The sequence below is a fragment of the Patagioenas fasciata genome, chromosome 1, assembly GCF_037038585.1.
Source record: "Patagioenas fasciata isolate bPatFas1 chromosome 1, bPatFas1.hap1, whole genome shotgun sequence".
Lineage (NCBI taxonomy): Eukaryota > Metazoa > Chordata > Aves > Columbiformes > Columbidae > Patagioenas > Patagioenas fasciata.
The window spans coordinates 193,828,373-194,092,593 of record NC_092520.1 but is presented as its reverse complement, the minus strand read 5'-3'; the positions used below and the strand labels follow the sequence as shown (position 1 = coordinate 194,092,593).

At 42.5% G+C, this 264,221-nt stretch overlaps 9 protein-coding genes and 1 long non-coding RNA gene across 25 annotated transcripts; 3 read left to right on the top strand and 7 right to left on the bottom strand.

Moving 5' to 3' along the window:
• Positions 1-16,159: 16,159 nt before the first annotated feature.
• LOC136097316 (tetraspanin-7-like) lies at positions 16,160-20,408 on the bottom strand. Its single transcript, XM_071803397.1, has one exon. It carries the CDS (start codon positions 20,096-20,098, stop codon positions 19,382-19,384), a length of 717 nt encoding a protein of 238 aa, XP_071659498.1. The 5' UTR covers positions 20,099-20,408; the 3' UTR covers positions 16,160-19,381.
• Positions 20,409-35,875: 15,467 nt separating this feature from the next.
• TRABD (TraB domain containing) lies at positions 35,876-71,838 on the top strand. 7 transcript variants are annotated; one of them, XM_071803392.1, is made up of 12 exons: positions 35,876-35,955; positions 36,795-36,869; positions 47,940-48,002; positions 50,139-50,217; positions 52,844-53,010; positions 53,923-54,063; positions 57,909-58,016; positions 58,920-59,030; positions 60,464-60,603; positions 62,845-63,017; positions 65,684-65,795; positions 68,601-71,838. In XM_071803392.1, the coding sequence occupies exons 3-12, from the start codon at positions 47,979-47,981 to the stop codon at positions 68,776-68,778; spliced, it is 1,233 nt and encodes a 410-aa protein (XP_071659493.1). In that variant the 5' UTR covers positions 35,876-35,955; positions 36,795-36,869; positions 47,940-47,978; the 3' UTR covers positions 68,779-71,838. The 7 variants fall into 7 exon arrangements, with proteins under 7 accessions (XP_071659493.1, XP_071659496.1, XP_071659491.1 ...); XM_071803390.1 differs by lacking the exon at positions 35,876-35,955 and having other exon boundaries at positions 36,742-36,869; XM_071803394.1 differs by lacking the exons at positions 35,876-35,955; positions 36,795-36,869 and adding an exon at positions 37,343-37,364.
• A 49-nt stretch (positions 71,839-71,887) lies between these two features.
• Positions 71,888-79,672, bottom strand: LOC136105879 (uncharacterized). The gene is made up of 2 exons (XM_065845787.2): positions 75,960-79,672; positions 71,888-73,914 (listed from the first exon to the last, which is right to left on the bottom strand). The coding sequence occupies exon 1, from the start codon at positions 79,415-79,417 to the stop codon at positions 77,945-77,947; it is 1,473 nt and encodes a 490-aa protein (XP_065701859.2). The 5' UTR covers positions 79,418-79,672; the 3' UTR covers positions 71,888-73,914; positions 75,960-77,944.
• A 104-nt stretch (positions 79,673-79,776) lies between these two features.
• On the top strand, positions 79,777-94,818 carry SELENOO (selenoprotein O). The gene is made up of 9 exons (XM_065862652.2): positions 79,777-80,369; positions 81,832-82,035; positions 82,941-83,121; positions 85,729-85,859; positions 86,262-86,542; positions 86,872-87,022; positions 88,668-88,853; positions 89,940-90,096; positions 91,247-94,818. The coding sequence occupies exons 1-9, from the start codon at positions 79,792-79,794 to the stop codon at positions 91,439-91,441; spliced, it is 2,064 nt and encodes a 687-aa protein (XP_065718724.2). The 5' UTR covers positions 79,777-79,791; the 3' UTR covers positions 91,442-94,818.
• Positions 94,819-100,890: 6,072 nt separating this feature from the next.
• TUBGCP6 (tubulin gamma complex component 6) lies at positions 100,891-123,931 on the bottom strand. 3 transcript variants are annotated; one of them, XM_071803388.1, is made up of 27 exons: positions 123,850-123,931; positions 122,395-123,202; positions 120,793-120,956; positions 119,984-120,194; positions 119,303-119,476; positions 118,154-118,275; positions 117,744-117,819; positions 117,103-117,212; positions 115,211-115,302; positions 114,974-115,113; positions 113,109-113,258; positions 112,394-112,475; positions 112,229-112,317; positions 111,937-112,052; positions 111,131-111,269; positions 110,925-111,041; positions 109,364-110,678; positions 108,903-108,958; positions 108,463-108,652; positions 108,025-108,193; positions 106,690-106,831; positions 105,350-105,544; positions 104,958-105,090; positions 104,510-104,723; positions 103,199-103,398; positions 102,151-102,313; positions 100,891-101,359 (listed from the first exon to the last, which is right to left on the bottom strand). In XM_071803388.1, the coding sequence occupies exons 2-26, from the start codon at positions 123,139-123,141 to the stop codon at positions 102,162-102,164; spliced, it is 5,295 nt and encodes a 1,764-aa protein (XP_071659489.1). In that variant the 5' UTR covers positions 123,142-123,202; positions 123,850-123,931; the 3' UTR covers positions 100,891-101,359; positions 102,151-102,161. The 3 variants fall into 3 exon arrangements, with proteins under 3 accessions (XP_071659489.1, XP_065699185.2, XP_071659490.1); XM_065843113.2 differs by lacking the exon at positions 102,151-102,313; XM_071803389.1 differs by lacking the exon at positions 123,850-123,931 and having other exon boundaries at positions 122,472-122,562.
• A 1,114-nt stretch (positions 123,932-125,045) lies between these two features.
• HDAC10 (histone deacetylase 10) lies at positions 125,046-144,021 on the bottom strand. 6 transcript variants are annotated; one of them, XM_071803386.1, is made up of 21 exons: positions 143,296-144,021; positions 143,111-143,177; positions 142,091-142,225; positions 140,362-140,458; positions 139,660-139,757; positions 139,474-139,578; positions 139,197-139,265; positions 138,533-138,659; positions 138,011-138,076; positions 137,021-137,080; positions 136,561-136,650; positions 135,169-135,275; positions 133,443-133,510; positions 132,719-132,992; positions 131,977-132,067; positions 130,440-130,525; positions 129,902-129,955; positions 129,191-129,275; positions 128,603-128,788; positions 126,613-126,772; positions 125,046-126,129 (listed from the first exon to the last, which is right to left on the bottom strand). In XM_071803386.1, exons 1-21 carry the CDS (start codon positions 143,303-143,305, stop codon positions 126,104-126,106), a joined length of 2,061 nt encoding a protein of 686 aa, XP_071659487.1. In that variant the 5' UTR covers positions 143,306-144,021; the 3' UTR covers positions 125,046-126,103. The 6 variants fall into 6 exon arrangements, with proteins under 6 accessions (XP_071659487.1, XP_065713110.1, XP_065713127.1 ...); XM_065857038.2 differs by having other exon boundaries at positions 143,764-144,021; XM_065857055.2 differs by having other exon boundaries at positions 143,115-143,177; positions 143,764-144,020.
• Positions 144,022-146,130: 2,109 nt separating this feature from the next.
• LOC136116435 (secreted frizzled-related protein 2-like) lies at positions 146,131-150,812 on the bottom strand. The gene is made up of 4 exons (XM_065862809.2): positions 150,526-150,812; positions 149,819-149,988; positions 148,992-149,084; positions 146,131-146,697 (listed from the first exon to the last, which is right to left on the bottom strand). Exons 1-4 carry the CDS (start codon positions 150,810-150,812, stop codon positions 146,387-146,389), a joined length of 861 nt encoding a protein of 286 aa, XP_065718881.1. The 3' UTR covers positions 146,131-146,386.
• A 4,432-nt stretch (positions 150,813-155,244) lies between these two features.
• Positions 155,245-166,646, top strand: LOC139826928 (uncharacterized). The gene is made up of 2 exons (XR_011737048.1): positions 155,245-155,447; positions 163,119-166,646. It is a non-coding gene; the product is annotated as an uncharacterized lncRNA (long non-coding RNA).
• Positions 161,807-203,640, bottom strand: LOC136110965 (mitogen-activated protein kinase 12). 2 transcript variants are annotated; one of them, XM_065854727.2, is made up of 12 exons: positions 203,433-203,640; positions 202,502-202,631; positions 190,106-190,164; positions 189,403-189,514; positions 178,052-178,081; positions 176,760-176,807; positions 170,976-171,090; positions 170,260-170,331; positions 168,042-168,121; positions 167,195-167,273; positions 165,342-165,515; positions 161,807-164,581 (listed from the first exon to the last, which is right to left on the bottom strand). In XM_065854727.2, the coding sequence occupies exons 1-12, from the start codon at positions 203,546-203,548 to the stop codon at positions 164,511-164,513; spliced, it is 1,086 nt and encodes a 361-aa protein (XP_065710799.1). In that variant the 5' UTR covers positions 203,549-203,640; the 3' UTR covers positions 161,807-164,510. The 2 variants fall into 2 exon arrangements, with proteins under 2 accessions (XP_065710799.1, XP_071659486.1); XM_071803385.1 differs by lacking the exon at positions 203,433-203,640 and adding an exon at positions 201,777-201,964 and having other exon boundaries at positions 202,502-202,632.
• Positions 203,641-211,600: 7,960 nt separating this feature from the next.
• On the bottom strand, positions 211,601-245,616 carry LOC136104751 (mitogen-activated protein kinase 11). Of its 2 annotated transcripts, XM_065843974.2 has the most exons (13): positions 245,246-245,616; positions 230,772-230,901; positions 229,573-229,631; positions 228,328-228,439; positions 225,858-225,887; positions 225,676-225,723; positions 223,269-223,383; positions 223,078-223,149; positions 221,429-221,508; positions 217,796-217,874; positions 216,242-216,415; positions 214,222-214,282; positions 211,601-213,018 (listed from the first exon to the last, which is right to left on the bottom strand). In XM_065843974.2, exons 1-12 carry the CDS (start codon positions 245,356-245,358, stop codon positions 214,242-214,244), a joined length of 1,053 nt encoding a protein of 350 aa, XP_065700046.1. In that variant the 5' UTR covers positions 245,359-245,616; the 3' UTR covers positions 211,601-213,018; positions 214,222-214,241. The 2 variants fall into 2 exon arrangements, with proteins under 2 accessions (XP_065700046.1, XP_065700034.1); XM_065843962.2 differs by lacking the exon at positions 214,222-214,282 and having other exon boundaries at positions 245,246-245,607.
• Positions 245,617-264,221: the final 18,605 nt, after the last annotated feature.

The window sequence follows — 264,221 nt, the reverse complement described above, 5'->3', positions numbered from 1 at the left end:
AACTCAGTTATGACATAACAAAACTAGCTTGCATTTCCCTGTCATAAAAGCAGCCTGTGCAAAACTGTGTTTACCTATTCTATTAGACTGTACAGGTAAAGTAAAGAAATGCTATGTGCTATACCTAAATTTAATGTCAAAATCAAATGCCAGGCTGCAACACTCCTCTATGAAATAAGTTTTTATTGACCTTCCTGCATCACCCCTCCCTTCCTTCCCCCTTTCAACACAGTGCTGAACAGCAGGGAGAACTGATGCTGCTTTTGGGAAAGGGGTGTGGGGAGTGGAATCCTCAATGGGTTTTGTTGGGATATTAGGATTGTCGCCTGTTTGGTTTTATCATTAACATGTCTGTTGCCAGCTGAGTCACCACACACGAAGAGCTCACCTGGGCAAACATAACCACTCCTTCTGTGAGGGGTTTAACATTTTTTAATTCAAAGGTAACAACGCAGGCTGACGCAGACCTATGTTCTACATCCCTGTCCTTGGAGCATCTCGTCCAGCCAATAGTGCATGCAAGCCTGCTGCGATCAGGCTCCTGCCAGGCTGCCATGGGGCTCTCAAACAAGGGTTGGACACCTGTCTCACCTGCAGGAGCCACTCCAGCAATGTTCTGGCTACTATCCCAGGCTGCATTTCAAAATAAAAAAATAAAATTAAAAAAAAAGACAGTTTTCCACCTCTGAGACTTTTAGGGTGGACTATATCACTATAGGCAAGTACACCGATTTATTCAGTGGTGGCAACAATTCCACTCCCTTCCCACAGCTGATATGAAGTGAGGACTTCAGCTCAGTTCTCTCATTTCCTAGAAAAAAAACATACAATTAAATGTACTTGGCAATTTTAGATCAGTGGGTAAAAACATTGAAGTAGAGGGATTTTCTCCCCTCTTCTTAGAGTCCAGTATTTGAAGTAGGGTGGACTTCTTTCCCTCAGCATCAGCTCTGCTTTACTGTTAAAACTTGTCTGATCATTAAGAAACTTGCAATAAGAAAGATTTTCTAGCCAGCAGGTCTGGTACCTCACCAAGCCAGCGGGCAAGCTGAGGATCTGCAGTGTGAACTGTGCTGAGCTAAAAGGTGCAGTTCAATATTCACCTGCTGTCTGATGGGAGCCTGACAGGTCTGCTCAGCCCAAGGCTGGCTGGCCAGTGTTCTGTGTCTGCCAGTGCAGGTCACATGCAGAACATCACAAGCATTGCTATTAATTATTAGCTGACACCAGCTCCTCGTGCTCCCCCTCTCCCCAGGAGCCTTTAATAGTGTGGACAGGAGTTACCTGCAGTACACACGTGGAAACTTCTCCATTAACTCCAAAATTGCCATTGATCACAATCATGGGCTGAGGTGGAAATTAAAGGTTCAGGAAGGAGACACTTTCTGTTCCCTCTGATAAATTAATCCAAAAGCTGACATCTCATATTTGATTTAACCAGTCCTGAATAGACATACTAAATGTCCAGTTTTGTTGGTTAATATTCCCACAGAATTCATTACTAATATCACTAGAAGAGATAAAATACTATAATTCATTAACTTGATTATGAATTATTTTAATGATTAGTACAAGTATTTGTAACAATCTCAGCCATCATCCTGGTAACTAGTATCAATAACAGGCTACCTAAATGAATTATAAGAAAAATTAACCAGACAATAACTTAGTTACATATTGCATTAGTTAGACTTTCACCTGGTGACAGCAATTAAAATGCAAGCCTTGCCTGAAAGTAGACTTAAGAATCAACAAATACATTTTAACAACTTAAAGCTAAAATCCTCTTTTATGCTATTTCTTATTAAGAGATAATTGTAACAGCGGACTACCAAGTTACTTGCAGGCATTGTCATTTGTTTGATTTTTTTTTTATACATACCCATTTTTTGTAACATTAAATCCAAAACTATTGCAACTGCAGATGATAGAAATAGAGAAAATATGTTTCCATGAAGCTTATGTAACAGGATCCGAATTAATGTCAATGATGGACAGGGTGTAGAATTTCTTCTTTTACTAAGTCTTCTGCAAAGAGGCACCCTCCTAGGAGTAAGCAGCAATGCTTATTCTTCTACTATCACAACTCATATGTAGATAACATTTATCCCTGATTTGTGAGCCTTCACTTACAGCTTGAATAAACAACATATTAATATTGCACAGAGAGAACTTGGAATATACCTATCATGTATGCTTTGTGTTTATGCTAATTTATTTTATGAATTTAGAGTGCTCCCAGTGGTCCTGCAATGAAATCAGTGCAGTTCTTGTAATTGGATTTACCTCGCTGGAGGAAAGGTCAGCTTTCAAAGTGTCAGGCAGACTCCTCTCCAATGTGTACACATAAAGGTTCAATTTCTATCTCCTTTGTTGACTGACACTTTTACTGCATTCTCCCTGGAAAAAAGAAAGAAGCCAGAGTAACCCTCAGCTGAAAGCATTTTCAAGCTGCATTTAGAGATCACTTTACTCACTCCTGAAGTGCAATCACCACGAGCGAACTGAAATGGTTTTTCTAGTAGGAAGTGGTGACAGACAATTGCGAAGCGAAATTTCAGGGGGAATGGAGAGAAGTCAGGCTGTAATTACACCTGGTGAAAATTACTGGGGACTGAAAGCTAATGAGCATCTCTTCTTTAAGTCCCAGGGGAATGCTTATGTGACTGAAGGCAGCAGAAAATTCCCGCTGAGGACAGGAGAGAGCAGAGCAGATCTGCTGAAGGGCCAGGGATGATGTGGGGGATTTGGGCAGCCACCGAGGCTGGGTCTGTGTGAGCTACCTCCCAAATGCCGAGCTGAGTAACTGCTTGCAGAGGCGTGATACTGCAGCAGTGGGCTATGTCTGTGTGTCCCCACAGGTCCCTGCTTGTCCACATCAGCCCCAGCCAGCGCTTACTCAGGAGTTTCAGCATCTCCATGCAAGCTGCCACGTTCTTGTGCTTTAAAGCATCTGAGTAAGTACGTTTATAGATACCCAGGGAGCCCAATAGTTCCCAGGGAAATTAAGTAGCTTTTTCTAGGTAGGCTTTGTTAGGCTAAAGTTAAACTCCTGTTTGGAAAATATTGACTTTGCATAAACCAAGTTTATACCCATGTGCTGGGATAGCAGTTTCACAGCTGGCAGACGTGGCTCCAGGCAACGTAACTGGGGGCGGCAGCAGCTCAGCCCCCACGCAGGATTCATCTGCAGCGTGTGGCAAACACGGGACTGCCAGCTACAGCCTTTCCCTCAGGTCTCTGTGGTTTTGGATGCAAGAAGGGTTAGACATTTTTTATTTGTATATTTTCTGATGGGCAAGGTCATTCTCTGAAATGATGGATACTGGATCATGTTACGCCTGAACACAAGCATAAGTGATGCATGAAATTAAAGGACATTTTCTGTCATTCACTCAGGACAGCTCAAGTTTCCTGAAGGCACGTCAGCCTGGAAAGTCCTAACAACAAAGAAGATATAAAAGATATTCACCTCTAGGTGGAAGAAATACTCAAAGTAAAAACACACACATTGGAAGAGCCTAACTTGAGTCCAATGAACCAGCAAAGTGTGTTTTCTTCACATCAGAGAACAAAACACAAAACAGGGAAAGAAAAACAATTCTATAGAAGTGTCACATCTTAAAATCTTTATGGAACCAATACCATGTAACATCAGTGATCAGGCCAGCTTACAGGAAATGTCAGACGACAGCACCGCAGGGTCTGTGAAGTTCTGGCTGCTGCCTGGGCTTGGGCAGGAATTGCGGCCACCCGAGTCGCTGTGAGGAGGGACCAGCCTGTGAGGAATCGCCTCTTTCCACAGCTGTGGTCACAGGGAAGCTCTTCTGATACTTCCCCTCACTATAGGATCCAAGACTGTTCACTGTGAAGTCTCAGAGACATACAAGTCTGCTGCGCTCCAGATCTGACACTGTCTAGATTTGGTGATGCCCTGAGCAAGGGTCTACATAAACCAGCTCAGATCTTCCTTTCTTCTTCAGGGCTTTGGAGGGTCTTCCTACAACTCCCAAAGGACACAATATGGTATCCAGCCACCTGATCTGCCCCTTGAAAACTAAATTGCTGCCTTGGTATTCACTACCTTTTGGATTTCACTATGCCCATTGCATTGTTAAAAACTTGCTGGAGTGCCTACAGCCATATAGGCATTTCTGCCTTTTTGATAACACTAATAAATACATTTTCAGAAAATCAGTATAACAGCATCAAGCTGTAACAGTTTAATCTTGCTTATTAGATAAATACCAAGAGTCACTGGGTGACTAAAATTTGCTCATCTTGATGATCTCTAGAAAGGGAGACAAGAATTTGTTTTCAAACACAAAATCTGCAGAAGTGGCCAACATTTGCATCAAGCAAAAAAAAAATCATGTCAGTTTTCTAATATCTAATACAGTTGTGTGAAACACTTCAGGTTTTTGTGTGTGAAAAGGGCCCTCTATGAAAATGTGCTCGTGTACCATTTTAATCTGAATGAAAGGAGCGTTGCCAAGCATTGCAATGATTTCTCCAACCTACCACACCTGCTTGGTATTCAGAGCCTTCAGTTATATTCATGGTATCACCACAGGGTACAAGGTGGAGATTTGCAGGAGAAGGAAAAAACAAATTAGCCTGAAACTATATAGCACATAGGTCTTGTTGCCAGGAATGGCATTAATAGTAGTGACAAACCTGCCCTGTCAAAGTACAAACATTATCTTACAGTCAACTTTATAAAACACACTAAATCATCTGCTCAGAAATGAGATGCCTGGAAGTAAGATGAACAACTTCTGATCTGTTCTTTACATAAGAGGCATTATGTGTCCTACTTATTAAAAAAATATGAATCTGGAAGCTAGTAATTGCATGTGATAAATGAAGAAGTTTGTTTAAAATACAAGCAATAAACCAGGAAATCATTATATAAGGGCATTAAGGTTTCTGGGATTAATAAGATAAATGTAAATTACACAATATTTATGTTTTTTCTAGTGTTCTATAGCTGTGTTTTCAGAGAGATGTTCCACTAACCTATTGAATTACTATATTCATTCCAAATTTTAAATAGTGAGCTAAAGTATTTATCTTCTCCTGCTTCCTATTTCTCACCAAAAACATGCTAACTGGATTTCAGGATGTAGCTTTACTCGTGCTTAATGAATGCAACAGGGCACTGTCAGACAGCAAAGAAATGGGGAATATAGTACTTTTTACTTTGAGCTGGCTTCATTTTTGAGCATCCCAGATTTTCAAGCACTGTATAACATGAGATGTCACCAGAACACCTCTTATTTTCAGTAACCTCTTCAGCACTTCCAGTGAGATTTGTGGCCCAGAACAGCCAAACCATTCCATCTTCCATTCTCAGCATCTTCTTTGTATAATAGTCCATAACAGTTGAAGTCTGGATGAGACATGGGCATGTGCCTGGTTTTTTTCTATTTCTGACACAGAAAATGTCTCTAATTGCTCTTCCTCTGTTCTTTATGCCTCTGGCATAGACCCATGACTGAGGTAGAAAACACCCATGTCACCAATCCCTTTTCCTAATAGATACTTGAGACATTATCAGCCAACAATGTACCAGTAACATAGTACTTGCTGTCGTTCCAAGTATTTGTAAATTCACAAAGCCCTTTAGATACTAATCCCTTTTTATTTGTGTTAGAGATACTGCTCTGCCTCTTGCATCACTAGATAAACAGCAAGATTAGGAGAGTGCAGGCTGTTGTTCTCACATTGCACATTCTTCTGCCTGATGAAAACTGGTTTGGAAATGACTGATCAATTCTGGACATCAGTGATATGTTTTTTAATTTACTGCCACTGCAAAGTCAGTAATCTTCACTGAGCATTTGACAGTCACCTAAAGTGCCCAGCACCAAACGTGAGAAAAAGTGAGTGTATCACTGTCTCCTATTTAGCACGCGTACACAAACGTATGTGTGAAAGGTATGACTCTCTTCAGAGCAATGTTTGCCCTCACAGGGCCAAGCTTCACGTCAGTGTTAAACAATAATGTTACTCCCTGAAGCCTATTGCTGCACAAAGGACTTAAACAGAAGGAAACTTTCCCGCTGCATCTGTAAAATTCCTATTTGCAAAGAAGTGTTGTCCCAGCAGGCGGTGGGTGTGCTTCTGCAGAGTTCCTAAGGGTACCTCCTGAGGTGATACCTTTGGTCTCCTGCCTTCTAAAATGTGCCCATTCAAATAAAGATACCCAACTATACCAAGACATACTGTTTAGTAAGTACAGTACCATGATGTGAGCATCCAACCATTCTACTGAAGCTTATTGTAAACAAAATGTAGCTGAAATGGGCCAAAAAGCAGTGTAGCATATTTTCAAGATCAAGTTTCTCTTATCAGGTTAAAATTTATGACACATTTGTAAATGGCATTTATCCTGGCCTCCTCAGAGCATGTAACGCATTTCCACAATACAGAAAATAAAAATGTAGGACTGTGTTTAGCCATATGTTATTCCAAAAGCTGCTGCATGCCAGGCAAGGCCTCAAGAACACTTGACTGGTCTAGTCACATCTGTTACTACTCAGTGACTATTGTTTAACATTTGGTTATACTTTTCAAGAGGTTTCGTCCAATCCTTCCACAAACCAGTGGTTTGACTGGTGTACACAATGAGTACAAACTCATCCAAGCTGGTAACCACAGTGAGTAAACCCCAGAAGTGGCATGCAGAGATGCTTCAGTTCGTTCTGTGGGAGCCACCACTGCGGCCAGCAGCAGGGTCAGCTACGCCAGCGTGTGCTCTGCCCCGGCCGGACAGACCCTCCAGCAAGCTTCACAACCGGGCTGGCAGATTTACACAGGGATTCATCCGCTGGCAAGTCTGTCCTGGGTTCCTCTGCATTTCCGCTCCTGGCTATGCCATGGTTCTTCAGTCCCTTCTAGGTGGAAAACCTCCTCAAGAATGTGTGAGGGAAGGACCACTGCACAATGGGAACGCACACCACTTCATCACAAGTGCCTTCACTCAGCATAGTTTCAAATCAGTCAGCCCAGCCTGAGATGATAAATGATGTACACAATTTCTAGACATAAATATTAACTGATTTGTCCTGAAATGGCTGGATAAGGTAGTGGAAAAAAAAAATAACTGCTTCTTGTCTCTGACACAGTGGGACTGAAACTAAGCATTGTTCTTCATTGCAAGTAAAGACAAATTGCCAGGATCTACCTGGAGGTGCAGTGCAGTGATTGCCCAGTGGCAATATGCTACATACACTGTGTTTGCTCATGTAACAGTCGTTCTTTCACCCTCAGTCTTGCCCCAGACCTGAAGTGTGACTACCATGTGTCTCACTTCCTACAAGGGACCACTGTGTGTTTAAACACAGGAGTGCAGGATCTGCAAATGTACACAGCTCTGATATCCAGAGAACTGCATATTGGGCATCCTAAAATCATGCCATGAGACACATGAAGACAGCAATTTGATGCCCAACCAAGCCTATTCTTCTCGAGGCTGAACAAACCCAGCTCCCTCAGCCTCTCCTCATATATCATACTCTTCATCTCCCAAACAGGTTTGGTGGCCCTTGGCCAGGTGAGTTCCAGCTAGTCTGCTCTTTCTTGTCTAGAACTGGACACAGCACTCCAGATGCTATCTCATGAGTGCCAGAGAGTTAATCTTTCCTCTGGTCCTGCTAGCTACAGTTTTGCCAATACAGCCCAGAATGTGGTTGACCACCTTTGACGCAAGAGCATCCTGCTGACCCTTGGTTTGACTCACCCGCCACAGCTGCCAGGTCCTTTTCTGCAAAGCTGAAAATGGAACAGACTTCTAGAGCAGAGGACTTCAAAAGTAATCCCAAGGAGAATGATTTAATATTTTCTTCTCATCTCCAGTGTCTACACTTTGGTGAACTGATATCCTCAGTTAACTTTCCCATTTCACATTAGCTCCTTATTTCTGAACGTATGTTCACCCATGTCAGCAAACAGCCCCTACCTACATCAGCTTTGATGACTCACGGTACCAGGGCAGCACAGATAACGTTGCATTGGTCCATTCATTCCACATGGAATTTCTTGTTTATATAGACTGTAAAAATACAGCACCAAAAGCTGTAAAATCACCAGGATTATACTTCTCCCACAAGCCCTGCATAAATCAGCATGGATTTGGGCAGACTGGGTGGGATGGACAGTAAGGTCTGCTTTCTCCTTGCTGCCCCGCAGATGGGGATACGTTCTTCACAGAAGGCGTCTGTCCAAGGCAATTGCTCCACAGCAACACAAATGCAAACACTTCATTTTCCCTGTTTGTCACCTATGTACAGCTCAGTAGAACTGCACTGCACTGATTGAATTAGGAAAAATGACTGAAGAGGAGCACTTGCATTTGACCAGCACTGGCAGTGATAGAATAAGGGAGAGTGTTTCTCCCTACTTTTTCTTCTTCTACTACCACCTTGTGTCACAGCTGGCTGCTTTTAGAGAGGCCAGCTGTTTTGTCAGGGCAGCTTTATTGAACGAGAGGGTGTCAAAAAGCATGCAGGAAAACTCCCTCCACTTTTAACTGTAGAAAATTTGCCCTGAGAATAAGAACAGAACAGTTTAATCCAGTCAATTAGATTGACATCTGCTCTCGTAAGTGGCTTGCTTGGAGTCAACATCCCAGGAAATGCCATGTGTCACAACCGGCAATGGGAGATGTACTATAGCTAAGGATGAGACTTGCAAGGCATCTCATAAACTGCAGGAAATAGTGTTGTTAAGAGATTGAATATATATATATTTCAAATTCTGTTTTAAATGTTAAGACTCTTCTTCCCTTTCGGATCAGAACACAGCAAGAATTTGTTTCAGCTGCTTATGTTGCACAGGGGTTTGTTCTAAGCTGTGCTGAATGAAACCAGCCTCTGATAAACACCTTGACTGTGACCAGTCCCAGTCTAGGCCCTGTTCAGAAGTGGGCACCTTGATGGAGCCAGGCAGCAAATGCCACAGAAAGACACTGCTTTCCATAACAAGGCTTCTGTCCGAGCAAGGAGGGCACAGAGCTCACACGGAGATTTCCACAGCACATTTTGCAAGCACACGTGTCAGCAGTGGTGCCATCTTCTCCCTTCTCACACCCAAGTTTACAGATTCATGTGAGCTTTGGGCTTCATAGTTTCATTAAGCCATGTATGACCATTCTGCCATCAGCTGTGCACAATCCACTGATAACAGGGTGCACCTCCAACTTTCTATGGGCTGGTATCTGACGAGTTAGTGCCAGCTGCCCAGACCATGCATCCTTCACCACATTGGGCTGGTCTGCATGGCCCTTCCAGGCTCTGGGAAGAGGAGTGCCCTCAAAGAAAACAGCAGCAGTAGCTGATTCCTTGTATTTTAATCTGAATTAGCACCACCCTTGGACATTGTTCAGTTTCCAGTAGTTGTCCTGGCTCTACTGTGGAAAAAGGGCAGATCTAGTTGAAAACTTGGAAGGTGATATCTCTGTTTCTGCCAGCCCAATCATAACATCTAATGGCTGGGCCAGCAGCAAATGATATATGGATATGTGCACACACTACTGTACAGGTTGTGCAATCGTGCTTTCTATGCTCATGTATGTAGATCTCCATCAATAGCGCTATAAAACAAAAGAACCTAAGGGCCCTGTTTTTGCAGAATAGAATTTTATTTTAAGTTGCCAATGGCTTCCAGCTTTGTGCCAACCAGCTCTGGAACCACAGAATCACAGCATCACAGAATGGTTGGGCTTGGAAGGGACCTCTGGAGATCATCTAGTCCAACCCACCTGCTGGAGCAGGTTCACCAGAGCAGATCACACAGGAACGTGTCCAGGTGGGTTTTGAATGTCTCCAGAGGAGACTCCACAACCTCTCTGGGCAGCCTGTTCCAGTGCTCTGGCACCCTCAAAGCAAAGTTTCTCCTCATGAAGTTTCTCCTCAAGGAAAAGAGTTCCAGGACTCAGTACTGTAATAATTTGGATCAAGTTAAATGTGAAATGACTGATCTGACATTTTGAGTGCCAAATGCTTTTTAAGTCTCATTTGAAGCAGAACAGTATGTCCTGAAAACATGTAAGTACCAGACAGTAATCATCAATGTGATAAAAGCCAGGGTGAAGAACAAAGGAAATGCAGTTCCCAAAACTGTAACAACTAAGGAGCTGACCAGCCATCTGCCGATTGTACTGCAATGTCATAGTTAAAAGCTGGAGAGGAAGCAGCATCAGGGGAATTACATTGATAAAGCTTAGATAGTACCACTGAGCAAACTCAGAAAAATAAATGGCTTATGGCAAGCAATGCTTTTCATATGATAGAAGGCTCTGTGGACAAGACAATTAATCTGTGTTTCACATTATAAATTAGAAGTAAATAAGATATTGCACAGTGTAAAGTCAGGAAAAAAAATAATAGTCTTTTTTTTTAAAAAAAAAAAGGTGAAATATGTAGGAAGCACTGGAGAAATCTTATTGGATCCACTTGCAAGGACAGAATGGTGTTTCAGTACTGCTGCTAAGCCTCCTGCAAAAAGGAAAATAACATGATAAAAACTGTCTTGAGCCAAAGACTGAGTAATAAATAAATGTGAATGTCATGTGCACACAAGGAACATTGTACAGAACGCAAATAAAGGGTGACATCCCTGACACAATGAAAGCATGACATATACAACATATGCTAAAAGGTTGGCTTCAAAACAGCACTCACATCTTCATTTCTACTTGTTATAGAGAACTGTATTAACCAGGTATATGTCTCAATGCCCTCTATCAGGAGACTTAAAATTAAGCTCTATTCTGCTCTCAAGCCATGAAGTTCATTTCCTGGGAGTCTTTCTGGAAAATAGACCTGAATTCTACCTCTGCTTCCTCGAAGAAGTATCCGATGACATGTTTATTTCCTGATGAGTTTGCTCAATGCTACGTTCGAAACCTCATTAATTATATTATTCACATCATCACCAGAGTTGGTCCAATACAGCTTATTTTCCTTGTAAAATAATTAGTTTAGGTTCTACCTAAGTTCCCCAGTGTATTATTATTCTAATAAAACAACATCAACAACAAGCAATACCATTAAGCCAACAAAGAAGATAAATGGGAAGTGGGTGGTGGTGGTGTTACCTTTGGAAAGAAACACATCCAATAGAAAAATAGTTACATGAAATTATTGTTTAATTATGACTTTCAGCCAAATTTTTCATATAAATAAAAACATAAGGTGACTACTAGTGCTAGGAAGCTGCTGTTACTAAAGCCAGGCAGATCAAGAGGCCTCTTTTCAAAAACCTATCCAACCAGGGCCTGGAAGGACTGCCTGACTCCTGGGGTGGAAAACTAGAAGAGAAAGAGGAGTTGGTTCAAGGGAGCCAGCATGCAGTAGAAAACCAACAAATTAGATGAGCATTAGAGATAATAACACTCTGTGAATAAGAAGTGGAGTTACAGGGGCAGGTCTTGGAAAGGCAAAATGGACAAGAAAGTCTGAACATGCTATGCTGGTAGGAAATTTTGCAATATTTATGAGTTTCCAAGTCTGCTTATTACTCAACCATCTTGGTGTTTTCTTTACCAGTTTCGGTAAACAGATCTATTCCAAATAATGAGATAGGTATATTTAGCTGTTGCATTTGTGCTTTTCTTTCATTATTATTTTGGCTGAACTCTGCATGGAAACTCAAGGTGCTACTGCAGATGGCAGGCCTCCACTTCCATCTCTTCTGAGGGTTCCTAGGCAAGAATGACAGTACCTGGGATTACTGGGAGACAAGTAGACTATGTCAAGGAACACGACATAATCCTCCAGCACAACTACTGAGAAGAGTTTCTTGTTAAAAAGATCCTTTCAGGCAACTTAAGTGCTGTTGAACTCTGAAGTCTGCTCAAGGCAATCCCGTCTCAGCAGTGAGCTGCTCTGCAAGAAAAGATTCTTGCTGCAAACGTCAGCATAGCAGAGGCTGGCATGAGCAGAAGGGGCACCATCACTCCAGCCCTCCAAGGAAAGCTTTATCATGTGGATAAACTTTCAAGTAAAAAGACGTATTTATTACCCTTTCAATAAACAACAGCAAATTTCAAATGCACTGTAAAAGACATCTGCTTTGAGAGGTTTCCTTTATATCATCCAGGGATGGTGAAGGCTCAGAAAGCAGAGCACAGGTCATTTTCCCAACACTCCCACTCTAGTAACTTTGGCTCTAATTACCAGGAGGCAGCAGCCACCCTACATAGTGCTGTCTGCAAGGTCAGGAAACCAAATGGCACAGAAACAGCCCTGGAAGATGCACTTAGGGCAGTAATAAAGCAGTATGACTACTCTAATGCTGGCATTTTAACCAAGATATTATCAGTCCCAACTCACCAGTCAGTCCTAGAACTGAACAGGGAGACTCCCACCACCCCATCTTTGTGACCTGGAATAAGTGGAGCTATCTATCAGAAATGATTGACACTAAGCTTGAAAGATCCCTTTTCTTAGGTTTTACTATGAGGGCATAGCACTGTTTCAAAGTGCTGATACCTTCAGATGCATGTATCTCATGCAGACAGAGTATAGCTGTAGAACTGTTATTCTGGGCAAATTAATAACGTGAATCACCAAGGAATATTTGACCTATTTGTTGCAATGTTAGGATGTAATATGGTACTCCTCGAAGAATCGCCACTTCCAAGGAGTTGCCTGTCTTGGTCAAGATGAGCATTGCACCTCCCTTTATTTTGCTGTGGTCTTGCCTAAGACTCAACGTATTGTTCAAAACCAATGAACACAAATGTTATATTCATTATGTATCCATCTGAATACCCTAACATGATAAAACAAGAGTAATATTTACAAAATAGTAATAGTCTAAAATTCAAGCTTCAAACAAACTTCTTAACTCAAAGCTTTGCTTTTGTGAAGCCAGCCTAAGAGTTACTCTAGACATCAGCAGAAAGAGAACAGACACAAGGCTTCACAGAAATCGCTTCAAGCAGATTACAGAAATCTTTGCAGAATTAGAGCATTTGAAATAATGTTTAATTTGATAGTTTTAAACCTGTAACCCAGATAAGATTCTTTACTAAATTCTATTACATGGATTAAAATCATTAACAAAAGATTTCCTCTCTATATTAGACAGTACTGAGTGTCCATTGCAAATGGAAGCTGATGTCAAGGACAGAACGATTGCTTAGATAGTTCCTTTTATTTTTCTGTCACTGTCTCATCCACAAGCAAATCCACACACCTGATTAATAAATACAGAGCTTCTGGAAAATGTGTGTGTGTGCATTTTGTGTTCTCTTTGATAACACGGAAACACTATATGGTTTGATATTTGAATTTTTCTGACCCAGAAAGTAGATCACAACAGTAGAGGGCACAAGAAAACAAGGTTAAATCGTGATACTTTAATAGCTTTCTCAGCAAATTACAATGGCATATTGAACAGATTGAAATTTATGGTTTTCAATCATATAAATTTGGGTAGAAGCATGTATGTTTACCACTTTGAATCATAATGGGTGGAATTGAATCATAATGGAGGAAAATTGCAGATAGATTTATTTAACCAATGAACACATCAGTGTCAAAAATCTTACCTGACAAAGATGGTCAGTCTCTGAAACAGAAGGGAACAGAGAAGAACCACAGGAGATCCTACCACTAGGTTGTTTTGCACTCTAGTTTGCTTTGCATGTCTTTCCATAACATCATCCTGAAAAGCTCAAAATTCAAGGATATTTACTGACTCCCATTAACTTTTCAAGTTGCACAAAGTAAACAGTGGCATTGAAAAGTAAACAGTAAACGGATCAGAAGGCTCATGACAAAAGGGATTCACTCACAGTTAAATCCTTTTCACAGTTCATGCTTAAATTCTCCTCAGAAAATAGTATCTTTATGGCACTGTTTTCTCCTCCTTTGCAGTCTCACTGTCACCACATCTGACTTCACCATGGGCATTTTTTTTTCTCCTCCTTCAGGTCTCTAGTGAGATCTAAATTTTTTTAGCTGCACTTCTCTCTATTCCTCCATGCCCTGGCACTGGATCAAAGAGGAACAATATAGGAGCAAAGTAAACCAATATGAACTGTCTGCTCTCCTAGTGAAAAATAGAAATCTTTTCCCACACATAAGTACTTTATTTAATTGTTTGAGATGGGATTTGGGATGTTACGGGGAAGTGACTATGGCTTTGATAAGCTCCCTGAGGCAGAGACGTGTGACTCGGTGCAGGGAAGGGCTGGACATGTGATACCTTTACAGATGTACCCCCGACCCTTTAGAAACTATTGAGATCTTTTCAAGTTACGAGTATCTTTTGGCTTGCTCTGTTCAATGCTGGTGCTAGCACAGCTCAAACAAATATAATATCAAAAGCAATGCTACCTTCCTGATGAGATCTGCTGTCCTCTGGGCTGCAGAGATTTCAGATGGAAAGAAAGTCTCAGACTCTGTTAGTTGTGTGATTTATGTTTTGGGTTGCTGATCAATATTTTGTGGCCTTCAGAATAAGACTGTAGTAAGACTTCCTAACTTGACTGTCCAAACTTTCCATGAAGATGCCTTTTTTGTTGGAATATGAAGTACTTGATTGGGAAAACACTGAATTTCTAGATTTGTTCCAGTTCTGTCTGATTTATCAAAAGGTCCTGTAGGTTGCTGGATTTATGAAAAAGGGCATCTTTACTGTAATTTATCAGTGGAAATAACTGATGAGTGCTCTTCTTGTCAACGGCTTTATACAATATCAGCTGCTATCAGTGGAAGTCACCAAGGTAGTAAGTGATTGTATTTTCTCCAGAAGAAAGAAGATAATTTTATAATAAGATAAATACATAAATAAACATGAAAACTTCTTTTTAACAAAATGAATCTTCTTTCTTCTCTGATTTACTCAGTGTTACTGCTATTGTTTAAGTTTTCTGACCCCAGGAAAGCCATCTCTTGCCTGAAAATTCACAGTCTGTTATAAAGGCCATTTTTAGCTAATATTATTGATAATAATTCAGCTACACACAAGTGTGGTAAATAATTGGTCTTGGACAAAATATCAAAACACTTCTGAAGTTTCAAGGAGTTATATTCTTGGCATTCTCGATCAATGTTACAAAATAGTCCTTGTTTCATAACAAGGGTCTAATCTTACTATCCTGTTAATCCTAAATCTCAGTTTGCCCAAACAACAGAGCTATTGTTTCTACAACTGCAACACAGCTTGCTCCTATACTTAATTTGGTATGATTTTAATTGATTAAATAACCAGGGATGTTAAAATTGAGATTAGCTTTTTGTAAAAGATGGGATCCATTTTTATTAATATATACCTTTTTGACAAGTGTCTTTGCACTGAAGAGGGTGATGGAAAACAAATCTGTAGTCCAGCAAGGAGTAGATGGTGCTGTCTGGGGTAACATTTACCACTTACAGCCATTCTGACTGTCCATAAAAAAAATAACATTGGTTCTAGTTAATTTTAAAAATTCAATTAAAAATTGTTCACAGAGCACAAAGAATTCAAGACAACTGAAACAGATACCGGAAATCTGCTAATTTGGGTATTAATTAGAGAGGGATGACATTTCTTCCATACATCTACAAAAATGAATGTTAATTATTATTCTAAGAACTGGCAATAAACATCCAGATAAAACTCACATGAAATCTTCGGTGTTGTAAGTATGCTTACATGGTTATTGCCAAGGTTTATCCTATTGCAGTGAGTGTAGGTCAAGAGTGCAGAGGGATGCTTTGCATTTTTAATTATTCATTTAGTTGAGGTCCTGAGATTCAGACCTGGTTGCCATACAAAAATGCACTGCCATGCTTAAAACTTGGTCCTGTCATTCTTATTTTGATATTCTTAGCAACTTAAAAATACATGCAAATCCACTGAAGTTATAATAATATTTACACAGGGGTTTTGGTTTAATGTGTTTTAACAGCAACCTTCATTTCAACTGCCTGCTATGTGTCATATAAAGTAATCAAGGTCAGGATCAAAAATAATTTTATGAATCAATGGAGGAAAAAAAGAGCAAAGCCATATTTTTGTAAATTTTCAGAGCTTATTGATTCAAATAAAAACCATTATAATAAACCCAGTGCAACTCCATGTCCCTTTCCCACACATTCCACAGCACCTGTTTTATTGCTTCCTTAATGGTTCTTCTGAATTAAAAAACAAAAACACAATATGCTTCTATCTTCACATTTTAGTGTACACTTCATTTTACTTGCGCTCAGTTGAGCCACATGGAGACACACACAAATACTAAATTGGATTCGGAATAGTCATTTGTTTTGCTCATAGCACTTACTAAACTTTATTTCTCAAGTACCATTTCCTATACAAACTATACCTTTTGCCCATCATTGAGACTGTACAACATGATCTTGATTTCCAGAAAATAACAAGAGTTCCACGAGTGCATAACTCAAAAAAAAGTGTTGCTAATACAGGGACATTTATAAACAAACAAACAAACAAAATATATTATGTAAAATAATAAACATCAGCACTAAAAATGAAGCATTGTTTTCTCTATAAAGAGAGATTCCGAACACATTTCCAGAGTTCATCTATGCAGATGAAAAGTCAAATGACTGATAAGCCTGTTTACATTGCACTCTTCACCTACAATGTCATTATCACAGTTACATAGCCACGTAGTATCTGAAAAAGGGTCCGTTAAGATAAAGCCCCAGCTAACATCCAAGCACAACACAAATGTCAATCCAAAATCCTAAACTCCATCCATGCAGACTTGAAGCACTCTCCAAAAAGGAAAACCCAGTTTCTCTTCTTATGGTTTTGTTCTTGTGAGCTATGGTTGAGAGAACTAAACCCAGGAGAATTATTTCCATGAACAAACATAATTTTTATAAATACAGTGGCAAAACCAGTTTGTGTGTCCAGACTGCAGTGGGTGCTGGATACTACCTGCTGATCCTTGTAGAATTTTTGCTTTGAAATACCCTTCTGCAGCTGAAACTTCATTTAAACTTTAGACTCTTTTGCATATCTGGAGAGTACAATATCACTTTTACACGGAAACACCTATTTACATTGTTTCGGTTTGAGCTTTGTACATTCTCAACTACCATCAAGCTTGTGCAATTAATATAAGCTGGAAGAATTCCCTTTTTGTTTCCTGGGCAAGCCAGCTTCGCAGAAATACTGCACCTTTATGAAGGCAGCCCAGCGAGCCTGGGGCTGTTACTAGCCGGCCGAATTGCAGCACCATCTCCACGTCAGAAATACTTAAAATCCTGCAGGTGGAACAAATTTACCACAAAATTGTGCAATCCCCCCCCCCAAACAAAAGAAGACTGGTGGGAGGGAAAAATTTAAAAAAAAAAAAAAAGGCGGGGGTGGCTTCACTATCACAAAAGATGGGAAGTGGTAGCATTTCGAGGTATTTTTAAACATTATAAAGCGTTAAAAGCAGTAAAGACACCTGAAATCACAATCTTTCCAAGTGAATACATGTTTTGCTCTGGTTTCACCCCCAGGAGCATTGTCAAACAAAATCCTAGAAGCTTATTTTCAGCAGGAGGAAAGCACAGAAATACTGAGGCAGGGTTGCTATACGTAGAAAACCTGGGAGGATTTAAACAGCGGGAGGAGAGGTAGCTCTGCATCTGATCCGGTTTTCCCAAGGGAGAGGCTGCGATGGCTGCGATGGGTTTGCTCTCACTCCACGGGGTGAGCGGGCAGGGCCAGCTCCATCTCCCAAAGCCAGCGGGAGGAGAAGCTCTTGCCTCCCATGTCACTGGGACAGAGGCTCTGTCTGGCTTGTCTTTGCAGATATGGATCACTCCTCAGTGGGAGGAAAAGAGAAAGCCAGAAATGTAGTCAAAAGTAGCAGAGGCAAGCAAGGAAGAAAATGAGCCAAGCTTTCCTCACACCATGCATTCATTGCAGGCACCAAAGCTTCATTGCTAAACACCTTTCCTCTCCTCCTATGAAGTTATCAGTCACCTTCTTCACTCCAGATTTCCCGTCCTGCTGGTGTTTGTTGGCATTTGACCATTCTCCACAGCTTCACTAGTCACGTTCCTAAAAGATGCTGCATCCTGGAGTTCCTTTGTGGTTCTTGGCTCTTTTCTGAAAACCTCCCTCCCCCAGTTTGCTGGGTAAGGGGGGCATTCAGCATGTCTTTGTGCCATGAGGCAGAGAAAGGTGTAAAAGTCCAGTTCACAGGTTTTAAGGAAGTGGGAAGAAGCAGGGATGAAGCTCTGGAAGTTCAGGACCTCCTGAAGTGCAGGGCTTGCTTTTCCTAAAGCTCCAAATGCAAGCCCAGAACTGCTGGGAAAAACAAAATCCAGTTGATTTACACTGCTCTCTGTTCTGCACACACCCAGGGCTACACAGCAAGTATTGGGGCTCTCTGTTAACTTTCAGTTCGTATAGAACTGGCTTCAAAAACGTAGGTGGGGGCACACTTCAGAGACAGATCCTCTGAAAAATACAAAAATGTCTGAAGGCTGATTTTTAAGAACTCCTTCTATAAAACAGAAGGTCTGTTCCGCTCACCCTGAAGTTAACAGTGAAAGTCCAAAAGAAACTTCTGAAGGGCAATGTGCCCTTCCCTCCTCTTGCCACCCCTAGTCAGGTCTGATCCTACAGCTTTGCCATCCTCATGTATGACAGGGACTCAGTTTAAGGTTTTCTCAGCCCTGCAGTGGCATAACTGGCTAAAGCAGACAGGCACATCCTGAAGGAAGGAGCAGCACTTGGAGCTGCAGCTCCACCTTTAGATGGAGATCAGCATCGGGAACACCACAGCGGGAAAAGCATGCGTGGCAGCCGGACAGCTTTGCAGCAGTGGGGTGCACACTGCTGGGCAGTCCCTCAAGCAGCCCTCGATGGCAGCTGCTGGCACAGCTGTCTTGGACCAAACCTGGCCCTTGTGCACTCTCTCAGTTTTCCAGTAACATAATTTTCCAGTTTCAGAAGAACACTCACCCAGTGTAATGCTGACAGACACTTATCTTGCTCTCCCAGACCCTCTCTGCTTTCCTGGGCCCCATTTCAGTGCCTCGGGATGTTTACATCACCCAGAAAACCTGTCAGCCTCAACACATCTGTCCTCCCACTGCCCCAGAGGATGATGTCTGTCCATGCTGCCACCACTCTTTGCAGAAGCAGTCCAGAGGCTCCAGGGAGGCTGTGGGGACCCACTGCCCTGCAGAGTACACAGCCAGGCCAGGACGCACCTTCCCAGCTCTGAGGGGCCATGGAGATGCCTGTGCCACTGATGCATCTGACACAGGCTCCAGCGGAGGAACAGAGTCTGGAGGGGGAAGCTCAAGTGGAAGTGGGGAATATGAAGGGAGGCTTTTCCCAATGGGGTACACCCAGGTTTAGGAAAAGAAATGAGTTGGAACTGGTAAGGGACAGGGCCAGGGGGATCTCAGCAAGGCGTGGCAGTGCCCAGCCGGTGGGCAGGGACGCGAGCAGCCAGCAGGCAGGCCAGCACAATGCCGATGAGCTGCAGCAGTGCCAGCCCCAGAGCAGCCGTGGCAATATAAAACATGTTGCTGCTGACGAAGGCTGACACCTTGCTGAAGCAACCATCATGGTGCAGCCAGTGCGCGTTGGGTGGGCTGTGCTGGCAAACCCGGCGGGCCCGGCAGCAGCTGAGGGGCACCGAGCCGTTGTGCTCCAGTCCCCAGGGCGAGGTGAGCCAGTCGCGATAGCTCTTCACACCGCAGCAGGACAAGGCACGCTGCAAAGCGTCCAGGGCATCCGCCATCCCCTCGTCCTCCCCGTAGGCAAGCAGAGCCTGGTGTAGCCCTTCCTGGAAACCCTGCGCAACGTTCTGGCGGTAGAGCAGTGCCGAGAGCCCCGCCGTCACCCCAGCCACCAGCACAGCGGTCAGGAAGACACTGTAGGTGCGCAGGAGGCCCTGGTGCTCTGTGGCAGCACTGAAGCAGCCCAGGAAGCCCCAGATGATGACTGTGATGCCGGTAGCCACGAGGATGGCAGGAGCGCTGGGGCAGTTGTTGGCTGACAGTGCCAGGTAGCTCCCCAGAGACACCTTGGCCCAGATGCCAATGATAAGCATGGTCAGCCCTGCTGCCCAGAAGATGAAGCTGAAGGCCATGAGGGACAGCTTGAGCATGGTCATGGTGCCTTCAGACTCTGGTGCCGGGGCCCCGTGTCTCCACCGGGCAGGCTGTGGCAGTCGCGGTGAGGTGGGTCCCGCGGCCGTCGGTGCCGCCGCTCCCCGGGAGTGCTGGTCTGCGGCCCGGCGGGGAGGGGAGGGCGCCTTGGCAGTGCTCGGGGTGCTGGCTGGTTCCGTCGCTCCTGCCGGGCAGCCCTGGGTGCGAGGCCCGACGGCCGCTTCCCCCGCAGTCTCTGCGAGTCCCGTCGCTGTTCCGCCGCGTCCCCTTTTTGAGCGGCCGACGGGGGACGCGGAGGCGGCGGTGCTTGTCCCCGCTGCGGGGCCCGGCGGGGCGGGACGGGCCAGAGGTCCCTCCCTTCTCCCCCGTGCCGTCCTCTTTTAAACGAGCGGCCGCTTCAGGTTAGTGCACGTCCAGCAAACCGCGAAACCGGGGGGGAGAAGCACGTACGTACGCTCCTTAGCGAGCACACACACCGGCTCCTTAGCGCTCCCCTCCGAGGCTCGGGGTGCAGTAAATGCTCGAGTGTACGTGAACCGGCAGGTCCCGCCGTCCGCAGCGCTGTGGGCGCTCAGCTGAAAAGGTGCTGAAAGCTCGAAATTAGCATTTGCTGGAATACGCTGCAGGCCGGGCTTACCATGGGCAAGGGACTAAACTTCTCCGTGTAAGCGACGGGAGTAGCACCTAAAAATCCCACAAATAATCCACAGAAAGCATTAAAAAAATCTATTAAATGAGAGGGTTCCGGGTTTTTTGTTTGGTTGTTGTTGTTGAGTTTTTTTTGTTCGTTTGTTTGTTTTGTGGGTTTGTGTTTGTTTTTAATATTCCTTATACTGCATCAAGCTGTGCTATTAGGGCACTTTGTAGAAACAAGCATAAATCCGTACCTGAATATTAACTAACTACGTGGTCAGTCAGTCAGTCAATCTCGATTTTCCCAGCTGGAAACTATTTTCCGGGTGCTCTGACTCTGTTAAATATTTGCCTGATTTAGCCCATGATAACAGTGGGACATAGGGAAGGCATTAAATGGCTGTGCAAGCATGTGCACAAATAGATACTGTTATATAAATGGCCCAGGAAGGTCTGATATGAGCACGTACACTACCACGAGCAGTACACTCTCACTGCAAAAGATAAGCTGCTCCTACAGACCAGGTAAGTAAAAGATGAAAAGGAAACTGTGAGGCAGGATCTCAGACAGCAGAATTACCATCCCCCAGTGCTAATTCATTGCTTAGAGCAGGAGTGTCAAACTCATTTTCACCGGGGACCACAGCAGCGTCGCCGTTGCCTTCAAAGGGCCGAATGTAATCTTACGACTGGATAAATGTAGAAGTTGTTACATTTACACAGTCCTAAAATTACACTCGGCCCTTTGAAGGCAACCGCGAGGCTGATGTGCCCCCCCCCCCGGTGAAAATGAGTTTGACATCCATGCCTTGGAGAGTCTTCGCCATTTCTTGACAACACCACAAGAGGCACTTAGTACTCTTCAGTTCAAGATTGTACAGCATCGTCATTACTATGGGTCTTTGCAGTGCATACAGAAACTACTCAAAGGCATTGCAAGACAGAGTTGACTTTCATATGTCTTCAGGTGCTCAAGAAATAAATTTTGTTATATATTAGCATACTATCAGACTTCTATAAAATGTCAATGTTGCATTTTTAAAATGTTTAAATAAAATATTAATTATTACAGTTTATTTAGTTGGTGCAAGATCTTTAACATGTGCAGTTTAATGGATCACTGTGCACTTCAAACTGTCAATCTTCCCCCCGCCCTGTAATTCCACATATTGGAACAATGATACTCTCATTCCAATTTCTACTGATGTAACTTGGAGTGGAATTTGGGGCTTTAGTTTGTATATGCAACAGTCACACCAAAAAATCAGGTCAGAGTCCCCTGTTGTTCACATCTTTATCAAACTCCTTTGGGACTGAATTCTAAGGTTTAACTATGTTCCAATCCTAATTTTTGTGTGGAAGTTTGAGAATAACATTTTCTTGGTTTCCTTCTGTTACAGAAACATAGAAAGGAGGTGCTTCACATATCACATTTTAGCATAGTTGCAAAAGCATGAATATAGCATAATCATCATTGAAACATCATCTGTTCTTTATTAGAGGCCTTAATAATTTCATTAGCTGGAGATTATCATCATTCCCATATTTTACAGTTTACACATTTTACATTCTCTTCGCTTTTTACAAGTTTAAGCTCTTCATTAGTTACTTAACAGATGAAGTCTGAGCTAGTTCCTTTGATTTTCAGATCTTCTCAGAAGATTTCCCAGCTCTTCATGTCAAGATGACTTAGGAATTATGATTTCCGTGCTCTAGTACAGTATATTGCATCATATTACCCATTTTAGCACTAAATTGTATGACTAATATCTACAGTGGAGAATTAAAAGAGTTCATGGCAAAGACAAACTAGAGGTCTGCAGGCATGGAGCTTCCTAAGCAATGGCCAAAAGGTGATGGTTTTCACAGCTGACACCTAAGTGGACACAGTGTTGGGAGGCTCTGAAGGGGCTGTTCCTGAAGCTGTGTTTCCTCTGAAGTCGCAAGTCTCTGCTGGCCAGGCAGCTGTCAGTCATGCGGGGGAAAGTCCCTGCGGTTCCTGTAATGGGCTGATCATTGCTGTGTCACCAGCTTCCAACCACCTGTTTCTTCTGTTAGGATTTTACACCTTTTCATAGCAGTGTTTTTTCCATTTTGAATCCTTGAACTGCTAACCACCCACATCCCAAAACTACCCGCTGCTGTTTTGCCTTTCTTATCTCACATGACTCTCTGTACTTTCTCAGGACAGAGCAATTTTTGCGGAGGTTTCTCAGAGCTGGTGCTATCAGAACTAGGTGTTGGATGGCAGACAGCTGGAACCTGCAGAAGGGCTAGGTCGGCTTCGTTGGGCAGTGCTAATGGGAGGCTACTGCCCCTTGTCACGGGACAAACCTGTGAATACTCCATCCGGATACTGTCTCAGATCTGAAGCCACATTTGGCTTCAGCACCAATAAAGAACATTAATAAGAGGTGTTTTCTGCTGCCCTTGCCCTTCCTTACAGAAAAAGCAGGCAAAATAGCTTTAGAACAGGTTTGTACAGGTGTCTTGGGATGCACTATGCCGGGTAGGAGCGGTCAAAATATAGGATATATGGGAAGATCTGTGGCCACCCAGGTTCCTCTAGCATGTGTCAAAGATGAAGGATCGAGCAAAGTGTAGAGAAATCTAAAATTATCTTCATAAAGATGTTTTATGATCTATCAGTACTGTTGTGAAGTATTTGGCGCATAATAACTATTCGTTTCACTGGCAGTTAGGTGCTGAACTTCCTCCAAAAATCATGTTAAGCATTCAGTGTTAGGAGAAGTCAGACGATTTCAACATTTGTGCTTTTTTTAACTTGGGTTAAATGAGTATACAGCACCAAATTCTGCCCATTCTCATAAGCTGTGTCACTGGAACTGTTTGGGTAAGTAAAGGAGGTACGATTGGGTCCCTTGAGTGTACATGAAGCCATAAAGGATGAAACAGCTTCAGTGTCTGAATCTTCCTAGAATAGCTTAGATTTTATAGATTTTTCAGGCATTATAGATTTTTCAGACATTAGCAGAATCATAAAATACATCTACATCTTAGTAAGAAAACTGTCACAGAATCTCCTGAAATCCTACTAGGAACAAATGTTCATGATCCTGTATGTGACATGTGAACCAACAGTTTGATGAAAGAGAAGTGATATTCCTTTACCTGTTGTTTTGGAAAGCAAAATGTCATGGAAAGACCATAAGAAATGAGGGTTCAGAAGTGCCTAACCCAGTAGTGAGAGCAGCAATACCCATTATCAAAGAGTGGTTACAAACATGGGCAGCAAATACAGTGAAATTGACCTTGGAAAATGCAAACTAATATATCTCAGACAAAACTGGGACGTAGTGCCAGGAAGAAATCTGCCAAACAATGCATCTGAAGGATATGTGGGTGATAGAAAATAGCTAATTAGGCAGCACTCTGCAGTACTATTTGGCAAAGAAAAGCAGTCTGTTTGAAGCATGAATTTCCCTCTTTCCTTACTGTTTCGGTAGGGACATGTCTTCAGTTACATCTCTTCCCTGGTAGAGTCAGGATGATTTTAACACAGTTTTCCCCTCTCTCTTTTCTGTCATTTTTTCACCTGAATTTACACAAGCAATTCTGAAGAGACTATTTGCAATCAGTCTATAACAGAGAGAAAAACAATGCAGGGATTCTTCATGGCTTCTCAGGGAAACCAAATCCTTTTGTGGTCCCCAGGCTGCGGCTATTTAAGGTAGCTCTGCCTATAAGAACAAGTGGCAGCACTGGCACAGAGAGCAAGATTTGGTACTTAGGAGCTTTACTGTAAAAATATGGGTAGCAAGAGTCGCTTCAAAAAAGCAGTATTCATTTAGGGTTCACAAGTCTGCTTTCCTTAGACACCTGAATGAGATTTTCATGTCATTACTCACAGAGCTACTATAGCTGCCAAAGTACCTGCATTTATTTACTCTGGGGAAAACTAGAACTCCTGTGATGCCACCATAGCATCCCACTGGTGTTACATCAGTGTACTTTTGGTGTTGTAACTATTTACTATTCATATTTTCTTTTCTGGTGATATACTTAAGAACTTATACTTTCCTGATATACTTAAGAGTTCCTCCCATGGACAAGATGCCTACTGGGTGGGATTCTTGTTAATACAAAAGAGAAACATTTCTTATGTTGAAGTCTGATTTTGTGATGCTTTGTCATGCTAAATGATCTCTTACACCATAAATTCAATTCCATTGAATTCAATAGAACTGTTAATAGGAAAAGCAGTTATTCAGTGTGAGGACATTTATCAAAATCCAATTGAAATTGGTTTTATGTAAAACTGAATGATATTTTTATTCGAAATTGAATCAAATGGAACAGAAGTCATAGTTTTACAGTCTCCAAGTGCTGTGGAGCATGAATCTGATGCAACTCCAGACTGGATGGGAAAAGAAGATGGACATGGAGGAACACAGAATTTCCCCTTGATCTTCGCGTTGACTCTGGGAAGGGAATGTGTTAATGTTTCATAACACAATTCCCTCCCAGCTGTAAGTTACTCCAGGGAAAATGAAAAGATTATGAAATACCACCTACCCTGGGCCCATCACAAACCCTTGATCCAAGAGGAAACGTTGGATAAGCTGCTGCTGCTCCACCAGCGAGGCCGAGGGATTCCTGCAGGACCCAGCCCGCTGCTCCTTGGAATGTACTTCACCAACACTAACAGCACGAGCACTATTTTTTTCACACTGAGTTTATTTTAGGAACTCAGGTATACAATCTCTCACATAGATCAGCTACTTTACTATTAATAGCAACAATCAGGGCTCCTTTGGATTAATGATTTACTTCTAATGTGTTTTTCAACCTTAAAATAAGCACAGAGTTTAATTTTAGCTGTATCTTCCCCATAGCTACTGAGGATAATATGATTCATGCCTTAAGCAAATTTCTCAATGAAAATTCAAGGCACTTTCCAGTTACCCTGCAGAAAAAATACTGTGTGCTGAACATCAGATATATTTCAACATTAGTATATCCAAATAAAAGGCAGGCTAGATGGGTGGTAAAGATTGCCGAAATACTATGTCAGAGGAATTTTAAAAAAGCAGGTGTTTAGGCTTTTCATTTTAGGGAGAAATTGAAAGACAAGACAAGGTTAAACATCACCAAATTTTATGGTTTATCTTATAAAAATCTGAGTATATTATTACTAATTGTCAATTTCCACTTGTATTAGGAGCTGAGGGCATTAAGTATTTCACATATTGGAACCTATGTAATGGTTATGCTGACAGCAGTGAAGTGTACTTGGCAGATCATAATTCATATAATATTTGCCTACACTTGTCAATATGAATTTCCATATATGAGGGGCATTTCCAAGATCTGCAGTTGCAAAAATCTATTCTGTTTTTCACTTGATTGGTATAATTTTGTATAATCTTTACTGGTTTTGAAAATTAAAGACCTTGTTTCTCTAAAATCTTTCCCCCTCCCATTTTATCTGAAGCAAATGTCATTATACTAATTATGTATTAGTTGATCCAAATCAAAATAAATTAGGGTATGCTAGAGAGTCGTGCAACATCGCACAACCACCCCTGTGTCTCCTTTTATCACAACACTGGAGGCTTCCAGTTCATGGATGCTGATGCAGGATAGTGGTGGGAGAAGACTGCTCTTCTGTAGATGCATACAACAGCCCACAATACACTATGTAATATTATTTTGATACATTAACCAATGAATAGTAGACTATTTAGTAATATTGTAAGCATGGCTTTATAGAATGAACATCTATCATTGCTGATTATGTTAAAATTATTATGTACATTGCCTGATACGTAAAGGTGATCAGTATGTTGGCTGTAACATGTAAATATCAACATATATCTACCAGCAGTTGTCCCTTGCTTCCAAACGGTGCTTGGCACAAGGTTAGCAGGGAGAAGGAATATTTGGTTACAAGCCAGCTTTGTGCTTTCTGGGTCCCTGGGTCAGGAATTGGGAAATGTCATGGATAATTGCCACAGCTGAAACATCTGGGAGAAAACTGAGGTTCAATTAAAAGGTACATATTCCACATGCACCGTCTGATTCACACCTGCACATGAATCTTCTTTATCTCTGCTGTGTTTCCAGGTTTTGACAGATATTAGCATCACAGGTAGAGGACAAGGTGACCATGCACACTCTGTGGACTGGTCAAAGAACACCATGGGGCACAGACTGTTATCCTGGGGTCACAGAAGCCTGTGTCCTTGCTGAGGTGAATGGTTAGGGCGTTTCTACAATACAACAACATTATTAGAGCACCTGAGGATTTTCCAAGCCTTGGGGTCCGGATCCACGGACTTCATGTACTTTAAGGTTACTGGTCTTCAGCTATCTGAGCTGAAATTTTGCAGGGCAGATATTTATCTGAGTCTGAAATACAATTTTTTTTTTTTAACTTCCAGTAACAATGGTTCCACAAAAACTGTTCAAAAACAGTTTAGTATAAAAGACACTATTTTTGTCCTTTAAAAAATGGCATTTCAATCATCCTATATCACGTCTGGGCTTTGGACTACAGACTTGAAAGCTGGCAAAGGACTAGGAATTACTTTTTCCTCTAATTTTCACATGAAAGTGGTTAAATTCGGTAAACTATAAATCTCTGCAACCTTCTTTCACACCTCTTCAGTCAAGATTCTGTCTCAAACTGCTGGAGATAACTTCTGAGTATGGTCCAGGACAAGTTTTCAGTTTTTTCCCTGAAACCTGTGCTCTCAGTTACTCTCATTCCCTTTGATCAAGTACTGGAACTCTAATTTTCCTGTGCTCTTCATGTTCCTGCTGATGGTACCAAGCAGGCAAGAAGAAGAAATGGGTGCAGATGCAATGACAGAAGTTTGTCCATAGGACAAATGTTGTCTTGGTAAAAGGGGTGACATGGCAGTAAGTCAAGAGAAAGACCTGGAAAATGGAATTACAAACCATTTGAACATACTAATCAAAATAAATTGGGTGGGGGCAGGAAATCAGAGGATATTTGGAAATCAGAGAGGAAGAGGAATGAGATGTAGAGACATCCACAGTCTCTATGTTCAGAATAGCCTGTCTTCTTCAGGAGACGGTGAGTAGAAACTCAGTTGTGAGTAAGTTTATTTTGAATTTATAGTGCCAATTTTAAATACTCTAGCAATAAAAAAAAAAAAAAAAACAAACAAACAACCCACCTTTGATGTCTCAGTTGGATTACCCCAAATCAGTGCACAGTTCCTCATTCTAAATTTTTGTGTCGCCTACTTCAACAGGGTATAATGCAGATAGATTAATCCAGATCTGTAAAATGAACCAAAACTAATAAAAGTCATACAAAAATTCTAATGTTTAACACTGGAGAAAAGGGGAGTTCTTGGTTTGCATAAGAAATTAATTCAAAATTTGCAATGAATCTTAACCCAGTTCTTCCTTTACCGTTGATGAGGAACAAGGACTGTTGCAGTCAACTCAGGGATGACTAATTCTTCTGTAAAGAATACAGTAATCTATCCTCACAGAATCTTACAAAATCAAAAGACACTTTTTATCTTTGAGCTAAAGAAGGATTTCTGCTACAGAACAATATTTGAATTCTTCCTAAGCAAGCAGATACAGCAGAACACACCCCTAGGTATATAACACTTGATTCTTTACTGTGTGGAAAGGTCACCTATTAAAAGCAAGCCTGAATTTGAGTACAGCAGGGTTGGGCTGATGCAAAGCCAGAGTAAACACAGCAATCAAGACTTGTGAACTTTGATGGGAACTTTATCTTAGGTTTCATAATCTTTAGAAATATCTAGATGCTATAGTCACTTGCAACATCTCTAATTTGCCTCCTTCACCTGTTCTCTGACAGCTTTGTAGACAACTATTAATACCTCATTAAGGGAAAAAGACAGTCAGGGAACCCACACGTCGCATCTTCTTGCTCAATTATTTAAAGTACTTAGGAAAACATCCAGATTTAGCTAGCAGATCGCAGCGCTCTAACACAAATCTGGTCATTGTCGCCATCCCCAAGGTAATTCGCTTGTGAAGAACTTGACTTTTGATGTGGAATCTCCACATGCATGAAAATAAACTCACAGTTTAAATTGGGTTAAGTTACATTTACAATTCTTCGTAACTATTGTGGCACAAAGTTCTGATTTGTAATGAATTATGTCAGCAGGATGTTTATCATGCTCTTGCACCAGTATTTACCATCTATGGGCCTGCAAAATCCTCTACCTTGTGTGTCTCGTCTACTTCTTTCACAGCTAACTAGTATTATTTCACAGTCTTCTGCTGATTGCAAGGTTTACTACAAAAGAAAAGGAGGCCAAGGTCAATATGTTTGTTAGAACACTTGGAAGACATGGTTGTTAACTCTGCTGTACCATCTGTGAACACAGCTTTAAAACGGGTTCTTTTGTATGATGCCCAAGACATAGGGATCATACACTTTTATACTGTTGTAGCTTTGTTTTGTTATCCTGAGAAGAGCAGCAAAATGAGGCAGTAACCTGGCTGGGGACAGTTCAGTTTTTCAGATGGAAGAATTTTGTTGTAGGGCACAGGTAGCCCTCAAGCAAGTGGTTTAGGAAGTTATTGTTGTTAGTTCAAAGATTCTCATCAGAGATGGAGGGACCGATTACAAGAGTGCATCTAGGTCCCTGTCATGCCAGGTAGGATGGATTTGCATAAATCCTCATGAGTTCATTAGGGGCACTAAATTCTGATTGAGGGTGGAAACTCTTTAAACCGCTCTACCAGGACCACAAGCCCTGGTGCAGGTGGAAGGAAGCTGTCCATCGTGGTCACATGGTAGTTTCCACATCTTTTTTTTCCTAACAGAGTCCTTTTCAAACTTGCTGCCCTTGTCTCCCTAACAAATTCTCCACTTTCTCAGAAAACATTTGGCTTAAGGTGAAATTGCTGTGTCCAGATCATAAGCATGTTTAAGACTACTCTGTTCCACACTTTCAGCTTAAGGTCAACAAAGCAAACAAGGACCATTTCCTTTTCTCATTGATGTCTCCTTCCTTCTTGTCACTCTCACACTTAGGTGTATGCCCCAGGATTTTCCGCAGAAAATTTGAAGAACAGACACCTCCTCGTGTCAAGGTCTATTAGAGGACACAGGCGTGCAAACTGACATTCTGACCCAAACCCATGGGAGATAATAGAATATTCTGATATGCAATAGGTGTAACTCTGGATTTTAGGTTCTGATTCTGCTTTGTACAACTATTCCCTGCTATTGAAACACAAACACAAGGTAACATTAAGGCAAGCTACTGGTTTTATTAGCAACTTTTTTTTCAGGAGAAAGGCATTGTGAAGGGACCTTTCAGGTCAAGCACTTCTTCCATCTAGTCTATGAAGGCAAAAGCAGCTGGAATTTGTGAATCACAGTATTTCTAGATATTAGTAATAAAGGGATTGTAATATGTGTCAGGCTTGATTTTTTTACATCAAATGACACTATTAAAGGAAATATGATGTTAACAATATTGATGCTCTCCAGCCTTTGCCCACTTGCAGCAAGGTCCTGGAGACAGGTCCTATAGACACTGAAGTGTGACAAGAATTTGCCGGACTCTGGTTGTGCAAGCCCTGTCCTTAAGTGAATGCATATACACATAAGGAGTCCTAGAGCTCATGCAAATCAGGGAGTTGATGAACAGGCAAGTTGATTACAGCACTTTGATTAATTCCCCATATGGACACTGAAAGTGGGCAAGCCACTGCACCACCTACTCCAGATTAATTTGCTCTTTGCTTTGGACAATCCCCTGGAGATTCTGTGGAGAGCAGGCAGCACCCCTGTCTTTCAATATCCAGCTCAATTTGTTGTAGGACAAGCTGATAGACTTTATATATGCCTCAAGGCTTGTGAGAAGGAAGGAATTTAACAGAAAAGTGTCATTGCTAAACCAGGGTTTTCAATAAACTTTAAACCAAGGTTCTAGACCCATCCTTTTGTTCCTTGTGTCCACATCTCACATTGACATCTGCAGTGGTTTTCAGTGTTTCGTAATCCAGCCTTTATCTTCAGCTCATTTGTTTATTTGTTTACAGGGATTACACCCAAAGTCTCCCATAAAGCCACACAGCTTTCAAATCCGAGGCAGACTAATGTGCATTAAGAATTGCAAATTGGCTATAGCCTAGAGTTTTCTGCCCTGTAGTGCTAATCCAGATTGTTATTAGTTGAAGACAGCACTGTGTGATTTAATTGCTCCTGTGTAGGAACAAGACGGTATATAATAGCTCCATTTTCTCTCCTTTGTCTTCCAAAGTCTACCAGCATTAGGTTCTGTTGCAGGACTTCTAGTTTCCTCCAGTGAAGAGAAAGATTAATTTGTGCAATCCTAGGCTCCCTCACAGGGGCACATCCCTGGTTTGCCTTCTTTTCCAGCCTTTCCTGTAGAGGAGCACAAGCTCTGATTTGCCTCCTGGGTGATCCTTCTCCCTGGATGAAGAAAGCCCAGAGTGTGCCTCTCACATCCATCTCACCGTCGCAGCAATGCCATGTTGCTCACTCTGCATGCCTCCCATGCAACCAATTCCAAAACCGGCCTTAGACTCACAGAGCTAACAGCTTCTGCTACCCCAGCTGTGTTACTCACAGTGATGGAGTGCCTGAACATCACACAGCATTGTTCTGTGCAGGTCAGCTGCAACCTCCATGGGAGGGGGAAGAGGAAAAGCACCATCCCCTTCCACACGCACGCTGCAGGCTGCATGCCTGCAGGCACCCCCACCATGGCCAGCACAGCAGCTGGGGCTGGACCTGGGGTGGCCACCAACACATCGCTCATGGCAATCAGCTTCACACAGAGTTTCCCTTCAGCTGTTTGTGATGGACTGACTGGAAGCATCATGCAAATTTTAAGGGTAAATTGCAAAATTCAGAGGCAGCCAAGTCAGTCTAGTGTGTGGTTTGGTCCTTCCTATTTACCAAATGAGCGTTGCTGGAGCCAGGTCTAGCTACATACAGCAGCTCGCAGCCATCAAAGCAGTGCTGAAGGAACAACTCTGAAATCTTCTCGGCACTGCTGTGGGTTGTAGCCTTCAGGAGAAGAAACACTGATGCCACGCAGGGCATTGGGTCTGGCTGGCAACCTTTTGAGATGGCAATCTGCAATCTCTGCCCTGCCCTGGCCATCTCTGCATGAATAAGTCCATGTCGCTTAGCTTCTGGTCTCAGCAGAACTGTGCCACATTTCCTGCAGTTGAGATGATGCTATTTTGGAGCAACGTAAATATACTCCATAATCTTAACCTTAGGGAATGAAGTATATCGGAGCTGGCCCGCAGATGCTTTTCCTGACTGACAACAAAAATGCAGTGAGATTGCAATGCCATAAATCTGTCTCTTTTCCAGGGAAGTCGGTCAAATAAACTCCGCGGAGCTAAGCACTCATTCACCATGTCTTTCTTCTTCTCATTCGCAGCCTGAAATAGCTGGTGTCCCCGAAAACCACGTTAGGAAAAGAGCGATGAAGCGCTGGGGGTGGCTGGGGGAGGGGAGTGCTCCCCGGTGCTGAGCGCAGGACCCCGGCGGCGCTGGCGGCGAGAGGCCGCCAGGGGGCGCCAGAGCTCCGCGGCAGCGCCCCCTTCCGCCGCTGTGGCGGCTCCTCCGCGGGCGGTTCCGGTGCCGCTCCCGCCGCCCCGCACACCGGCGAGCTCCGGCCTGCGGGGCGCCTGCCCGGCTTGCAGCGGTGCCGCTGCTTCCCGCGCCGGCTGCCCCAGCCCGGCGGCACCCGGAGCCGCTCTCCTGGGCGAGGACGCGCGGCCTGTGGGACGCTCCCTCCAGAACCTCGTCTGTGTCAGTGTGACTGGCAGGGCGGCTGCCCGGGAAACCCTTCAGTCACCAGAGGGGACAGCAGCGGCGAGTGAGCGACAGAATCACTTTCATTATCAAAGGAGCATTTTTAAGTTCATGCTCTTAATAATTAACAGAGAAATCTCTAAAACGAGCCTGGCGGTGGGAACACGGATGTGGCACGTAGGTCAGGATCAGTCAGTAATCATGACCGAAGGCTGCCAGGTTTGTTTCCCGGCCTGTGTTTTCCCCTCCCGGCCCAGCTCGCCCCTGAAACGCTCCGGTCTGTGTCCCCGCGGTCTGTGAGCTCCGGGCAGCGCGGGCAGCAGCGGTCACACCGACACCGGACTTGTGCTGAGGGATCCCGTGGAACCGGGGAGGCCTCAACCAGGCGTGTGCAAGGGATCTCATGGAACCGGGGAGGCCTCCACCCTGTACAAGCACGTTTTCCAGGCAATTCGCAGTACTGGCTCCAACCTGGGGCCTGGCACCTGCCTCCATGGCGCAGAAGCTGGGACTCATGGAGGAAATCTTACAGCTCACTAGTCTAGAAAAGGCAAAAGAAGATGTGACAATGTTTTGCCAGCTGAAGGCTGCTACAAAGACATGAAGAGAAACTTGTCCTCCAGACCCACAGTGAGGAAGGCAAGAGCTACTGGGCTTGAATGCAAGTGAACACCAGTTTAGGTTGGACGCTCAAACAACTTTCCTAAAACTCAAGGTTTTTAATGGTAGGGTTGTTTTGGGTGGCATTGGTGAATCCTTTGTTACTGCAAGTTCTTAAGAACTTATTGTGACAGGGACAGGCAAATGCCCATCCAAGAAGCAGCTTGGTGATTTCCCCAGCAATTTGTTCAGGTGCTGATTCAAATGTTGCACTAAGTCTCTATTTTCTATGAACCGGAGATCACTGAAGACAGTTGTGTGACTCCATCTAATGTCACCATCACTACTATCAGTTCCTAAAAAGTGTTATGTAGAAAACAACTTGTCAAGAAAAAGAGAAACAAAAGAGAAGGGATAAAAAGAGGAGGGCAGAAGAGATGGAAGGAAGGAAAGAAGGGTGGGCAGAAGTACACTTAGCTCCCTTCTTTACTCCTACCCCATCCTGGAAACACCTATACCTAAGAGCAGTGCTGTGTGCATAAAGAACATTTCTAACTCTCTACACAATAAAATGACCTCAGATATTCTGTGCTGTGGCTGGTCACTATTCATTGAGGCTCAGTTTCGTTAAAAGAAATGTAATGCATTTTAAACCTAGTTGAAACACTGAAGAAATCCATGAATCAGCTGCCAAGCCCTCTCTTCACTATCAGTGTCTGCCATTGACCTCAAAACAATCCCACATCAATAGTGACATTTAAAGAAGACATACAAAGTATTTTAAAAAATCTGTTAAGAACTGGATTTATGTTGCACTAGGCCACTTAGCAGACACCAGTGACCCATCTTGCAATTGCTAATTAGCAGGGCATTCATTTACTGCAACCCTCTGCAGATATGGATCAGAGCACAATTTGCAGTCGTGCACCCTCCCGAGTAACACCACAGCTGTCAGTGGGACCCACCGGCACAGTCCTGGCAAGAGGGCGCCTGCAACAATACCAGCACATCTGCTGCTGCCAGAGCTGTCAGCCTTGCCCCTCTAGCACCACTGGCCACAGCAATGCCATGGCTTGATAAACTTCCTTCTGTTTCAGAGCTCTCTCTCCACTTTCGGAAATGTTGTGTGCCACAGACCAGGCTGAAACAGCACAGGCAGAATCTCCAGCTGCGCTGTCTCATGTCAGGAGAGACCTGCATCTTACCTTGGTCCTTGTAAAGGCTTGTTCAACCACCTCAGCTCTTGCTGAGCTAGCAAACACTACCTGAAGAAGCCGTATGCAAAAGCACCAACACTGTTGACATAATCAGGGTGAAGCATCATGAACTAAAGGGAAAACAGGTGAGCAAGCTGCACAGTATTCCCACAAGCACAGGGCTTGCCTAACAGATCAGATCAAGTGAGCTCTTTCCTGCAAACTAAAGCAGTGCTCCCCAGCTCTGACCAAAATTCATTGAGCCTTTGCAGCTGGGAGCTTGGGAACAGGCTTGTAATCTATTAAGGGGCTTTTGAGTTTGCAGAAGGCTCCAACAGTCATGTAGCAGGAGGAGCTATAGCTCAAAAAATGCTGATCTGTGACTTGAGATGTACCGCTTGAATCAAACACATTACACTGCAAATAACTGGGGCTGGAGTGTAGGCCTGGCACACACTGACAGTTGAGCGAATCAGAATAACAGAGGATAAAATGAATTATTTGCTGCATAAGGGACACTAATGTGATGTAAGATCCAGGCTGCTGAGCAGCAGCACCTCTGTCACATGCTGCTTAGCAAATGCTACACAGTGTTATACCTGCTATGCTACAGCCTGGGGTGGATCCAGTGCCATGGAAAGCCTGTAGCTCAGCAAGGCCAATGCCACCCAGAAGATGGGATCAGAAACAGGCTCAGAAGCAGGCAGCTGTGGTCAGCGGGCAGCAGCTGCATCAGAAAACAGTGATACCTGAACAGGGGTGACCTCGGATGCGAAAAAAGCCAGTACCCAAAAGCAGTAAGCAACTTGCTCTTGTCTAGTAAAGTGTTCCATCTTTCTCAGTGTCTTTCACCCACCAGTTGTGACCAAAATAAAGGTATTTGAAATCAGTGTACAGCACTAGATTAAAATGCCCGCAGTTAACTTTGCATCCTAATCTGTCAGACACTGGATGGCTTTCTTTTCCAGAAGTGTAGGTCTGTGTAGCTTATACCTTTACATGATTATGCGTATTTTGAACATTCATGCAAGAAACACCTGCTCTGTGCTTTTACAGCAAGTTGAAACTATTGTTACACCAAATGGGAAGTGAAATTCCCAACTGTCTCAACATGTCTGTACTTGATTTCTACATACCATGTACTTCGAAAGCTCAGCCCAATCCTAAACTAACCCTAGCTAGAATATGTCCATGAAGTAAAATATTTAATAAAATATCAGAAAATGTACCCTCAAATCTGTTCTGGTGAAACTGTATTTAAATAATAAATACGTGCTCAGACTAAGTGGGTGTTTTAGCCATACTGTCACTGAACTAAGACCTATCAGAAACAGAACAGAGGAGCAGGAAAAGGGATAGACACAATTTCAGAATATAGTCACTAACTATAATCAACTGGACACCTTTCTTGAGAATAAGTTTTCTCAAGTAATAAAATATTTCTATGTCAGCCTAATAATTTGAAGTATCATCAAATGCTGCTTGTGTTTAAACGGGTGGTGCAACATGTATTTTTCAGGTTTCGTGGGTTAAACATTAACCATTCTCCAGCAGAAGAGGAAAGGCCCACTAGAAGAGAGGAAGCAAATGGAGGAACAGCAGCAGTAAAAAGCAGGACTGCATGGAGGGGAAATCACGGGTAGGTTCAGAGATCGACGTAGTTTGGAGTCTGATTTCTCTGTGTCTTCCATCTCCATTAGACCTACGACCATGGCGGGTTTTCACACGGAGACCCCGCACAGTCCCACGCGTCAGGGTGCTGTTATTTCCCCGTAAGCCTGCACGCATTTCCAAACCGCTTGCAACGGCAGCCAGGCGATGGCCACCATGCCAGAGCAAAAGCCTTCTCCTCAGCAGTCACCGCAGGCGCGGCCACCGGGAAAGCGCTGCTAGGTTAAAGTCCAGTCCAGTAAAGTCCAGACCAACCCAGACCTCTCGCGCCTCCCTGACCGAGCTCGGCAGGGTTGGCTCGGGTGGGAGGGAGGTGGCAGCGGCCCGAGCGCTGCTCCAGCTGCCCGGGGAGAAGCAGCCGCAGAGAGGATGCGACTCGCTCCCCTGCCAGATGGCCCCTGCTCCCGCCGGCATCCCCGCACGCTCCCCGCCCCGCCGAGCCGCTCCCTGCCCCGGGGCACCCGCAGAGACACCACTGTGCCCCGGGAGACTCCGTCCCTGGCGCAGACTGAAAAGGCCTCTACGAGCCGGCACGGAAACCGGGCCGCACAGCTCCCAGCCCGGGGCGCGGAGCGGCCGCCAGCGGAAGGCAACCGCGCCGGGGCGGGAAGCAAGCGGACGGCCGCGGCTGCCGGGCCCCGCGGCCCATGCGCCTTCCCGACCCCCTGGGATCTGTAGTCCGCTGCCGGCCGCTGCCCTTCGCTGCCGCGGAGCCCGGAGCGGCGGGGAACTACAAGGCCCAGGCTGCCCAGCGGCGCCGGCCCCGCCCCCAGTATGAATGACTAATGCAGCATGTTGTCCGGCTAGCGTGTCCTGGCGCCTCGGCTCTGCTGCCTCCTCCCGCGGCTCTCCGGACAGCGGTGGGACCCGCCGCCGAGCACGGTAAGTGAGCCAGGCCATGGGGGGGTGGCCGCTTCGTGCTGGGCGGGGGGGGCGGCGGCGGTGTCGCCGTGTTGGGGCCGAGTCCCGGCGCGGGTGTGTGTGACGGGGAGCGCAGCGGGGGGCGCCGCGTTTCTCCCGGTGCCCCGCGGGTGGGAGGCTGGCTGTGAGCGGCGCTCGTTCCTGCTCCCTCACAGATCCCCGGCCCTGCCCTTCCAGGTGACAGGCGCGGAGGTCCCGTTTGGCGAGGGGGCGGCCGGGGCGCGGGGCTGGGCGGCTCGGTCCCGCCCTGGAAGCGCTCCCCGGGCCCTGCGCCCGCGGCGGGCGGGCCGAGAGCGCTACGGACGGGGCCTCAGCCCCGGGGAGGGGCGGTCGGGGCCGGTTCGGCGCTGCCCCGCCGGTGACCCCGCGGGGGCCGAGGGACCCTCTCCGGGCGGGGACGGGCTCCTCCTCGGCTTCGCAACGGGGGGGCTGAAGCGTAAATCGCCGCTCCGGAGGGTAAGGGGAGGTAGGGAGGCCGCTGCCCGTCCCCTCCCCATCGGAATCCTGCGAGGAGGTTTGTCCTGCGGGCCAGCGAACTAGAAGAGAGCACGAAACTTGGGGAAACGCGTCCCTTTGGGGCCGTTTTTGAGGTCCCGGGGCCGTGCGTGGCAGCACCGGTGGCTGCACCTTTCTGTTCACTTGGTCATGGCTGTTCTTGGCTTGAGGGTTCATGGAGATGGCAGCGTGGTGTGGGCAGAGCGTTTTGGGCTATCATACATTTTCTAGGTGTTTCGTGATAGGAACTCGGATTTGCCTGGGGGTTTAGTTGTGAAGGTGAGCTGGAGAGAAGCTAAGACTCTCAGTTTCCTTTTTTTTTTTTTTTTTTTTGGGGGGGGGCGTTTGTTTGTTTGTTTCTAAACTACTGTGACTTTTTCAGGTTGTCAGCATTGTGCGTATTGTGCATCACATACAGCAAATTTTGAAATCGGTACTTTGAATTCACTTTTGAAAACAGTACCAATTAACCTGGGCCTCATGTCCCAGGCATAGCCCATGCTTTTTTGTGATGGAAATACACATACTGATGATCCTGTACACTGATATCTGTGCAACAAATGCATTTACTCTTGGTAGCTTTCAGGAAGAAAGAGAAAACATCTGTTTGGTTTAACTTTGCAGAAGGTTGCAACTGTTGAGTGGTTGCTGCTGAGTTGGAAAACTGAGAGGATGGTTTTTAAAACTTAAGTACTACTTTGCGTGCGTGATGATACCAGTAGTAATCCCCAGAAATATCACTGGTGCCTGGAGTGGCCTCACTTCTCCATTTTGTAGGGATGCGTGTCAGTGCACCTACTGCTCAGCTCATTAATGCACGTACTTCTTGGAAAGCTAACAGTAAAGCAAAAAAAAAAAAAAAAAAAATTAACCCAAATCACATTTCAGGGGTTTTCCTGCTGTATTTTAGTGGGAGATAGACTTTACGCAGTAGGGAAAAAACACATTATTCTAAGCTAAATGAATTTATTAATTGAAAATACTGGGTTATAGCTGTGGTATTGGTTTGTGCCCTGCTCTTTGTGGCTTTTGGTAGACTTTCAAGTTTCAGTAACTTGAGTTGCCGACTAAATTTGTGAGCCATTGCAGTGTCTGGCATTCTTTGTGTCTGAACTGTAGACTCAGGTATTGTTTAATTCAGTGCTAGTAGACTTGTATATATTTTTCAGTGCATTCTTTTTTCCATGTGGTAAATATGAGGAAATGTTGAAGCTGCTGCCACCACAGCTGTGAGTAAAGCACAGTGGTATTGGCATCTTATTTGTGTGAGAGTCATCCAATTGCTTTTTAAATAGTACTTTTCAGAAATTATCTTTTTCTGTATTTGCTACTCAGGAAAAGTGGAGAAAGATTTGGGGCAGTCTTTGATACTGCAAAAATGAGAGCAGGCCAGAGATAAGTGTTCTCCAGTTTAACGGGAGGGGCGTGTAACTACAGCTGTCTGAAGGATATCATGGCACGTGTTTTGCCAGCCAGTGCTCCTAGAAAGGAGGGATTCTGCAGCTCTCCTTTTCCTGCCAGGGAAAGTCCACACTGGTTAGTAGCACCAGTTGTCTGTCATAGACAATTCAGCGTTATACTAGATCTTGCAAATAAATTCTTTCGATAATGGTTCTTACTAGATAGATATTTGGAAATAGGTTTCCAGTGTGAATTGTTTCTGAGGTCCGACCTTCAGTTATTGAAGGTTTTTGTAAATGGCCACTCAAATTCGAGATGCCGTGAAGATGTAAGTACATGATTCTGCATTTGAATTTAAAGACGGTATAAGTAGGTGTTATTCCCCCCCACCCTCTGTACGCAAGATGACTTAAGGGCATAAAACTTTAATATTAACCACAATTTATAGATTTGTATGAAAACAGGCATGTACCTGGTGACAGGCTCTCTTCCTTTCCGCTTTTTTTTTTCCTAAAAAAAAGTTAGAGGGGCTGTTTTCTTCTGCTGCTTTCCTCCTCCTTAGTTGACGTGCTATGCGATTTGATTGAAAACATTGAAGGATGCAGGGACTTAGCAACTGCATGTAGAAGAATTTAAGTGTCCTGATGGCACCACATGTCAAGCTGCAGGAGAGACTGGAGCTCCAGAGGTTGCTGTTTTCCAGGGGCTAAGCCCTGCAGGCTGTCTGCAGAATAGCCTTGTCTGTCTGGGTAGTGCAACATTGCACACACGTACTCAGAGGTCTGAGTCTCCGCGGGAAGGGTGTGCATGCTTGTGAGAGGGAACAAGAGCCTGCACCACAGCTGAACAGAAACAGGAATGCTGCTGAAGTTGAAAAAAGGTTTCCAGTCACCTGTGCAGTGCATCTGGAGATCCTGATCTTACCTTGGTAGGACACGCATCTCTTGTTGCACAGCTGGGAGCCGTCCTTCAGAGGGATGGTCAGACAGGGTAACCAGTAGCAAAGGTGTGTGTGTGAGGAACCAGGATCAGCAATTGCTGAGGGGGGTTTCCTCATTTCTTTGGAGGGCAGTAGATAGGAATGGCAATAATTTTTTGAGGGAAGATCTTTTTTTAACTACTGAGCTTGTCAGGTGCAAGGTGCTTCACACATTAAATGAGTGGTGTAACAGCTGGAAGAATGACTTTCCTGGTTGGTGTGTGTATGCAGTACTGACTGGTTAGTGCTAATGAGGGGTAGGTTCCTCTATCTGCAGGCCAGGAGGCTGGAATTAACTTGCATTCCTGGGCATTTGTCTGTCTTGAAACCTGACTCTTTTTGTTCAGTTCCCTGCGACAGTACAGCTGTGTGTCTTTGGTTGTTACCAGCACGTGGGCCTGCGTCACATAACAGTGGTGTTGGCTTTTGTGATCACCTAATAATTATGAAAAAGAGTAGATGACCTTGTTCCTGGTTACTGTTTGGAGACAAGGATGGAAGGGGCAGGCAGAAGAGCACTGACAAATAACATATTTGGCAGTTGGGGAAAATTATTTTGTCATACAAAATGCCAGTTTACTATTGTAAGGTTTACATTTAGAAGTGTTCATAACAAAATGAATGAATGTGTCTGCCCCTACTCTCAGGACCCAGCTTCTGCATAGCCCAGCAGACAGCCATTGACATGTGGAATAAATGTGTCTACGCAGTTTAAGAAGACTTCTCCAGCAGTTTTGTGGACCACAGTCTGGTATCTTCCAAGCCACTAGTTAGTTGTTCATGGCAGAACTTCTCCACCTATCTCCTTTGCTGGCTGCTTGTAGGTAATAAACAGAGAATGGAAAATATGCTTCTTGTAGAACTCCAGAGAAACTGTGCATGCAGCTGATGTGCTCTTTTCCTGTTGCTTTGCTTGGGAGTGTTTTGTAGAGGGTTTCCCAGAATCAGAAGTATCACTTGGTTCATAGTTTTGAATGACCTGGAGGAAAGGAGATGTGCTCAGTGGATATCTTACCCCAATCTGCTGATCACAGGAGAATCTAATAAAATTCTTTTGGTTCCAGATCTTTCCTGAAATCAGATTATTCATATTGGAATAAAATAGAAGAGTGACTTTGGTAGGTGTGTAGGTTCTAAGACATTTTGAGTTTCTGAGTGACTGACTAGACTTGGGCTATATCACTTTGGTCTGTCTGTTCCATATTTCTAAATTTATTTTATTGATTATATTTCTAAATTTAGTAACTTCTTTACAGCCTCTTAGAACAGGCCAAAATCCTTTGTTTTCAGTTCTACTCTGCATTAGCATCCTCATTCATTGGCCTAGTAGCCCCAGTCAATGTAACAGCAATAATTTCTAAAAGGACAAAACATGTATGGGAATGCTTTCTTGTCTTTTGCTGGTAAAGATTTTCAGTGCATCAGTGTCCCAGGCCAGATACTCTTGAGTTCCAACACCTCCTTTCAAACAAAATTAATTTAGTTGTCTGTGACTTTTAGGTTCCAAAGTATGCAAATGCGTGTTGGCTCCAGCGTGCATGTTTAGGCTGCGTACATGAGCAGAGTTCATGCTGCAGGAACATCTCATTGATGATCAGGGTAAAAATTTGTGTTTTGAAATTTATGATCTTCTGAGTCATGAGAAACCAGAGCCACAATCTACAACCATCTGTGATCACAGAACCAGTTGCTCATTTAAGTTTCAAAGGCGTGGGTTGTGTCAAAGAGATACATGCAATATGTAGAGTAGGTCACCTTGGTGATGGCTTTGAAATGTGTTCCAATTTCTGAATTTGTGGCTATTGCATTAATTGGCAGTCAGGTTTCAGCTGATGCATCCTTCTGAGTACGAGTCTGTCAACAGAGGCACCATTTGCAGCTGATGATCGTTTGTAAGCATTTGTAATGTTTCTGTGCATAAGCACGGAAAAAGCCCCATCAGTCTTAAATACTCGGCTTCCTTTGCGGTGGATGGTGCCATAAGTGGTTTTGCCACCTTAGTAGGTTAAATGTTAGGAATATTAGGTATGGAGGGTACTTGGTTAGGTATTCTAGACAGCAAATGGTAAGTGCAGAGCTTGTCAGTGGGAGAAAAGCTGTGTCTGTGTCCTCTGAAGTACTAATATGCCACTGCATAAAATAAGTGGCCTTGTTAATGGATAGCAGCATTTAAGTGAGATGTGCTTATGCAGTGTATAATGTGAATCTGAAGCATGCAGGCTGTAACAGCTGAACCAAATATCCATTGCTAGTGAAACTGCAGGTTTAGAGGGGATGAAAGGAACACAGCACACTTAATGCATGTGGATATAAGTAAATTTTTATTGCTGTGTCTCATGCCGAGCAGACAGGGGCTGTGTTCTGCCCAGGGATACTGTTGCTGGAGGGCTGGATCAGGAGACTGTCCATGAAATAGTCATTTGCTTGTGCCCCGTGGTTAAATGCCCAGCGCAGGTCAGTTCTGGCTTGGTTATAGTGTGACCTGTGTGGTGTGCACTATATTCTCACTTGGAGAACACCCCCTTTGTTGTTCAATAGGTTGCTCCTGAATCAAATTCTGACCTTAGCCTACCTCTTCTATTTCCCACAGTGACCAGAGGAACAAGGATGTTGTTGGCATGTCACTGTGAGGAAGTGCTGTCTCAAGGTGTTTGGGGGATCTTCTTCTGAAAAGCCAATGATTGAACACAAAGGAAAATTCACATTGCAAAACTGAAATGCTTTGAAAGCTCCAGCAGCCTCCTAACTACTTGTTTAGATACCAGAGGTCAGATTTGTAGATGTATTTAATGATTCTTATGCGTCAGTTCCCTATTTGTAAAACAGGGAAGTACATATAATGAGAGGCTGCAGGATTAGTACTTGGAGTACTGAGATGTGGATACCTTCTGCAAGGCTAGTGAATACTGTAACTACCTAAAGCAGTAATACATTGATTTAACATTAGCGAGTGGGATCAACATAAAAAATGTTGACTTGCACTTTCAATAAAGGGTGAAACAAGTTGTGGCAGTTTTGTGGCTCCTAGTTTTGTTATTAGTTATCCTGATGTGCGTGCAGCTCATAGAAAATACAGAGCAATTATAAGACTACAAATAAATTTATTTCCCTCTTGCAATGTCAACATGTTGAGGAAAGCAAATGCTGCTTCTGAATTTCTGTAGAGCTCAGAAGGAAGAAAACATTCAATAATAAAAATCTTCTTTTTAAAGAGTAGTTGAGTAGGTTGTTTTTATAGGCAGGAGCATGAGAGATTTTTAAAAAGCTTTCTTATTGTTTTCAGTTGAATCACTGTCTTGAAGGAAGCAAATTTAGATGAGACAATAAAGGAAGAAATTCAGTCCTGCTATAGGAGGATACCTTAATGAACTGCCTGTCAATCATCTGTGTTGTGCTTGAATTTTCTCACTGGACCATATTTTGGTGTCTGTAACTAGCCTTGCTAGAACCCCTGACTTGTGAGCATACCTGTTCTCTTCTTGAGACTGAGAGAGCTAAGAGAGTTTCAGATGCCTAAATACACAGCTAGAATTGAAACACTTTGGTCAGCTGAGACCACCCAGTATGAAAAATGAGCCGGTGGTTCATGAGCAGATTTCAGGTGAAGAGGAAGCTCTGCTGAAGCTGTTTTATGTTAGGAAAGCCAGAGGACTGATGTGAAATAGTATGGCAGAGAGGTCTTTCTCAACCTGCTTTTGTCAGTCACTGTGCAGGATAAGCATTGCTAGAAGATGTTGCACTTACCTGTGTGCTCCTTTCTAAACTTGTGTTGGGAGGAAGAAAATGACCCCCAAAGTGTAGGGGAAGAACATAGGCTCTTTTCCACAGCACTGTTGTCAGTGTGAATGGCTGTCCTCTGTGTGTTGTCAGGAAAATGAGACCTTAAAAGAAAGTAGTTGCCTATAAGTAAGATGAGTAATGGCTAGATTCCAGGCTTGCAGTTCTTTAGGTAGCCTCAAATTCCAGTTTGGTTGCCTAGGTATTTTAAGAGTTAGTAAAGGGCTTCATTTGTTCGTACGTGTATCCATGAAGAACAATATTTAATCACCCAGTGAATGGCAAGCCCTCTAGGACTAGCAAAGGTGAAACAAACACAAGAATTCCACTTGCTGGTGGAAAAAGGTGATTGGATTGGGGATAGAACCCAGTCTTGTGGGATCATAAGGAGCCAGGTCAGGCTCCTTCTTGTTTCTTCTGGCTCCAGGAATTTGTGTGGTGGCACTTTGAGCAGGAGGAATGAATCCCAGACCAAGACAGTCTCACGGCAGATAAGAGAACAGAAATACTTTCTGCTCTGAGATTTTTGAGTGCCTAGAAGCTGCATCTCCCAGTTCATCTGAAAGAAATACACCATCATATCTGAGATTTTCAGTATGATTTATCTCATAAGGGTCTCTTATAGGCCTTTGAAGTAGCTGGAGGAGAGGGATTTGATTGGTTTCATATGTTAGTGCCAAATCCTATGATAATTAGACTTGAGGTTATGAGACATCGTGGTATATGTTTTATGGGACACAACAAATAATTGTCTGAACAGTTGCTTTTGCCTGTGGCTTAACGACTTGGGGTTGAATTTCCTCCTGCTCCCTGGGAGGTTCTGTCAACCTCCTCTTTTTCACATGCACCACTCCCTTGAATCTTCAGTAATCTTTTTTTTTTGTGGAGGAGCACTGCTGTGCACTGTGCCTCTGAATGACTGTGGGACTCTTATCTCCATGCCAAGTTTGTTTAAAATTCACCTGTGGGTTAGAAAGCACAGACAAATATACTCTGCTGTGTTTCCTAGTCTAATTTATTTACAAAGTTGAACTTCAATTAAAAAAACCTTCAAGGTTGAAAAATCAAGGTCTAAGAAATTTGGGAATGCCTGGATTTAAGTTGCACAGATGCTTGCCAGGATTTGATCTGAATCAGCACCATTTTTCTCACTGTTGGATGTGGTGGAAGTGTGTACAGAGATTCATGTCCTTCAGTTCCTTATCTGTGTAATAGCAAGGTACGTCCAGTCCTCTCTGAGGTTTCAGGATTAATAGTTCAAGTACCATGGGATGTGTATACCTTCTCTGAATACGTAGGTGTACAGGAATGGTAACTTTTCCACGTGGATGAGCTGGGTCAGCCTGGAGTCCATGGTATTTGACTGGTTCCTGGAATACACATACTTTTTCCTATGTTGTTGATGAGGATGCTGGCTAGCTGAGTAGCCAGCCTTGTGTGATGTTGACATGTTTTGTGCCTGTTGCCCCTCACCAAGGAAGAATTTGCACACATGCAGATGTGTTTCATGGCAGTTGTCCAGCTGAGGTTTAGTTTGCTGTTGAAAAGCAGTTGTAAGAGTTTTCGTAATGCTGACAGAATAAACCGAATTCCTGAGCACGTTCTAAGTAAAAATAAAATAATCTAGAAACAGATGTTCTGTGTGGAATATTTTACCTCCAGTGGACCTTGAGCAGATCTAAGCACCTGAGAACAAGATCTTCTAGAAAAAGTGGTGGCAGACTTGCCTGTCGATGTGGCTGCCCAGCCTCCCATCTGACCATCGTGGTATTGTGTGGTGGGTTCCCTCAGAGACTGGAACCCCACTATGGTGGAACTGGGAACCACACTGAGCAGCTTTGCTTTCCCCAAAGGTTGTACAGGTCAGATTAAAAAGTAGTGCTAGTTAGCACAAGTAAACTTCAGAGATCTCTATCTCTCTCCAGTACCAGATACATCATTTACTCAGTGGTGAGAATGGGATGAGGTTTTCTAAAATGTCACTTGCTGGAAAAAAAATCCATCTGTGCTTCTCTATAGAAGTCTATTCTTTACCTGAAAGTTGCAGTTCACTGTTTTAAGAGCACTCCCATAGATGAGAGCTATGTTTTCAAACCCTGACAGACCTTCAAACAAGCTTGCAATTTTAGTGTGTGTTCACTGGCAGAAAACCATTGTGGTGTTTTACACGTAAACCAGTTGAGAACCAAGCCCGGATCTGAGCACCAGAGTACTGGAACACCTCTGACTGATGTTGTAGTTGGACAGGTACTTTCCCAGAGGACAGTGTTTGTTTCAGCATCTGCTTCACACTGTCCCTTAAGTTTTGCTGTCACGATTGTTCCTGCAGCTGTTTGGTCATTTGGGCTTAAAATGCCTTGGTAGGGCAGGGGTAAGGTTGGTTGTTTTTTGATCTGGATCTGCTCTCCAGTCTGATTTACTGCACAAGTTGACAAACAAACCAATCTAACAGACAGGACAGTACAAAAACAGGCACTGGGTTGACCTAAGCCCAGCTCTGGCCAGGCTTTCTGGTGTTGGGTGTCCATGAGCTGGTGTGTCCCATTCAGGCTGTGGGTCTCGGGGCAGGGCTTTCCTTCTGCTGTACTTATTTAGAGCCATCCACAGTGTGTGTAAATTGTGGAAACACTGAGGCAGAAAAGATCAGTTCAGCTTCACCTACCATTTCAGCTTACTCTAACATCCAAGTTTCCTTCACTTGACTCTTTCGAAAGAGGGAAGGCATGGTCATGGTTTTAAAGTATGTTATGTACTGTAGCAAAAACAGTGGATTGCTTGGGCAATTGTATCTTGCATTGCCTGTGCAGACTTCTCACACGTTTTTAAAAAATAGTCTGTTCGTGAACCTCTTGGTAGTGTGTGTTTTTTGTTCTAACAAGGTATTTTCCTGGCAGCTGGGGAGCTGTGGGTCTGTAGCTGTTGCCTGCCCAGAGCTTGGAGCTCTGTTGAGTTTCATGGGGTTTTTGCCCCAGGGAGCGTACAGGAGCCCGGCTCTTGGCCACCCCATGTTTCTCTTGCCCAGCCCGCAGCTGTGATCTGCTGTTCGCTGGCTGACCGCTGGTAGTGGAGGGAGGTGTGCCAGCAGTCAGAATTACACTTACATCCTTCATGCTGCCCAGGCAAATGCTTTTTTTAAATAGAAACATATTTTAAGCAAAGCTAGAAAGCAAAACAACTTGTTTGAAAGCACAGGCTAGAAACCAGGATGCAGAGTGCTGATCAGACTCAAGGAGACTCTGGCATTTGGAGAGGGGGGAGACAGCTTTAGTGCTCTCCAGTCTGGTCAAATAAAACACTTGTTCACGTGTACTGTCAAACAGGTCAGAGGGAGGTAGCCCAAAATGCTGTAGTGAAGAAGCAGCACTTTCCTCGAGTACTTCAATTTCAGTGGGATAGCAGTGAGAATAAGCAGAATGAGCACTAGACGTGCGTGCAGCAGCTTGCGCAGTCCCCTTAGAGTACTTACCGTCAAAGTCAAATCACGACACTATGCCAGCTTCAGGGAGAATTTTAGAACTTGGATAATATGGGAGGGAGAAGGAATTTGAAACTAAGACATGGAAACTATTCACTAAGGGCTTGAAAACTCGATTCCGAGGGGGTTTTAACACAGGCATGATTTTACTGATGTTCTTTACCCTGGCATATTTGTAAATATATGCATGATAACATGATGCAGATCAGACAATAATGTGTATGGTCTCTACTTCAATATTAAGACTGAGACTACTCTCCTCCTCCTTGTAACATTGAAGTCCCACAAGTACAGATGATTCCTAAAGTTTGCCTAAAAACTTGTCCTGACATGGTTGGTTTTTACAAGACAGAACCTCCTGATCTAGTTGAGCAAGATTTTTGCTATTGCTGAAACCTTTTTGACAGCCATCCTGCCATCCTTTGTCTTCAATTACAATTACTTAGGAGTGATCTGGAGGAAAATGGCGGCTTTTTTTTTTTTTTTTTTTTTTTTTCCCCCCCAGAATCTAGGACAGCAAAAAAAAGGCAAAATCTGGGTTCCCATGAAATCTGCCCGTGTTTATTAAGGTTTTCTCAGTGTGTGTTAGGACAGGACTATGCTTTGGATCTAGAGCCAACTCAAAAACTGGATTGAGACAGACCAGTTTTACCCTACTGATGTTTGGTGTGTTTTTGTTTTGGTTGGTGGGTTTTGTGTTTTGTTTTGTTTTTAACAGCAGCAGAGTTGAAAGGATGGCATTTGTGCATCATAAGTTTGTTGCTTTTATTATTTCGACTATTATCAAACGCAGTAGAGACACCTCAGCTTTTTTCTTTTTTTATTTCCCTTAATGTTCTTAAACAAATATTCTGGGTTATGCCATTAATTTTTAATTCTCTTCCATTCCATTTACTTCTTGCAGTTCTTGTGTGGTTGGTGAAAATAAGCCTACGCTGCAGGGATGCAAGAGGAGCAACAGCCTGAGGTAGGGCTTGGAGCTGGGGTTTGTTCCTCAGTAGAACTGCAGGGAAGGTCAAGACTCTGCATCAGCTGGGTTCTGCCACCTGTCCTCAGGGAAGGTCTGCGAAGTCAGGGGGTCAGCACTGCCTGTGTGAGACCCCTTATAAAACAGAGGGGTGGGGAGCTGAGTGCTACTTTCTTGCCACATGTAGCTGCTTCTTTTCAGGGTCTTTTTCCATCCAATTGCAAAAGCTAAAAAGAGTCCTTTGTAGTAATTTCTCACCTATGAGCTTACACCTTTAGAAGGGAAAAAATGTTTTGTGAGTAAATTACACAAATTGATTGTGTGAGAATGATCTCAGCGTGCATAGGTTAAGTACCTTGCCAGATTAAACTGAGGTGTGTTTTTCTACACACTCTATTCTTTTTCTTCTCTTTTCATATCCATGTATCTCAAAACCTTTTTCTGGTGTAATAGGTGAAGATCAGGAAAGATATTTTTTCTTGTGAGATATAAGAATGTTGGTTACTGTGTCCTGTCAGTTATTTTTTTTTAAAGGAGCAGTAGACTCTTAATGTGGTGCTTAGTGCTGTTCCCACTGCAATGTTGTAATGTTGTTATGATGACAAAACTAGCATAAGTGACAGGATTAATTCCATATGCTACAGATGGATGTGTTTTTCCAAAATATTTTTGCGACTAGAGTTACGTATGCAAGCAGTAGAGTCAAGCCATATGTTGTGATCAAAAGCTGAGCTGGTGTTAAATTAGATTTGTGAATATAATTGCAATTTGCAGTGTAATTGCAGTTTGCAGTTGTCCATGAACAGACTTCTGCTTTGTAGTGAAATTATGATATGTTGCTGTGAATGTTCTAAATTTTGCACTGTAAAGCTGTTGTACTTTTTGGTCTTACTCCATGAAAGGTATGATAAATTTTACCTTACCTTCAATGTGGCCAAGGTAAGACAGGCAGGATTTATTATCTGAAATTACTGTTTGGCATAATGGAATACAAGAAGAAATTAATTACTCTTGTTGAAAGCTCTTAACAATTGGATGTGCTTTGTACAGTCCTGTTTTAAATCTTACCAGGTGAAGTACAAAGTAAATAAACCAGTCATTCTAGCTAAAAAGCTGACGTCCTGCAGGAGAGCTTGGCTGCCTGCTTGCTGACTCATTAATACTGCCATTCATTTGGAAGGTACCTACCTGATGATGGATTCACATCCTGTCTTGTAACTTTTTGACTTAATGTTGTTCAAGATTCCCAAATTCTCCCAGTAATCATACTGATTCAACTTTGACTTAATGTAGTTTCCTAGAGATAGAGACTTAAGAAACATCAACTGTAAACTATTTTTTGCACTAACTCTGCCTCTCTGGCTTGGATGACTGGGATTGTATGAATTCTGTGCATGGGTTTTAAAACTCACCTGTTAGTTAAAAATAAGAAAGATTTTGTTACCCAAGGACCTGCCTCACATACTTCTGGTGATAATATTTAAATGTCAGTCTTTGGGAATCTTTTCAATTACTTCCTGATCCTTCAGAGAACAAAACTGTGCGGATGTTTTGTATCCTTTTGACTTTGATTTCTGATACATGTGAAATCAAAATACACAAACTTTATAAGATTGGGATTGCATATTGTGTAATTACCTTACACGTATTCAAACAGAATAAAATACTTGACTCTTCTTGAATGGATATGTGTATAGTTGGGAGTGCTGATTAACTTTGTCAGATTCCTGACAGACTGGCTGGTAGTTGAGTCAAACACGCCATCTTATAAATGAATAATCAGTGCACGTTTTAGTTTCCAACAGAGAAAATGCTATAGTAGTGTTAGATAAATCTGGGGGGTTTTATTCTGGAGTAAGATTTTGGTTTTTTTTTTTTTAAACTCCATGTCAGCTATAAATATCTTTCAAAATAGGCATTAAATTGTTAGTGTTTTATATGTTCTTTCTCATACTTATCCAGCTAGGAGAATATCAGTTGTAAAACCACAGATGCTTTGAACCGTTGACACTGCTTAAATTATTTACTTGCTTGAATGTTGTATGTAGGTTCAAACTGAGCAAACTCACAAGGGGCAAGATGTATTAAAACATTTCATTATAATTCCCAGCCTCCTTTTGAATTTGTTTCATACAGGCTGCTGCAGATCCAGTGTCCTCCTCCGATGCACCAGAAGATGGCCCAAAGGAAACGTCAAGTGTGTCGCACAATATCTGTATGTTTCTGGTTTGACTGGGGAGGGTATATCGTATTGGCAGTACATTAAGCTAAATGTCCAAGCCTTTTCCCTACCTAATAAGGATGTGGCTGTTAGGGCAACAGGGAGATGCAAGTGAGGTCATATCTGACTTAATCTATTCGTGATTTGTAAAAAGGCCCAGTTGCATAAACCAAATTTGGAAAGAGCAATAACATCAATTGTCAGTTTGCCACTCCCATGCTTTCAAAAGAAAGTAAATGGTTTTTGATTTAATAGATATACTCAGCTATTGTTTTAAGCTGGGCCATTGCTTTCTAAGCCAGAGATGGTTAAGTACATATTTGCTTTGGCATTCTGGCATCTAGTGGTATGAAGCTGGCTCAGTTGTCCCCAGTGGAATGCCTTTGCCCATGCTAGCGTGATAATGTTTTGATATGAAGTCCAAGCCTGCAGCACGTGGGAATAGCAGTATTTCAGCCAAAACTGCCTTGTGACATTCAGGAAGAGGATCAGTCCTTACCTTTTAGTGATAAGGATCAGATAATGACAGCATTTCTTTCTCAGGAGGAGATTAGGATTTGCTTTGTGTTTATTGATATACCATTGTGGTGTTAAATGTGTATGATGCTCATTTTGAACAACAGGAACATTCAGATTGTGCCTTCTGGCAAATAACAGGCGATGAACCACCTTAGGGCACGTTAGCAGGTAGCAGAAACGTTACTATCATGCTGAAGTTGCTGAATAATCCATAGGGACTGCAGCCTTCAGAAATAGCAATCAAAGGATCAGACAGAGCCTTGACTAAAGATACGGGAAAATCATTCAGACCTAAAGAAGCAGATTAATTTTATGTTGCTTTTTTCTTCATATGTAGAAGCTGATTTAATAAAATCATAGCTGCTCCTGAGAATGTTTTCGTTGATTATATCCTTAAATGATAACACGTGGTGCTGTGCTGTTACAGCAGTTTTTCTTGACATGAAACATTACTCAGTCCAGTTCTGAATATATGTATGAGATGAAGGCTTGAAAAATTAATAGAAATTAAGTGCTTTAAGGGTTACTCAACATGTAGAAACCACTTTCAGCTGGGGGAATCTGAGCCATAGATGGCTTTAGGCTAGGAAAGTAATTGGGGAAGGAATTGTGCATACTTTCCTGTTTCTTACGTTCTTCCTCGGATATCCACTTCTGACCATTGTGAAAGGCAGGATATTTGCTTAGGTAGCTTTTGTTTTATCTACTGTGGCTGCTTTTATGATTCTGTGACTGAGAGTGCTACAAATGCACCAGCCTTACCTCTTCTTCCTTTTACAGTCATGTTTTCCCCACCCCATTCTTAGCATCACCATCTGTTTTGACAGCAATGTGGTCTTAGATCAGACCGTACTGATTGCAACACAGCATGTTCTCGGGTATTCACCATGAAGCAGTAGGCTGCTAAAATGCTAAGAAGGATGTTGGAGGGTGGCTTTTGGTTTGGGTTTTGTGTTTTGATTCTTTTTGGTTGTGTTTGTGTGTGTTTGTTTGTTTTTTACATAAAATCTTGTGAGATAAGTATTTGTGGAACAGATCTAGGGACAGAGCCACACAGTTAAACCAGATTCATAAAACTAATTAATGTATGGTAGGAGGCTGTAATTTATCTGCGTCTTTGACATCCTGCCTGGAAACTGTTCACTAACCTTTTTTCTTGTTTTTTCCTGGGGTTATGATCCTATTCCGAGCTTCTGGATCACTTGAGACCTCTACTAACTTGTACAGCAGCTTCCCAGAGAAAGAGAGTTGGTTGGAAACAAAACTCTGCTTTCCTACTTTATGCTTTTTTGTTTTTTCCTAAGATATATTAAAGCTTAAAGATGGCTAATTCAAAATTACTATATTTCCCATTGACATAAAACTGAAGATTCTGTATCTCAGTTAATGAGACTTTCTGGCATTTAACAAGCAGCCATGATGGAACTGATACATCATCTTTCTTCCATGGCAAGCTTGAGATAGGTGGACTAAACTAATGTTGTACCATTTTGGTCTTAAATAGTTTGTTGTTGAAATTAGGGAAGAATGATTTGTTTCCTGACCTGAATACCTCTTAAGGTTTAATTTTCAATTGTATACTGATCTCTGGTGTGTTAATCCCAGAAGAGGCTAAGATTGCTACTGTAGTTACCCTGTGTCTGCCAATATGTGCAGCTGAGTTTACTAACATACTCGCACCAGTGTACATGTGTTGCTATAATTTATACAGACAAAATCCCAAAAAAGAACACTTTTGTTCCAGAATTTTTAAAATGTGATTTGTTTTTTTTTCCCAATTTGGTGTATACATTTTCTAAGTATTCTTTGCTTTTCTGTCCACTGCACCTGCCACACAGCTTCTCTCTTTCCCTTACTGAACTGCGTGGACAACCTGTCCCAGTGTCCACAGGGTAGGAAACCTGGACTGAGACCCATGCTTGGAGGCATCCTCTCCAGTGGTGGCACTCTCAATGATGTAGCCTCAGAACTGAATGTAAGATTACAGTGGTAAATCAATGGCCTTTTAGCTCTGCTCTGCTGTTTACTGGTGACATTTTTATTTTCTATTTTACTTACATGCACTTTGTAGTCATCTGTGTTTTTCTGTTTTTCTTTATAGCTGATGCAGATGCATTTAAAATTATCCTGGAGATGAAGATGAAGAAGAGGCAGAAAAAGCCTACTTTACCAAGCACTGTGACTGAGCTTGACACCGAGGATGGTTCTAAAGTATACGTGGTTGGAACAGCCCACTTCAGCGACAGCAGCAAAAAGGATGTAGTGAAGGTAAACACCGAGTGGGAGCCCTTCAGCAGCATGTTTGTAATGTTGTCAACTAAGCATTAAGTACATAGAATGAGTCCAGCCCTCTGACTTGATTCTGTGCTGTCACCTCCAGACTGTTTTCCCTCATTAGCTGTTGGAGGGCTGACAGCGCTGTGGGATGAACTAAGAGGTGGACTTTTTTTTTTTTTTTTTAATGCAATACATCACTCTTCCAACTCAGTTATTTTTACTTGTCCTTAAACAACAAATGCAGATACAGTGCCAGTGTTAAGAAGTAAAAGCCTCACTAGTAAAGCTTACATTGCCTGTCACTGTACAGCATCACCTCACACTGACAGTGTATTGCGGTTGTTGCATATGCACTGTGTGGGGATGTGCTGAAAAGACATGAAGCCTGGTACAGAAATTGCAGTTTACAGCTTCTCTATGTCTGGGATGTATAATACTGAGCTGTAAAACTGTGTTGCCGCAAACTTGGATTCTGTTCTCAAGATGCAAAGAGGTCTGAAGCTCTAGTGAAAGTAGGAACTATTTCATACTGTACTTCATGCAAAGGCTGCAGTTTAGACTGGTGTTGTTCTCCAGGAGCTCAAGGAGAAGAATCTTGTGCCAGAATCATCAACTCTGGTTCTTACAAAACTTATTCTAACTCAGATTGCACATGATTGCAGAGTATGGTCAAAGGAACTTTGTGAATGTGAAATATGTAACATCAAGTTTTTCTTTCCCCCAGCTCCCCAGCACAATGTGTTCTCCATCTTGTTCCAAAGCATCACTTTGCTGTCATCTTCCCTGATGTTTTTCCCAATACATAGCTATTTTAATGTCCCCTTTTTAACTAAAGTATTGATAATTTGATGCATTTCTGTTTAATCCTTCCTAAACTGGTGTAAATAAATTAATCTTTTTCAGACAATACAAGAAGTGCAGCCTGATGTAGTTGTGGTGGAACTATGCCAGTACAGAGTCTCTATGTTAAAGATGGATGAAAAGACATTACTAAAAGAAGCCAAAGAAATAAATCTGGAAAAACTTCAACAAGCTATAAAGCAGGTATGATTCCTGCAGTGAGAATTGAAGGTTTGCGTCAAGAGCAATTTGCCAAGTTAGAACCAAAACCAGTGTTCCCACCGGCTGGGAACCTAGTACTGCTCACTAAGGTGCGAGTACATTCAGCAGGAATCCTCCTGGGTTTGGCAGTTGCTTCCTTTGCAGGACACAAGTCTAACTATGCAATTGTAATGCTCTGCTAATATATTTAAATATTATTATTATTCCTGCAATCTGTGTCACAACTACTTAGGGAACACTTAATTTTGTTACTGTCTGTTGTGATCTGTTTAGTTGCATTCCTTCATCCTCATGTGTTGCTCTTTCTTTTTAATTATCATCCATTTGTCTGGAGTAGTTTCTAATTGGCCGTAGACCTTGAGGGAGGTTTTTGAAACAAAAAAACTGGGCTGAAAAGTGTGAGACTCTATTCAGATTATAACTACCTGGCAGTTTGACAAGAGTCTGGGATGTGTGTCCAAAACAAGTGTTATGCCGTATTTTTTCCGTTTCACCCAGTTAGTTTGTATTTAAGTATTTTTAAGGCAGGCACAGTGAAACAGTACAAAGTTGACTTAAAAATGACAGGATACTTGGTTAGAATGACAACACGTGGACTGTAGTAAAAAGTTTCCAGTGCCCAGTTGAATGAACAGATTTGTACATTGTTATTTTGGTTGTGTGGCAGTTATATATTGGGATTGTTTTATTTAATGTAATGGGATTGCACCCCTCATGAGAATATAACCAGCGTCCCGTGCAGAAGCGCTGGCAGTGGCGGCTCAACTCGTGTGTGTGTGCGGGGCGTCTCAGGGCAGGCTTTCTGACTCATATGGTTAGGCAATAACGCGTCTTTCCTGTTTTCTTTATTTCTGTCCTATCAAAGGAAAGAACATTGCAAAACACTTGCATATTACATGAATTACTGCATCCATCTGTTTATTTTAGGTAAGGTGGATTTTTCTGATGCATGTAGCCAAAAGAATGCATGTTCACAACAACCAAAGCAGCGTAGCTGGGGGTCTTCTGACCTCGTAAACAGGCACAGAAGCCTTCTTTTGGTATCAAAGCTAAATGCAACAGTTTTTGCTGTGCTTCTGTCAATAGGAAAAGGACAATGGAAATAAAATAGCAGGCTTTTTTTCCTCTGTGATGCAAACTTGTGTTCCAGTCGGCACTTACTACCAGGTCATGAAGTGATCGTGTGTGCACAGTAGGAAACATATTGTATTTGCTTCAAAAACAGAGAATAATACAGAGATACTTCCTATTATTACTGTTAAATCTTAGTTGACTTTGTCACCAGGGATGATGATGACAGTAATAATAACAATAACAAAATTTTGATATTGTGCATTTTAAATAGTATATTTCTATATACTATATTTCTATGGTCTCAACAACAACAAAAAAACACACCTTAGCCTTCCCACTTTGATTCAGTAGCAGCACAGGTTATATAGGGAAAACCAGGAAAAGCATTCCAGCTGTCTCATTCTAAATTATAGTGTCTTTGTTTTTCTGAAAATCAAACCAGTTGGGAAGTTTAGTCATGCTTCAGTTGTCCTGTCTCGTTGAAATGTGCATTTGGGCCCAAAAGTTGCACTAGAAGTCAAAACTGCTTGCAACTTTCATTCTTGAGTACCAAATTAGGAAGAGAAAACTGTCTTTTTATAATTGTATAAATCTTAAGCTGTAAAGTTGTATTTCATTGCTCTTAGCTGAAGTTGGAAGCTGGAGCAGAGTGTTAATGTGAAACACTTGCAGTAGGTCGCTGGCATTCGCAGCATATCAAGCAACTGCTGCAGGTTACCAGCAGCCTTCCTCGGCTCCCTGCTGGGGTTTGGAAACTATTAGTTGTGTGCAGAGAACTGCCTCTGCCATTAAGCAAAGCAGCACAGTGCAGACTGGTATCTGGCTCACATGCCGATTCCCTGAAGGTGCACAGTAACAGTTGGCTTAAACCAAGCTGGAAAGACAGTTTTTGTCTTACCTTCTCCCTGGGTTCATCTTGGCACTGTCACTTCTGTGTCCATGCTATTGCCCTGTGGCAGTCTGAACAGGGCTTGATTTTTAGCTGTCGTGTCCCTGTGTGGCTGTGATTGCTGGTCCTGACACACAGGAGCAGTTCAGAAATCTTGTGAGACAAAGTGGGCTGGTGGTGCAGAATCTTACCTCAACCTTTTTTTTTTTTTTAACCTACTGCTTTAGCCTGAAGCTACTTGTGCCAGAATATATTGTAATTATTTTTTTTATGCTTCTAGCCAGTGAAAGAGTACTTGTTTTGCACAGTGTAGTACAGCCCTTGACGTTAGGGAACCTGCAGGATTGTCCTGTTAAATAAAATGGATATAATGTGAATTGGTAGATGAAGGGTGCATCCACATGGACAGGAGCGGGCTGATGTCACTTGCTGCCTTCACTTGCACTTTCAAGTCCAACCTCCAGTGCTGTTGTAGTAGCTCCAGGTGGCCAGGCTGTGTCTGCACAGAGGGCTAAAGTACAAATGGTTTGTTTCTGCCCATGGTTCTGCAGTTACTGCTGGGTCTGTGACTTGTTATACTGTTAAAGGGTAACCATGAGGCCCCCTCCTTAGGCTCTCTTCCCATATGCAGTGTAAGCATGGCTCTGCTGAGTCTGGTGGAAGATTTATCTGTTCCAGGAGCCCTCTGACAGCTGCTGCTAACACACTCCTGGGAAAAGGCATTAGAACCTGCAGTCATGCTTTGCCTGGGTATTCCTCCCTTTTCCTGTGCTTCTCGCTGTCTCCATGCTAGTTGTGATGGAGTGTATATTCCTCAGCCACCCTTTCCCAAACCTCCTGAATATTTATATGTTTAATCTCTTCTCATATGTTTAGAATTTCTTGGCATTTTTTCCTAGTTCAAGTATCTTGTTGTCAAGACAGTAGTCAGCTAAAGATTGTGCAGCAGCACAATTGTGTTTCTATTTTGTTCCTTCCCTGGTAATCCCTCTCATGCTTCTTGCTTCCTGACTGTTATTGAACAACAGGCTGATAAAATTGATATTTTACTTTCTCTGTAATAGAGAGTTCTAATAGCTCTGCATCTCTCTGCCTGCGCAGTTAAATTTCTTCATGTGCATTGCTTTGTGTTTATGGCTGTTATATCTAACCTGTGAAATTATTGCCAGCCACTCAGGATTCTGTGTTCTTTTGTAGTCAACTTTCCTTTCTCACGTTGAATAATCTGATATCGATAATAACCTCTTCTAGGGTTTTCTCCCTTCATTTTTTTCCTGCATTTTGCTCTGTATCTCCAGTTTCTGGCTGGCCAGTTGTTGCTGGTTGCTGCTACACATGGCTGCTTGTCACCTTTTATCTCCTTGATGCTGAGCAAATATGGCAGGGACTGAGTTTCAGGCGGGTTAAGAGCACAGACAGCTCAGACGCGTTTCAGAGATGCGTCCCTCTGTTAGGTAGCAGGATGAGTCTGTGTAAAAATGCAACTTGAAATACCTCAGACCTGAAGGAGAGATCAGCAAACAAGTGACCTCAGGCTGCATTATCCTAGTTTTCTTTGTGGGCATCTTTTCTGAACTGCAGAAAACCCTTGTCCCCCAGGCTTTCGAACTGGATTTCAAGGATGCTGAAAACCCTTTTTCTCGCTGACCCTTTTCTTCCTTGTCTCTCTTCAGGAGCCCAGTGCCCTGTCTTTCGGCTTAGCGTATTCATTTGATGACTACTGTATGCCAGTCAGTCATTTCTACAATATGCTGTGCTTGCTAGTTTGTAGCATGATGAAGCAGATAATCAATTGCCTTTGAAAACAGCCCCTCTCTCTTGCCACTTATGGTCCTCAGTGACTCTTGAATCCACTTACCTGCAGAAACTGCCTACAGCCTTTGGAGAGGTCATACAACATCAGAACTGGCACAGGGTGGGTCATTTGAGCATGGCCGTGGGAGCAAAGAATGGAGACAAGGACCTTCCTCTGGTAACTTCAAGCAGTCATATTAACTTGAGATGTCCCGTGTAACCTCATCCTCACTTGTGTGAAACTGGTGATACAGCAGGAAATTAACTTTTGGCAAGGGAATGGGAAATGCCCCTTCTGGTGGTGATATTGACTGATACCAAGCTGGAGGAGATGCATAACCAAGGTACAGGTTATGCCTGGAGACAGGTGACACTCAGCCACTGATAAAAACTAGCAGACTATGTGAGGAGGGGCCTTTAGTCTGCTTGTGGGAGTAAGTCATACTCAGGGCTGTGAGGTCTTCTAAGGTCTTGTGTGCTGAAGTCATACAGAGCAATTTCTTGCACAACGCTGGATTCCCTGTGCTTCCGTGGCTGTTAACCTAATCAGTGCTCAGCCTCATGTTTCCCAGGATTGTGAAAGTGTTTATGATTAGATCACTAGCTATTTCCCTTTCACTATCTCTATAATGTGGCATTCACTGTATGTTCAATGGAGTGTACTCCTGTGGTCCCTTTTTTTGTAACTAGATAGATCAGGAGAAAGTAAATGCACAGTGTGAGGTGGTTTACTATTTGGTTATTCAAACACTTTATTCCGGCAATATTTATTTATTCCAGTAAATACAGACTGATGAAAGTCTGACTGATCTCCTTTTCTTAACTCTGCCATACATTTTTGTTGAAAGGGAGAATACTTGAGCTGCACACTGACGTGAAAAGCTGCTTTACCACTGATAAAAACTGAAATAAGAGCTATATTGATCAGTGAATTGACTTCCAAAAGGTAGCTTTTAGTGCTGGTTCTTCACTCAGATAATTAATGGTTTTTCAATGACTGTGAACAGTGCATTCTTCAGAGAAATCCACACAGCTTGTTGATTTTTCTTTCCTTTTAATGTTTTTCTCCCCTTTCCACCAGAGTGGAGTCATGTCTGGATTGATGCAAATGCTGCTTCTGAAGGTTTCTGCTCACATCACAGAACAGCTGGGAATGGCCCCCGGAGGAGAATTCAGGGAGGCTTTCAAAGAGGTGTGAACTTGAAATGTTTTTTTCTCAGGTCGAATTACTGGCCTTTTGCTCCCAGAGTTGAAATAAATAAAACCAGTTGTTGGTTGCTAGAAAAGAGCACTGTGGACATACTTGTGCTGAAGCCTGTTAAGTAGTAAGAATCATCTTTGGCTCCAAAGTGTACTCCAAAATACAGACGTTTGTAGCCTTAAGTGGCATGAAAGCAACTCCAAAAAGGCTTCGAATAATAAGAGTTTTTCCTGATGATATTTCTCATGGAGTTTGTTTTCATATCATTAATCATTTATTTTGTTCCTTTTAAATAACTGGGTTTGAATTCTGGATATGGATCCCAGCCCTGCTGTTGATGGTGTCAAGGTTTCAGAATGTGAAAAACAACTCTAAAGCGTAAATGAGATCTAGCACATACATCTAGAAGGATTGTTTGGGAAAGTGAAATATCTGACTGGTCTGTTAGTCCTGTCTGGTCTTCTAACATTCTGTTTTGTACTACTGCCAACTGTGATACTGGGAAGTAAACAGTAGCTGGACTTCTACTGTGTATCACAGCTACTCATTTGGGGCTGAGAATACTGAGACACTATTTTCACGGCATGTATCCACCTTGTAGAATGTATCTTGCTATTTTTATGTAAGTAAGGTACTAGTAAGGAAATCTGAGATAACATAGCTGTTAAAGAATCTGGAATAATTTGATGTATTTACCCTTAATTTAAATCCAACAACAACAAAACATGTTTCAAGGCTTATTTTCCTGAGCCTTCCAGACCAGAGTGAAATGTTTTGTTTCCTGTGCTAAGTGGGAAATACATATATATATATATATATATATACACACATACATATAAGCTCTGTCCTGCTATAAAGTGGCTGTTTGACATTTTTAAACAGGTATGCATAGGAAAGAATTTTCTAGAATTTCCATACTGTACTAAAATTTGTCAGTCTAAGCTACAGCAAAGTCTCACCTCACCTTGTCATGTGCTATCTGGCATCGGTTATTGTTTCATAAACTCCTTCTTTAATATATTTTACCATGACAAATTGATAGGTTAGTAATCTGGACAAGTCCTAGGCAAAAACAAAGTGACCACAGTTGTTTCACCTTAGACTGTATTCAGACTCAGATATTGAGCTCCATCTGTTCACTGTAAATAATAGCAAAAGGTTTCTGCTTAGGTAAAAGTAACCTAAAGAGGGTGACATTGCTACTTAATGTTTTTACTATAATACCTACTGCATCTTGTAGCTGATGTATTTCTTTACACAGTAGTATTTTAGAAATTTTATTTACTGTAAAGCCAAAATACTTTTTTCATATTGAAGTATGACACTCTAAGACACCTTGTATAACACAATAATGCAAACATTCTCTTAATAAGGATGTACTGTGCTGCAGTATGAAATGCTGACTACTGATTTGTGTCTTTCAGGCCAGTAAAGTACCTTTCTGTAAATTCCATCTTGGAGACCGACCCATCCCTGTTACATTTAAGAGGGCAATTGCTGCACTTTCTTTCTGGCAAAAAGTCAAGCTTGCCTGGGGCCTTTGCTTCTTATCTGACCCAATCAGGTATGAATGAGTATCCCATATGTCTATTGGGGAGAATTGTTCAGTTCTTCAGTTTGATTTTAGTATGAGTGAAACTTCAAGTTAGTGAGAAGGATTAAAATACAAACTATCTAGCTATAATCCATATTTTTGAAAAGACAGGTGGCTTTCTGATCTTGTTCCAGCTCTTTCTTTGTCATTTCATATATTACTTCCGGGTGAAGTGAAAGATTTGGTGCTGCAGAATTCCTAGAATTCCTAAGCAAAGACTTTTTAAAAACTATTTTTTTATTTTCTGCATAAAAATAAAATGTTTCCCACTACTGTGTGTGGATATTGTAAGTAGAAGAGAGTAGGGCCTCAGTAAGCTAATTTATACCTCCTTAAGATTTCCAAAGGACTTGGGCCTGCTGCCCTGTCACATCTGGATCTGGGCAGCTTGAGAACTGAATTTGCTGTCGGAGCAGATTTTTGAAACAAGGGAAAATGTCTGAAGTCTGTGAGCAACATGTGGACTCTTAATGATTATTCCCTTTATAAAGGGTCATTGTTAGGAGCTTTTGGCTTACAGCAATATTTCTCAGCCAGCTATTCTCTTGCTCAGTTTGGTTTCCCCTGGCCTTCAGAGATATCCCTGTGCCAAATCTGCTTTCTCTTCCCAGGAGCAGATGTGCGATAACTTGCTTGAACTGGGTGAGAACACGTGCACTGCTGTCCTCCTAAGTTCCGTCTGCTCCTACCCGGCTCGCAGTACTGGGAGCTTCCCAGAAATGTGTTCCCTGTGCACGTGATCCCTGAATCTCAGTTCCTCTCAAACCCTGTGACCAGAGCTCTGCGCAGCTCATGAAGTGATCCGTGGTGTTTTTTTCCAGGCTTTTAAAACTGGGCCAAGCCTCAGCCTGTAGTATGGTCAATCAAACCTTCCAGTTTCCAGTTTTAGTATTTACTCAGTTGTCCTTTCCTGTAAATACTTGCTGTTACGGTCGTCTGTAAAATGAGTTTGACCCTCTTTAAATCCATTAACTACAGTTCATGCACAAACCAAGTTTTCTTACTTACTAGTCTAATATCAGCATGAAGCTGTTTGCAGGCTTTTGAGGATATCTTTCTTTGCAACTTCTCTCATTCTTTTATCCATCCTAAAAACATTTTGGTTTTCAGTTGAAATATTAAGATAATTATGGCATATGCACACTAGCTTCCCACTGAAGCTTGGATATAACATCTCAGTTGTACAACTGATCTGCTGCATTGGGTTTTGTGGGTTTTGGGTTTTTTTGTGTGGTGTGTGTTTGTTTTAATAATGTGAGATGGGGTTGAAAAGGAAAGGTGTTTATAATTGGGAAGTTGTTGGGAGGAGGGAGGCATTGTGCACCCATCCATCAACATGAGATTCTACAGAAAATGGAGTAATAGTTCAGCATCACATTTGCATCAGTCTGATAGTTTTTCTGTGATCTGTCGAAAGCTAACAATGCATTTCTCCCTCTGGTTGTCCCTGTTGACATTTGTAATGTCCTTTTGATCTTGGAAATTAAAGAAAGCATGCTTGGCATCATTCTTCAGTAGGTAGTGATGCAAAACCAAATGATTCTGTTGACACAAACTATGACTGTACCACAGCTGTGAGTGCAAACAAAAGATTAACAGCACTTATGAAAAATATGGAAGCTGTGACAGGTTTATTTCCGGCCCTTTTCCTATTCTTCTGTTGAGGGAATTGATAAATAACTTTGACTTCCCTGCTGAAGACCTGTGGTTGACACTAGGAACCTGCAGAACTCTTTCCATCCCCTCAGGCTGCACCTTACGTTGTGCTTTTTTTGTTCCTTAAATAGAGCCTCTGTGTGTTCAATGATCAGATCTGCTTTCTCAGGAGCGCTCTGTGTTGTGTCTTCTAAGCTTGTAAATATAGACTGAAAGTGGGGCACCATGATAACTGTTTCCTTTGAAGCCCCAGTGCTTCTGCTCAGCTGAGTTGTCAGCTTTCAAACCGGGAAGGGTAAAAATCCAGTTGCCCTGCTTAAAGACAAGCAACCTTTCTTCTTTCCCTTTCCCTCCCTGCAGAGGCATTGTTGGGTATCCAGTTCTACAGGTTTAGGGAGTTTGTTTTGCTTTTGAAGAGAACTGGGGAAGAAGAACTGTAGAGTGTGGGTTAATGTGAATAATGTGTATAATACTGAATTGTTTTTATTCCTTGGTTTGTCTATATTGGGCTTTAAAAGCATAACAGATACTGAGAAAACTAAACCTTTCTTTCAGTAAAGATGATGTGGAGAAATGCAAACAGAAGGATTTACTGGAACAGATGATGGCAGAAATGATTGGAGAATTTCCTGATCTTCATCGAACAATCGTCTCGGAACGGGATATTTACTTGACCTACATGCTGAAGCAAGCAGCAAAGCAGATAGAACTACCTCGAGCTTCAGAAAGTAATTGTTTTAAAGTAGATAATTATAACCAGCAAGGTGTTCTTTGTGTAGTAGTCCACATTTTGGTTCTTCTCAGGAAATCTGGATGTTCTGTTCTGTTTGTGTGCCACGTCACGTAAGATTGCAGTGCTTAAAAAATTAAAAAGGGATATTACTCTTCTGTTGCAACCACCTATAGAAGTAAAGATTTTTCATAGAGCAGCAGGCTCCAAATTATGATTCCTTTCTCATTGTACTGTTTAAAACTGGAAAATACTAATTACCATGACAGCTTTTTCAAAAGGAGGGCATCTGGTGTTACAGCACAGCACGGGGCAGTCCAGGCTTACGTTGCTTGTCACGCTTCCACCTTGTTACCTCACCAAGCTCGTTGTCATCGCTAGCTGCTCAGGAACACATTTCTTGCTTGAAACGTGTTACTCTGCACATTTCAGCAAGGTGTAAGCATACAGAATAATTGCATTTCTAGCCTTTGGAAGCATTTTGCTGCTGTATGTGATCTGTGTGCCCTTACTATACGTAAGTATTCTGAGGTTATCTTATATTCTGTCTGAAGATACTGTTTGTAATCACTTTAGTGCAGACCTCTGGCACTGCCTTGTGATTGAAAAATTAGCAAGGGGATCACACTCATGTTCTTCTATCTCCCTTGCCCAGTACTACCTCAATCCTGCCTTCATGAACTTTGTTCAAACACACAGTATTTCCTGTTGGCTCAGTTGACGTGGCTGAACGAGACACAGATGCATTCAGTGATGTTGTCCAAAGAGTGTGCTGAAATTTAGTTTTATTGTTGGTCCTGGCTGGGTCATGAGACAAGAGGAATTGTTTAGCAATGCCTCTGCTCTTTTGTGGTTTTTTTCCCTTTAAATTTACCTTCTTAAAAGCTCAGTCTCTGGATCACTGGTTTAGTGAATGCCTATGAAACTGGAAGGGCTATGAAACTTGTGGAGGACTTAAAATAGAAGATGAGACCATAAAAGACAAGAATGAGCAGGACTAAAACTTACTGATAGTCATGGGTCTCAGTCTTTTAGTTAACAAGAGACAATACCAGAGACAAAACCAGAGTTTTGTTTAGAAGCTGTGCATTTATATTATATACATACAATCTGTTCTCTGCATTCAGGCTCAGAAAAGGCAAAAAGAAAAAAAAAAAGGGCAGATTATACACTTAAGTTTATAGCAAAACACAAAATCCTGCCATTCAAATGAACAGAAATTGGGCATCATCACCATTCTCCAAATCATATGCTGTTGCAGGGACACAAAAGGGGAAATTCCTGCATACTGTTTGCAGGACTCAAATATACTTTTGGTCTGATATAATCCTAAACTAGGTCTGATTTGTTTCTCACCTTCATCTGACTATTTACCTGGCTGAACTCTTCCGAAGAACTTGTAAATGAAACTTTACCACTCAGTTTTTCATTCTGTCTTTACTCCACACAAAATATTCAGAGAGAGGGATAAAAGTTTCTTCCAGGACTAAGTTTCAGGCAGGGATTTAAACTTTATGGGTGTCATATTTAAATCCTGCCCAGAGCAGAGAGGGACACGGGATGCAGGTTGGAGCAGATGTGATGTGCTGTGGGCAGCCTGTTCTGCTGAGGTGCTGTGCTCTGCCTCTGGAGTTGCAGCTCTGATTTAGAGCAACCCTAGAGAACAGAGAGAAAAGGCAAGGCCAAAGAAACACTTTTGAAAATGTGTATAATAGCTCTAGTGTTTTCCATACAGTTTTGTTTCATTTGGATTGGGGGGGGGGGGGGCTGCTTTTCCAATTTTTTTTTTTTTACTTATTTCTGGAAAAATTGGGAATGGATATTTAAAGCAAAACAGTGGAATTTATTCACATTTATGTATGTATTTATGTATGTATTGTATTTATGAAAGCAGCCTGATTACTTTTACTTAGAAAGTTTTGTGTTGATTATTTTTGCTGTGTTGTGGTGCCACTTTTTTCATTGAGGGAAGAGATAATCCCCAGACTTTCAGGAACAACATTTTAACTTCCATGGGGTGCAGTGGAATTTGGACGGTAGCTGGGAGGTGGGGGTGAGAGCTGACACGTGTTGCAGTGGGCAGTGGTGCCTGGCCAGCTGCTGCACATGAATGGTGGGTTTGCTGGTCCTTGCTGAGGCCAGGTCTGTAGCAGGAGACTGAACAGGGGCAAGTGTGGTCTCGAGTGCTGTTCCTGATTGTTCATTCTGCTTGTTAGCCCAGCTTTCATCACAATTTGAATGTGTGCCAGCTGCTATTGTCCGAAGTGGTGGAGACAGCCAAGACCAGGGCTGTTCCTGATAAGTAGTACAGAAACATGGCCCACACAGGGAAGGAAATAAATAAATGTAGCTTGCATCTGCTGAGCCCCTCACCCAGAGGCTGAAATATGAGCCCTGGCCAGGTCTGTTTACTAAAATGTTTCCTGAAAATCCAGAAACCATGCTGGTTTGTTGTTTGATTTATATATTTTTTTTCCATACTGTCAACATAAGAAGTTGTGAGATGAGTCTTAACTGTTAGTATGTAACAGAGTTTTAATATCTAGTAGTAAAAGTGTCTTCTCTGTCTCTTGGAAAATTATGTAATCTCACACATTATTTACTTATAGCTTGAAATTAGTTCTTTTACTGATGTGTTCCTTTCTCTACATCTCTCTTTCTCAGCTGAACCTAGAAAATGTATCCCAGCTGTTGTAGTTGGTGTTGTGGGAATGGGTCATGTACCTGGAATTGAAAAGAACTGGAACTCAGACTTAAACATCCAGGAAATAATGAGGTAACAGTCATCTTGTCCTCTGTGTTCATGTAACAACTTCTCTTGCTAAAAGACAGCAATAATTGGTTGGTTTGGATTTGTTTTTCTGGTTTTTTTTGGTTTTTTTTTTGTTGTTGTTGTTGTTGTTTGTCACAACTTGAAGAAACTTTGCTCATGTCATCCCTGCACTGTCAGCTCACTGACTTGCTCTGCAGTGTTTGCAGATGGTGCTTGCAGCAAAGGAAAAGAAAACATCAAAGGAAAAAAGTAAATGGTTGGATATCAAGGGAGGTAGAGATGAGAAGATGCCCTTGTCTAGAAAGAAAGTTCTTTCATCCACATTTAAGGCTTTTAAAATGAGAAGTCAAACAAGGGCTATGGAAGATGATGAAAACAAAACCAGGCTTCTAGTCTTGCTTAGGTAAATCTAAACTGTTGGATTTGAAGCTTATGTCAGGACACTGCTGGCTCTGGCAAGCTTACTATCACAGTTGCTCATAGCCTATTTTTAACCATGTACGTATATATACATAAGGAATAACATGTTTTAATGTATATAAATAAATGTGGGCTAATTTAAGCCATGTATTTGGTGAACTCTTACTCCAAAGTGTCTATTAAATTATTACACATGTATGTGCTTTATAAAAGAAGGAATTGAAGAACCAATATGTTCAGACTGTGTGTCCCATACAACCACAAAGTTGAGGACTTTAGAAACTTAGGAGGGATTATAGTACTGGACTGCAGTGTTTTAGGATAACAGAGCCTTTCTAATGTGGGCACTTAGGTTATCACATCCATTTACTGTGTTTGTGTAAGCGCCTCAACCATCTCTTCAAAGGCTCTGAAAAACAGAAAAGACTGTGCCTTACCTAAACAGTATAGTTAGGCATCTAAAATATGATTTAGAGAGACTTTTGGTGTCTGGATCCAAGAACGCAATGTACGTGAGCCCTGCCTAGCCAATTATAAGTTTTTCAAGGCTAAGCCTTGCCTGAAGTCGCAAACTAGATGCCCATATTCCTCTCCACCCTTGCAAATAACCTGTAAAATGAGGTTGCCCAAATCCTTATTGTATAGTTAATGTTGGTTGTATCATTGACATTACAGACCTGAGGAGCCAAAAGCCCGACTATGTGTCTTCAAGTTTACACAGAGGATATTTTCCATCAAAGTTTAGGCTCTTTGACTTGATTGTCTTTATTGTGCCAATACCATAACTAAATTGAATGGTTACCAGTATTTTTCATTGGACACTAATATTCCATTAACTTGACTTTCTAAAATAATATGAAGCAAATTATGTTGTTTGACAACATGACTGTCTTTGAGGCTCATTTCTCATTAAACTTTTTCACTCCTCGTGCTGTTGCACTGCAGTTGCAGAGCAGCTTTATGGGGGGGGTGTGTGGTAGTGATTGTCACCTCTCTAAAGTGAAAAGTTTTTAAGACTTTTACAGGTATTTAGTTAGGCTTTACAATTGTGTTGAGGAACTGAACTTAAGAAAGAATAGATAAAGAAGCACGTAAAAGGATGCCTTTACCCCCTCCTTTGTTCTATGTGTATGCTTTTTTAAAACTCTTCCTGTATATTCCCTTAATATGCAAAATCTTGTCAGTAATAACTTTGCCCTAATTTGAGCACATTGGATCTAAACTCAGTTTAGTTGTATCCAAATCTCAGCGCATCTCACGTGGTTTGAGTGTGCCCACCATGTTTCTGCACTACTGCAACTGATTTCTTTGGAATACATTAGAAACATTTTCTAGATACAAATAAATGAGAACTTGTGGCTTCTTTGAAAGGACCTGCAGAGACCTGTTGGTCCCCTGAGACAAGACTGAGCTGCAGTGTGGGCATGTGGTGGTGCTGAACCTGTCGGTGAAGGTGCAGGGCTAAGTGTGCGTGTGGCTGCGCTTCCAAAGCCAGCTTTTGTTTGTAGCCAATATTCTTTGCTTGGTACACTAAGTTAATAAGACTGCTTGATGGCAGGGGCAGAACTTGTGTGCCTGTTGTCCTCTGACCTCCTAGTTCCAGGTGGCCACTGCAGAGACTTCCAGGTGGCTCTGTGAAGATCTCAAAGCCAGCAGTACCTGCCAGAACAGAGAGAGCTTCACGTGAAGTCTCTCTGGTCTGTCCGCTCTGTCCTCAGTGGAGCTCCAGAGGCCCGGAGCACTGCAGGGGCTTGGCTTCACACGCCTGTGCTGGGAGCTGTGGCCGGGCTGGTGAGCCTGCCTGGCATCCAGGGGGGTGCCTGCAGAAACAGCCCCGAATCCGTGCAGGGGCCAGCCTGGCTCCAGACTTACCCCTTCTGGCCACACAGACCTGGCCAGGTCCTGACACACATTACCCAGAATACTCAAGCTCTGTTTTCCTCCATTGCCCTGAATGACAGCGAGTTGACCGTACAGGTGTTGGACTTGGTCTGTGTCCTGTGTTTCTTCTGACTTTTGTCTCTGTGCAGAGATGTGTGTAGGAATATTGTAACCAGTTTGACAAACAGTGTTAACTTGTAATGTTATTCAAGAAGCCTTGATGCTGTCTCTGCTATTTCAGCAGGGCAAGTCAGGGTCCATAGCCATTAAGAGTGGCATTGTACATAAGTGGAAAAAGCTTTATTATTATTTATTATTGTTGTTGTTACTGTTTAATTTGGATATAGCCCTTGAACATGAAAGAATAAGTTGTTCGTTCATGACACGTCTACCTGAGAGTCTCTTGCACTCTGAGGGCTAAGGGGAGAAAAAAAACCTTGTTTTGATTGGAAAATGCCTCTCTTCAGCTATGCAGGTGTTAATGTTGCTTTGTATCTTTTGCTTCAGTGTGCCTCCTCCATCAGCTTCAAGTAAGATTTTCAAATTTGTCATAAAAGCGACAGTTTTTGGACTGGTGGGATATGGCTGCTACCGAATAGGTCAAAGGACAGTTCAGCTTATTCTCTCGATGCCAGCAGCACAGAGTTATCTTCAGAAGCTGACAGAAATAAGGTCTCAGCATTAACATCGAGTGGAGGCACGATGTGAAGAAGGTGGCTGAAAAAGGGTGAGAGAGGCAACAAATGTGAACTGGACTGAACAAAGAGTGAGGTGAGGATTCTAGTTGGAGGTGGTTGATGCTGAGCAAAATTGAATTGCTGTACGATAAAACATTTGATACTGAAGTTACACCAGCTATGATCTGATGAATAATAGATTTGATTCCTGGTAAGTGTTGCATGAAACCACATGATTCCAGATTGAGGTAAAAGAAATATGTACGCAAATACATATATATTATATATATGCATACTATATATATATAATATATATTACTGATGATTTAGTACAGACAGCTTGAAGAGTGTATCTTCATGACTTCTTTTCCAGAGGAACAGAACAACACAAAGTAACCTAATTGGCTGCATATGCTCTGAAGTTCAGGGACATTTGTCTTGAGTGATTCTTTGCTTTTTTTCCGTAGGTATAATACCTAGTGGTTGTTTCTGGTGCCAGACACTTTTACAAATAATTTAGAAGGACATCTTCTCAATGTGTGTTTTATACTTAAAACATTTAGGCTTTTTTTAAACCTAAGAGCTTTCAAAAAAATTTCAGAATTGTACAGGCTGTCATACGTACACTGCTCAAATTTTGTACAAGCCTTACTGAAGAACAGGAATGTTGCCTTTAGATCGCATCCCTAGTTACCACCACCAGTTGAGTTGTCTTTCTCCTGCGTAGAGAAAGTATAGCCACACCATCAGAATGCAATGTGGTTTGTTTCAGATGTTTACAGGACACTCTGTTCCTTTAGATTAGCTTATTTAAAATGTACTATTTAGCCAAATCCTGCTGGATTCAGTATTGTAAATGTAAGAGACTACAACTACTGTACAACTTACTTTTGTTTCTCGGACCTTTCATTACTGGGACAAGAAGTTTGGAATTGATAGTACCTGCCCCTCATTTTTGATACAGGAAAATATTTTATTTATCAATGTAATTTCTCAGTGGATGAATAGTTCAATCTATTTAATAGAAAAGCAGTGTTCAATTTAGTTCCTCAAACTAGCTGTAGCATTTTATTTGAGTTATCTGCTATTTATACATATGATTATGGGTACTTGAAACTGCTGGGACTTTTCTTTCTTAATTATCCAAGACAGCCATCCATCATTGATCTGTTCATTTTTTTTTTAAATCCTAGGTTCATATTTCATAGGAAGTTTTTGTACCCTTTATACAGGATTGTCAATGATTGTAAAGTGCCCTCTGCCATCAGCTAGTCCCAGTTCAACAATACAAATAATGGAAATTGTCATATCAAAGTTTTAACCTGATGTATTTGAATGGGAGAGTCCCATTTGGTCCTCAAGCTCATACACAATTGCTCATTGCTTAAAATGAAGTTTTTATCTGTATTAATTACTTTTGAGAATGAAAGATAGGAACCAGTGTGTGAGGCAGGAGGAGGAAATGCTGTGTTTTGTGTTTCTCTGTTTTCAGTTGGTTCGACAAAATCAACAAACTGCTTTTAGTGGGGTATATTTCCGAAGCCTTGTGTTGGAAATGGTCCCATACGGTCTATTGTTTGCTGAAAGTGTGTACATGTATCTTATGTGCAGTGTTGTCTTTTTCAAGCTTTTTAAATGAAATTAAGGGTCTACTGCTCCTCTCGGTGATGGCATTGACTTTGCTGGGAGCTGGTGTGTCCGCGCAACCTGGTGCAAAGGCCTCGCACTTTGGAAGTTTTGTGAATCCTGGTGCAGCAAATCATTTAAGTGCACGTTTATCTAAACCTTTTAAATCTAACCTGATCCTGCAGAGCTCTTAAGATGATGCTAGGTGCTTTTCTGGATCTGGGCCTTACAGTTGTGCAGGGAATAAACTTCAGCAAATGAGTGGCAGCAATTCACACTTCTTGGACACAAAGTGTAACTGGTAATACAGAATACAGTGGAGGCGGGTCCTTTTATTTTCCATTTATCAGTGCTTAGGAAACCACCAGCCATCTCTAGCGAGAGGAAAAGCAGCATTTGTAAACAATTTATAGAAGACTAGAGTGACTGCCTGAATTTTGATTCCTGATTTTTTTGTAAAGGTTTAACATGTTGTTTACAACTAAGCAGTCCTATTTGAATAATTCTATTACATTTTATGTATATTTTTAAAGGATGAGAGCAAAAGCTTAAGCTCATTCTTCTGGCTTTACTGACATACCAAAAGATTGTTTTGTTGGTTGGGCTTTTTTTGAGAATTTTTAGCTGGTAGAGTTCAATATATTGAAGTTTTGCTTTAAGTTGTCTACAGATTTTTAAGGTACCTGCAGATATTTTAAAAGCTCCGTAGATGTTTGATATCTGTGCTCAGGTAATTTTACACAAAGGAAGACAAATCTAAGGTAAATTTTAGATATGAGCCTTAAACTTGGGTGGGACTAATGCTAAATGATTGTCATGGAGCATTCTTGCAGACTTACTGTTTTGTGTTTTTTAGCCAAAAGTGATTACCGTGTAAGTTGTCTGTCTATTAGTCAGTTATTCTTTCCAGTTAATACCTTAAGTCTATTTTTTCAGTCTTTTTTGACAAAGCATATCAGCAGATTCTTCAAGGAGCCTGTTTGTAGATGGAGAATTTGCAGTTTATCTTCCCCCTATTGCAAACTGGCAGATCACACACACGTGCACTGTTTACTCAGTGGCACTGGAGAGCCTGGTGAATTTGCAGAACTAACGATCCTGTCAATCCTTACATGAATGCTGACTGTTGTGTATTCAATATGTTGTACTGTTTATGTGGCATAATCAGTGTTTTAGGTCAATTCTCTTCTGTTCTAGTCAATCCTTTCAGTGTTAACAGCATCCTGTAAAATTTTAATACATGTTGAATTGTCCCAGCCCCACTTCAACCTTATGAAGCCATATTGTATATTTTTGGTGACATGTACATCTGTTTTATGCATTTGTACATGTGATGTAAATTTGAAGTACTTTTAACAATGTGTGCCTTTACTCTAAAGTGATTTAAAGTAAACAGCAGTATGTTCTATGATATAAAAAAATAAAATATTTTAACCACCGTTTCTGTTGAAGGCATTTATTTTCCTTATTAATCAGTATTTTTACTGAGAGCAAACACTGGTTACCTAGATCTAGTACATTATAATTTCACCACCTAGCACATTTTTCTGAACAAGAATGGCAGTTGGAGTAAATACCTCCTACTGAGGGGCATCTGAGTGTAATGCTGGAGTAGGGAGACTAGTTTCTCTACCTGCCATGTGTAATCGGTTAAGAGAGGACAGGGTGAGTTTCCCTGCCCCGCACAAGCGGGGAGACTGGCTTCTCAGCACGAGTACCTGAATTTGGAGTCCAGAGTTAGGCATGGCAAGTGGACTTTTTTGTTGTTGTTGCATTTCTTTTAACTTCTCTCCAGTGCTCAGTCATGTAAGGAGCTGATGGCCTTAGTCCCAGTCCAGCAAAGTGCTCAAACACTGGCCTAACATCAGGCACAGTCACTTCTGCTTACAGTGCTGTCCTCTGCATGGGAATTAAAGACCCTTCAAGTGGAAAAGGTGTTGAATTAGTGGCAAAAAGAGTTTTTAACCTTTCAAATTGAGCCAGGAAAAACAATATGACCATTACTTAAAAGAAGAAGCAATAAACAGACCCTGCATTCATAGTGGAAATAAGTATATGTCATGCTGTATTCCATATAGATAATGTAATGGCTGAATAGTGTACTGATTGTATACTTTGTCAATTAGGGTCCATACTTTTTGATTGTACATGGGTGAAGCAAAGTTTTGCTTGTGCAGTCCTGTTGCCCTTGATTAGGCAAAGTTTCCACTGGTTGCATCTTGAGCTGTGTCTGCAAAGAAGTGCTGGGTAAGACACTGAAGTGGAAGAAGAAAAATTTGAAATGCTGCGTTCCTGTGCACGGGACTGGCAGAGCCTCGGTTTGCACACACCGCGGGCAGCTGCCGGCTCCCGTAGGGCTGTGTTCACCGGTTCCGTGCGTACTGCTGGCCTAGGTCATGTTTGTAATGTCTCTTCTCTACCAAATACTGAACCCAATTAAAAAAATTATTTTTGAGGTGGATAATACTTCCTGGATTTCCACTGGAAGCTGTTTTTTTCTGTGTGTTTATTGTAAAACATCTAAAGGACACTGAGAAATAAATTGGTATTTGAAGTGTCAGGCAGTAGCAGGAGCTACACGTGGAAAAGAAACAACATGCTGTCACTTGTGTAACTAAGATACTCATGTTTGTATTTTCCTGTTTCTTTCTGAAACTGAAATAAACCTTACTTTTAGACTTGTGTTTTGAGATTGATTTTATTGCAAGATTTGGGGGGTTTCAAGAATTTGCAGGATAAGGGTCGCTCTTCTGGCTTCAGTGTGGTGCTGAGCCCCTTCACTTGGCTGTGGAAATGTGCACAGGAGACAGCAACTCTAGGACACAAGTGACTCCAGAGATATAAAGCTGACCCTTCCGGTGAAAAAATGGAACTGCTGTGCGTATTCCCACAATAGCATGGAAGGGGATGTGGAACAGCAGAGTCCTGTCCAGTAAGTCCCAGTTGGGGGGTGTCTAATTATCCCCCCCTTGCTGCTTGCCTTCCAGCTGCTGCAGGCTCACCAAGAGGGAACAAATGGAGATTTCTACACTCTGGGGAGGCAACAGCGGCAAAGATGGGGCTAGCTTTGTCCTCACCCCCAGATGGAAAAGGGGTGGCAACTCCTTGGGTAGCGCTGTGCTGGGGCAGCTGCAGTGCCAGGTGAGGAAACACTTGCTGTTGCTTATTGGATGTTCTGACTGTTGGTTCCTGTAGTACTGTACAGGGAAGCTCCAGTGGTGTGTGTTTGAGGGTGGGAAAAGATGCACACTACTGCCTTCACACTTGCCTCATCCAAGGTGCTTGGTGCTGATGCACCAAGACTGATGCATGAGAGAAAGTGGAAAGAATCAGACTTAATAACACTTAAAAAAAAAAAAAAACTGAGGAAAAAAAAAAAGTTATACACTTCTTTCAGCTTCAGAAGGCTGTGTTTCTTCCCAGCTCAGTGACATTCTTTCTGTGGTAAAATGTCCATGCTTTTGGCTACAGAGATGATGATTCTCAGTGTTGTAGTTTTATTTTGCCTTCTGATTTAGCTGGAAAATACAAGTAATAGCAATAGTTTAGTGCCATCTACTGCCTGCAGATAGTTTACCTGGCATGTCTGGTTTTAAGTGGAGGTGTCTACCAGATCCTGAGGCTATTCTTCAGAGAAGGTAACTGCGTACCTCAGAAAGGTTTGGTTTCACTCACCAATGTGGTACTTGGTATTAACTAAAATGACACAAAACAGGACTATCCCAAATAATTACTGACTTGTACTATACACCCAGTTCTCTTTCTTCTTGTGATTGTATTGATGCTTGAGAGGCAGATTCTTTATGAACTCACAATAACGTATTAACCTTCACTTACAAAAATTCAATATTTGTCAAAAAGCATGAGCATGTTGCTTCTAGGGTACTCTATGGAAAATACAGGATTATATTACTAGAGAAGAATGTCTATATCACAGCTTAATTTCACTCCTTTGTAAGAACTGTGGCTTTAAAACAACTGAAATTAGTATGGATTTCTTCACTTGTAACATTTCAAGGATAGACAATTTGCCCATCATGTAAGACCCAACCTCAGTAGATCTTTACTCTCATTCTTCTAAAAGTTTAACATAGTTTTGTTTGTTGCATCAAGGGGCTGCTGCTCTTCTAAGGCAGCTGGAGACTCTGTGGGCTTCTCACCCCAAACCACATCTACCATGCCAGTCCTGGCAGGCCCTTGGTGCTGCTCTTCAACATGGGGCAGAGTGGGAAGACTTGGGGAACCTGCAGTAGCCTTGATAGTTCACTGTGGTTATCAGCAATTTCTGCATGGGCCTCTCTGTGTACAGGCAGACCAGGAACAGCGTCCTGAGCATGTGGCGGACAGACCTTGTCCTGCACGTGCTCTCTGGGATGCCCAGGCCTGTTAGAAGGTTTGTGGCAGGCAGCGCTCCCACAGCATGGAGCACAGATCTGCAACTGTGCTGAGGTGTGACCCAGACCAGTTACCCACAACATAACCGAGAAACAGTGTTTATTGACTGGTCAACATGCTATGAGGAAACTAGCAAAACAAGAAAATAATCAATGAACTAAGTACCACACCAGTGATCAAGTTACATTTACACAAACTGTAAGGCACAGCTATGAAGTTATGAGCTCTCCATCTCAGATCTAATGAGCCTCACACATGGCCAACCCTCAGTGACAGTTTTGTAAGTCCCAAGGTGCAGATTCATCCCCAGACACCACAACATACAGCCAGAGACATGGTGGAGCAAGACCTGGGGTTACCCCAGGCAATGCCTTCCAGCCTCCCAGGGCCTGAGTCCGCAGGTCAGTGTTACCACCAGATGCAGGCATCCACACTCCTACCATCAGCAGGACCTGTCTGGTCCTCTTTGGTGGGCTTCATACCTCACCCTTCATTCTTCAGCATCAGGGCCCATCTTTTTGCCATCTTCTCTCCATCCCAGTTCCCTGCAAATAAACAGCCTGTCCCTGATTACTTCCCCTATATTGGTCCTGGTTTTGTTACAGCCATACCCAGCTGTGGTACTTCTGATGCCATTATCCAGGCAGTCACAGCCTCACGCAGTGCTACTGGCAGGCTGGCTTCCCATGACCCCCCATGGTTGTCCTGCCAGGTTCAGTTTACCTCCTGTGATTAGACACAGCTGTTCCACATCAGCCTTGATCCCTGCACCTTATCTGGCAGTTTGCATTCTGCAGAGCAGCAGCAGAGGCACTTGTTTGTCACCATCTGCCAGCACTGCTGGGACCTCAGCTCTGTGGGGCTGTGTGCTCCAGCAGGACCTCCCTGGGTGCTTGTAAACTCAGTCCCTTCCAGCTGAAAACCACCACAACTGTGAGGCTAACAACACATCTAAGATGTACATCTGGGCACATGAGCACATTCTGTCCTTTTTAAACAAGCGAAGCTTATATAGAAGGGTAAAGAACAACACAAGTTCTGTCATAACTAATAACAAGTTCAGGATTAAGTGCTGCATTGCAGTAGCTTTTGGAAACCAACCCATGGATATGTCATACCAATGATGTACAGTCCACAGTTTGTGTCCCCAGTTCCGACAGTTCCTTACTTGCCAAGGCTGTCCTCAGGCTTGCAACTTGTCTGCTCCCTGGTTTCTCATCTCCCTTCTGTGTGCTGTCACACTGCCCAAACACGTCATCGCAGCGAGGCCTCTCAGCTCCCAGACAGACGTCATTAGTCCCTCAGTCTGGAACAAATTCTGTTTGCGAGAACAGGCAAATGAATGTTCACCACCAGCAGACGTAATGCCACATCTTGAGTCTTCTCCTGGAGTCACAGAGGTCACATTATCCTCCCACTCTCCCATTCCAGGTGAGGTGACATATACAAAGCCTGCACTGTTACCAAACACCACCTATGTTCCCACATTGACTTGCTCCACCAATGTGTGACAACATCCTCCTGGGGTCCACAACTGACTGCACAGAACCAGTACGTATATTTCATTTAGTTGTCTGTTTGCAACAGCAGTTGGTGAAACTCCCCTTGGGATCTTTTTGTTGTACCATCCATGAGAACAGAGAGCTAAACCAACTGTTTTGAGACCTAACAAATGAGCTCGAGAGGCTACTGAATTCATTCCTTATATTTTTGGTTTTTAACTTGGCAGTTGCTTTTACCACATGGCACCACATTTGGCTGTCCCAGGTAGTTATCATCACTGTTGCATCAAACAACAGCCTGAAGTTTGTTACCCATTTACCTTTTATACAATTAAAAATTGATGCAATTTTCACAGAATGAATCACAGAATTGTTGAGGTTGGGAGTGACCTCTAGAGTGAAATCACCTGGTCCAACCCCTGCTCAAGCAGGGTCACCTAGAGACGGTTGTCCAGGACTGTCTCCAGCCAGCTTTTGAGTATCTCCAAGGATGGAGACCTTCCAGTCATTAGAGAGGCACAACCCACATACATACTGGTCACACTCCGGATGTATTCTAGAATAGTTGATGCCTCATAATTTCCCATCTTACAGGATTAACATGGATACAGTTCTACAGGGTTTGTGGATGGTGTGATTTTAGTTTTGGATATTCTCAGTGGCCAAAAACTAAATCTGCACCATTCCAACAATTAAGAGCACATCAGGCAATACAGCTGTGTCCCCCTATTATTGTACTGGTTGCAAAGATACCATTTGTACCCTATGCAACTTCTGCGGCTGACCCATATTGGCATCCAAGCTGAATATCCGTTTTATTAGTTTCATCTTTTTGTCTAGGTCATGTTCTCTTACAGGTGAAGTCAGTTAATACAAGCACCTACAAACCTCATTCAACCTCTTGAAGGGTCCCACATAATCAATTTGCCACTGCTCAAGTAGTGCCCACTCCCAGGGGTCAAAGGCATAACCCAACATGAATTTAAGATTCACAGAACGGTTTGGGTTGGAAGGGACCTTTAAAGATCATCTAGTCCACCCCCTAAGGTTGCAAGGGGCTTCCACCATCCACATACTCTACACCCCTGGACTTCTACAGAAACTGTGAAAATAGGGATTTTAAATCCCAATCTATTCAGCTTTTGTTGCGCCCCCTGAGCCTCCTTCTGACCCTTCTGTGTTTTGGTACTGGGAAGAGGAGGCCTGTGGCTAAAACTACCTCATACTCTTAGTTTACTACCTAGTTTCTGTTTTACTTTTAGACCAGCACTTCACTCACTTGGGGACTCCTGTGCTCACTTCCCTTTGAGGCAGCAGCACAAGCTTTCCCTTGGACAGATCTACCTTGAATGGACACATGAAATTCATTCCCAAAATGTTTGCACCACCATTTAACCAGAATTATCCACCCATCCAGTTTATCTTCCCCTACCCACAACTGCGTTCCTACTGCTTTTCCCCTTCCCACTCTCAATACACAGGAGTGACCCTTATAATCTAACAATGTTGTCTCTGATCCCATAGTAATTAAGAAAGGAACTTCCCACCCACTGCTCTTGACCAGACATCGTACCTCCACACAGCCCCTTCTCCCTGCACACCAGGTCAGGGCCATGGAGGTTAACCCCATTGACACCAGGGGTTGGGACTCCTAATCTTTAAGGTCCCCTAAGGATGGGTACAGCTTTCTCTTTGGGATAGGAGATGATATATTCATCTGTTTCAGTTTTTCCCAAATCTCCTCATGGTTCAACCCTTTTTCCTGAAGGATTTTCTTCATTTTGGCAAGCAAAACTCTTGTGGGCTGACTATCTAGCTCTCCTTCATTCACCCCCTGGTTTATTAAGTATCTCCAAATTGTCCCTCTAGGAATGTACTTCCTTCCCTTTGCCCCCGCTCTGTCCTTCTTCGCCACCCCTTTCCCCTTGGCCCCCATCAGGGTCTTCATGTTCTCTAAAGTAGCCATGCATTCACTGAGGGGACGGCCAATTAAAGTAGACCCCAGGCTGATGAAAAACCCCTTGTGCAGCTCAGGGGCACGGCAGGCCAGCACCCCCACATCCCCCTGCTCCACATTCACCCCAAAGATGTCAAAGTCGGGGGTCACCGGTTTCTCCCTTTGCTTTAACACCCGGAGTAAGACATTCCCACACAGGTAGGCTGCCGCCTCCTGGACATCTCTCCAGGGTGCCCCCTCCATGTTGTCTCTGAGAGGCTCATACTCTCCCAAGTTTCTGATCACCAGCCTTAAGATCTCTCCCCCCACGGTCTCCCCGGCAGGCAGGGCTCTGATGATCGCCCCCACCTTGGGCCAGGGCAGCCCGATGGCCATCACCACCTGCTTCGCCGCCTCGATCGTGAAGGGAGCGCACTGCTCCAAGGTCCAAATGCGGTTCACCCACACGGGCCACCCCTCCTTGTCTTTCCTCCAAACCTTCTCTTTCCCAGACACATCCCCCGCTCCCTGGCCTGTCTCTCCCTCCGCCGGCTTCGCTTTCCTGGTGCCCGCAGCACCCGCCCCTGGCACCGACGGCTCCTCCTGCGCCCCAAAACTCCAGCCGTCCCCATCCCACGCCTCCGGGTCCCAGTCCGCCTTACTGAGAGCCGCCACCTTCCTCTGGTCCAAACCCTTCCCCAGGGACAGCAGGGTGCCCAGGCACTGCACTTTCCTTCTCAGCCGGGCGTTCTCGGCCGCCTCAGCCCTCAGCTCTTCCCTCAGCTCTTCCCTCAGCTTGTGCAGCTGCTCTGTCTGCTGCCTGAGCAGCGAGCTGTCGCACCGCAGCGCCAGCACCTCCTTGCGAGCCACCTGCAGGCTGTTCTGCAGGCTCTGGATGCACCGCTCCTTCTCCTCCACCGCCGCCTGCAAGACCTGCGCCAGGTCGAACAGCAGCCACTGCAGGGCCGAGCACTTCTTCTCCCCCTTGGGATGGAACACGGACACGTAATTCAGCCACTGCTTCTCCGCAGCTTTCAGCGTGGGGTCCTGCTCCACCACCTTGTAGTCCCACGGATCTCCCCCGTGCTCCAGCATGGCCTGCACCAGCGCACCCCGCTCCTCCTGCCGCACCGGGCTCTCCGGCTCCTCTTTCTCCTTTGACTTCCCTCCTCTCGTCAGCCAGGACATCTTCACGCCGGCCAGCTCGGGGTGAGCCGGCAGAGCCTCGGCCAAACCCACGCCTGCCGCCCCCTGGGGCTCTCCCCGCTTCTGACCCGGCGCCCGAGGCGCAGCCCAGGCAAATGGGCCGTCCGCTGACTACGGAACGCGACACCAGGGCACCAACAAAGCGGCAGGGCACCCCCTCCAACGCCCCCCGCGGCCTGCTAGCGGCACCCGGCTGACCCTCGCTGCCTCGCGGCACCAGGTTTTATCTCCCGCGCGCACTGCCGGCCCCAGCGCCCCGCCCCGCACGGGACCCTGCCCCGCCCCTCGCGGGGTGTGAGAGGGGCGTCCCGATGGGTGGGGCCGTGTGGGCGTCGCCCCGCCCCGCGGGCAGGCCCATGGCCGCCGTGCTGCGCAGCAGCTACCGCCTTCCCTTGGTGCTGCCGGCGCGGCCGAGCTGCTGGGGCCGACTGGGCTCGCTGGGCTCCGCTATGCAGCAGCCCGCCGCTCTCCCGGCGCGGCCGGGAAGCCCCGAGGGCGGCGCGCAGGCGGGCGGCGGGGGCTGGCTGAGCGCTCTGCGCTTCGACAACCTGGCGCTGCGCTCGCTGCCGGTGGACACCTCCGAGGCCAGCGGGCCGCGGGCCGTGCCCGGCGCCTGCTTCTGCCGGGTGCGGCCCAGCCCGCTGCAGAACCCGCGGCTGGTGGCCATGTCGCTGCCGGCGCTGGCGCTGCTGGGGCTGGAGGCGCCCGTGGGCGATCGGGAGGCGGCGGAGGCCGAAGCGGCGCTGTACTTCAGCGGGAACCGGCTGCTGGCGGGCTCGGAGCCCGCGGCGCACTGCTACTGCGGACACCAGTTCGGCAGCTTCGCGGGGCAGCTGGGCGACGGCGCCGCCATGTACCTGGGCGAGGTGGTGGGCCCGCGGGGCGAGCGCTGGGAGATCCAGCTCAAGGGCGCCGGGCTCACCCCCTTCTCCCGGTAAGTCCCGGCGCGGGGAGGGACGGTGCCGGGGTCACCCGGTGCAGCTCGGTCTCGGAGGAGCTGCAGCCGGTGTCCCGGTGCGGGGGCGGTTGGTCCGGGGATGGCCTTCCCTGCCTGCTGTTGCATTAGCGAGGCACTTTCCACCGCGTCTTGTGCTGAGGATCCTCCCCTAAAACATCTCTTGAACAGGGGGTGTCAAAGTCCTGTTCACCGGGGGACACCTCAGCTTCGCGGTTGCAACCGCGAAGCTGAGGTGTCCCCCGGTGAACAGGACTTTGACATCTTTGGCTTAAACCTCCATGGTTTTTTTTTCCTATCCTCGCTGCAGCAAGCGCAGTGCATAAATGCCGAACCTGAAGGTGGCCACGTTTTCCTCTGGAAAGCAAGACCGTAATTGCAATCTCCTTCAGTTGGTAGATCGCTTCAGTCCCTGGTTATCTTCCTGTGAGGTTTTTTCCCCCTTTGGGAGGACGCAGACCATGGTGAAAGCGGGGCAGCACTGAGCAGTAGGGTCAGGGTTAGGTTTAGGGTTAGTATGATCTGACTGCTGGCTGTCACATTGCCGTGTGGACTGTGGGTGTTTGGTTGGTTTGTGCTGTTGGTCCTGCTGCCAGCAGTGCTTTTCGTCCATCCTGTGGGAGGGAGTGGTAGAAAAGCCTCAGAAATGGAATGCTGACCAAATCACTGCAAGGGATCTTTGTTAATCGGTTTAGCCTGCACTGATTTACGTCTTCGGGTCATTTTCCCACTTGGATTTCCTATATTTTCTGTTCCAGCTGTCCAGGCTCAGTAACACCTTAGTTTCATGCATATGGTGCTCTGAAGGCCTTCTTCAGGTCTGTGAAGGTTAAGAAGACCACAGTGAAAATCCCAGATGCTGTGGTGGTGTTCTAGGTCTGCCCTGGGCAGCTGTCCTCCTTGTCTGAAGTGCTGTCAGTGGGAGCTGAGAGCCACCCACACCTGTTCTTTTTACTTGGTATCTATTAAATAAGCTAGTTGCTAGTAGCTATTTGCTGTCTCTTCAGGTTTGGTTTTTTTTAATGCAGCTGCCTTGTATGCCCATATTTAACACCACTTTTCTAGATTACTTACCCAGAAAGATCCAAAATAGTATTATTTTTCAAGAGGCGTAATAGTAGCCATTTTATCAAGAGGAAACTAATGACTTGTCATGTGATAAAGTACCTATAGTTGTACACAAGTTTTGAAAGACTCTACTGCATCAATAAGTACAACAGAGTTAATGATTGCAAGTGAAGGTTTGTTTTCTTCTGTTGTGTGTGGTCATGATTGCAAGTGTGTTGTGTCTGTCTAGAGCTTGAAGAGAAGTTTGAGAGTCTGGCTTTTGTTCTCAAATCTGCCAGCGCTTTGCTGTGTGGCTGTTGTTTCTCCACTATTGGAGGGAGATGGCAGTTCCTGCCCTTATAGCCTCAAAATTCTGTGTGTCTTCTCACTGCAGACAAGCTGATGGTCGGAAGGTCCTGCGGTCGAGCATACGGGAGTTCCTGTGCAGCGAGGCCATGTTTCACCTGGGAATACCAACAACGAGGGCTGGAACGTGTGTGACGTCTGACTCAAAAGTCATCCGTGACATATTTTATGATGGGAATCCAAAAAACGAAAGGTGTACGGTTGTTCTGAGAATAGCTTCTACGTTCATAAGGTAGAATCCTACTTTGTTGGGATTTTTTTTTTCTTTTAAAACCAAACGCAGCAGTCTTTTAAAATACTATTTTAAGTGTATTTTCATAACAGCACCGTTTGTGTATTTCTCGTTCTGGAGGCTTGAAACTCTTTTGCTGGGCTGAAGAAGGTACTTTTCTTGTCCAGCAGATGGGATGAGCTGGTGTCTTTACACCCAGACAGATAAACACCAAGGATGCTAGCCTAGGAGAAAGAAGAGCTAAGTTCTGCAGACCTCAGGAGAGCTTTTTCATGTTTATGCCTGCACAGAATACATACTTTTATTGATGTTGGTAGCAGTGTGGTGGATTATAGCTCTACTCTTAATTGGAAAGCTTCTCCAATGTAGTACTGTCAAAGTTTGGGTGTACTTTCCCTGCCTGAGAATTGTATGAGGTTCCCTCTCCGCCACAAAACATTAGGAGTTTCAGGCAGCTGCATTGCTTCTTGTAAGGTAATAGAATATTAGAGGAAGGTGAGGCATAAAAAATGTCTGTGTGCATGTATATATATATATATACCTGGACAAAAACTCTTACATGCTTGATGTACAGTCTAGTATTTTTAAAAAGTCCTGTTCTGTATATTTCCTCAGGATAAGAATTTCTCTGTAGTAGTTGTAAGAAACTTTAACGAGCTGGTCTTCAGTACTGGCTGGCATCTTGATCTGTCAGTTTAGTTACACGCAGATTTATGTGCTTCCTTGCGTTGAGTCACTGAGTCTTGCCAGGTTCAGTGTAGGAATCTTGTGGGTCTTTTCTCTCTGTCAGCTGAAGGGTTGGTATTAAACTCGAGATGATGTGGTGTTACTGCAGAAACAGTAAATGTTTTTACTACTAGCAAATGAAGTTAATAGTATAACATTTTTTTATCATTTTAAAACAGATTTGGTTCTTTTGAAATTTTTAAACCTCCTGATGAATACACAGGACGCAAGGGTCCCAGCGTTAACCGAAATGATATTCGAATACAGATGCTTGATTATGTGATCAGCACTTTCTATCCAGAAATCCAGGAGGCTTATTCAGACAACAGTGTTCAGAGGAATGCTGCTTTCTTCAAAGAGGTAAGAAAGATCAGATTCTCTTCATTAATCCATAGTGGTCCTCTTTAGCAACTTCATCTGCAAGTGCAGATGACTGAAGTCAGTTAATACCTTATATCATCCAACTGCCTGAAATATTTTTTTCTTTGGAGAAAACACTCTTAATAGAACTGCTCATTAATGAAAGTAATGTTGATATTGATCAAACCAATGGAAGCAGTTTAACATTTTTAATAGTAAATCATTATTTCTCTGCTCTGGGGGATGTTCCCAATACTTGTCTCCATTTGCCAAGGGTGTCTTATGCTGTGAGGGCGAATTCTGGTCCCAGCTCTCAGATGATGAGCTCACAGTAACCTTGAGAGGCGTCCCTACCCAAGGGGAGATCCTGGCGTGCAGCCTGCTGCTGTGCAGGAGAGCTCAACAGGGCCTGGGCTGCCATATTTATGTACCAGCTGCAGATGTTAGTTTATTCAAAATTTGACTAGAGTTGGATGTTGACCAGCACTGTGGTTCTGTGTGCACCCTTGCTGTTATGTTGTTGTCTGTCTCCCCTGCATCCACTTTGAGCTGGACATGTCCGTCATGACCAGACACATCTATCACAACCGGCACTGGTGGTTATCGCTTGAGCAGGGTTACGGGAGAAGGTTGAGGAGGAGGGGAGGGAACATGCTGCCACACTAGTCCTGCCTCTTTCTGCTTTTGGCTGCTTTTCCTGGCCCAGTTACTACTGGTTTCTTCCCCCATGCTGGCACGCTTTCCTCATTGCCCCAGCCTGCCTTGGTTGGTTTCTTGTGCTCCTCCAGCCTGTACCTGTCCACACTCCAAGCCTGCGTTAGCGTTGTCTCTTCATGTTTTCTCCTTAGCGGAGATGGTTGGAAGGTCCTGCGGTCTCTATCTGTCTCCATCTGAACAGCACCCCAGCCTCTTACCTAATTTGACAAAAATGTCCATCTTTTTGACAGTGAGGAAGTGCTGTCAGCTCAGCTCTTGTGTGTTTGTCTTTCTTTTTGTACTGTGGAAGAAATGGAGGAAAAATGTATAAGTGATTGTGTTTGGCAGCACTGTCTAGAAAGGAGACACTATTGTCTGTACCTTCTCAGATAATTTGTAGGTGTCGTTTAAATTTAAATGACCACGTCCTTCAGATAAGTTTGCTATTCATATATACACATACTTGTTTTGTAGTATGGCTAGCAGAGGAAAAATGTGATCAAAAGAAATAAAGGTCAAAGTGAGTGCAAAGTTGTCTCTTTACAATCAATGTTCCCATCTTTGAATGGCACCCAAGCTTTAATTGCTTTCAGGTGTTCTCATTAGCGGGATTTGTTTTTAACCAGAGCACTGACAGCGGGTTATACATTCATACAAAGACATCCAGCAGTCATGAGTTGCCTTAAGGCTGATGTACCTTCATCCCAGCTCCGCTGGCCTGGATTTGTTTATTTTTCAGCTTTCCCATCTTCCTGGCACAGAGCTGTTGTGCAGGGTGTGTCTCCCTTGCTGGTTATGGTGTGTCAGTGATCAGTTTTGCAGGTGTGTAGCTAGTTGGAGTGCCTTCGCTGTTAACTAGCTCTTTTTTTAAACCTTAATAAGATGCACTTACATTGCAGCTGGACAGAACATTTGCTTTAAATTTCTGTACGCTGATGGCTATTTGGGAAGATGAGTGATTTTAGCTAATCAAACTATTTGATTTAAAAGTTGTAGCTAATGACTACATAAAATTTTTATTTACAACAATTCAGTGAAGTATTTATAGATACCCATGTTTATTTAAACGCCAGGTTAGCTTCCTGGATTTTAGATTTAATGAGCCATATATAGTTGTAGTTGACAGGTGGGCTAATTAATTAAATATCTAGAACTATTTTAAAGTATTACACTATTTATTTGAAAATAGGGCACATGCAGTGATTACAGTCAAGGTTTCCACAACAATAACTCTCAGGCAGCTGAAAAACTCTGATGAAACTTGCATTTGGTGAAGAATTGCATTTAAATAACATTTTCATTCTTGGAATAGTTTTACTTAACCTTGTAGCTTTTTTCCCCCACTCTAAACAAATTGAGGGAAGTGCTTATCAGTGCTGAAACTTCTTAGCAGGGGATAATTTTTTTGTGTAAACCACTAACTTTCCTGTAAATCACTCTAACGTATCAGGTAAACCAAAAGACTAATTTTACATTAGGCTTTGTTGCATATAGTTAGTTTATTTCTTAGACTTTGCTTAGGCTTTCTCCTGCCTGTAGTTAAAGGGTCTTTAAAATCAGTAGTAAGCAAAAGAATATATTTGCATTATGTCTGGAATAGCAGGCAAGTCTGTTGTCAGTTTACCTTACTTCAGTGTTCTGTCTCCAGTACATTTTGAAGCTGCCCGGTTGACTTGCAAGTCAAGTGTGGAAGGAAAGAAGAAGCAGCAAACAGAAATGGGAGGCTGAGAAACAGAGCAGTTAGTAAGAGGAGAGAGGCAAGCTGGCCTTAAGATCCGTGTGTGTACAGCACTGCCAGAATCTGCTTCCATCAGAGCCCTAGAAAGATCAGTTCAGACTAGGAAGTGCTTGGGAATACATGGATGTGTTGGAAATACATTGTGTTGAAAAGTGAAAAAAAATCTCTTTTAGATAACAAAACGGACGGCGAGATTGGTTGCGGAATGGCAATGTGTTGGGTTTTGCCATGGCGTGCTGAATACAGATAATATGAGCATAGTTGGACTAACCATCGACTACGGCCCTTTTGGTTTTATGGACAGGTCAGTGTGGCATAATTTTTTAAAACGTGCATGTGCTTGCTGTGTGGAACACTCCTGATGTTCACAATTGCTTTAATATTTTAATATTAAAGCAGATTTATGAACCCTTTTTATGACAGCACAGATTAACTTAGTTCTCGTTGTCCTGTGATTCTTCTTTTCAACTTCATTTTAACTATATTCACAACATCTCTAACTGTTAGACTGTTCTTGTAGCCTGTGGCATTTCTCAGTGTTTGAGAGGGCAGGAAAATAATAAGGTAACTTTGGGAAAAGAATCAAGGAGTGTACCCTTTCAAATTTTTTAGTTCTCCTAGAGGACACTAAAAAAATAAAAATAATACTTCTCTCGGTATTGGTATCCAGCTAACTAGAAGAATGCTAACTATTTCTTCATTGTAGATATGACCCTGAGCACATTTGCAATGGTTCTGATAACACAGGGCGCTACGCTTACAACAAGCAGCCAGAGATTTGCAAGTGGAACCTGGGGAAGCTCGCTGAAGCTCTGGTTCCAGAGCTGCCCTTGGAAATCAGTGAACTCATCCTGGAAGAGGAATATGATGCGGAATTTGAGAAACATTATTTGCAGAAGATGAGGAAGAAACTAGGCCTAATCCAGCTGGAATTCGAAGAAGATAGTAAGCTGGTGGCTGAGCTACTTGAAACCATGCATCTCACAGGTCGGTGAGGAGCACAGTGAGTTATTATTTAATAGCCCACCAGTATCTTACAGTCAAACCATAATGGAGTTTTTATCTTGACCTTACAAGAAAGCAGCCTCGTGCAAGTACAAAAGTCTGAAAAATAATTCCCTTTGTGTGAACTGTGGGGCAGTTGTTGCCTGGATAGAGGGCTCCCTGTCTCACACCTGCACCCTCGCTGCGGGGGCAGGTTGTTTGCTATTCAGAGGTGACCTGTGCTGCTGTGGGGAGACGGTTCAGAAGAAAACATGGGACCTGTTTTCTTACTGATTTGTTATTCGCATTACTCATAGTGTTTACTTTTTCAGGTGGAGACTTCACAAATATTTTCTACTTGCTAAGTTCATTCTCAGTACACTCTGATCCTTCAAAATTGGAAGATTTCTTAGAAAAGGTTACAAGTCAGTGTGCTTCTCTGGAAGAACTGAAAGTTGCTTTCAAACCACAGATGGATCCAAGGTGATACTATACTTAAATGCTTTTGGCCCATGCTTTTAGTTTCATGATAACCATAGTGGACTCTGCATGCTGTGTAATATTTGACTAAATTTGGAAATTCCAGTGCTAAGTAGATGCATTGTGATCTACAGCAGTGGTAATTCTTGTATGTTTTGTGCCTGGTGAATGCTCAGCAGCAACTTGCAGCAGTTGGCTCTTGGGCTAAAGTTGTCTGAGCTTTTGTTTGGTTCTTTTTTTTTTTCCCCCACTGTCACTGCTGACGAAGGCAATGAGAGCGCTGGATAGCGAAGTGATACTGAAATATTTTGTAGAAGAAATGGATTTACCATGTTCTGCCAGTGTGCTGTTGGCAAATAATCACCATGTTCTGAAATAAGTGTAACCTAAGTGCTTGCTTCGAGCTCTCAAAACTGTGTGGTGCAACCCATGTCCCGTTTGATGGGTTATGTTCTGCAGCTCAGCTGCTTTGTCCATGGAAAAACGCTCAAGTTTGTTCAACAGCTGCTTATAATCGTGAGTGCAGCAGATTTTCATTTTTTGGAGCAGTGGAAAACAGAGAGTGACTGTGACCCATGAATTTGTCATTTTTATTTTTCCTAGCATCTTCCCAGATGGAGGAAGAAATTAAAGTGGGGATATTTTGGGTAGGGTGTCAAAGTTTCATGAAGGCAATGAACCTACCAAGTTCTTCAGCCTTTTCTGTGTGTTGATATCACAATTAACTTATAGAAAGCAGGGAGCTGAGAAGATGAGCGGGTGTGAACTTGTTCATACAAGCTTGGTGTTATGCCGAGATGGTTGGATGTAGTAATTTATAATTTTGGAGATCTTACTGATTATTTAAGTTTTAGTGACAATGCACTAAAATGAAAGGGAACTGAATTAAGCTGGTAGATACTGCTCATTTAATTAAGTTGCAGGTTTCAGCTACTTTGAAATTGTAAATAGACTATCAGGCAATGTGAAGCTGACTCGTGTAACATTACTTTCAGGCTTAGAGGAACATGAAAAGTAGCTATAAATCATCATTATATGGATGTAAAGCTTTGGAGGGCCGTAGTACTGTGTTAAAGTGAGTACATAACTGATTTTTGTCACAGCACTTAGATATCATAGGGCTGGGTGTGTTAGATGTGTAAATCAGATTTGCATAGTATTTTTGAGTTCATATCTACAAAGCACCTAGCTTGTCTCTGCTTATTAAAAGTAGGAAAATGTAATCTGATATAATTAAATTAGTTATTTGTTTTGCTGCCAGGGAAAAATGTTTCCTCCTTTGTTTATAAATGCATTCAGAGAAGGAAATAAAAACACTTAGTGTGTTTTGTTATGCTACAACTCAACACTCTTAGCTTTTTTAGTTTACATTTTGCTCTAGTGCAGTTATTAATAAAGAAAAATAAAAGTTGGCTAGCATGGTATTGAAAATAAGGTGAAGCTATTGCACAGCACCAGCTAACATAATCAAATGTAAAAAGATACAATCTTAGTCAAACTTGCACCATAACAACCGGGATATTGTTAGGAATTTACTACCACAAAGCAGTTCTCATGGTGTGAATGTTTTTTTACCTACTTTACAGTTCAAAAAGATGGATTTTGACAGGCAGCTCATCCTTAATGTGTTTGTTTCTCTTGTTCCCAGACAACTGTCAATGATGCTAATGTTGGCTCAGTCCAATCCTCAGCTGTTTGCATTAATTGGAACAAAAGATAATATAAATAAAGAATTAGAACGCATTGAGCAGTTCTCTAAACTGCAGCAGTTAACAGCAGATGATTTACTAAGCAGAAATAAAAGACACTGGAAAGAATGGCTGGAGAAATACAGGTAAGGTTTCTCAGTGTCCAGACCACTATATTTGTTCTGCATTTCATTTGAAAAGAGTGTGCCAGTCTCACGAAAGACACCCTGTCCCAAAGCATATGGGTTGGGAGGGATGCAAGGGACATGCAACTCAAAATATTAACTACTCCAGGACCACTGTCTGGGTTGCTGTGAGAGTTCAAGGGCATCTATGTATTTTGTTTACTAGATTTTGGGGAGGGATGGGGGTATAGAAATCACCTCCCATCAAATCTGTTATTAAAACTGCTTTAAGAATGTTGATGTTGATTCTAACAGATACTAATTTAACTTGTGAGCTAAGTGCTCCCTAACTAGAGTTGACTGCTCTCTAAGTATTTTATCCTTTTACTTTTTGTTTCTGAAGCAAAACAGTCTATGCATTAACATACAAAGCAAGCAGAAGTATTCTCAAAGAGTAACTGTAAAATAAGTCACAGCCAGAAAAAAATGTCCAGAGTATGCCAGCAGGCATAACTTAAGATCCTAAAAACCCAGTGTTAGCAGGAGATTTTCTTTAAAGAAAACCCCTTAGTAGAGCATTAGATGTTTGTGCTGCATGGTCAGGACTCCTTTCTCTCACCTGGCTGCCTGTGGTCTTGTTCTCCAGCAGGACTGAGATTTTTAGCAAGTGTTCCTGCAAATGGGTAGATGAGGCTGCCTCAGCTGTGTTGTGTCCCTTTGATCAGAACACCGGAAGCTTTAGCCAGTAAACAAGCACAGAAATACTTACACCAAGTTCTGAATGTGAAAGTTTTTGCAGAGCAGTTTGGAACAGCCCATGCACTGCTCTGTATGTGAGGGGCTGTGTCTTAATCTGACTTTTCAGAGAATATGCAAGGTGTGCCACTTCTTCAAGCCTCCTCAGGACCTGCTGATGGTCTGTAGTGCTGCTTTTGAAGGAAGTGGTGCTTTGTAATCTGTTGTTAATGCTGGATTTTATAAATTGAGAGGACTATAGATGATGCAATATAAAGAATTGCAAACTATGGATCTCAGGGCAAGGAAATGGGTCAACTTTTACTTATAGATCTTGAACCAAACCAGTTGCTTTCACTTGCTTAATTTCAGAGTCCGTTTGCAAAAAGAAATGGAAAGCGTTAGTGATGCTGATGCCTGGAATGCTCATCATGTGAAGGTCATGAATTCAAACAATCCAAAATATATCTTGAGAAATTATATTGCCCAGAATGCCATAGAAGCAGCTGAAAATGGGGATTTCTCAGAGGTATGCTACTACTGCTTAACTTCTCTCTAGGTTTGTGTGGATGTGTAGTGGTGCTGTTGATGATTGACATTATACCAGGTGAGATTCGTTCTGGCATCTCAGGCAGCTAGGCGACTGGGAATTTGCTGTTCTGAAGGTCTGGATTGTTTTTGAGGGAGCTGTGGTTTCAGTGACTGCAGAACAAAGAAAGGAATTGAAAATCTGAATCTGAACTTCACCAGCTTTTGTAGGCTGATCCCAGGACAAGGCGCTCACCCCTGCTTCTGCTCTCCTCTGAATGGCGTTTGCTGTGGGAGGCAGTAGGGGATGAATGTATAGAATCGTAGAGTGCTTTGGGTTGGAAGGGACCTTTAAATGTCAACTAGTCCAACCCCCCTGGAATAAGCAGGGACATCTTGAACCAGATCACGTTGCTCAGAGCCCCATCCAGCCAGGCCTTGAACGTTTCCAGGGATGAGGCATCCACAGCTTCTCTGGTCAACCTGTTCTAGTGTCTCACCACCCTCACCATAAAAAAGTTTATTCCTTATGTCAAGTATAAATCTCCCCTCTTTTAGGTTAAAACCGTTACTCCTTGTTCTATTGCAACAGACACTGCTGAAAAGTCTGCCCCGATCTTTCTTATAAGCTCCCTTTAAGTACTGGAAAGCTTCTATAAGGTCTCCCTGGAGCCTTCTCTTCTCCAGGCTGAACAACCCCAGCTCTCTCAGCCTGTCCCAATAGGAGAGGTGCTCCAGCTCTCTGATCATTTTTGGTGACCCTCTCCAACAGGTCCACATCTGTCTTCATTCTTGTTCCGTGCTGTGCTGTTATCTTTTAAAAGTCATGGCTTTCACATGGCAAGTTCAGCATGTGGATTGTAACATCCAAAATATGGGAAAATTAATTTATTCGGAGAAATTGCATAAGACCTTGTATTTGAACCTTGCATTTCAATTTGAGGTTGAGTTCCATACAGATACAAACTCAGCCAGTTATGATTTTACAGTTTTCACTTTATTTGATATGCATACGTTCACCTGTTTAGCTTGTCTGAAGTTAGTGTATTAAATACAATATACTCAACCATTATATGGTTGTGAGGTTCTTCCCTACATTGTTTTGCCTTTACTTTCTAAGTTCTCATAACCATGCTGTGTTTTCTTTCTAGGTAAGAAATGTACTGAAACTCTTGGAGAATCCATTCCAAGAAGCAGAAAGCTTTGGAGAGGTAAAGGAAGATGTAGAAGAGGAGGGAGCAACAGCTACAGCAGCTGCTTGTGCTCAGGAGACCAGCAGCAGACTGCCCTACTGCAGTAAACCTCCGCTGTGGGCTTCGGAGCTCTGCGTTACATGATCTTCATAGCTGCCTTGTTTCATTTTTTGCTGTAAACTGAAGACTCTGATCCTCCTTCAGCAGTGAAGAATTCAGCAAGGCAAACAGCAAAGTGCTATTAAGTTATTGAAACAAGCCTTCATTTGGATGCATCTGCAACAGACTTCAGCTGTGCTTAATTTGAAGCAATTGTGGATCACTGGAGCAAACTAGTGACAGTCACCAGTCCTTATACATCTGTAATTTAGATGTTTTGAAACTGAAAGTCTTTCCTTTATTCATACTGCACCGCAAGTAGAAAGCAATATTTTACATTGAGGCGGCTGAATTTTGAACATCCAAATGGAGTTGTTATGTGAAGACAAAAATAGCAAGTCAGGAATCTGATCTGTTTTTGTCTGATGTCTTAACTAATAGTACTTCTAACATTTATTTGCTGCTTTCTCTATGCAGGGACTTTTCATCCTCTTTAATAGAGGAATAGATTCTATGTTGCTTGTTTTTAAGCTATGCATCATTTAAGTAAGTAGTTCATTTCTTGTGAACCTTCAGATTGATCATCTATTTTTAGAGAATTGTTTGGGTTTTTTTGTTTTTTTTTTTTTTTTATTTTTTTTTTAAATACAATAAGAGCAGAATTAAGAGAGAATATATATATATTTGCACTTGAAATTCATGGTGGTAAAGCTCATTCAGGTTCAGTCTGTTTGCATACAATGCGGACATATTTACTAAAATCATGGATGCCGCTTGTAAGTCAGTTGACTTGGGCAAGGTCAGTTAACCAAATTAGAGTGAACCTTAAACTACCCCAGTACTCACATCCAGGTTCACTGTCTGTTTGTATGCTCTTCACAGAGTCTCCTTGTATGAGAAGCGGGCAGGTGGGGTGCCTGTTCCTGCTCACTCGTCAGGGGGATTTTTCTATTCCCACTCTGGTCTTATATCATTTAGTTTGTTTCCATGGTCTTTGAAAATCTTCATGCTGCAAGTTGCCCATCAGGAACACGCTCTTTGAGCTCGTGTAAAGGATTACAAAGGGCATCAGGGGAGAATGGGAGCTGACTTGCTTGCAAGTTGCTTATTGGTAGTGTTTGTTGAGGTTTTGGGGGAAAGTTGGTTGCCATTATTGCGACATCAGCAAAAAAAAATTGTTCTGTAGTTAGCTATTAATTTGCTTTCTGAACTTTTTTCTAAAGGACTCTATTACTGGTTCAGATACCTGAAATCTTGTGAAAAGTTTGATTTAATGCAAAGGTTTCTCTTTTTCCAAAGAAACCGCCGTCTTACACTGTGAGCTTAAGTGTACTCCAGTAAAACCTTTGTCCACCCCTGTGCAAGCTTGGTATCAGCTCAGGTGGAATTGTGCTCTTTAAGTCTTCCTCAACATACAAGCTATGGAAAAACAGGGAGAACAGTTGGACTACTGCTAATCCATCTGTAGTAATAATCAATTTGTCCTCCTTACTGCTACAGTAAATAGGTGATGCATTGAATGTAAACATTCATTCCATCTTGCCTTTGACCTGAAAAAACTGATGCTGAATAATGCTTTGTGACAACCTAGTTTCTTCGACACACACAGCGCTTTCTGTGACATTTTGGAGTCCTTACAGAAAAGGACAAACTTGAAGGGTGTTTTTACCTCGTCCATGGAGAACAGTGTGGCTGGAAGAGAAGTACCCTGAAGCAGCGGGCAGCAAGCAGTGCCAGCCACTGCAGCTGGTTGTCTTCTAGAAATAATCTGGTTTTGTTGGAGTTTCAAACTGTCATCAGGGATTATCCTTCCTCTGAGCTTGAGGGTACTGGAACCAAACCATTTAATGGAAACTTTAACAGAAAGTCAGTGCTGAGTGAAAACGACTATGCCAGGGGAGGGGCAGTGTGCAGTGTCTGATCCGGAAGGGAGTGATGGGGCCAGGGGGAAGTTGCTCCAAGCTGATCAGCGCAACTCTGTGCTGGTTTTGCTTCTAGATTTCTATCTTTCCTTTTGGGAGGCAGAGAGGAACAGTGTTTTAGAGGAGCTCTGCCCAAGCTTTTGGCTTAACAGAATGAGCTAAAAAGCAGTGATTTTACACCATACCTAAAGGAATCAAGTCTCTTTAATGGCATTTTGATAGTGATTTGGGGGGGTTAAGTAGATCTTTATTCATAATGGCATGAAGAAGGAAAATGATGTAACTGGGTGTTTGGACATAGGAGAACTGGAATTAACTACCAAATTATTTTGCATGTAAAGATAGAAATTATTTTGCATCTATAATGCCAAAATCATGGTGAGGTACTTTGATATAATTTGCTAGCAATTTTATCCTTAAAAAGGGAAATTGAATGTAACAGTGAAGAATGGAAATGTAGCGTCATATCCTGCGAAATACATTCCTTGTTTACATATAGAACAAGTGCAAAAGGTCTAGAAAACTTGAAATGGTGAATGGAGTCCCCTTGGTGTGGATGCTCTGGTGTGCCACTCAGTAAAGCTGTATTTGTAACAGATGCAGCTGTTCACCCACTGGTGGAAATACCAAGAGGGTATTGCCATAGTCTGACTGCGCTGATGTTCAACTGCTCGGTTTCTCAGTGTGTTGCAGTAATATTGATGCTTTGTATTTGAAGAAGTGTGAGGATCAGAAGCCAAGCAGAATGCTTGTGCTCTTCTAGCACTGGCATTTCAAAAGGCAGGGAGTAGTTTCACCTCTGATGATAGTCAGTTTCTCCTGTTCTTGTTCCTGAAACAGTGTGGAGGTAGGTGGTTGTTCAGGACAATTAGACCAAATTTTGCCCAGGTAAGAACTTAGTTGAACTCTTAGCTCAGTTCTTCAGAGAGAAGGGAATACAGCTTATACATTTTGGGAGTCTAAATACTTGAATCATAAACCGCTTCTTAATTTTTTTACAGCTTGTATTTGCAATAGGTAAATGTGAAAATAATATTTCTTATTGATCAAATATTCTGCTTGTTTAAAAACCATGGACTTGGGCTCAAAATGAATTGATGGCTCTTCATATCAACAGCTTTCTGTGGGAACACTTGATTTGACTTAGCCTGTGGCTACACAGCCTGAACTAACCTGGTGTAAAAGCAAGTGGTATCCAGATGACAAAACTGAAATGAGGAGCTCTGACAGACATGTCTCTGGATGGTCTCACGTGGTAGTGGGACTTCTCACTTCGTAAGATTTCACCATAGCTCTGCTTCATGAGCTTGCAAATCTGTGATTGCTGGATGTGTTACTGTCAGCTCTCACCTTGGAATGTTTTGCGGGGGTTTTTTTCATTGTGTGTGTTTGTTTGTTTGTGTGTTTGTTCTTGTTCGGTTTTTTGGTTTGGTTTGATTTGTTTCCCCCCAAACAAGTGCTACAGCTTTCTTTGATTCTTATATTAAAAAATAAAAAACGCCATTTTAATATTCTTGTTCATGCGTATTTCCTGAAGGAGTTTTGCTGTCAGCCGTACTGTTCGCAGACTTCATTTCTTTAGAAGTATTTGTTCTGTGCTAACATCAGATGCCCAGGTCGTATCACAGAAGGAAACCTCGCTTCATATTCTTGCAGTGTTTTCTGAGGAGTGGATTATCACAGGTACGCTCTCCTGCCTCGCCAGCAATTTTGTTAGTCCACTTGGAGCAAGGTAAGTACCTTCATCAGCAAATACAGGATGCGATTTTAAACTCTGCTCACAGAAATAGGCCTTTGGGTAGAAGGCGAAGATGCATTTTGTATAAGTGTACATAAACTGAATTGAGTAGTTTATGCGTTTTGGTTTTTTTCCCAGAGATCTCAGTGATGTAATAGAGAATGGGACTCCTCAGAGTGGAGAATATCTAGGACAGAGCATGTTGGGTGCGGTGGATGCCCTGGCACGTGGCCCTGTTGCACACAGGAAATGGTGTATCAAGATCTAGCGATCTGTGATTTGGTTCTGCAGCATTTTGGATCCTCTTACTCCTGCAGTCCCAGTGCAGGGACTCCCCTGGGAGCTGTGGGGACCCAGAGGCTCAGGAAGCACATGGTTGGGGACGGTCACTCCCCACTTACTGCACAGCTGGTTATTGGCAGAGCCGGGTTTACATAGTCCTACACTTGGCTTCAAACCAAAACCGGTTCCCCATTAACCTTTCATCAGCTGTTCAACAGATGACTTGGGTCATTTATGGTCTCCTTGAGCAAAGCTTGTGTCTTTTCCTTGGTGGTGGTGGTGGTGGGTGGGGAGGGGGCTGGGAGAGGAGAGATGTGGGTTTAAAAGGGAGAAATACTTGCGCTGGCAGCCAGATGAGCAACGGTGTCTGCTTGTTCTGAGCTGCTGTGCTGGTGTAGCCAGAAACTGGTTCTGGGTGGAGCAGCACAGACTGTGGTGTGCCCAGGAGAGGTGGACAGAACTGGGTCTCTTCAGCCTCGGAAGGCCATGGGGAAGTGGCTTGGTGTCTACAGCAGCTGCTGGGAGAGTAGGGAGAAGGTAAAGGCGGAGCACAAGGGAGCACAGTAACAGGATGAGAGGCAATGAACAGAGTTGCAACATCAGAAATTCAGTAGATAGAGGGATTATTTCTTTTTTTTTTTTTTTTTTCCTACCATGAGGGCAGCCAAACTTGGAAACAAGTTGTCCAGAGGTGGTGGTATCTCCATCCTTGGTGATCCTTATAGTGTCACTAGAGCAGGTTGCTCGGGACCTTGTTCAGTTGGACCTGTGTCGAGCTGGGATTGGACTAGATGACTTCCACACATCCTGGCCAGCCTGTATTATTCTGTGAATGTTCTGAGGCTGACTGTCTTAGTGCACTTCAGTGCACAGGGGTGCTTGCCCTTTGGAGGGTCTCACCTGGGGACAATGGCAGCAGCTGATTGCCCTCTGGGGCCTTTAATGCTACAGCAGGGTCAGAGGGGGTTATTCACTGCAATTCTGCAGAGCTCTTAATTCATCTGGCTGCTCAGATGCTCATGCAGTGGGATTTGTTTGCTTGTAGACTAGGTCAGTTCAGAAAGTGGTGATATTACAGCAGTCTTTGCAATTGAATTGGAGGAGGAGATGGAAAAGACATTTTTAGGTGACACTAAAAGTAACGAGTCATTTGTTTTGCTGATATTTGGGAATGTTGAGAAATATGTTGAGGTAGTGCTGGAGCGCCACCCAGCTCTGATGTAACTTGCTTTCCCGCCTGAAAACACATGCGGTTTCTCAGGGTGCTTCAGCTGAGGTAGATCTCCGTACTCCAAAGTATCTGTTGAACAGGATTATTTCTCCACATTTGTTACTTGGCTGTGATGGAGGTGGGTTTAGGCCAAACCTGCTGCTTGTCACTTTGCATGGAGGGTATCCAAGCAAAGGGCTGAGGCAACCCCCAAGCCTCAGTTATCCTGGATTTACTTTGTCAGATCCATGCTTCACACGTCTGAGCAGGTATCTCCACACAACACCCTTCATCAGACCACACAGGCTCGGGCTGCTCAGTTCTGCTGGGCCATGTCCCAGCACCATCACCACCTGTTCTCAGCAGCCCCCAGCCCCTGAGGCGGCTTCTACCCCTGACTGGAGTCGATATGAGACAGGGGCAACAACCTGCACCTGCCCCTCCAGAGCCAGGCAGGGCTTTCAAACTCATTTCCACCTGCGGCCATATCAGCCTCACGGTTGCCTTCAAGGGGCCGAATGTAATTTTAGGACTGTGTATATGTAGGAGTAGTTACATTCGGCCCTTTGAAGGCAACCGCGAGGCTGGTGTGGCCCCTGGTGAAAATCAGTTTGACGTCCCTGCTTGAAGGTAATGGATGTAAACTCAATAGGTTTCACAGCACTATCGTATCTTACGTAAGTTACAACAGCTCAGGCTATATTCTAAAGAACACAACTAATACCTTTGTTACGACTTATTTCCATTTATTTGGCTTTAAGCTTCACACATTTACGGTGTTGGTTATTCTTGCTTGTGTGCAGTGGCAGTTATCAGTTGCTCTCAACTGTATAAAAATGTAGCATTTGTTCTCCCACACCCCCAAATCAGCCTTAGTGCTGGTGGGTGCAGCCATCCTGTGATGTGAGACTGCTATCAAGGCATATAAATCAAAGGACATGAGGGGTACTGATATAATTCCAGGCAGACCTGAGCACAGACTGCCTTTTTTCCATGCCTGATAAATAACCAGTCATTCAATTTTTACAGCAACTGCCTCACTAGCAGGGGAGCAGAATTCCAAGGGGAAAGTCACGCTTCTCTGCTGTTGTAACCAAGGCATGTAAAAAAGCCGAAGCTCGGTACTGTTCCTTTCCTCCCGGCTGCTGTTGTGGCTGGGCAAGGACAGTGCCGCAGCGCCGCGCAGCTCAGGCACACAGCACGTGAACACAGAGCTGAAATTTGGTGATACTCTGTAGTGAGACTCTGTGCAAGTATTAATAGAAGCAGAAATATTTTTAATAAGCTAGGCTGAGCTACAAAGCTTATTTCATGTGAATTCTATTCTTCAGTTGATTTTTTAAAAAAAGAAATTGACAGTGAGGGCAATGAAGCTGGTGAGGGGCCTGAAGCACAAGTCTCAGCAGAGCGGGTGAGGGAACTGGGGCTGTTCAGCCTGGAGAACAGGAGGCTGAGGGGAGACCTGATCGCTGTCTATAACTACCTGAAAGGAGGTTGTAGCATGGAGGGTGTTGGTCTCTTCTCCCAGGTAGCAAGTGACAGGATGAGAGGAAATGGTCTCAAGTTTAGGGGAGGTTTAGATTGGATATTAGGAAATAATTCTTCACTGGAAGAGTTGTCAGGCATTGGAACAGGCTGCCCAGGGCAGTGGTGGAGTCACCATCCCTGGAGATGTTTAAAAGGCATTTAGATGAGGTTCTTAGGGATATGGTTTAGTGCCACAGGTTATGACTGGACTAGATGATTCTGAGGGTCTCTTCCAACCAAAACACTTCTATGATTCTATGATTCTAAACCAGTAGAAAAATAAATAATTACATTGAAATTTAAATAGCATTTGCTTCCATTTTATTATCTTTTTTTTAAAAGGTTGCACAAAGAATGATGAATGTATTACCATTTCTCAGGAGGAGAACCTGAAGCCCAGAGAGAGAAGTGATTTTGCTGATGATGGCAAAGCCGCGCTGGCTCCCAGGCCTGGCTGGTGCCTGGGCAGGTTTTCTACCCCCTCGGCTCCCTGGTGTGGGTGTGTGAGCTGCCCATGGAACGAGGAGAACGTGGGGTGGGCGCTGGGGGCAGCGGTGGGGTCAGTCCTGGGCAAAGCCGCTGCCTGTGGTGCGTCCATCCCGCCCTCAGCTGTTCTGCGGGCTGGCAGATGGAAACCTCCTGTCTGAAATAATCTTTTTGCGAGTTAACAGATTCAGCACCAAGACTGGTGTTACAACACTCTGGTTTTGTAAACTGGCTTCTCCCCTCTGTTCTCTCCCGCTACAGCCAAAAACCAAAAGGTGATCTGTAAAGCTGTAAGGGGAGATGGTAGATCCCCTTATCAATGACTGTGAAAATAGGGCAAAAGGAGGCCGAGGAGAGAATGTCCTTCAGCTGCCTCTGGCAGGCCCCATACAGCCCAAGCTGAGCTGGCTGTGCGTCCTTCACCCTTGTGAATTTAATTAGGAGTTGCCAGCACCAAGGCATGGAGAAAAATTCCGATTTATAGATGTTTCTAGATGACTTCTAAAAGTTTTACTGTGCAGGAAAGCAGAGAGCTACTGCAACCATTTCCATATCAAAGTGCTCATATAACACCACGAAGTTGGAAATTCACATTTGGTTTTCTACTTTTAGGTCATTGTTGGTGTTTCCTAACTGCCCTTTCTAAACAAGCAGTATTTTCAAAATCAAAATTGAAGACTTTGTGCAGGGTCCGGACAGGATGGAGTTAACTTTCTTCACAACAGCCTGTACAGGGTTATGTTTTAGATTTGCAGCTGAGCCAGGGCTGATAACCCAGCGGTGTTTTGGTTGTTGACCCATGTCAAGGCTACCTCATTTCTCACTGTACTGGCCCAAGGAGGGGCAGGCTGGGGTGGGAGGGGAGACAGCTTACCCAGCCTGGCCACAGGGCTGTTCCATGTCAAATGGCCTCATGTTCAGCAAGAAAAACTGGAAGAAGGGGTTTTCTTTCTTTTCCTTCCTTCCCTTCCTTCCCTCCCGGTTTTCTTTCTTTTCCTTCCCTTCCTTCCTTCCTTCCTTCCTTCCTTCCTTCCTTCCTTCCTTCCTTCCTTCCTTCCTTCCTTCCTTCCTTCCTTCCTTCCTTCCTTCCTTCCTTCCTTCCTTCCTTCCTTCCTTCCTTCCTTCCTTCCTCCCTCCCTCCCTCCCTCCCTCCCTCCCTCCCTCCCTCCCTCCCTCCCTGTTGCACTATATTTTTTTCTAAATACTTTTATCTATAAGGAAACAGTTTATCACTCTGAGACTGCACCTAAAGTCATAACTTTGCTGCTAGATTTTTCACTAGGTGCATCAAAAAAGGCTGAATTTGGTAAAACACATTACAGAGCTCAGCATGAGGATAAGGAGTGTGATGTAAACAAATTCAAACAGCAACAATGAAGATTATTCAAAAGGATCCCAGAACGGTTGAGATTGGAACAGATCTCTGGAGATTGTCTTCTAATCCAACTTCTCTCCACAATTCACTGTATTTATAAATGTTTGGAAATTGGAAGCATAAGGATGGCAGGAGCATAGGAGATTAAGAAAAAATAAAGCATTTCAGATTATTCAGTTCAGAGAAACTGTTTTATGGCAGTTCAGTGCATCTTTCTCCAACAGGAGGGATGAAGCATGCTCCAGGTCTAGCAATGCCAGGCCAGGTTTATACCACCACAGAAGGGAATCCTGCATTAGTAGTCAGTGGGATGACGAGTAGTCATGACTTGCATTTGAGAACGCTGCTCCTCTTGTGTAATGGTACCAGGACTTCAGGTGCTGCAGCCATGAGCTGTGACCTGTCTCTGGGAGTCACGGGAAAGAAAGCTCAACCAGCAGCTCTGTGGCTGCTCTCTGCTGGGGACTTGGGACAAGGCATCAGGCTGCAGCAGTGGGTGAGCTGGGACCTGCACACCTGGCCTGGTATGAGCCTGAAGAACAAGGCAGGTAGGCAAACAGCTCTCCACCTGCCCAGGCAACAAAACAGCTCCATCTGCAAGCCACGTGCTCACTCCATCTCCTATTCTGTCGAACAGAAGGAAGCTAGTTAATTAAATATAGCACAGATGAAGACATGGCATACAAGATGTGCATTACAACTGTGTGTTGTTGCATTTTTATACTGACTTTATGTAGTCACCACAAAATTAGGTGCATAGCTTAAATCAGGGACAAGGAAACTAAGTTACCAGGTGCCTGAATAGTCAAATACTCTTATCACAGGTCTCCTCACTGCAAGGTGTTTTTATCATGCCCTCTTCCACTGTGACTAGTGGCCTTGAAGGCCATTTGGAAATAAACCACACCAAACAGGTGCTTACATCTGTCCGAACATTTGTACCTCATACTCATCTCTCAACAGTTTTAGAAAGTAGCTGTTAATTTATTTCACGGACATGTATTTACATTGGTGAAAATTCACAACACTGAAAATACAACATTTACACATTCACAGGATATACAGTTTTGCACTCAGCCCAGGCACTCGGCTTTTCTGTCTTTGCAATAATGACAACATAAGCTCTCAGTAGACCAAAAAACTGGTAGGTGTGGTGGATTTTAAGAAGCATCATTATCTGCATGTGGTGGTTATATTCTTCAAGGGATTAGATGGCAGGTTATTTCACCGAAGAAAAATGCTTCTTGCATGGCATTTGCATAAGCTTCTATAATTCATAAGCATATAGGTTCATCTCGTTCTGTTTTTCCATGCAATCAGTGATCCTTATTCCACAGAGTTCAGTTATCCTTGTAGTAGTTATTAAAGTTGATCCGCAGTAGAAAGTCCTCCAAATGCGGTTGGTATCCTCTATTTACAAGCTTTGTTACCACTAGAAGAAAAACCAAAAAAATAAAATCAGCTTCAACTAAGATTAACAAATATTCTAAAGTCAGGGTTGACAGTATCTGTGCTTTTTCTTTTATAAAAAAAAAGCCTAATGCAAATATCTGAAAACAATGGAAACAAATGTCTATTTTTTGCATAAGAAAGGTTCGGTATCTCTTTCTGAAATTACAAAATATTTCAAATAACAGGCAAGAGAAGTTCTAAGTGAAACTACATTATTCTAATCAGAAAATGCTTTCTCAAGCTGCTTTCACAATAAGATGGTTTGTTATTATAAGAATGTCAACTGACCAGGAAGCATGTTTAGGTCCTCTGGTGACCTCTGTGAAAGAAGAGGCTCTGCTGAAGTTTTCTTGAGCAAAGTCCATTGTGAGAGAGGAAACCAAAGAGAAGTTCCTGGGACAAACCCCTCAAGCTCTATGACTGAACAAACCGCCTGCTCTCAACATCCTTAATAACAAGGAAAAAAGGCAACAGAAACTCCCTAAACTCATTAACATCCCATGCACAAGTACAACGGGAATTAGCAAGCAGCAGCAACATGCAAGGAAGAAGGGAAAGTGTATAGTTAAAGTCAGGGCCTGAGCCAAAGCCATTGAAGTCCAGAGTACTTTGTATTGGCTTTCAATGGATTCTAGATCAACCCGCTGTGAAAGAACATTTGACAATACATGGTGACTGAAGGAACAAGTGTAGATGAACAAGCACACAGTTGTTTTGTAGTGCTTAATAAAGAGGGTGTAAAGAACTAGGTCACTCAGCAAAGTTCCTTACGGAATGGTCTATTAATCTCTGTCCATGAAGCAACCATAGATCTCGTAGTATGGGCTTAGGTGGCTCCCAGAGGTGTTCTGACTTCCTGGAGAATTTGGAAGCAGCCATTCTAACTCATCCTGAAATATCTGGGTTTGGTCCTTTGACACCATTTTTGGACACCCTTAAAGAATAAAAAGGGCAGCTCATTTCCTGAAGAACAAAATCTGACTAGAAAATATTCTACAAAAAATAGATCTAAGGAAAACAGTTGCACTTCCTTCAGGAACTGAGGGATTTCTAGAAAAAATCCAAACCCCATGAACCACCTTTGTACTCAGGGAGAGGGTAAGTAAGTTCTACTAAAAGCACAAGCAAGATCTGAAAGAGAAACGGAGAGGAAAAACAGATCAACCATTTCTTAACATTATATGCTAAGCTGCCAGAGAGAAGAAATTCTATGTTAAATGAAAGAACATTTGGGAAATGATCTGTGCAGTTGAAAAACACCTGCCTGGAGCACTGGATATAAACTCCAATACGAGGGGGTTCTCTGAGCTTTAGCCCAACAAGGAAATCAGAATGTCCAAATCTCATAACAATGGTAATACTCAACTAATGCAGATATATCTAAAAGTACTTTTAAGTGGTATCTAACTATCTCTTATTGCTGACAATAAGAACGTCCAGAACTCAGTTCCAGAGAAAAGAATGTAAGCACATAAAGCTAAATACCAAATACTTATTTTGCAAATTGGCAGAAACTTATGTTCAGTTTTGGGATATGTTAAATTTCTTGTGTGGATATTTGAACTGATGGATATGTAGATCTTTGCAAACCACAATAATGAGGTTTGCATCTGAGAACAATGTTTTCTAACACAGAATCACACGCAGCACGGCTTGGGTTGGAAGAGACCTTTAAAGATCATCTATTAGTCCAACCCCCAACACATCCTAAGTACACACATCTTCCTATTTTTACATTGTACTTCCAAAACCTCTTTGTAGTTTTTCAGTTGTCAGTTGACTTTTTCTTCTATCATCTAGAATTTACACCATTTCTTACCTTTGAATAAGAAGTGGGAGTAATACTTGAAGGTATTGTACGACTGTTGCATCAGAGCGAAGTTGGGATGAACGGCCATTTGCTTCCCCGCGTCAAAGCTCCAGGACTGGGAGATCAGCTGGCTGCGGAACTTCAAAATGAGGCTGAAGATGCTATGGATAATGTTCATCACGGGGGCTGCCTTCTCTGTCAACAGACCCCTAACAGAACAAAAACAACTTCAGAAATGTAGCTGACATATGGCTGTAGGAAGAAAAATACAAAGGGGTACCAATTCTTTAGGTTTTTCTTTCTAATTGCTTTAAAAAAAAAAAGAATTCCTCAAGACTGCAGCCAACTGTAATAGCAATTTTTAAAAAGGTGCCTAAACCTAATACAGTTTGCTCTTCCAACGAACCAAGATTTGCACTGGTGAATCTGATTTCTATAATGATACCTGCATTTACAAAAAAGATGACATTTAAAAACATTATCATGCTCTGAGTTTTCTTAAAATTTAATCCCCTCTCATCCCATCATCTGATATAAAAACAGCACCTTTAGCCAAGATTTTTCTTGTTAAAACGGAAAAAGAGAAACAGGGAAGGGCAGATTTATTTTCTTGTTCATAATTTCTGTTCTTTATCACCTCTTCTCCCTCCACTTTATCATTCCACTGGACCCTCTTGAAGAACAAACCAAATAAATCCTAAGTGGCTCTCCTTTATTCCAGCACCCTTCTGCCACATACACAGTAACCAAAGGGCTAAAAGCTTGTGATTCCTAAAAGACAGATGTCTCTTGCACTGCTCATTAATCTGGCCAGAGCTATCAGGTCACATTTGTTCCTCTGAAGTCCAGTCCTGTTCACTGCACGTACATTAAAGGCATATACAAGGTGCAGAGGAAGCATTTTAAGATGCTTGAGCCCAGCTCACTTGTGCATGTCAGTCACATGTAATGAAACAGCATCTACCTGCAACAGTTTTGACAAGAATGGGACGAGAGGGAAAACAGAGCTGTGGCCAATGTGCCCTTATTCTTTAAGTCAGAGCTGTCCTGGGCAGATGTGGAGTGTGAGGCAGCGTGAACAGGAGCTGGAAGTTACTCTAAGGAGTCCAGGGAAACAAAGGGGACAGGCAGTTGAGGAAAAGCATCAACGTATGGACCTCGCAACGTGCCATGAAGTTTGTTTCCCCAATTTAAGAACACTTTCACATGTAAAGACCACTCAGTATGTCAGGTAGAAGTAACTTTTGCAGAATGCATGAGGCTAGACTTGCAGCTCCATTAACTTAAATATTTGAAGCAAAAATAAGCATAGTAGCTTGCCTGAAGATGGCTTTGTTGAGGTATTCAGCGTGTGTTCTGTGAATTTCCTCCAGGTTGCCTACAGAAGACAGTTTGTTTCCAAATTCACACCATGTAACATGAAGAATCTGATTAGCAATGTAACCTTGAATAACTTTCACAAAATGCTGCATTTCGTGTTTATACAGCTGGAGCTGTCGAAATTGAACAGAATTTGATGCACGACTCACTAAAGCTGAAAATAAAAACAGAAATATATTATCAGCAACACCCACAGAGACTGTCTAAAATTACAATTTTTAAAGGAATGAAGGCTTCTATTAGTAAAGCCTGTTTAAAATGCCAATGAAGTTCATTTAATAAATTATGGCTTTTGAAGCTTGATATGATTGTTGATAATCAGTTGTCTAGCACAGGGTGCTAAAAGAATTTTAAACAGGATGCTCTCTAGTTCATTCATTATACTCACCAGTGCGTTTTAAGTGAAACCAAACATCCTTGAGAGTCCACACCATGTGCTTCAGCTGAAGCAAAAAGGAGAAGATCTTGTTGTATTTATTCATGCAGCTCTCAGTAATGACGATGTTCAGAGGCCAGTCAACCTAAAAGAATTAACAGTGCTGATCATACTACATTTTTGTGTTATAATTTATAAGAATATTTCAGATACAAGTATTTCAGGGACATATAAATTAATATATATACTTTAATAATATAACGCATTGGCCAGTATAAGTAAATCCTGTAATTTCCATGACACATTTTTATTACTCCATTATTAAAGGTATTCCATTATCAAGAACACATTCACTCGACCATGGTACAACTGCACTACTACTGCATTTCTCCGCGCTTTCTTACCTTGTATCTCAGCTCTAAGCAACTCAGAGCATCAGGTGCATTAGGCTTGAACACTTCCGGAAGGTACTTGAGGGCAAAAGAAAGATTGGAAGCAAGCTGGGTGTCACCATGAAGACTGTACTGTAATGCTTTATTTAGGATAGAGTTAAGAACCAGAGGATTCAGCAGTTCACCAGGTGTTTGTCCTGATCCAAGCTAGGGAAAAAAAAAATTCCTAATTAAACAGTGTTGATAAAAAGTCTTGGCTCCTGAACACTGGTGAATTGAAGCAGAATGGTAAAGTGGTGACTATCTTGCCTGGCCCCACCATTGACTGGAAGTTTCTTTTTCTGCCACAGGGATGCATAAACAGCAGAAGAAGCAATTTCTGAACTATATGCTGTTCACAGCATGAATGTAATCTCCTACCTGTACTGATTTATTTTGATATGTTGGGTTGCAGTTTGCTGTGGTTCAGCAGCTGCTACACACCCCCACTGCAGGGAATGTAGCCTTTGGGCTGCAGCAGAAAGCCAGCGACAGGACTGGGATTGGTATGGTATGACTGGTATGGCTCCGGTCTGCCTATCGCATCAACTCAGTACCCTCACAGGTTTACAAAGAAAGCTTTTCACAGAGTCTAAATCCACAAGTGGTTTCCCCAGTTACGTCTAAAGGTTTCTTGGGAATCAGAGAAATGCCTTAACTACCCTACAGCCACATATCTCCACTGGCAACCAGCTCCACTGATCCACACAGTCCTTCCTACCTTGCTGCTTCCTCCACAAGCACAAGGGTAAGTCAGTCATGAAAATTCTGTCTCAGCAGAAGGCCCAGTACTCTCTTTAGACACCTGCCCACTGCTCGATGGGACAGCTGAGGTCAGAGTAGGTGTTTTGCAACGCAGGCCTTTCCACTGGGTTCTAGCAAATGGCAACAGGCTGTTCCAGCCTTGCTGCCATCAGATGAGAGGGGACAGAGCAACAGCGCAGCAGTTTCCACAGAAGAGAGGGAAATATCCTTCCATGACTGCTTATCTGCCAAAATTTGAAATTATTATCCTTAATGTGCTAAATACTTGTACTCTGTTTCTGGGATTAGCAGTAGGAAATATTACTCTCTTCTTTTGGATTTCCTTGGGCAGGGACATCCCTTCCAAGCAAAGACCTTCTTTTGCCTCAGGCCTTACATCATTAACAGAGCTCCTTGCTAAAGACTTCATGACATGGCACAAAAGAGGAAACCAGCACAAGCCAGGATTCTAATTCATACCATTCCCTCATTGCCACCCAAATTAACCCAGAGGTGTCAAGATAAGTCAAACAGCCCAAACCCAAGGGTTACGACAACAAAGCAAATACCTTCTCAAACAACAGGTCACTGAGCGACTGAGCAAACTCCCCGTCTTCCATTAACAAAAAGTGTCTCAGTGCTTCAAAATGCTTCTCTACATTCAGTTCCACAAAGTAGTAGTCAACTATTGCTTTGTTCACAAGAGAAACACTAAGAATAAAAACACAGAAAATGTATTATTTTTACAAGCAACTCCTTCCTTACTGTCAACATTCAGCTGGGGCCACATCAAACCAATGCTCCAGTACTTAACTCTGATATCCAAGACAGGATGATAATCACGCAGTTGAGGAAAAAAAAATAAATCTTTATCCAGAATATACCAGAATTAAAGCCTATCACTTCAGATACCTGGGTTTTGAACAGTACTTGGGAAGTATTTTAATACTTGCTACATATAACGATCTTCAGAACATGCCGCTGGCCATGGAGCAACATTTTATCAATATATTTTATCAATAGCCTTCTGTCTTATCTCTGTCACCTACACAAACAGGTTAAGAAAGACTATTAACTCCCTGAGAAGAATATCCTAATTGGTAAAGCTCTGACAGTAGATACTGAGGGCAGGTCTATACTACAGCTTGCAGTATAGTGTAGGTATTGAAGCCAACTTTAAATAAATTAATTTGTATATCAGGAATAGGCTAATTCTGCCAGCACACAACTCAGGCTCACTTTGCTTTGCTGAGTATGTGAATCTGCATACAGATCACTCTGGTGGACAATCTGGATGTTTAAAACTAAGTTAGATAATTAGATCTTTCTACCTTGTACCAAACTCTGAGTATAGTATACTCAGAGTTAGTAAATAAAATACAAACTTACAAGGAAGAAGATTCCAAAACAGGAAGCATTTCAACCCATCTACAAATAACTGTTCTCGTGACAAAAGCTAATCTTGTACATAGTAACAAACTTTTCTTTAAAATGCCATTAGATACAGTAATAAAATGGTCCAACACATATGTGGTTTGCTATGTATTCCAATAGTAACAAGAACAGCTTCTATTAAACTTCAAAACTTTAAAAGACCATGGAAACCAATGGTGCCAAGAGCACTGATGCATAATCCATGAGTCTGAGAGCAAACACTTCCCTCCAAGCCCTTTCAAACAGAACCTTCAAATTTTTAAGTTACACATATAAAATAAGTTTGTGTTACTATTTTCAAGTAAATCTGAACCTTTTAGTTAATAATGGACCATCCAGTGAAACACTTTGGGAGTAAAGAGAAAATTTAAGGGAACACATCTATATGCAACTCGTCTCAAAAAAGGACTAATAAAGAACACAACATTAACTTCCAAATTATGGACTTGACATTTCTAACAAATACTCACTGAGATACCAGTGGAGCAGTAATAGAACGTTTCATCAGGACAGGCAGGGATAAGAGCTCACTCAGCTGTACAGCCGTTTCATCTGTTGCTGACTGTACCACGGGGTCCACAGGAAAAGTGTAGGATCTTGGTATCACGTGATGCAAGAGATGAGAAACTGGGAGTTCTGCTAAATTTAACAACATATCAACACTGTAAGTTATTATATTTAAGCAATTTGATAATCTGTTTCTATTCATCTCTACAAACCCCTCTAGGTTAGAAAATCATGTGCCAAAATCTATTTCTCATCTTTGTGCCTAGAAGCAAAGTGTTTGGCTACTGCGGTTCACAATATTGGTCATGTATCAGTAATTCAGGTATTTTTCTGGCACTCAGCTTTCTTGCTAAAGTTTACCACATCTTCTACTGATCTACTGTTCCAACAGTTCTACTCACACATCAAATCATAACTATCTTGATATTTTTCGATACAATACTGATCTGATAAGGCTTTCAAATAAGCTTGTTCTTTCTTCCATGTATCTTCCTCTCCCTCTTCCTCCTCCTTAGTCTTCGAGGCATCAGCTTCAGAAAATAAAGTTTCTTGAGGCATAGTATCTTGTGGAATTGTTTTTCTGGGTTCTGCCTAAAACAAAAAAATTGACAAATTTTACAACAGATGCCAACCTCACACTTAATGTTTTCTTACAGATAGCTGACAAGTTGTTCCAACTGAAAATAAAAGAGCTTACTCACCCGTACTCTTCTGACATGTAAATACAATATGGCACTACAGTGATTACCAGATTAGGACAGAAACTTATTACCTTAACTACCAGTGTATTTAATCCTTTGAAGGAAAAGGAAGTCTTCTCGACAACTACTTTGTTTCTTACCTGTAAGCTCTGTGAGGAATCTGGAGAAGGGTCCCTGTTGACCACATTTGCAATTACTGTAATTACAGGAAAATTAAAGACGGCATTTACTTAGACTTGCTTATAATGCCTAGTTCATACTCCAGATCTGCTCCCAAAGTTCTTCAAAATTCCTCTATAGATTGTCATTGAAACAACCACTCCAGTACCAGTCCCTCCCCACAGTCCCACCCGGCAGCTCTCTGTGTGTTCTCAAGATCGCATGGGGTCCTGTTTCAAGAAGTTTCAGAGTAGAATTTTTTAATGCTCTATTTGTTGTCTAGTAGAGACAAGACTAAGATCAAGTTCTTTCCTCTGAATTCTAACAGCATCCAAAAAGTTATGCAAGCAATAAAGTAATAAATACCCATTCTGAACATTAACATATACAGTTACTTTCATGAGCTCTTAAACAAATGCTGATTGAATAAACTTTATTTTACCTTCTTGTTTCTCTTCCATTGTATCTTCTTTTTCGTCATCTTTACTATTAGCCTCAGGAAAGACTGGAACACTGTCAGATGACTGCGACTGTGGTGAAGTCTTTTCCTTAACTTGTGATGTTTTTGCTTCCTTTTTGCTCCCTTCAGCAGGAGACAATTCTTCACTGTACAGAAGTGTCTGAACCGTGGAGTCAGACGAAGGACCTGAAATGGTTTTGCGATGAGGTATTGGATCATCTTCTGTAGATGGGGCCCAGTTCCCTATTTGGATGCTTGACTGGGATGCATGACCAAACAGGCTCCAACGAGATTTCACGGGCTCTGTATCTGAAACCAGTTCTCCAATCCTGATGTGTGACTGTGAAGCATGGCCATGGATGTTCCAACGAGGTCTAGCTGAGACCACCTCTGACACGTTCTCACCAACCTTGATATTGGCATCAGATGCATGACCATGGATGTTCCACCGAGGCCTCGCAGGAACTACATTTGACACATACTCTCCAATCTTAATGTTAGCCTCTGAAGCATGCCCATGAATGTTCCACCTAGGCCTTGAGGACTCTACCTCTGAAGCATACTCCCCAATTTTAATATGAGCTTCAGAAACATGCCCGTGAATGTTCCATCGGGGTCGGCTAGATTCCACTTCAGAAGTATAGCTGCTGATGTTCATATGGGAGTCTGAAGAATGGCCAAAAGGACTTGCCTGTGGCTGGTGAGTGTCCACATGAGGTACATATTCTCCCACTCTAATGTTGGCATCAGATGCATGTCCATGAATATTCCACCGAGGCCTTCTGTACTCCACATCAAACACATTTTCTCCAACTCTAACATTTCCCTGCAAAGCTGCAGATGGTCTGAGAACTGTATTAAAATCATATTCATTTTGCTGATGCAATGGTGCATTGTCATCTCCTTCCAGTGCTCCACTCATGACATGCTGACTTTCACTTACATGAGAAGTCTCAGAAAGATCCGAGTTAATATTTTGGAATGCTTCATCTAGCAAAGATCCTTGTATGCTAATGGCAGCAGGTTGTTCATCTTGTGGCTTTGGTAGGAAATCTTCTATATTCACAGTGGATTCAGGCAAGGAATCAGCACTGTATAGCGGACTGGATGCTTTCTCTGAACTTTGGAGACTGCTTTCAGATCCTGCTGCTTTAGGCTGAACATGCTGATCAGCATTATTATTTGTCAGCTCTGGCATGGGCAATACTTTGTCAGTAGAAGTAGAATGTTCCAGTCCAGGCTCAGATTCTTTTCTGCCAGCTGTCTCATTAGAATGCAGAGGGTTCACAGATGACACCTAAAAAAATAATTATTACACTGTGTGGCCAATCACATAATCAAGCTACTAATTTGGGCAGCACTTTACCACACGTAAGATGTGAAATTTTCTGATTTTTCAGATGCACTACAAATAACATGGTAACTACTCACCCTGCTGTTACAGTGAACCTTCTGTTTACTGACTGAAAAGAACCATGAAATGAACTCCCTTTAGGGAAACTCTGAACAACCACCTGGAGTTTATGTAAGAAAATAAACTCACCTGGGAATGCGGATCTTTCACAACAGGGTTTTTATCTAAAGCCAACTGGCACTGTTTATAGGGAATAATATCTAATTTTCTCCTGTAGTTTCCATCTGGAAGCTTTTCAAGCATTTCCTATAAGTAAAAATGACAAAACGCGAAGTCTTTCAGTACCAGGTACCAAATTTTATAAATTACATTTCTTAAATCTTTTCAGAAGTTACCTCAATGCGTTTTTGGTCTTCTAATAGAAACTTGAGACGGGCTGTTTCCAACTTGTGCCGCTGGATTTTCCATAATGCTCTTTGTTCCCTACGGGCTGCATCATCAGAAAGTTTGCTATAATGGTCAATTAATTCTTGCCTAAATGAAATTAAAAATAAAGCTACGTTACAGATTTTTGCATACTGATTTTCATCTTGTGTTCTAAAGATTAAGACCTTTTAGCACTTCAGAACTCAGAAGCATCTTAAGTAGAAGCCAGAGGCTTCAATCACAGAGAAGACACAGGCAAAGACAAAAGGACTGTATTCTTAGTCAGTATCTATTTTTGTAACTATTCTTAGTACGTCACTCATTTCTCTTCAGTATTTTTAGGTATAACAGATGTGAAATACAACTAGACGCACAACAAGAGCAATTCAAATAATTATCAACCGAATTCCTCCATCTGCTTTGTACTTCTCCTTTGACGTACATTTGACCATTTTTGCTGTGGACTCAGCTTCTAATTGTAAGACGTAGTTAAATTTTTTCCTCAAACTCTGATCATAACAAAATCCAGACTGGATGGGGTTGGTGCAAATCACTGGGTCCCAGATTTTTGGGCCACTAACCATTCCTAAATCACAAAATTGCTCATGGATTACCAAAAATCCTCACATCCATCTTTTAACTGCAAACATTACCCTTGTAGACCAATGTCTGGAAACTGCTAGTACTATAAATTTTAATATACAATAATTTTTCTTGAGGTCTTGTGATAGTTTTGGAGTATCTAAGCTTTGGAAGACTACCCAGATACATTTACCTTGCCTTTTTTTCCAGTTCTTCTTCTAAAGCTTTCAGTCTTTTTTCTCTCTCTCTGAGCTCTCGGGCATAGCTGAAATCATCATCAATCTCCTCTTGCTTTATTGCAAGGCGACGCTGCATAAATATTTAAAACTTTTAAAAGCCGCTCTCAATACCAGTCGTAACACACATCTGCAATAAGTTCTTATTTGCATCCCAGGAGCTACTCATTCAGCTTCAGTACAATAAATCAAGATATCTTTACTTGCCTAAGAAATACAGCTGGCTTTTAGAAACAAGCACAGAAATACCTCTTGGTCTTTTGCAAATTGCTCCTTCAGCTTCTGAAACTGTTCCCGTTTCTTCGCATCCAAAGCCATCCGTTCTGATATTTGTCGATCTGTATTACAGTAAAGATATTGTTAGTTTACATTAAAAACCCACTAGAAAACACAGGAACCACCACCGCAACTCACCATTAATGGCCTTCAGCACTTTGCTAGCAGTTTCTCGAGCATGAGCAATTAATTCTTGTCTGGCTATTTCCATGCGCAGATCCTTAAAAAAAATAACCAAACAAAATACAGATGGGACTTCTTTCTATTATTTTAGACTTGAAAATACACCGTTGCAAAGACAGGTGTATGCTTCATAATGGTTATTAATCTATGGTTACAGTACAGAAACATGAATAAAACAATTAAATTGGAAGTCTATAACATTTAAAGTTAATATGTCAGACCTTACAGCAAACAAAATCCATCTGACATATACACACGATATTGAGAGCATCTGAGAGACGGAAATGTCTTTATAGTTAAAAGAGTTCTGAAAAAATAATTAGCTATGCAAATTACAAAAAGAGTCTTATCTGGTTACTAATTAGCATGTCACATTTGATAAATTAGAATCTAACAACTGGGAGGGCAAATCTGCTGCTGCAAAGAACTACAATGGAGGACCAAAACTCATTCAATATATGAAAATGCCAACAAATGCCAATAGACCACCTACACTTTCAAAAGTTATATTACATAAGTTTATTTGTTGCGATAACAATTCAAACAGCAATCGATCAATGAAAAAATTCTGAGCATGAATACAAATTCTTTCGAAGTTACAACAAAAAAGAAAAATTAGTATTAAAAAAAAAATGCCAACAATAAGGTCTTTATTCTTTTATTCATTTACCTTTTCCTCCTTGCTTATGGAACTGTACCGGGCAATTCTCTCCATTCGACCTACATACACTGCACAATCTCTCTCTATTTCTTTCAGCTCCTCAAGTGAAAAAATGACTGAAATCCGGGGAACAGGTATATCTGACCAACATATATAATGCTGAAAAATGAGAAATTTCCTTGTAAACGCATTTTTAAGATTTTAAAATATGAGATTATGAACTGACGTTGTTTTTTTTTTAACTTAGCAATGCTTCAAGATACCGAAACAAGCCTCCACACAGGATTTAAGTTTTTCATAATATAATTGGTTTTAGCATTTTTATCATTCCAAGTAGGAGACAGAGGTATAATGTTCCAGAATGTGGATCACAGGTCAAATTCTCAGTGTCCCCTCTTTCCCACTGCATTGGACACATATCCAAAATCTGACATATAACATTTATACTAGTAAAATGTTAAATGTTCAAGTGTTAAATGCCTAAAATTTTGCTTTTCTGAATATCCAAATTAACCGAGCCTGGGTAACTCACCACTGAATGCATCCCTCCCACCAAAAGTTAGGTTTTATTCACTTACATGCCCTGGAGATGCCCACTTAATAGGACCTGTCTGGAGCAGAACTAACACACAACCACGGGAGAGAGCTCTACACAAGATGTAACTCTCAAAAATCCGGTCCATGCACATCACAGAGCAGCTGTTCTCTAAGCTAAATAACTTGGGTCTTTCTGCTCCACTTCAACCCCTCAAAACTCTGAAGCTGTTCCACTCAGTGCAGAAACCAGATGAGTTTAAAAGTAAAAAGAAAACAAAAGGCAGGCACAAGCACGCTCACCCTGGCTTCCCCAGTCTGCTGGTAAGAGCCAGAAGACGGGATGCCCAGAGCTGCATTCCTGGGCCTGTGTCAGCCCCAGCAAAAGGGACAAGCTGTTCAGGGCACTATCATGGAGAGGGATGAAATGTGACTGGCACTCTCAGACAGATGGACGATCAAACCTGGGTGCCCCACATCCTAGGGGAATGTTCTGTCTATTAAGATACCGTGTTAGTGACTGATAAAGCTGTAATTTATAATGGCAATGATGACTAACACTTTTTTTTTTTTTACAAAAAGCCCAGAACTACAAGTGTGAGAATGCTTATCAGAGCAGATTCTGGAGAACCAGCAGAGGGTTATCTCATTTGAGATACTATGCTTACGCCTGATATCAGATATTCGATATTGAACTGCTCAGCTCTGTGAAGACTGGGCAGCTCTGACCCTAAAAAGAAAGAGCATACCAGTTACTTGGGAAAGAGTGTGACAGACATCAGACACCTCTGTGGTTGTTTCGTTGTTAGACACATATTGAGAAGAGGGAAGACACAAAGTAGTTTAACATGTTTTTCTTATCAAGGACAAAACTCATTCTGCAAAATATGAATAAACAGAACTATTTAAGCACTTTCTGGAAGTGCAGTGATGGAGATGAAATACAAGAGCTTTGCAGAACTGAGTCAAGACCTGGTGAGGAATTTTTAAACTCAAAAATATTATAGTAGTGTGAGTTACATGAAAAATGGAAGGCACTTGCTTGGAAGCCTAAAACATTTCTGCTTTCAATACAAAGGAAAATAAATACAGAACATGCATTGGATACGATAAGTTTGATGCTGTTAAAAAATAATATTTCTGCAGTGAGGTGTTAGCAAGCAGAGCGAATAATCAGCTACCAGGTATGTGAGAGCAAGTAACTGCTTTTCGTGAATCAACATCCTACTTACGCAATACTGGTTTTCAATAAAGCAGTGAACTGGGTGAAAACCTAGAAACCTGCTCTAAAGAGACATGATTTTCTCAATGTAACAGGAAGGAACCAAAACCAAACTTACCCTAGGACAGCACAATTTCAGCAAGTTTATGGTTTTCCCGCATATGTATACATCATTGGCAATATGTTTAAGAAACACAGGGACACAATCTTCTACTTCTTTTGAAATCAAAACATAGCCATGAGTCCAGTAATGTTTATCTACGTATCAAACAAAAAGATGTAAGTATGTGGTTTTAATTATTTAATTAACAGCACAAATTATGTAAATTAGAAATGTTCCATATACATACTGTACCTCTGAAGCAAAGATAATCCTCATTCACCTGGATCATAAATTCTCCATAAACGTCTCTGAATACACCACTGTATACCCAATCATAGATAAATCTAAAAAATATTGTATGATATTGAAAATCAACCCTCTTGTCTTCTCAACTGTTATAACCAAACAGTAAGTATATTCTTTAAAACAGCAAAACACACAAGCTATAGGCAGGATAAAAACCAGCAACTAAGTATTTAAAGATACACATTTCAGCAACAAATAGTTAATATGAAAGAACATTGCCTCAATTAAAACAATCTTTTTATTTCTGTCTATTAATTTACTAAGTACATATTAAACATTTCTGGAAATCTTTGCAGCACATCAAAAGCATAGGGAGAGATAAGGAGGAAGGATATATTTTAAGACGAGGTAACTTTAGCAGGGAGAAACTGAAAGGGTATAAACCAAAGATGCAATACCGAGCACTTTTCCCTTGGACCTAGGGACATTTTTAATATACAAGCAATAATGAGAACGACTGTTTCGGAATATTTATTCATGCTTTTCCTATTTCCTTCATGCGAAACCAAACTTTTGAAGAAGCAAAAAACTACAGTCATCTGAAGCTATAGATAAAAAGGCTCAAAGCACCTTGAAGTTAACATTTGCTTTTCTTACTAGTGGCAATTCTAACACTCTTTCTAGATGTTGGGTCAATATAACAAACTGGAAGCATTTAGCATAGGAACCACTGTTCGATTTTGAGGTTGTAAGTAAAAATTTAAAGACCTTTAAATTGAAGTGTTACATCTGATGTTTCTGTGATTTAAGCAACAATTTCTATTATTTAATTTCGTTCAGGTTCATAAATGAGCGGGATAACACTTTCTGCAGATAAGGGAGGCCTCGTTCCACAGCAGCCCTGATCGTATATGATTGATGTTTTGATAGAGATTTGCTAGAAATTTAGGAGTCAATGCTGTAAGTATCTCATACTAGTAAGCACACTTTCATATTTTTTAGGTTCCTTGTGATGCCACGACATCCTGCTCTTGGTACTTCAGAAATGTGACTGCCTCCTATAAATGGCAGGGCAGGAGCTGTGAAGATATTTCAATGAGTCTTCAGGTAAATCTGAAATTAAATTTCTCTGAAGAACATTCTGTGTAGAAGGAACAAAAAACATGAAGGGTGGCCAGCAGAGGAATCTAAAATTTTGAGCACTTTGACAGATTTTGGTTTTCTCTTTCAAGTATCATTAGATCTATGAAAAATCACTGTAAACGGACAATAGACTGCAGCTAAAATACCTATAAATAGTTATTTAGAAAAATATAGCATCTCTTCAGAAGTGTATAAACTAACGATTTCTAAATTGATGTGCACTGTTTAACAAAACTGTTGCAATCCAGGGAACTCTACCTCCTACTGTTAGTCAATTACAGCTACTTAATGAAAAAAATATTTAAAAAAAATTTTTGCTTACTGAAAAGCCCACAATCAAAAGACAGTGGAAATAAGCATGGGCTTTCTTGGTTTGTGCAACACCAAGAGAAACCTTTTAGTTACCAGTTTCAGGATTTTACTACCGGTATGAGGAGAAAAAAACAGAAGTTGATCTGAGTCTTATATTCCAATATGAATCTCCAGGACCAGCAGCAAGAAGTCTTATTTGCATGTATTTATTTACTAAACTAGTCACACATAAAATCCTTATGATGTTACTGAGCTGGAAATGAGAGGGAAAGAAGGATTCAAAAAAATGAATTGATTTTAATAAGTATTTTGCAGATACAGCCACATCTTCTATTTTCTCTGAAAATGTTAAAAGCCATTGTTAAATTAGCAGAGTTATTTACCAGGTTACTGAATCAGAGCTGCTCTGAAACACAATTATGCAGAGAACAGTATGAACACACCTTGTGTACGGTTCACAGCTTGTCTTCAACAAAGACAGCAGAACTGGATAATGTTCGTTGCTACAATTGTTGAGAGCCTCTTTGTATAGATAGGAAAGCAATTTAACACCCTAAAGGATGGAAAAATACTATAATATTAGGCAAACTTCACTACAACTTTAATAACAAAAGACTCATAAATACACAGCTTTACATGTTTCACAAGACACAGAAGACAGGATCCATCTCACTTCCTCTGGCTGTGTGCAGTTACCATCACTTCACCTGAGCTCGTTAGCTCCAGCTCACTTTATAGTCACTGGAGAGAAGCAGGTATGATTAGAGTTCGGTTCACCTGACCTGTTACAAACATCTCCTTTAGAATGAAATGAAATGAAATGAAATGAAATGAAATGAAATGAAATGCACTTCAAGGAATATTTTGGGCCCTTTGTTTATTTTAGGACTTGAAAACACAGGACGAAAGTCCAAATTTAAAATATCTGGAGAAATGGTCATGGCATTCTAACTGGATGTCCAAGGTCATATCTTCAGTAGCAACGAAACCAACACTAAATATTTTACATAAAACCCTACCTAATTTTGAAGAATATTAACACTGTAACCCAAACCAAGAAGAAAAACATCAAATTAATTATCACCGTAGGAAACGAAGCAGCAGCTCCACTACTCATCCCCAGCGTTGTTGTTCCTATGCCACAAAGTTCAGCTAAATACCTAAAAAACAATATTAAAACATACGTAACAATCTTAATCAGAAGTCTCTGAGATCACAGTGATGTGAACTTTGCTAAAGCTGAATATCTTACAACCGCCCTACCGTACCAGCCGAATGATAACAGGGATAATAAAGAAACTGAATATAAAGACCTTACATGTTTTCCCTAAAACCTTCTGGGCATAAATAAATTTTTGGTTAAAACAGAGGAAAAATACTGAAAGACTATGTAAGAATGCCTGTGTAACACTGCCTCTTTCAGAGTGTAGGAAGAAATAGATTGCATTTTTTTCCTGCTATGAAAAGCTTAAATATTTAATATTATTCTCTTACCTCAACTGACGACCTAATTTTCTGAAGAGAAAGCTGATTGTTAGAAGGCTTAAAGTAGGAGGTGTTGACAAAACACAGGCTCGGTAATACTGAAGATATTTTCTCAGCCCACTTGTGAATGCCTGGTATCAACAGAAAATATTTAGAGACTTACAGTTAAAGCAGTTAATAGTCTATCTATGTCTCACCTGAATTGCATCAGCATTGAAAACAAACCCTTTACTAAAATAATTGGCATATGTGGGTAGGAGAGACTTATATACCAAAGTGACAGTCAATGCAGCTTCAGACATTTAAATTAGCCAGGTGACTCCTCTATACTCTTTATACACTCAATGCACAGAGCCCATACCCAGGCACAGTATAATAAAGCACCTTGGTTCAGCTTCTTTGAATTGCCCCTTGAGGAGCTCCTCACTCTCTAACAGCTGTCGTATGAACCTAGGGCAACCTGCTTCCTTATTTTCATGCCTAAACTGGATACTGGGAAAATCTCCTCTAGAATTTTTTCTAACAAGACAAGGAGAGAGACCTTCTTATTCAATTTCTATTAACATTACTCTAAATCAAATATTCAGAAGGAATACATTTTAATCAATCTTAAACTTAATTCTATGCATTAGAAAGAGATGAAATCACCTGATACTACACAGTGTACATACAGATCAGCGTAATATGCAGAGGACTGATAGGGAAAATTTGCACTTAATTCTGAACTGAGAAAAAGTAATTAGAGCTATGAAATATCATATTGCTCTATTTCAGTTCTCATTTTTTTAAAATATATATTCTATATATACATAATGTATCAAGAAAGTTCTTGTATTTTAATTTTATACATCTTAATGTATAAACACATAACGTTTTCAAAACATCTAAATATTATATTCCTTTAGTCCTCAACAGAACGGATCGCACTTGAGGTAATGAAGACCTTTTATCACTTGTTTCAGTGCCAGCAAGCCCTAAACACACAGAGCTGGGCTTCACACACAGTGTTCATTGCTGACCTGGGATGAGCATTACACTTAAAATGCTTTGCAGTTTTGCAGAATGCAGAAATTCCAGCTTTACATGAAATCAAAGTTACCTTCTCTACCTAAGATATTTGGCCCATTAAACCAAGATGATTTAATACAATTGGTTCACCTGAAACACAAGTCCTTTGCTGTAAGAAGAATCTAAAACCGGCTGAAGAGAAAAACGACTTAGCCGTGTGTAATAGGTTCCATACTCTGCAACTTCGGAGAGCAGGTTGTGCATTGTCTCTGGTGAAGTTCCAGACACATATACTCCCTCCTTTATCACAAATGTCTGAGCAGCCTAAAAAAATAAAGAGAGAAAAAAACCCCGCAGATTCAAATATTTCATAGCTGTATTCTGATTTAGAATAGCAAACATTTACATACAAAAGTAACAGCAAATTTTCAGTTTAGATACTCTGGTGGCTGAGGCAATATAGCTAGGACAGTGTATTAAATTGTAGCAAAATTTCACAAGTATGAACGGTGTTTTCGAATACATAGAAGAAGACTCATTATCTAAATCTTTAAATAAAATCCAATCTACAAAACTATTTACACATCTATTTTCAGGCACTCCTTAACCTATTCTCACTTCGAGAGCTACAAATACCCTTAGCCTGTTGCAATAACATAATTATTGCAATATGTAAATACTGTTTTACTTCTGTTGGGTCACACTCAACCTTTGAACAGCACCCACAGCTGCAATATCTCAGAAGAAATATGTCTATTGAAGAGGAAACCTCTACAAAAAAAAAACAGGAAAAGGATGCAACTAAAACATGCAGCTAAAAATCTTCCATACCTGATTGAGTGAAAATGTAGTGGATACCACACCAATGAGGACATTCAAGACATCCTTAACCAGTTCAGGTTCCTTCATAAGCACGAGCTGTGGAAGCTGAAGCACAGTATTACTGAACAGCTGCAACTCCCCTTCTCGAAGTTTGTAAAATTTGTCAAAAGCTTCTCTCCCGGCTTCAGTAAGGTACGGTTCCTCTTTTTTACCAGGTGGGCTGTGTCAGAGTAAACACAATGTTACAAGGTGATTATATGAAAATAAATATATGTCTTAAAGAAAAAAAGGCATTTCAGAATTTTACATGGCCAGTATTGACCACAGAAAAAGCTACTAGTAAGACAGTACATTTTCAAGAGAATGTGCATTCAGTCAGTGAAACTGTAGCCCAAACTCAGTACAGTGAAGAAACAGGTACATCATTTGGACATCAGATTCAGAAATCTTGCCAGAGAACTACCAGCTTCATTTGTGGCCTCTTCTGAAACTGAAAATATGGAATCTTTTTAGACTGAGATAAAGTGCATAGCACATACGAAGTCAGAGTCGTTAGAAAAATGTTCATTTCACACAGACAGCAAGTGCTTCCATAATCCCCTCAGTGTTTGAAAAATATGATTTTATCTCTTCCTATGAAACAGTTTGTTGCACCTACATGACCTTTATTCCCTTCTCAGTCATTAATGCAGCATTTAATTATGTGAATTAAATATGCACAGTTCTTATAGTGAGGTCACGTGGAACTAGGATGAAATTCACCTCCATACTTTTGCACATGATGCACACTAAGTTTGCCAGTAACCTCAGACACATACTATCCAATTCTTTCCCAACATCTTCGTTTGCTGGGTCCATACGTGAGCACCGCATCCCACAGGTCTATGTCCGGAGTCATGCTGGGCTCTGACTGAGAATCAGGAGTCAGATTGGATGCTGACTGGAATCCCTCATCTTCTGACTGGTCTATACTCTGAGGAACCTGTCAGAGAAAGTTCGAATGTTGTATATGAAAACATTTTACTGAAGAAAAATATGTTGATGGAGAAGATGTTCTGTCATCATTCGTGATCAAGTAACTACATGACTCTACCAGTGTTGTCCATCCCCCTTTTACATCTCTTTTAAGTTTTTCCTAAGAACACTCTTCATTTGCCAAGTCTCTACAGGTACACACAAAACAACAATCACTGTCAAAATAATATACGAAGTTTGTTGACGTCAAAACTGAAACTTCTTTGGTAAGCATATAGTTCTAAAAATTTAGAATCTGAATCCTGGATTTTCAACAACATGTAACACTAACAAAATCATACTGCTCATTATGTCATTTGAACAAATGATTCAGGCTGTAATTCTTCAACTTTGTAAACATTTTGTTAACTATGACTAATAATACAGTTTGATCCCTTATGTTTATTCATGTGCAGCAAGTCTGCAGGTGTCCAAACAGCGTATCTGCCACATCCTCAGCTCCCTTTCAACAGGAGTTACACGTACAGAATAGTATCCACTTTTAGTGCAAGACAATCACAGCCACATAAAATGCAGCATGTTCTTCAAGAAATCTCAAATCTTCCACTGTGACGGAAAGAGTACAGTGTTTATTCAGAAAGGTTCTGTCTCCCCTTGGTTACAATTTACAGTCATATGTGCACACTGAATGGCAGAGGGGTTTTCTTTCTTAATGTGTCTGCCTTCAAGTTTCAGTTAAGATCTGAGTTAAGGGAACTGCAAGAGCTATCCATATGTTAAGTAGAGGGAACAAAGTAATTATTAGAAGTACAGAAATAAAAAAAAATCTGCCCACCTACAGTAAAAATGGGAAGAAAGAAAAACAAACAAGTTTATCTAGTACCTCTACAAGAATATAACACAGCAAAAAGGAAAAAAAGATACAGCAGAAACTGAACACACTGAAAATGTAAAAGGACAGTGGGAACTAGAAGGTTCAATGAAATAGAATAACTGAAAAAGATGGTTTAAGATATTAACAAGCCAAGAAGGAAATGCAAGTTAGGTAATGTAATCTGAACAGCACAACATACATTCAGACAAGAATGTTTACGCAGTCAAGCTGAGCAGTAACAAATAAGCAACAACACAATGGAGTTCGATACACACACTAGGCTGGGTAAGGCACAGATATCGCTGATGGCTCAACTTTATCATAAAGACTATGGCCACGTGATGTTCTTTTACCCAGTTATAGGACAAGACCAAGGTTTGTTGTACCCCCCCCAAAAAAAGCTTATCTATCTGGTTCTCAACAAAGAAGAGGATCCCTGCTGCATCTTAAATTCCAACACTGTCATGCTTCTATTACAAATGAAAGGACTACCTATATTTTAAACTGTAGTTTCAAAGCAGCACATTGAAAGCATGCATACATTCTGAGGCCAGAACAAATGATACCATACTTTAATTGCAAGTCCAGACAAATCTGCATTGTCAGGCACAGGTGGTAAATCCAACTTGATGTCCATATCATACGTACGGCTATGGACTAGAGCACCGAAGAGCGAGACCCGCGTTTCTTTCTCAAACTTGTCACCAGCAGGACAGTTCTGTGAGAACAGCCCTATGGCAGGGAGTCCAGTGCCAGGTGCAGCCTCCATTATCTGAAGAGTCTTTTGAATTGTGTCATTGAACTGACATTCTTCATTTGTTATGAGAGATTGTATATCAGCTTCAAATACGCTCACGTCATAATAATCATAACCCTGATATTTTACGTTTCTCCCAACATGCTTGTTGTTCAGAAAATAGTCCTTTTTTTGCGGTACGAGCTGAGGAGGCCCTGTTCCAGCAAGCTGTACTAAGAGATCCAAGACAGAATTAACTTCAGTAAATGGTAAGCACTCAGCTGTTTCCAGTTCCTCTACAAGATTCTCCAGTCTATCTGCTTGTGCACCTAGGCCACCAACTCTCAAGTTGAAAGACAACATCAAAATTTTGTTTTTTACTGGAAGCCTGGAAACATTTGATTGCAGCTTACGAGCCTCATCTTGAAAAAGGTTCATGAACAGGGCATTATAAGCAACCCTTTTCAGACTTTGCTTAGCCCTTCTCTTGCTGATCTTCCGCCTGCCCAGGTGGACCTTCCATGGCAAACCTGTCAAGTGTGCCTCGCACAGATCATTGAACAACTGCGTAATGCTCTCCATCTCAAACCAAATTGTCGCGCTACAGCAGTTACAGCCTGGGTCTCTGGTTTCATGTGGAGATCTGAAAAATATCAGGAAAAGAAAGAAACATACATATGAGAAACTGGCGAGTACATTTTAACTTAAACTGACAGGGCCCAAAATGAGAGAGAAGAAAACTGACCTACCATGTATTTAGGACATGAGCTACAAAAATAACACCACGACTTTGATTGCAAGCAAACCAATGGTGGTGCAAGCTTAATTCCAGAAGTCTGATATTGCCTGACAGACTGAAATAGAACAGAGAAGACTGTCCTGTTCTAGCACAGGATTCATCTGGGGACACCTCCAAAAGCTTTACCACTGTGGCTCTTCTCGGGAGACATCAGCCACCTCCGCAGGAGCTGCGGGGCCACCTGAGAGCGGGGAGATGCGGGTGAGAAGATGCAGGTGCTGATGGTGCGGGGCTGCGCAGGACCGGCTCCGCAGCACCCACCGGCCGGGGCGGGGGATCCAGCACCCCCGGGGGGGCTGCCGGCGGCGGGGCTCACCCTGCGAGTCAGGCTGGGCCCACCTGAGAACCGCGTCCAGCTGCGCCTGGCCGGGGCAGGCAGGCAGCAGCAGCACCACCCGCAAAACCCCGCACCCCGCGGGGCAGCCCCGCCACCCCCCGCCCGCTCCTGTCCCGGGGGCCCGGCAGCCCCGCCCCAGCGCCCCCCGCCCTACCTGCGGCGGCTCCCCCGGGCCCGGCGGCAGCAGGTCCCGCGCCCGCAGCTTCCCCCAGCGCGGCCCGCCTGCGCTCGGCGCCGCCGACGTCACGGGAGCGCGACGGGCCGCGAAGCGGGGAGAGGCGGGGGCGGCCCTGGCCCCGCTTCGCTAGCCGGGGCTGTCCTGCTGCCCGGGGCGGCCCTCGCTGGGAAGGAGGTGTGGTTAGTAGGTCGAGAGAGGTTCTCCTCCCCCTCTTCTCTGCCCTGGTGAGACCACATCTGGAATATTGTGTCCAGTTCGGGGCCCTCAGCTCAAGAAGGACAGGGAACTGCTTGAGAGGGTCCAGCGTAGGGCAACAAAGATGATTAAGGGAGTGGAGCATCTCCCTTATGAGGAAAGGCTGAGGGAGCTGGGTCTCTTTAGCGTGGAGGAGACTGAGGGGTGGCCTAATTAATGTTTATAAATATGTAAAGGGTGAGTGTCACGAGGATGGAGCCAGGCTTTTCTCAGTGACAACCAATGGTAGGACAAGGGGTAATGGGTTCAAACTGGAACACAGGAGGTTCCACTTAAAATTGAGAAGAAACTTCTCAGTGAGGGTAACAGAGCACTGGAACAGGCTGCCCAGGGAGGTTGTGGAGTCTCCTTCTCTGGAGACATTCAAAACCCACCTGGACACGTTCGTGTGTAGCCTCACCTGGGTGTTCCTGCTCCCGTGGGGTGATTGGACTAGATGATCTTTTGAGGTTACTTCCACTCCCTGCTGGTTTAAGCAGTTCACGAGTTTTGAACCATTCCTATGATACTTAATGCTGTCACTCAACTGGCAAGAAATAACACGTTGCCAGAAAGCACTGAGCTGTGCTGGGCTGTATCCCAAGCCACACAAGGTAACTCTGCAGGCTTCTGACAATATTTGCAAACTAATTCTCCAAAAGTACACTTTTTTTGTTTTCCCCTCATAATTAATTCTTTAATAAATTTATCAAGATCTTAGAAAAAAACATACCAAAACACAACATTTGTTTCATGTAGACACTGGCTGTAGAAATTCAGTTGAACAAAGGCAGGTAAAAGGGAACAAACGGAAATATTTCTGAAAAAAATGCTCTTTCCTTTAAAATGCTAAATTAACAGTTTGGTGTTTTTTTTTTTTTTTTTTCTTTTTCTGGGGAGAGAAAAGAATAAACCAACAACCCTCCTGTTCTGAAAACTTTTTGTGAAAATGTTTGACATGTTTTTTAGTTTATTTTGAAATAGACTTTTATCTCAAAGTGTTAAAGGATGGGACATCATTTCCCATCCAGCAATCACTGAAAACCAGTATGCCAAGCAGTATTGCCAACTGTAAAAACAGATTTAGTTATTCAAATTATGTAAAGTTGATCCAAGGAGCAATGACACTATAAACATAATTTCAAGTTTCTGAAATCAAAAGGTCACAATCACAGATACATTCTCTTGAAACTGAGCCCTAAACCATATCTGGAAGGCTGCAAAACAAGGCACACCATGGCTGCTGCCCAGGGATGTCCAGTTTTGATCACTCAGATGATGTCAGCCTTGGGCCAGTACCCGATCTCAGGGGGTTTGGGGTTTTTATTTGTTATATAGACAACGTTTGAAAAGAGGGCAGAATGAAGCCCTCCATACACCGCTTGATTCAGCTATGTATTTGTAATTTTATACACACAAAATATTTTTTTCTGTCATGCCTAGTACATCACAGGCGTGATGGAGGAAAGGCCCACGCTACAGCTCTTGAGCTGCTTTTCTTTCTTCTTGCAATTGACAATTACGCATTAGAAAAATTAAAATAATAGATCATGTTAGGTGAATCCTTTAAATCAGGTTATGAAATTTTATTAGTCTGAAGGACCTATTCTTAAGGTTTAAACTCCCAATGAAACGGTTGTGGTGGCAGCAGTGCAAGCACTTCGGTATTGTGTTGAATAACATTAAAATGTTTTGGCTATTGTGACTGCTTGTTCAGGTGCCTGTCTTCTGGGCTGCTTTGGCATCCACGCAATCAAGCTACAGCACACGCAAGCCTGACTTACAATGTCACAAATGACCTGGGCCCCAAGTTGCAGTAACAAAGACAAAATTTGCAAGCACAATTCTCTAGCTGAAAATATGGATTTTTAAGTATTTTAAAAACAGGAGGCAATTGTGAATGGCTCTTATCTCTCTTCCTGATGATTTAAAAGGCAACGTGAAGAGCAACACATTTTGTTTTTCTTCTGCTGTGTAAAGTAATCCTGAAGTGATGTCAATTTCTTGAAATCCCATCCTTCACTGAAAAGAACAGCAATAATAAAACCCATTATTAATCAAGCTCATATCACAAAATTCCCAGCCTGGTAAGAACATTTTTATTGGACCCAGATCACTGCTCTTGCCATTTCTTCTGAAAGACAACAGGGTATTTTCTTTCAGAGAGAGACGCCCACATTTATAATTGCTTTTTCTCTTGAAAAATGAAACTTAATTCAGTACAGAAACATTTCTGGACAAATATGCTTGAAAACATACCCACCTGCCTAATCCTATTCCTATACAAATGCAGTACCCGATCCTCAGCTATTTGTGCAGGGACTTCAAGCACAACTAATCACTACTGAGTTATGTGAAGTTCTTTCTGGACAAGTTAAAGGTATAAAAATGTCACCTGATTTGGCACTATATCCAGAAAACACATTAGCAATCAGAGTCAGTGCACATCTTACTAACCATTCTTTAAGCACATAATATTTTGGTAGATAAAAATAGACAGCTTACCTGAACATTGAAGCATTTTCCATTCCTGCTGAAACTGATCTCTTAATATTTTTATTTTAGTTACTTTTTCTTGGGTAGGAGGCACATAAACTCCAAAGTCAGGTGTAGAGGCACCCACTAATGCTTTGGCTACACTTCGCATTAAATTCATCTCAGTGTCCTATTTAAGAAATAAATAAAAAAAATACTCCTGGGAACCAAACTTTCTTTGTTTCAGTAATACATGAAATATTTTAAAACAAGCTTTTATAATTCAGTTGCTAATATTAATTGCAAGAATGAGCAACTTTCAATTTTCAAATAAAAATGTGTCAAAATTGAGAAGTTATTTATGAAAAAGGTAAATTATTTTTTATCTCCTGTAAAACTATCTTTTTTTAAATAGAGAAAGAATCTCAGTTTTTCTTTTGTGATTGAAAAGAAACAGTGATGGGTTAAAGGTAAAAAATATTAGGAGGGAAGGGGAACACAGAGCTTGTTTACTTCATGTATAATTTATTTTCTATCTGTAGAAAATAATATCTTTTGCTTCATCAAAACCAGTTTTTTGACTCCTAACAGTCTAATTCAATGTTATTTACTCACAGAAATTATATTCTGAGGTGTCCATAGTATATGAGGATTATTACAATTTATTTTTAAGATTGTAACCTCTCTTTCATTTTTAAAAGACAGAATTATTGTTTCAATCATCCTAAAGAGCCAAAGCCATGCAATAGAAAATCCCCACACATTAGATAATCCTGTTATGGAGCTACTTGTGGAGTGTCAATATAAAAATCTCAGTCATTTCTTAAAGATGTACATCTAACTTCCTTTTTATCTATGAGTTTACCCTCCAGAATATCAATAATTCTTTCAATTTCATAGTCCTAATTAGCAGTATGCAAATACACTATTTTTGCATACTGCATATCACTCTACAAATTATATTAGCTTAGACAATTTACATATCAGCACTGTAAATTAAAACAAGTAACATATGAGAAGACTACAGAATAAAGTATGTCATAATCCACTTAATTGGCAGCTTAATGAATAGTATGTCTTTAATTGGATACTTGCTGCAAAACAGATTAGAATACAATTGCATACGTGAACAATTATTCATTGTTTCTCATTAAATAAGGACTAGAAGGCACAAAAGCAATCAAAAGTTACTGTTTCACAGAACACACAGAAATTGGGCTACAGCCACAGGATGCTGCAGGGGCCAAGAGTGTAAGCTGAGTTCTTAAAAGAGATCAGACAAATTCAGGGAAGATAATGCTCACTGGCACTTGTCTCACACTGGTCTGGATACAGTCTCCCACTTCCTAAATTTAGAGATTCTTACTGTGGTAATGTATGGAAAAACTATACTAGGGAAAGATTTATATATTCTTTATTTTCTTTCCCATGCTTTCTATCAGAAACACAAAGCTGGGGTAGATGGGTCCTCTATGCATTATTGTAATTAAGTTCACCTAAAGGATCTGTACCATTTTGATTTCTTTTCTGCATGATGGAAGTTGCATGTGATAACGTAGAGCACGGGAAAGAGAAGGAGAGGAAATTTAGTGGTTTATGATAAACAGGACAGTGGGCTGCTTTCAGTCACATTCGATGGAAAGAGGCCATGTAATTAACAGACAAGTGTCCCTTTTCAGGAGACAGCTGTGAGCTATAAATCCGGGGTAGAAAGGGAAGTTAATTCCCAAACTGTGGCAAACTGCCTGCAGACATAACCATGGACTTGCATTCATGCCTCACCTGCTCCCTCACACAGGCTGCCTATGCCTTGGTGCGTATCTGTGTCTGCCCTTGTTCTCAGGCCAGAGAGAACCTTGGGCTGCTTGTGTGGTGAGCTCAGGGGTACCCAAGACACCACAGATACAGCCAAGATCTTCTACTGAGCAGCCTGAAGCAGTTTATACCCAGCACGCTGCTGACTGATTTCAGTTCTGTCCTAGGCACGTAGAAGTACCGCTGCTTTAGCACCACTGCTTACCTCCATCACTGCAAAAATGCGAGACTCGGCTAATCCTTGTAGTAAAGCAAAAAGGAGAGAAATCCCACTTATTCCAAGGCTCCTGTTTGGTCCAATAGCTATTACTGTCAGGTTAGGCTGATAACTATATGCTACAGGAAGAATGAATCCAAGTAGAGCAGAAAAGAAGTCATTTCCTTCAGCATCCTTTAACAACAATGAGAAACCATTTAGTACAGATGTAAAGCCCCAAATTCCCAGATATAAAACAGTCACAGAAAGCTTTTGACTGACCTAGGAAACACAATACTGGTCTATTTTTATATTAAACATGTAGATTATTCATCTCTTCCTTAGTGTCTTTGCACTCTAACTCTGCCTTCTTTAAGATGAACTACAGTGGCTACTGAAGGTTTCCTCAAAGCTGCGCCTTCTAACACTCTCTGAATAGCTGTGAAGGAGCAGTACCCAGGTAAGGGCAAGAAAAGGCAATATTTTCAAAGATCCAAATTGCAGTGAGAGGTGTAATTCTCAGAGTGATTTTATGAATTGTCAATGTATTATTTCTGCTAAAAAAGTTTTATGTTGTTTCCAGAAAGCGAATCTTACCTCTTTCCAGTTTAGAGAAATACAGTGTTTGGAGCTGGTCTTTCCAGACTGTTCATTCTCACAAATATGTATCATGAGTATTTTTCTGCAAATAAAAACCCCCACATCTGAGTATTTAAGCAATGACTTCCAATGAAATAAAAAGGTATTTTCCTTCATCATTCTTTAAAATTAATTCATAACACAGGAACAAATAACTATTTATGTTATGGTATGTAGTAATGAAAACACCAATTAAAACTGAAATCCTTTTTAAAGTATTTCTAAGAAGAGTATTCGAGACTACGGGCAAGTTACATTTAAGAAAAAGAGGAAGTGGCAAAAAAAGTTATAAGTAAGTAAAGATGACTTTCAGTAGAGAACTCGGCATCAGCAGTATGTGCCCCAGAGTACACCCTATAAAATTAATAATTGCTGCCTTTATTACTTTATATGTTCAATATTCCATTTTCAATAACAATCTAAATTTAAATTCATATAGAAGGGTCATACTTTAAACCTACCACTAAATTAATAAAGTGGCATTTAGAGATAGCAGTTTGTCTTTAAAGATATATTTGGGGATGGTTCATATTTTGTCTCAAGCTAAACGTTAATGAACATTAGTTCATGACTGATTCCTTAGTGCACATTTCATCATACATATGGACACTTAATGAACATTTATAAAGCCTTTGGGATTTGACTCCCTGAAGCAAAGAGAAAGCTCACCCATCTTCTATGTTCGGAATGATTTGCATGTCTCCAACAAATATACAAAGCACCCTGCAGAAAACAAAGAACATTTCCATCTACAAGTAATTTTTTTCAGTTAGTTCAATTTGTTTAGAGACTTTGCATGTAGATTAGATGCATAAAAATTAATATATATTGTTTCTGAATTTGGTCCATTAAAAGCATATAGAAAACACATTTATGACAGCTCAGGGAACTCCTTTTCTCTCCAACCCCCCACCCCCCTAAACACTGGGAAGTAAAAACAAAACCAAGAAAAAGTCCTGAGGCCAAAGACAATCGAAATCTGACAAAGAAAATGTAGGCTAGCACAGCAGTCCTCCTTACAAATGTTTTGCCTTTGGTAATGCAAAAAAAGTTTTTGCTGGCACATACAATATTGACTATGCTATATATTGGAAATTCTATGTGGTTTAAAATTAAGGTTTCAAAGGCAATTTGCCATATTTTACATACTTTTATCATATTTTTACATTTTGTCAAAGAGCCCCAAATGCAAGAGACACAAATTCACCTTTGAAATCCAAACTGAACAGAATGTCTAAGTGCAACAGCAACAGAAACAGCAGCTCTGGGTGATTCTGCAATTCCATTGCATACCTACAAAATATATTTTTCATTCAGAAATAATTAATGCTGCACAAGAAAACATAATTTATTTTTTGTAACAACTGTATTTTTACTTGTTTACATGTATCATTCAAACAAAGCTCTAGCTATATGAGAGGGATCTTAATGGTCTATTGCAGTGGGGTTAAGAAAATGTTATTAATTCATTTTACACAGAAAGGCCATGTTTGATCATTATGCCAAGAGCTGTTTTATTACTTCAAAAGCATGGTGCTATGCTGAAAGGCAACTGTAAAAATAGCTTTTGTTGGGGAAGGTCATCTTTACTGGTTCTCTTGAAAGTCTGCAGACTGGATACATTCAGTGTGCCAGCAGGCAAACTGCACCAGGAAAATACACCCTATGAAGAGGAGGTAGCCCCTGAAGTCTAATTCCAACTCTTCCTTTAACCTAGGTAAGCTATTTCTTTATGAAAAATACAATGACAGTCTTAGTCAACCGTTAAGTGTTTGTGTTGTGTAGTGCTTTGAACACTACATGAAAGCTAAGCTAAAACATAATGCATACTACCCCTCCCCACTCCTCCTCTTTGGCAACACAAAAAGCTCAGCTTAGCATCTCCAACTCATGAAAAGTTCTATTTCTTTTTCCCAGTTCCTTTTTTTAAAATCTATTTATAAGTTATCCTAGAGGAACTCTTCCTTGCAGTCCTGGTACTTTAAGGAGAGCTTTTCATTCAAAGGGAGAGACTGATTTATTATGATGTAACATTCTTGTTTGCATTTTTTCCTCTTTGCTTCTCCAAGGTTTTGTACATATAGACATGCACCCTCTAAGCCTGCCTTTCACTCCTGACCATGCAAGAATCAAAATGCAGAACTGGAATTACTCTGTTCAGAACCACAGCACACAGCAGTATTTTCAACAGCTCCACTACAGCAGGGTGGGGGTGGCGTGTGTAAATAAAAATTTGCTCAGAGGAAATTGTTGTACAAATCATGGCGAGCGCAGCTGTACATAGCACAGCATCCTGTGAGGAAGGGTAAGGTAGAAGTAAACTCTGCTAGAGACAGAAGGCAAAACTGTACACTGAAACAGGAAAGTTTTCTACATTTCTTGCTGTTGCTCACTGGTGCTCGATAGACCAACTTCTGCTCCCCTCAACTGGAAGAAGGAATACCTGGCTCATCTGTATGTTTGAGAGGGACAAGAAAGGTCTTACTGACTCACAGGCTGGGACTGCAGAAAAGCAGGAAAATATCTTGCCTAAAGATAATTTGAAAGATGTCCTGGGGTTAACAGCTACCCCTAAATGAGAGTTTTCTGATCTTTCATCCTCACTCTTGTAGCTAGCCATATTCTAGTTGAGATTAGTGGGGCTGTGAATTATGGCATAACATGAATGACAATATAGCAGAATCAGAAGTTGGTGTAATCCAGCTCCCTCCCCACCCCCCAAGATCAAGGCAGTTTATTATTACCTCCTTCTTAAGTATTTTATCTAGGACGGCCAGCATATTGCCAAGAGAGTGTAAAATTTTGTCCTCTTTCACAAGGTCTGCATAAAAGCCACTGTAAAATAAATTAAATGAAGAAAAACTAGGTTAGAAGCATTAATGCTTTCTAAGAGGACACAGACAGAGTACTTTGCAGTTAGTATTGATGGGGTACATTTTGTGCAACACGTTCATTCTCAAAACCCCAGATCTAGCAGGAAGATGACAACGCTGTTGCCTGACAGTCTTGAGCTCTTTAAACCCGTCTCCATTCTGCACTGGAAGGAAAACAAAAATGTCTGACAGTATTGAGGAAAGAGTTCTGTCAGAATTAGACGAAGACATAAAGCTGAGCTGCTCCAATCAGATCAGTTTGGTATTTTTTTCAGCTAAAAGTGAAGACAGAGCTTTAAGGTACCTTCTAGCAAAATCTCTTCCTAAATGAATACATTTGTGCTGACTGTTCTATCTCAATTGAAGCAGTTTTCTCTGAAAATATTCTGATTAGTTCTTTAAAGGAACTTTAAAGTTTACCAGGCTTATCTTTATCAGGCAACGAGTGGTAACCAACACTGATGTCTCAATTTTTCAAAGAAATAAACTCTGACTATAATTGAGTAGACCAAGGCCAAAAAGATGACCATGACAGAGACAGAGCTAGATGGCAGTCTGTACAAAGACCTCTCATCCTCATAATTATGTTGAAAATTAAAAAAACAGGACCAACCTGACAAGCGCTTTTATTTCAGTTTTATCCATTTCCTTCACCAAATGAACGGGTACAGGGAGCAAATGTGCTGAACCTTTAGAGTCAGCTGTTGTTGCTGTTTTGATGGGAGGTACTGGAAATAGAATATTTTTCATGTGGAGTTCCAAAAACCTTTCTACTTTGACACTTTCATCATTGTTAGTAATCTTAGATTCAGGGTCTGTGAAGGGATTCGGATTAGCCTTCTTTGGTGGGTGTGACTTGGTGCTCAAATTTTGTAAAACTGATGTGTCTAGAGAGAAAATAAAAAGAGGGGTTTCACATGTTTTAATTCCTGACCTCTTAATGTTTGGTTACACTTATTTACAAAAAGAGTAGGTCTGTATTCATAGTATACCTATTTCTTTCCATGCACTAGCTACAATGCATCCTGCCACAGGTATTATTTTTCAGTGCTGCTACATTTACTTTAATCTAGAAATTATGTCCATACTTTTGACATAGAAAACAGCATCCTCAAACAAAGGTATCAAAGCACTACCGTTTGGTGTGATGTTTGCCAGCTTCAGAAGTTCTTTTCAGACCAGCTGAAGACATGGACCTGAATGACACCTCTTAGTGCTTCATTGGTCACTTGATGAATAACTGGTAGTTCAATTCTTTTCATCCACTGGTATTAATCTTGATAATTTTGAATCCATTTACCAATCACTTTTGCTTGAAGAAAGAAAAGAGTAATTACCTTCATACGCCAACCATTTCCAGTAGGGTTTATGTGCTGCTCTCACATTTTGAATAGATTCAATTGCACTACAAAAGAAACAGGATTAACAGTATCAGCAATAATGGAAATGCAAGAAACATAATTTACCTCCATGAAAAAACAAAACAAAAAAAAACCCCACAACTGAATATGAACAAGCTCTCATCTGTTCCAAGAATGCAAAACAGAAAAATAAAGAGAATGAGAGTCAATGGGCAGATTGCTCAGAAAGATTAAATGCAAGAGTCAAAAAAATTAAAGTGAAGAACATATGTAGTATGTACCTTTTAAGTACACATTTAAAGACAGCGAGTGAAATCCTGACCTTGCTGTGGGAGGAAACACACCCGTCCCTGGCTTCAGTAAGGGCAGGATTTCACCTGTTGGTCTTTGCTCTGTCAAAGATTTTATCTACAGAATGTAAAGATGTAATTAGATTCACTCAAAAGCAAGACTATCTGTTCAGGAAGATTTGGAGTAGTGTAGAAATCAAGTAAATCACATTTGCCACTATTCTGTGCATTGAAATATCTTTTTTATCATCCCTGCTACTTGCTGCACTATAGGCAAATGGTCCTATTATGCTAGCTATCCTACAAACATAATCCAGGTCATGTTCAATCCAGGACAAATTCTATGTACTTAGAGATTACTTGTGAGGTGTTCAAGAGCTGGACCGACTTAATGGATGACTATGTAAACACCTCTCTTTTACCTAGGATGACAGCAACCTGAGTTACTACAGTTGGCAGAGCAGAAAAAGAGGTGATGCAGCAACTATGGGATGTGCTAGCAGCAAAATAACCAGCTTTGCTCCATCAGAGTTTACCAAATCCAACTCTGCCCAGAGCCTGTGTGTATCTGCACTGCTTCCCTGACTGACCTGAGCTCCAAGTTGTAACTAACACAGCCATGTGGTAGGTGCTGCCACTAAAAAATGCATGAGGAGTAAGTATCACTGCTGAAAAAAAACATGGAACAACTATCGGAGTAGGGACACTGAAGATGGATCACGGAGATGTGGAGGAGATGGTACAGACACATAGAGGGAGATGCTGTTTAGACGTGGGACTGATTAAGGCACAAGATTCAGACTGCTTCTAGGTCAGATTCAGCATTGTGCAAATACAATCTTACTGTCTCCAAAAAGAAGTTAGGGCCTAAGTTTAATTATCTAGGTTCAGCTCTACACAGTCATATGCTTTCACACCCCAGGCCTCAATACTCCAAATTCCAGGAACACAAGGAGTCAAGACCGACTCTGCACAGCATCAGCTCTCAGTGAGGAAAGGCTGGCTCCAGCTCTTGCTGTACTGCAGCCACTGAAGTGGTTCTGGTGTCTGGAGAACTAATCCTTGTGATCACACACTTGCCCAATTACTGGCTGTTATTCACCAGTACTGTCTTGATTACAGCACGATTATCTCACCCTTGAGTGAGATGGATCCTTACAGGATAACGAAGCCCAAGGATAAATAGCATACAATTGTAAGCCAGAACTTCTTGCAACTTGAAAACATTTCAGAAACAAAAGTATACAAAACTGTATTTTGGATGACTTTTTCAAAAAGCAAGTTATCTAAAGTGGAAAATATATTATAGAGTGTCATATTAAAACCTTGGTTCAATATTATGTTCAAAGCATGCATACCTGCAGTCTCTTTGATAAACACATGGTTTGTCCTAAAATTCTTCATACGCTTACCTTAGGCAAGGTGCCATTTCTCCAGTTATCTGAGGTACAGGATCTCCAAGCAAAGTTTTTACAGTCATACAGACTGATTCAGACAATGACTTTAAGTGGTATCCACCCTAGAAAAAAAACAATTTTATGTCATTCAAGGAATGAGTACTTGTAACACCTATTTGAATACCACCAAGGAAAATAAATTAAACTTCTGAAATATAGTTGAATTTACAGAAACAGAAGATGATATGCAAGAACATCTACGCTAATGATTTTCAATAAGAAAACAGTTAAGTTAGAGGCTATTTGTTGAACTTCACTGGCATCCCATGATTCAACTCACTTTCTCATGGTTCAGTTCATTTTGGAAATTGGTCATGACTTTGCCATGAAAACCCTGGAAACATATTCCTTCTCCATCCCTATCTGTGATACGTCATCTTCAGTAATTCTTGTGGAAAATTCCTTAGAAGTCAAACACTATCACTCTAAAATGTCCATACAAAGGAAATCTCCCACAGACTGACACTTTTAAGATATGGTTGTCCTAATGGTTTGGCAGAACAACTGAAGACAGATTCCAGACTGCTAGGTTGTAGCTGACTGCCTGCTCCCTGCATGCCACCTGCGGAGCAGTCACAGTCCCCGTCCCCGTACTAGGAGGGGATGCTTATCTACACTTCAGCTAGTAGACAGATATATACAGAACCTGCTGGAGAGACAGATGATGGAACAAAGGCCATGCAAAACAGAGTTCAAGTGAATCAATTAATAAACCATTCACTCTCAGAGGCCTTGTCAGCAGAAATATTTCCACACAATTATTTACCCGAAAAACCACCATTTTTCTAACATGCAACAGAAATAGCAAGTTGAAATCTAGATTTCAAAAGGAGGAAACATTTTATATTTTTTTTAAAAGCTCTTAAAAAAAGAGTTCACACAGCAGGTTTTAATCAAAAAAGAGCAAATACAGCAAGTGCTTCTTCATTAAATAAGAGTATATTTAGGTTAAAGGTTTTTTAAACTCTTTGGAGTAAGACAAACTTGCAGAAACGTTGTTAGTGCAGCTAATTCACTAAATATGTTTTAATGAGTTTGGAACTACCCAAAGCAGTAGACTAGTCACTGTTGACAAGAACTGAACATATCTGTGGAGGATATGGTGTTTTTGAACAAGTATTTGCTCCTCTGCTTCAAAATTTTAAGTCAAAAACATCAGTTAAGGCCTTCTTTTAATTTTACAGTGTATAAGAACATTGTCAAATCTTATCCACTTTTGCATTCCTGATTCTCAAAAGAAAGATAAAAAGAATAAATTATTTTGCTAATAAGTTTAGTTTCTAGCTTGCCCTATAAAGCTCTAAAACATAGACCCTACCCCTGGGAGTATGTTTCAAAAGTCTTTACCTCTAGGACAACACACAGCTTTCCATTAGCTAACTGCATCAGGAAATGGGTAAGGTGGGCAAAAACCTCAGGAGTTGCATCCATCTGACCCTAAATCAAAGAAAAAAAATTAAGAGATGGAACTCTGATTTAAGAACATTGGTGCAAAAAAAACAAACCATACACTCTGAAATACATGAGTCTGAATTGGAATACCGGAACCCTTGCTTCTCATTGCATCTAACAAAACGCTGCACCAACTTTCAAGGAAGGTACAAAAAACAACACAGTAATTATGCCTATGAGATAATCTGTCTTTATATGTCTCATTGTAGTATTTAATGAGCTTAAAGACTCAAACATGTATTTTTAGCATGGTCAAAGTGAATTTCACTTAGCAATCACAGGGCATTTAAGAGGTGGGAATATTTTGAAAACAGATTCATCACTGACAACGCAAATGCCACAACTAGTTACTTACTTCAGGGTCTCCAATTCCAGAATCGTAACCAGAGGAGACAAGAACCAATTCAGGATCAAACTGTTATAAAACAGAGAGAGTTGTAGCACATTCTTATGTCCTATTTTCAATTTTGTACTGGATTTGAACTGCACCATGTTCAGCTGTTTTTTTCAGCTAGAATATGAACACAAATAAAGACTCTCCTTGAATAAAAATTGAGATTACCGTTTTATACTATTTTCATTCCTGCTAGAAAAGCTGCATATATTATATTGATTATTTAAAAGCTAGCATTCCATAGATACTATTCAGTTGATCAGGGCATTATTCATATCAGCATAAATAATGCGTTAACTGTGCTACTGGTAATTACTGCTTTTCTACAAAATATTCGATGATATCTGCTTAAGAAGTACTTAAGTAGTCATCTTTGGTTTTGCTATTACCGCTCTACTCTGCACTGGTGCAGCCTCACCTGGAGCACTGGGTGCAGTTCTGGGTGCCACAGGATGAAAAGGATATAAAGCTACTGGAGAGTGTCCAGAAGAGGTTATGAAGTTGGCGAAGGGTTTGGAGCGGAAACTGTATGAGGAGCAGCTAAAGTTACTTGGTTTGTTCAGCCTGGAGGAGACTGAGGGGAGTCCTCATTGTGGTATACAGCTTCCTCACTAGGGGAGGAGGAGGGGCAGGTGCTGAACTCTTCTTGTCAGTGATCAATGACAGAACCAGGAACATGTGCCAGGGGAGGTTTAGGTTGCACATTAGGAAAAGGTTCTTCAACCAGAGGGTGGTGGAGCATTGGAACAGGTTCCCCAGGGAGATGTCACAGCCCCAAGCCTGACAGTGTTCAAGAAGAGACTGGACAACACCCTCAGACACATGGTAGGAACTGTGGGGTTGTCATATGCAGGGACAGGAGTTGGACTCGATCATCCTTGTGGGTCGTTTCCAACTCACACCATTCTAATATTTTCTATGATTCTAAAGAGCAGAGCAGTAAAAAATTACCTCAAAAGCCATTGGAAGCAACACATGGAAAAACGCAGCAAGATAATCTGAATTTCCCATCCCAACCTGCAAAATGTGAGAAACATAGGTCACATTTTCCTGTTAAAATAACAAATTTTCTAAGGTTCTTCAAGACTGTAGGGAAAGATAGTACTGAAATTTAAAGGTAAGGGAACCTTATGAGGTCAAGTAAAACAAGCTCCATTTAAGTAAAGTGCATAAATATCCACCATTTTTCTCTACTGAATGAGAATGGATGTAATCTCCTGAAACCCTTGTTTTGATGGCTAGGCAAGATATTAAAGAAAAAAAGAATATGTGCGTGTTTCTCTTTTTTTTTTTTTTAACATCATCATATTCTGAGCCATATTTCTCAGCAGACATTCCACTGACAAGAAGGAGGCACATTGTGCCAAGACATCTGCCAAGCAAGCAAAGCAGTGCGCCTCTCAGAAGGTTTTACGTAAAGCATGAGATAGAAAGCTACTGCATTTGCTTTGTTGTGCTGTAAACAACATTTACCTTATTCCAAGGCAAATTTATGTTAAAACCTTCTCCTCTGCCCAGACCCACAGCATCATAATCAGATTCTTTGAGTGATGGCCAGAATTCCTGATGTTCATAGCGATGCCAGGAAAAATACAAAACACTGAAAGATACAAAAAACAAAAGCAACTTGACAAAAAGATTCTTAAACTGACTTTACATCTTGAACGTCATGGCTGTACTGACTGACAGCATGAAACAGAATCATCCTTTCCCCTTAGTTCTCTTGATGGACTTGAACTGTGAAACTTGGTACAGTAGGGCCTACGCCAAAATTATCCTAGGACAGGTGCTAAAAATTAATTGTATTCATGCAATCCCTTCATATCAAAGACAAGACATTTTCAGAAAAGCAGACTTCTTTCTAGAATCTAATTCTGTCACAGAGAGGTCTTACTACTGGCAAACCAAGGTAGTCATATTGCTTATGTTGAGTGATATTCTTTACAGTAAAATAGATTTACATATTTCTTTTTGCTAGAATTTTCCCTCTATTTCATAACAAGTAAAACCAACAGTGACTAAAATAGCAAGGTATTTGTAAGATTCTAGTTTCAGAAAGTTAAGAAATCTTATTCATTACAGATGAAAGCAATATTTAACCAGCTAACATAACAAATAAATAAAATATCCTTCAAACCTTGGATCCTCTTCGAATATATATTGAGTTCCTTGCCCATGGTGCACATCCCAGTCAACAATTAGGATTCTGCATAGATCAGTAAAAGAAAACATTCAGCAGAACCACAGCATCTTGATCTAAAGGAGGTACAGATGAATCATGATTTTTCTGTCCCAAAAGCTACGTGACACCCAGAAATCTCTAGACATTAATCTAAAACAGTACAATGTCGAACAGCTATCTGAATGCCATACTTGCATACGATAAGCTCCTCTAGGGTCAACCATGCACTTACCTCTGTAGACCATATTTCCGTTTTGCATATTCTCCTGCAATAGCAACATTGTTGAACAAACAGAACCCATTAGCTGCATTTTTCTGGCTGTGGTGACCTGGAGGTCTAAACCAAAGTTTCATATGGTTACTCATAATAAAGGAAATTTGTGGGGAGTAGTGAAGACTTTCTCTTATGTTTTCTTACCTTACTAATGCCATTCCATTGCACACTTTTCCTGTCATCACAGCATCCACGAGCTGCAAAGTTGCTCCTACTGCTAGCCTGGCACAGTGATAAGTGTTCTGAAAAAGAGAACCTCATAGTTGTCATCCATCACTTGTGTGATTAGTTTGAAACAAGCTGACAAGATGTGCTTTTGCACCCCAATGGTATATTGTCTTGACATAAGCCTACCCTACTGAGGTAGTACGCAGATAGCTGAAAGCAGAACTTTACAACATTTATAGGGATGTTCTCTCTGGAGCAGTTAAAAAACATAAGATGCACATACTGCACTGACTAGTGGAATAACATGGCATCTTTGAAAATAGGGAGAGAAACCTTACAGAAACAAAATATGAAAGACTTCACCTCCTTCACCTGGCACAACATTTAAGAGCAACTGTAACCCAAAAGTGATTTGTAGGTCACTAATGGTCTACAGTAACATTAAGTGACAAAAATATACTGGCATGATATGATTGCAGAACAGATGACAGGACACTTAATTTAAATTACAGCATTACACTAAATTTGAAACAGATAACAGTATCATAAATATGTGTAAGCTTACTTAAATGGCAAAAAATGTATTGCTGATTTTCCCTGCCTCAGAAAAGTGCCACTCAGATGCAAAACCACAAACATCTGTAGCTCCCAACACAGGAGGCAGTTTAACTTACACACCGGATGAAAGAAAAAAGCATCATAATTTCCAGAGACTCTTTTCAGTTCCTCTTCATTCATTGTTTGGGTGCTTTTTGCCACTTCCAAGTGTTCGGAACTGCAGAGGAGAGAGAGGTGAACACAACACTTAAATAAGCAAACAGACCTACAGAGGGTTTTATTCAATGCAAAATATAATTAAAAGTAGCATATGTTAAAAGGGGCTTTCTGTGTGACTTCACAAGTCTAATAGGTAGTCTGGAACATTAGTCACAGGATATAGTGAAAAACTAAGGAGCGCTATGAAAGCTAGAGTTCTTGGATGTCTTAATCTGACATTCTTCTCCCTTTTCCAGTGGCAAGAGCAATTAGTCTTGCTTTCAAAAAATGCCTCTTTGTTCATCATGCAACAATCTATTTTGCAATCCATACTACATATGGATACCAACAAGAACTAAATTAGGATTCTAATAGTCATCAGAGTGTGAATTTTAAGTCCAAGAATGTGTGTCTAGTGTTCCCTTGTTCTACAGAAGAGAAGTATTTGAGTGAATCTCTCATCAGGTGTGTACCAACTCCCTCTTTTCACTGGTACAAGAGTGCAATAAGTACTAAGGCACTAGAAGCAACATTTCCCCAATTCTGTCACTGCTCTCCTGCCCTTATGTAGTGAGCTGGAAATGGAGGCTGATGGCACCTACTCACTGTCCCATCTGTGCCCTAATCCACGGCAAAATGACCACATGTGCATGCCTCCAGGTGGACAATGCCAAAGCAACCAGAATTTCACAACAAAATGAGACACACCAGTGGTGCCTAATTGAAATAAAGCTAAACAGTGGCTTCAAAATAGAAGGTGTTAATGGGAACAAAACCATATGAACCTGAATGACTGTATAACTCCTAGTTTAAGTTCATCAGCAGCCCCATAACTAACTGTGAACACACAGACACACACAAAACATTTTTCTAGGCATGATAAATTTGTTTCAGTCTAAATGTTTCAGAAAGGAACTACTTCTATTATCTCTAGTGTATCTACAGAAACCAAGACAAGATTTAGTGAAGTCATTTGTCCCCAACTCATCTAGCAGGAGCAATTCAACTGGAAACAGTGATCAAGTCTCTTCAATATCCAATAAGCAAAGTATTTACTGTGAAAATAAATTATATTCATACACAGCACTAATTGCATTCTAACAAACAAGTATGTTATGAGGAAAAATACTGTTCTGGAATCTGAAAATTTAAGTATGACTTGGGATCAAGCTCTGGTTATTATCACAGATGTCAGGGCCCTGAGTGCATCCTTTCCCTCCTGGGGTTTGGCTGCTGGGTTCAGAACTAGCTTAGAGACAGTCCCACTGGTCGCCTTGAAAGAAAGTGCCAGAATGAGCATCAGCAGAGGGTACCTGCATTCAGCTCTGCTAAGAATCTCAGTAGAGGCTCCCCCTCCTTCCCTGGGCACCTGCTTCTAAGACATGGCTCTCACCCTTGGCCAAACTGCAGCTGTGTTGTGCAGCTATATGTGTGTCTCACCATGAACCTCACGGATCTGGACCTGGACCATGAACTGCAGGCTGATCCAAGCTGGACTTCAGACCTGCCATGTCACTACTGAAATTATTGGAAGTCAAAGCCATCAAGTTTTGGAGCAGATCTTTTCAAATGGAGCAAAATATCACCTGGAGGTATGAGATCTGTTATTCCATTGAATTAATCTGAACAGTGATGAAAGTAAGTTTCAGACCTGTGAACCAACAGGATCTCCTCCTCACTTCCTTCTCTGGCAGGCACATGGACACATCTTTCCACAAGATTGTAACATTTAAGCTGCTCATAGGAGGATGACAGTCTTTCTGGCACTTCGATATCGCAAACAGGACTAAAAATAAGCAATAATCACATTACTATAATACCACACCAGCACAGCTAACAAATACACTTCAACATACCTACCTTTTAACTTCCCATTGCAATAAAATTCGTTACCTTCATAGAAGGACATGCGAGAGTAAAAGGAAAAAAAATCTGAATACTTTTTGTCTTGGAATTGAACCAAAATTGCTTCTAAAATATGTAAACAGAAAAATATATATGATTCTTAAATGAAAAAGAAACACAATAGCATCATTTTTGTTTCCTTTCTTACCACTGAAATTAGCAATGCTTAACTACAGAAGAGGAATGCTGAAATGAAAAGCTGTAGTTTACAATGAAGGTGAACACATGAGAAGTGGGCTTGGGAGAGAAGACAGCAGTGGGCTGTTACTCAGAGGGTAGCAAAGGTACATTTAAGCAAATGGCATATACCAATTTCTAACTTGATTTAATTGACAGGTTTCAGCTGAGTATGTGTACATATTTTTTTCCAAGATCAAGAATACTTCAGCTTTATAAATAATTAGCTTAAAATACTTTATTTAGGGGGCTACTCGGATGATTAAAGCTAACACTTATTATTAAGGCCTACCAGATTGGAGGCTTCTCAGCTTCTCAAATTCAGTTTCAGATTATCATTACAGTATCTGGATACTGTATCTGGACCCATTACAGTAACAGTACTGTAACATTTTCCATTAAATTATATGGATATAAATCAGGAATAAACACTTTTCTCCAAAAGGAAAGACCTTCCATTTACTAGGAAAATGACAGGGTATCTAGCACTAGGTACTCCCTATTACATTTACAGAAACAGAATATACCTGGTACTTCTCTCAGGAATCCTAATAAGAATCTATAAATAAAAAAGGCAGCAGTGACTTACTCACTCCAAAGCAGTTTATGAGTGGTCATCTCCTCGTCATAAACCAGTGCTGTTCCTGAGGCCATTGCTACACACAGGACAAAACAAATATCCCAAGACTCATATTTGAGGCAAAAAAAGTAAACATATGTTAAAATAACTTAATATTAATTACCAGCTAGTGACAATATATGTACACAGTGTACCTGCTTCCATGATTTCGCAATTTGTAATTAGAGAATGAAATCAAAGAAAACCATTTGGGAGGAGTCCTCAGAAGGCCCAGGAGCGAGGCAGCAGTGCAAAGCTCATGGCACAGGCTTTCAAACTGAACGCAGGCGGGCAGGATCCACGCTTATGGGAATTTCCAAAACCTGGGCGCAGGTACTTGTGGCGGTGAGGGGGTCACATACCGCCCCAGCGGGCCCGTCCTGCCGCTACTGCCCACGGAAACCTGCCGCGGCTGCTGTGAAACTGCTACTTGTCAAGAGTTATAGAGCCACGAAGTATGAAATACAGGGCTATAAACACCACGGACGGAATAATTACAGGCATGTGTGGTGTTCGAAACTTTATCGCTCTTCCAAAAACCCAACGGAGACGCTTAAGAGAAACAAAGAAACCGATGGAGAAAGAGAAACCAAGCCGCACAGCCGGCCCACGGGCCGCCTCACCGAAGCCCCGGAGACGCCGAACGGCGCGTTAACGCGGGCCCGCTCCGCTCCTCTCTTCCCGCCCGCCGGGGGAGCCTGGCCTCAGAGCGGGCCGCCGGCAGCACCCCTCAGCCCGGAGCGGGCCGCCGGCACAGCCCAGCTCCCGCACGCAGAGAGGGCGTGAGGCTCCAGCTCCACAGCCCGAGCTTTGGCCCAGCCCCCGGGAACGCCTCGGCCTTCAACAGCAGCTCCGCCCGGCACCGCGGCGGCTCCGGGAGTGCCGAGCGGAGTCCCCGCCCCGCGAACAGCCCGGGGAGCGGCGGGAGCGGCGGGAGCGGCGGGAGCGGCGGGAGCGGCGGGAGCGGCGGGAGCGGCGGGAGCGGCGGGAGCGGCGGGAGCGGCGGGAGCGGCGGGAGCGGCGGGAGCGGCGGGAGCGGCGGGAGCGGCGGGAGCGGGAGGGACGTGCCGCAGGATGTTTTCCGCCGCTGTGCACTCCACCGGTGTGTTGTGGGAGGCCTTGAAGTGCTCACGAAGAGACACTTCCACTGTGCTCTATGAAGCAGGCCTGACAGTTGGAATTGTATTTTCAGGCCAAAGGGCGTCCAGCCACAGGCATTGCGAAGTTTTTAGTATGTAACAAATCCAAGAGCAAGAAACCCCACAACCCTGGGTTGTCCGCTATCCTCTAAAGTAAAGTGCAATAAAAACTTGGACTGAAATGATCACTCCTTTGTTTTTGCAGAGTAATGAGAGTCCGTTTCCTAGACGGTGACACGAGGCCCTGTGTCCATCACACCAGGCCCCATGTCCGTCACACCAGGTCCCATGTCCGTCACACCAGGCCCCGTGTCCGTCACACCAGGCCCTGTGTCCGTCACACCAGGTCCCATGTCCGCCACACCAGGTCCCATGTCCGTCACACCAGGCCCCATGTCTGTCACACCAGGCCCCGTGTCCGTCACACCAGGCCCCATGTCCGTCACACCAGGTCCCATGTCCGTCACACCAGGCCCCATGTCCGTCACACCAGGCCCTGTGTCTGTCACACCAGGTCCCATGTCCGTCACACCAGGCCCCACGTCCGTCACACCAGGCCAGGTGTCTGTCACACCAGGCCCCATGTCTGTCACACCAGGTCCCATGTCCGTCACACCAGGCCCCATGTCTGTCACACCAGGCTCTGTGTCAATCACACCATGTCCCGTGTCCATCACAACAGCCCCTGTGTCCGTCACACTGGGCCCGGGCGCTGCTGATGCTCTTGCACCCCAAGGCGGGTCCCTCACTGCACCTCGCCCTGGGAGCCTCCCAGGCCCTCCTGGCGCAGCTGGCGCGTGTCAGGCCATGTCAGGCTGCTTTAGACATTCACCAGTTTTGCTGCAGGGACCAGCGGAGACTCAGCAGAATCACATGAACTGAGCTTTTGAACAACCTACTTTTTTTCTAAGCAGTGGCTTCATTATGCAATACAGGTTGAATATAGGTTGTTTCAACTTTTTTTTTTTTTTCCTCAGTTTCTGCTAGCTTTCCAGTTTGTGGTGGAAAAGTGATGGAGCAGGTGCCATCAAGAGCATGCATAGAAACCTGCGCTTACAAGGGACCTGTCAGGAACCCGGATTGTTACAGATGGGACCTTTAGAAAGCTACTGACCATAAACTTTTCCCCAGTTTGTCTCAAGAAAATATGACTGTAGTAGACACTGTATTGCTGAAATAGTTTCTAATATATGTATTATCAATTACCTGTTCTTGAGTCTACTATACATATTTATAAAACTGAAGTTCTGTCCATCTTCTTGTGGTGTTTGATGTCAGTGTATTGCACTGACAACGAGGATGCTAATCATGTGGCCACTGTAATATTTCGCATTTCTTGGCTATTATCACTCTGTTAGTTCCTTGCAGTCCGTTTAGCCAACTGGTAACGATTCTGCAATAGCTTTGTTTAATGTGTCTGGAAATGAAAAGGGACCTTTCAGAAGGAGGGGCCTGATTTACATTCCAGTTGAACTGTGTTACGTTCAAGATGGTCACGCAAGAATAAAAAGTTTCAAAAACTGCCTTTAGCCTATGCTCTCAGGTGCTACCACAGAGATGCTGTCAGCTCTGTCATTGTAAAACAACATCCGGTAACCAAATCTTCTTGTAGCTGGGGCCAACCATACCATGCTTGCAGTTTCTTGTTCTTATTTATTCCACTTTGATTCCAGCAAAAGTGACCAGCAGAGGGCTGCCTTCTTTTAAAATACTCTAATGGGAGAAAATGAGGTGGATTAATGAAATGTTAAGCAAGGGAAAGTTTAGGTAACTCGAGAAAATGGCAGAGTGGGCAGTATAGAAAAACACATTAAAGGTAGTGAGCTGGATTAAAATTGTTTTATGCCCGTTTTTGCAGATATTACAAAATATTTTTTGCAATAACTCAAAGAAACATTTATACATGCTTGTCCAAGTTCAGGCTTGATGTGAGTAGCTGGAAACCTACGGAAAGGAGGCTTGAAAACACTGGGGTTTAAGTTCAACTTATAATACAATTTGAAAGGAAATTAAGACTTTACATTCCACTTATAGTACATTCCTATTTACAAGATAAGTTTGGCATGAGAAGTATAATAGTGTTTTTTACAAATAATACGATAACTATTTACAAGCATTTGTGGTATTTCCACTTCTGAGTGGCTGAAGTCAGCTGGGAGTCCCTCCTCTGCCAACGATAAACCTGGTTTACTAAAATGATGCCCTCTTCAATATTGCCTACAAGGAGATACACCATGGGACGATGGGTTGGAGTCAGCCTCTGCGTGCAGTTTTCATTGATAAGCAGCCACTGTTGTATCATACTCTGGGTTTCATAAGGCAAGAGTGAGCCCTGGGTAATGTATTCCACTTGGCATTCAATGTTATACTCTTGGTCACCAAATACTGTTCTCTTTTTGGATAGCTTTACTTTCACCGCTAAGGAAAAAAAATGAAACATGTAAGTCACAATGTTTACTCAAATGCAGAAAGAAACACTACCAATGAAAGCAGGATGAGTCCTTAAAAATCTTGTCATAATTTATGCTGAGAGAAAATGGCAAGGCCTTCTCCAGCAGCAGTATACATTTTTAAATATTTTTTAAAAATAAAGGTTCTGTAGAAGAGAATTTTTTCATGGAATAGTAGATAATTTTTTTCACAAAAGTGAATATTGTATCACAGTATCACAGTATGTTTGGGACTGGAAGGGACCTCAAAAGATCATCTAGTCCAATCCCCCTGCTGGAGCAGGAACGTCTAGGTGAGGTCGCACAGGAACATGTCCAGGCGGGTTTTGAGTGTCTCCAGGGAAGGAGACTCCACAAGCTCCCTGGGCAGCCTGTTCCAGTGCTCTGTCACCCTCACTGAGAAGAAGTTTTTTCTCAAATGTAAGTGGAACCTCTTGTGTTCCAGCTTGATCCCATTACTCCTTGTCCTATCATTGTTTGCCACTGAGAAGAGCCTGGCTTCATCCTTATGGCACTCACCCTTTATATATTTATAAACATTAATAAGGTCATCCCTCAGTCTCCTCCAAACTAAAGAGACCCAGCTCCCTCAGGCTTTCCTCATAAGGGAGATGCTCCACTCCCTTAATCATCTTTGTTGCCCTGCGCTGGACCCTCTCCAGCAGTTCCCTGTCCTTCTTGAACTGAGGGGCCCAGAACTGGACACAATATTCCAGATGGGGTCTCACCAGGGCGGACTAGAGGGGAAGGAGGACCTCTCTCGATCTACTAACCACCTCCCTTCTAATACACCCCAGGATGCCATTGGCCTTCCTGGGCACAAGGACACAGTGCTGGCTCATGGTCATCCTGCTGTCCACCAGGACCCCCAGGTCCCTTTCCCCTACACTGCTCTCTAATATGTAATTTCCCAGCCTATACTGGAACCTGGGGTTGTTCCTGCCCAGATGCAGGACTCTACACTTTCACTTGTTAAATTTCATCAGGTTATTCCCCGCCCAACTCTCCAGCCTGTCCCACTGGATGGCCTCACAGCCTTCTGGTGTGTCAGCCACTCTTCCCAGCTTAGTGTCATCAGCAAACTTGCTGATAGTACACTCAATTCCCTCGTCCAAATTGTTAATGAATATATTGAATAACATTGGCCCCAGTACTGACCCCTGAGGCACTCCACTAGATACCGGCCTTCAGCTGGACTCCGCACCATTGACCACCACTCTCTGGCTTCTCTCTTTAAGCCAGTTTGCAATCCACCTCACTACTCTATTGTCGAGACCACACCTCCTCAACTTAGCTGTGAGGATGCTGTGGGAGACTGTGTCAAAGGCTTTACTGAAGTCAAGGTAGACCACATCCACTGCTCTGCCATCATCCATCCACCTTGTTACATTGTATTTTTACCATATTGTATTTTTACCATCACCATGTATGTTAGACTTTGTGGATAATTAGATGTTGTAAGCTGTTGGCATTGTTCTAGTATCACGAGACTGCCCAGCTTGCCCAAGCAATTCTCCTGAAACTCACTTTGCCCATGTTATGAACCCCTCAGCAAAACCAGCTAGTAATGCTTGCTGATACCATCCTTTTAGATATTCCCTTTTCACTATAGGCATCTACCTCCCCCACCTGACTACACCAATACTTTTTAGCATGAAAATTCTCTGTATGGCCTGATCTAGAGCCAGACAAAGTCACTGAGAGTCTGCACTGACTTCAAAGGGCTTTGCAGGAAGTTTCTGATGCAATCTCGGAAGTGTTGCATGTCACTCCAATAACACCACAGGAGACAAGAATCTCTTTCACTGATATGATTTTCTGAGTCTCCTTTTCAGCAAACTATGTATCACAAACAACTCATGCACACAAGTAACAGGGATACACAGTTCACTAGTGAAACAACCAAAGCTTTACTTTGGGTTTAATCACTAATAGAAGGCAAATTTGCTTATTTGGCTGCTTTTGTCAGAAGTATTTTACCATAAAACATGTTATACTACAATGTAGCCAACCAGACAAGAACAGGAGAGCAATTTGGTTGCAAAATAGATCATTAGTAAATCTTTCATGCAAAAGAAATCCTCCTTATATTTTGGTTAGAAAGAACATTTTCTGATAAGCAACCTAAAGTTAAGTCAGCAACCAAGGATTAAGATTTGAAATCTCATCAGAAACTGACAATTATTTTAATCCTAATTTTAAGGCATTTTAAAAGGAGAGCTGTTGGTACCTTTAATAGCAGCCATATTAGCAAGGACTTACCAAAGTTATTGTCACAGAAAACTTCAAGAACTCTTCTGTGTGTAAAGAACTCCTCCACTGCTGGGCAGGCCTGGCAGGCAGGCTTTGGTAGGACTGGTAAGAAATTACAAACTTTCATCATTATGTTTTAGAATGTTCTGTATTATTTTTCTTTTGTCAAAGCTGATAGCCCATTGTATAACCACAGGGATGACAGAGGAAATACACAGTGGTCAGTGATAACATAAAAGTCTACCCATTTTTCTGAAAACATAGCTAGGGATGAAAAGGAGTTTCATTTTCCATGTCTATTCAGTCCTTGTTCAGACTGACAAGCTTAATTATCGTAATCAAATAGAGTATTATATTTACTGTGGCTAAGGTGGGTGGGGAAGGGGTTAGGTGGCCAATTCTGTGAGTGATACTGCATTCAGCTGCACTAGGATTGTGAATATATGAATTAGGGTGTGCCATTTATCCATTAAACAATCTACAAGGAGACCTCAAAAGAAACTGAATATAGTTCTGTCGTGGGTATGATACTGCCCATAGCTGTGTGCAGGGTGATAACCACTTTCCTCCTCTAAGTGTAGGCTAGCTTCACTTTATTTTTTTGAAGGAATGCTGATCTACACCAGTTGAGGTCTGCTGCAGCTTACACTGAAGTACTTGCACTTTCCCCTGGACAAACTTTCCCCTGCCATCTGGACAAATAGCGTGAAGCAATACAGATAGTCATAACTCCGCTTACAAAATCACAGACTGTCTGGAAAAGGTGGCCCTTGTATTTCCTTGGTTCCCAGGAACACGGAATCTGGCCACCCACCCCTTTGCCATCTTCCAGCTACCTTTGTGCAAGTGTTTGGATTCCTTTGTAAGAGATGCCAGGCACATGTCATCACCCGCAGGGAATCGATCACAGTCCAGACTGTCGGGCCAGGGGTGTCCGTGACAGGCGAGCACGGGGGCACAGCTGTCACGGACAGCAACGCACATACTCCTGCAAGGATGGATAAACCTGTCGCCAGAGGAAATACGAAGCTGAATCAGTTAAACTCAGCAATAACAGAAACTAGTGCAACAGTGATTTCTGCACAAACCGCATCCTCTTCTCTGGTATTCAATATCCTTCAACAATATAGTTCCAGAAGTGGCAGCCATGTGAACTGTGCAAGTAGTCTGTGTATTGACTGGGCTGTGTCTACAGGATTAAGTCACGGTTTTAAAAATGGGGTTTTTTACATCCCGAGAAAAGGTTCAGCAAGAACCTGATTCTGTTCATAATGGCTTCAACCCTAAATTAACAAGAATAAAATTTCAAATGCAACAAAATAAACCATGGTATTCTTTGACAACAGCATTCATTTCCCCAAAGCAAACTAAAGTCAAAATGGAACATGATTTTAGTACTTTTCTTTCCGATAGTACAGAAAAGTGAACAGAATTATTTCAGATAAAGTGGAGATCCCTTTTAAGTTATAATAAACATGCACTTCACTTGATCCCTGTTCTGGCAAATAAAGGCTGGAATTTTGTACTGTGCTGTGGTACTTACGTATCTAAACAGATGGGTGCAAACAGGGAACACAGGAATGTCCTCACGTGAGGATGACAGTCCGTGTGCGCAAGGTGCTGCCAGGTGGTGGATTTTAGGATAACCTCTGCCATGCTTGTGTGTCCCATCAGGTTGGGAAGCCTCATTTCCGAGTACCCAATGTTGTGGCACATGTCCATCTCCTTGGGTATCACTACACATTTCGTAGATAATCCAATGTCGAAGCCTGTTGCCACTCTTAGCAAGCTGCTCAGGGCAAACCCAAAGAGTTCTGCAGTCAAGAACATCTTCCAGTGACTCCTGGGCAGCTGAGCAAGGAGCTGTCAAACTCCTCAAGCACAGAGGCACGCTGAAAACCTTTTGGCTTATATACCCTAAGAGCTTAATAAACCATTGGTTATCCATGGCTTATCAAATCACTTGAGACAAGAGTGGGTCTTATTGCCTATTCAAGGGATTGTTGTGATAACCAGGGAGGTGGAGACAGAGCACAGAAGTATGTTGCCTAAAGACCCAGATTTGGTACAGCCTTTCACATGCCCCACAGTGTCAGCTGCTGCAGCGTGCTATGTGGCATATTAAATTTTGACACCTAGAAAGCTGGCTATGTGCTTTCTAAAACAAATTAAGACATCCCTCAGAAAAAGGGTTGAGCAGACAAGCTGTCTCCTGGGGCTGCTGTGTCTCCTTTGTTTGCAGACACTGCTGACAGGGCAGAAAAAACAGCCCAGATTGACTTATCAAGTGAAAATGTTTTGCTTGTGCTAATTGCTAGTGTCTCTTCGATTGTTTTACAATGTAGAAGAGATGCTTTCTTCATTTGGTCAAGCACTGTAAAAGAGACAGCCTCCTGCTATTAACCAAGTATTTTGTCTGGAAATCTGGATCCCTGACATGCTAAATGTCCCAGCTTCTATTAAATTTAATAGACACCTGAAAATACCGAATTGCTTTACTGATTGGAGTATGTGCCTATCAAATGGCTACACAACTCGCATCTTTCATTTATATAAGTTCCATGGTGGATTTAATATTGTAGAACTATTATGGCTCTCAGTATTTATTCAGAGTGAAAAAAGCAGTAGCGCATATGGAGAAACATTCTTATTGTTTCAAATGAATCTATTACACTTGAAATTGCTCAAATAACGCAACATTTCACCTATTCATTCATAAATTATAATTACATGAAGCTGTATGAAAACAAATTATAACGTGTACTTTTTCTGTTTGTAGCACAAAAATACCATTAAATTGCTTGTTAAATGTTAACAGAATTACTGAGTATTTCATTACTGTTTTTAGTATAACACTGACAAACAGCTCTTCACTACAGAGAATCTGAGGAATCTGGTGAGATGACAGAGGGTCTGACTAATACTATTAAGAATCAAAAAGTCAAATTATTAGTTAAAAGAGTTGAATATCTAAACAAAATATTTTGTGGAAATTTTAATTTGATGAAAACATTTTTCCAATAAGATAATTTTTATTTCCATTTCTTATTGCATCATTTAGATATGTTTAGATATTGATAATTCATAGGTGGATCTACAGTAAAATATCTGGATTGATTGTTAGGCTAAAATGAGTATATTCATAACAGTGTATCAGCTAGTATTAATATTACTGATGATTGAAATACATTTTTCATAAGAAGCAGCTTTTTGTGTTTATACCTAGATGTAGCGTATTTAGACAATGTGCTACACATAATTTACATGTTTATACCTAACTGTTAGATTATTAATCCTAGCATCTTTGAAATAAATGACAAACCCCCACTGATTCCTCCTTAGCTGTCTTCTTTAAACTACTGGGAAAATTGCAGTATGCCTTTAAAAGTAGTCAGAAAAATTGGCAGCATGCAAGGCTCCAAGGTTTAAATACCTATTTAAAATAATTGTCTGGTTTTCTTTTCATGTTTTGTTGCCAGTTCAGTGTTTTCCCCAATAAATATAATTTATCTGTATCTGTTACTTCAAAGCAGCACTGTGGTGAAGGAAACCCTTCCCTTGCATGTGGGGCATGGTACTACATGTACATTTCTGAGTGACATAAAATATATATTAAAGAGTATTTGATCTCTCAATTATTCAGATGTTTTCTTCTGTGAGTGTCTCACAACCTACAAAAAACCTTGATTCATCCTAAAACCTGAGTCAGCTCTGTTGCTCCAAATTACAAGGGCTTATTGAGTTGCTCTGGAAGAACAGCCACCGAAGGGGCTTGCCCTTACTGCCAGGGAGCGCCTTCCAAACCACCCCGGGTCAGGCCTGTGCTGGGCTGAGCTCCAGCTGTACCTGAGCCCAGGCTGGGTTGTGGTACAGCAGGTTGTGTTTTGAGACCTCCCTCTGGGCCACCATTGATGGACAGAACAGAGACAGGCATAACAAGAGCATGTGAGACAAAGATAATCTAATAAGAGATAATACATCTCCTGATAAACTCAGTCTCCATAGCAACTGTAAGAAATAAATAATTGTGTATCTTCGAGTCACTATTTTCTACCAGGGCTTCACAGGGGGTAGGTCGTTTATGCACCACTGCAGACCTGTGCCATAGAGTTTCTTTTGCCTCAGATATGTCTTAAGGGAGGCCAGCTGTCTTTTGATGCTTTGTTTTTGGTGAGCTGACTTTCAGTGGGTCATCACTTTGCAATGCTAAAGAAAATAGTTTTTCTCTGTGTAAGTACAGTGACATCTCTGGAGGCCGATGGCCCAGCCAGGAAGGAGGGTTGGGAGGGAGCTGAACTATTAACTGCTTGTCCATGTCTGGCACGGTGCTTCAGTGGGGAGCTGGGGGCATTCAAGGGCATGGAGGAAACTCCGTGATTTTGCCATCAGAAGAATGGTAAACCATCTGCTTTGCTTCTGTTTCTTCTTGTTTGCTTGCTGTTTTGACCGAAGCAGCCACTCACCCACGAAATAGCAAGACCTTACACATTTGCCAGGAATGATGAAGCTCACTTGATGGCCGACGAACGTCATCAGCTCCGAGAACAAAATGTGCACAAAAGCCTATGCTTGACAACCTGTGACTGCATTGGGTTTAATGCTGGATCTGAAGCCTTACTGCATTATCTGTAATGCAGTCATTTATGCTATCCATCTTCTGCCAGGGAAGAGCATCGTTTATGGGAGCTTCTGATTCCTCTCTCTTCTGACATTCACTGGGTTCAAGATGTTAGCTGGGCCAAATTCCTTACCCTGTGGCATTTTCAGTGTCATCATTTACTAAGGAATTTGCCAATTTGACACTCCTTTTCTCTACGCTCACAAGTGGCTTTTAAGGAAGGGAATTTACTTTGGCTGTGTTTCTGTTTAGGCTTAATTATTTCGATGTTCTTCATGAGCAGATGCTACCTTGAAACTTGATTTGACAGCAAGTCATTAGCATTTCTAATTTTTAGCAGGAGTTTTGCGGAACAGTTATTAAAAATGAGCATGCAAAGTAGATTGCCATTGCTTGGAGAGTGCTTCAAGTCCGTCAGATGTTGGCTCCCTGGCAGAAGCATGAGCTGCAGCACCCACATCTCTGTGCCGTAGATTCGCCTTTTTTGCAAACACTCATTGACATGGCATGCAAGAAAATGTCAGGCACATATACTTACAGCTTGGTTTGAGGAACAGAGTAAACGGTGATTTTGTGTTGCCATGCCAGCTATGCTTTCAAATTACACAAAAGCTGGTGGGGCCTCAATATTTCTAATTGTAGTGATATCTGCTTGTAGATGTTGCTTGAACAAAGACTGTCTAAAACAAAAAACAAAAATCACTTTAGCAAACTATCAAGAGAATTGTAGTGTCTGCATACATTTAGAGTAGGTAGCGTAAAATACAAGATCTAAAGATTTAGAGAAACTTCTGTCTCCAAGTCCAGCTAATGCTCTTTGAAACTTCTGAAGGAAGCTGCGGGATTGTTTCCTCAGCCACAGACTGTATTTATTGTTCCTGGATATGAGCAGGGTTACCTACTGATGGACCCTGATAAGAGAAGCAGGGACTGGAGGCTGCTCCCTGCCCACCTCTGTGTCAAATCCTTTGACTGTTACCAGGGAGACAGACAGAGATTAACCAGGAGCCACCCATCAGACCCCAGTAAGAAATGGGACTGAATTTTTCTTCAAAGAAAGCAGGGGTTTGAGAGTAACCTAGCAGATACAGGGATTTTTGGTTTTAATCTAAACATTTGTTGCAATATTCGGCTGGAGTCATTTTTATCTGAAGTCTAGTTGCAGAGATACAAGGCTTTCAGGCAAGGATCAAAGCTGTTAACTCTGCATCCCAAGTCACAAAAGGACTCTGGGGAGAGGTGGTCATCACACTGATGACAGCGTTGCTGGACCAACATCCTGACCCTGTGAGGTAGAATTTATTTCTTAACATTTATTTTGCTTTATTAGAAAACCAATTAGGCACAAATGGTATCTGTAAAAACAGAGAAGGAAGAGTCAGAGATGGTTATGAACAAGCCTCATTAATTTATCCATTGCAATGGCTTTAGCATTGCTTTAATTTTTAAAGAACAGAAATACTGTATTTCCTTATAAATCCGTAATATGAATAGTTAAATGTTCACTGCCCTGGCATGCCGAGCTCTGTCCTCATTATCGTTAACTGATTAACTGAGAGGAATGTTTGTTTAAAAGAGGAATTTGATGCTGTGGGTGACCCAGACTTAGTTTCTGACTGTCACAAGCTTCCTGTTGAAGCTTTAACCCCGCTGCCATGTACTGCTCCACACACAGACTTTCCTGGTTAACACTGCAGTGGAAGATAAATGCATTCTGGTGGAAGTTAAATGGATTCAAATATGAAGCCTTCAGATGCAAAACCAGGCAGGAGGCACGTAAATACCTACAGACATTCCAGCAGTATTACCTAAAGGCACAAGGGTGATGAATACTATACAAAAAAGGGGTAAGTAGCATTTCCTAAGTAGGTCAAGTAAATCAGGGATGGAAAAAGGGCATAAGAAGGTAAGATGACTTGCTAATCAGCCAGCAGCTAATGCAGGCGTACAACTCCTGGCTTTGCCATCCCAATATTCATTGACCCATTCAGCTTTCAGGTCTCCCGCCCAGCAATATTTTTGCCACTGCAGGACAAGTCGCATTGAAGTGATTTTAGGGGTAGAGCTGAAATCCTGTACTGACTTTCTAGTGGCCCACTCACGAAACTGCATTCGGGCTACATCCCGTGAACTGCGTGGCAGGGCCTGGCAGTGAACACTGTATTGGTTACATGCTGGGAGAAGTGGTTTGCTTGCAAGGTGGCTGAAAGGAGAAGTGCTGGAATGATTATTGCTCAGAAAATGGAATTCTGCTCTTCAGTAATAAAAAGCGCAGCAGGCTTGATAGTGGTGTTGTTTTTGCTCCGGGGGTAAGCGAATTCCAAATGATGGCTTTCAGGTGCGAGCAAAATATAGTCTGTCTGAATGCAGGTTTTTACACTATTGATCATGTACCAGATGAGCACCTTCCACAGAGAGCCAGTAGTAGTAGCCACGACTCTGTGTTTCCCCTTCTTAGAGGTTGGTTGTTTTGGGTTTTGTTTGTTTGTTTGTAGGGGTTTTCTTTGTTTGTTTGTTTTCCTTGGTATTGGTATGATGATTTGGCTAATGCTGCCTATTCTTTCTTTTTAGTTTTTAGTCAGTTTTAATGGGTATCAATGTAGTTGTGCTCTGATTTAATTTCGTTGAAGAAGGGCCATTTAACAAATGGAGTATCGCATATTTCAGGCACAATTCTTGCTCTGCAGATAAACTCCCATTTCTTTTGTACTGAAAGCAGTTTTTGCAGTCTTTGGGCAGCTGGTCTGATTCTGGTTTTTCCTCTATCAAATTTCTATTGTAGCCGAGTCCCCTCTTCTGCATTGTCACAAGCAACTGCAAATGAAGCAAAAGCAAGGTTAAACGGAGAGCCCCCTGAATAATTTCCAAGCCTCTGTGAGCAAAAGGGAATACAAGTCCTCTCACAGAGACTGTTTCATAGGAACGTGGGGGAACGGCTGTTTGGGCTACAACTAAACAACGAATACATTCCAACTATTTGTAGTCCACTGAGAAAGTAAACAGGGTCATCTTGCCTATTCCCCCCAATTCTTTCTTTGTCTGCAGCCAGTAGCCAGCTACTGATCATCTAGATAAGACGCAAACACATTAAGTCTTGAAAATTATGTCTGGCTTCTGGCTGTCACTGGAGATAGCTCTATCAGTTAAGTGAGGAAAACTGTGGGCGAGTGCTCCGCTGACTCCAGCACACCTGGAGCTCGTCCCTTTTAAGTCACTTGATGACATTTTGCATCTAACTTCTATGTATCCCAGCCATCCAGAGGAAAGGCTCTCAGCATCTGACGTGGTAACAGCACATGGCAGGCCAAGCTCGCTTCACTGTAATGCCGTGGGAACCCATGGACCCAAAGTATCTCTTTATAAGTCAAACTTCAGCCTAAATGCTTTGCTGAATAAGCAAAATTAAATAACGTCTGTAAGGTTTCACAAATAAATAAATGTGCTTCAAATACCTTAATTAGATTTTATGGCCAAATCTTCTCTAAGCAAAATTCTCTCTGGCTTTAGCAGGATTTTTTTTTTTTTTTTTTAAATAATAATGGTAAAATATACTCCCTTTCCAGGCATTGAAAATGTATTTAAATCTAAATAGACAAAACAAGTGTTCGCGTTGCAAATGGTTTTGGTGAACTGAGATTAAAACAAAGATTTGTTGAGTCAGAGTTACACCCTGGACATGAATTTCAGCTTCAGGTCTTTGGAATCCAGGTAGCTTTTTTTTGGTTATAAATTTATGTCCAAGCAACGGCTCATATTGTTTTTAAGGGTGTAGATTTACATTTTACAATTTCAAGAAGAAAAACATATTTTCTGGATAAAACCTAGCTCCTTGTCTCCTTGTCTATCTGGGAAGGCATCTAGTAGAACAGTTACATAAGTTATGCAAGTAGATTTTGCATCTTATACACTTACTAAAGCTTTATATATATACACCCTAATGAAGTTACATAGTGCCTTCTCACAGCACTGTGATGCTGGGCCCTCAAAATCTGCAAAACCTCCGCAATTGCTCCTGTAGGAAGCATTCATATTGCCACAGCAGGGCTGAGAGTCAAATCCACTGCTCCATCCCCTCTCCACCACTTCGTGGGACAGCCCCATTGGTATTCGTGACAGATATTAAAGCTTCTGCAAAGGGGGAGAGTCCAATTGAAAAAAACAACCAACCAACCAAAAGAACAACCAACCAACCAAAAGAACAACCAACCAACCAACCAAAATCCAACAGCTAAAACAACAAACCAGTCTTCAAACAGAAAGCATAGATGCAACATGCTTTAAGAGAGATGGGGAAGAAAATAACAGCTTGCTTTCTTTGGGCCCTCAGTCCCTCAGAGTTCAGACAGCAGGTTCCTTCCCTGTTGCACATTGCCTCTATTGAGATCAAAGACATTTGGTTTCTATTACCCTATCTCAAAGAGAAGTTCTCTGATAAAGAAGTCTCCACCCTAATGATTAAACCCTATTTGGATTGAAATACCTGGGCAGAGCCCTGCAGCCTGCAGGCCAGGATTAGAGGGTCCATGACTCCAGCGCCCATGTGCTAATCGGGTTGCAGACCGTGCCTGTGAAATGTTGTGTCATTTGGCTTTCACAGCCCTTTACCTTCATCCCAGGGAAATCCTTTTCTTCCAGTGGTGCTACAGGGAAATGAAACGGAGATTAATCCATTCTAAATAGCTACATGACAGCAAGAGCTGAATAAATAAGGAAAAATTATAGAGCAATCATTTAGAAATGGCTCAAAATCAAACAATACCTAAACCATCTTTAAAACTGGTTTACTTCTAATTAGTTTATGAAGCACAGGGACGGAGAGCCAGAGAAATAATTAAATTTAAGGTTAATCAGAAGAGGAAGGTTGTTTTTTTTTTTTTGGTCTTAGGAACCATTTTCATTCTCTAAATAGCATTAAAGGTTTCATGCTGGTTGTGCTGACAAAAGATTGATAACTGTATCCACAGGAGGCTCTTTTCATTATGGAAACCATAGAGGAGCAAATAGTTTAGAGGTTGAAAGTATTCTGAAATTAGACTCAGGAGCATCCAGAGACAAGAGATTTGTGATTGCAGTTCTAGTTTCAGACCTTAAAAGAAACATGTTTGCCTGACAGCTTCTTTAGTGTTTTTTGTTTTCCCCTGGCAATGTCTGTCAGATAAAAGCTATCACCACTCCCCATAAGCCTTGCCTTGTTATATCTACATCTCAACTACAGCATTATCACTGTTAAATGTACTAGGCCAGGAGAGCTTTTTTGTTTGGTCTGAGAGAAAAATATTTTTAGAAAATACGTCTAGAGAGTGTAACCTGAGCACTCAGTTTTGGGGGTACATAATGCTCTGTTTTGTTTTGTTTTTTTAAAAAAACAAAACAAACCCAATTGGGTGATATTTTGTCATTCTTACTTGCTGCGTAGTAATTTTCTTATTGATAGTCTCTGAAAATGGAACAGAAGTGCTGGCATTATTAGCAGGCTGATCTTGTACTGAAGGAAGGCAATGACATTTTCCATAGCCCATGATTATATCCTGAAAGGCAAGATTCTGCTTGTATTTCTCATGCTGTTACAGTACATCCTATTGATATCAGTGCAATTCTCATGGCACATATTGATGTGAGCAAGACTGACAAAGGTGATCAGCACAAACAGGCAACCCATTCCTCTCTTTTTGGTGAATTAGCTTTCAGGAGATTATATAAAATGTTTGGTTTGGGTACATGATATTAAAAGAGAACTCAGTATGGAAGGTACTTTTGCCTGCCATATGGCTGACTGAGTAAAACATCCTCATCCTAGTATCTTGGCTCCAGCAAGGGACACTGCAAGTGCATATGCCAAGCTTTAAAGTGAACAGACAGTTTATTTCCCTGTGTTTGCTGGAGTTACACAGCCCTTCCCTCCCTGCTCTCTGGTGGGAGACACCAGCTTGGCTCTGTGCCCACATGTGCGAGAATATTCACTTGGTTATTTATTTTTTTGAGGATTAACATTAATTATATAAAATCCAGGTGATCAGAACCACTAATACAGCCATAAGGCATAAAGAGCTGTAAAAGCCATTGTGAAACCTAAGGAAAAGTAGTCATGTTCTGGTTTAGAGTCTTAAAATGGCAATACTGAGTAGCTGCAGTAATTATAGTTACTGTGAGCTGTTTGGGAAGAGAATCTCACTTGTTTCATAGTCACCTGGCTAAATACCGCCACAGTTTCTTCTGATTGTAATTCTCAGCCACATTTTCTTTCTCTACATTAGCACACTACTGTTCTTATTAAAAAGAAAATTCAGTCTTGACTCTCAAACAGAAATGTAAGGAGTTTTCTCGGCACAGCAAAATAGTTAGGCATAAGCCAGCTGGTACTACTTGGCAGCAAGAACTCTGTCATGTACAAGCAGGGCTTTTAAAATGCCCCAAAAAACCTGTCTTTGTCCAAGCCCCCAGTGGACTAAATGCCCATGGCTTCCCAAGTATAATTTTACTCTTATAATGAGTTAAACTACTGCTGTTACAATAACAATCAATGAGTTTCTCATTAATACCAGGCTGAATTGGATTAGGTGGCAGTCTTTGTGTGGGTATCACAGGTGTCAGCGATGGACTCTTCTGCTCCCTAGGAGCATTCTCAAACAGGATCTGAGCAATTGCTTTCACTACACTTCCTTTGGTTGCTTCACCAGTTGCCTCATTTTGCCTCCCAAAGGTAACACTATTCAAAACACATTTTGTGAAACATAAAAGCAGAGGAATTGCATGCTGAGATCATTCAAACTTGACTGGGAAATGCCCCTCATGTACTGATGAAGGAGACCTTGGGGTGAACTAGAAAACTCCAGCATGCAAATGCATCGAGGTTAAGCATGAGGGAGCTCTGCTTGAAGAGCAGGATAGCAGCACACAAATATAACGAATCCTTAAATTACTTTACTTGTCCCGACTTACCTCCTCCTTGTAGAGGGATGCTGTTCCTGGTAGCTAAAGGCATGCGTCATTCCCGTGCCTGAGAGCCGCATGTGGCTGCTAGGTGGCAAGGTGGTTTTTAGATCATTATATTACTATCCCAGAGGGCTGAAAATAATCTGTGTGCAAGAGCTGCTCATTAACTGGTAGTCTATGAATTTCCAAAGAGTCTCTGTAGAATGGAAGTCCTCCTCCCCCAGTCTTTCTCCAACTCACACTTCTGAATTCCTAAAAATGCTTAGGAGGAGATTCTAAGTGCTGTAGTCCATTAAACTGCCTCTGATGTTATTTGACTTACACAACCAGTTGCCCTGCAGTGTGTTCAGGTGATGGAGAATTAATCAGCAGAGACAGCAGGTGGTATGAGTGCCTGTTCTTCCCTGGTACCTGCAGGGACCATCCAAAGGCCTACAGGAATATTTCATACCAAGATCCAGTGAATGATAATGTCTAACAGATGCTTCATTCTCTGACCACCTTAGCTGAAGCAGACCAGAAGCATCTGCTATTTGTATTTGAACAGCAGATCAGAAAGTAGGAAGCTCAAAGAACCCCACACAGCTCAGATGCCTGGTAGTTCAGAATAAAGAACAAAGTGGATCTTCTGAACACATTTTGCAGGACACATATGGGCACTGACCTCAGTGTTATCCTGTAAAAAACCCAGAAAATAATCAAGAAGTGAAATTGTGAGCCATGTCTGGCCCACACCACCTCATTATCAAAATTCAACATGAAGTATGAGTCTTTAATGCAATGAAGACTAATACTCAAGGGGACAATCTTGCTCTAGAAAAGTCAGGGGCACATGGGTTTTCAGGACCAAGGTCCCATATATCCAGCTAGAACTCTGTTAGCGACTTCCCTGTCCAACTTAAAGAGGTGTATGCTTGATGATGGTCAATCTGATTTTGGCTTTTAAAATCAGACTGAGGAATGCAACTGTTTAAGGACTGAAATCCTGCCCTTCAGAACAAAGCAGAGATGTCTGGTAAAATCCAGGATGCTGTAAGAAGTGATTAGGTGGCAGTAGTTCAATCAGATCAGCTTTGTGGATGATTTACAGTTTGGAAAATGGGAGAAAGGATGGGGTTTCTGGTCTGACTGACTTCCAAAATAAACTGCATCAGCAGCTCATTTTACATGAAATGCACCTACAATATTCGGTTTCATACAGTTTCCTTATACTGAAAATACTATTTTCAGGAGTGATTACACATTTGGGAATACATATGGAGAAAATCAGACCTTTACTGTGTAAAAAACAAGCCCCCAACCTTTATTTGTCACAATACATTTTAAGTACATGCAGAACATATTTACATTTCTCTTTAAGGCAAACAGAAATTGTGTTCTTATTCCTGAGTTGCTTAGCACCAGCAGAAATAGCAAATAAAAACTTAGAAAACGGTGTCTCTCCCTTTGAAGCAGCAGCTGCCTCCCATGAAAGATATTGCTGCTTTCAACTTGCATTTCTTTAAATAAGCTATTTATACCAATAATCTCTATTGCTGTTTGGAGCCATTCCTGCAGATTTCAATCTCTTTGCTGAAGCATCTTGCCAAGATGTGACAACCCTGCCACATTTGATATTTTACCTTACAGACTGTTTGCTGACTAGAGAGCACAGCAGTACTTCAGTCTATGCTGGCACATGCATCGAGGTCTTCTCTTCAGTTATTTTAAGAGTTCTGTATTCTCCTAATATCTACAAAAACTAACATTATCTTCTTGTGTCTTTCTCATGTGGGATAGCCACTTCTCCAATACTAAGTCAAGATTAAGAAGGAGAAAAGTTCACCATGGAGGGTTTTAGGCCTTGACTGCACTAAAGCTAAAGGTTGGGGGGAAATGAAAATGCCCATTGAAATGTTGCATTTATGAAGAAAATGCAAAGCAGTTCAATTTAAAAAAAAATTATCCCCCAAGTCTAACCTTTGAGCCATCTGCATTATCTCAAGACTTTAGGTATTTGCTAGAATTTAGGATGTTGAAATTCCATTTAAAATATAGAGGCAGTATTTTCAAAGAAGTTTTGCTATTCTTCCATTTCTCATTGACTACCTATATGAAGCCCATTAATTCCAATAGGCACTTTTCTCCCATGACTTTTAAGAGGACCGCAGAGTGTGATCCTAAAAGGGAAAACATCTATCCTGTAAAACATAAGGTTCCTATTTAACAAAAAGTGTAGTCCAAGCAGAAAGTCAACAGTGCAAAATGGGGTATGACTCAAGTGTGCCTTCCTCAGTGACCTGTAGTGTGGAAAATGTTTTATTTCAAATTACATTCTATGCTTTTTTTTATGCATTCCTGGAACTGTAGTTTTTAGTGACTTGTCAAATACACCAATAATTCAACATTTCTGTTACCACTGAGTCTCTCTAGGTGCCTGTCTCAGCTAATCAATGCTCATCACAAACAATTTTCAAACAAATGCTAGTATTTACAGGTGTTTAACTTAAACGTTCATTGAAAGAAACAGAACTGCGCCTTGATTAAACTTCTGATTTGGTTATTAAAGCAAAAAAACACCAAAAAATTTCTTACTTCTTTTCCAGTTATTATCTGCTACAATTAAACATCTTCCTCCACAAGTAGCAACATACAACAGCATAGTGCATTGGGAATAATCCACATCCAAACAGTCAATTGTCAAGTCATTACCTTTAACAAGGAGAAGCATCTCACAAAGACAGTCTTCACCAAAGGTTTGCCAATTTCTTTTTTCTACATCTGAGAGAATATTAGAAGCTAAGGGCCTAGGAAAATGAAATAAATGAACCCAGACAGTCAAGAGGAACTCATGAAGTGTCTAACCAATATCCCATTAGGAAGCTGACTCCTTCTGATAAGGCACCTCTCAATGGAAGGTCTGATGGTTTCCCCTCAAGTAAGAGGAGTTCAAAAGGCTTAAAAAAAAAAAAAGGAATGGTTGTTATTCTGCACCTGGCACAGCACCTCTGCACACTGCGAACAAAACAGTTTGCTGCAGGTATTCCCAATGAACAGTTGCAGCATAGCATTGTTATCTTCATTTTATGTTCTATGATGTGACCCACATGCAGCTTTATTTCTAAAATCAGCACCACTGATTCTGTAACTAGTATGTCCTCTGAGAAGATCTACTTTCTCAGTGATCATCTCAATACTAAGATGCTAGAGAGCTTACAAAACTTTATAAAGTCCTAAGAATTTCTCCCTGGAAATCCTTGATTCCTGCTCTATCATACAAGGAGACTTCACTGTATTCAGAGGAAAATGTTGCACCCCTTGAAAGTGACTGTTTATCCATTGGTTCTTAACCCTGTGCATTTTTGAAATCTTGTCCTGCTGTGCTGGTTACTTCAAAAAAAATCTAAGACGTTGACACTTCTCTGCTTCTAGCTTCTTGCACAGATCCATCAGACATGGCTGGAGCTCAGGTTCTTCGCCCCTTCACCCAGGCTGTGTCTCCACTATCTGCTGCACTGCCTGAGGTGACGGCCGCTGATTTGCCTCTCCACGCATCTTACTGAGGGGAAATATTCCAGAGGAAGTCACACAAATAGTTATTGCAGTCGAGACAGTTCAATGGCCTTGGAGAGCAGTCACGGCACATCTCGGACATACCCTGTGTCTCCGCTTGCTTGGGGTGGTAACTTGTATGTTTCTGGTCTCTGAAGAATTAGTCCTGTCTGCTCTTTCAAGGATGGCACCAGGTTATCACAGTCTGAATCCTTTCGTGCAGAAGGAAGAAGCTGTAGGCAAGAATAAGTTTCTGGATAGTTTTGAAATGCTACTCCCAAAGGCACCAACTTCCACATGCAGAGTAAAAGACATGGCTCTTTCTTACAGTGCAGATGAAACAGATTACATCCAGTTTATTTAGAAAAGTTTTATACACCTGAATTTCACAAACATTTACAACTTTCCTGCTTTCTTCTGAGTTCTGAAAAGATGGAGTCATACAATTACACTGCTGTCTCCTTTGACTCCAATGTTTGTGGTGGCTTGAAGTTCAATATCTCTTTATATGTAATGCCTGGAAAAAAACAGAATAAACATAGTGTTGTTGGTCTAATCAGAAAAAGAGCTGTACAGACATCAGGAAAGTGCAGCCCCCCGTATGGTTAGGCTCTGGTCTAGGGTCAGGAAGAGAGAGACCTCTTCAGGCAAAAAAAAGAGAGAAAGAGTACAAGTAAGGGAACCAAGGATTGGTTTTTTTTTCTTTTACCATTTCACATTTGAAGAAGTAGCCCAATACTGAAACGTTACAGGTGCTTTCAAAGGATGTGCACATCGACTTTACAGCATAGTGTGCAACATCCTCAGAAAGAGCTACTGAGCACATCGACTTCAAAAGTCCAGTCATCACTTAAAAGCCAAAACACAAACCTCTGACATTAGATGAAAACTAGATTCAGGCTTAAACCTCTGCTGACATAGGTTCTCTCAGGGAGAGGAAACACATCTAAGGCCAGCAACAGTTGCACTCCCATAGGGCCAACAGCTGAGGAACCTTTGCCTGTCCTATCCACTGGAAGGAACATATTCCATAAATGGTTTCTTTCCTACATTGCAGAAGATGAGAGAACAGACACACTGAAGAAAGTAACAGGGAAAACCTTTGGGGGTGGTTCCAGGAAGACTTGATAAGAGGAACACTGGCTTATCTGTGTTTCTCTGTCTTAGCGCTGTATACTTTGTTCCATCAAAAACAAAGGAAGTAATGGGGAACATTCCTATTTCGGGATGGCCTTCCTATCTTGTCATTTTTTAAGACATCACAAAACTAAACTCACGCTTCCACTCATCCAGTGGAAGATCCATGTTATCAAAGGTGTCGTCGTATTTCTCGGCTTCAGTTTCTTCCTCAGGATCGTGAATTGGTTCAAAGTAAGGATGCATCAAAGCCTCAGCTGCTGTGACTCGCTTCTCTGCATCCAGCACCAGCATCTTCTCCAAAAGGTTTACAGCTGTTGAACAGAAAACAAACAGTGCATTCAAACCATGCCACTGATTCCAGCTCATACACGGTAATGTTGCCCAGGAAATATTTTAAATTAACACAGAGTTGCAAAGCAGAATCATTGGGTGTTCATCCTATAGCCCTGGCATGTCCAACTCATTTTCACCAGGGGCCAGATCAGCCTGGCGGTTGCCTTCAAAGGGCCGAATGTAATTTTAGGACTGTATATATGTAGCAGTGATTTTAGGACTGTGTAATAGTCCTAAACAGTGGGGTTCATCAGCATGACAAAATAAAGTTGTGAGCAAGCCGGGATGTGTACAAAGCCACAGAGATGCTCCCTTGCTTCTGTATGCAATACAGCCACACCACCTCATGTCATGACTTCTCTGCTCCAAGACCACCATGCTTGGGGCTTTCCCAGGTGTCTGTCATCACTGCCACCACTGTGCTCTGGTTCTAAGGTACATCACAACCGGACAGCAGCAGAACGAACAGGTGGGTGTAGAGCTAAAGAGAAATGCTCTGTGTGTGACCAAATCCAAGACCAGGTACACTTTGAAGGTGGCTAAGACAAGTCAGTTTTCCATGCTCAGAATTCTCAGTGCTGCCTTTATCTGCTGTGTGTTTCTGACCTCAGCCAAAACAATTAATAAAAATCTTCTATGTTCCTCTCCAGTGGATTCTGGATGAGGTTCACTGTTAAACTGTCAAAATCAGTTGGTGTAAACGGGTGTGATGAATGATTTGTTTATTCTCTGTTTTTCCATCCTGAAAGAACATTCCTGGGTTGGGTGGAACAGCTGAGAGGAAGAGGAGGCAGCAGTGCGGGACAGGACGCTGCAATTCCTGCTTGCCACATTGTGGATTCTCTCCAACCTTCTCTTCCAGACCATGAGCAGTTGTTCCCTGTGTAAGGAGCAGCCAGATGGGCACAGAAGCGATAGGAAGAAACATCCTAAAAACCAAATGTGGCTCATCCGCAGCTGAGACGTTCAGTGAGCTAACCGTGCAGTCAGGATAAGAGCTGCTTATTAATCATGCTTATTTCTACTCAATCTAAACATAAAACTTTAACCTTTTAAGTTGAGAAGATTCAATTATCCTAATTGATATTCTAATAAAACTGGCTTTGTGAGTGTTTAGGTCATTGGGGAATGGATACGGTTTGGGCAGAGCCACCTCAGAGCTCTGACTGCCTTGGGTCATGTCACAGTTATGCACACTCGATATGCTCTTCTGGCTGTTCATACCTATCAAATCCAAGCCAGTGCTCCTCAGGAATGCACAGATGTTTCTCAGGAGGTAATAATTCCATGACACGTCAGCTTTCTATCTGTTTGCGCTTTCAGAATTATATTTCAAATACAATACACACAAAAAAATTATTACATATATTTAATTTCCCAGGGCTCTTGAGAAAGCTGCTCCAGTAAAACCATTAAGCAGATGCTGGATCGAAGCCTAAAACATAAAATATACTTTTGACTCTTCTAAGAAATATATGATTCCTGGAAGAGTCCAAACTTAGCAAAGTTCAGCCACTAAAATCAGAGTTATGAATTATGGAAAGCAAGAGATAGAAAAGCACAAGAACCATCACAGAACCCACCACGTGACTGATACTGCTGCTGCCTCCAATGTAAACACAAGACACATTGTACACAACCACACAAACTGTCTTACCCAAAGGACTTGCATACTTCAAGATGGATGCAAAATCTTTTTTCTGGACTTTTGGGAGGCTTTTGATATAGTTTTTTGCCTTAAAAGAAACATAAATATTAAATTAGACCTTTGCTGCCTTTCCAATGTAACAACATTAACTATATGCTTAATAGGTAATTCAACAATGCTTTGATAGCACATAGTACAAATGGATTTTTTGAGGGTCATAAACCCTGATTATATTCACCTTCTTGTTGAAAGGATTTTTTTTTACATAAAGCCTTAAAACTGTGATTAAAAAATGATAATGTAAAGCTTTAATTATTAGTGCTAAATATTTAATATATTAATTAGAATAAATATGTAAGTATAGTTTGAAAGAATGTCATAGTTTACAGGAATCTCTAGAAATGAATCTTATACAGTAATTCATTAGTATATAAATTGTAGAGTTAATCTAATGATTAATTTTAGGTTTTTTGTAAGGATTCTAGATAGACATCCACACAAGAATAGGAAAGATGACATCAGAGACATCTGCAAAACAAGCGGGTTTTCTGAATAGGATGATGTTTTCAGAGCATTTCTGATAAAGGTAGTAATGCATCAGCTGAGTTGTTTACATGGTACATACTGGAAACTTTGAAGTATTTAAATATATAGATTATTCAAGTGTCCTGATCATTTTCTGCGTACCCTTAATATCCAATAGCTATTCTGGGTGTGCAAAGCATTTCAAGGCAGAGATGTACCCTCAGGGGGCATTTCAGCAGTCGATACATATTATCTTAGCCAGTCTAGGAACCGAGCATAGCTTAAGTCAGATTAAGACATGTAAAACCAACTGACGAAACAGAATACTCACATCTTGACTCTGCAGTTTTTGAACAAAATCTTGAGTTGGTGTACCCGTTATTTTCATTATTTCTGTGAGTTGGTCCAGATCTGAACACCAGAAATAAGGAACAAAATCTTTCACCATAAAACTAAACACCTTGCAAAAATTGTGAGTTTCTTCACTATTGGAGAATAAAGCAAAAATCACAATGCAAGGACTGAACAGAAGATATAAAGGATGAGATGAAAGTTCTCTGTTTTGCTTGCAGAATGCAAGGACACTGAAAGCACCTGAAATAAAATGTCCTGTAACTTGGGAACACATAATTGAATCATCTGCAAACTGCTCTAATATCATCAGGTATCCTCTGTATTTTGGGTCAAAATCAGTCCAAAAGTATTGGAGTATCTGAACAATCAACACATATTGGATGCATTGTCCTGGTGTATGCAATACTTGGGCGACACAGGCAGAAGAAGTCACAGGGAACATCAAGTGGTACGACAAACGGGGCAAAAATCAGAGGAAACCAGTCTTTGCTAGTTCTTCTCCATAATGAGAAACTTCAAGGATAGATATTAATCTCTCCTCACTCCCCACTTGCTGAGCTCAAATTCCAGATGCTGAGATGTTGAAGATGCTGGGGGTAAGGCATCAGAACGCTGCCTAGTAGTTAATATTTTGAGTTGCATGTCCCTTTTGTGTCCTAAACCAGCACAGATTAACCACTGACAATATTAGCTGTTTCAAAGAAGAAACAGGAGATTCACAGGAGGTTAATCCTGCAGGAAACAGTTTGATGACTCGTTGCTGCTCTGACAAGAGCAGCAGATGAGAAGCTAGAAGCTTGATTAGTGTCTGGCACACCAGGATTCCACCAGTCCCTGCAGAAAAGGGCAATGCTGGGTAATGCTGACAAAATAAAGAAATAAGTAAAATCCCATAACAAGCTTGCAAGATAATCTGTTCATAACACTAAAACGAAAATTCCTTGTTCACCTACCTACAGCTGAACCCATGGCTGTATTTCCCTGGCAACAGATAATACTGATTCACACACTCAAGGGCCAGCCAGGACTGTTATGTGAGGGCAATTTCCATCAGTACACAGGACGGAAAATTCAGCCAATGGTTCTGAAATCTCCAAAACCCAGTACGACTAAAATACTAACATTTCCACTCAGATTTTACAGTGTAACTTGAAAATTATGACTCATTCATTTCCTCATTTATGTACCTTAATGCTCAAGCATTAGTTTAGAAACGCCGTGTTAGTCAACAGCTGTTCTTTGGCAGGCATTTTAGTATTTTCTCGTTAAGAAATAATGTGTACTTAAAATCTGCACAGCTGAAATAATTTGATGTATTCTACTTTTCCATAGCCCAAATCATTTATTTGGTGAAAGCAATCTCCCTTTTCTACCTTTTTGCTCACAAAACGAGAATAAGATGATCCATGCAATGAAGTCCTAATCTTACATGTAAGTACTTAAATACAAACATAACTAAAAATAAACAATTGTGATTCTGTCATTCTGTAAACAAATATCTGCAGATAGGCAATTTATTGACTGGAAATCCACAAGGGAAAAGCAGTGTAAAAGGATTAGGCTGAGCTATCAAACATACAAAGCAGGAAACCAAAAACAAGTAAAAAATTCTTGTTGTCTTCTATTAACACTGTCGTCTATTAACCATCACAACTTCTACTGCAAATAAAGTATCACTTGAGGTTGAATTATGGCTTAGTCTTAAGTGTTTTCTTAATTCCTCAGCAAGGAAATGATAGGATTAGGTGTTTTCTGTAAATATAAAACATTTTGCTAGATATTATTTACATAACATTTTTTGGTAAATGTCTCAAAAAGCATGAAATGGACTCACATGGGTACATAAGTCCATATACTACAGCAGAATCTGTGCGTGTTCTGGAGTTATGGAAACTATTCATAAAAAAATTAAAGTCTGCCTTTTCTATCATCACAGAACCTTTTACCTGATGATTAGAGATGTAATCCAAAGATCACCTATCTTCCTCCATTAAAAAAAATTTAGTAATACAAGTTTTAATTTGCAGATGTGCAAAAGTGGCACAGATATCAAATAACTGCTTAACAAGAAAGGTGCAAGCCATTTTACTATTAATTTCAATTTATGATCACTAGTTTTTGAACAGACCTACTGTATCACATAAGAACCTCTCATCATTTTCTTACATTAGTGTCATAAATTCACTGAAGGATACGATCATTGCCTTTGAACAGAGGCCTCCCAGTTATCATCTCAGCCATTATGCAGCCCACAGACCAGATGTCAACTGAAAAAAAGACCAATAGTTGCATTAAATTGCTGAATACTTGTCCATTTAAATGTACATAAAGTTTAATTTAAAACATTTTAAGGAAGTGTAAAATTTACCTTTATCGCCTGTTACAAAATAAATGAGTGCCTTGACAAGTATAAGGATCAGCACAGCTATAACTGCAAGCCTTTCTAATTAGGAAACTGGAGATAATCTGATAATATGAAGAATCAGTTTCTCAGTAACAGGCACATGCATGTGGGAAGCAAATTTTCAGTGCTTTCAAAACCTTCCATAGTTATCCCAACGCTACCTGATTTCCACCCTCCATTTCCCCCATCTGTCCCAGTTACAATCAGCACATCTTTGCAGGAAGATGTCAGCGCAGAACACAAGAACACAGAGCAGACTGTCACATCTGTATGCATTTATATCACTTTTTTCCAACCACCTTTGCACTTTGTTACTCTCGGAACATATATAAAAAAGCCCCCAAACTCACAACCACCAAAAGATTACTTGCAATTTATCTATAAGGAAGTTTCACATAACTATATTGTCATTTCCACCTGAAATTCCTTGCTCACTTCGGAAACAAGGACTTGCTTATGTATTGCCTGATTCAGTGAACATTTCAGCTCCGTTACGACTTTACTGACCTGTCTGCGTATAATGCATCCAGTTCAGTATGACCTCTGGGGCTCTGTACCACCTTGTAACCACATAACCAGTCATCTCACTGTCTGTGTGCCTCGCCAATCCAAAATCCAGAATCTGTAGTGGAAGCAGAAAGAACATCCTGATCAGACATCTAGTTATTTACTTCATGCAGGCTTTGCAAACGTGGAAAAGAATTGCAGCATTTTGCAGAGATTGGCTTATTTTTTCCCATTGAAGTGTCTTGCTCTCATTTGAAAAATCAAGATAGAAGTAGGAAGGAGCTTTACTTTTTTTTTTTTTCCCATGTTGGATATTTCTATAGCAACACTAAAAAGCTGTAAAACCAGTAAAGAAAATAATGACTTCTCAAATTTTTAATTAAAAAGATGCAGGTCCCATTCAATGCCAAAAATTCCCTGGCCATGGAATGACTATTGTAGCTTGTTACGGCTAAAAGAACAGCACCATTCTTAAGTGGTATTCATCTCTGTCATATCCCAGATCGAACAACTATTCAAGAGTGCATTCCAATAACATTCAATTATCTTTAAGAGTTTTCATAGAAGGGAAAGCTTCCTCTAGGTCACATTGAAAATATACAACAAGAGTGGGGAATTATGATTATTTAGCCCCACTGAGTTTTTCCAGACCTGGTGTGTCAAACTACAGAACAACCCTCTGTAAGAAACACAAGGTCAGTGCATTTTTTTTGAAGGATTATGCACAATTTAGCTTATTTCTAAGACTCTCAGGTATTTATCTTTAGATATAGCAATGTGTACAGCAGCAAGATTAACAACCAATGTTATGACCTTTTGTCAACTTGTACAGAATTGGCTAATGTAAAGACCCAACCGCATGGACCATCAAAAGACGGTGCCAAAAGACGTGGCCAACAGTGAGGAAATTCCGCTCCTGGAATGACAGTTCAGAGTTTATTGAGAAGTTCATGTTTCTAACAAGAAGCAGGTGCCTTGTGTAACTAAAATCTATTCAAGATAAATCATCATCATCCACAGATACTTGAATATGTAGCTTTGCATGAACAGCCACTAGTTTCTGTGTGTGTCAGGTTTCACATATATGGACAGGGCAGAAGTTTTTACTAGGAGCATTATTACACCAGGCGTGATGTTTTTTGTCATGTTCTCTGTAATTAAACATTTTTAAATATTTTAGGAGCTCTATCATTCCCTGGCACCAGCAAAAAGGAAAATTGTATTTTCATTCATAGGTCAAGAGTACAAAGTGTTATTGCTTATCTTTATTGCCATACTTGAAACATCATTTCCATATAACTGCTAATTATAATGCCTACCAGTTTAAAAACAGGAATAGCATGCAAAGGAAGAGATTTTTATTCTTAGCAACAAAATACAATTCATGACAGTTGAAGCTGCCCGTCAGAAATTTGGGTACTTAACATTTACTGGACTCAGAGTATTTGCAGTACCAAAATATGCTTTTATATACAGCTTTCAAATTCATTCTACATATATAACACTTATTATTTCTTCCCAGTAACACAGGAGGTGGGGTGGAAAAAAAGGAAGTTTAATGTAACAGGTCATAAGCCAAATGTGGTACCATCTGTTCCAATACAGCTTTTTAGACCTTTGCCAAACTAAGGTTTGCGACACCTGGGAGTTGGATACAGCTAAAATATAATTTGGGTGTGTATTTATGGAAAGCAGAAAACAACAGGGAGAATTTTTGTTCCTTATGTATTAACTTCAGGATTTTTATTAACATGTTTATTAACATATTCATTAGGTTCAGGAGCAAGCATATCCTGTTAGCACTTAGTATTAACATGGTACCACTTCAACAACAAACTTGACCTGAAACTATTATTCTCATACTCCCACCTTCAACTTTTCAGCTTGAACTTCCAAAGCAATTCTCAGAGCACATTTTAAAATCCTTTTTGTAATGCAGGAATTATGAAAGAGAGACCACATTTCCCTAAGCTCCTCAAGGATAAGCTCTCTTTCCACTCAGCAAACTTAATCTTCCTAACTTGCTTCAATAACTGTAACAAAAATAACTTAGAGCCACAGAAAGGGCAGTGTTTTCCCCTCAGGCACCCTTCACTATCACATTTCTGATTCCTGTGTAACAGTTGAGAGCATCAAACAAGGTGGCCAGAAAGCTCATTGTGAAAAGTAAAACTGATTGCTTATTAATTAATTACTAATTCAAGGAACTGTTCCAACTTGCCTACAGCCTCACTGCTGCTGGAGCTGATGCAAGGGAAGCTGCTGAGTGCACAGACACAGGGGAAAGAGGGTTTGGGCGATCCCTGGCTGCCTGGTCCTGCGCCCAAGAAACTGACTTTGAAGGTGCCACCTCTGAGCAGGGTCACATCTGCCCATCGCACCCGAACACAGGCACACAGGCAGGGGAAGGCAGTTCAACCTCCTCTGGTGTAAGAGAGGTCCCAGTTAAATCCTCACCTTGGTGTTTTTATGCATACCTCTCAACTTACTACAGTTTGCTTTCTGTTTATAGACTGGAGCTGCTTTTTGACAACCGGGATTTCCTAACTGCAAAGGTGCGCTCTTCTTCTGCATACAATATCAGAGCTTATTGTACAACCAGCGACAGCATAATTTCACTCTAAGAGTCAAGAAAAAAAACCACCCTAAAGCTTAATGCCACATTTTTTCCTTTTCATTGCGAAAAATTGTGCTCCGATATAGAATTATTTGCCTCAGAGTTTATCTAAAAGCTTAAAAGTCTCCAAGGTAACAGAAAAATAAGTTGTGTTAAATAAGGAGATACAGTGATTGTATCATGCAAGGATGTCTTAGACCTGGGCTGCATCTCAAAATGTAATTGCACAGATGGGGGGGTGGGGAAAAGAAACAAGTACAACTGCATTGGCTAGATTCTCTTTTCTTCCCCATCTCCCTGGGACCCACTCACTGTTTGGCCACCTACAAGGCAGGAGGAGACAATGATTTTTGTGTCAGACAGGGAAATTCTAAAATGACAGGACCCTGAATATTCAGGTCAGTCGCCAAACAGCAAAAAATTCTATTACAACAACTACACACAAGTATGTAGTTTGTACGTTATATGCTAAAAAACATTCTTGCAGTGTTGCATCAACTTTTATTTAATTAAGGGAGTGCTTCACATCCTATGGTCTTGTTCTGTATCTTCCCACTTGTAGAGTTTTTATATTTATTCAAAGTTGGAATTCCAACATAACTGAGCTTCTCCCACAAAGTCTTATGTCTCTTTTAGGGAGGAAACCTTGGTAATAAAATCCAAACATACTTACATACCAGGACACAAAAGCCCCTATTCAAATTTACTGTTGTTTTGCAAGGATGTATAGGCCAGTCATGACTCTACCACAGCATAGAAGATGTAGCTTGATTTTGTAATTAACTGAAAAACCTGACTAGCCTTTCCAATCACTAGAGCTAAGAGAACACAGGTGAAAAAAAAAAAAAAAACAAAATCTCTAAAAATTGATAAAAAATTAAAATACAAGAACAGAATTAACTGGGGACTGGAAGCAGTCTGGGGCTACTATCTCTGCACTTGAGAGAATTAACTATATTCCTAAAATAAGCAGTATTGAGTACTACATAATTCTACTTCATAATAAATAATGGGCTTTTTTTATAAAAAAGCCATTCTACATAACCAAATAGATAAGTTTTTGCTAGGTCAAGGTACATTGCATAATTATTTCTGAAGTACAAATATTATCCACTCTAACAGGCTTTGGAAGATTTCCAATACATGTAAGAACAGCAGTCAGAACTGGCCAGAATCAGTGTTTCAGTCCAATGATTTAGAAGGAGGCTTGAAGTGACAAACGTGTGTACGGGAATATAGCAGAAGATTCGGCAAGGAGGTTGGTTAAATATAAATACCCTGAAGTGACTTGCACCTGTCTGTAGAAAAAGCACATACATCACACTAATTGTTTTACTGACCTTGTGTGCTTGATGAGTAGAACCTCTGTGTTAGATAACACAGGCCTGTGAGAAACTCTGGGCACCTTATCACTATGTCTGAGATTCCTCCTTTGTTGTGAGAAGGAGCGGGAGGCTGTGCCTGCCTGAAGCCTTGAAATACAGGCGAGCTCAGCAGGCCCAGTGATCTTCCAGCAGGGCTGAACTGACCAGCACCTGTATCCCTGCCTGTGTCACCTCTGCCTGGGAGCTTAGGTGCGACTTTGGAGATCCCCCAGTAGAGAGGTAACCAAAATAAAACTTGCTCTTCGCGGTGCATTTGTGTGCCTCTGGCTCTTCTTGCGATGTGCCTGCGTGTGTGTACACAGGTGCAGGAGAAGAACGACCCCTCAGATGGACTCTACCACGAACATTTCCAAGGAAGTGGCAACGTCTACACTTCAAGACAGGTAACTTTCCACGATGGGTGCTACAGCCCTGGTTCCCAGGGGTGCATGCCAGCTAAGCCCAGTTCCCATCCTGGCAAGGGGTGTAGGTGAGCACCACCCTCCTGCCCATCTCTGGTGGGCAGCCCCCATGGGTGGGATGAAGGAGTCAGGTTACACACCAACACCTGCCCCACTGCAGAGAAACAGCAACCAGGTAATACAAAAAATGTCATCAAGTGCACCTGTCTTGCAGAGCAGTGGCAGAAACTGCTAATAGCTGAACTACAGGAGGCTCAATTAGTAATGGTCTCCCTTTAATGTATTTTTTTAATCTCACTCCTTCAATTAAGAGCAAAAATGAAGAAGAACTGATATATTCCTGCTATGAAGTAATCTGTAGTCTACATGCAATTGATGCTACTGTTAGTTGTAACAGTGCAGAAGAAATCACTTTCAAAGAAATAAGAAGTTTTCGTTCGTGGTGAGCAGTATGTGATGTCTCTCATGCCCCTCTGAAGTGATTAGCTGCAACGTATCATAAAAACAATTCTCCATTACAGTTCATATCGGACTGTAACCATGACATGATTTTTTTCTTGAAAACTATTTTTAGCTGAGTGCCTGCATACAAATATACCAGTATTCATTGCAACATACACACCACACAGGAAAAGGGTGAGTGTTACTGTTACACACATGCACTCGGTGTGAGCACACAGCTGTGGCACCAACTGCTCCACCAACGCCAAACCCACAGGAGCAGTTTCAGTTCTTACATTGCTTCTTATCCAGCTGGAGGGACCCACATCAGCAACTGCTATAGTGGTGCCATGAACATAACAACCTCCTCACCAGAAATCTTCCACTATATCTTGGAGTCAACCCCCATCTCTACCCTGGTAGCACTGGGCACCAGCTCCCCAGAGCATCCTGTCTGCCCAGACGTTTTCAGCTGAGACATCCTGGGCAACGTTTCCAGCTGGAGGTGCAGCCACTTCTTGTGCTTGGCTCCAGCACGATCTCAGGAATTAAACATCACCTCTGCCATTCGTATGAAATGCACATTTATGTCAGCTGAGGACATACAAACAGGAGGTGAACTGACACTCACTATTCGGGGCTTTATTTCTCAAATAAATATTTAATTAATCTTGCGGCGACTGCAGTAAGACAAATGGTAAAATACTTATAAGGAGCAGCCTCTTGTAACTTTTTCAAGGCTGTTGCCACTGCCCATCTGGATTGTCTTCCCTTTCATATTCCTCTCTTCTCCTATTTCTCCCTGACTCCTCAGAGCCTGCGGGCTGCAAGCCTGGCCCAGCGCTGAAACCAGCCAGCACCTGTGCAGATGTTGCACCGGTTGTCTTCTGCGGTGTGTTTCTAATATATCTGACTGTTTTTCCAAATACATGTATCCTACCTTCAATTCACAGTCTTCATTTACTGCCAAGTTTCCAGGCTTTAGATCCTGTAATCAGATTTGAAATAGATGTTGTTTATTTATTTTCCAGCAAGCACTATAAAACACAGTTTCTTTCTTTCATTTAGGTTTAATGGTTTTCATACAACTACTTAGAACAGCAACAAGTAAAACGATGTCATCAATCTAAATTAGAAAATGAAACATAACAAATAACAGAAACAGCCACAAACTTGAATATGTTTGGCTTTTTTTCCAGTATGCTTTCCCTCCGGATAAATCAACTTTTTTTTCTGCTACAACTCGGGAAAATATTTGTCGGTGAAGGAACTCACTCATCTTACTGTTACTGGGATTTGGACATAAATTTGTTGCATTTAATACACCACAAAGTTAAGGATTCACGTATACTGAGGAGATGGAGTAAAATACATTTCCTTCACTATTTTTGGACTGTACACATTGCATCTCTAAATGTACTTTCAAAAAGGTTCTGTATCCTGATAGACCTAGAAGGAGCACTGAAGGAATCAAAGAAGATTTTACTTAAAAGTCTCTGCTCCTTTCTGTGGGAAAATCAATGTCCTAATGAAGTCAACTGAATGAAGAACGCAACATGAAAAAATAAAATTCCCTTAAGCCTCTCTAGCTATTGTAGGGACTTCTAATGTTCTTTAAAAGTTGTACTTCTAAGTTTAGCAGCAAAAGGAAGAGTACTGGAAATTACTAAGAAGATTTTGCAATGTCAGTGACTCTTAAGACATTCACAGTTAGAAAAAAAAAGTGGACAGTAGGGATTCAAAAAGAATCAGATGCTTAATTTATCTCAGAAAAAAATGAGGCTTTCAAGGCTCTAAAATTCTGAACTATTATTTCAGTTTCTATGTTTTCATGTCCCCTGCCCCCAACTTCAAACAATAACATGATGTTTAAACAACATTTAAACATTGTTTTTGAAAGTTTCATCCAAATTAAAAAAAAAAAAAGCCAGAAAAAACCCTTTTATCCATCTCAATTTAGACACTATTTGCTCTTGTGGGGCATTTAAAACTCAACCTCACCAAGTAACTTAAGAAATGCAAATCTAAGCGGTATTTAGCGCAACTTCAGTTCCCAACTTAGACAGATGTAGCCATACCCACCTTTTGTTCCTATTGAACAAGAACCAAAAGGCATCATCAAACACTACAGACACTATAAACAGAATTTCAGGCATATTTATGAGAATGCTTATGCACAAACACTACTCACATTATCAAAATATAAGCATCTTTTATATTGTTTCAACTTACCCTGTGAATTATGCCTGATGAGTGAATATACTGTAAAAAGAGAATGTATTTTTTAGTTAATGAGGTAATGACTTTAAGAAGTTGCCTAGGGCAGGGGAGGAAGTAATTTTTCATAGTGCTAAATTAATCTGAAATAGGAAAATATTTATTGCATGGAAGATATTTTTTCATTATGTTTTTAATGTTCAGATAATAAACCAGCATTTTGCCCTTTCCCTCCTTCAATAATGAGAAATCAGCAAATCAGTTTGAGTACTGCAATAGATCATACAGTTTTTTCTAATTCTTCCCATACATAAAAACCTGTTTCCAGTTATTTTTTGGCACTGCTAGATATATATATATATATATGTGCATAAAAATAAATTCTGCTATTTTATATATCAGAAATGCTCTCTTGCAATAGATGTGTCTGGTGTGCCATCACAGTTTAGATTCATATGCTCCAGCAGCACAGAGTTTTAAGACATCATTTAAGACCAGGATGAAGGCAGTCCAGGTCTTAGCTGAGAATTCTCGCTACAGTTAGTTCTGCTTCAGTATTTCCTCAACAAAACACAGAGGGGTCATGTTGAAACATCATCTTCTTTTACCCAAGCATTTTCACCACCCTTCCAGTGACCTACAAAGTGGACACCTAAAACTAGTTCTTGTGGAAAGACACCTGACTGAATGCAGATGTCTGCACCTGTGACTGTGACCAGATGCTCCTCGCTGAGGTACAGAGTTCCTCTCGCCAGCTGAGTGATGACCTACAAGAGACTATTGTTCATCATGGACAACAAACGGAGCCTCTAGTAACTGGTTCAGCCATAGGCACCCCCTTTGAAATGCAGAAAGTTGACCTGAACTCAGGACATGCTTTCCAAGAGAAGCCTAGGATGCGCTAGTACTGTTCACCCCAGGTGTTGGGATCTGACCTGAAAACCCCCAGACCATACAACTGACGGCAGCTCATCCTACTGACACTAAGCAACATGAATACAATAAAGGTTTTTTTAAAAGTCCCCAGAAGAGACCTGGACAGGCTGGTATAGAGTCTTGCATTTGGGCAGGAACAACTCCAGGTTCCAGTATAAGTTGGGGAACGACCTGTTGGGAGAGCAGTGTAGGGCAAAGGGACCTGGGGGTCCTGGTGGACAACAGGATGACCATGAGCCAGCACTGTGCCCTTGTGGCCAGGAAGGCCAATGGCATCCTGGGGTGTATTAGAAGGGTGGTGGTTAGTAGATCGAAAGAGGTTCTCCTTCCTCTCTACTCCGCCCTGGTGAGACCACATCTGGAATATTGTGTCCAGTTCTGGGCCCCTCAGTTCAAGAAGGACAGGGAACTGCTGGAGAGGGTCCAGCGTAGGGCAACAAAGATGATTAAGGGAGTGGAGCATCTCCCTTATGAGGAAAGGCTGAGGGAGCTGGGTCTCTTTAGTTTGGAGAAGAGGAGACTGAGGGGTGACCTTACTAATGTTTATAAATAATATATAAAGGGTGAGTGCCACGAGGATGGAGCCAGGCTCTTCTCAGTGGCAAACAATGATAGGACAAGGGGTAATGGGTGCAAACTGGAACACAAGAGGTTCCACTTGAATTTGAGAAGAAACTTCTTCTCAGTAAGGGTAACAGAACACTGGAACAGGTGCCCAGGGGGGTTGTGGAGTCTCCAGAGAAGAAGACTCACTTGGACACATGCCTGTGTAGCCTCATCTAAGTGTTCCTGCTCCAGTGGGGAATTGGATTAGATGATCTTTTGAGGTCCCTTCAATCCCTGACATTCTGTGATTCTATGAAAAGATGGATGAGAGGTGAATCCCACCAGCTTCACATGGAGAGTTTTAATTTTATTCCATCCTGAAGAATGGGACAATAACTGGGAAAAGAGTTACTGGGAACCCGCCGTCAGAGCCAGGAAAGACTAAACAGGGACAGCTGGCATGGCATCAGAGGTGCACAGAAGCACTGAACTTCGCAGGACAACTGTCAACCAGCCATAGCCCCAGCAACCTTTGCCTTCTTCCCCAGCAGCCATCAAGATGAGCAATTAACCTTTTAAATTCAACAGTCCCTCTGCAAAGGGACCCTTACTGTGCACCTGGTGAGGGGACCAGGAAAAGCAAAGCTACAGATCAAAGCCAGCTTCTTCAGACAGATCCAACATGCATTTCAGACTTCAGTTTCTGAACTTAAACAAGTCCCACACAACCTAAGCAGCACAACATCTGAATCTAAGGCACCAAGTTTTTAAAGCAGTGACTGAACAAAAATAAAACCTCTGACATTTACTTTTTCCTCTCTTACACCTGACACAGCACTCGAGGTGCAGCCTCCCAGGTTCTGAAAATAAGAGCGGGGGGGGGGGGGGGGGGGAATAAATTAAAAAATCAATTCCCTTAATCCTGTGCCTACAACTTTACCAGTCCAGCCCAGATCGTGGTCAGGCTCTGCTGCCACATGGGTGCACTGTCGACTGCCTTGCTCAAGTCCATGTGGGTCTTGGCATTTGCAGCAGACCAGTTCCTGCTGAGTATTACTTGCAGATTAGGCAAGGTCTAACATCACCCATAGGAAATGCCAAAACGCTTCACAGGATTTCCTGGAGCAGACACAAGGGGCTGAGGGTGCAGGGCTGTTCCCCAAAACATAGGCTGTAAAACCACTACAGCAAACAAAGAACCATGAAATGCTGTGTCTGCCATGGATGTGCGGGAAGTGGATCAGGATGGGAGGAACCAGATACAGAAAGATGAAGTTTGTGATTTGTATGCAGAGACCAGAGAGGATATATGTGCTTTTTTTTTTTTTTTAAGAAATGTATCTGTAAGTAGTTAGACTCCCAATAAATTAAGGAAAAGATTATATATCCTGCCAATAGCCATCTTGATCAAGGATATCACAATGACTACTTGCATTCTAAATCATTTCAATGTCTTCTTACTAAAGTCTCTTGATTTTCCAGAGCAGATGCTTAAAATACTCTATAGGCTATTTTTTGCTGGTATGACTATACACAGTAAGGAAATATCTGGCAGATTCAGGAATTTCTGCATGTAAGAATGTGGCATGTAGAAACAAGAATTATAAGGGCTGCACCCTTCAGAGTTTGAGTTAAAGTAAATCTCTCCTGTTTTGGGGGAAGAGCGTGGTTTCGCTGGCATTCTCAGCTCACTGATGGTTTTATGAGTGTTCACAGCACCAAAATCATGTTAACACTTTGGGGAGAACCCCTATATTTTCTAAACACTCCTCTTAATACAACACTACTGAGATTATGTGAAATAGCACTTATTCCTGGTGCTAATGTACACATCAGTCTTTCTGTAAGCTCAGATACCAATGGTGTGCTGCAGTGTTTCTTTAACAATAGAAGTATCTTTTTAACTGCATTTTATTATCTCCTGGCAGCCAGGAGCACTAGAACTACGGCAGTCTTCACTCCGAAAGTTTTCCATTTCAGTTCAATACCCTTCTGAAACAGGGTCCTACTCTTACTGATTCTCCTCATTAAATTATCCATTTATTGTCAGATTTTTCACTCTTAACATGAGAACAACATCCAGACCAGAGCAGACATATCCTTCACAATGTTATTACCTCTTCACCTGAACAATATTTGTATCAAGAACCCAGTTAACCTGAGCGAAGTGCCTTAGAACAAAGGAACTCTGTGCGTTATCCTGAAGACAATTTCTGGTAGCATGCACAAATCCTTGAATGCAAGCTTCAGATTGTGCTAGGAAGCTATTCAACAGTTGTCTAAATTCTAGGCATTCTTGTCTGTGTATGCAATCTCTACACAAAATAAAAAGCTAATCAAAAGGGAATTAGAAAATACTCAGGAGAAAGTATTCTAGGCAGCACGCAAAATGAAAATGAAGAGTGACTTGGCAGGGAAGGAAAAACTAAAGAGTAAATGGGTGAGAGGGGGGAGGGAAAGCAGAGAAGCAGAAAAAACATAAATGTGAACAACAGGCAATAAAATAGAGATGACAAAACAAGAGAATTAGTGCAGTTAAATATTACCAGAGTATGGCCAAAGAAGCATGAACAGGTGTTTGCATGGCCCAAGAGTTATCTGTCCATTCTTAAACATTGTACAAATAAAGAAATGGGGCTGCCAGTCACCCCCTGGCCCCGGGGGACAGGAAACCAATGGGCACTGCTGCAGGACAGGAACCCAATGGCCACTGCTGCAGAACAGGGACCCGAAACTGAAAGTGCTGGAAACCCCAGCTCCTTTCCACCAACATAAAGACATTTATGTTCAGCTTGGCTTCTGTACTCTTTGACAATACACAGGTTTTCTGTCAAACAAGAATTGATGAAAGCCATTCCAAGTTGCAAGCTCATACTTATATAAAACTTAATGCCAGACTAAGGCCTGACTAGGAAACAGAGAAAGGAGAGGCACATCATTGTTTCTAAGTAGTGTCAAATCACATTGTTTTTTCCTACCACAGATGAAGTTAAATTATGATAAATTACACGGCTCACCAAAGAAGAGAAATGAGTATTTCTTTCTCTATAGTAAGAAGACAATAAAATGGCGAGAACAGAAATTGACAAACAAGGACTGTATGGGCTTACAGAGCAAAGACCTGAGGGCTTGATACAAATCTTCCTGAACTCAGTAGAAACATTCTATTGACCCCAATTTATATATATTTTTTAAAATCAAACCTTTATCACGTTTTGGCATACAACCAATCCAGAGGTAGTCTACAGAGAGAATGTAGAAATGAAGCCTGCAAAGAACTGACTTGGGGGCTTAGCCAAAATCTCTCTCAGCCTTTCAAAATACATCACTCATGCAGAGCTTTTTCTATGTGTGTTTAACTGTCACATGTAAAGAGGTTGTTACAATAGAAGTATGCAATGTGACAAAAATGATGGACAGCCTTCTTGCCTTCTACCAGACATAAATACAGGTACCATAAAGTCCTTATGTACTGTACACAAAGAACAAATGCATATTGTAGATAACATCTTTAACACAAAAAACCAAAACCAAACCAAACCACAAAAACCCCAAACAAAAAAACTCCAAACCAAGCAACAAATAGAGTCCATCAAATTTAAAAGGCGCAAAAGAATAACACACATTATAAAAATGGGAGGCTAAGCTTGGGAAGTTGAAAGAGTTTTACAATAAAGATCTACAAAGTGGCATATTCCTCCCTCCCAGGTGTTGCCAGTATTTTTTGTTATAATACCTCAACTGAGCACTAGCTAAGTGTATGTTTTGTTCCGCTGCTCCGTCAAAAAAGCAATCTAAGTAAACACAGATGGACTGTCTTTAATTCAGATCCAGTAGTCCTTAAAAAGCAAGCGATTTTAATGTAAAACTTGGCAGATCTTTCTACAACAGCTAACTTACTGATATCTGTCAAAGAATAAACAAATTGCCAACTCATTTTCTTTTTTTCTCTGCGTGTTAGCAATACTGCCTCAACACACTTCCTAGCATGGACAGTGCTGCAAGGATGTCCCTCAAGCCCTGGACCACTCCTATTTCTTAAAGATATTTCCAACTAGGTGCATTTCTACAGTTGGACGAATTGGTTCAGGAAGAATCCAAAATTTAATGGAACAGATACAGTAAAGACTGTTCTCAAATGTTTGCTATGCAAAAGGAAATGAAAAAAGAGTCTAGTGAATAATATCTTATTTCCTGCTGGTAATTTTGAGGTAAGTACAGTCGTGCTCTTCAAAAATGTGGGGCAAGAGACAAAATATTCAAGCGAACCACTTATTATAGAAGATTTGACAGAGCTACAGAGACCAGAGAGACCTATTTACTAAGACTGTCCCAGCAACCCTGCTGGTTGCCTTGTGACTGGAATGAGAACCCTGGGAACAGCAGCTTGCATCAAGAACTTCCTGCTGTTTTCCTCCGCGGTGAGTTGACCTTGGCTGCGCACCAGGTGCCCACCAAGCCGATCTCTCATTCCCCCTCCTCAGCAGGACAGCGGGGAGAAAATACACTGGAAAAGCTTGTGGGTTGAGACAAGGACAAGTAAATCACTTATCAGGTACCATCATGGACAAAACAGACTCGAGTTGGGGAAGATTTTCAATGTATTGCCAATTAATAACAGAATAGCATAGTTAGAAGCAAAACCGCAAACTAAAACCACCTTCCTGCCCCTCTCCCTTCCTCCCAGGCTCAACTCCACTCCTGACTATTCGACCTCCTCCTGCCAAGTGGCGCTGAGGAATGGGGAATGGGCAATGGTCATCCTGCCTTGTCTCCGCTGTTCTCTGGTCTTTGCACTCCTTTCCTCATGCAGCGTGGGGTCCCTCCCATGGGCTGCAGTTCTTCATGAACTGCTCCAGCATGGGGTCCCTTCCACAGGGTGCAGTCCTTCAAGATCAGACTGCTCCAGATTGAGTCCCTCAGGGGCCACAGGTCTTGGCACAAAACCTGCCAGGAGCCTGCTCCAGCATGGGCTCTCCACGGGCTGCAGCTTCCTCCAGGACACATCCACCTGATCCAGTGTGGGATCCTCCAAGGGCCGCAATGTCAATATCTGCTCTGACATGGACATCCATGGGCTGCAGGGGGACAGCTGGCCTCACCATGGGCTGCAGCAGGGGCTGCAGTGGAATGTCTGCTCCAGTGCCTATAGCACCTCCTGCCCCTTCTTCACTGACCTGGGTATCTGCAGGGTTGTTTGTTTCACATTTTCTCACTCCTCTCTCACAGCTGCTGCATAGCGTATTTTACCCGTCCTTAAATACGTTATCCCAGAGGTGCCATGAACATTGCTGGTGGGCTCAGGTTTAGCTCAGGTTCAGAGGAACTGGCTGCATGCGACATGGGGGCAGCTCTTGGTGTCTTCTCACAGAAGCCACCCCTGCAGCCCTCCACTACCAAACTTTGCCAGACAAACCCAATACATCCTCTTTAATTCCTGCTCCGTTTTCTTCAGATACATCAACCATGCACAGTTGCTCTGCCTGCCTTCCACATTTACTGACCAGCAGACTTCAGTGTCAGCCTTCGAGGCTCACAAACCCCACACCATCAGCCTCTGCGAAATAATCTAGGCCACTAGGACCAAAATATGTTTCACTGCAATTAAATTCATTATTCATCCTTTCCACTGCACTCAACTCAGGCTAATTTTTCACAGTTCATATGTTGCTTGCCTGCAAAATTAGACAAAATGACGTTTTTCATCTCTGGGGAGCAGCATGCCTCTGCTGGAAGCCTGCTTCCCAGTTACCTGCAACTAAACAGACCACTCCACTTATATGGTCCTTGAGAAAACAATTTTTAGGACGTGGCTTTGCAATTAGGGAACTAACTACAAAACTGAAATCACAGCTCCACTTCTAAAGCACAGATCAGAGGTGAATTCGCTCTAGTTAAAATAAAGCCAATTTCCCCAAACCTGGATTTAGTTTCTGCATTTGTAAATTGGGAATTACCATGTTTAAATGCACAACTGTAGAACAAAAAGGATAATTACTTAGCATATGTAAAAGGCTATGTGAGTGAAAATCTGCTGAACGAACAACACAAAAATCTATGGTAGGGTCAAAGAGAAATTACTAATGTGGGATTCAACAACAAAGTATATTTACTAAGTTTTGTGATCGGACTAAAACTATTTACTTGCCGTTCTGTATCTGTTAAGTACTGAGAGACAAAGGAATCTTGTGTAATGCTGTTCCTGAGGTTCCTGTGCAGGAACGGAATGCTGTCCTGTGACGCTATTTATTTTTAATAGTGTTCGGCAATGCAAATATAGACCTGGAAGAATCAGCATCCTGATGGATGTGCCAGGCCTTCATGTATCAAAACTAGTTCCATATTTCCCTGTGCAACACACCTTCAGCATATTGATGCCACTCATCTCCGCAGCAGCACAAAGTCTGCCCGTATGGTATATGTTGCAGGCACAGGACTGTAAAACCAAAACTGTACAGTGCAAGCAGCAGCCAAGGAACAACATTCAGTTCAGACACTGCTGTTCCACAGCCTCATTACAACATGTATCTCCAGAGCAGCAAAGGGAACTAAACAGCCATCACTGCAGGAGGGCCTGGCTGAAGCCTGCAGAAAGAGGTCAAGGTTTTTCTCCTCTTCGAACTGCCACCAAAAGAAAAAAAAAATTAAGGAAGTAATAGCCTTTATACAATCAATGGGTTAGTACACCCGAAAAGCAAACACTCTAATCTAAGAACTGCAGTACCAATTAAGATTGAGGAGTATTTTCATTTCACAGTAAAATAGGTTATACATGAACAGGTAGTTTAAAGAGTATCTTTTTGTGTTGTAAGATACAAACTTTAATAATCACGTTTCATTTTTAAAAAGCCAAACAGAGGGAAAAAAAAGCAGTAGCAATAATAAACAGTATTTAGCAGAGAGGAAGAAAAACATACAAATTATATGACAGCTAAAACATTTAGAATAATCTCTGTGACAGTCAGTAAAATTCAAAGGCAGGTTGTTTTGCTACAGCTGTTGGTTCTGCAGTCCACAGAAGTGTAAGATCCAAGAGAAAGATGAATATAAACATCATTTCTGAGAAAGAGTGGGGGCTTAAGAGTCAGGCTTAACTAGGCTTCTAGTCAGGCTTATTCTCTCTCTAAAAAAAAAAAAAGAGAATCATGAAGAATCCCAACAACCCCAACAACTAACTTAAGGATGGAGTCTGGTTACACCTTTTGTTCAAGTGTAAGAAAATTTTACATTGAAATAATGTTATTCTTCCCCGTATGGCATGTTCTAGCTAAGTCATGACTTATGGAAGAGCTACAAGATGAAGCTTTTCTACACGGTTCAAAACTAGACAAATCTGAATAGTCCCTTCTGGCCTTTTACAAATCCTCTAATGATTTCACAGTGTTAAATGCTAGCATGTTACAAAAACAGGCACTAGAAGACAAAATTAAGTGAAGGTGGCAAGAGGCCTGCACGATGAACCAAGAGCTCCTGGGGAAACTGAAACATAAAAAGGAAACATACTAGAGGTGGAAGCAGAGTCAGGTCACCCAGTGGGAATGTAGGGACATTGTCCAAGTGTGCAGAGATGGAGTTAGGAAAAGTGAAGTCCATCTGGTGCTGAACCTGGTGAGGGACATGAAGGGCAACAAGAAGGGCTTCTATGTGTACAGCAGGAGCAAGAAGAAAATAGAGAAAACGTGAACCCACCGCTGAATGAGGTAGACCTTCAGGTGACAAGGGGCATGGAAAAGGCAAAGGCAGTCAAGGCCTTATCTCCCTCCATCTTTACTGCTAATATTTGCCAAATTAAAGGTCCATGAGACCACTGGGAAACTTGGAACAAGAAATACTTATGCTCACTGTAGGAGGATCAGATTAGGTAACATTGAAACAAACTGGATGGACACATGTCCACAAACCCTGATGGGATTCGATCATGAATGCTAACGGAAGTTGGCCAAAGTCATCACAAGGCCCTTCAATAATATGTGGAAAGTCACAGTGATCAGGAGATGTTCCTTATGATGGGAAGAAAGTAAACATTGATCGTGTCTTCCAAAAGGGCATGAAGGAACAGGATCAAGGAACTGAAGGCCAGTCAGACACACCTCACTCCTGGGGAAGATAATGAGTAAATAATTCTGTAAACCAAGGACAAGGAGGCAACTGACAGTAGTCAACATGGATTTACAAAAGGGAAAATTATGCCTGATTAACCTGTTAGTCTTCTATGATAAGATGACTGGCTTGGTGGATGATGGGAGGGCAGTCAATGTTGTTTATCTTGATGGTTGCAAGGCTTTTGAAACTCTTTCCCATAACACCCTCATACACAGAGGAAGAATGAGTTATTCATGGACAGTGATGTAGACTGAACTGCCTGGATCAAAGCTGACGGAGTCAGTGGGCTGAACTGCCCAGATCCAGCTGGAGGCCCACCACCAGCAAAAACTGAAACACGGGACTTTCTATTTAAACATAAGAAAAAATTATTTCACTGTAGGGAAGACTGAACCCTGGAACAGTTTGCCCAGAGAGGCTGCGGAGTCTCCATCCTTGGAGATCCTCAGAACACACATGCCCAAGATCCTGAGTAGCCTCCTCAGTTTGACTCTGCTTTGTGCAGTGGGGTTGGACTACACAGTCTCCAGAGGTTCCTTCCAATCTCAGTGAGCCTGTTAAAAGGCATTAAAAAGTTGTGGTGGTTTTGTTTGGTTTTGTTTGTTTTCTTGCAGTGGACTCCCTCCTGACATCTTTCACAGCTGTTTAATCCAGGTGCCTACATAGTTTGGGCTTGTAAGTGCTTTACCTGTGCTCCTCTCAGCCACCTCCACTCAGATTTGTCACTAAAAATCAACAGCCCTTCCTCTTTATCAAAGCTGTTCCAGACCTGGAGACTCCAGAGACTCTAACTTCATATGCATATTATGCAAAGGACACATACTTTTTTTTCAGTTTGACAGAAAACATTCAGACATTTGGTTCAGAGAGGTAGTTCAATACGGAAATAATCCAAATGACTTATCTGCTTAAGTTTAGCAATGAGCTTTAGTACTCTGCAGAACTGCACTTTCAACACAAAGAGAACTGCACTTACTGTGGTCCACGAACACTTCCCAAACCCAGTACGAGCACCAGGAGTCAACAGGGCTCAGAATCTCTCTCGGGGTCAGGGTTTCACCCCAAAATACCACACCTATATGTTCATGATATGTATACCACACCTATCTGTATATAGCATACCTATATAAGTACTATGCATATAAAAATACACACACACTCCCCCTCCACATTCCCCAGTGACATACATGTGTATATAACAAACACACACAAATATATATATGTGTGTTCTTCAAAAGAGCACAGAAAGATACTACACTTAGAGCAGGTTGGGTGCAGAGCACCTTAGCAACAGTGTATCAGGCCAGTATTGGTAAGCCATGAAAAAATTTTCAAATTAGCTAAATTTGAAGCTGATGTCATATCTGGGGGCTCAGTGCAAAGGGACTCCTGCCTCTGAACTCGGTGGTTTCATTCCTGGTCTCTATGCTCTCCAGCTGGGCACAGCACAACATGTGCCAAAGCAGCACTGTGATCAACTACAGGGACTTCCAGTGTACTCAAATAAGGAAACCAAGGTCATCTTGGATCAACATACTATACAGATCTTGAATGACTTTTCTTTTTGCTTGAAAAAAGGCACAGACAAAACCATGATAGAAAAAAAAACCCAGATAACATTTATCATCACAAAACAACTTCTATGCAGAATGTCACTACTTTACTATATAAAGTGAGATAAATTTTTATCCTGCTATCAAATCATAAGTATTTACAGATTTCCAAACTGGTTTATTAGGAAAAAAGATTGTGAGATCAAAATAATATTAATAGTGTCAAACCTTTAAGCCTTTCAACATCTGATATACCAGGAACTGGATTCGGTCTTCAGTTAATTTCTCATGCTTCATTATCTTGCTCAAGTCGGTTCCCATAAAAGGCATGACGAGGTAGCTAAAAAAAAAAAAGACAGAATAACTTTGGCAAATAAATTCAACCATAACTGTATGTTATAGTTCAGTGGCAACATCAAATTACAGATAATTCCATTTACCAAACAATCCCATCATCATCCCCCTGGCCTCTAAGTTTCTCTGGTTTTATCCATTTGACAGTCATAAAGAGCTACAGCCCAACCCTGTCACTAATTATGGGAAGTTACTAGTTATCAGAAGAGTGTAGATTCTGAACTAGTTAGAAAGAATCTAACCAAGAGCTATGTGATATTTCAAAGGCACCTACACAGAAAGCAAAGACATACACGCAATGCTATTTATCTCACAATCATTATCATAGCTTTGAACTAGCAGCCATTTACTGAAAGAAGTACACACCTTATAAGACAAGTAACTAGTTCTAAGGACAATCTGAAAGCATCAGCCTACCAATTTTGAAGCTGCACATAAGAGTTATATAACAATGACATTCAGAAAAAAACAACCATGAAGCGACAATTTTGGAATTTTCAATTTATAGAAGCAACAATTCTTCCTGCTGCACGAGTGATGATGCCCTGCTCCCACACACAAACAACTCAGAACTTACAAGTCATTAAACTTCTCCAGGGTTACATCTGGTGTGAACACATCCAATATTCCAATGACCTAAAAGTAAGACAGGATGGAAAGAAAAAAACCACATGGATTAATATTGATTTAACACAAAAAAATCCTGAAATCCTGAACTGCATAATAAGTGAAAAAATGTAACCAAAAATATTTCCATAGTGAGATGTTAGCTACAGACACAATGATGGCAGAAAGAATACCTAAAGCAGTGCCTAGCAACACCAGGATTTGTTATGTGCTAAATTTTGTAACTCTGAGGGCTATTTGACCCTGTGATATAAAAATAAAAAAAGATGTATTTATTTGAACAAAAAGTTCAGAGGCTAACAGTTTTATGTAAGAGGAAAGAGCACCTTCTAACTTTAACCACTAAAGTGACAAAAATAAACCAGACAAACTGGTTTATAACTTGAAGCAGTCACAAGCGCTATCCACTGAGCTGGGCCGTCTTCTTGTCAATGAGGAACACTTCAGACATCTTCTAATTTCAGTAACAGGTAATTGAGGTACACAGACTACAATATCTAATTGGGAATATGGAGAAGAAACTAGAACAAGACTGTCTTTATAAAGACTAAATTATCAAAAGCTTAATATGATTTACTATGGTTTATACCTTAGGTTCTCCTTAAGAGTATTTTTTGTCAAACAAAATCATCCTATATCACTCAACCAAGAAATAACCATCTAGTAGGACAGATTTCACAGTTTCACAGTATGTTTGGGATTGGAAGGGACCTCAAAAGATCATCTAGTCCAATTCCCCTGCTGGAGCAGGAACGTCTAGGTGAGGTTACAAAGGAATGTGTCCAGGCAGGCTTTGAATGTCTCCAGGGAAGGAGACTCCACAACCTCCCTGGGCAGCCTGTTCCAGTGCTCTGTCACCCTCACTGAGAAGAAGTTTCTTCTCAAATTTAAGTGGAACCTCTTGTGTTCCAGCTTGATCCCATTACTCCTTGTCCTATCATTGTTTGCCACTGAGAAGAGCCTGGCTCCATCCTCGTGACACTCACCCTTTATATATTTATAAACATTAATAAAGTCACCCCTCAGTCTCCTCTTCTCCAAACTAAAGAGACCCAGCTCCCTCAGCCTTTCTTCATAAGGGAGGTGCTCCACTCCCTTAATCATCTTTGTTGCCCTATGCTGGACTCTCTCCAGCAGTTCCCTGTCCTTCTTGAACTGAGGGGCCCAGAACTGGACACAATATTCCAGATGGGGTCTCACCAGGGTGGAGTAGAGGGGAAGGAGGACCTCTCTCGATCTACTGACCACCCCCCTTGTAATACGCCCAAGGATGCCACTGGCCTTCCTGGCCACAAGGGCACAGTGCTGGCTCATGGTCATTCTGTTGTCCACCAGGACCCCCAGGTCCCTTTCCCCTACACTGCTCTCTAATATGTAACTTCCCAACCTATACTGGAACCTGGGGTTGTTCCTGCCCAGATGCAGGACTCTACACTTTCCCTTGTTAAATTTCATCAGGTTATTCCCCGCCCAACTCTCCAGCCTGTCGAGGTCCCGCTGGATGGCAGCACAGCCTTCTGGCGTGTCAGCCACTCCTCCCAGCTTAGTGTCATCAGCAAACTTGCTGATAGTACACTCAATTCCCTCATCCAAATCGTTAATGAATATATTGAATAATATTGGTCCCAGTTCTGACTCCTGAGGCACTCCACTAGATACAGGCCTCCAACTGGACTCCGCACCATTGACCACCACTCTCTGGCTTCTCTTCTTAAGCCAGTTTGCAACCCACCTCACTACTCTATTGTCTAGACCACACCTCACACAGAATCACACAGAATCACACAGAATTGGCTAGGTTGGAAAAGACCTCAGAGATCATCAAGTCCAACCCTTGGTCCAACTTCAGCCCATTTACTAGATCATGGCACTAAGAGCCATGTCCAATCTCAGTTTAAAAACCTCCAGGGACGGTGAGTCCACCACCTCCCTAGGCAGGCCATTCCAATGCCTGATCACTCTTTCCGTAAAGAACTTCTTCCTAATATCCAGCCTAAACTTCCCCTGGCAGAGTTTAAGCCCATGTCCCCTTGTCCTATTGCTAACTGCCTGGGAGAAGAGACCAGTTCCCACCTGACTATAACTTCCCTTCAGGTAGTTATAGGGAGTGATGAGGTCACCTCTAAGCCTCCTCTTCTCCAGGCTGAACAACCCCAGCTCCCTCAGCCTCTCACCATAGGTCATGTGCTCAAGTCCCTTCACCAGTCTTGTTGCTCTTCTCTGGACCCGCTCCAGCACCTCAATATCTTTCCTGAACTGAGGGGCCCAGAACTGAACACAATACTCCAGGTGTGGCCTCACCAATGCAGAGTACAGGGGAAGGATCACTTCCCTTGTCCTGCTGACCACACTATTTTTGATACAGGCCAGGATACCATTGGCCTTCTTGGCCACCTGGGCACACTGTTGGCTCATGTTGAGCTTGCTGTCAATCAGTACCCCCAGGTCCCTTTCTGTCTGGCTGCTCTCCAGCCACTCTGTGCCCAGCCTGTAGCGCTGAAGGGGGTTGTTGTGGCCAAAGTGCAGGACCCGGCACTTGGCCTTGTTGAACTTCATCCCATTGGAATCAGCCCATTTTTCCAGTCTATCCAGATCTCTTTGCAGAGCCCTCCTGCCTTCCAGCAGGTCGACACTGCCCCCCAACTTGGTGTCATCAGCAAATTTGCTGATGGTGGTCTCAATCCCCTCATCTAAATCATCAATAAAGATGTTAAACAGGACTGGACCCAACACTGACCCCTGGGGGACACCACTAGTGACTGGCCGCCAGCTAGATGCAGCCCCATTTACCAGCACTCTCTGGGCCCGGCCCTCCAGCCAGTTCTTAACCCAGCAGAGAGTGCACTTGTCCAAGCCATGGGCTATCAGCTTTTGAAGGATGTGATATTTCCCACCACAGTTTTTCCTACTACAGTGCTTTTCAGCAGAACCATAAGAACTGACTAGATGCATTATGGTAATTGCCAATGCTTCTCTCCAGTCCATTAAACACCATGAAATTAAATATACAGAACCTGATGCTCCAAAAGTTGTAGCTGGAATTGTCTAAAGCCAGATGTCAGCTTGGATGCTGATAGCACAGACTTTTGGAGTTGCTTCTTTTCTACTACTCATTCACCACCATTTCTGTGTGCTCAGAGGAAGCCTCCAAAACCCTGCGGTGTTTCCCAGGCACAGGCTGCCGTGGCAATAGGGCAGTGCAGGGGTTTGCTGGAAAGTAAACTGAAAGACTCGTAACCTTTATCAGCTTGTTCAGACCCATCTCCACAGCCATACAATTTAAGGACATTGGATTGTGCATCAAACTAGAACTGTATAAAATTAGAAACCACAAGAAAGAAACTGGGGTAAAAGCATATTATGCTGTCTGACGTTACCATCAAAACACTGAAAGGACTGAAAAATCCACCTTGATAACAATAAAGATGGATTTTGGGCATTACTACTGTGTCTTAATTGCTAAAAAAACCCAAGAGTTATTTTAAAAAAATATGTGAAAGTAAAGAGAAGCAAGAGCAGAAATGCAGGGAAAAAAAAAGCAAGAAAAGAAAGGCAACTTCCTTTTCCTTAAAACTTAAAATAAAATTCTCCAACTGTGATGAAATCCTTACTGTATGTATTTTTATCTCTTCCACATTCAGGCAGAACTACTACAGTTAATCTGGATATTATCAAAATGTCACAACGATGAACAAGATAGAAAAACTAACAAAGAGGAAGACAGAAAATTACAACTCTTTTTCTTTGTAGCCATGTACATCTTTGAAAAAAATCACTAATAATATTTTCCTGAGGACTGCTATATGAACCTAATTAAAGAAGAATAATATAACTACCATAAGCCAATCATTAAACCCACAGAGGATGCAGATATTATTTGAAGTAATACCTTCAGTGCTAACACCACAGCAAGATTGTTTTTTATGACAGTTTTACATAAGGTTTTCAGTTTCTAGGTGGAGGAAGGGACAGAAAGGGAAGAGAGGAATTAGGGAGATGTATGTGACAACAATAGAGCATAATGCAGCTCTATGGGCATTTCCTAAGGCAGCCTGTACACACAGAGCACACACAGCCAGAAAAGTTGTGTGCTCTCCAAAGATTTCAGTATTAAAAAAAGGAAGTTAAAGTTTTAACAGTAATCTTATCCAATACGCACTTCTTCCTCTATTCATCCCCACTTTTTCAGAAGTCCTGCTTGTTTTCTTCAATGGGATATTTCCATGTCCTCATTTACCTAAGCAAGATATGCAAGAAAACAAACCCCAGCACATGTGACTGTAGCAGTTAAAGGCACAGGGGACACCACCACCACAAGAGGGGACACAGCAAAGGATGGGAGAGCATGGCCCTGCAGCACATCGATCTGCACCGAGGTGTTCTCAGGCACCCGCTGTGAAACATGCGGGAAGAATGAAGAACACATCTCCATAAATAACATATCAGCCCAAAAACACACTTAATGAAGTTGACTCATGTTTTACTACTTCTCCATTGAAGAGTTCCTGGTAGTTACTTAATGCTGCCTGAGATACCACATAGATTACTGCAGAGGTAATGTTGCAAACTGATGGAGACAACTTGATCATTGCTGCAAATCCTCTGAAGTACAGCACTGAGACCAATGCTTAGCTCCTGCTGAAGGGGATTTTAAATAATAAACCAGAAAATGTTTTTAACATGCCAAAGAACTTCACAATACTTCTTTTCTTCTTCTTACTTCAGCTTTCTAAAAATCCTGAAATGCATTTTAGTGTCCAAAGTGATGAGACATACTAACAGTTAATCCATTTAAAAATAAAAGTGAGGGACCCATTTCCTTTTCCTCACTGATCTTTATTTAATAGCTGTGCTTTGGGATGATTTTCCTGTACTGGAACAGAGTCATTAGTGGGTCACATCTTTCTAATGATATGTTAAGGACAAGGAGGTACAGGATAAAATAAATCCTCTGAGGAAGACACAACTCCAGCTACTTCTTCAGGAAAAGAACTGGACAAAGTGTAGGAAAGTCCCTCCTCCAAAATACCACAGAAAATCCTGTGTCTGTCTAAAATGCTCTCAATTAAATACAGTATTTGTAAAAAAAATCTTTATGATACTTAAAGATAATGTCCTAGCACAAAAGCAAGCCCCATAAACAATTACAAGAATCTTTTATTTTTCATACTGTGGCCCACATGAAATGTAACAAAGACATCTGTGAAACCTTCTGTAGATCTATTTTTGATGTTATTTTAACACGCATACTGATACTATCAGAGATGGAAGCACAGTTGAGGAATGAACCCAGTACACTCTGCAATGGCAACAAGAAGCATCTGTGGAAACCAGCAGGAGCACTGCCCTTTCAGAGTCCCTTTTTTCCCCCATTAACCCTGCCAAAAGGCAATTTCTCAGATGAACTGGCCCACAAAGGATGCACCTCGCTTCCTACCGCCCATCTAACTGAAAATGAACCAGGATTTCAGCAGACTCTACTGAAATACGTTCCTCGCTTGTACCTCTAAGAGAGAGTGTGATACTGTGTCTCCAGCACGGTCCTGCAAAGAAAAATCACAGTAACAGCTAAATTACCCATCTATTGGTCGAACTTGTTTTCCAGAGGTATGCTTTTACTCAATATATTTACTTTGCTGATCGTGTCTCTTTCCCATGAAGCCAGTGGGGGCAGGTGGCAGCGTCTCCAGCCTTTCTCATCCCCATACTCGGTGTGTGTCCTCTCCTCCTCCCCAGACATTTATAATCGCCACCCTGACAAGCTTTAACTACTGTCAACAAATAAATAATAGCTTTGTGTTGGTAAGGTGGTTTCTGCCCTACCCTCCTCAGCTGCCTCCTTTTCCAAATATTATTCCAGCAGTGGAGCACAACAGTGATGAGTTCCTCATCTCTATCCTGCCCTGCACTTTGATAACTTGGATTACTTTTATTCAAGGACCGTTCCACTGCATTTCTGTAAAGGAAAGTTTCTGATGTAAGCAGCAACACATCAACAAAAGACTCAGACCTTGTATAAATTAGTAAGTAATGTAGGTTATGCCTCTTATACAGTAAGTGCTGCTTTCTGTTGCGGATGTTACGCATGAAAACACAGTGAAGTTGAGTGACTTGGGCACTCGGGCTACAAACACAAGTACATTTTTAAGAGAGATCCCTGCTGGGGTGGTGCTGAACTACATATTATGCTGCATTAAATTTTCTGCAGGGTTAGCTTCATGTTCCTGCACTGTTCCACATCACAGGGCACCTGCATCCTTTTACTACACTAAGAAGTCTCAATCTTTTTAAAATTTTAACTATCCACACACAAGGCTTGCACCACAGTCACCTTTCTTCCTCACTGATTACTGCTACATGACACGAGGGATGGCTGCTGATGGACTCCTGCCAGTCAGCACACCAGCATGCCCGTGAGTGTTGCCATCCTCTTCCTTCAAAGGACCCATATGTAACACTTAGATCCAAATCCTGCGGACAGACACATCTTCATCTCTGGACTGGATGCCAATTCAAAGAGAAGGTCTGAGTTTCGGTGTTATTTTCATTTACTGGACGAGGTTAATCAGTCTGCTTTCTTAGTATCCAAGGCTGGGGTGAATAAATGGCTATCAGCTGAAGCCCAGCTTAGGTAAAACACCTATTAGGCAGGTTTGTAAAAATAAGCAGAAGTGACCACTGATGCCACTGTCTTGATTTATTGGCTTTTGAGTACTGAAATGAGTGACTCTGGTGGCCTGTCAGCTCTGTCACTGTGCTAGGCTTTCACCCGCAGAAAAACACCCAGGAGTGTTTCTCCTCTACAAGCTTCTGACAGCAATAAACAGTTATAACTGTATTTTTGCTTTCATAAGGACCCATAAGGAGACTTGCCATCACCAGCCAGGATTCCCGAACCGCACTTTATTGGCACTTATGTACCCAAAGGGTGTGAATTTTTAGCTGGTGTGGTCCTGCAGGACTTGCTGCGGGAAAGCTGACGCAGTGAGCGTGCTTCCATCTGTAAACGCATCGCTCATCTACAGCTCTCTTCTTGGTCTGATATTGTACACTGCAGAGGCTGCTGCTCTTCAAATGCTCATGTCAGGCTAGATGAGCCGCAAAACATGACAGGTTTAAGATTTTTTCAGGCAAGAACATAGAGTGCCCCACAATTTTCTCTGAAACAAACCCCTCTCTTGGTTGATACTGTGTAAGTGTAAATAAAAAGCCCAACATTTTTTCAAAATGGAGAAGTCAACAGAGTTAAATATTAGCCAACCTAGAAGTGAGGGCCTGAACCATCCTCAAAAACATAACTGTAGAGAGACAGACAGTTTGGTGTCTGTTGGATACCCGAGTTCCTTCCAGAAGGGGGAAAAAAAGCTACATGGTTCTCATAATACAAAACATACACCGGTCTTCAGATGTGGGAATACACCAGAGAATAATTTCCACTCAGAGCAGTGAATCAGAGCACAAAACAGAGCACCTTTAAACAAATACTGCAGTTGCCCCTTATACACAGGGTTTCCACGAAAAGAAAGCAGAACATTAACTGACCTAAAAACTATTCCATGGGCATTTGTCAAAAAGTGTATGTCAGAAACACATTCAGAATTCAAGTTGGTAGAACTGTGTCAGAATTACTGTATGTATACATATGTATATCCATACATACACACACATACTTGTATACCCCACCTTCATATATTCCACACTCTGTTGTGACACAAGACATCACCATGAGCAGCTGCTTCTCTCTCCCTCTCCCCAGTGCCATCTCCTCTCACCAGCTGTTCTGCACTCCTGCCGGCAACTTCAAAATGGAAGGTGAGATGGGCACCAGGACTGGACCAGTAAAGGCACTACGCAGTTGTTCTAACAAATGTGGGTATCACGGCATCACTTCTAGTCCAAATGCATCATAAAATCCAAGTTATTTTTCAAATAAAACTAAAGGCTCTGCATCTCTGTTTACATGTCTGGGTTTAGCTTTGCATGCACAGACATCTCTGCTAACTTCAGAAGAATACATGGATGCAGAGGTATGCAAATGTCTGAAAGCCAAAGTCAGGGCCAAAGTTAGCACATTGGCTGTATTTTCACTGGTTTTGGTTTTATGTCGGAGCCATAACAGATGGTTTTAAGGGTCCTGACTTCAGCTGAACTCAAAATAGAAAGAAATGGGGAACAAATGCAGCACTAGTGAAAAAAAAATCTTTCTAAAGGCAAACAATCTGTTCTTCTATACAAGATGAGGCAGATGCTGAAGAAAAAAATCAAGAGCTGCTAAGGCTGTAGTGGGATGAATACTTCAAGTTAGGATGAATAAAGGAAGCAGGGAAAAAAAAAATCACAACAAAAACCCAGTGCTTTCTTCATTTGGCTTTAGCTGTTTTTATTCCTCATTTTCACACCATTCCCTCTCTTGTGCCAGAATATCTGTTCATGCAGCTACACAGTGATCCAGCAGCTTATACTGCTAGAATCTAACTCCTCTCTTTGGCAACATCTGATGAATTGATTTGGGTTAGACTACTTGTTAGGTAGCAGAAGTAGCTCAGTAGCTTACAATGTTTGTGAAACATCCTCAAATTAAGAGCCCTACAGAAAAAAAAAAAAAAGATATCAGTGTCATTAAAGACAGAAGACAGTGATTTATCTCCCAACAGCCAGGCTCACTCTCTTCATATGCAGCCTCTGCCTCATGGTCCTCAACATCATTTTTCCTCTGTGTTGTTTGCAAGGGGTTGATGAGAAGTCCCATGCTACCAAGTTTGCACAGTTCACATGGAAATACTCCTCACTACACTTAAGTAATGTCCTGCTTGAGAGCCATTAGGGAGCACAAAGGTCCAGCACATATAATGAAAGCAACTAGAATGGCCTCCTGAAAATGCCTAAATAGACAAGCAAATTAAGCCATGAGTTAGCTTCACAGAACCACAGAATCACAGAACTGTTTGTGTTGAAAGGGACCTTAAAAATCGTTTAGTTCAAGCCCCCTGCCATGAGCAGGGACATCTTCCACTAGACCAGGTTGCTCAAAGCCCCATCCAACCTGACCTTGAGCACTTCCAGGGATGGGGCATCCACACCTTCTCCAGGCAGCCTGTGCCAGTGCCTCACTATCCTCATGGGGAAGAATTTCTTCCTTATATCTAATCTAAATATATCTTCTTTCAGTATAAACCCATTACTTCTTGTCCTATCACTACACACCCTTGCAAAAAGTCCCTCTCCAGCCATCTTGCAGGCCCCCTTTCGGTGCTCGAAGGCTGCTGTAAGATCTTCCTTGCAAGCTAAAATACAATTCCAGTAAAATTCAGCAGGATGACTACTGTATTTGTCTTTACAGGACTCTAGATCATCCTACAACCCTTCCACATTAAGGAGATGAACATATTCCTCAAAGGGTCTATAATGGAGGTCATGCAGGGTATTAAGCAGAAGTTTTACTCTTTTCTTCACTGAAGCATGACATGCTGATGAATTATATTACTGTGGCACAGGCTTAATGGTATCTTCTGCTACCTTAATGGAAGATCAGAGACGCTATTTTTAACACAGTGTGTCAGACCACTACAATTTCTTCCATCATTCTGAACACAGCATAAGGTTAAATAAACTATGATAATGTATTGCTATATGGTTAATAACAACACTTCCCTAAAAGCTATGAAAGCCAGAGATGGTCCATCGAGAGGTAATCATGGTGAAACAAACAAAACATCACACTTTTAATGTAATCCAACATCAAATGCCTCATGCTTACAGAAGTCATTTTAAAAGCAAAACAAATCAGAGGGGCGAATTGGATGTAATTTTAACTACCAAATTCACAGAACCTTGAAAGAATTTATATCCTGAAGCAAGAAAAAAGCAAGGTGGATATTTTAATTCAATCCATCGTGGAGGTATCATTAGACCAGCTATCACACACCACCTCCTCTACATATTTAGATAACCAACACACAAGAGAGAGATAGCAGTGGCACGGCTATTTTATTGTGGTCTTTGAAACAATTATCTCAATTTAATTAATTTTTAATAGCAGTTGTATCTACAGGACAGCCAGAAAGACAGATAACTGCTATTTTATAGAAGTGTACTATAACATACTAGTTAACAGAAAAATCAGGAAAGCTCCTTCAATCAGTGTCCTATTCTATTAATTCCTGTTATCAGGAGATGTGCACCCACGTGAATGGGACCCATTCAGAACTCCACAGCCAGATCCACAGAAGCCACAATGGTAACGACAGAGGATGCACATCTCTCCTGCCACGTGTCATTAAAGGTGTGCACAGCACACTGGGGGCTGCTGATGTGGATGAGGAAGGACCTTACTGTCTTCCTGCAAATCCATCATTTGGCAGAAACATGCAAAAAAGAGGCTCTTCGACAGAATGGTCAATGGGGTGGAGGGAAGGGCTGAAAATCCTGACAAGGAGCAATACTGTCATTCTGGTTTAATTTTGGGTGGGTGGAATGGCTAAACGAGTATCCTGAGATCAGCACAGGCATTAGAAATCCTAAAAGGTGTTGTTGCTATTCATAATTAACTATGGGTGAAACGACTGACAGAAGGGTGTGAGGCTGGGGTGGTGGATGGAAATTCCTTGATGGGCTGTTCTGCCATGTGAGCCTGGTCACGGAGGGGTGGAGCAGTCACCTTCTGACTCACCGGCGCCCACATATCCCTACAGGATCATTTATTCAGTCTTTGTTCTCTAATGAGTAGACGCCATAATTCATGGTAAATCTTTTCTTTAGTACATAGACTAGATTCTTATTTCTGTGGCCCAAACTGTTTCCTAAGACTGTAAATTATTCCCTTCCCTCATATATGTTGATTTGTAACATTCACAGATTGTGCTCATGTTCCCCAGGGAGCATTTTCTTCTAGACTCTTTAATCATCAAACAAGTCCATGGAGGGGTTCCAGAGTATTATCCTGAAGGGCATACACTCAGTAAAAACCGCCAGGAGTGGAAAATGCTACCCAACTGATCATTCTGGGAAATGGAAGAAAAATAATCTCAAAATTCTGGACACAGTTAGGAGCTTGGCAACTGCACAAGCTGCTCTGCTCCCAAATGTTCAGTAAAGAAAAAGCTGAGAGTATGAAAGTCCATGCATGACACAGAAGTTCCCTACAAACTTTAACTCTTTAACATATATAGCAGTGGTTATGAAGCAGTCACTTCAAAGGAATCAAGTAAAATTATCAAAGGTATTAAAAGATTTAGACTAAAATATTAACAGGCACACAGGTTCTTAAGCCTACAAAAAGGTCTGTTTTTTTCTGAACAGTCAGGATATCCCACAGATCATTCTTCAAAATGAAAGTATATATTGTTGGTACACACAGTGTCAGACCCATAACATTAAATGGCATGGATGGGCTACTGTTATAACCAGTTTCTCTTATCCTCACTTTTGATCTCTTAGCTTTCTTTGAAGGCCATCTGATGGATTTATGCTCTTAATCTCCCACATTATTAGCATCTTACAGCAGATTCTTATGCACCAATTTAACAACTCCCTCCAAACTCATTTTTTCACATGCATTCATGACGAACAGCATTTAAAGCCATTACTGTGATCCTCCAAGCCCACTCTGGTACCCTTCTCACCTGCAGTCCATGTTCTGATTCCACAATAACTGTTTTCATACAATTTTCTTGTTCTTTGCTTTCTTCTTAAGCTACTAAGCACCATTGGGATGAAGTACTTTTATCTCAGACACTTTCAGCACTTCTTTCTACAGCTGTTCTTCTTTCACATTATGTTGGAATCTGTGCAGAGCTCTGAATCCTATTCTCTGCTTCCCAGTAAAGCAAATTATTTAGTCATTCATGAACTTATCTGGTTTCATATTACTACAAATGCAAAACTTTCAAATGTTTCATGGAAGATAAAAAAAAAAGGAAAACCCTACCCTCCTCCCCAAAGATGTGCATGTGTACCATAGCCATCCTCATGCAAGTTCAGAGAACACTAGATGCCGGCACCCGAGACACACAGGTACAGACCCACGCTCTGCCTTCTCCTGCACCTCACTGAACGCAGTGATGGAGATGGCAATTGCTGGTCCTTGATCTCTCTCACTAGCTTGGAATGCAAATTCCACTGTGGTCCCAACCTTCCCAACCCAACCTTTCCTACATGGAAATGAAGTGATGTTTCTCACGGGATACTCTAGTTTGTGCCAACTGAAGGACAGATGGACAAAAGACAGGCCAAAAGTTTCCTGAATTCCACTCAGCTACCTATCTGCCTCATCCAAATCTACATATTTTCTTTGTTTTTAGGGTAAGTTTCAGCCTTTTGGAGGATATCTGCTAACCACCCAACTCACGTTTTCGTGCTTCATGTGTTTCAGGAGACGCAGCTCTCGGTATGCTCGTTTGGCAAAAAGTTCAGACTGAAACGGGCGGTACAGTTTCTTAATGGCCACTTTAGTACCACTTCTTCCATCGACGGCTGAGCTGTAAGGGATTAGGAAGAGTTTGGTGAGCGAGGACTGAAGTGAGACCGCAAACCCCACCACCCCACCGGTGCTGGAGAGCGGCTGCATCCTGCCCTGTCCAGCCCTCAACCTGCTGCCTGCACGGCCTCCCTGTGCCCAGAAAGGAGACCACAACCCCAAAACACCTCACTGGCAGCACCCAGCATCTAGTTTCACTCCTTTAAAAGGCTGCCAGGCTCGGTGATGAAAAGCAGCCAATTTTCAAAAGCTTTAAAGAGGAACAGCTGGGGAGGGCGGGAAAAAAAAAAAAAAAAAAGCCTCAAATCCCCCAACAGCACAAACCCAAATCAAGTGTCCCGTCCCGAAGGCCAGCACCACGGGTTCTGGGGACGCTGCAGCTCCGGGAGAACCGCACCCCGCGGGCCGGCTCCGAGCCTGGCGGTGGCGGACAGCGCTCCTCGGGCAGGGCTGGGGCTGCGCCCAGGACTCTGTCACTCCGGGACGCAAACACGCGTGGGACGAACGGCGGCACGTCCGCTGGCTGGCCCACCAAGGGCCGGGGTCCCCCACGGCACAACCCGGAGCCCGGCTCGGGGCCGCCCCACTTCGCTCCCGCGGGGCCCGGCAGCACCGGGCGGGGCCAGGCTGGGTCAGACACAACAACTGGGAAAAGTTGTCAGGGAACAACGCGAGAGAGCCCTAGGCTGGGCAGCACAGCCCTGGGCTGGGCAGCATGCCGCCGGCCCGGGGAGAGGTCACCGCGGCGTCCTGACGGCCCCGGCCGTCCCCTCCCGGGGCTGCTCCTGCTCGCCCCGCTCACCAGACAGCTCCGTAGGCGCCGGACCCCACCGGCTGCAGGTCCCGGTAGCGGTCCCGCACTTCCCAGAGGGTCTTGGTGATGTCCTGCCGGTAAAAGCCGTTCTTGGGGGAGGCCATGGCGCTGCGGCCCCCGCCGGCACCCGCCGACAAAGAGCCCGGGCCGGGGGGAGCGGGAGCGGCCGGCGCCGCCGAGCCGGGCTGCGGCGAGGGGCCGGGCTTGGGCGAGCGGCGCCTCCCGCCCCCGCCCCGCACACCCCCCGCGGGGGCCCCGCCCGCCCGCCCCGCACCGCCCCCGGAGGGGCTGCGACCGGCACCGGGCGGGACCGGCACCTGGGGCTGTGCTCCGGGCGGCTCGGGGCTGCGTGGAGAAAGGGGAGTCCCGCCTGCCAGCGCCCGGAGCACGCGTGGGCGGGGAAGCAGGTGCCGAGGCTCTCGCTGCCTGCACAAGTCCTTGCTACGGAGCTGAAAGTGAATCCATCCCAGCCCTCTTGTGCGTGTACACGCCACGGTGTGGCACTTCACTCGGGGCTCCTTTAGCGGTCCTGTTTTGGATCTGATGAAATGCACCCGGCCTTTACAGGAAAGCGTTAAGGAGTGTGAAGGGCTGTAACTGGTGAGAGCTGGGAGCACAGGAGCGAGCTCTCAAACGACCTTTGCACAGAGATGTACGGCTGAGGGCTTCCCGGTTCGTCGCAGGGTCAGACCTCACGTTTCAACATTAATAAAGAGAAACAACCCCACGCGTGATTCATGTGCTCAGAGCAAGTGGTCCCATATGCGTGTCTGGTGAGATATGAAACAGTTCAGCAGCTTGAAACAATTGCCGTGCTGGAGTACGGATAATAGCGATCTCAGTGTAGTAAATAGGCCTGGATGGGCACGTGTGAGGCGAAGATCTTCTCTACTTTTTTTTTTAATTATTATTATTATTATTTTTTACGTGTAATCTGTGTGAATATAATTAATATTTTTGTCCTTCGGGGTCTGGTAAAGCCTTTGTTTTGTCTGACTTCACCCCGGAGCAATGTTGCAATGTTGCTGAGGTTAGATAATTCAGACTTACTGCCACTAGAGTTCAATTTGTGGCTTTGCTCGAAAGGGACAATCTGGCCAAGTTTTGTTGTTCCCAGTGCTTTTTTTGTAGTTGCTATGGGCCCAGACTTTTTCGTTCCTGACTCCCAAATGTGGAAGAGCAGCCCTATCCGCTCTCCCTACTCCAGTCAGGTACGTGTTGGGTACAGGCGGAAAACATCCTGCTAGCAGTGTGTTCCAGCGCTGCTCTCTGCTGTCCTGTGACCTGTTTGACTCTCTGACTGAGTGAGAATGGAAACGAACCTTCTGACATTTGGCAGGTAACGTAAGGCTTGTGTCAAGTGTTAGATTAATGATACACATTTGTTTTTAAAATCTACTGTCCCAGCAGATTTATTATTATTATATTTTTTAATTTCTGACATCACTCTTATGCCACGTTTGCCATTCAGATGATGGCTGGAGTGAAATGTGCCTTGGGCAAGGTGAAGGATAGAGCAGCTTCTGCTCAGTTTTGAGCCAGTCCATCAGTTAAATTACTTTTAATGACAAATATTTATGTTTCTAATATGATAAGAATTAGTTCTGCTTTTGATGCCTCATGTACTTTTCCTTTATCCAGTTATGAAAAAATGATGCTTTCTTACTGCTTTCTTTTCATCAAGGCGGGAAGTAGATGATTTTGATACAGCAGATGAAAGTACTAACCCAGCAGCAAGATGATGAATGTCACTCTTGTTCAGAAGCTGAGAATATTACAGAACAACTTTTGTAAGACATCTAAAATTCATTGACAAAGTTGGCCAATACTGTTTTTTCCATGTTTTTTCGTTTGTTTAAGTATTTAGGTATATTTTGCTGTGGATGGATGAAGTAGCAGCATCCACCAACTACAAGACTACCTTTCTGCATCAGGTCACACATACAGCAGATGAACTGATAAACTTACTGAAAACCTTAGGAAATCAGCACTGTTGGAACAAGGGCAGCTTTGTCTAATAAAACCATTAGAAGTGTCTATGAAGGAAGTGAGACAAGAAACTTGGATCCATTCACAGCTGATAGATCTTAACAGCAGAATTGCAAAATGCACAAGGCTCAGCATCCTGCTCAGCTCGGTTGGATAAATGATGTGTTTTCCCAAAGACAATCTGTTGCAATGAGACTAATAGGATACTACGGCTGTATCTTATCCCAGGCAATGTGTGCTTGACAGTGTAAATTAAAAAAGGAATGCTATCAGATGTTTCTGCTTTTGGCATATGTTAATTGTAAAGTTTATAGAACAAAGAAGGACCTTCTTCAGACATCATGACTAAAAAATAATAGATGCATTAATTATGCAAAAAATCTGTATTTTCTAATGCCCATCCCATAAAGGAAAGCTTGCCAAGGTTTTTACCAGGGGGAAATATTAATTTCAATACTTTTTTTTTCTCCTCTTTCCTCTTTCCTTTCTTTTTCTCCTTCTCCTTTTTTCTTTTTCTACAGCCAACTTTCAATGTGTTGGAAGGTTGCCATCAGCTGCAAAGCATATGAGATAGACGGGATGTGGACAGTAGTCTGTCTGATCTCTCCAGGGACCCAGAGCTCAATTTACACTCCAGCCTGGACATGAGGCTTCGGTGCTGGAGCAGGAGCTCTGCGAGAAAGCCGATCATGTTCTCCTCAGAAGCTCTGTGAGAAAGCCGATCATGTTCTCCTGAGAAACTCAGCGTGTATGGAGTCTGCTGAGACAGTTTGATGGCAATGCTGCTCACAACAAGCTGTTAAATAGCAGTGATAAAATGGCACAGCGTGGTTTGTCAGGAGCTGACCTGCGGGCTGGCCGCAGGGCCCCGGTGCAGGAGATGTGTCTGTGTGAGTAGGGCGGGCACTGGGACCTTGATCCAGTCCAGGCACTGGCAACGTGGATTCACCTGGGGAAAGTGGGAGATCACGCAAAGTCCTTAAAAAAAAACCCACATCTTCCCACCTTTCTGTCTATTTCTATAAGACGTGTTTCACATGGTCATTTTATTCTTGATACACATATGAATTCACATATGAATAATTTAGTTCTGTAAAATGTACCTTAAATGTCAATAACCACAAAGTCTTGCTGAACTGTCAAATGCTGATTCCTAGAATGTTATTTTTTTTAACTGGCTTTCTATCCCCACCTCCAAAAAGCACTCTGTTCTTATCTACTTAGATACATTGCCATGAAGGAAGTCCATTTTATTTATTACAACAAGAAGTACATCTTAAATAAAAATAAAATTGCCGTTGTCATCTGAAAATATTCCCATGTTATTGTGTCCCCACCCTTCCCTAGTGGAGCTGCTGCCAACTATTTTGCAACTTTCCTGTTTCTGTCTCTCTGACCCCTGAGCAGGGTGCTTCAGTTCCAGTTCCAGTGACATGGAGCACCCCTGACAGCCTCACCATGCTGTGAGGGTACTCAGCCAGCAGTAGAAAGGAATGAATATGCATCACCTAAATGCCTTTTTTTTTTTTTTTAATATATATTTTTTAAACTGGGCATTTAATTTGTTCAAGAGGTCAAGGGAGCACTTACTAAATAACTACTTACTACCCTGTTATTATCCCTGTTTGCTGGAGGGGGGTATATAAACCAACTGCTTTTAACACTCTCCTAACTGCTTCTCCTCCAAGCCTGCCCAAAGGTCCTCTTCATACTCATTCCTACAATAAACTGTAGGAGTTCAGTTTTTAAGCTATCACAGATTTTCACAATCTGAGATGCTGTTGCACACAGAAGAAAAAATACTTGCGTTGAAGAGTTTCCCAACTTCAGTGCAAAAATCATACGAAAAGAGCATTAGAAGATACTGTGGATAACTTTACGTATTTGTCATTACATAATTGCGCACATCAGCTGTTTAAATCACCAAAAACTTAGTGGCACTCGTACCTTGGCTTTCCCGTCCTTCTCAACATCACATTCATTTGTTGCATTTCCATCTCAATCTAACGAGACAGTTGGACAGGACAGGAGAACGCTGTGTCATTTTTGAACAGAATATAGCGCTAACTAGGGTTTATTCTTGCTTTGAGCCTTTGGGCTTTATTATAAAATGAGTGTGGAATAGGAATATATTACCTTAGTGCTAATCTGCAGAATATTATTCTATAAAGAGTGAAGTATGGCTCAGTGGAGACTGTCAGTTATGGCAGATTGAATGTATATTTGTCTCAGGGCTGTCACTGTGATTCAGTATTTCTATTGCATTCAGTATTACTTGTGATCAAATTGGAACTTAAAAGGACCAGCTAAAACCTCAGTACACATCTTAATTTGGGACAATAATTGAAGCTGGGGGACTATGTGAGTGCAAAATGAAGCATTTGTATGCACGCAGGATTGAACCCTAATTGGACAGATTCAGTCATTATGTAGAAATTTCCCGTCTAATGGATTTAGTGTCAGACTGGTTTTAAGATCAGTGTTTGCATAGGAAATTTCCTATATATTTCCTGCTTGTCATGAAAACTTAGACCTTTTTAGGCATATCAGCTCAATATTTTATCCTGCAGCAGAAAGAAGGTCAGCGGCAGCTGCACTAATGCAGCTTTCTGAGTCTCTTGGTAGTAGTTCCATAAAAAGCCTTACGCTTTTTGCCCAGGCTCATAAATTAATGACACTTGGTACTCTCACATGTGTCACTGTGATGATTTTCTAAGGACCAGCTTTAGAGAGTTGTGCTACATCTGTAAATGCTAGCAGCACAGTTCACGTCTGAGAAAAACAAGAAGCTGCTTTTAAAGCAAAGAGAGGTGTTACTATCAGCTCCTTTCTCAGGACACTGATCTTGCCGAGGCTGAACTTCTTTCTGCTGCTACCAAAGGGCAGAATTCACCCAACTTCCAGTGCAAGTCTCTTTTAGCCAGAGCTAAATCTTTACCACTGCTCATCTGTCAGAGATTCTTGGACCAAGGCAGCAATTTACAGATGCAGCAAAGGATACTTCAGTAATTTGTGCCTGCAGCTAAATACAATGTTTTTTTTAACAGATTCACCGTTGACCAGGTCCCACGAGTCGGGAACGAGGAGGTCTGTTTTCTCGTTATGATCCAGGAGCACACGTGATGGGAAGAAAGGAAGGAAGTGGCTTTTGTATTGACTGCTCCCCGCTCTGTCAAAGGTGCTTTTGCTGCCAGCATTTTGCCCTTGAAAGGGTTGTCCCCATCTTGTCCCCAGGGAGAGCTCACTGTGTCAGGTCCTGCAACCTACTGACCCCCCTTCCCTCTTGCTTTTGTCTTTTCCACCACATCAAAAATGCGCCAAGAGCACTAATGGGAATTCTGCAACAATGCTAATTAATGGCTCTTGACCTACAGGTGCATGATATATTTTTTCATTTATCAGGGTTGATTACCTAACTTCCTATTCCCCACATCCCCCTTCACATAAATTCCCAAAGTTATTAGTAACCCTGCTGTTTCACACTTCTGTAGCCACTTTGTATGTTCTGGGAGGAGGGAATTACTGTGTTATGGTGAGTGATGCCCTCTAACACTGTGCTTTTCCTCTAAACCATCCTCAGTTTTTCTTTCCATTAGCACACTTGTGAATTAGAGCTTTGTTTAGTCTTATTTCTGCTTTGGCTGTGATTCTGTGATATCAATTCCCTGGTGCTGGGCTTCAGTGCTTATGAGGTAGAGAGCTTAAAAAATGAAGATGCAGATTTTAGAAGAAATTTAGTGTATACCTTTGCACATCAGAAGATTGAGATGTATATAAAAGAATTTTTTGTCCTCTTTTAAGACCTTTTGCTTCCAATGATGATAAAATTACTAGACTTGGGGTTGCACTTAACACTGATTAAACTGAGACAATAAATACTAGAAGTGATTTCAGTTCAGTAGGTGGAGGGATAACAAGCTCTCATGACTGAGAGCTGAAATTAGGTAAACTCAAATTGGAAGTAGATTGTTAACAATGGCAGTAATTAAGCCCTTGGAGAGTTGTGTCCTCTCCCAGTGGAAGCCTGAGCCGCCTCCTCTGTGAGCATCACCCAGCTGTGCTCCTCTGAGCATCCCTTCTGTGGTCCACAGGCGGTCAGGGATGACAAGCACCCTCATTCAGCATGGACTAAAACCTATGGCGCTCTCATCAAACATACATGCAATGCATAAAGGATCTACAAAAGCACGGTTGTAATTGTGTAGTCATGTCAGGAGATGAAAAGCCCACAGTTTAAGCAGGCTCCACTATTAATTTTGCAAATAAAATTTGGACCGTGTAAACAATGCCTTCATTTAAGATATTTTTAGAAAATAAATTTTTATAAAATAAAATCCATACTTTTGTATTTATTTATTCTATAAAATGTGGTTTCAAGTGACCCATCTTAGAGGTTCACTGAGCATTACAAAGCTCTCACTCCTAGATGTTTACCTCCTTGCCTGATTGTGTTGGTTAACAAATGGTTTTTTCCATCTGTGCTTAAACGATAAGCATGATTAGTGCTAAGCCCTCCACCTTTCTGTCCCAGTGGGGTACCGGCTTTCCAATTACCCTGTCCTGCTGTTGTAAACTGATAAATTTACCACATTGCAGTCCCGCGTTGGCTTACCACGAGGGAGTCAGTTACCTGTTCTAGAAAAATTCTTTAATTAGTGGTGTTTGAGCTCTAGGAAATCACCTTTATTTTGCAAATCTAGGAAAAGGATGTCTCTCTCTCCCTACTGTTTTCTTTGACATTAAAATGAGATGATTTATGAGTTTTGACATAAGAAGGACATGGACCTGTTGGAGCGAGTCCAGAGGAGCCTACAAAGATGATCAGAGGGCTGGAGAACCTCTCCTATGAAGAGGGACTGAGACAGTTGGGATTGTTCAGCCTGGAGAAGAGAAGGCTTCAGGGAGACCTTGTAGCAGCCTTCCAGTACCTAAAAGGGACCTACAAGAAAGCTGGGGAAGAACTTTTTGCAAAGGCATGTAGTGATAGGACAAGGCTTTGAACTGAGAGACAGTAGATTTAGATTGGATAGAAGGAAGAAATTCTTCCCCATGAGGGTGGTGAGGCACTAGCACAGGCTGCCCAGGAAAGCTGTGGATGCCCCATTCCTGGAAGTGTTCAAGGCCAGGTTGGATGGGGCTGTGAGTAAATTGATCTAGTGGAAGGTGTCTCTGCTCACAGCAGGAGTTTGGACTAGGTGATCTTTAAGGTCCCTTCCAACTCAAACAATTCTATGATTCATTAAAAATAGCTGAGCTCTTGTGACCCATTACTGTCACTTTCGATTAGTTTAAATGTGGCTATGACTGGATTCTTCCTACATAATTTATCTCCTAGAAAAAAATACATCTTTGCACGTAACTCTCCAGTTGAAGAAGATTCAAAGTTGCCAGAAGAAAAAATTTTGTAATATAAAACTTTCTCTTTCTACCTCAAGTATCAAAGTTACAGTAAGAGCAGACAGTCTGATCTTTGCCTACCACAGAGTTTTACACATCCTTTGAAACATTTGGCGATGGCCACCCTCATAGCCAGGAAACCAGATTAAACAAATGATGGGAGAAATCCCACACTAAATTAATTGTTGTTGGATGCAGAGGGTTCTTGTGAAATGTCTTTATTTCATCCCTGCCATTCTGGCTGGAAGAGAGCTACAGAACAGGCTAGCCAAGCTCATTATCAGATTTCAGAGAAAATAAAGCACTGGGCTAGTTTTCTGTTAACTGGTAAACAAACAAATGAAAAACACATGTTTCAGACATGAGTAAGTGACGATTTTCATTAAATAGTCAGACAAGTCATTTAAGGATTTACAACTTTTTCACCTATTTTAGTCAGCATGAAATTCAGTCATTGCATGACCATTACAGGGCTCACCTCGCTTCATAGGAAACCAGAGTAATGATGGCCAGGCAATTATTCAGAGGACTTGCAGGAAACCTACACAAGCATTTACTTTCAGATTAATATACCTTGTAGAAAGCTGAATACAAATGGCTGAGTTCTACTGGATGCAAGTATCAGATAACTGGCCAACATTATCAGCACCAGCCCACCAGTCAGTCCACAAAACAGGAACACGTTTTCTAGATGGAATGCTTTTTTCTATTTCTGAAAGGAGACATGAAATACTGTGTCAAGTATCTCCCAAAAATCAAAGTTCTTGGACTTCATTTTTCTAAATCTGTTTATTAAGAAAAAGCTTCTCTTTTTACATAGAAAAGATACAGAGGAAGGTAAATAAATGCAGTAGAATTCATTACCTCATGTTATAGCTGTACAATTGAATCCTAATGACAAAAGTTGCAGAAAACCTAAATAATATAAAAAGCCAACCTCCAAAATGAGACTCTGACAGAGCGAGAACGAGACACAAAAATGAACAACTGTGAACCACAAGTACATAGACAGACATAGCCAGTACACAAAGGGCCTCATGCCAAAGGATATTCCTGTTTCAGTATTATGCCTTCAGTGGTGAAAGGAGATAAATTAAATTCTTTGAGACATTCGGATATCCACTGTATCCTGCAATTTATTATTTAATTTTCCAACTTTTCAGAGCTGGAAAGCCTTTATTCACAAACGAATACTTAACTCTTCTTGTTTTGTTTTGTCTTCCAATGGCAGTTTATCAGATTATTTTCCCAAGGATTATGTGAAGGAAAATAAGACAATAAGGAATATTGAGTTCAAGGCTGTGAACTGAACACTCTTGCACTGTCATCAGTCACTGTGTTTGCTGGAGCTTGTGGGAGGCTGCAGAGATCTGCCACGGTGCCTTCAGGGCAAATTCACCAGAACTTGGCTGATGGTGTGGTCAGGAGAACAATCGGGAACTAAAACGGCCTCACAAGCTGGCACTGTGCAGATTAAAAAAAATATACACAGGGAAAATAATGAGAACAGACACTTAAAATGGCAACAGAAGACAAAGATTTATTTTTACTGACTTTTAACTGATGTTAAGATCAATTGAGAGACATCCAGTAAATTTGTAAGACCACCACAGATATGACTACATATGCATATTCTGTCTATCTCACTACCACGCCCTCTCTTCATAAAGGCACTAGCTATAAATAATATGAAAATGGACAGATAAAATGCTAGGAAAAAAACTAATTGCTTGTATGGACTTCTATGTTTATGTTCATACACATTCATGCTTTAAATGTACAATTTAAAAATTAATTTAAAAAGTCATCTTTATTTTGGCAATACAACTGATAAAATGAAACATGCAGAACACACAGCGCAACAGAACTCAGTGCATAATTTTGTCAGAATGAAGCAGTTCATCACCCTTTGTGAGTTGGGAATACATTCATATTACAAGGCAAATAAACCCCCACCACAAACAGACAACATCTGGCTCCTGTGTAACGCATCTGCTCTCCCACGTCTCCAGAATCTTTGGATAGTAAAATCTACATCTGACCACAGGTTAAATTGTACGGTTATATTTTAACAATCTTCATAGTGCAGCAAAGCAAGACAGAGCTGCCCGTGTTCACTGTTCTATCTCCAGGCTATCCATTTTCAAGTCAGGGGGTTTAAAGCTGATCACTTCTTCATAGGTAAGTTCTGTAGAGAGAGTGTAATGGAGAGAGACTAATTAAAGTGATATTCTGTTCAAAAGAAAAGCATTCCAGACAAAACAGGTCTATGGATGCATGTGACTTGTAGTTTATATTTCCAGCCTCTTTAGAGTCCAGATCCAAAAACAGACTGAATTCACCAGGAATCCTTCTGTTAACCTCAGATTATAAATTAAGACTCACAAATGCTGCTATTGTACAATATGTCCATCCCTTTCGGCTAATTACTAAAACACAGGTCCTGAAATGGAAACATCAATTATACTGTCAGATGTCCTGCCAAAATGACATAATAAAAGACAAAATGTAATGGAAAATGGAATATTCAACAGCACACAAACAGGTTTTAAAACATACGCTTGTAACTGCAGATTGTTCTTTATCATCTCTCAGTCAATTGCCTTCAACATAAATCCCTTGCAATTCTGTGAGAGTGCCTTGGGATCTAGTTTTTTAATATATATATTTTATTGTAAACTTAAGGTACGCTGAAAAAAATGTTCTTTTGTCTTAGAAGCATGTAACAGTTCTATTTTCATCAAGAAAGGCTTAACTAGGAACATGGATTCCTTGCTATTTTATCCTGCTTTAGGAATAGCCCTTTGTCTTTTCTTGCTGACAGTCATATCCCATTTTGTGCCTTCCACAGTAATGGACTATGATGTCCGTGGCTACCTCCTATGTATTTTTTCAAGTTAGATATCGTATTTTAAGGACCAAATCCTGTTCACACACAGATATATGGCTAACTTCAGGATCTGTTTTCCAAACACAGATGTTTAAATCATATCAAACTTGTGCCTATCAGCTTGTTTATTAATTAGCTCTGTCTAAGACAGCTGCTACACAGGCAGGCAGACCTCGCACTCCTCTAAAAAGTATGTAAAAATCTTTGGGCTGGATCTTGCATACACTCTGGTTGTTTTATGCTGTAGCATGTTGTACAGTGACCAGAGCGCCAGCCGCAGTGAAGGATTTCTCTGAAAGAAATTCTGCGTGCAGAACCCCTGGGGCAGAGCGATTCCTTAGGTGACTCAGTGGTTGATCTGCAGCTATTAAGTAGCCACAGGCCAGAGCACTGGTAGGAGCTGGAGCGGTCCTGACTGAACTAGGATGAAATTGGATGCCTGGGACTGTATAAGAAATTATTCCCGCTGGCTGTGCATTGTATGGTTATGAAGCTTCTTACCCAGTTCTCATGCCACCCACTCAGTTGAGAGCGTATGAGGTATGTGCAACCGGAGCAGCAGCTAAGGAGAGACAGCACATAGCATTCAACTCTGAATAGCATACTCTTGGCCTCTAAAATTTTGAAATATTTTCTTATTGATTAAACATGCCACAAAGAAATCTATGAGCTTGGGCACCTAGTGCACAATGGAGGCCAACAGAAGTCTTAAGTGCATAATGTGTAAGACAAGGTGTCTGAAATTTCAGTTTACTTTGGTGCTCAGTCTGTCTCTCTTAGGATCAAGCACACTGATTTTTATTTTGAACAGAAAAAGAGGGGAAATATACCATTGATACCTTGAGAAACCAGGTCAATATTTCATCAACAATACAAAAATTTTATGCAAATGGTGACCACGTCATCTTGCTCAAAGTGACACATACTATACTTGAAAAGTACACTTGCCAAAATAAAAATATGGCCAGGAGGAATGGTTGCATGTCCTGTGACAGTTTTGAGATTTTTGTCTCAGGCCTTCTTTCTTCACCCTCCACCTGCCCCTGTATAAATAAGGAATCTGACCTGTAGTTCCAGCAAGGACAGTCATGTAGAAAAATGTGATACTGTCCTTCCTAGAGAATTCACCTCCATGTCCTCATCTCAGTTCAGAAAGTGTTAAGCTAAGATTGCTCCTGAAATAATTTCAACAGAGTTTCATCACAAACAGAAATCAGCTTCGTGACTCGGAAATTGTTCAACTTTCCTGTTAAGGACTCAGTCAACTGAAAAAGTAGCAAAAAAAAAATTGCCCACTGGTAAGTACAGCAGCAAATTGAACATGCCTCTCAATAAACAAGAAGCACAGGTGGTGCTGCATGCTGCCAGGTTTTGCAGAGGAGAGCATGTGTAAGGAATAAGTGATAACAGTCAACCCTTCTTGTTCATACAGATACACTAGGCTTCTAGAAAACCCTTGCCAGGGCTCTAGGAGGTTGCTTTATTGTAGAGAGACCCATGACGCCACTCCTATTTTTCTTCAAAATGTATTTGCTGTAGTCAGACTGCTTGTCTCCCCCGTAATGCCCAGGATAAAACATGGCACAAGTGGAAGGGCATGAGTAAGACATAAGAGGTCAGTATTTTTCATCATAAACCTACTATATTGATTTTTTTAAGCAAACCCTTCTGGAGTAAAAGTTATAGACTATACGACTAGAAACAGAAGAACGTTTATTTCTAGAATACATATTTGATCTTAAGCCAAGGAAAGGACTTTATTGATAAACAGGAACAATTAGTTTTCTAGAACATTAATCTCAATTTAAAATGTCTAGTAAGGAATTTTTAGCAGAACACGTCCTCATCAGACAATAATGAAATTAAACTGTACTTTTCAGTACACTTGCAACCTAAACATTTAGCCATGTTTCTTCTGTGATACTGTAGTGCAATAGCATCATGATGTAAGCACGGAATTAACTAATAAAAAAAGGTTGTTGCAGTATTTCTCAAGAATGGGTTCAGGGGTGTCACTCCAAAGTAAAATCATCAACTCTCATCTCAAACAGGATCAACAGCATGGTTTATCTACTAATCCCAATCACTTGGCTACATGAAAAATGATTAGCCAAATACACATTTGTCTAAAAAACTTTCATTGTTGGTGCTGAACAAAGCTAGGTCAGAATCCCAAATAGTGTCACCCTAGGACAGCTACTTTAGCTGAGAATCTGACCTAGAAAACTAAAACTAAGACAGAATGCGTGGTTACCTGCTAAGTCACATCACCTTTTAGTTAAGAGTAAACCCGCTACAGAGAATGTAGTGAGGAGATGATAGAACAGGGGAAGGGAGCAAAATCCAGGGAGGAAACACAACCCTTTCCACACCTCCTCTCCCACATGCATACAGGTGGACTTATGTTGTTTCCCCGAGGCTTAAGCATTCAAACTGCTCTGGTTAGAAACAGAGGAAAACTGACACTTAAGTAAGGTTTTGTCCTGCTGTGTGTATTAACTACCACACTTAATTCTGTTACCTTTCCATTCATCTATGGTTCGCTCCTTATTCTCTATTGACTCGTCATACAGCTCAGCTTCAGGTTCATCGTCTGGGTCATGATACTGTACAAAATATGGATGTGCAAGTGCTTCTGAGGCAGTAATTCTTTTATCGCTGTCTAGTATAAGCATTTTCTCAAGAAGATCTACAGCTACGGGAAAAAGAGAAACACGGTTCAATGCCCAAAGAGACTGTCTAGAAGTAAAAGAGAACACAACTGTTTACACACAATCTATTCTCACTCACCATAAACATAGTTAACATTGTTGGCAAACCCACAAAATTTAGGCAATATACCAAACAAGTTTTGAAGATTTTATACTGTGAGTACAATTTTTGGAGCTGAAGGAAGCTTCTGGTTTGCTTACAGTGTGCACACAGGTCCATTACAGTCTATTTGATATCAGATTCACCTTTACTGACATCCAATGCCTTCATTCTGAAAAGACCTCTGTGCTTAAAATTTAAATATCCTGTCTTGTGCATCATATGCTTAATTTGAATTACTTGAAGTAATTTAAAATTGGGAATGTGAGATTGCACTTTTAATTAGTTGCACCAATGAAGTAATCAGATGAAAACTGCAAAGCAACTTTACAGGACCCAGCATAAAGAAAATATGTTTGAAGTCAACAGTTGCAAAATATTAGAAAAAAGAAAGATCTGTAAGGCTGAAATTGGTTTTAAATGGAAAGTTTATCATAACTATTTAAAATATGAAATAAAAATTTTCAGTGCTTTTATATAAGCACCGTGATTAATTTGCCTTTATGATATTAATATGTAGTATGCTGTCATGTACCTCATGCAAATAAATACTTTTTTTCTTTATAAACAGTCCAAAGCTACTTGTATTTGTAAAAATAAAATAGTCTTTTAACACAGAAAGAATTCAAAACATTTTAACTCATAATACTTCCCTATCTTCAGTATTTTAATGTGCACTCAATGGAACTGACCAGGCACTGTAGCAAGATGACTCCAGTGACTCAAATGTCTCCTTTGCCATGTCACAAGAAACAGTTCACAGAAACATCTCTTTTGCACAGGCAGAACCAATTGGTTAGACATAAAAACAATTGTGCGGAATCAGACTAAAGGTCTGTCTAGCCCAGTATCCGGTATCAACAATGGCTAATACATTTCTAGGAAATAATACTCAAAAGGGTCATTCTAACAGCTTCACTTCCTGGTACATTCTTCTGCTCGCCAGCAATTTACAGCCCATGGCCTTCCTGAGCCAGAACTGATGTCTCTAGTCTAGACCCCATGACATTTTTACTTATTCCTGCTATATATATAGCTGGCTTTTGCTTTTTATCCACAAAATGTTTTCCTTTAGGAGGTTCCCATCATCTCCACCAGAAACAAAAAACACAGGCTTCGTGAAGAGAAAACAGTCTCAGGATGAAAGCTTAAGCAATGCTTTTCTCACTGGTCCAATTATTATTATATGGGATCATATGGCAAAGGAAGGCTTGAGTTCCTGTGTTAGTGAAAGATATAAACAATATCCATCTGCCTTTCTCACCTAGTGGGTTTGCACCACGGAATACTGCTTTCAAATCCTGTTGAGGCATATGTGGAAGAGATTCAATGTATTTTCTTGCCTAGAAATAAATCAATATACATACCACATGCACAGAGGTTAATTTTTGCCCAGCAGTAACCATATCAACTCTAAAAAAACAGATGTAATATTCATTATGGTTTTTTATACATGGGAAACCTTATTTACATAAAAACATAATGTATGACTTTGTTTTAAACACACTCCTGTTTATCATGCAATAAGCAAGAGGTATATTTTCCTCTAGGGTTTATGTGTTAGTACACATTTTTCAGCTATGCTTACTGGTTCAATGCAACATATCCCCAGGGAACATGAGCAGGTAACATTCAGCCAGAAACTGCAACCTAAATAATCTTTCAGTTACCCTCAGCAAAGTGGTATCATCCAATCTGTGTCCTTCCCTCCTCTCTTCTGCCAAACAGTAGCTTCACTAACCAAAGAATAAATCCTGATACTTGCATGGCACAGATCTTCCAATGTTTCACAGAATTTATAGCTTGGCTTGTCACCACAGCTGTGAAAGACTCATCCAAACTCAGGTAGGAAAGGGCTGCCCTCGTATTGGACCTACAATGCCAGCATGGAGTCTGACATTAGGCAAGTCACGAATTTCTGGGCTGAAGTAGACAGGTGAACGTTTATCAGCAAGAGAAGAGGTTGAATGCTGGTCCTGAGGGCTGGAGTTGGACAGAACAGGGAGTTCTGAAATGGAACAGGTAAATAAGAGGCAAATGGCTGTCCCCAAATCTATAGAAAACTCAGCTGGTCTTTGAACAAACCTCAACCCTTTTAAAACACGCTTGTGTTACAGGGACATCTCCCCGCCCACTTGGCAATCCTGTTAGAAAGAGACTATCTGCTGGAGACCAGCTAAGCATCCTTGGCCTGCTGAAGACAGCACAGGAAACAAAGTTGTTCACACTGGGCAGCTCCATGGCTTCACGTGAGATATGGGACTGAACTTTGGAACTATCTGCAGGATTGACCACCTCGGTGCATCATGAAGGGATTATAAAATGCTCTGACAGGTCATCTGTGCAATCCTACCGCCATGCTCGGGAAACAGACCCTGTTCTCTACACAGTTCTCTCTGACATCATCTTAATTTCTGCAGCTACAATAAACTGATATAAAGTTATTTTAAATCATTACAAAGCAGTCTCTTTTCAAACTGTGTTCTAATTTAATGAGGCTAATTTTTTTTTTCTTTTTAAGAGAAGTAAGCTTATTCTAACATAATTTTAGACTACCATTATTGACACATTTCAGAGTCTTACTAAGAGAAGCAAACCTTCTTGTGTTACATCCCCACCTGTTAAAGCTATATTAGCGTTTTTCCTCTTCATTATGGGGGCTGATAGCAAAGCTTTCTAAGAGGATTATTATTTTTCTTAGCAGCTGCAGCCAGTCATGAAGAGAACAGTGTTTAAAGACTAGTCAAACACAGGCTTTGCTCCACCTATTTTATGCTCCTCGAGTTGGTGTGCAGCTCCCATCAGAGTTAAGTCTTCCAGGGCACTAGTTTTACATATGTATGAACAGCAGAGCGAAAGAGAGCTGTCACTCATTCCTGCATGGAAGATACGGACTAGGGTAGAAACAAGATGTAAATTTATCATACGACAAACATCTGTGGATTTGTGGATTATTTGTTTCTGAATGGACATCAATTAACACCACTAATCCAAACATGACTGAATAAGATACCTTCAGAACTATCTCCAACCTTGTCCAAAAGTCCTTTGAAAACAACACAGACCTCTCAAAGCATACCTACCAATGCATCCCCTCTGCTTATATATTCATTACAGAAACCCAACCAATAAAATCTAGACATTTAAATTATCCTGAAAATAATGAAATGCAATCACTGTTTAAACCTATATTACTCCAAGAGACCGACAAATCAGCTCAGTAACTTGTGCTGAAATATCCCACGAGGCTGATCTTTTAGTTTCCAATTCCTTACCCCTCCATTTATAACTGAGAATAGGCTTGGCATTTCAGAGAACCTCTGATCTTGCTGTTAAGAGGATGGGAAAAACTGTCCAGGACTGCAAGTTACATTAAGAAACACCTAAACAATAAGGCCAAACTATAAGGTAAAGAAAAACTAGAACAACAGAACAGAATAGATACTCCCTTGCAAGAAGCAAGTATCTCCAGGTAGCTCCTCCAACCAGGGAGCAGCAGCCCAGAGGTGACCTTGCAACACTCCCATTCATTAACTTGGTTTTTGTGTTCTCTCTGTGCTCTAAAGATATAATTAGCCCCAGTAAAACAGTTTAGGGATCTCAGTAGCTCACTGAAGTATGCTCTGAAACACTACAAAATTAAACACAAAAGCAGATACTATCTCCAGTAAATATTTAAGGTGTTTAATCTCATCATCAAAAAGCTCGCAAACTGACTACTTGTGGGCAAGCCAGACATTTGTACACACTACTGCAAACTCGTTACTGCAAAAGCCGTAGGATCTCAATAACACATCAAGGCTATACAATGGCTTAGGCTTAGGCCAGCACAGTTCAAGATTTGCTGATGGATCCAAGCCTTGGCACAAGGACGGATCCTCCTCCTGCCCTGGCCATCCCCAGGTGCTGGTACCCACAACCTCTGGGGCTGCGCGTTGACCTGCACTGATGAGGTTTCCTCATGCTGGGACCTTCCAGAAGTACACCGTTGCTCTGGGTCTCCTACTGTTCCTGCTTACTTAACCCACTGGTGTATTAAATTCAAAGAAAACCCATCAATATACACATATGAGCTGCAAAATTAGCCATTAGTATTAGACTGAGGTCTATATAGAAAATGTTTAAGAAAAAAGCTTCAGCTCAGGAGGTTTCTGTGTGCTGTTGTTTATCTGAATTTTTACATTGCACCCATCACATGCCTTTATCAATCAACACCACATCTCATTCCTCAGCTGGATATCCATGGCTATTGCTTGAAGTGAATCCTTTAAGTGTAGCTTTAGCAGAACAACAAAGTGGGAAATGTTAATGTACTAGATTACTATCTTGAAGAAGTCATACAGGGTTGAAAAATCACACCTTTAACTACAGATATTATCATGAAAGTAAACCTCACACAATAATTCAAAAATATGAATAAATATGAATTTCAAATTAGGGATCCAAATAAGAGCATTTATGCAGAACACACATTATTTGATTCTGATATCTCTGTTTAGATCCCTTACAACAACAGAAAGCATGTAAGTTAAAGAGACATCAGATTCAACAACAAAAATATAATGCTCTGAGCTGATCATAACTTGGAAATTTTTTATTTTCAGTATAGCAGTAAAATAAAAGATCATGTGGACCAAGTACAAAACTGCTTCCAAAAACTGAGTACATGAGAACAAGTATAAAAAATAATCCAGCTGACAGTCAAGACATTTGGATACCTCTAAAAAGGATATATTTTTAAATCATGCCAGTCTACTGACAAAAAAAAAAAAAGACATCACTTTGATGTGTTTGCCCATTTTCAAATCAGAGTATCTGTGTAACACAACCAGTGACATATGATGCCAATTAGAAAAAAGACAGAAAGTCAGTGAACCAAATAAAGCTGTGAACTCACGTGTTCTGATGATATCTTCTTCAGAAGTTCAGGGCTGGGTGTGCCCACAACTTCCATTATTCTCTTTAGTTGATCAATATCTGCATTATTTCAGGGAAATAAAAACAGCACACGGTCCTTCTGGGTTTAAACTATTAATGAGCTTTCATGCAGATCATTAAGATGTTTAAAACTATTCAGCAAGACAATTCCATAATAGTCCATGGAAGGACACCCGCTGAAGCCCAGTCCTGGAGTATCAAATTCTCTGCTTGTACTATAGGAATCTCTGTCAGGTGTACTTATATGTGAGAAAAGTGCATACAAAATATAGCTTCCCTGTCCCTGTTCCCCATTTAACATATTCTTCTGAAGTTTACGTTTAATAGCACATTTACGTTTCAGTGTTCTGAAGGATTTCGGAAGAACTGCCTATTATAGCACATAAGGCTAGATTACTAACCTGAGGGCTGGTAAGTGGAAAATTCTCATTTGGTAGCTTTAAAAATCTGTTTTATATCATTCTCTCAAGACTAAAAATTTTGAAATGTTCATTTTTCATTGTCATATATGCCCTGTAAAGTACATTACCTTCCCTCCAGAGACTCAAGGTTATTTTACAGCTTTATTTAAACCGATGTAATTACAGAATTGTAGACAATATAATGGTAAAAACCATCTTATTTCTTGAAAACTACATTTATTGATTTTTCCAAATACCACATATGTAATCCAACAGTCTGAAGCAGTCACCATCCAGATGATAAACATCTGGACAATGCGTGTGGTTACAATAGAGACTAATGTTGCTAAGCACAATAGAAAGGCCAGTGGGGAGACCCAGTCACTCAGCTCTCCTTTGCAGGCAATTCTAGTGTCATGTTGTTTTGCACCTGGCAACACCTTAGTTTTAGCAGAAACCTTTGCTTTTTGAGGGGTTTCAAAGCAGTGAGAAATGTGAACATTTGGTACAGAAGAATGTTCCTCTGTTTCTTATGTTAAAAGCTTTCCTGCTCTGATGTAGTTGTTTCCTCATTCCTCGTTGTCTGTTTTCCTTCAGTTTTCTTTTATTATTTTATGGCTCTTTTTTGTCTCCTGCCAGTGCAGCAAACACCAATGGAAATCCCCGACGCTCCAGCAGGGACCACAGCACAGCGCTGAAGAAAACACTTCTGTGGCATTTCTAGAAATGCTGGATTTTTTTATAACGGGATGCAATATGCCTATTAATTAGCTTCTTATCTAAAAGGTAATTTGTTTCTATTTTAGGAACTTTCAGCCTAAAAGCAGTTCTATTTTTAAAAATTATATTAGCTGATCAGAAAACACTGCCTTTACTCAGCTTCAGTTTTACATATGTTATTTCAGTAAGATGCACACATGGAAGAAATCTGCTCTGTTGTAACTAGGTTATTATTTAAATACTGATACACAACAAAGAGTAAATTTAACTTATCTTTGTTTAGAAACATCTGTTACTGTTTTTATTCCTACCAGTGGGTCTCATATTCAGCTGTCATATACACTACACTGAAAGATTAGCAAAAATTGTTTACTGTTTTAAAGTTTATTACCTCAAAAACATTTCCATAGAAACACTCAAATAATTATAAAAAAAAAGGAAGATTTACAGAGTATTTTATACATTTTATGTTTTGTGTTAAGGATACAATCATCTCCTGGAAACAGAGCCTTCCCTTTCAATAGCTCTGCCATGATGCATCCAACCGACCAGATGTCAACTGCCAAAAAACAGAGACAGAAACGTGTACGATGAATCAAAGAGATCCTCAGAGTTGCCACTCTGTTTAAAACTATCATTATATCCAGCTGTAGCAAAACGCAAGTCTTCACAGTTTACCTGTTTGATTGTAGTGCATCCAGTTTAACATAATTTCTGGAGCTCTGTACCATCTTGTTGCAACATATCCAGTCATTTCATCATCAGTTTGTCGAGCTAAGCCAAAGTCTAAAATCTACAGAGTAAAAAAGAATTAATAAAAAAATTCCTTTTCACTTCTGTTATAGGTATTGATTTTCCCCTATTACTTATTTCTGCATTTCTCCAGCAGGTCAAGTCCCTCAGCACCCAATACTGCGGATGAGTTCCTCTGCTCTCCCTCCCTCCTGTGGTCCTGCGGCCTACAGGGCTGCATCAGGATGCTGCCACTGCCACGAGCCTATTGAGCACTATTGCTATAAAAATGAAACATTACCAGCAACGTTTGTGTAAAATGCCAACAGGAAGCACTGCTGGCCAATTAACACTGAAAGACCACATCAGCTGACCACAAATCCACAGAATTTCCGTTGTTGCCCTCTCATGGCCACCTAGCCACTGTTGCACACAGGTAGCGTTTACCCAAATCATGCATCATTCTGATGCCATTAGGAGAGAAGCATATATCCTGTGTAATAAGGTAGATTTAAATCACATACCATCTGTTTTTGGTAGAACTCCCACACCAAAACAACAAAGAAACTCTGTTTAGATACACATACTACTCACAGGCTTGATAGCAAAAAAAGTTCCTTTCCATATGCTCTCCCTTGCTAAGTTTACATTGATGGTAAGCTATTTCAGCTAAATTTTTTCCTGCTCATTTCATTGCTTTCTGTTTTTTTTATTAGTCTATTTCCCACTAATTATGGAGCTAAAAGGTAGTCCTAACTCCAAGAGACACAGTTGCAAAAGGGTACGATCTGAGCCTCAGCACTATTCATTAAGTCAGTCATCTGAGCTAGTTAGCATCTCTCCAAACAGAAACGTGAATTAGGATCAATGGCAACCTCCTGTGATGAGATCCAGGATTATTTATTAAGCTGATGGCTAATCCTTTTCATTGGGAGTAAGAAAATTTTAAGAGTATCATTCAAAATTCTTCAGTTATAATCCAATTTAAAGATACAAAAAGCCTAAAGAAAAATATTAAGATATAAATAACACATTAACATTTTCACTTCTAATACACTTTAAAAGCATTTATTTTTTCCTATTTAAGAAATAAATAAAGTGTGAAGTAAACACTATAACTATAACACTAATGCAATTGTTTCGGCAATATTTTTCTTTAATGGCTGATCCCTTCTGTCATATGTATGCACGCAGGTTTTCCTTTTTGTTGCCTCTAATTCCTTTTTGTTTGTATTTGGAAATAACCACTAGTATGTTGTATTAGAAAATAATTTGGTATCAGAAAAAATAAAGCTATAAATATACACAAAGCAAAGAGCAATGTAACAAATGCTTGGCAGTGAGGTGCACAGATACCATAATAATAGGGGAAAAAAACCACAAAGGTCTCTTTTACTTAAAGTACAAAAATAGAGCACACATTTTAGAGTTCATGATCAGACCCAGATGACCCATAACATTTCACAGATGCTGAACATACATGCATGAACACATTAAAGGGATAATCATGAAACCTGCTGAGCATCTGCAAGCGTCACTAAACCAAACAGGAACTACAGTTTCTCACCACAGATCTGGATTAGTGCGAGAACCTAACTGCACTGCTCTTATTCACTGTTGGGTTTTTTTGCTGATCTCGTAGTATTTGGAATCTTTTCTTAAATCCCTCACAGCTGGAATAAAGTGATTACATCAGAGTCTCTCGGGGAGAAAGATGTTTCTGGCTGTCATGGAGAAATGCTAAACTTCTCATTCTTAGGCTTAAAGGCTTAGCAAGCTACAATACATCTTTCTCTTCTCCAGAGTCTCATGCTTATTATGTATCACACAGACACACAAAGGTATGTATTTATATAGACATGTACATTAAAATAGCATTTGAGAAGTGGGGATTACAGGGAATTTTTTTTTCTGAGCGTAACTGGTGACATAACTGGTAATAGTGGTATCTTTTTTTTCATATCATTATTGAATTTAGCCTGTATATTCTGTAGATATAAAAACAGAAGTTGTTATAAGGCTTCACCTAAACATGGCAGATGCAGATACATATCACAGGTCAAACTTCCAAGATATACTCAATTAAGTACCCACTCATGGGCCAAACTATCAGCCTATGTGCCATTTATGAGGAACTAGGGATGAATGTTTTACAAATATCCTTGTGTTCATACTAAATTAACACTGGGGAGAAAACGCATGTTCATGAAAATGGGTTTTCTATGCCAGGGGAACGACAGTAGCGAACAGTGGAAACTAATGGAATCAGAAATAAAAATGGTAATGTTTTCTCAGAAAACTGTAATCTTGAGAGCTTTTACAGCATTCTTCATTACAACAGCATGATACCTACCCTCAATTCACAGTCTTCATTTACCGCTAGGTTGCTGGGCTTCAGGTCCTGTAGCAGAACAGACAGAGTTAGTCCAGCACAATTTTAACCTTTTAAAGTATATTATAACTATCTTGGTAACACACTTGATGCACAGAGGGACATACGTCATTCATTTCTATTATCCTGATGAGTGAACTCACCCGGTGGATGATTCCAGCTGAATGAATATACTGTGAAACAAAAAGGAGAAAAAAAAAAAAAAGGTAAGATTTGAAGTTAGAGATGAAAGAAGGTATAAGTCACTTGTCTTCTCACTTGTGAGATCGTTTTATATACAGAAAAGACTAATGTCACACTACGTTTTCAGATCAAACAGAGGTATGACGCACTTCAAAACCTCCTTGTTTTGACTTATCCAGAGCTGGATAGTTCAAGAAAGGTAACCATGAAGACTAGATTCTAGCATAAAAGATAGCACTTGCAGTGATTCTTCTGTCCAAAGTTTCTTACCAATTTGGAATTCGTTCCTATCTTATCTGGATGTCCATGTCGACTGGCTAGTGTCTTGGTGAAGTCAGTGGCCTAGGGAGCTGTAAGGCTGACTCCTAGCTGATGCAAATCCCCTTCCCATTCTGTCAACACTGGATGTGGGTATTTGCACCCTGGGACAGGTTAATGGCCAGGATACCACCTGGGCCACAGCATTGCCTCAGGTCCACTCCCAAAGCAGGGACCTGAAGCAGTCTTTCAATGGCTACGTGCGGTCTCTGCTGTTTTACATAAAACATTAAAGCTCAACTATTGAGAAAAGCTTACTCCATAATTGCCTGTTGTTCACTTGTTAGGATTAACAGCCAATTTATCTAGGATCTTACAGACCAGGATGAGCAAGACCTCTAAAACCTTCTCTTCCATACTCTAGAAGTGAATTCATCTTCTTATTTATGAGCAGAGATTACACACAAAACCTGTATATCAACTGGGAAAACCCAAAGAAAACACCAGGGCACTCTCCTTGTTCCAGACCCTTACACTGCGTATCAGCAGGGCTGGGCCACCCCTGAGTGCTCCTCACGACAGCTGTGAGCAGCTGAACCAAGGGGAAACCGAACCCACACTGGTGACAGAGTGAGCTGTGTCCCTGCTCCGCCGAGACCAGGATCCCCTACTGCCACCAGCCAGCTCAGGATCCCGCTGACCCAGGCAGCTCCATGCCAAAGTGTCACCTGCTCCGACAGCTTCCACGGGGCGCGGAGCCTGGGTTCCTCCTGCTGAGACACTGACCAGCCAGCCCAGGTGTGTGAATACACATCCCAATACTCCAGCATCAGTGTAAGGGAGGAGTTACATACAATCAAGTGTTCTTTGACTAATGAGACATGAGAATTTCAATTGCAGAAGAGCTGAGCCACCATCAGCCCCTTCCCTTTGAAACAGAGCCAGAAATGCACCTGAGTGCATTTCTGAAATTAATATTCACTTTAGAGCACAACTCCTACTATTATTTAGCTCTGACAGAACATACTCTTATATTCAAAACCACAAACTGGGTAATTAACTCCCAAATCCATCTTTCTAATTAAGCTATTAACTTAAGTAAATGAGACGAAGCAATTAAGTGCTCAGTTCTGCAATTTTTATTCACTAAAATCAGCACATAAACTGACAGAACGTGCATGCATGAATAAGAATCAGTCTCAGGCACCAGGTGACTTGCTGAAAATAATGTAATAAGTGTATTTCAGAGCCAGTATTTACCATGGCTTACTTTCAAACACACAGTTATTTTTCCATGTCTAAAATATCACTTACTGTTAAGTTACCTACTGAAGCAGCTGACCTCTCTCTTTTCTTTTTGCTTGTACTTGGGAAAACCAACACTGGTCTGAGAAAATGCTTACCACCTAGCAATGGAAGCATTTTCTAAAGCTTCTGCTGTTTATAGACACATGTTTAATGTCAGCAAAATGATACATATTTTAATCATTTCAGAAGAAAATTTCGCTACAATTTAATTGCTAATCACCTGTATTATCTAATCGTACAAATTTTAACTGGTACTATTAAAGGAAACAATGACTTTACAGGCACAATAAATCCTAGGTGATTGTATGCAACATTGTACATCGTTAGGATAAACTTCTACTTCCAAACATTTCCCAAAGAACTCCGCTAACTTGGTTCTCTTCACCCACGTGATGCTCTCTACAAAAATCAGGGTTGTAGTTTTCAAACTAGCTCATGTCTTTCAAAGCAGAAATCTAAGTTACTTGACATATCATTCTTTATCAATTTCACCTCTTCAGAATTTTTTTCACTACTTTCTCATGACAGGTGAAGTATCTAAAACACACACTGTGTGCTACAGAACATGTTTGTCTGAGACACTATATAACAAGTGATTCTCCTTCAATAACTTTAATAGACACTGATCTAAAGTTAAAGTTCAGGGGGAGTGTTCACACGTATTGTGTGTGTAAACACTGGCAGGTTTCGCGTTTTATTTCTGGTTAGAAAAATGAACTGATAATTTCTGAAACGATTGCTGCTATCTGCACACTCTTAAAACATTTAAAAAAAGATAGGGTTAAAGTACTGTCACTGCAATGAAGCAATTGTTACTACAACATTTTGGTTGCTGACTCTAAAACTCCTGCATTCAGCCAGTACCTTAAGACCTCGAAGTAACTGATAGATGAGAAACTGTATATGGTCATCCGTTAACTTCTGGCACTTCACAATGTTATTTAGGTCAGCACCCATTAAATTTGTCACAAGATACCTGTGAAAACAAAACAGAGAGAAGACAACAAAGAAACACACCTCATTTAAGAAGGGGGAATGTAAATCCTTCTAAAAGCAGCACATCTGAAGAGTAACTACACATTCCCGCGTAGGTGCCTTTTCCACTCCCTACTAACACGCAGTTTATGCCTTTTAAATCAGCGATGAGCTTTAATAATGAAATCACAGCTATGAGATTTAATATAATGAAAAAGAAAAATCCTTATGGTGCATTAAAAGCTTTTATCTCTTTTTTTCTCCATGACACACTACAGCAGTTCAGTGAGGGGAGAACTCATTGTATTTTGAGATGAACAGGAACCCTCACCCAATATCACAGTGAGAGTGTGAGGCACCGAAACTGCAGCACCTGAAAGGCCCTGAAATATCTGGTGACAGACACTAACACCGCATTGGTTGAAATAATTGTGTTTTGTGCAACTTTCCTCCCTGCCCCCAATGGAAGTTCTGTTTCTTGACAAATCTTGCAGAAACACTGACTGTCTTCCAAAAATAGTGCTGGGACAAAAGTATGAATCTATCATAACCAGTTCTCATTTGTGTAATTTTGCCCCAGAGTCAAAGGGGTTTGGCCACTAATTTCCATGGACACAGAAATTACTATTTTTTCTGCTATTTTTTTAACCTAAGTGCTTATACACAATGTAAACCAAGAGGAACTCAGCGTAAATCGTATGTTTGAGTAACACCAAAATACACCTAGTCCTAGGTTAGTCCTAGGTTGTCTCAGTTAACCAACAGAACACTCTCTTGCATTCCTGAACTATCCTATATAGCTGTGAAAAAATAATATACAGCTAACACATAACTGAACTGAAAAATGTTTAAGTTTACTGGCATTTATGCAGCATCAAACCATTTACCATATACCTATAATCTTATTAATTATAATTCAAAAAAGTACAAAAATGAGGCCCATCCTCCTGCCTCCTCTTTTGTGGAAAAGTTGCAAAAACATTTATTGGACTTTTTCACACAAAGGTAACTGCAGCTGCAAGTCTATTACAGAAGTACGTTCTTTTTTTCTTTCTTTTTTTTTTTTTAAAAAAAAACCAGAGTGGTACTTACTTGCTTACTAATTATTCACAATGATTTTAAAATTTTACTTACACTTCATTAAAATTTTCTATTGATGTTGCAGGTGTAAAAACATCTAGCAATCCTATAACCTGAAAGACGAGGGAATAGATATTTTATTTTTAGAAATCTGTAAAGCAACATATAATTACTATTGACAGTGATTATCATTTTGGGGATGAAACTTACAAAAATATGACATATGGTCATCCTGATAACTTAGTGCAACTGGCACAACATGTGGTCTATACATGTTTAGCTTTAGTTATATCCATGACCAACAGAAAACTATATTAATTACAAAAAAGCAATTACAAGAAGACTTTAACATCTGATTTAAGAAAATCTGACACGTGGCTTATACACTTGTTATACTTATGATTATGCATAATTTCATGGGTTATCTTGCTCTGTTGTTTAACTTTTCTAGCATCCTTTCTTCAGGATACTTTTCAATCCACTGTATTTTATTCAGGCTTAAATTAATCAAGTTACATTTAAGCAGGTGGATACTCTCACTGAAATCAACTGTTTGCCACATAAACTTTGAATAGTGCTCACTTACTTGGGGCCTGAAGTTCTACTGTGTTTCATCTACATATTACACTGCTGTTAATATCAATGAGAACATCTGCCCTTAATTTCTCAACAGAATCCAAATTCAGCAAAAGTTTTGAGGCATATTTTTTCCTGGACTGATGTTTCAAGAGCACCCAATAGTAGTGAGCAGCACACTATTGTCACTTTGGTTAGAGAAGAGTAGGATCACTTGTTTTGGATTTCAAGAGCTGCATCTTCCAGATGAAATTCGATAATTTTTCAATAAAAAGGCATCTTTTTACTGAAAGTGTCTATTTTGAAGTCCAGTGATTTCACTTCACATAAGATGGCCAGGTCCGGGTATCTTGGGTAGCCAGAGAGTTGCACATACAGGGTGTTTCAAAAAGATGGAACAAATTTAAGGATGGCAACATGTTACACAAAAATTTACAAATGGTTTAGTGAGTTGTCAAGTTTTCGTAACCTCTTTATAAATGCTCTACGTTCCTTTCACCTGCTGTATGGACAACATCGAGACAATAGTTGAATTCGTATGTAGCGATTTCAAATTGGGTCCCTCTTTCTGAAACACCCTGTACTTTTAAAAAAAGATTCTACCTAATTGAAACTAAGGCTGTATTGCAAACTTTCGTCATAAAAATCCAAAGGGAAAGAACTCACTCTCCACTTACATTCTCATGCTTCATGTGCTTAAGCAACCGAAGCTCTCGGTAGGTCCTCCTCGCATGGATAAGGGATTGAAAAGGTCTTGAGAGCTTTTTCACTGCCACCTTCTGTCTTGTTTTGGTATCATAAGCTGAACTAGAAGAGGAAAAGAAAAAGTCCACATTGAAGGTATGTTCTATTTCAAAGATCTCAGCTAGTTCACTAGAGAAACCTGTACCCTTTGGGGAATCTTACTCCTTCCTTTGCCCTTTTTCACTTTCTGCTCAGGGACCTAGTCAGCAGTAACTCTGAGTATTCAAAGACAGTTCCCTTGTTTTCCATCTAGCAAACTACTAACCTTTAGGATAATGTTCTGAACTCAACCCCAGGTAACCCTTCCCCATATGGCAGAGAATTACCAGAGAATTACCTCCACTAGTGCAGCTCCTGCCTCCAGCGCCAAGGCAAGGCTCATAGGGAGTATGGGAATTCAAACTCCGGGTCTTATTCAACAAACATAGGTCTTTACTAATTAGAGGAACACTGCCATCATGTCTAGCAATATTAATTACTTATGTAACCATTATCTTGCTAGACGATAATACCACAAAACTGGTATCAAATTAGGACGTTGACATAGCCAAGCCCACATCGTTTCCTCGGAAGATGCTGGCAACAAGTGAACACCAGGTACGTGTCTCACGCTTCAGCCCATAAATCATGCTCACACACAGTATGTGCTTAATTTCATATAGATGATACAGCCTGCTGAAGAGGACACTAAAGACACACATCACCATTGGCACAAAAAGGATACCCACCAGTTTTTGTGCATTAAAAAGACATGACAATCAAAAAAGCCACAAATAAATGCTGTCTGTTAATGTAGCACAGGAATAAAAATGATCTTTGTATGCACTACTTCATGACACTACACACTACAATTATAAAAATATTCAGTTTGCTACCTTCTGTTATGAAGAAAAAAAACCTTGAAAATTGTTAAGTTAAAATTGTGTTCAATTAAAATACCTTTAAATTCTCTCTGGAGGACAGCACTATTTGCACTTGCATTAGAAAACCAAGAACATTTATCTTACAGAACTCTTTTGGAGTTACAACCACTGAAAATTAGATAACATGAAAAACATACAATGTACAATCACAACAGTCCATAGTCACACCAAATACTACTAGCTCCTTATGAACAGTGTTTCAGATACTCCTGCGAGTTGTGGTAGGAGACACCCCCTAGAGAAAAGAAAACATTGATCATCCCTGGAGTAGCTCCCAAACTAATACACCAAGCCTATAATCAGCTGTAATCAGGTGGACTCAGACACGCATTTGGTGCTCTGGTAAAGTTGTGAAGAGCTGGGTGAAGAGCAAAGCCTCTTTATTTGCAGGCAGCTGGAGGACAACGTGGTATTTCTAATTAGAAGTAACAAAGGTTACAAGCAACAAATGGGCAGGAAGAACAGAGTAGAATTAGAAATTATCCTAGAATTCACCCAACCTCTGCCAAGGCTAACATAGGGCACACCCAGCAACAGATAAAAACAGAGTAAGAGGAAGTAGATCGGAGCAAAAAATTCTTGCAGGCATCATGGAAAGGGCGAGTCACTCATGAGATAAATGAAATAAGATGAGCAGATTACTTAGCCGGTTTCTTGCAAGCACCGCAGAACTGCATTTTCAGGGAAGTTTTAGAGGTGTAGAGGGTTGTGGCTTTGCTGAGCCCCTCAGGAAGGGCATTCCCTGAGCAGAAGCAAGCACGGGAAGGAGGAGAAGACTGGTGGCATTCTGAAGGGTGAGAGGAAGGGATGTGACAGAGATAACATGTTCTGACAGTAAGGTACGGACACAATCATTCAGCACATGATGGCACAGTGTTGCTGAAATATGTGGAGCAGCTCAAGAAATGAACAGTGTGCAAATAACTGACAACAGAGACATCTTAAATTCCACATGACTGGCCACAGGCTCAACGTGACGGTTGCACAAGAAAATCTGAGGAAATAAAAAGGAAGCTGATGCTTAGCTGTTAATGTAACAAAGATCAGATATAATTGCCCTGTGGGTAATCCTGGCCGATGAAGCCACTGGAAAACACCGCCAAGTCTCACAAATACGTATTCTCTACGTCCTTTCCAACTTTTTTTCAGTAAAAAAGGAAATGTTTATCCAGATAAATAAATAACATTGCTGAAAACAGCAGTCTGTGCTTAACATCTCAGCTCTTCTGGTAATTCACAAGGTTTCCCACTGATGTTGGTACCAGTTTGTGAAATACCGTGCACATCATACAAGGCTAGGAAGAATTAAGTTTTAAATCCTGTTATCATGATAAACATCCCTCTCCTCCCAATTCTAAGGTCAAACATGGGTTTCAGTGTTTAAAAACTGCTGATCTTTAAGATGGATTGCTTTTTAGCCTCCATATGACCCAAGGCTGCAAAGCTTTCAGATGGCATAAAGCACTGTTTTGTTTTACTTCAGTAATTCTTATGACAGCAGCTTTTTAGACCCAGGATGGAAGGACATAAGGCGGGGGCGAAGGAGAAAACAAACGGCAACTTAAGTCCTGGGAGCTCCAATGGGAAATCATGAATTGAAGCTGTACAGGCCAGGGACTGACTTGGTTTAAATTACTCTGCAGTAAAGAAACTGTACCAAATGATAATCAGAGCTAATGCCTTCAGGCTCTTTCCCTGCCTGTTTACCATCATCATAATTGAAGTTATTAACAGTGAAGCATTCAAAAATATAAATTTGATATTGTTTGAACTCCCTTGTTCGTCAGGTTCAAGGATGACTTGCATCTGTGATCCCGTTTCAGAAGCCACTGCCTGCATTCCCGCTCGGGTAAACTAAAGCTTCTTATTTTAGACTCAGTCTCCCCTCATGCTGTTATATCATCACAGCTGCAATCTGGGTCGTCCCCTGAATCCCTCATCCTCCCCTGAGTAAACTGTTAGGTGACAGGATGAACTGCTTTCCTTTCTGCACAGTTTCTCAGAGTGTTCAGGTTTCAGACTAGTCCCTGGACAGGACCTCCCCAGTCCCAGTCATGATGACTGTATGGACCCACCTCTGCTTGGCACCTGCAAACCCTTCCTTGGAGGCCTGTGACCGGCCTGTCACGGCTTCTCAGAAACACCCCAAAGCTCACGACATGCATTAACTAGTTTTACTAATGGGTAAGAAAAGGGGCAAGGGCCCTCACCTTCCCCTACCCTGCATAGCACTCGACTCACAGCCTCCCCACCTCTGTGTCTAAATGGAGAGCACTTTTCTGCCTGTCTCCTGGTGCCTGCATTGCCTCACCAGCAACTGCCAGCAACCTACAGCACCTTTTCCTTTTGCAGTTATTTTCTGCTGCTGTGGCGGTTTGGAGCATGGGCTTCAGCTTTGGCAAACCACTTGTGTTTATACCTGGTTTACGCTCACAGATGGAAACAAATCATTCTTCCAATGATTGGTCTACTGTTTCCTGTTTTTCTTTGAAACTACTTATTCTGAAGTCCCTTACCTCTGATTATTGTGTTACTTCATGTGGCTGGACAGACTAGTATGATAGAGATAAACTTTGATAGTTATAAAGGGCTATCAACTCCCATCTCTAATCTACTATTTACTGTTAGCATTTAATTTGATTTAGGCAGTGACAGTAAGTGACTTCTAACTGCACACCATATTTCTTACATTTAAAGCAATAAGTTCACATGCCTCAGTACCATATGGGTACACCACTTTGGACAGAGTTTCTACCATAATCTAAAAAGAAACACAATTCTTATTATTTTTCTTATTTTACAAGAAACAACTTAGAAACAATCTTAGTAACAGCTTTTTCAGATACGATCATTCTTGACCCAGAACCCTTTGCAGTTATGACACATTTTTTTACTCTCTGTCCTTTCCAAGATCAAGGATAAAAAGCTATTATCCTGCTTAAAGCAAAGGCATCATTTTCACACAGATTAGAGACTTTGACTTAGTGTGATTTTCAACCATTGCTTAAATTAGACCTAACTTTTCAGTGTTGTCAACTCCTATATTTAATAATTCTATTGAAGTTTCAGTAGATGAAATATTAATCTCTATTTATATACACATTTTCCCAGTTCTTAAAGTTTTAGAGAGAAGTATGAACATCGTAAGCTAATGTAGTCAAAAAATTCAGAAGGAAAAAGCACAGGATTTTAACAGCTTCACGCTAACTTCAGGACTTTTGATGGGGTGTGGATTTTTAGTAAGCCCATACAGTCATTTCCCTGGTATCCATGGACAGTTTATCCTGTGGCTGCAGAGCAGTAATACCGGACAGACAAGCCATTCGCGTGTGCAGCCTTGCTCAGATTCTTCAGGGCTTTTGGGTTTCGGAGAACACTATTCAGCCACAGTTCCTCAGCCACCAGGGTCAGATTTGCTCCAGTGGCTGCAGGGCTGCTTGCAGTAGCCCAGTCCAACAAACCACACCTGGAGCCAGTGTGGATCCCATCGAGGAAACACCAGCATCCAATACAGGCAGGACTGCTCTTGGGATCAGTTGGTCCCCTTGGACTACAGCCAGCCCCTGAGCTTCCTAATGCTTTGGGATCAGAGAAGGCTTATTAGCTGGGCACAGTACTACCCAAAAACACCCAGAAAAAGTTCAGCATGAGGGCAGTGTTTGCTCTACCGAGTTCTCTCCATTCCTGGGGCCAGCTCAGTTCTAGCTGATGCAGAATGAAGGCAAGACCCAAGCTGGTTGTACATGGCACCCATCTTGTGTCTGCAGTGAACTCCCCATTTACTGGTTGGACACACTATACCGAACTTGGAGAAAATACTATACACAGCAGATCCTTAACTTTGCCACATGTGACAATGACGCTGGGTCTGGGTTTTCCCCCTATTATTCTAGGCATCTATTTCTTTCACTGCAGTGTTACAAAGGTTTCTTTCCTTCCTTCACTGGTCCTATTCCTTCAGAACACACGAAGATTCCCCATAACATGTAAGTGTTGAGAGGAAAAAAAAAAAAGGGGGAGGGGGCAGGGAAGGCAATTCATGTTCAAAACACAGATTCACATGGAGAGAACTTTACTGATTTTGGTAAGAAAGAAGGTAACATCCAGAAAACAAAGTGCAAAGTGCACAGAATTTCTGCCACAGCCACAGCTTTGAGCTCTTATCCAGAGGTCTCAGCATCCTTTCAGGTACCCACTGACTCCTTTCATTACAGGAGACATGAACCTCCTTGTCCACAAATGCACCCTTAATTTGTAAAATCCTGAATTTCTGAGAAAAACAAGTAACAGCAGCACAAGAGTGTATGTGAGCAAGTGATGAGGGGAAGGAGGGGTAGAGGGGTCACCACAGAGAACCTCATCACTGAGGGAAGCAGTGCTTCCTGCACCACACGTCAGCCAGTAAGACAGGAAAGGGGGACACAGAAGAACCCAAAATGTCCTGGGGCATTTTCTAGTGCCCAATCATATAATATAGGTTTCACACAACTGTAGTGTATGACAACCCTTTTTACATTTCTCATAAATATCATGAAAGTGACTGAAAGTCATCACATGAAAAACACAGATTTTGGGTTTTGTTTGCAAGGCTTTGTTTGTCAGCTTTGTCTTCTGGGTCTTCTCCAGGATCTTGCTGCTCTTTTTTAAAATGAAAGATTTTTTTTTTTTTTAGATATATAGAGCTACTTTTTCTTGGGATATAGAATAGTATTTAAAAAAAAGCAGACACAGCATCTATCCAGTACCAGAAAATAGACCATAATAGCTATTGGCAGTGCAGCAAGAGAACAACAGAAAAAGCAGAAAAAAAGGCCACCCATGGTAAGCTTAAGTTAAGCAGCCAAATAAACCCAGGAAATAGCTCATTTACTTCTTTATAAACGTTTTGTTACTTTATGCAAGTTCAATTTGGTGATTTCCACCCTTTGAGATCCAGATTTAAGGTACAGAGTGTGTCTGTTTACTAACCAACACAAATCATGACATGCATGTGCATCAGGAAACCATACAGAAAAATGAGATTGTAGCAAGACAGAAGGTGGGAGGATGAGTAATGGGCAGCTCTGGAATGACATGTTAAACTCCTCATTAGAGAAAAAAAACCCCTTGCTCAATGATGACAGGTCATTGTATTGTAAAATTACAACCCATCACTTGGATATTATTCCAACACACCATGCTGAGCACTGGCATGAATTGTTTTGGCCTCAGTAAAATCAGTGTCAATTATTTCAGATTAATTTATCACTAGATCTAAATATAAAAGCACAAAATCTCTCACACATGCAATATAATTGTTCCATAACCAACATAAGTATGTACATACTTTTAAGCAGCCACTGAAAAATACTAAAACATAATTGCTATCCATATATTTACATCAATATATCACCAGTCTTCTTTCAATGTAACAATATGATCATAAAAATGCTATTTTTTATTTTCTGATCTGTCTCATGTCTCCACAGTGACATAAATATTCAAATAACTTTATAAAGGAGCAGTCATACTTTTCTAGGTGAAGTTACAGACAGTAGAGTTTCTATCAGTAGGAGTGATGCATTCAAAATCACAATAGTAAGAGAAACATACAGAGGGCTGGGGTCATAAGCTGTTAGCTTCTCCAGTGTGTACAACCAAAATAATCATGTATTTTAGATAGCCTATAAGCCAAATGTCAGCATGTAAACAAGGAAATCTGTCAGCTGCCCCTAAAACAGTACACTGCTAATGACAAATGTATTCTATTCAGCATTTCATTAAAAAAAAGACTGCCAGGTAGTTATAAATCCTGGGCTTCAAAGCTGCAGCTAGAAATGCTTGTGGTTATAAAGTTTAATGTGAAAAATACTTGTGCTTTCAAATACATAAACCTAAACAGATGCAATCTCACGTACATTCTTGTCCTTCTTTTTCCTATTCCTCCCCTACTTTTCCTTCACATTTCCTGTTTTCTCTCTCTACAATGGCAAAAATATTACATGGTAGCAATTCGTTTGCAGGACACACAGCAGTTTTGAAATGCCCTCTCTCTGTCCCCAGCTGTATACAAAGAACTAAGATACTGGATTTCTGGTACCAACTAGCTAACAGGGTCTGAAATTGCAAACAGCTCCTTGGGAAGCTATATTGAAGGAACCCAGGACAAAGACTTGAAGGGCTCTGGAATAGGGACCATGTCCCCTCACCAACTACAACCACAATCATGACTGATGGCAGGAGAGGAAAGCAATTCGCTATGCCACTGCTGTACCATGTGCTCAGGAAGGTGCATATTATAACAAATTATACTGAAGTAGGGATGGAGGAGATCTTCTGCAGAGATTTTTATTCTGGTAATGTGTTCCTACAGCCACACAGAAGGTTGTAATTCCATGATCCTTGCTGCCATTCTGCCACAACCTGCTCACCCCATGCCCTTTCTCTCCTACACAATCCAAAGTGGTCTTCCCCAACTCTTGAGCTTGCCTTTTCTTCACCCTTCCTACAACTCCCTCTACTGCCCTCCTCACACACATACAGATGTTTCTCATCTGCTCTGGAAATACTCCATGGGCCTTATGACAGCATCATACCTAAAGATCTCTGTCACAGCCACTCTTAGCCCTTCTCATCCTTCTCCGCCAACACCTCCTTCCCGATTCAGTCTCCTTCATTAAAAGCATTCTTAGATATTCTAATTTAAAACAGGAACTTTGACTCCACTAATTACCATCCCACTTCCTTTTCCAGTAGCTATGCTGTTCCAAAAACTGGAAGATGTGCAGAATGAAACTGGACAAAGGAATTACAAGCAATCTGCATTCCATCCTAGTACTTCAACAAAAACACCCTCCAGCGATATTTCCCTGGCCAGTGCTCAGAAACACTCTCCCACCTTTCTCCATGTATCTTTCACAAAATGTCTTGAATTCTTGACCTCCCTTGGTTTTATAGCTGCAAACACCATTACGCCTTCATTCCTAATAGCTATTTCATCATGTTCCTATTAGGATCTTTGTCACTCTGCAACATTTTTGTTGCTTCACTTATTTTCATCCATTCATTCTAGCAATGCTGCTGCAAAGATCCTCTTCCTAACCTGTAACGTTGACCATGCAACTCCTTTTAGTTCTCCTCCCTATTGCAACCTCACTTTCAAGGCCCTGCCTCCAAACATCATTATTACATACCCTCACTCTTAAGAGATCTCCTGCCTCTGACTGGTCTCTCATCAGCCTTTGCCTCTCAGTTTTCAAGCAAATGTTTGAATAAGCTTAGAACGGCTCATTGTAAATATCCACAAAACTAACAAAAGGCTTCAAAACTTGCCTTCTGAATGATGCATATCAAAAATAGACAACTACTAACAGATCTTGGGCAGCAGTATTTTAACAATATTGTCTGAAATGTTTCAAATAAAATATTACCACAAACATATGTGGGAGGAAGTTTCAGCCCCTGTTTTGCATTGCAAACAAAAGACTCAATCTGAAGGAGGAACAGCCCAAATAGAGTCCACTGAGATCAACTGGCTCTACACGTGCTTGGGTTCTGCCTTTAGCCTGTATAGATCTATACAGTCCCTAGTTTCCAGATGTATTTACATACAGCAGGTGTGTGGTACTATCCTACTACTCTAAAAGCTTATCTCAGCATTTACTATTTAAACTAACACATAAGGTTACAGTGATACAAATCATAACTCCAGTAACCTGATCTCATAATTGAAAACATAGTTGTGATGTGATACTAAATATAAGTAAAAGATCCCTTAAAAAAAAAAAAGTCTAAAAGTCATCAAGTACCATCTTGGATGAAGGAGTTTTTCTTTTTGTCAGTCAAAGACAATTTATATCAGCTTTTAAAAAAAACTCACACTCAACTGAGTTGTCTCAGCATCTCCTTTGAGGTCCTCTATGTGAAAAGGACAATATTAGCAATGGTATGTCCTAGTCTTGCAAGCTACTGCCCACAAAACACCTGTGAGGGACAGTCTAAGCAAAAGCACAGGATGGCATGGATGGGGGAAAGAAGGGGTTAAACTTCAGGATGAAACCCTTCTGTTTCTATCTTTCCACTCCTACTTCCTCAAAGCAAAATAGAAGCTTAAACACCACCCCACCTTCCCCTGTTTTGACCCAAAATTAGCCAGGACAAAAACTCAATGGATCTTAAGCATGCACTTGAAGTTATCAGGATGAAATGCTGCATTGCAGAAATGACTTATGGCAGGCTTTCATTTCCTGCTTTTCTTGAACTGAGGCCTGTGCAACCACACTCTGACTTAGCAGGTCTCTTTTTTTAAAATGTGTTATGTCACCTGAGTTGGTGTTAGGTGTTGCATACTCCTAACATTAAAAGAGAAGTACTATTGATGCCAATGGCCTCTGAGGAAACAGTGCAGGAGTTTCTGGGTGGGAAGAAGCTCTGGACTCACTTTGATTCACCTTGAAAGGTCTCTTCTTTCCAAAGAAGGCAGAACACAGAGCTTGCAATATGCTAATGGGAAACAACCTGTTGGAGAGATCAAAGACAGCACGCTGCAGAAGGCAGTCCATACCTCCCAGGCAAAAACAGGAGTAAGTAGGTTGGAAGATGGTTTACAAAAGCCGGCATGAAAAGAGGCATACACGTTCTAAAAAAAAGAAACAAAACCAAAACCAACCAGCAAACAAACAAACCTACCCATGTTACATAATTTGTGGTATAAGAAAAAGTTTCTAAAAAAAGAAGAGATGAAGAAGCTTTTTCTTAAGCAGGTGGTAACGCCAGCTCTCAGAGGAAAAGGTGGACAAGTCCCAAACTATAGTGGACCTACCAAGGTAACCCAGCAGGGGAGCAGAGATGCTTCAGGCCAGAGGGACCAGTTCATAAGCAAAGTCACCAGGACAGTTAAAAGACACAAACACAGTCAGAATTCTTAACTAAAAGGCAGAGTCACAAGGGACAAGAATTTAAAATTCTGTTTGACGCAATACAAGAATTGTTTCTTTTCTCTAGAACTGAAACCAAATTGTTGTAGATGAATATTACCTTGTGAAAGTAAGTTTGCTTGTTTCTCATTTAAATGGCGATCAGCTTAAATTCTGCACTTAAATCGGAATTGGTTTTAAAACTCACAATTATCAGAGATAGTCCCTGATCTATAAGAGCCAAGCACCTCCTTGACTTCTGTGAGAGGTAAGTCCAACTCAAAGTAGATGCTGTGAAAATGCATTGCTCAAGAAAACCTCAAATTTAACTGAGTTTCAACTTGAGGAAGGGTTAAAATAATCACCCAATACAAAAAAACCTCAATTTGATAAGCAGATCGATAGCATGAAAAGAAAACAACTTCAAAAGAAAATGTTGTGCATGTATATTTGGTATTTGCTAATAACCAAACAACCCTGAAAAAAGAAAAGTTAACCAAAGCATACTGTTGAAGACCCCGTTTATCATTTTAAACTTAATTAAACTACCACACACACGCTACACTTTAATTTTTTTCCTTAATGGGGGAGGGGAGGCGGGAGGGAAATCAGATCTGACACCAGCAAGTAACAGAACATCCACCAGCTTGAGCAGCCATAGGAAAGAGCCAAGGTAAAAGGAAGCTCTCCGCAGAGTTAAAATACAACAATAACACAAAATGCACTGCAAGGGTGAGGTACTTGAAGGAAAGACCTCACAGTTCTCTCTGTGGTTCATGTAGATAGAATCATAGAATCATTTCAGTTGGAAGACACCCTCAGGATCATCAAGTCTAACCATAACCTAACTCTGGCACTAAACCATGTCCCTAAGAACCTCATCTAAATGCCTTTGAAACATCTCCAGGGATGATGATTCCACCACTTACCTGGGCAGCCTGTTCCAACACCTGACAACCCTCTCCATGAAGAATTTTTTCCTAATATCCAACCTAAACCTTCCCTGGTGCAACTTGAGGCCATTTCCTCTCATCCTGTCACTTGCTACTTGGGAGAAGAAACCAACACTCACCTCACTACAACCTCCTTCAGGTAGTTGTATACCGTGAAAAGGTCTCCCCTCAGCTTCCTTTCTCCGGGCTAAACAGCCCCCAGTTCCCTCAGCTGCTCCTCTTGAGACTTGTGCTCCAGACCCCTCACCAGTTTTGTTACCCTCCTCTGCACTATCTTTAATATTTCGATGTCCTTCTTATGATGAGAAGCCCAAAACTGAACACAAGATTCAAGGCACAGCCTCACCAGTGTCAAGTATAGGGGCACAATCACTTCTCTGGTCCTCCTGGCCCCACTATTGCTGATACAAACCAGTATGCTGTTGGCCTTTTTGGCCACCTGGGCACACTGCTGGTTTGTATTCAGCTGGCTGTCAATCAACACCCCCAAATTCCTCTCTGCCAGGCAGCTTTCCAGCCACTCTTCCCTGAGCCTGTAGCACTGCCTGGGGTTGTTGTGACGCAAGTGCCAGGACCCAGCACTTGGCCTTGTTGAACCTCATACAATTGGCCTCATCCCAACAATCCAGCCAGTCCAGATCCCTCTGTATGGCCTTCCGACTCTCCAGCAGATCAACACTCCCACCCAGCTTGGTGTCATCTGCAAACTCACCAAGGGTGCACTCAATCCCCTCATCCAGACAATTGATAAAGAGGTTAAACAGAACTGGCCGCAGTACTGAGCACTGGGGAACATCACTTGATTTGGCTCCATTCACCACAACTCCTTGGGCCTGGCCATCCAGCCAGTTCTTTACCCATTGCAGAGTACTGAAGTACAACTCCGCCAGGCAGTGTGACTGAGTTCTTCTGACGATTTCCAAGACAGAAAGTTCTTTATTATGTGTCATTAAAAAAGTGAGAAAAGCAGCTGACCTCTTTATTCTAAGGAAGGTTTGCCTTTTATATGTATTCCACATTAAAAAAAACAAAGACAAAAAACAAACCACAGATTCTGGAAAGCACTGTGCTTGATATAGATACCTCTCTAAAAATGATTCAGTTTTAAAATGATAATATCTATGTCTGTAGCACATTTGATGCATCTGCATGGAAAAACTAACTCAAACATGAATTCTATTAGACTTACGAAATGTCAATAAATTGGGTCAAAACATGGCCTTTGTGATGCGAACTCTTCTATTGATTTTGAGCTGCAAGCTAAAAAGGGCAAGCAGAAGTTAGCTTAAATGCAAATATTTACAATATGTTCCTTATTATCAGTTATCACTTCAGTTGCACAGTGTGACTGATAATTTACTGTAAAAAAGGAAAGAATAAGACCAGAGAAGAGTTTCACTGAGGTGGAAAGAGATTTGTTGCAACAACTTTGTTCCTATTTTAAAGTCAGTGTTTGGAGTTCAGGACCTTGGCTTCTATTCAGCAAAGCACTTAAGAATTTGTTTAATTCCAGTGGTTTCTGTAAGACTTAAATATGTTTTTAGATATTTTACTGAACAGGAGTACAATTATTCACAAAAGCAATATCGTGTATTACTCCAGGGAATGATTGTGTCTTGTGGGTCTCCTGAGTAAAGCACATGCACACAGATGGGAAAAAAAAAAATCAATTTCAAAAGACACTAAAAATAGATGGCTTTTCTGAGAGATGCAAGCCTTTTCCTCACATTCAAGCTTCTGTTTGGTTTTATAGTTCATCGATGTTAACAAGGCTATTAATATAGAGTAATATTTTATTGCTGTATTCTGTTCTCAAATGTATATTTTAGAGTAAACCTCTCCCATAGCATCTCCAAGTCTCCATTTAATGTCCCAGGCTTATATATTCACAGGCTTCTCCATTGACAAAATACTAGGATTTCCTTGGCTTTGCAGACAGAAGTCAGCACAATGAATTAACAACACTAACAGTTTAAAACAGCAAAGCACCAGCTGTGCTGCAAGTGAATGACCACATGTTTTCATTTCCTTTGCCATTTCTCAAAAGTCTTGACATCTCATTACAAAATTCAGCAGAGTAGGTCTTCCCGCTAAAACTATGTCAGCGTGAACAGGGAAAATAACCAGAAATGCAGGTCCAGTCGGAACACAACAATAGTTACTGTCCTACTGTATATCCAGCTCCTAGTTTGTAAAAGAGAAGAAAGTAAATCAAGATTTTATGGTCTAAATAAACTAGATCTTCATGCAGCTATTCATGTCAGATAGTAACAGAACTACAGGCTGAACGACAACGGCAGGTACCACTCACAATATCTGCCTAGATTTCCCTGGTTCAAGCATAAGCCTGAAAAAATTTAAAAAAAAAAAAGGAGAAGAATTCAGAGATACTTCACACTAGTTCTATTTCTGCTGATTGTTGGAGTTTTTTTTAAATCCGTATTTCTAGTTTGCATGTAATAGAGGTATGTCACAGAGCTAGGGGAGGAAGCAGCAAATAAGAAACTCCATAAATGTTCTCCAGTGTCTGACTGTGAAAAGAAGTGGCAACTATTGCACAAGTTCAGTCCACAGCAAAAAGTTTTTTTGTGCAGTACACTTATTTAAAGGCCCATTATGGATTGTTTTTGCATAATTCCGTTTACCTAGCTTACAAAAAACCACAATTCTTTTCCAGAAACCCTTTAACCACCATTATTTCAAAAAATTGATTCAAAGCTTTTATAAGCACAGTTAAGCGTGCATCAAATACAACAACAATAGCGCTATCTGCACTGGGAGTTCCCGAAAGTGCAAACCTGATATAGTAATTATCATAGAAAGGGAAACGTGATGTGATAAACCCTTACACAGCCCTAAGACGGTGAAGCCCTTGGGTGGCAATCTCCCGTCATTGGCCAACCCCAAACGGCCAGATGCAGCCTCTCAGCCCGCTCTGCCCCGCTTCAGGGGCTTCTGGCTGTGGGTGTCCCGGGCCCCGGGGCAGCCCCGCTAGCCGCTCTGTACCCATGGCGGCCCAGGGCCGGAGCGGGCAGGTCCGCGGCCCCCGGGGAACCCTCCTGGGCCGGCAGCAGGGCGAGCTCCGGCAGCCGCGCCCGCCGCTGCCTCCCGGTCCGTCCCGCTCGGACACGCCGTGACTGTGCAAGATTCTCGGCTGCGGGGCAACTTGCGGCGACAACCGGCGAGTGGCCCCGCAGCGGCCGGTCGACTTAACCGGCGCTGCGGAGAAGGGGCGGCAGCGGCGCCGCCATGGGGCCCGGCGGGCAGCCGGCGGTCCCGCACAGCCTCTCCGTGAGGCGGGGGGCGGCGGCCCGAACGGGCAGCGGCGGGAAGGCCGGCAGGGGCCGCCCTCCGGCGGTGGCGGGCGCGGTTGTCCGGGTTACGGCGAGGCATGCCCAGCCCCGTGGGGCCGCCAGCCGCGGGGAGACCCCCAGCGCCCGCCGCACAGCCCGGCGGAGACGTCCCCGCCCCGGCACGCTTGGGGCCGACCCCGCCGCACGGTACCCCCGACCGCCCCGCTCGGCGCACACGACCCCAGCGCTCCCGGCTCCCCGGCATTGTCTGTCCCAGCCGGGCGGCGCCGGGCTCCTCCCGCTGCCGGCCGGCAGCACCTGCCGGCTCCCGGCCCCGCACCTACCAGACTGAGCCGTAGGCGCCGGAGCCCACGGGGGTGAGGTTCTGGTAGCGCTGGGGCACCTCCCACACCGTCTTGTTCAGCTCCTGCCGATAGAAGCCGCCGCGCTCGGACATCTTCCCGGAGCCGCCGCCGGCAGCAGCAGCCGCCCCTCAGCCGAGGCGGGGAGCGAGGCGGGCACGGCGGGCGCCGGCGGGGAGGAGGGACCGGGAGGGGAAGGGGAGGAGAAGGCGGGAGGCCGAGGGGGTGGGGGCAGCTGCCGGGGGGCACCCAGGCGGGGGTGAGGTGCTCCCGGCGCACAGGCCCAGGAGCACCGGGCCGGCCACCGGTATCTTCCCGGGGGGGGTGTGTGGGGTGTGGCGAAGCGCCGAGCCCGCCCCGGAGCGGCCGGCATCGCTGGCGGGGCGATGGCGGCCGGAGCGGCGACTGCCACTGCATCGGCCACACCCGCCGGAGCGTGCGGGAGGAGCCGGCACCTCTACCCCTCACCCGGCGTCCAGCAGGCGTTTTAAAGCCCCGCTGACACCGCACTTATTTTGCCGCGGCCACCTGAAGTTCCTCCTCGGCCCGCCAGACCCCCCTTGCTCGGGGTACAGCGATAGCGGAGTGTGAGCCGAGGCATCGCCCCCGGAGCCGCGGAGCAGCGGCGGTTCTCCCGCACTGACAACCCGGCCGGACCGCTCGGGTTTACTGCCAGTCCCCTGGGGCCGAGAATGGCCCCTTAAAGCATTAACTCCTATCTCAATGACTTGTGCAATCGTTGCAGCACTACTGCAATGTTACCAGTATATTTTGTTATGTATTGTTTCCTTCCTTAATTTCTAATGCTTCCTTGAGCACCTCTAAATAACTTGTATGTAGCTTGCTTGCATACATTCAGTGTATGGAGATTGCTCTGCACCTGCCTTCGAGTCAGTGTGAATTCCTGTAAATCCTCTCTTTTCAGAACTCTGTGTCAGTTCCAATACCGTGGAATTGAGAAATGGATGCTCAGTTAATGACAGGACATCACTGTGAGTGTGCAGAACACAGACACTTGTATAGTTGTGAGCATGATGAGCCTGAAGGCAAGTTTTAAGGATGCTCCAAACACCAGATGGTTCAAGTCCCAGCTCCTAAACCTCAGCCCATATTGCATGACAGAAATTCCATGCTAGGACTGTCAGAGTGAACAGTGCCAGCAACTTTGGCATTTGCTCACTGCATTTCAAATTAAGAATATGTGAATGGTACTATAGCCATTTATCTGCAGCCACCCGCTCAACAGGTACTAAGTACTCTAAAGCCATAGCCTAGTTCTCACTTCTACTCTGCTCTAGTGCAAAAGACATCTCCAGCCCTCTCCAGACTGCTCCTTGGTCCCACTTGAACTTCTGTGCAGAGGGCAGAGTATTTGAAGGAAATGGTAAGCATGAACAATTCAGCAATACATTCACATATTTTTCTCTGTAGCACCATTCTGAGTTTTAAAATCAGAATGACAGTCTGATCACCCTACACCAAGCCAAGAAGAAATATTTCCATCCCTGTAGTTGCCCCTCCCCGCCCCTCCAAGTAAGCAGACCCAAATGTATTCCAGTGCCAAAACAAAGCAAATATTCCTACTTGCTGACTTTTGTTTTACTTGGTCTCTGGAGGTGTTCTGGTCTCTGGCTCTCACCCACTCAGCAAATATTATATTATTTCTTGCTAGCTGGAGCCATGATTACTGGAAGTTGAGTCTATCTGTATCTGCCCAGGCTTCTAATCATGTAATTTCCACAGGATTTAATTTTCTGCCTTGTTGATATTTACAGTTGCTTTCAATTTCCTGTCTTCTGTGAGATTCTATCAGGTGTTTGTATTGCAGTCATGACTCTCAGATTGTGCGTGATTACCTTGTCTTATTGGATGCTATATAGATGATGTTCTACTCCACATAATGAGGGAGATATTAGAAAACACAGAGGTTGCAGGACAGTGCATGAGTTGTTTCAAAGCTAGGTAGGTTGCAGGTCTCCAGAAGCCTCCCACAAAGCAAGCCCTGACAGCTTCTCCTCCCACGGCAGAAGCAGCTCATCCATTTTTGCTCAGTCTGCGGAGGCACATGAGGAAGAGGAAGAGGCAGCTCCCTTGTCAGCCACATTCTTGTCTGTTAGTTCCTGTTTTACAGGCTGACCAGGTCTGTGTGTGAACAAGGAAGAGCAGAGTGACCATGCTCTGATGAGGTGTGAAGGCATAAGGAAGAGATAAGGTCTAGGCTTCCTCTGCATATACATTGACTTCTCATGAACTTTCATTTCCTATACAGGAAGGAGTGCTACATTAAGCTGTGCATCAGGCTTTTGGGGCTGCCCATGGACAGGGGGAGGTCACAAAACTGATGAGGACACTGCACACCCCTTCCCCTCCTGCCATGACAGCTCTGTGATAGTTCCTTGCCACACCAACTGCTGATGGCCAGAGGGTGACAGGTCAGAACGACTCACTGCATTTCACATATGGTGTCACGGTGCGGGACAGAGGCCTGCGTGCTGCCATGGGGCAGGCTGACATGCTGTACTTTTACAGTCAGGTTCTCTAGTCGAGCAGCAATGTCCTGCCACAATGGGGCAGCCCAAATAGGCTTGCCTCTGCACTGTCAGTTATTTTGCTTCCACTCCTTTAACCACCCCCACAAGGCATTTGCCACCATCCATGAGTCAGTGTAGAGACAAAGTACTGGCCACTTTTGTCTTTCAGCAATGTGCAGTGCCAACTGTATGGCTTTTACCTCTGCAGACTGGCTTGATTCACCTCGTCCCTCATGAGTCTCTGTGACTTGTCGTGTAGGACTCCACAGAGCAGATTTCCACTTTCGATGTTTTCCTACAAGACGACAGGATCCATCAGTGAACAGGGCATACTGCTTTTCATTCTCTGGTCATTCATTAGATGGTGGGGCTTCCTCAGCACGCATCACCTCCTCTTCTTCAGTTGACACTCCAAAATCTTTGCCTTCCGGCCAGTCTGTGATAATTTCTAAGATCCCTGGGCGATTAGGTTTCCCTATTTGAGCCTGCTCTGTGGTTCATGCAATCTGCTTGCTCCATGTAGCTTCAGTTGCATGATGCGTGGAAGAAAACTTACCCTTGAACATCCACCCTGGTACTGGTAATTGGGGTGCCAGAAGGAGCTGTGCTTCAGTACCAGTCACTTCTGAAGCAGCTCAAACTCCTTCATATGCTGCCTTTATCTCTTTCTCAGTTGGGATATAATTGGCCTCCAAGCCTTTATATCCCCTACTCCAAAATCCTAGAGGTTGACCTCGAGTCTCACCTGGTGCCTTTTGCCAGAGGCTCCAGGTAGGACCATTGTCCCCAGCTGCAGTATAGAGCACATTCTTAATATGTTGTCCTGTCCAGACTGGACCAAGAGCTACTGCATGAACAGTTTCATGTTTAATTTGTTCAAAGGCATGTCATTGCTCAGGGCCCCATTGAAAATCACATTTCATTCGAGTCACTTGATGAAGGAGATGCACAATCTGGCTGTAGTCTGAAATATGCGTTTTCCAGAAGCTCATGACAGCTAAAAAGACTCATATTTCCTTTTTGCTTGTTGGTGGGGACATAGTTGCTATTTTGGTAATCACCTCTCTCAGAATCCGGCGACGCCCATCTTGCCATTTAACTCCCAAAAACTGAATCTCTCGGGCAGCTCCCTAGACCTTACCTCTCTTGATGGCAAAACCAGCTTTCAAAAGAATTTGAATTATTCTCTCACGTTTTTGAAGGATTCTGCTGCTGTATCACCCCATACAATGATGTCATCAATGAATTGCAGGTGTTCTGGAGCTTTACCTTGTTCCAGGGCAGTCTGGATCAGTCCATGGCAAATAGTAGGACTGTGTTTCCATCCCTGGGGCAATCTTTTCCAGATGTAGTGGATAGTCCTCCAGGTAAATGCAGACCGTGACCTGCATTCCGCTGCTAAAGGAACAGACAAAAATGCATTAGCAGTGTCAATTGTGGCATACCATTTGGCTGCCTTTGAATCCGGTTCATATTGCAGTTCTAACATGTCTGCCATGGCAGCACTAAATGGTGGCATAACTTTATTTAGACCATGATAATCTACAGTCAGTCTCCATTCCCCATAAGGCTTTGGCACAGGCCATATAGGACTACTGAAAGGTGAAGGAGTCTCACTGATCACTCCCTGACTCTCTGCTCTATTGTATGTCAAGAGTGGCTTAGTGGAGTTCCCAGCCTAGATCTCCAGGATTCAGCTGGCATGTGCCACAGGAAAGAGCGATGTTTTGTTTGCAGAGCCTCATGGAGCGGGCTATGGCTGTCCCTGTCCAAATGCGACTCAGGTGCCTTTGGAATATCCAGGGAGAAATGGAAGGGCTTGGAGAGATTCTTACGGAAAGCTCATGTGCTGTCAGCTGTTGCGTGTCACCAGACTGAGGAAAAACATCTATTTTTTGTAAGCAATCGCTCACGCTTCCGTGCCAATGCCGTATTTACGTCATACTTCAGGCGACCATGCTCTCTCGTGAAGCTGGAACTTCTGCACACGCGCTTTCCTGTCCCTGGTGCAGAATGGTAAGAGAGCATGAGTGCTCGGGAGGGCTGAGCGGGCTGTTGAGGAGGGACAGACAGGGCAGGTGAGGTCGGGGGAGTCGCAGGGTATGTAAGGGAGAGGTTTGACTTGGCAGCCCTTACGGTTAGGGGTGCTGTAGTTGAGAGCCTGTGAGTGAGGATTATGGGCTGGAATACGAAGGAGGTTCATTGTGGGTGTCCATTCCCAATCAACCAGCCAGGATGATAGCACTGGAGAGTTCTTGCCTAGGAAATGCGGAGGAATGTCTGGCAATGCTACGGGCATGAAGCAACCTGGGACACGTGCACACTTTGGGACTTGTGATCCAAAGCAGCTAGACCAGGCTTCTGGAAAGCAACGTGGCAGAATATGTCCTGGGGGTCCTGGTGCACACCAAGTTGACCAGGAACCAGCAAGGTGAGCTGACTCACGTGCAGCATACACCCTAGCAGCTAAAAAATGCTTTTGCCATAAACCACTATTATGTTCTTCCCCTAATACGCTCCCCAAATCCAGCCTGGGCCCTTTAGTAGGTGACCAATATCAAGAAGATAAAGCTCTGTATCCTGTGTACACACTTTCAAAAGAAGGCATTTTCAATTCTGACCATCTTCGAACACGGCTTGCTCATATGACATGACAACTACTTCTAGGCAGTTGCACATGCTGCAGAAGGCACGTGTTGAGCTGCAAGAATTTCCGCTAAGGACACAGGTAAGAAAATGGCCATTTGAAGGCATTTCCTGCAGGCTGGAGAAAAACGGGTAGCAAGCGCTGAGGTGATTTCCACATTTAAATGTTTAAATTAGTGTTTCCTGAAGTTTGCCAAATGGAGATGGTTAGAACAAGACGCAGTAAAAAAATAAACAAGAACAAAGCGCGTTCCTTAGCCCCAGTATTTGCTCTTCACTGCACAAGCTACCCAAAATGTGCGGAGAATGCTCCCACTAGGTCTCAGCCATGGGGATACAGGACACAAACCTCCTTGGAGGAAGAGGTAATAAAATGGGCATTTGAAGGCGTTTCCTGCAGGTTGGAGAAAACGGGTAGCAAGCACTGGGATGAAATCCATATCTCATGAACACACAAGGAAATGGGTGAGGCATTCGACCCTCCTGAGACGCTGCTGCTCTATGCCCTTCTTACTGCATTAGAAGGAACGCGTATGCGGAGCTGCATCACACAAGCCAGCTGTGCGCTTTTCCCTGTTTGGTTGGTCAGGTAGTCTGGAGCGGTGACAGACCTATTAGGTGTGAACTGTATCACAATCCCGTCACTTCTCAGCATGACAGTTCTCAGGAGCCACTTGCTTTGAGCCCTATGAAAGCCAAAACGAACCAAACCTGGAGAAGACATCAAAGCAGAAGTCCTGAAGAACCTCCAAGGTCAACTTAGAGAGGTTTTCATGGAAGATAAGAAACAGTGAGACGGAGGCGATGACCAGTCTGTAATGCAGCTTACAGAGATATGATGGTTACATAGAGAAACCTTGTATTCCATGGGCAGTTTTGTTGTATCAAAATGTATTTACTAGAGAGAGACGTGCTTCACGATAGAATGAAAAGACGTAATCCGAAAGGTGATGTGAAAAAGCGAGATTCTTCATCTCAGACTGTGTTGGTGCTCGACAGCACACGAAGAGCGGTCGCTTGCTTGGCGCTCCTAAAATCACGCCAGTGGTAAATGGGTAGGCCACAATGAATTAGCTGCAGGCAGTCAGGCGCTTTGCTGTGGGCACAACCTGTTGCTTTCAGCACGCCGGTTGACCAGACGCTGCCTGTGAAACTCACTCAGGTATTAAACAGAAGGCAGGAGCGACGGGTGGAGCTACGTATTTGCTGTTTCATGCCTGCTTTAAAAATGTCTCTTCACTTTGGCCGATGTCTTGTAGTATTTAGATATGTTATATATTAATACATTTTCTTCAATAAAAGAGTGTTTCTTTGCGGTAAACAGACATGAGACACATCCTTTCTTCAAAGGTCAAAAGCTTGTTTCACTAAGTCCATTGTGTTTTTTGAAACTTGCCAAATGGAGATGGTTAGAACAAGACACAGTAAAAAAATAAACAAGATCAAAGCGTGTTCCTCAGCCCCCAATATTTGCTCTTAACGGCACAAGCTACCCAAAATGTGCGGAGAATGCTCCCACTGGGTCTCAGCTATGGGGATACAGGACACAAACCTCCCTGGCGCAAGAGGGAACTACAACCAGGCTGGGGTTCGGTTCACTGTGACTTGGGCGTCTGTGTTGGGACTTGGTTTCCACAAAGCCATTAGAGTGAGTGGGCAGCAAGGGGTCGATGACAGAACCCCTCCCTGGGCATGGTTTGGGAATGACCTGAGATTCTAGAGGGGATGTTTTCTGAGCTCCGGCTGTCCCCTCAGAAGGGCCAGACTATCCCTAGGTCCTGCGTCACATCTGCTGATCCCTAGGTGCTGGTTTCGTTACGGCATCTGAAACGGCATTAAGCTGCCTGCGTGTAGGAAATCCAACATAGGCCTCAGTCGATACACTCCCTTAAGTCTAAAGGTGTCCTAAAGATGTCTGCTTAAGGACAGCAGGAATAAGTCCTTTCTCCGCTAACTAGAATGGGATCTTGGCAATTCTTTCACATGCAAAGCTGCAATAGAGCTGTGTAAATTGGGAGGAGCTGAATGCCCAATTTGGTATCTGGTGCTGGAGTGGGTGGCCTCAGCACCTCCGGCTCCTTCTCAAAAACTACTACTCTATCGTACGTCAAAGGTGACTTAGTGGAGTTCCCAGCCTAGATCTCCAGGATTCAGCTGACACGTGCCACGGGAAAGAGCGATGTTTTGTTTGCAGAGCCTCATGGAGCGGGCTATGGCTGTCCCTGTCCAAATGCGACTCAGGTGCCTTTGCAATATCCAGGGAGAAATGGAAGGGCTTGGAGAGATTCTTACGGAAAGCTCATGTGCTGTCAGCTGTTGCGTGTCACCAGACTGAGGAAAAACATCTATTTTTTGTAAGCAATCGCTCACGCTTCCATGCCAATGCCGTATTTACGTCATACTTCAGGCGACCATGCTCTCTTGTGAAGCTGGAACTTCTGCACACGCGCTTTCCTGTCCCTGGTGCAGAATGGTAAGAGAGCATGAGTGCTCGGGAGGGCTGAGCGGGCTGTTGAGGAGGGACAGACAGGGCAGGTGAGGTCGGGGGAGTCGCAGGGTATGTAAGGGAGAGGTTTGACTTGGCAGCCCTTACGGTTAGGGGCGCTGTAGTTGAGAGCCTGTGAGTGAGGATTGGGGGCTGGAATACAAAGGAGGTTCATTGTGGGTGCCCATTATCAATCGGCCAGCCAGGATGATAGCACTGGTGAGTTCTTGCCTAGGAAATGCGGAGAAATGTCTGGCAATGCTACGGGCATGAAGCATCCTGGGACACGTGCACACGGACTTGCGACCCAAAGCAGCTTGGCAGGGCTGCTGGCAAAGAGCGTGGCACAAAAGGTCCTGGGCTCCTGGTGGACGGCAAGTTGAGCAGGAGCCAGCGAGGTGGCCCTGGCCCAAGGCGGCAGCCAGTGGTGCCCTGGGCTGCACGGGGCAAAGCCTTGCCAGCAGCTGAAGGGAGGGGACCCTTCCCCTCTGCTCAGCGCTGCTGAGGCCAGGCCTGAAGTGCTGTGCCCAGGGCTGGGCTCCCAGTGCGCGAGAGACATGGGCATAGTGGGGAGAGCCCCCAGTGCCCCTCCCCCACCACTGGGCTCAGAATGTTGGGCTCTGTTGACCCGGCGCTGTCCCGGCAACGCTTCTGTGCCAACTCGGAGTGTCAGGGGTAAGAGCCAAGCTCTTACCCTGAAGCACCGGGACGGCACTGGGGCGCTCTTCGCCAGATTTTTCCACCACCTCGCGCCCCGCAAGCGTGCCCAGCGAGAGGCAGCTCTTGGTTCCGTGGCGATGGGCCAGGTGAATTGCTGCCGCGGCTCCAGGTAGGCTCCCCCCAGGCACGGCTCGGGGACACCCCAGAACAGCCGGACCGTGCAGCAGCCGATTTTCTCACGCCCGACGCCATCTGCTCCGCAGGGACGAGCTTGAGCCTGAACCCCAGCACCCACGCGTGCCCAACGCTGGAAGTGGCCAGTTGGCTGGTGAGTTTGCAGAAGACTAGGGCAGGACGGCCCTTCCCTCCTCCTCTTGCAGACAGGCACTCAGGCTGCACTGGGGCTGCTGCTGCCCTTCCCGCAGGGCACCTCTGTCCCCGTTACTCTGCGGCAGGAGAGACCTGAGCCCTCGGGATCCCTCTTTGCCAAAGGACACTTCTCCTGTGCGCTCCAGGGTCCAGGAGCGCTGGCCAGGCGCTTCTGCTCCACCTCTCTTTGCTCTCTTCTCCTTGGCAGATGGTGGCGCCCGCAGCAGGAGGAGGAGGTGGCTGCCCTGGCACTTTGTGCGGCCAGGGACCTCGGCGGCTGCAGAGGCACCGGGGCCGTCGGGCTCTACCCGCACGGGACTTCTCTTTGGCCGGCCCCTGGCGGATCTCTGCAGCCGGGACGGCATGCTGCCCCAGCCCATGCAGGTAAGCAAGCCCGGCCAGGGGGTCCCCATCCTGCTGGCTCCTCTGGAGAGGCACTGTCCCCATGGCAGGCATCCCAGATGAGTCCTGGGGGCAAAGCGCGCTCCTCTCCACGTCACCTATCTCCAGCCAGCCCTCTGTTCTGCCCCAGTGAGGGCAGCAGACCCATCCCCACTCACTCCTGCACCTGAGGAAGCTCGGCCTCTCCCAGGGCCTGTCTCCAGACCAGCAACGTCCTCCTTCCTCCCCTGCAGGACCTGCTGGCTCTGCTGCAAGAACAGGGGCCATCCACGGAGGGGATCTTCCGGCTGGCGGCCAGCGAGCGTGCCTCCCGTGAGATCAGGGAGGCCCTGGACAGCGGGACCGAGGTCCACCTGGCGAGCCAGCCGGTGCACGTCCTGGCTGTCATCTTGAAGGTGAGCCCTGCTGACCTGGAGTCCCGCAGCTCCCGCCTCTGGCGCTGCTGACGGGCACCTGCCCGAGCAGGAGCCCAAAGCCAGGAGCTGCTCGGCACCCAGCGTGCTGGGATTGCTGCCCGTGCTCCCGGCAGCAGCGCTCACAGCCTGACACGCAGCCCTTGGCGTTGCAGGACTTCCTGCGCAAGATCCCCTCCAAGCTCCTCGTGGCGGAGCTCTACCAGGAGTGGATGGCCGCCCTGCAGAAGAGCAGCAGGGAGGAGAGGCTGGTGGGGCTGAAAGAGTAAGTGTGGCCAGCAGCCTGGCTGCTCCGCAGGGACTGGCAGAGCCCGGCACTTGCCTGCAAAGCCACAGCCCGCCTGAAAAAGATGCAGGCGTTGGGGCTGGCTCCTTGTGCAAAGGGACTCTGGCCAGAAGGGCAGGCAGGGAGGGAGGTGGCAATATCTCAGGGAAGGCAGCCCCTCTGCTGTAGAGCCGGCTTGGCCAAGGAGCCTTCCCTGGGGTGGGCTTGGCTGACATCAGCATGGGACACCAGTCTTGACAACACCAACTTCATCTCTGAACGTTGGGTTCCTGTTCCCACAGGGTGGCCCGCAAGTTACCCGAGGCCAACCTCCTCCTCCTCAACACCTTGCTGCGGCTGCTGCAGAACATCAGCAGCAACGCCACCATCACCAAGATGTCAGCCAGCAACCTGGCCATCTGCGTGGGGCCCAACCTCCTCGGCCCGCCAGAGGAGGACACCCTCCCTCTGGACACGCTGGTGCGGGTGACAGCGAAGGTACGCTGCATTTCCCAACCCGCTGCAGCCTTCCAGGCCCACGCCAGCTTTGCTCTTCAGAGGTTCCTGGCTGCCTCCTCTCTTCAGCCAATGCTGGCAGGGGAGCTGCTGGGAAGAGCGGCCGCCCAGCTGCAGCTTTCTGTGCGCAAGGCAGGATGAGGGGTGGGAAGGGCCGTTGGAGCCATTTGCAGCCAGTGTGTTGGAAACCAATGGGTTACTGTGTGCAGGTCACCCAGCTGGTAGAGTTCCTCATTCACCACCGCGAGGAACTCTTTGAGGCCGAGGAGGAGCGGGAGGAGGAGGAAGAGGGGGCTGGGCTCGCCGCTGGAGGGGCCGAGGAGTCGCCGGCAGCAGGAGCAGGGGCGGAAAGTGCCCAGGTAGGTGAGGTCCACAAACAGCATGAGAGAATGCCTCCCCCCTCAGAACGTGGGATTGCCACTGTAGGGACAAGCAAGTTCATCCACCAACCTGCCGCTTTGCACAAGTGCAGAGTGAGGCTGATGCAGGTTGGCCATCACTCTTGGTGCAGTGATGCCAGCAGAAGTGGCACAGCTGGGCTGAGCAAAGCCATCCAAGGGATCTGCCTTTTAGAGCTGAGCTGGAAAACGGGCAGCGGTCATCTTCTACGTTTCCATTGCAGGTGCCTGCAGTCGCTGCAGGAAGCGAAGGCCAGAACAGCTCCTCTGGGCAGAGCAGGTAACATGAGCTAGCTGTGATTTAGAGTAGAATTGATTCCTGTTTGTCATGGCTTTACCTACCTAACAATCCTTTTGGACGGAAAGCTTGCCAGGCTCTTCGCGGGAGGGGGGAAATCCTTCCCCCCGGAAGAGAAAACTCCCCTGCGAAGAGGAGGGCGATTGCCAGCCCTGCAAGCGGCGGAGGAGGCTGGAACCAGAGAGCTCAGGAGCAGGCGACTGAGCCAAGCCAGGTGGGGCGAGAAGAGCAAGGAGCCCTGGTGTGTGAAAGAGCCTGCTCTCCCTCTTTCCAATTGTCATGCTGCTCTGAGTCTAGCAAACATCTCTGTGGTGCCCAGAGATGGCTCCAGAGAGGAAGCGTTCACCTTCCCTTGGGAGAAGGCAGATGTCTGGAGGCAAAGAGCACTCCAGGGTTGGCGGTTTTCATTTGGCACTTAGAATCCTAGAATCAAAGACGAGTTTGGGTTGGAAGGGACCTTCCAGGTCACCTAATCCAACCCCCCTGCAAGCAGCAGGGACATCTTCAATGAGATCAGGTTACTCAGAGCCCCATCCAGCCTGGCCTTGAATGTTTCCAGGGATGGGGCATCTACCACCTGTTTGGGCCACCTGTGCCAGTATTTCACCGCGCCCATTGTAAAACAGTTCTTCCACTTGCCTTTGTCTTTGTGCTTGTCTTGGTCTTTCTCTTGGTTCCTCCTTCCTTTACTCTGGTTCGGTTTTACTCTCCCTTCTTACTGCAGCTGTACCCAGGCCCGGCCCTTGAAGCATAGATTTGTACGGCAGTTGAGTCAAAAGCCCCTGTGTCCCGTGAAGCCTCCCCGAACTCGCACAATCTAAATCATTGATGGCAAAACATCAAAGCCTAATACCCAGCCCTAAGGAACCCTGCAGAGGAGAACTGTGGATGGGGATTGCCTATCCCGGCAAAGCACGAGTTGCTTGTTCTCCTCTCAGCCTTGTACTTAATGCCCGTCTTTTCCCCCCCTCTTTCTCAAGGCAGGTTGAAGAGCTGACTGAGGAAGTCGCCCTCGTGTTGCCACCCTCACGTTGGCTCGGCCGGACGGTCCAGAGTTTCTTTGTTAGTTGGTTAGTTTGCAAGTTAGTCAGTTAGTTTGTTTGTTAGTTTGTTACTTAGCGAGTTAGTTAGTTTGTTAGTTAGTTAGTTTGTTAGTTTGTTACTTAGTGAGTTAGCTAGTTTGATAGTTAGTTAGTTAGTTTGTTAGTTTCTAGTGTAGGTAGCTGTGTACTGAGTGCACTTTTTTTTCCCATACGGGTTTGCAGGTTTCCGAAATTTTCCCATAGGTTTTTGAGCCAGTAGGGCAAAAGAGTTTGTTTGTTTGTTAGCGAGTTCGTTATTTTGTTTGTTAGTTAGTTTCTAGTGTAGGTAGCTGTGTACTGAGTGCACTTTGGTTTCCCATACGGGTTTGCAAGTTTCCAAAATTTTCCCACAGGCTTTTGAGCCGATAGGGTCAGAGAGTTGGTGAGTCAGGTGGGTAGGTAGGTATATTTGGCTGAACTGCACAAGCTCCCAACAAACGTATGGAGAGCACCCCTGCTGTCAACAACGTCTGCGGCTGCACAAGATGAGGGCCCGTCTGAAGGAGCTGCAAGAATCCAATGCCAAGCAAGAAAACCTGGCGGCTGAGCAACTGAGGCAGGATCCAGCTGTGCGAGCCTCACTCCTGCTGAGCAGGGTGTCCGGCGTGGATGTGAGCCCTGGCTGCAGCTGTGAGGGGACCGTGGCCCCGCCAGGTGCCAAAGGAAGAAGACTTGCTGCTGCTGCTGCTGCTGCTGCTGCGTCAGGGCACTACTTACCTGTTGTGGTTGTTCTCTCACTGCACAGTCACATCCGACGTTCTGCTCACTCAAACAAAGGAATGTATTACTTTAGCCAGTTGCGAGTCACCAATTTCCAGTTATTTCTACCTCCTCTTTTGTTTGATACATTCCAGAAAGCCTCTGTAACTGCAGATTTAGCAAGTTTCAGAGAGGTTTTAGAAAGAACCGCCTTGATTCTGCCACTTGATCTGTTACGGACTTAACGTTGAACTTGGAGATGTTCATCAATACATTCCCTCCTTTCCACCTGAAATTAATAACAGTAAAATAAACCTGAGAATGCCAAGAAGATGCTTCCTGTGTCGCTTTCTTTTGAGATGTAATCAACATCTTAATAAAAGAAAAATTGATCATGGAGTGTTCTGTACATTACTATGAATAACTAAAGACTGTGGTATTCTAATCGGCTATAGTGGTGGTCTTGTTGGGTTTTGTGAATTTCTAAAACTGGGTCTATGAATACGTGGAGGGCTGAGACTTTGTTTCCTTTTCTCCGCCATTCTTTCTATGTGGACTTCTGAGGGTCACTAGATATGTTTGTGCCACCTTTCCACATTTGTGAACTGAGACTAGTACTGTTTCCCTACTTTAAGGGTAAATATATAGGATTGACATTACCTCAGACAGTAGCTGTTTTAGCCTAAAGCCTGATGTGCGTTCGATACCAAGAGCAGAAACTTCATTCCAAAGGCTCCTGTCACTGCCCTTTGGCTTCTACCCGGTTGCACACGCTGCAAAAGGCACATGTTGAGCTGCAAGAATTTCCTCTAGGGACACAGGTAATAAAATGGCCATTCTAAAATGACTCTCACCCAGCTCTTCTTGGCACATTTCCTCCATGCAGTGAAAGGGTGAACCTTGCCATCAACCTCTGTGAAGTCACACTCTTCTTTAAGTGGTTGAAACACAGCTCTGGGGCAAGCAGGACCCTCAATCGCTCCTCTGTGACACTTCCTTCCTTGCCTCCCTGCCTCCCTTCTAGAAAATGTAACACAACAGCTTGGGTTTGGATTTTGGGCTTCTCCTGGCTTTGCTTCACAGATTTGGAGCCAGAGAGACAAGAAGACTGGCCCGAGGAGGCAGAAGGACAGCTTTCTTGTCTCTACCAAGTGTCTAAGGCACGCCAGGAAGAGTGGGAAGTGGGCAGGATGTAACTGCAACCCCCTGGGTGGCACTCTTCTGATCTGCTCTGTTTCTTGGAGTTTCTCCTCCATGTTTTAGAGGCTGGGGTCTAAAAGACAGTACCAACCACCACCTTTTAGCCAGGTACTCTGTGAAGAACAAAGTTGGTGTGAAAAAGCTGGAGTCAGGGAAAAAAGGCAAGGGATGGAGTTCTACGGAAACTCCACCTCTGGACTCTGTCACCAGGGTGCATCCTCTTTGTCCCTGTCCCGTAACAAGAGAGAGCCTTTCCACCTGCACCGCGGCTTGGGCTGAAGGAAACATGCCCTCCTCATCCTCATGGCAGCGGCAACAGGAGACGCGCGGCAAGAGCGTGGGACCGACTGTGGATGGCAGGGGTACGGGCGTGAAGCATCCCGGGACGCATCCGCACTTTGGGACTTGTGATCCAAAGCAGCTAGACCAGGCTTCTGGAAAGCAACGTGGCAGAGTATGTCCTGGGGGTCCTGGTGCACACCAAGTTGACCAGGAACCAGCAAGGTGAGCTGACTCACGTGCAGCATACACCCTAGCAGCTAAAAAATGCTTTTGCCCTAAACCGCTATTATGTTCTTCCCCTAATACGCTCCCCAAATCCAGCCTGGGCCCTTTAGTAGGTGACCAATATCAAGAAGATAAAGCTCTGTATCCTGTGTACACACTTTCAAAAGAAGGCATTTTCAATTCTGACCATCTTCGAACACGGCTTGCTCATATGACATGACAACTACTTCTAGGCAGTTGCACATGCTGCAGAAGGCACGTGTTGAGCTGCAAGAATTTCCGCTAAGGACACAGGTAAGAAAATGGCCATTTGAAGGCATTTCCTGCAGGCTGGAGAAAAACGGGTAGCAAGCGCTGAGGTGATTTCCACATTTAAATGTTTAAATTAGTGTTTCCTGAAGTTTGCCAAATGGAGATGGTTAGAACAAGACGCAGTAAAAAAATAAACAAGAACAAAGCGCGTTCCTTAGCCCCAGTATTTGCTCTTCACTGCACAAGCTACCCAAAATGTGCGGAGAATGCTCCCACTGGGTCTCAGCCACGGGGATACAGGACACAAACCTCCTTGGAGGAAGAGGTAATAAAATGGGCATTTGAAGGCGTTTCCTGCAGGTTGGAGAAAACGGGTAGCAAGCACTGGGATGAAATCCATATCTCATGAACACACAAGGAAACGGGTGAGGCATTCGACCCTCCTGAAACGCTGCTGCTCTATGCCCTTCTTACTGCATTAGAAGGAACGTGTATGCGGAGCTGCATCACACAAGCCAGCTGTGCGCTTTTCCCTGTTTGGTTGGTCAGGTAGTCTGGAGCGGTGACAGACCTATTAGGTGTGAACTGTATCACAATCCCGTCACTTCTCAGCATGACAGTTCTCAGGAGCCACTTGCTTTGAGCCCTATGAAAGCCAAAACGAACCAAACCTGGAGAAGACATCAAAGCAGAAGTCCTGAAGAACCTCCAAGGTCAACTTAGAGAGGTTTTCATGGAAGATAAGAAACAGTGAGACGGAGGCGATGACCAGTCTGTAATGCAGCTTACAGAAATATGATGGTTACATAGAGAAACCTTGTATTCCATGGGCAGTTTTGTTGTATCAAAATGTATTTACTAGAGAGAGACGTGCTTCACGATAGAATGAAAAGACGTAATCCGAAAGGTGATGTGAAAAAGCGAGATTCTTCATCTCAGACTGTGTTGGTGCTCGACAGCACACGAAGAGCGGTCGCTTGCTTGGCGCTCCTAAAATCACGCCAGTGGTAAATGGGTAGGGCACAATGAATTAGCTGCAGGCAGTCAGGCGCTTTGCTGTGGGCACAACCTGTTGCTTTCAGCACGCCGGTTGACCAGACGCTGCCTGTGAAACTCACTCAGGTATTAAACAGAAGGCAGGAGCGACGGGTGGAGCTACGTATTTGCTGTTTCATGCCTGCTTTAAAAATGTCTCTTCACTTTGGCCGATGTCTTGTAGTATTTAGATATGTTATATATTAATACATTTTCTTCAATAAAAGAGTGTTTCTTTGCGGTAAACAGACATGAGACACATCCTTTCTTCAAAGGTCAAAAGCTTGTTTCACTAAGTCCATTGTGTTTTTTGAAACTTGCCAAATGGAGATGGTTAGAACAAGACACAGTAAAAAAATAAACAAGATCAAAGCGTGTTCCTCAGCCCCCAATATTTGCTCTTAACGGCACAAGCTACCCAAAATGTGCGGAGAATGCTCCCACTGGGTCTCAGCTATGGGGATACAGGACACAAACCTCCCTGGCGCAAGAGGGAACTACAACCAGGGTGGGGTTCGGTTCACTGTGACTTGGGCGTCTGTGTTGGGACTTGGTTTCCACAAAGCCGTTAGAGTGAGTGGGCAGCAAGGGCTCGATGACAGAACCCCTCCCTGGGCATGGTTTGGGAATGACCTGAGATTCTAGAGGGGATGTTTTCTGAGCTCCGGCTGTCCCCTCAGAAGGGCCAGACTATCCCTAGGTCCTGCGTCACATCTGCTGATCCCTAGGTGCTGGTTTCGTTACGGCATCTGAAACGGCATTAAGCTGCCTGCGTGTAGGAAATCCAACATAGGCCTCAGTCGATACACTCCCTTAAGTCTAAAGGTGTCCTAAAGATGTCTGCTTAAGGACAGCAGGAATAAGTCCTTTCTCCGCTAACTAGAATGGGATCTTGGCAATTCTTTCACATGCAAAGCTGCAATAGAGCTGTGTAAATTGGGAGGAGCTGAATGCCCAATTTGGTATCTGGTGCTGGAGTGGGTGGCCTCAGCACCTCCGGCTCCTTCTCAAAAACTACTACTCTATCGTACGTCAAAGGTGACTTAGTGGAGTTCCCAGCCTAGATCTCCAGGATTCAGCTGGCACGTGCCACGGGAAAGAGCGATGTTTTGTTTGCAGAGCCTCATGGAGCGGGCTATGGCTGTCCCTGTCCAAATGCGACTCAGGTGCCTTGGCAATATCCAGGGAGAAATGGAAGGGCTTGGAGAGATTCTTACGGAAAGCTCATGTGCTGTCAGCTGTTGCGTGTCACCAGACCGAGGAAAAACATCTATTTTTTGTAAGCAATCGCTCACGCTGCCATGCCAATGCCGTATTTACGTCATACTTCAGGCGACCATGCTCTCTTGTGAAGCTGGAACTTGTGCACACACGCTTTCCTGTCCCTGGTGCAGAATGGTAAGAGAGCATGAGTGCTCGGGAGGGCTGAGCGGGCGATTGAGGAGGGACAGACAGGGCAGGTGAGGTCGGGGGAGTCGCAGGGTATGTAAGGGAGAGGTTTGACTTGGCAGCCCTTACGGTTAGGGGTGGTGTAGTTGAGAGCCTGTGAGTGAGGACTGGGGGCTGGAATACAAAGGAGGTTCATTGTGGGTGTCCATTATCAATCGGCCAGCCAGGATGATAGCACTGGTGAGTTCTTGCCTAGGAAATGCGGAGAAATGTCTGGCAATGCTACGGGCATGAAGCATCCTGGGACACGTGCGCACGGACTTGCGACCCAAAGCAGCTTGGCAGGGCTGCTGGCAAAGAGCGTGGCACAAAAGGTCCTGGGCTCCTGGTGGACGGCAAGTTGAGCAGGAGCCAGCGAGGTGGCCCTGGCCCAAGGCGGCAGCCAGTGGTGCCCTGGGCTGCACGGGGCAAAGCCTTGCCAGCAGCTGAAGGGAGGGGACCCTTCCCCTCTGCTCAGCGCTGCTGAGGCCAGGCCTGAAGTGCTGTGCCCAGGGCTGGGCTCCCAGTGCGCGAGAGACATGGGCATAGTGGGGAGAGCCCCCAGTGCCCCTCCCCCACCACTGGGCTCAGAATGTTGGGCTCTGTTGACCCGGCGCTGTCCCGGCAACGCTTCTGTGCCAACTCGGAGTGTCAGGGGTAAGAGCCAAGCTCTTACCCTGAAGCACCGGGACGGCACTGGGGCGCTCTTCGCCAGATTTTTCCACCACCTCGCGCCCCGCAAGCGTGCCCAGCGAGAGGCAGCTCTTGGTTCTGTGGCGATGGGCCAGGTGAATTGCTGCCGCGGCTCCAGGTAGGCTCCCCCCAGGCACGGCTCGGGGACACCCCAGAACAGCCGGACCGTGCAGCAGCCGATTTTCTCACGCCCGACGCCATCTGCTCCGCAGGGACGAGCTTGAGCCTGAGCCCCAGCACCCACGCGTGCCCAACGCTGGAAGTGGCCAGTTGGCTGGTGAGTTTGGAGAAGACTAGGGCAGGACGGCCCTTCCCTCCTCCTCTTGCAGACGGGCACTCAGGCTGCACTGGGGCTGCTGCTGCCCTTCCCGCAGGGCACCTCTGTCCCCGTTACTCTGCGGCAGGAGAGACCTGAGCCCTCGGGATCCCTCTTTGCCAAAGGACACTTCTCCCGTGCGCTCCAGGGTCCAGGAGCGCTGGCCAGGCGCTTCTGCTCCACCTCTCTTTGCTCTCTTCTCCTTGGCAGATGGTGGCGCCCGCAGCAGGAGGAGGAGGTGGCTGCCCTGGCACTTTGTGCGGCCAGGGACCTCGGCGGCTGCAGAGGCACCGGGGCCGTCGGGCTCTGCCCGCACGGGACTTCTCTTTGGCCGGCCCCTGGCGGATCTCTGCAGCCGGGACGGCATGCTGCCCCAGCCCATGCAGGTAAGCAAGCCCGGCCAGGGGGTCCCCATCCTGCTGGCTCCTCTGGAGAGGCACTGTCCCCATGGCAGGCATCCCAGATGAGTCCTGGGGGCAAAGCGCGCTCCTCTCCACGTCACCTATCTCCAGCCAGCCCTCTGTTCTGCCCCAGTGAGGGCAGCAGACCCATCCCCACTCACTCCTGCACCTGAGGAAGCTCGGCCTCTCCCAGGGCCTGTCTCCAGACCAGCAACGTCCTCCTTCCTCCCCTGCAGGACCTGCTGGCTCTGCTGCAAGAACAGGGGCCATCCACGGAGGGGATCTTCCGGCTGGCAGCCAGCGAGCGTGCCTCCCGTGAGATCAGGGAGGCCCTGGACAGCGGGACCGAGGTCCACCTGGCG

Coding starts and splice junctions, on each gene's coding strand:
- LOC136097316 (XM_071803397.1), bottom strand. CDS start 20,098: ATGACCATGCTCAAGCTGTCCCTCATGGCCTTCAGCTTCATCTTCTGG.
- TRABD (XM_071803392.1), top strand. CDS start 47,979: ATGCAAGAGGAGCAACAGCCTGAG. Junction 63,018..65,683: donor ACTACCTCGAGCTTCAGAAA/GTAATTGTTTTA, acceptor TCTCTTTCTCAG/CTGAACCTAGAAAATGTATC. Junction 65,796..68,600: donor AACATCCAGGAAATAATGAG/GTAACAGTCATC, acceptor CTTTTGCTTCAG/TGTGCCTCCTCCATCAGCTT.
- LOC136105879 (XM_065845787.2), bottom strand. CDS start 79,417: ATGTCCTGGCTGACGAGAGGAGGGAAGTCAAAGGAGAAAGAGGAGCCG.
- TUBGCP6 (XM_071803388.1), bottom strand. CDS start 123,141: ATGGAGAGCATTACGCAGTTGTTCAATGATCTGTGCGAGGCACACTTG. Junction 110,679..110,924: donor TGAAAGATCCGCATTCCCAG/GTGAGTTTATTT, acceptor TTATTTTTTTAG/GTGTCATCTGTGAACCCTCT. Junction 105,545..106,689: donor GTGACCTGTTGTTTGAGAAG/GTATTTGCTTTG, acceptor TTTTTTCCCTAG/CTTGGATCAGGACAAACACC.
- HDAC10 (XM_071803386.1), bottom strand. Junction 133,511..135,168: donor GAAATGGCACCTTGCCTAAG/GTAAGCGTATGA, acceptor TTTCTTTTGTAG/TGCAATTGAATCTATTCAAA. Junction 129,276..129,901: donor ATTCCGAACATAGAAGATGG/GTGAGCTTTCTC, acceptor TTTTATTTGCAG/AAAAATACTCATGATACATA.
- LOC136116435 (XM_065862809.2), bottom strand. CDS start 150,812: ATGTTCTTGACTGCAGAACTCTTTGGGTTTGCCCTGAGCAGCTTGCTA. Junction 149,989..150,525: donor GCACCCATCTGTTTAGATAC/GTAAGTACCACA, acceptor CTCTGGCGACAG/GTTTATCCATCCTTGCAGGA. Junction 149,085..149,818: donor ATCCAAACACTTGCACAAAG/GTAGCTGGAAGA, acceptor ATTTCTTACCAG/TCCTACCAAAGCCTGCCTGC.
- LOC136110965 (XM_065854727.2), bottom strand. CDS start 203,548: ATGGCCTCCCCCAAGAACGGCTTTTACCGGCAGGACATCACCAAGACC. Junction 189,515..190,105: donor CTGGAGAAGTTTAATGACTT/GTAAGTTCTGAG, acceptor TTTTTTTTTTAG/CTACCTCGTCATGCCTTTTA. Junction 167,274..168,041: donor AAAAACTGCAGAGTCAAGAT/GTGAGTATTCTG, acceptor GTTTCTTTTAAG/GCAAAAAACTATATCAAAAG.
- LOC136104751 (XM_065843962.2), bottom strand. CDS start 245,358: ATGTCCGAGCGCGGCGGCTTCTATCGGCAGGAGCTGAACAAGACGGTG. Junction 223,384..225,675: donor ATGAAGACTGTGAATTGAGG/GTAGGTATCATG, acceptor TTTACTCTGTAG/ATTTTAGACTTTGGCTTAGC. Junction 213,019..216,241: donor AACCATAGATGAATGGAAAG/GTAACAGAATTA, acceptor CTCTCTCTACAG/AACTTACCTATGAAGAAGTG.